At 37.2% G+C, this 285752-nt stretch overlaps 24 protein-coding genes, 5 long non-coding RNA genes and 1 other non-coding gene across 60 annotated transcripts; 10 read left to right on the top strand and 20 right to left on the bottom strand.

Annotated features, from left to right (window-relative positions):
- Positions 1-11027: 11027 nt before the first annotated feature.
- On the bottom strand, positions 11028-13889 carry LOC106368372. 3 transcript variants are annotated; one of them, XM_013808323.3, is made up of 6 exons: positions 13168-13889; positions 12658-12966; positions 12182-12584; positions 11876-12108; positions 11629-11788; positions 11028-11533 (listed from the first exon to the last, which is right to left on the bottom strand). In XM_013808323.3, the coding sequence occupies exons 2-3, from the start codon at positions 12964-12966 to the stop codon at positions 12207-12209; spliced, it is 687 nt and encodes a 228-aa protein (XP_013663777.1). In that variant the 5' UTR covers positions 13168-13889; the 3' UTR covers positions 11028-11533; positions 11629-11788; positions 11876-12108; positions 12182-12206. The 3 variants fall into 3 exon arrangements, with proteins under 3 accessions (XP_013663777.1, XP_013663776.1, XP_013663775.1); XM_013808322.3 differs by having other exon boundaries at positions 11629-11795; positions 12221-12584; positions 13168-13875; XM_013808321.3 differs by having other exon boundaries at positions 12221-12584; positions 13168-13873.
- A 7817-nt stretch (positions 13890-21706) lies between these two features.
- LOC106368375 lies at positions 21707-24165 on the bottom strand. Of its 2 annotated transcripts, none has more exons than XR_007319623.1 (3): positions 22378-24165; positions 22153-22307; positions 21707-22064 (listed from the first exon to the last, which is right to left on the bottom strand). It is a non-coding gene; the product is annotated as an uncharacterized LOC106368375 (long non-coding RNA). The 2 variants fall into 2 exon arrangements; XR_001274018.3 differs by having other exon boundaries at positions 22153-22231.
- Positions 24166-29272: 5107 nt separating this feature from the next.
- Positions 29273-31807, top strand: LOC106368376. The gene is made up of 3 exons (XR_001274021.3): positions 29273-30540; positions 30849-30945; positions 31092-31807. It is a non-coding gene; the product is annotated as an uncharacterized LOC106368376 (long non-coding RNA).
- A 4675-nt stretch (positions 31808-36482) lies between these two features.
- Positions 36483-38262, top strand: LOC125582489. Its single transcript, XM_048749234.1, has 3 exons — positions 36483-36720; positions 36791-37822; positions 37910-38262. The coding sequence occupies exons 1-3, from the start codon at positions 36483-36485 to the stop codon at positions 38260-38262; spliced, it is 1623 nt and encodes a 540-aa protein (XP_048605191.1).
- A 3511-nt stretch (positions 38263-41773) lies between these two features.
- On the top strand, positions 41774-43871 carry LOC125581859. Its single transcript, XR_007319622.1, has 2 exons — positions 41774-43799; positions 43842-43871. It is a non-coding gene; the product is annotated as an uncharacterized LOC125581859 (long non-coding RNA).
- Positions 43872-50619: 6748 nt separating this feature from the next.
- Positions 50620-54695, bottom strand: LOC106363632. The gene is made up of 2 exons (XR_002655617.2): positions 53930-54695; positions 50620-52453 (listed from the first exon to the last, which is right to left on the bottom strand). It is a non-coding gene; the product is annotated as an uncharacterized LOC106363632 (long non-coding RNA).
- A 20407-nt stretch (positions 54696-75102) lies between these two features.
- On the top strand, positions 75103-75209 carry LOC125582699. Its single transcript, XR_007320155.1, has one exon. It is a non-coding gene; the product is annotated as a small nucleolar RNA R71 (small nucleolar RNA).
- A 5452-nt stretch (positions 75210-80661) lies between these two features.
- Positions 80662-86688, bottom strand: LOC106368379 (sugar transporter ERD6-like 18). 3 transcript variants are annotated; one of them, XM_013808326.2, is made up of 18 exons: positions 86399-86688; positions 85863-85925; positions 85055-85144; positions 84836-84895; positions 84592-84657; positions 84174-84239; positions 83409-83484; positions 83007-83071; positions 82774-82866; positions 82574-82654; positions 82394-82478; positions 82172-82215; positions 81932-81994; positions 81798-81857; positions 81670-81723; positions 81519-81578; positions 81305-81419; positions 80662-81080 (listed from the first exon to the last, which is right to left on the bottom strand). In XM_013808326.2, the coding sequence occupies exons 1-18, from the start codon at positions 86546-86548 to the stop codon at positions 80941-80943; spliced, it is 1431 nt and encodes a 476-aa protein (XP_013663780.1). In that variant the 5' UTR covers positions 86549-86688; the 3' UTR covers positions 80662-80940. The 3 variants fall into 3 exon arrangements, with proteins under 3 accessions (XP_013663780.1, XP_013663782.1, XP_048603945.1); XM_013808328.2 differs by lacking the exon at positions 85055-85144; XM_048747988.1 differs by lacking the exon at positions 86399-86688 and having other exon boundaries at positions 85055-85759; positions 85863-85887.
- An 18129-nt stretch (positions 86689-104817) lies between these two features.
- On the bottom strand, positions 104818-105575 carry LOC125581858. The gene is made up of 2 exons (XR_007319621.1): positions 105193-105575; positions 104818-105090 (listed from the first exon to the last, which is right to left on the bottom strand). It is a non-coding gene; the product is annotated as an uncharacterized LOC125581858 (long non-coding RNA).
- Positions 105576-107292: 1717 nt separating this feature from the next.
- On the bottom strand, positions 107293-110864 carry LOC106368380 (myosin-11). Of its 2 annotated transcripts, none has more exons than XM_013808329.3 (2): positions 107973-110856; positions 107293-107751 (listed from the first exon to the last, which is right to left on the bottom strand). In XM_013808329.3, exons 1-2 carry the CDS (start codon positions 110648-110650, stop codon positions 107736-107738), a joined length of 2694 nt encoding a protein of 897 aa, XP_013663783.1. In that variant the 5' UTR covers positions 110651-110856; the 3' UTR covers positions 107293-107735. The 2 variants fall into 2 exon arrangements, with proteins under 2 accessions (XP_013663783.1, XP_022552937.1); XM_022697216.2 differs by lacking the exon at positions 107293-107751 and having other exon boundaries at positions 107777-110677; positions 110753-110864.
- A 9154-nt stretch (positions 110865-120018) lies between these two features.
- LOC125581857 (cilia- and flagella-associated protein 58-like) lies at positions 120019-124872 on the bottom strand. The gene has a single exon (XM_048747986.1). The coding sequence runs from the start codon at positions 124213-124215 to the stop codon at positions 121570-121572; it is 2646 nt and encodes an 881-aa protein (XP_048603943.1). The 5' UTR covers positions 124216-124872; the 3' UTR covers positions 120019-121569.
- A 1457-nt stretch (positions 124873-126329) lies between these two features.
- LOC111197824 (sodium/hydrogen exchanger 1-like) lies at positions 126330-130735 on the bottom strand. 2 transcript variants are annotated; one of them, XM_022694950.2, is made up of 14 exons: positions 130486-130735; positions 129640-129971; positions 129431-129549; positions 128927-129024; positions 128766-128825; positions 128634-128680; positions 128346-128540; positions 128215-128261; positions 128070-128136; positions 127889-127989; positions 127568-127808; positions 127353-127415; positions 127033-127116; positions 126330-126935 (listed from the first exon to the last, which is right to left on the bottom strand). In XM_022694950.2, the coding sequence occupies exons 2-14, from the start codon at positions 129820-129822 to the stop codon at positions 126606-126608; spliced, it is 1635 nt and encodes a 544-aa protein (XP_022550671.2). In that variant the 5' UTR covers positions 129823-129971; positions 130486-130735; the 3' UTR covers positions 126330-126605. The 2 variants fall into 2 exon arrangements, with proteins under 2 accessions (XP_022550671.2, XP_022550672.2); XM_022694951.2 differs by having other exon boundaries at positions 129640-129866; positions 130486-130731.
- An 11039-nt stretch (positions 130736-141774) lies between these two features.
- Positions 141775-143252, bottom strand: LOC111201725. Its single transcript, XM_048747985.1, has one exon. It carries the CDS (start codon positions 142664-142666, stop codon positions 141866-141868), a length of 801 nt encoding a protein of 266 aa, XP_048603942.1. The 5' UTR covers positions 142667-143252; the 3' UTR covers positions 141775-141865.
- Positions 143253-143649: 397 nt separating this feature from the next.
- On the bottom strand, positions 143650-147758 carry LOC111201724 (probable nucleolar protein 5-1). Its single transcript, XM_048749233.1, has 8 exons — positions 147653-147758; positions 146862-147334; positions 145878-145919; positions 145629-145808; positions 145386-145550; positions 145108-145308; positions 144202-144834; positions 143650-144114 (listed from the first exon to the last, which is right to left on the bottom strand). The coding sequence occupies exons 1-8, from the start codon at positions 147756-147758 to the stop codon at positions 143803-143805; spliced, it is 2112 nt and encodes a 703-aa protein (XP_048605190.1). The 3' UTR covers positions 143650-143802.
- A 12537-nt stretch (positions 147759-160295) lies between these two features.
- Positions 160296-160904, top strand: LOC111201723. The gene has a single exon (XM_022694013.2). The coding sequence runs from the start codon at positions 160296-160298 to the stop codon at positions 160902-160904; it is 609 nt and encodes a 202-aa protein (XP_022549734.2).
- A 2399-nt stretch (positions 160905-163303) lies between these two features.
- LOC111201722 (uncharacterized protein K02A2.6-like) lies at positions 163304-163963 on the top strand. Its single transcript, XM_022694012.2, has one exon. The coding sequence runs from the start codon at positions 163304-163306 to the stop codon at positions 163961-163963; it is 660 nt and encodes a 219-aa protein (XP_022549733.2).
- A 5393-nt stretch (positions 163964-169356) lies between these two features.
- Positions 169357-172814, top strand: LOC125581856 (E3 ubiquitin-protein ligase At4g11680-like). Of its 11 annotated transcripts, none has more exons than XR_007319619.1 (8): positions 169357-169687; positions 169780-169983; positions 170059-170223; positions 170305-170424; positions 170613-170635; positions 170724-172224; positions 172305-172422; positions 172494-172814. XR_007319619.1 is itself a non-coding variant. In XM_048747984.1 (6 exons), exons 2-6 carry the CDS (start codon positions 169904-169906, stop codon positions 170882-170884), a joined length of 633 nt encoding a protein of 210 aa, XP_048603941.1. In that variant the 5' UTR covers positions 169374-169687; positions 169780-169903; the 3' UTR covers positions 170885-171033. The 11 variants fall into 11 exon arrangements, 3 of the variants coding, with proteins under 3 accessions (XP_048603941.1, XP_048603940.1, XP_048603939.1); XR_007319617.1 differs by having other exon boundaries at positions 169361-169687; positions 170302-170424; positions 170503-170635; XR_007319620.1 differs by having other exon boundaries at positions 169358-169687; positions 169780-170223; positions 170302-170424.
- Positions 172815-175466: 2652 nt separating this feature from the next.
- Positions 175467-177296, bottom strand: LOC125582488. The gene has a single exon (XM_048749232.1). The coding sequence runs from the start codon at positions 177294-177296 to the stop codon at positions 175467-175469; it is 1830 nt and encodes a 609-aa protein (XP_048605189.1).
- A 14094-nt stretch (positions 177297-191390) lies between these two features.
- LOC125581855 (secreted RxLR effector protein 161-like) lies at positions 191391-192967 on the bottom strand. Its single transcript, XM_048747981.1, has one exon. The coding sequence runs from the start codon at positions 192748-192750 to the stop codon at positions 192121-192123; it is 630 nt and encodes a 209-aa protein (XP_048603938.1). The 5' UTR covers positions 192751-192967; the 3' UTR covers positions 191391-192120.
- Positions 192968-202429: 9462 nt separating this feature from the next.
- LOC106413594 lies at positions 202430-204850 on the bottom strand. The gene is made up of 3 exons (XM_013854341.2): positions 204553-204850; positions 203049-203957; positions 202430-202983 (listed from the first exon to the last, which is right to left on the bottom strand). The coding sequence occupies exons 1-3, from the start codon at positions 204848-204850 to the stop codon at positions 202430-202432; spliced, it is 1761 nt and encodes a 586-aa protein (XP_013709795.2).
- A 694-nt stretch (positions 204851-205544) lies between these two features.
- On the top strand, positions 205545-216347 carry LOC106415374 (protein MON2 homolog). Of its 11 annotated transcripts, none has more exons than XM_048747980.1 (44): positions 205545-205807; positions 206087-206272; positions 206421-206510; positions 206794-206864; positions 206974-207129; positions 207394-207511; positions 207606-207661; positions 207755-207809; positions 207903-207959; positions 208085-208186; positions 208295-208375; positions 208488-208540; positions 208700-208769; positions 209023-209086; positions 209178-209326; positions 209447-209577; positions 209661-209718; positions 209851-209948; positions 210039-210126; positions 210292-210357; positions 210428-210487; positions 210644-210730; positions 210877-211063; positions 211192-211235; positions 211322-211429; positions 211528-211659; positions 211747-211799; positions 211894-211942; positions 212048-212106; positions 212199-212338; positions 212423-212586; positions 212668-212796; positions 212862-212947; positions 213095-213210; positions 213294-213406; positions 213500-213623; positions 213793-213914; positions 214017-214188; positions 214270-214447; positions 214689-215013; positions 215102-215241; positions 215423-215541; positions 215620-215821; positions 216004-216347. In XM_048747980.1, exons 1-44 carry the CDS (start codon positions 205703-205705, stop codon positions 216089-216091), a joined length of 4851 nt encoding a protein of 1616 aa, XP_048603937.1. In that variant the 5' UTR covers positions 205545-205702; the 3' UTR covers positions 216092-216347. The 11 variants fall into 11 exon arrangements, with proteins under 11 accessions (XP_048603937.1, XP_048603932.1, XP_022563631.2 ...); XM_048747975.1 differs by having other exon boundaries at positions 215417-215541; XM_022707910.2 differs by having other exon boundaries at positions 214017-214200.
- LOC106415375 (late embryogenesis abundant protein 47) lies at positions 216308-217299 on the bottom strand. The gene is made up of 3 exons (XM_013856059.3): positions 217104-217299; positions 216736-216993; positions 216308-216648 (listed from the first exon to the last, which is right to left on the bottom strand). The coding sequence occupies exons 1-3, from the start codon at positions 217239-217241 to the stop codon at positions 216490-216492; spliced, it is 555 nt and encodes a 184-aa protein (XP_013711513.1). The 5' UTR covers positions 217242-217299; the 3' UTR covers positions 216308-216489.
- An 11447-nt stretch (positions 217300-228746) lies between these two features.
- On the bottom strand, positions 228747-231582 carry LOC111209110 (bifunctional L-3-cyanoalanine synthase/cysteine synthase D2-like). The gene is made up of 10 exons (XM_048747973.1): positions 231458-231582; positions 231253-231312; positions 231006-231173; positions 230059-230322; positions 229827-229964; positions 229697-229748; positions 229548-229627; positions 229252-229311; positions 229103-229183; positions 228747-229015 (listed from the first exon to the last, which is right to left on the bottom strand). Exons 2-10 carry the CDS (start codon positions 231289-231291, stop codon positions 228926-228928), a joined length of 972 nt encoding a protein of 323 aa, XP_048603930.1. The 5' UTR covers positions 231292-231312; positions 231458-231582; the 3' UTR covers positions 228747-228925.
- Positions 231583-232782: 1200 nt separating this feature from the next.
- On the bottom strand, positions 232783-234046 carry LOC111208501 (40S ribosomal protein S24-1-like). Its single transcript, XM_022707546.2, has 5 exons — positions 233858-234046; positions 233714-233755; positions 233418-233588; positions 233175-233261; positions 232783-233078 (listed from the first exon to the last, which is right to left on the bottom strand). The coding sequence occupies exons 1-5, from the start codon at positions 233927-233929 to the stop codon at positions 233049-233051; spliced, it is 402 nt and encodes a 133-aa protein (XP_022563267.1). The 5' UTR covers positions 233930-234046; the 3' UTR covers positions 232783-233048.
- Positions 234047-238584: 4538 nt separating this feature from the next.
- On the bottom strand, positions 238585-243041 carry LOC111209127 (serine/threonine-protein kinase Nek3). Of its 3 annotated transcripts, XM_022708947.2 has the most exons (14): positions 242811-243041; positions 242148-242264; positions 241981-242047; positions 241400-241465; positions 241259-241305; positions 241127-241172; positions 240974-241054; positions 240795-240887; positions 240645-240726; positions 240529-240578; positions 240375-240448; positions 240244-240295; positions 239813-240175; positions 238585-239309 (listed from the first exon to the last, which is right to left on the bottom strand). In XM_022708947.2, exons 2-14 carry the CDS (start codon positions 242231-242233, stop codon positions 238734-238736), a joined length of 1683 nt encoding a protein of 560 aa, XP_022564668.1. In that variant the 5' UTR covers positions 242234-242264; positions 242811-243041; the 3' UTR covers positions 238585-238733. The 3 variants fall into 3 exon arrangements, with proteins under 3 accessions (XP_022564668.1, XP_048603928.1, XP_048603929.1); XM_048747971.1 differs by having other exon boundaries at positions 240974-241172; XM_048747972.1 differs by lacking the exon at positions 242811-243041 and adding an exon at positions 242330-242577 and having other exon boundaries at positions 240974-241172.
- Positions 243042-253460: 10419 nt separating this feature from the next.
- Positions 253461-256037, bottom strand: LOC106382489 (trihelix transcription factor GTL2). Its single transcript, XM_013822514.3, has 2 exons — positions 255560-256037; positions 253461-255090 (listed from the first exon to the last, which is right to left on the bottom strand). Exons 1-2 carry the CDS (start codon positions 255931-255933, stop codon positions 253668-253670), a joined length of 1797 nt encoding a protein of 598 aa, XP_013677968.1. The 5' UTR covers positions 255934-256037; the 3' UTR covers positions 253461-253667.
- Positions 256038-260748: 4711 nt separating this feature from the next.
- Positions 260749-262541, top strand: LOC106382490 (protein ECERIFERUM 26-like). Its single transcript, XM_013822515.3, has 2 exons — positions 260749-261366; positions 261488-262541. The coding sequence occupies exons 1-2, from the start codon at positions 260941-260943 to the stop codon at positions 262370-262372; spliced, it is 1311 nt and encodes a 436-aa protein (XP_013677969.1). The 5' UTR covers positions 260749-260940; the 3' UTR covers positions 262373-262541.
- A 585-nt stretch (positions 262542-263126) lies between these two features.
- On the top strand, positions 263127-267357 carry LOC106382491 (protein NRT1/ PTR FAMILY 2.8). Its single transcript, XM_013822516.3, has 4 exons — positions 263127-263295; positions 263395-263612; positions 264102-264649; positions 266350-267357. Exons 1-4 carry the CDS (start codon positions 263184-263186, stop codon positions 267188-267190), a joined length of 1719 nt encoding a protein of 572 aa, XP_013677970.1. The 5' UTR covers positions 263127-263183; the 3' UTR covers positions 267191-267357.
- A 6255-nt stretch (positions 267358-273612) lies between these two features.
- Positions 273613-274873, bottom strand: LOC106382492 (protein LIGHT-DEPENDENT SHORT HYPOCOTYLS 1). Its single transcript, XM_013822517.3, has one exon. It carries the CDS (start codon positions 274341-274343, stop codon positions 273768-273770), a length of 576 nt encoding a protein of 191 aa, XP_013677971.1. The 5' UTR covers positions 274344-274873; the 3' UTR covers positions 273613-273767.
- A 7217-nt stretch (positions 274874-282090) lies between these two features.
- On the bottom strand, positions 282091-285451 carry LOC106382493 (putative protein FAR1-RELATED SEQUENCE 10). 2 transcript variants are annotated; one of them, XM_013822519.3, is made up of 4 exons: positions 284268-285451; positions 283236-283679; positions 282546-283161; positions 282091-282420 (listed from the first exon to the last, which is right to left on the bottom strand). In XM_013822519.3, the coding sequence occupies exons 1-3, from the start codon at positions 285291-285293 to the stop codon at positions 282577-282579; spliced, it is 2055 nt and encodes a 684-aa protein (XP_013677973.1). In that variant the 5' UTR covers positions 285294-285451; the 3' UTR covers positions 282091-282420; positions 282546-282576. The 2 variants fall into 2 exon arrangements, with proteins under 2 accessions (XP_013677973.1, XP_013677974.1); XM_013822520.3 differs by having other exon boundaries at positions 282550-283161.
- Positions 285452-285752: the final 301 nt, after the last annotated feature.

Genomic DNA, 285752 nt, shown 5'->3' with positions numbered 1-285752 from the left:
AGCTTCTTTACTTGGATCAAGCCACCATTGGCTTCTATTTATTGCCCTAATAACAATCACATCCGTAAACCAAATTATTTTACTCTTCTTTACTCTGTTTTTTTTCCACAAGAGAAATTAACCATGAGTTCTTTCTTGATGAGCAGTGGCGGATCCAGAATTATGTTTAAGGGGTGTCATAGAGTTGACTTTGGCCCAACACAAAGATACATTAAAGAAATTTTGATAAAAAATAGGTGCAGAGGGAAGTCGAACTCAAGTTAGTGGTGTCAAGAGCAAGAGACTGAACCAATTTACCTGTGTCATCTGTTGCGATCTTAACAAATATACATTAACATATATATTTTTGGGACGTCAGGTGACGCCCCTGTGCTCTACATGCATCCGCCACTGTTGATGAGTACATCATGATAAACCATGAAAAAGGTATAATTCTTTCTCGATGAACATAGCATCATATGTAACCTGAGTTCAATAATTTTAAATATTTAAATGAAAAAGTAGACATTTCAGTCTACATATGATATATTTCGTCGGGCTCACGAATAAGCGAAGTTTGTATCTCTTCAAGTGATAATCCTTTCGTTTCCGGGCAGAGCAACCAAATAAAAACAAGTGCTGCTCCTGCGATAGCCCCGAATATGTAAAATGCTCCTATACATAATTTATATTAATCAAAGTTATATTATAAAACTCTCTATAAAATTCAACTTATTATTATATATATAACATAATTTATATCAATCATCAAACCTCGAGTGCTCTAAAACTTGGTTGAAGAGTGATACTCGGTTTGCTTTTCTCTCTCGACCTAAAAAGTAGATCTGATAACACTCCGGCGTCCGGACGGCGCGTGAGCGCGCGTGCCGGCGCCGGAGGCTTCCTCCTCCACTAATCTCGTTTCTCTTTTGCTCAACCTCCGTCTTTGCCCTGTTACCGCCTTGTCTGTGTCTCTAGTCAGAGGTTTGCTGTTGGTATCGTCACCTGCTCGTGAGGGTGTGTGGCTCCACGGTGAGTCAGTCTGTTCTGGAGGCTCGACGCAGTAGAGAGGAGCAGCTACGGGTGTCGTTGTGCTTCAAACTCTCTTACCGTGTTCAATGTTAGTGTATTTGTTCATCTGTGTGTGATTTACTTTCGTTTTGGGAGGAGATTCGCCCTTGTCAAAGAAAGAAAAAGGCTTTCAGATTCAGGTTGGTGTTTTGTTTCAAAAGTTCTGGATCTGTGGATTGACGGTGTAGCTTTGCTACAATAGCCTTTTCTCGAAGCCCCTGTCTGGATCTGTTTGTCCATTTGTTTTGCGGGTCTCCTTTGCCTCTGCTTGGTCTCTTTCTGCAGGTGATGCTTGTCCTCTTTGAGTTTGTTGTGGCTTCCATCTTGTCCTCCATTTTGCTGTTCACGGCTTATGCTGTTTGCAGCCTGTTCTTTTATTCAGGATTAGGTGGGCCTCGCTCCTAGTTGTTTGTTCAGATCGTGCGAAGATCTGTTGTGTTTGTTACTTCATACCTAGGCGTTCTATCGTCGTCGTAGATCAAGCCGTTTCCGGGAGTGTTAGCAAGATTCTTTACTTGCCGGATTATGAAGGTTCTGTTACTGGGTCCTTGAGGTGTTTCTTTATAGAGTTCTGGGAGGAGGTGGTTTAGCGGTGGTCTGGCCGAGGGCATTCCCACTAAGCACGTGTCATAGAGGCCCTTTAGGACAGTCTCCTTGTTATTGTTAGACTTATGGAAGTTTGGAAGAGTAATCACTTGTGTTAAGGTTGTAATATTTCTTAATCTTGTATGTTTGCCACGTTGTGGGTTCTAGTGCCCGAAGATATCTCTATGTTCTGCCGGTTTAGCTAACCACAGAAGGGTCTTGTATCCGTTGGTTTCTGTTGGTTTGTGTTGATCACAACTTTGTTATCAATAAAATCAGTTGATGGAAAAAAAAAAACCATGCATTTATTACTTCATTTACTCCCAAAAAATGGCATACTATTTTCTCCATTATGAATAGAAAGAGTTTATGTACCTCAGACATAATTACCCAAGGGAGGCCTCCTACTCCTATTGCATAGGCTGCAAGATACAGCTGCCAAGAAAGAAATACTCTCTCCGTTTCATATTGTAAGTAGTTTTAAGGAAATATTTTTGTTTCAAAATATAAGTAGTTTTCGTATTTTTAGGTAACTTTTACATTTATTGAATACCGTGTGACCAATCAAATTAAATAGACTTATTTTTTATTGGTTAAATTATATCTAACCCATTTATTTTAAAATACTTTTTTAAAAAATAATAATTTTTTTTAATTTTCGTGCTTTTGGCCAAAACTACTTATATTATGAAATGGAAGGAATATTAGTTACGTTTTATTCGTATAAGAAACCAATTTTAGAAAAAAGTAAAGTAGAGCAGATGTTTTACCGTAACGCATATAAACGTCAATACTGGGGTTACTTCCGAAAGCAAATGCATTTTCTGCTCATACCATATGTACAAAACATTAGTTACTAATACAAAAAATAATAATAATAAAAAAATATATATATATATATATATATATATATATATATATATATATAACTGTAAAATAACCTGTAATGTGAAGGCGAGCCCAATAAACATGCAAGTTATGCTCATCCCACACGCTGAAGTCTATAATTTTCAGAATCAACAAATATTAAACAGCTTTATAGTAATTTCTATGATAAATGAAATGATTGGTCTAATTAGAAAACTCAAAAACATGCCCACCAACAAGAGTGGCCGTCTGTCCCATTTATCAACAGAAATTACACCAATAATGGCTTTTGGTACCTGCGAATAGCCACAAACAGCATTCAGTGCCAAGACAAGTCCAAAGAAATGGAAATTCTAATCGCAAAAAATAATAATGAATTCTTAGTTCATCAAGTTCTTTAAAGAAATTTGACTAGAAATGTCGAAAACATCACAGTAATTTTTTTTGTACTTTAACATCACAATAGGTCTGTACGTAGTTGAATAATAACGGATTTAAAATAATATAGTTTGATTTTCAACAGATATGGTATAAATGCATGAGGACTACTTACCATGAAGATGGCTAACAGTGTCGATCCAATTGCCACAGAGAAACCTGTATCAGCCAACTGATAATTATTGAAGCAAATAAAATACAAATTGAAAAGAGAATCATGGTGAATGCCAGATTTAACTTGTCTCTATGAAAAATAATAAATAATAATTTGATTATGCTAATGTGTGTTTTTATATATATATATATATATATATATAAATCTTAATTAGTCTCACCAGCTTTTCTAATAATGGTACTTGCATAAGAAAATACAGCCGTACTTCCCGAGAATTGTTGTATCAACATTAGCCCGACTCCTACCTGAGGAATACAATGCTCGTGCAAATAAATACGAGATTTTTATATAGTCTGGAAATTAATTTATTATATTTACAAACATATTTAACACTGTACCACGAGAGTACGTCTATACTTTCTCTGAAACAAATCAGAAAAGCTCGACTTTGAATCACTTTCTAGCATTTTGGTGATAACCTGAAAACTGTTGGATAAACTTGAAGTTACTTAAGATACAAGTAATAGATATCCTAATGAGTTTAGGAAATATTGTGTTGTGTTTATCCTAATGAGATTAGGATAATTAAAGTGTTATATAAGGAGATATCAGCTTGTGATATAACTTAAGAGTTTGTGAGTTGAGTGCTTAAGGTTTTGAGTGAGTTTCCTTAAGAGAGTTTAATAAGAAGTGGTTGGTGATTAACTTGTGTTCGAGTTATACAAAACTACACGTGGTATCAGAGCTTCGATCAATCATGAGTGACATCGTTGCTGTGACCGAGAAGGTAAAAGGAGGCGGAGGACCTTCATCTATTAAGTGTCCAATGTTGAGCGCAACAAACTACACCGTGTGGGCAGTAAGAATGAAAATCACCTTGCGTGTTCACAAGGTTTGGGAAGCAGTGGAAACAGAGCTGAGTAATGATGAGAAGAACGATATGGCACTGGCTTTATTGTTCCAATCAATACCGGAGAATCTCACTCTGCAAGTAGGAGAACTAGAATCAGCTAAACAAGTGTGGGAAGCAATAAAAACACGGCATGTTGGTGCAGAACGAGTAAGAGAGGCAAGATTACAGACTTTGAATTTAGAATTTGAGAGGTTAAAGATGAAAGATAACGAAAGTATCGATGACTTCGGAGGGAAGTTATCAGAGTTAGCCTCAAAATCTGCATCCCTTGGTGCCACCATTGAAGAAGCCAAAATTGTCAAGAAGTTTCTTATGAGCCTTCCTCGAAAGAAGTACATACATATTGTGGCTTCGCTCGAGCAAGTGCTCGATCTTAATTCAACAAGCTTCGAGGATATAATGGGACGATTAAAAGCTTATGTGGAACGCATCTGTGAAGAAGAAGAGAAAGAAGATGATCAGGGAAAGCTAATGTATTCAAATACAGAAAACCGTTCCCAGCAAGATCAATCAGCTCGCGGTTACGAGCAAACAAACCGTGATTACAACAACGACTCCTATAGAAACAGAGGTCGTGGAGGACGTTTTAGTAGAGGTAGAGGACGAGGACGCTACGGAGGTAGAGGAGACTATAACAATGGAGGAAGAGGAGACTATAACAGGGATCCATACGCCGGGAGAGATGCATCACGAGTCGTGTGTTTCCCGTGTGACAAGATAGGTCACTTTGTTGCTCACTGTCCCGACCTAAAACTGAAGTTACAAGAGGCTCAGGAAGCTGACAACACCGAAACTCAGGAGGCAGACGAACTTATGATGCATGAGGTAGTTTATTTAAACGAGAACAATGTGGTGCCAGAGAAGTATGAAACTAATAGTGGAGATGACAATACATGGTATCTTGATAACGATGCTAGCAATCACATGACCGGAGATCAAAGATATTTTTCGAAACTCGACACCACAATTACTGGAGAAGTGCGTTTTGGAGATGACTCTCGAGTAGATATCAGAGGAAAAGGAACAATTTCTTTTATTGATATGAATGGTGATTCACGTAAGATGATGGATGTTTACCTCATACCCGATCTTAAGAGCAATATTATCAGTTTGGGACAAGCTACTGAGGCTGGTTGTGATGTAAGAATGAAAGGAGAGATACTCACAATGCATGACCCACACGGCAAACTACTTGTTACAGCCAAGAGATCAAAGAATAGACTATACAAAGTGAGAATGGGATTAAAGAATGAGCCACGTCTTTATCTCACGGTGGATAGTGAATCATGTAAGTGGCATGCTCGTTTAGGGCACATAAATTATGAGACTATCAGAAGCATGATACAGAAGGAGCTAGTCCACGGATTACCGACTATCAATGTTGAGAAGAGAGTATGCGGATCGTGTCTTATAGGGAAACAGAGTCGTCTTGCCTTTCCAAAGAAGACAACATATCGTGCCGACAAAATACTAGAGCTATTGCACGGAGATCTTTGCGGACCTATAACACCAAGTACACAAGCTGGTAAGAGGTATGTGTTTGTTGTAATAGATGATCACAGCAGATATATGTGGACAATGCTGTTGAGAGAAAAATCAGAAACCTTTGAGAAGTTTAAAAAACTCAGAAACATTGTAGAACATGAAACAAAGCAGAAGATACAGACCTTGAGAACCGACAGAGGAGGAGAATTCATATCACAAGAGTTTAACTATTACTGCGATCAAGCAGGAATAAAGCGACATCTCACCTCGCCCTACACACCACAACAAAACGGTGTGGTGGAGCGTAGGAACAGAACAATGATGGAGATGGCAAGAAGTCTTATGAAGCATATGAGACTACCAAACTACTTGTGGGGGAGAGACTATACGACATGTTACCTATCTACTTAACCGACTAGCAACAAGGTCATTGAATGATAAAACTCCATATGAGTTGTTTAGAGGCAAGAAACCAAACGTAAGTCATCTCCGGGTCTATGGCTGTGTTGGATACGCGAAAATAGTAGGTGTTCATCTACGAAAGCTCGATGATAGATCTCGAAAGCTGGTTCACCTAGGGACAGAACCAGGGTCTAAAGCGTATAGACTGTATGATCCAATCACAAAGAGAATAGTTGTGAGCAGAGATGTGATATTTAATGAATCGGAAGGATGGGAATGGAACAAAGAAGGAACTGAAACCAGTAACAATGAAGGATTCGAGCTCCAAGTTGAATGTCTTGGGGATCACAGAGACTATGGAGATGAAGAAACAGCACCAATAATGAGAAGAGATGACCAAAGATACGATGCAGATCAGAAAGAGGAAATTGAAACAGAGATCCTTGAAGAAGAAGAGAAAGAAACACAACCTCTCAGAAGATCAGAGAGGCAAACAACACGACCAAAGTACCTGGATGATTACATCCTTTTGGCTGAAGAACTGGGAGAAGAATTGCTACTGTACCTCAACGATGAACCAAGAAACTTTGGAGAAGCAAAGCAGTCAAGGTATTGGAGGAGAGCATGCGAAGAAGAAATAGAGTCCATAATAAAGAACAAGACGTGGATCCTAGTAGACTTGCCGTGTGGAGCCAAACCTATAGGTTTAAAGTGGATCTTTAAGTTAAAACGAAACTCTGACGGAAGCATCAGCAAGTACAAAGCAAGGCTCGTCGCTAAGGGGTATGTACAGCGGCATGGGATCGATTTCGAAGAAGTATTCGCCCTAGTAGCAAGAATCGAAACCATACGACTTCTAGTAAGCCTTGCCGCAGCGAGAGGATGGGAAGTGCACCATCTTGATGTTAAAACAGCATTCCTTCACGGAGAGTTAAAAGAAACCGTGTATGTCACGCAACCAGAAGGCTTCGAGACGAAAGGCAGTGAAGGCAAAGTCTATAAGCTAAATAAAGCGCTGTACGGACTAAGACAAGCTCCAAGGTCATGGAATCATAAGCTCAACGAGATTTTATATCAACTCCAGTTCGTTAAGTGTACTAAAGAACCTTCGGTGTATCGCAAGGTTGTCAACGGAGAACTTCTCATTGTCGCTGTATACGTGGATGACCTGTTTGTCACTGGAACAAGCAAAAGAAACATTGATGAGTTTAAAGCTAATATGTCAAGTAAATTCGAGATGAGTGATTTAGGTACATTATCATACTACCTTGGGATCGAGGTGTGTCAACATGAAGGAGGAATTACGTTAACCCAACGAAGCTATGCATCCAAGATTCTAGAGAATGGAGGAATGGACAAGTGCAACCCACTACACACACCAATGGAGCTCGGGTTGAAGCTATCAAAGGCAGAGAATGAGCGAGAGGTTGATGCAACCATGTATCGAAGGAATGTTGGTTGCTTACGGTATCTTTTACACACGAGACCTGATCTCTCGTATGTAGTTGGAGTACTTAGTCGCTTTATGCAGAGTCCAAGAGACTCTCACGGCGTTGCTTTGAAACATGTGTTAAGATACCTAAGAGGAAGCATGACGTATGGATTGGTGTATGAGCGATCATCATCAAGCGCACCAAAACTGATTGGGTATAGTGACAGCAGCTACAACGTGGATCCAGATGATGGAAGGAGCACGACTGGTCACATATTTTACGTCAACAACAGTCCAGTATCCTGGAGTTCACAGAAACAAGAAGTAGTGGCATTATCAAGTTGTGAAGCGGAGTTCATGGCTGGAACGGAAGCCGCACGGCAAGCCATATGGCTGCGAGACTTACTTAGTGAGATAACCGGCAAGCAGAGTGAGAAAGTAGTGATACGCATTGACAATCAGTCAGCTATTGCATTGACTAAAAATCCGGTGTTTCATGGGAAAAGCAAACACATACACCGGAGATTCCATTTTATTCGAGAATGCGTTGAGAGTGGTCAGATTGAAGTTCAGTACGTTCAAGGGGATAAACAGAAAGCTGATATATTAACTAAAGCATTGGGAAGAATCAGATTTCAAGAAATGAGGAGCTACATTGGAATGAAAGATAACTTCAAGCTTAAAGGGGAGAATGTTAGATAAACTTGAAGTTACTTAAGCTACAAGTAATAGATATCCTAAGGAGTTTAGGAAATATTGTGTTGTGTTTATCCTAATGAGTTTAGGATAATTAAAGTGTTATATAAGGAGATATCAGCTTGTGATATAACTTAAGAGTTTGTGAGTTGAGTGCTTAAGGTTTTGAGTGAGTTTCCTTAAGAGAGTTTAATAAGAAGTGGTTGGTGATTAACTTGTGTTCGAGTTATATAAAACTACAAAAACGAAATGACATTCATTCAGGCTCTGACTCTATATCTTTGTCAAGGAATGAATATATATTTGAAAGTATCTATAATTGATACTATTATATAATAAAACTTGGGTCAACTATCTATTTCTCCACGATTCGTTGCAAAGAACAAAGGAGAAGATGATGATTGGAGAGGCAGAGATGATTGTGGTTGCTGGGTCCGGTAGTGACCAATAATTTTGTGTTAGTTTCGGTTCAAATGAGAGTTAATTATGTGTTATTGGTTAATTGGTCTTCTATTGGTTTATAGTTAGATTTATTTAGTTTTGGTTTAATTTATATACAGTAAACTAGAGTAATCCAATTTTATGGGTTTAGAGGTTTCGAACTTTGATTCTATAGAGAAATAAGTATTTAATCTTTTTTCTATGGGGAAATAAAGCTGAAACTTTATATTCGGGAATAAATAGAATGAAGTCATAATTTGAGATACATCTGGTGCTATACAATAGTTTTCGTGGGAAAATAGTTCGTCGAACTATAAAACTCACTTGAATCTCTGAGGCTTCAAGTGAAATATCAACATCTTTCCCTCTAAGCCGAAGCAGTGAATTTTCTAGTTCTTTATCCACACCAACTTTTGCCTTTTAAATGTAAAATAGTTTAATTAAGGTTTTAGTAATTAAACTATGTACCGGGTTTTCTTACGAAATATACAAAACAACAAAAAAATTACCAACCAAGCCATCTTGGGGACTCTGGTATGAAGAATAAACCGATTCCTTGAATGACGCACGGTAAAGCACCTAAACCGATTAAATATTAGATTTCTATCAGTTAATTTGTATATGAACGAGATTTTGCATGTTGAACTACGTACTATATTCATTTTTCTTCCGTATAAAACATCACTTCCCTGTTGATTATGAAATTATAATTAGTTTTACCTAGTAAAGCCATCATCCTCCAGCTGATGAAATTCCCCAAAAAATAAACCATGGCGAGTCCAGCGTTTTGAAAAAGCTACAGTAAAAACACCATTATCGCTAAAATTGGTTTGTGTTTCTTAATTTTTTTTTGTTTTGTCTAGTTTAAAAAGAAAAGGAATTAATCGTCGGCCGCCACGTGTCAGTGGAGCCCGCAAACAGTACAAGAAACATGCCAAAGCGACTCTTATCTCGCGACTTCTGCTACCGGTTTTAATAAAACTAGAGCTTTTCCCGGGCTACGCCCGGGTTTATTTTCATTAAAGGGTTTATTTTCATTAATTTTAAAATAGTATGTTAGTATATTTAAAGTATAAATTACTAAAATAAAAATTTAATTATTAGAATGCAAACAAAAATAATTATAAAATATATATTATATTATCACAGTAGAAAAACAGGTTAAAATCTCAATCATTTTAAATTTTGATTTCGTAACTCCTCTGTTCATTATATCTTTCTGATTCGTATTGTATAATTAGTGGCTAAAAGTTTAAGTTCTTACCAAGAAAACTAAACTTTCTAGAAGTATGCATGGAAAATAAAATGGGGTTGCTGAAATTTTCTTCCAAATTCAAAAAAGTTAGATACAATAAATATTTTCTTTTGTAAATACCTTGATAACAGGTAAAAAGATAATTTCTTATTGAGTATTTTTCTGAAATTTCATAAATGATTGAAAAAATATAATAGTTTTCATAAATGCTTTCCACACTTTTTCACAACTAATCTAATTTACCAATCAAGCTTTAAAAAATAATTTAAATGTACAATTCAAAAGTTAAACTGAAAATAGATTGGCTATGAAAATCATTTTTTAAGAACTTATATTTAGTGCTTTGAAAGTTATTGATATAAATATACATCAATACAGCTACAACATATTTTTTTACAAATTTACAGCTTATATTCTAAAGCAAATAATTAAGTTTGCAACTACAAAGACTAATTATCTCCACTAAATATTATTTTTCTTTTGTCGTTCTCTACTAAATATTATCTTTTAAAATATTATTCGTTTTCATGAGATTCATGTTTTTCATCATCGATTTCCAAGAACAAAGATAGAAGATATTATAGATATAGATATTAGATACGTGAATTCTCCTATTGACTCCCATTAAGGAAAAAAAATACATGTTACATTCGAAATAGTCTATTTACATATAAATCAAAGATTATTTTGTTAAAAATAATAATTAAGATCTGGGTTATGATTTTGCATCCAGTTAAATAATTATGAACTTTTTATTGAAATAATTCAAAAATTAACGCCCAAATTGCATATTTATGTTATTAAATTAAAGGAATTCTAATTTTACCATAATATTTGATATATTTTCTAAATTTATTTTAAAAAATAATAATTTGCATAAATACCTTAAATCTGTGATGGAAATAAGACTAATTTTCTTAAATCATTTAAAAATGTTTAAGAATCATTTATAAAACATTTATAGAAGTGTTTGAAATAATATTAAAAACAGTATCTAAAGTATGGTATTTTAAGCAGTTTCTCATTAAATTTGGATATCCTTTTCTATTGTGTTTTTCATTTTTAATTAAAATTCTTAAAATCCTTTGTACATATATCGTTTACAAATTTTGTCAGAATATTTACAAAAACTTCCTGGTTTTGTTAGCTCTAAGTTTTGAACATAATTTTTCCCCGTCAGCATAGAATTTGTATTATTATAAAATATTCATAATTTTGAAATATTAAAAATGAGTAACTCACATTTAGGCACTAAAAATGGGAAATGTAATTTGGCCCTCTTATCTTGACATACTATACAGAATCAAAGCTTCTTTGTTCTATTTTTTAATCCTATACAAAGCAAGAATCATTTTCAACATCTATATGTTTTCATTTTGTTTCATACTATACAGAATCAAAGCTTCTCTGTTCTATTTTTTAATCCTATACAAAGCAAGAATCCTTTTCAACGTCTATATGAATCCTCTTTCCATCTCTCTCTTTCTCTGTTTCATCAGTCAGTGGACACTGCACCAAAACAAAGGCTAAGGTTTGGTCTGGAAGAGAACTGTACCATAAGTAGAAACTCTGTATACAGTTACATTCCAATCCATGTAGTCTACTCCATCCCCCGATTGCAAAACGTAGCCCGTCGTTATCTGGATATCGCTCGTCAATGGCATTGCGGATGTCTCTTATGGTTAGGTTTGATCTAAAAGGAAGCTCCAGCGCTGTCCCAATCCCATCTGCCAATCTGATAGATATCATAATAGTACTTGGCGCAGTTTGTGTCTCCACAGTTGTCCTCCTGTCTCGGTTAGCAAAAGGATCAAGGACTGTTTCCGCGCTTGAACCTTCCTATACAGCCTTATCCTATAAAGTGAAGTCAACAAAATATTCAGAAGTGAAAATAGAAAAGCAAACACCTTATGTAAAGCTAAGACCAGAGGAAGAGAAGGGTTACATACATCCACTTGAGATGACGCCATGCCAGGAATAGCCACTGTAAAGTCTCCTTCACCACCCTCTTCAAGTGACTTTTGTGTCTCCGTGGGGCCACTTGAAACATATGAATCATCAAACTGTGATTGTGAAGGTAATGATCCCATCGATGGAAGAGGCGGATCTCTGTTCTCTATCAAACCCATATTAGTGATCCTGAAAGAAAAGGAGAAAGAGATATAATACTCTAGAAACCAACATTCAGTGGTTTACCTAGAAGAGCTCCCGGTTTCAAATTCTTATGAATCCTCCTGAACTGGCGTTGTTTTATCCTCTTCCACGAGACAGGAGAAGGCTTGGTCTATATTCCAATTGCTGGCTGTAAGGTAAATGGTTGCAACATCTCGAGTAACTACTCCATCAGCCGCATCGACGAATATATCAATGAATTCATCTTGTTTCAGCGAATTCAGCAGCTCCCTAGTTTGTGTAGGACTTGAACTTTCCTGAAATGCAAGCAGTGTATGCATCAACATTGAGTTCCATTCTCGGCAACTCAAAGAAAGAGCAGCAAGAGACAATAGGTTGTTTGCTAAGTTTATGTTTAGCTTGATGAACCATGTGATGGCAGGTGCTGCTGTCTCTGCGGTTCAGGGTTTCGAGCAGCACGCGGTGGAGGTGGTGGACCAAGAGAGGTTCTTCTAGGCGACCTGGATCTGCTCCTGTGAGAGGTAGAAGAAGTTTTAGCCTCGCCTTCCTCTCTAACCTTGTGAACAGCATCCAAACCTTTCCTCAAGATTAATCTGTCCTTCCCACTGACGATAATGAACTTGTCATCCATTTTGATCTTGCAGCCGGTCTCGCTCTCAATCCTTTCCACAACTTTCTCAGTAAACAAATCTCTAACGTTCTTGTCCCTAGCTGGTACCCTCTCAAGGAACTCCTGGGACTTTCTGTTGGCACCAAGAGTCGATGGACATCCCTAAATAAGAAACAACAATCAGTAACGAAGTATACAGACTACAAAAAAGTAAGTAACTTCAGAGGATAGTTACCTGTGTGAAATGACCAGACTCTCCACATATCTTACAGATCATTTCCTCTTTTTTCCTCTTCTTCCAGTTCCTCTCAGTGGCTTTGGACTTAGCCTCCCAAACCTTAGCCTCTCGGCTGATGAAATCAGTTGGTACGGAGTTGGGGTCAGGGAGCTCCTGCTGCTCTTCTTCTTCATCACATTTATCTTCAGGAAGTTTAGGTTTTTCTTGGACTTTGGTGGTTACAGTAACTTGAGGACCTGTGTACTCCTTGTAGATTTCACTAAAGTCGTCATAAATATCTGGGTCTTCTGACCTTGTGCTTTCCATCTGAATACAAACACAATCACAACTCTCTCTCACTTTCAATTTCAATTTCCAAACACATCCAATAAGAACTAAGTTCATCGATCACAAATACGATTTGTACATAGCTCAATGCAAATCATATACACAGAATCAAAGAGCGGCTAAGAAAGCGAATGGGAAGAGTGAATCTAGATTTCTTGGAGTAAGGTTTCTATCGTTTACCTTTCGAAGCGCGAATCAATCAGTGGCAACCGCGTTTCTCGTGAAGGTGACTCTGTGCTTGAATCTTGGTCAACAGCCATACCACAAAAAAAAAATTTGATCATATAAAAGACAGAACAAAACACAATCAGAAGACAAAAGCACCCTAAATCAAGAACACACAAAGACACGTTAAACCATAAATCAAGAACAGAAAGATATGCTAAACCGTAAATGAAGAAATGATGACCTAGCAGAAGGAGGGCTCCCGATTCTGACATTCGTCGAGGTATTACGAAAGGGCGGTACTTTACTCAAGACATCATGCATCGTATCGGCCGATCCTTCATTCCCTGAGAACCCGTGCAGATACCACGGCTCAGTATGACTACCGTCGTGTGATAATGGCACCGGCTTCGACTTCTTCTCAGGTGTATCATACCCGTGCAGATTCCTTGTTGTCGCTGAGGTACTTTGTTGCGTCCGCCATAGGCGGCGATCCATGAGAAAGTTCTATGAATCTCGCGATCTTCTCGTTCTCCTTTGTTCCTCTGCCGCGGTTCTCTGGTTCTCAGACGGAGGTTGAGTCGGTGACGGCAAGGTTTTCTGCGGCAAGCCTCCATCGATTCGTGAAACGTAGTAAACAGAGAAGAGGAAGAGAAAAGGGGATCGAAGATCGATTTTGATAAATTAGGGTTGGTTCTTGGCGGAAAGGGAACTTCAGCGAGTCACGGGCTTCCCATACTTTTCGATTCCAAAATTATCGGGCCTGTAGAATGCGAGGCCCAAATGAAATGCACGGAGTGTCTGACGTGGCGAATATCTAATTCCCTATTGGTTGATTTTTTATGCTGACGTGGACAGGCTCAATGGAGCTCATATATCCCTTTTAATATAGTATAGATCTGCGGGACCCACCCCTTAAGAACCCTACTAATATACGGTGATAATCATGGCTTAATTAGTCATACGAGAATTCAAAAGGGTCAATACATCAGCGTGGCATCCTACTCCTATAGAGCTTTGGTTTTAATTTATTTTTCTTTTATATTTCTTTATTTTTCGATAAGTATTAGTATTCTTAATAATAGAAAAATAATGATTAAAGATTTTGGGATATAAGGTTAAATCATTATCCTTAAGAGGTTACATATTTTTTTATTAGTATATACACTACAAGAAAACATGTTTTTACCTACTGGAAGAATAGTAGCTAATCGGTAGCTAAATCAAGATTAGCAATTAATTTACGACTAATTAAGCCTGTCGTTATAGTGTGCGTCGCTAAATAAATCGGTCGTTACTCGGTTGGTATTTAGCCACTGACTAGCAACCATTATATCAGTCATTTAACAGTCGTAACGTAGTCGCTAAGGTACGACTGATTTTGCGACTGCTTTAGTGACGTATTTAGTGACTAATATACCAGTCGCTAAACGGTCGGTATATATAGTGACTAATTAGTGACCGAGGTTGCCACGATTAACGACTGATTATCAACGTATTTAGATACTGATAAGTGACTACGGAGCTACTGTTTTTTGACCGATACAAACATTGATTTGCGATTTGGTATTTATTTATTTTGGTTCACTTTTGATTTTTATTTGTGGGATTAATTATTTGACACATGCTAAATGAAGAAATTGAAAGTAGATTAAAGTTTTTAGAATCCTAAATACCAAAAAGATACATACCAAAAAGTTATCAGAGTTGTTATATGTTCAAAATACCAAACACCAAAAGATAGTTAAATATGATAACCTAAGAACACAGAGCTTTTACTGATCAGGAGGAGCTGGAGATGATGCTTCAGAGGCAATGAAATCAAGGTATTTTTGGTCAGTTGAACGCATGTACTTGTGCATAAGGGAGAACTCAGCCATCTTAGCCTGGTTAGTAGCTTGTTCCAGAGCACGGTCTGCCTCAGCCTTGGCAATACGGGCTTCTTGTTCTTTTATCTTGAGTTCAGCTTCTTCAAGCTTTTGTTGCATGTGCATGAAAGAATAGGAGCTGATCGGGTCATTTGGTTTTCTCTTAAGCTTCTTCTTCAGGCTTCCAATACCAAAAAGGTCTCCTCTGTCATTGCGGAAAGTTGACTACAACAAATAAAACAATGAGTAAGTCATTATCAATCAATTTCCAAGCTGGAAAACAACTCCAAACTCTTAATGCAAAAACTTATGACTGTAAAATATTTTTTTTTTAAATACTAGACCTGAATAAACAGCTCGTTGTCCTCTTCTATTGCTAGCAAAAGCCCCTCTGAGATTTCAGTGTTATCCTTCTCAAGGTTAGCCAACTTCTCTTCCCTTTTCTTTTTGTAAGCCTCAGCAACTTTTTCTGCTTTGAAATCAACATAGGTTCCATCTTTTCTTGTATGAGCCTTGATGAATACTTCACCAAAACTCACAGGTCTTCCCAACTCCACTATCTGAAATGAAATGGAAGAAAGACACACATGAAAATGAGACAAGTGTTAAAGAAAACGAGACAAAGAAAATGATATTCACCAGCTCCTGTTCGATTTGCATATAGGACTTCTGTCAAGCTGGACTTGTCATAACCAAACCTACAACACAAGAGGAAAAAAACAGAGACTCTCAATCCACTACAAGAAAACAGCGGCATACCGAGGGAAAAAATCGTCGGTATGTTGTCGTAATAACGTTATTCCGATGACATACCGACGAAACAAGTCATCGGAAATACCTCCTCGGAAATAACTCCTCCAAAATTCATTTTTCCTCGGAAATCTCTCGGAAATTTCCGACGGAATTCCGAAGAAATGAATTTCCGAGGAAACTCCGAGGACCACAAGTTAGTCGGAAAGGTCCTCGGAATATACTGAGGGAGAACTTCCTCGGGATATTTCGATGGACTTTCCGATGATCCAATCCTCGGAAGTTCCGACAAAATATTCTTCGGAATTTTCATCGGGAATTTCCGAGGAACAGAGCCCTCGGAAAATTCCGAGGAAGGAGTCCCTCGGTATATTCCGAGGAAAGAGTCCCTCGGTATATTCCGAGGAAATGTTCGTCGGAAATATCCGAGGGTTCATTTCCTCGGAATTTCAAAAATAATTAATTTTAAAAAAAATAATAAAATTTTTGAAATTTAAATTTGAAAATATAAAATTAAAATTAAAATTGAAAACATATTAGATAATATTCAAAGTTGTACAAATAAAAATAAAACATTCTGAGTTTTTGAAAAAAAAAAACTACGGGTCTTGCACGTCTGGGAACACCTCGTTCGGGTACATCCTCTGCATCATCTCCATCATTTGCTGGTTCAACCTCTTCTGTGCCTCATAGCCCGCCTGTTGAGCCGCCATCTGGATCTCCAACAAAGATATGCGATCATCCTTGTCCTTCAACTGAGCCGTAAGTACTTCTGGATCAACAAAGGGCGGTGGTGCAGAAAAAGGACGAACCGACCGGAAGGGACGACCCAAACCGACCAAACGTCCCTTCTTCTTTGGAACCGACTGAAATAGAAAATAGCCAAATTTAAATAATATAAAAAGATGATAAAATAAAAATCAAGAAATAAATTAATTGAACTTTAAAAAAAAGAACTTATCAATTGAACAATTTCGTTGATTCGAACCCGGGACAAGTTGGTCGAAGCCGTCGAATCGCCATCCTCGGTTTGAAGCTGAGACACTTCGTCTTGCACCTGAGTTTGGACCAGGGTGACCACTTCCCTCACAAGACCATCATCAATCTGGCCGGTCTTCTTGTTGGTATACGCCCTCTTCATTAGGGCGAGATCATCAACCGGCTCGCCATCATTTTCTTTCGCCTTGAAAAAAACATAAATTAAACAAACATTAGAAATTAGAAGAAATGCACAAAAAATAAAATTTCAAAACTTAAATAATTGAAGAAAAAGCGGTTGAACTTACCATGCGATCCCCTAGAGTGGCAATAGATTGAGCACCCAAGTTATGCTTGAAGACGTCCTTCCCTTTACGGTCGCTCCTGCGGTTGGTGGCGTTGGTGGAAGAAGTTTCTTTCATCTCTTCCTTATCCCAATGCGCACACAACTCCTTCCAGACCGTGTTGTTAATAGACTTTGGGACCTTTTAATAAAAAAAAAAGTTAAATAAATAAAAAAATAATTTAATAAATTAAAAAATTGTTTAATAAATTAAAAACAACCTTGTTGATTTCCCACTTCTTCTTCCACTCGTGAATCTGCTTCCCATAGTTGTCCATAACTTTATGGACGAAGTGGTGATAGATAAAGAACGTATCATCGGAATTCCAGTTGAATTCTTGCTGAAAAAAAACACAATTAGTAGAAAATGTATATTAAAGATTAAAAATATAAGTAGAAAATTAGAATACTTACCGCAAACTGACGAAACCACAGATGCTGCTTGTCGGTAGGGAAGTCACTGAAAGTCTGATGTCCCTTGTCGAGGGCCGAGTACATCATACGGTTGATCCATGCGCTGATCTTGTTCCCGGATCGGTTGAACCTAATAAAAAGAACAAATTATTAATAATGAATCAAATTTTAATGAAAAAAAAACGTTTAATTACCATGTTTGACCCCGTCCATGTGGATACGGTGTGAGATAAGGAAGATTGTCACGACCAGGCTGTCGAACCAACTCCGCAACACTCATCACTCCCGGAGGACCCGCAGGAGCAGGAGCGGGTGCAAGAGCGGGAGCGAGAGGAGCAGGAGCGGGAAATGGAGAGGGAGATGTATGGTAGGAGCTGTGGGGCGAAGCGGAATCCCGAGACTGGCTCCCCGTACCACCACGACCACGACGCTGTCGAGGCCGGCTCTGATCATCATTAGACCTGTAAATTAAAAAAACATATTTAAAAATTAGTTCTAATAATTTTAATAAATAAACAAAACATATTTAAAAATTAGTTTTTAATCACAAAAATATAAATAGTTTAATAATTACAAAAAATAGTTTTAATAATATTAAAAATGTTTAATAAATATAGAAATTTATATTATATATATATATTTTTTTTTAAAAAAAATCTCAAATAATAGTTTTTAATCACAAAAAAGTTTTATAGATATTAAAAATGTTTAATAAATATATAAATGATTTTATAATGCAATAAATAGATTTTATAACGCAAAAAAATAGATTTTTTTAAAAAAAAAAAAAATCCCAAATAATAGTTTTTATAACCACAAAATTAATAAAAACTAAAAAAAAATTCCAAATCAAGTGAATACCATAATCAAACTCGATTTTACACAATCCTACCATTCACCCTAACAAAAATCTATAAATATCATTCCAAAATCATCAAATCTACTTAAAAACCTAACAAATCTAACATAAGATAGTGGGATAGGGTTCATACATGATCAGTGACTGAAATTGAGGAGGATTAGGGCGGAAATCGCGAGAGAGAAGGAGAGCTTCGGCGGAAATCGGCGGACAGAAGGAGAGGTTCGGCGGAGAGAGGAAGAGAGAAATGGGGAAGAAGATCTGGTTCGACCTAATAAAATGAAGCGTCCGACGGAAAATGTCCGTCGGCATTTCCTCGGAATAATTAAATATTTCCATCAGAATTTCCTCGGAAATCATTAATTCAATTTTCTCGAAATATTCCGCGGCTTGCTTTACCCGGTTAAATGAAAATATTCCAAGGAACCATGTTTCCTCGGTATACCCTCGGTAATTTCCGAGGAAAATCTGAGGAAAAAGGGTTTGGAGTTTCAAAACATCGATTTTTTTGCCGTATTTCATTTCTTATACAATTGTAATGCATACCATTGAGGATTCTTTGTATAGATGATCATAAACCATGAAATAACAAAATTTCAAAAATAATTGTAAGTATTCCCTTTACCGTTTATTAAAGTGTATAAATGTTTCTCTTATGTTGTGTGGTTTTCGTTCATGCAATCGTAAAAGTGTTTGTTATTGGATAAAACACCAAAGTTTGACTTCATAATCTGGTTAAGACACTAAATCTTCTCTCATACGCAAAGACGGGATACTTTGATTGGAAATGCCTCCACGCTTTTGCATCTGAAGGATGTCTGATCTCACCATCTGTTGAGTGCTCCGTATGCCATCTCATTGGTTGCGCTGTGCGTTCAGACAGATACAACCTCTGTAACCTTTCCGTCAAAGGCAAATACCACATCTTTTTATATGGCACTGGAACTCTTCCACTCGTATCTTTATAACGAGGCTTCCTACAAAATTTGCATGTAACCCGCTGTTCATCAGCCCTCCAATAAATCATGCAGTTGTCGCTGCATACATCTATTACCTGATACGATAAACCAAGACCAGCTACGAGTTTCTGAACCTCTTAGTATGAACCAGAAGCTACATTATCCTCGGGTAGAATACCTTTTACAAAATTAGCAATCGCATCCACACAGTCTTCAGCCAAATTATAATCTGTTTTAATGCCTATCAATCTTGTAGCAGATGATAAAGCTGAATGACCATCTCTGCAACCTTCGTACAATGGTTGCTTTCCATCATCCAACATATCATAAAATCACCTAGCTTGTGCATTGGGTAAATCTTCCCCTCTAAAATGATCATTTACCATCTGCTCAGTATCTACACCATAATCTACATCCGTTCTGATTGGTTCTTCTAATCTAACCGCTGGCTGAGGTTCGCTAGTACTACCATGTTCATAATCAGTTTTCCCATGATGATACCAAATTTTGTAACTTCGTGTAAACCCACTCAAATATAGATGAGTCCAAACATCCCACTCTTTAATAACCTTTCTATTTTTACAATTAGAGCAAGGACATCTTAACATACTTGTTTTTGCTTCCGGTTGTCGGTGAACTAACCCCATGAATTCGGTTATACCTCGTTGGTATTCTTCCGTAAGAAATCTCGTGTTCGGATCCAAATGAGGTCGATCGATCCAATAACGAAAATAATATGAAGAAGACATGTTTTTTATGAATCAAATTCGTGTGTAAAGAGAGTAAGAGGGAGGATGAAGATATGGAGTGAATGAAGAGGAAGAGGGGTGCTTATATTTATAGTTGAAATCCTGCCGACAGACCGAGGAAATTCCGACGCCAACGGCTAGTTCGTCGGAATTTCCTCGGAATTTTAAAAATCCCCCAACGGCTCTCTAACGGCTATAATATATCCTTGGAATTCATCGGTTTTTTCCGAGGAATACATTTTCCTCGGTATTTCATAAGAATATTCTGACGGATTGATATTTACTCGGAATTCCGTCGGTATATTCCGAGGAAATTCCGAGGAAACCAAATTTTGTGTTTCCTCGGAATATCCTCGGAAATTCCTCGGAATATCCTCGGAAATTCCTCGGGATATTCCGATGATTTCATTTTCCGTCGGAATGTCCGTCAGAATAACGCTGTTTTTTCTTGTAGTGATCAGCAAACTCAAACTCAAACAAGCAGTGAGAAGACACTAGTATAATACTCACACAACAGACAGAAAGAAGAGAAACTCAAACAAAAGCGAAACATAATTAAAATCTTCATAACAGAACCACAAAAAAAAAAAAACTAAGGTTTTGAAACGAAAAGCTAAAACTCGGACATAAACTTAAACACACAAAACATATAATTAGCTCAACTTCGTGACTCAAAATTGTTTACTAGACTCAAACAGCTAAAACTCGAACTCAAACTTAAACACACTAAAACTCTCATGGAGACAAACTGAAACCTCACACAACAGACACAAAGTAGAGCAAACCATACCATGTTGTACCAGGCTCGAGTTTGGGAGACAGGACCGTTGTGAACTCCTTGGTTGGGCTAGCATGCGGTTTAATACATCCATCACGTCCTCCGAGAGATCAGGTTCAACTGGAGCTTCGAACTCAGCAAAATCTTCTGGGTCTCCATGAGAGTTTTGTGCTTGAGAACTGTGAGGCGATGGAGCTCCATGAAGTGGAGACGATGGAGATTCTTCAAGTGGAGGAGATTGAGATTGTCTCCGCCCAGGTTGAGGATATGAAATACCTTCACCGCCAGAAGACTGAGGTACTCGAGTTGGAGGCTGAGTTTGAGGAACCGGAGCAGATCCAGGAGGTGGGAACGTGGAGCACGGAAAGAGTTGCCTCGGAGGTGGATAATCCCTTACCGACGGCGCCGGATTGTTGTTAGGGAGAACCATCGGTGGAAGTTTCGACGTCGTCGCCTTAGAGACGAAGTCATACTGAGTCGGTAATGGTCTTGGTGTTTTATTAATCAACGAAGCCGGTGCCACGAGTTTGCGCTTCCTCTTTCCACCCATCGCCGGAGATAGATCGGCAGTAGCTTCGGTGAAATCGCCTGAGTGAGAGGTCCAGATCGAGAGTGAAATCGCAAGTGTGAGATCGAGAGAGTTAGAGAGTGATTGGGGTTGCCGATGATTAGTAAAAAAATCTAATTAAATGGGCCAAAAATAATTGGTTTTTGGCGGGTTTACTGAATTTTGGGTTTATAGGCGGGATTAGTTAAATTTTTGGGTTTAGTAAATTTAGGGTTTATAGGCGGGTTACTTCTGGTTTAGGTGGAATTAGTTAGCTAAATACAATTTTTTTATAAAAAAAACACACCATAAAATAAATGTTTCAATAATATATATCATTACATATTGCCTCAAATAACTTAAACATCATCATCAGAAGACGATAAATTACATCGGAATTCGTCATTTGGTTCCCCATCTGCCACCTCGAAATAGAGATTTATTGGTTCTTTTCGAGCATGTACCAAATGCTCAAATTGTAGGTCTTCAACTGTAGTCATCAGAACAACATCATCGTTTTCTTGTTGTAACGTAATCAAGGCTACGTCTTCATATTCTCCAGCAACGATTAATCTCCTCGGATTCACTTTAAGAACATTGAGCCACAAGTGCTTTGGTTTCTTTACATACGGATACGGGATATAACAAACTTGTTCTGCTTGTGAAGCTGTGTAATATCAAATATCAATATATATACACATATTATACGTACATGATGTCTAAAAAATAATATATATATATATATATGTATGTACCTAGAATAAATGGGTCATATTGTAGTATTTCCTCGATGAAAGAACATCAACGATACCACCATTGCTCCGCCGAGTGCTTCTACCAAAAACAGGGTCATACCACTTACACTTAAAAAGTGTGATTCTCAAATCGACCGCCCCCTCATACTTGATTTCTATGATATCAGTTAAGATCCCGTAGTAATTTTTCGTTTATGCAAATACTACAAGGGCAAAAGAACTTACCACCATTGCTCTGCGTTAATTCCTGACTATTTGCAAACGTCATGAATTCTTCTACCCCCGCGACAAACTCTCTCGAGAAATTCTCCGTTTCTTCATCAATCCTCTTGTTCACGATTTTTTTTCTCGAATTTTTTAAGGATATGATTCTTATACGGGTGATAAGATAAGAAATGTGTCGGTTTTTATCTATATATAGAATATTTACCGACTGTTTTGCTACTATTTTGCTACTCTTTTGCTACTGATTTGGCGACTACAACAATCAGTCATCAAAAACCGGTGTACTAAACTCAGTAACGATTTCCACGTGTTTTGTAACGGTATTTTGCGACTGATGGCCGACAAAAATATAGCGACCTAGTATAAGTAGCTAAATAGTCGCAAAGTAGCGACTGAATAAGGACTAAGTTTAGTAGTCGTAAATTAGCGACCAACTAGTAACGGATTTGTATTGGTCGCAAATTAGTAGCTAAATAGTAGGTATTCGGTTGGTATATTTAGCGACTGCAGCTGTAGTCACTAAATTCAGTAGGGAAATCCTTGTTTTCTTGTAGTGATATAGTGAGATCTTGATTTGTAAGATTCATTTTCATTGATTTTCATTGATTTACGGTATAAGAGTTTTTGATTTCTTATACCCTTGCATTTGGGTAAAACATTGGTGTTTTAGACTTTTGAAGACTAAATAATGTCTTTGTGTTATCAAAGTTTTCGGTAAATCATGTTGAAAAAAAATTTCATAAGAAGAGGGACAAACATATAAAATTACCATAGAACCGAACTTTGATTAAGAAACTAGTTTTGATACCATTCAAATATAGTGGAAACTACGATAACACAAATATCTTATTTAGTCTTCAAATGTTTAAAATCAGTGTCTACAGATCTAGCGAAAACAAGAAATATAAAGAAAACTCACAATTTTATCAATCAATCAAAGACAAAATAAGATCTTGAGATAGTTTGTTTAGGATGTCATGTCCTTTTTAATATAATTAGTAACTAGGTGTTTTCTTGGGCCATGCGCAAAAATAAAATTTAATATTTTTATTTGTTTAGATTTATTTTAATTTTTTTCAACATAAAATAAATAAATTTTTTGTTTATTTTAAGTTTATAGATTAAAATGGATATGTATATATTTAAAATTATAATTTTGTTAGATTTTTTTTATGTACGTGCTTTTTAAAATATAATAGATAAAATTTCATTGAATTAAAAGAAAACTTGTTAGAAAAAAAATATTTTATATTTATCAAAAGATAAAACTAAGTAGTATTTCAAAATTTTATAGATATTAAAAGAAAACAGATGGTAGTATGATTTGAAATTTATAATTTTTAAAAATTTGTATAAAGTCTTGAAGAAAATTCTCTAGTAAAAATAAATTATATAATTATAAAAATTTGAATTAAATAATATTTTAACTATTGTTACATTTATATCAAATATTTAAGTAATTTAATATTATATTTGAATAGATTTAATTTACTGATGAGTAATTACTATATTTTAAAAAGCTTACCAAAATAATAAATTAACACTGAATGAAAATATCTATGTTACAATTAGCTTTATGCAATGTCATCATTTTTACTAAGCCACTAGATTAAGACCTGCGCCTAGCGCGGGATAAACATTATATATATAAATTATTTTATGTATTATATGTTCTTATATATTATGAAATAATAAATATATATTGAATAATTAAAATTCAGTAACTATTACATATATAATTAAATTGGTGCAAACGTATAAATCAATTTTATTAATCCAAATATTTTTTTAAAAAAAATTGATAGGATATGTAATTAAATTTAAATGATATTAACATACATAGTATATTTTTAATATTAATGTCTATTTTTTTTAAATGATGCTTTCTACTCATATATTTTTTTATCATGCGTATTTTTAATAGCAAAAACTTTAAATTACTGATAAAAAAATTTTCATTGTGGGATTAATAATTTTAGTAATTGATAATTTAAAAAAATTTATCAATGTTAGTTCAAAACTTTTATCAAAAAAAATTATTCAAAATAAATTTTGAAACTAAAATATTTATTTATTCAATATGGTTTATAGTTTAATTTAGAATGATATATATACATATATATTTTAAATCTTAATGATTAATTAAATTAGACTTTTATTTATATGATTTTGTAATCATTTGTATTTTGTCATAACAAAAAATTTAAACCATGGATCGCAAAATTTTAATGTGAGACTTTTAACAGTTTTAGTAATTTATAGTCATTTTTTAAAATTCAAAATATAAAATATACAGAAAAATCCAAATTTTTATAATATGGTTATTGTGTTTTAAAAAAAATTATTTTAATAGTTTTAAATTAAACAAATTTGATAGAAGATACATTTTTTTTATCAGATCTTTATTATTCAAAATCATTAATTGTCATATATATTTTACCCACATTAGACAATTCCGTAATATTTATTTAAGGAAATAATAAATGACATTAATAATGAATTTATGGTTAGTTTAATAAAAAGCTTATTATATAATTAGATGGACCAATCTATTTCTCTAATAATTCTAAGAATCATCCTAGTGATGACATGTGGCTACAAAAAGAAGTTCTAATGTTTCACAAATAATATATAGGGGATGTCATTTTTTTCTAAAGAAAATGAGTGTGGTGACGATACATGATTAAACTTTAAAATTTTACTTTTCAAATAATATTTAGGAGAGTTGATAAAAAAAGACTTGAGTATTTTGATTGAAAATTTCCAGTTATACAGACTATAACTTTGAAACTACAATACAAACCAACATGTCGTCATTTTTACTAAGTCATGTCATTTTTTTTAATGAAAATTGATTTTGCCATGACATATAGTCAAACATAAAAAAATCAATTCTCAAATAATATTTAGGGGATAGTTAATAAAAAAGAGACTTAGAATATTTTGATTGAAACTTTCCAATTATACAAGACTGTTAACTTCAAAACTACAGTAGATGTTTTCCATTAGGTTTTATATATAGATAGATTGGTCAAATTAATATCAGTTGGAATAACGTACATTCGCATTCGGATACTAATATCAAGTTAAGTTTCATTAGTTTCAACTCACAACCAATAAAATATGAAATGACCGTCCTATATATATATATATATATTTAAAATATATATTTTTTCGTATTTTTATATATTTAAAGCCTTTATATTCTTTAGAGAATGCATATGTATATATATTCCCACAAGACCACACTTGATATACATAATAATTAATAAATTATATAATGGTGAAAAAAAAATCCTTCAAGTTAAAGCAAACTATATTTTGGTTTGGGTGGAATGCTTTGTTCGTGAGCCTCTGTATATTTTCTAAAGCTAAAGTAGTAACTAATTTTGGAAAAGTACCTGGGTTGAAAAGGTACATGTACCGCGAACATGTTTTGGCGTAATTTCTGCTATATAGACAGGTACCTGTTTCGTATACACATAAATATATTCCAAATTAACAGTATAAGTATATAATAAATGAATACAAATTAAACAATTAACAAGTAAACTACCACATAGCTAATCAAGCCGATTCCGATCCTATCCCTGATGAGATTCTTCCGATGTTCAGCCACAATACATCCTTTTATGTTTCAGACATGCATACCAGAAGAAATATATACTATTTAATTGTTTGATTATTTTTCAAGAAATATTGATATTACGAGCCATATGTTTGTGGTAGGTTAGATATCTTTTAATACCTTAGCGAAAGCGATGCACAGCCAACCAATGACGCAGAGGATATCGGCGACCCACATTGTCTTCAAATCATGAAAAATTAAAAAAAAAAAAGAAGAAAGAATATACATTTACAGTAGGAAAATATTTATTTTCTTTATTTTTTTTCCATGAATTTTTCTCTTAAATGAGTTAATTTTCCGTGGATTATGAGATGCATCAATTCGGTCAAGTATAAAGTCCTCATGAATGGAGAACCAAAGGGAAACATTGTTCCTTAGATAGGTTTACGCCAAGGAGATCCTTTGTCTCCTTTCATATTTATTCTATGCACAGAAGCGCTCGTTATCCTTCTTAATCAAGCAGAGAATCAAGGGAAGATAACGGGGATGCGAGCCGCTCGCGCTTGCCCCTCGGTATCTCACCTTCTCTTTGCTGATGATAGCCTTTTCTTCTGAAAGGCGGAGCCCCGTGAATGTGAAGAAGTTATGAAAGTAGTAAGAAAATATGAGAAACCATCAGGCCAACACATTAATTTTGACAAATCCTCATTACTCTTTGGTAAAAGGGTTCCAGCGAATGATAGGCAGCAAATCAAGAATACTCTTGGTATACAAAACGAAGGCGGGATGGGCTCATATCTAGGAATCCCAGAGGATATTAGTGGATCAAAGTGGAAATTATTTGCTTTCTTAAAGGAGAAGCTCCTACATAGGGTGAATGGCTGGACTGGTAGATGGTTATCGAAGGGAGGAAAGGAGGTGTTGATTAAATCAATATTGTTAGCTCTTCCGACCTATGTCATTTCCACCTTTCTTCTCCCTTTGGAGATTTGTGAGAATCTAGCGAGTGCCGTTGCACAATTCTGGTGGAGCTCGAACCCTCCAAAAAGAGGAATCCATTGGGCAAAATGGGAAAAGATGTGTGCGCCTAGAGAGGAGGGGGAAATTGGGTTCCGCATGATCCATGAATTTAATCTAGCTCTTTTAGCTAAACAGCTTTGGCGACTTGTGCAATTTCCTGACTCATTAGTAGCGAGAGTTCTTCGGGGGAGATATTATCGTCTCAGTTTGCCGTTGCGAATGGGCACATCAGATACCCCATCGTATGTATGGACAAGTATGACTGCAGGGAGGAAGCTATTACTTTTGGGCATCAGAAGTAAGGTGCACTCAGGGTATGAAATTAATGTGTGGGAGGACCTTTGGATCCCTTCAACGCCAGCTAGACCAGCTCGGTCCCGGGCTCCCGCAGTGAACCCAAAGATGATCGTAAGCAGTCTTATCAATCCAGTTACAAAGGAATGGGATGTTCGTTTACTGGAACAATATATAGCTCAAGAAGATATTCCGCTGATCCTGAGTTTGGTCATAAGCCCTACCCATCGACGTGATACATTTTGTTGGAGTTACTCAAAGAATGGACAATATACTGTTATATCGGGGTATTGGTTTGCTACAAACTTGATGAGGGATGAGGAGGATTTAGAAGTTCTACAACCCAGCATTACAAAACTCCAAGCCTTTGCTTGGAAGGTAAAAGCGCCACAAAAGATCTGCTATCTTATATGGCAATTAATATCAGGACAGGTAGCGGTAACAAGGAATCTGGTACGCCGTAACATGCGATGCGACAATTATTGTCCAAGATGTGGAGCACCAGAAGAGACCGTTACTCATGCTATCTTTGAGTGTCCACCGGCCTTACAAGCATGGGAGTTAACATCAACGCCATCGAGCCCTGAAATCTTCCTGGTACCAAGTATTTACGCTAATATGGACTATCTTTTTTGGAGAAAGAATGGTATTCTGGAGCCAGAAGACGATAGAGATCCTTATCCTTGGATAATTTGGTACATATGGAAAGCTAGAAATGATAAGTTGTTTAGAGGCATAAATAGAGATCCACTGGAACTAGTCAGGTATGCAGAGAGTGAGTTCCAAGCTTGGTACAACGCAAGAGACACTGAACCGGTATCGTCACATGTACAGACTAATGAAGAAACACAAGCCTTAAGCTTGGGTGATATTTGTATGGTGGATGGTTCATGGACCTCTACAGCTCAATTCAGTGGAATGGGATGGGTTTGGAAGGATACAATGGGGAAAATACAACTCATGGGCTCAAGGAACTTGCAGAGGAGGGAGATAGCGTTACACTCGGAACTGGAAGCGCTACAGTGGGCAATGGAGAGCATGATACATCACTCGCACTGTCAGAGGTTTGGGACGGACTGCAAAGACCTGATTGCGATGTTAGAACAGCCACAAGATTGGCCCACCTTCTCAACAGAGCTGGAGATCATTCAAACTCTTCGGTTGTGTTTTTCAGACTTCAAGATCAGCTACTTCCCAAGGATGCAGAATGAGATTGCGGATTCGCTAGCTAAGAATGCACGTTCTTTTCATAGATCCTTATGTTTTATTGGTTGTTCTATTCCGGTCTGGCTCCCCAGGTCACCTCAAGTTTGAGTAATAGAATAGCCGTTTGCCGTCAAAAAAAAAAAAGGTCAATTTTGATTATCAAAACATACTAAACAAAATTTCAAGATTATGAAAAGGTAAGAAATGTAATTACTCCTCTTCTTCCTAGTACAATTGCCATTTTACCGCTGAGCAATGCACCAAATGTTCCTCCTAGCGTACAGAATGAGCCAAACGCTGAGAACCGAAAATTGAATTAAAAAAAATTACAGATTAATCAAAAGACAAATTGCCAAAGTTGACGAGTAGATATGTTTTAGTGGGGTATTAGTTACTAAAACAAGAAAAGCTAATATACATATAAAGCCAATAATATATTACATGTATAAGAAGCTTGGATTTAATCAGAAACACCAATTAACTTTTATAGAAAAACATAAAATTATTCTAAAACAAAAAAGCGGACAGCACCTACGAGCTATTTCCCAAAACCTGTCATTTTTTAGCAACACCCGGGAACTATTATTAAGTTCTATATATTTTCGAATCAAAAGTTATGCACTTGTTTCCACACGAATGTTGGTTTTGATGGTTTGTGATGTAAACCAGAATTAAAACCATCAAACCTCCAAAAATAAATCAGAGCAGAATGAACCAGAACAAAAACCCAATCCAATGTAACCAAGATTGGATTGTAACCAGGTACTTTCACAACAAGAATTCAGTAAACTAGCTAAGGACTGGCGAAAGAGTTTCTCTAACCAAATTTATTAGCTACAAATATAGCAACATAATACATAAATTTATTTTTGTAGCTAAATTTGTTGCTAACTGTAGCAATCTGTAGCTAAATAGCTATAGAAAAATTTTGTAGGTGGTCTGTAGCTGAATAGCTACGTCTTGGTTAGAGATTGATTAGCTACATATATTTATATCCTCACAATGCTACAAATAGGAAAAATAATCAAATTAATATAAATTATAATATTTCGTATATATATATATATATAATGTATGTATTAATAAGATGATTATCGATTAATTTTACAATGCAAATTGAATTTTATGTTTTAAGATAAACTTTTGATGCACATATATTAACAGCAGTAGTTCGGTAAAATTAATGGCTAGACACATATGCTGGTTTAAGTTTAGTCACTTATAGTAATTGTCAAGGATCTTTTGTTAGGTTTATATTGAACATTATAGCTCTACTTATATAGTTTATGTTAATTGTGACATTTCATCGGTATGTATAACAAGGTCAAGAATGTTTAATTTTTTTCAAGTTAAGTTTTTAAAATGGTATGGAAGTTTTATTATTTGAGGATACATATATGACCAATTTCTTGTCTGATTTTTCTATTCCAATTTTAACTTTAACCCTAAACCTCAAATCCTAAACCTCAAACCCTAAACCCTATAATATACTCTCATATGTTAAAAGAGTTAAAACAAGCTAATTTTTTATTAGAAATAAAAAGAATTTTTACTTTAAAAAAAAAAACTCATGCCTTATACACTTTTATCCTTTTATCAATTTATTATGTTGATATGTTTTTATTTTCTTTGAATAATTATGTGACGTTCAATCAATTACCATATGTACGCAAACTTATTTATATATATTGATATATTGGAGTTTAATAAATTTTATTATAAAGTTTGAATTTGAAAATGTTATAACATCGCTGCATATTGAATTTTCCTAACAATATATAGATAAGTCTAGAAAAAACATCGAAATTAATAAAAACCTGTCAAGGTCCCTAAATCACGAGTGCTTGGCGGTGGAGAGAAAAATTTTCACGCCAAATTTTTGTAATGGCGCCCGAAATTTTCTCCAAAATATTCAATTACTGCCATAAAATAATTTCCCAAATTTCTCCGCCAAAATATTTCTACACTTTCCTTTTAACTCTTCTTCTCCGTGGAAACAAACACTCTCATCGCCGACAAAGACCAACCCTATCCCACTTCTCATTCACGACAAATTACCAGAGCTTCTCTTAATGGTACTTCTCTTTTCCAAAACTCTGTTGCAATATATTGTTCTTCACTAGTGCGATTTTGATTGGTTTATGGGTGTAGGTTAGAGTTTATGTTTTCAAATCGATTTGGAGTTTATTTCTTATATCAATCTCTGCGTCTTCAGTCAAATTAGGGTTCATATTCTCAAGTTAATCTGGGTTCATTTCTTCTATCAATTTATGTGTCTTCAGTCAGCTTATGGTTTATATTTCAAAATTGAGCTGGGACTAAGTCTCTGCGTTTTCATATCTTCTTTAAGTCTTTTCTTAAACTATGTGATTCATTGATTTAGGGCTCTAGTATGCATCCACCAAGAAAAGGCAATTTCCCTACAAAAGCTACTATTGGACAAGGCGCAACAACTTTCGTGAAGAACACATCTTAGGCAGGTATACATCAACACATTTCTGTTCTAAATCTTATGCCAAGGTCAAATAAGATATCGTACAAGAATCTTGTCCTTATTGTCTTATTATGTACTTTTAAGATTCAGTATTTCCTTGCGACTCTTATACTATTTGCCTTGTGTTTATAGATCATGTAGATGGGTGAGGAGCCAGCAATACTGACTTAGAGGGGAAGATCCACATGAATACTGTTGAATAAAGTTGAGTCTATTGTTATTGTTAAGATTCTGTATTTCCCTTGCGACTCTTTTTGTGTTATTGCTTATTGGTAAATGTTTGATTACCTTTTTCTTTTGTTATGGCTATGTGGCAGTGTTATGCTTTATTGTAAGTTTAGTAATTGTGTTTCTTGTTCTCTGGTTTCTTAGGCAGTCAAGCCACACAAAAGATGTTTGTTTGGACGTGGAACAACACAAATGGAGAACAATTATCACATTGATCCACCAGGCCGTCATTCTTACTCGTCAATCTTGTTCAGAGAAGGAGTTGATTAGTTTGACTGAAACTGTCTACTTGATGAGCTAGCAGCTCACTGCTTTGTGTGAAGCTAGAGGAGTGGCAAGCACTGATGCAACTACCAATCCTTCTCCATCCTCACCTCCTAGCACCAATGAGCAGAGAATCTAGATGATGTTGATGACTTTCTACAATCAACTGAAGACATAACAACTGGAATCTTTTGTGTTTAGTTTGAACTTTTATTATGTCATTAGTTTCCACCTATTGGATTTAATATTTTGTTTTCTACTAGTAACGAATGCAATGTTTCTATTCTGTTTTGGGAATTTCAGATTTTTTTATGCTGTAATGTTTTAAAATCAATTTGGATAATACAAAACGAAAATCAACTTTCAGTTGCTAAAATTTTGTTGCTAATCCGAATCCAATATTTTAGGTACAAAATATCTGTAACTAAATCTGTGGCTACTTTTGCTACAACTTGGCTAAGACAAAATTGTAGTTAATTTTTGTGGCTATTTAGCTACGCTAAATCTTTCGCTAAAAGTGTTGCCAATGCGCAACGAAAAATTCAGTAGATACGCTGTCGCTAATAGCTACGGTTAACTCCCTCGCAAATCTGTTACGAACGAGCTACGGAATAGCGACGGATTGGAGATAGCGTCGGTGCTGACGCCACGGCTTCTATCCGTAGCCGTCTGTCGCCTGCTGCATTTTAGCAACAGATTCTCTAGCAATGAAAAAATCCATGGCTATTTGACTGTTTTCTTGTAGTGTTTGTGGTTTACTGAGCATAATCAAATTTTAATTTGGTTTAATAATCAGTTAAGTGTTTGTTTAGAACATAGTAAACCAACTATAACTAACATTTAGGAGTTTAGGGATTTCAAATTTTATTTTATGGGGAGATATAAGTGTGAAATTTTTATTCATGATTTTTCAAATGTATATATAGGATGTAACCATAGTTTAAAAGACATGGATGTATCTATGTTATGTGATAATTTTCGTACGGAAATACATTTTCGATTCCACAAAAGCAAATATACCCACACTTTCAAAAATACGTTCTAGTCTATCCATTTAAAAGAAATAAATGAGTGAAAGGTTTTATAATACCAAAAAAATGGTTAATATTTAAATAAGAGCATTTTAATTTTTAAAACCTCTATTGTCATAGATAAGAGAGTATAGGAATTGACACTATTGATAGATATATGCACTTGTATGATTTCGATAGATGTGATTAATACGGATTTAACTAAAATAGATGCATGTAACGTGTTAACATCATCAATGATAGATCCAATAGTACTTCATATACATAAGACCCATGTTCCGAACTACGCTAAGCGCTAGTCGGGCGGCGTCTTCGGGCCTAGCGAGTTACTAAAAAATCGGGGATTAATCGGGGTATACGCGGGGATTAGTTTAATTATTATTTTATTTTATTTTAATATTTAAATTAAATATATAATATAAATATGTTAGAAAGTAATAGTTTTTTGTATGTTATTATTTAAATTTAAATTTATTGGTTTGAAAAAAGTTAATTGTTAGCAAAAATGAATATCATATAATGGGAACATAAATTAATCAGTAATTATGTGTATATATATTAACATATGAGTACTGAAGCAAAGATTTCGTTCGTCTCCTAGCGGTTGAGACACTTGGTTTTGCGCCAAACAACTTGGGTTTGATACATGTATGTTCTATTTATTTATTTTCGTGTTATTAGTGTTTTGGACAAAGTCCCACATCGCTTGCAAAAAAAACAGGGGCAAAATCTTACTTCTATATATAGAATATACATACTATGTGAACTTTAAAGTACATGGGCTTCAGATTTAGATTTCACATTATACCCAGTAAAATACTGTCACAGTTTAATATTTAGCCCAATTAATTGGGATGCTTAATCGGTTAATGGACCGCCTAATCAGTAAATGGGCCGATTATTTAGTTGGCGATTTTGTTAGCCGATTTGGTTAAAATCGCCTCGGGAGGTAGCCGAGTTGCGAATAGTCGGGCGTCTAGGCGGCTAGGCGCCCGCGTTTTTGAACAGGGCATAAGACTTTAAGGACAAAACTTAGGTTCATCCTTTATGGTGAATCTTTAAATTCACCACTCTTTTATAACCAATTAAATTGCAACCTAAATAAATAATAAAAAATATTAAATTTTATTAAGAAAATTTAAAATAGTTGAAAAAAAAGAATGATTCCTAACAAAATCCTAAACCCTAAACCCTAAACCCTAAATCTAAATCTAACCCCTAAATACTAAACTTAAACCCTATACCCTAAACCCAAATAGTAAACCCTAAACCTAAACTCTATACGATAAACCCAAATCCTAAACCCTAAATCCAAACTGTAAATCCAAATCCTAGACCCTAAACCTAAACTTTATACTCTAAACTCAAATCCAAATCATAGACCCTAAACCAAACTGTAAACCTTAAACCCAAATTCAAACATTATGGATTTAGGGTTTAGGTTTAGGGTCTACGATTCAGGTTTAAAATATAAGGTTTGAGTTTCGGGTTTATGGTTTAGGGTATAGGGTTTGAGTTTATGATCTAGAGTTTGAATTTAGGATTTAGAGTTTAGAGTTTGGGTTTATGATTTAGGGTTTAGAGTTTGGTTTAGGATTTAGAGTTTAGAGTTTGGGTTTAGGGTTTAGAGTTTAGAGTTTAGGTTTAGGATTTAAGGTTTAGGGTTTGAGTTTTGAATTTAGAGTTTTGAATTTAAGATTTAGGGTTTTGACAGTGACATCTCTTTTTTTAATTATTTTTGATTTTTTTTAAAAAAATAATATTTTTATTAATAATCTAACTGGTATTTTAATTAGTTATAAGATGGGTGGTGAATTTAAAGATTCACTTTAGAGGGTGAACGTAAGTTTTGCGCAGAATTTAATTAGCCGGATCTGTCAATGAGTCCAAAGATCTCTACTGCTAATTACTAGTATGTGATTAGTTTCATTTTAATATTTGTTTATAGAAATTGTAAGAAAAAAAGAATAAAAGAGAGTCATACTTCTGCGATAGAAAGATCCATGTCTTTTATCATTCCTATCTCAGCACCTGATGTATAACCAATCTGCAAAAAGAACAAACAAACAATGAAAAACCTATGAAAAACAAATAGACTATTTTAAAATCTGTAAAGAATTAGCCCGATTGCTAAAGGCAGCGTGTTCGACCCTTGCCTGCGACTTTTAAAGCTACCTTATATCTAATACTCCATCCGTTTCACAATGTAAGTAGTTTGGACTAAAAACATTAATATTAAGAAAGTTGGTACTTAAAAAAAATAATATTTAATTAATTAGTTCAACCAATAAAAAAAAGTTGATATTATTTGATTGGTTACACTATATCCAATAAATGTAAAAGTTATCTAGATATTTGGAAACTACTTACATTTTGAAATAAAAGAATTTTCCTTAAACTGCTTACAATAAGAAACGGGATGGAGTAACATAAATTAGAAGGGATTCTCTTCTCCTTGCGCCAGCGCAACAAATAGGCCAAGGACTGCGCGACACGTGTCCCTCTCCCAAATACTCTGCGTTTCATTAATTGGTTGCTACAATATAATTGGGCTTTGTATGGTTTGTGAGCTTCATTTGTTGCTCAATAAAACCGGTCCGATAGCTAAAACTTAAGCCCACGTCAATCACAAACTTATTCTTCCAGAGAGGGACTTAAATCTTGTTTGGACTAAATGGACCAAAACCTAATCTACCGCATCCAAAAAAATCTAGATGGACCAAGGAGTGTAAAATGACCATTTTACCTCTAATGATAGCTCAGTGTTGACCATTAGATCAGATCCCCTCTCTTATAACCTGAGCCATCCGATCTTTCCTTTTTTTTTTCTTCTGTAACAATCCGATCTTCCTTTCAAAATCTCTTCTTTCGTACATTTCTTTCTCTTTCTATCGACTGGGTCCCACCAAAAATTTAACCCACCTTCTTCTTCTTCATTTTCCTACAACCACACTCAACTAACACAAAAATTTACTCCCTTCACCAACCAAAGCTCTCTTTATCAACTCTTCGTCCAAAAACTTGTAACTCTGTTTCTTAAGGTTTTTCTACAGCTTACGACACCTTAAAACAGCACATGTGCGTCGTTTTTGGTTCTGAAATCACTAGGTAAGTGTATACTCTCTTCCTCTCTTTCTCTCTCACTCCTCTCTGTCTCTCATATTTTTTTTATTGTTTTTTATTTCAGTTTAGTCACATAATATGTATGTTAATGTTATGAGTCATGTTTTAAGGTTTTAAATAATGTTGTTAAAGTATGAAGCACAATATTGTAGAAAAACTCGTGTTTGTTTATAGTACAACTGATGCAATTAAAAAAAAAAGTGAAAGTAGTAATACTTGTAGAACTAGTATTACTGATATTGCTCATACGAAACGTACAACTAGTACACCTGATAAAACTCTAAATAACATTGAATAAGAATATGGGTAGAGCTTTGTATAACTTATAGTAGTCATGTGCCAAGTGAACGTAGTATAACTGGTTTTACTAGTATAACTTATAACTACTGTTACACGTAAACCAGTCAAATTGGTAATACTATTATAACCAGAATTTTAGCGGCAGCAGAACTCGTATAATTAGTATAACTATTTAGCGGTAATGTTGGTTTTTACTCCATTTCAGGAACTATGGATAATAGTGGAGCTGTGGTGATACATTTTGATCATGGTGGAGACCGGCATATTTCTACATTAGTGATGAAAGGAAGATATGAGGAGATTACTTATTCTCACTTGGTTGATAGAATATGCAAGAAAATGAATATCAATGTAGCTGCGACGAAGCTTCAACTGAGTTACTTTCCTCTAGTTGTGGAGAATAAGAGGCCTTGTTATATTTTGGATGATGAAAATGTTTTAGGATATTTAATGGAGGTAGAAAAGAAAAACCGGCGTAGTGTCTTACATGTGGAGCTTTTAGTAATCGTCTCAGAAAATCAGAATAACGAGCAATTTTCTATGAATGAGGAAATTCTGAGTGATGCCAGAGCTAATTATGGTATGGTTGGAGTTGGCAATTGTTCCTCAAAAACAATCAGATGGGTATGAGCATGAGAAAAGCAATGGAGAGGGTGATGAAATGGATGATAGGGAGGAGTTGGCGGCTGTTACACCAGTTGAAGAAACAGTTGTCAATGTTGAGTGGGATGATGGTATTGATATGCGTTTGAATCAAGAATTTGCTACTAAGAATGAAGTGAGAGATTTAGTGGACAAAGGAGTGCATTCGAATTGTTTTGAGGTTGATATATTTAAGTCGAATCTAGTTCTTTACGTATTGAAATGTCGTGGGGTTGGATGCAGATGGTATGTACGATCCAAATACTATCATAAATTTGGTGAAGAACAAACTAGGTGTTAAGGTTTCATATTCTACGGCTTTGAGAGGGAAACACCAAGCTGTCAATGATCTGCGTGGCAACCCTGAGGAGAGTTTTGCTAGACTGCCATCTTACTTGTACATGTTAGAAAGGATGAATCATGATACCATTACACGATTAGTAGTGGATGAGACTAATCAGTTTAAGTATATGTTCTTTGCGCTCGGAGCTTGCATCGAAGGGTTTAAGGCGATGAGAAAAGTGATAATAATGGATGGAACTCACCTGAAGGGTGTGTATAAAGGAGTGCTTCTCATTGCTACTGCTCAGGATCCAGACCATCATCATTATCCCCTCGCTTTTGCGGCAGTAGATGGTGAGAAAAATGTGAGCTGGGAGTGGTTTTTGACTATATTGAAAACTTTGATACCAGATGATCCTCAGCTTGTATTTTGTACTGATAGAAACCAAAGCATCATCAAGAAAGTACACGAGGTTTACCCAATAGCGATCCATGGATATTGCGATTATCACTTGTCTAATAATGTCAGCATAGCATGCAGCAGTGTTAACAAGAAAGGGGTTGCCAAAAAGTTTAGAAAAACTGCTGGTATGTACATAGAGATAGAGTTCAGGAAATGCTACAATGATTTCAGGAGCATGTATCCTCAAGCCGCCGACTATCTAGATGACAGTGTTCATGAGACCAAATGGGCAAGATGTAAATTTCCGGGAGAAAGGTACAACATAGATACAACCAACACTGTTGAATCTATCAATGGTGTTTTAAAGGGACCAAGGAAATATGCGTTGTTGCCAATGATTGATGTGGTGGTGGGGAAGATTGTAGAATGGTTTAACAAATATCGACAATTATCTTTACGTGTACCAGAGAGGCAGATACTAGTCCCACACGTGCATGGGATATTGCATCACAATTATCCGAAGGCAAAAAAGCTCGAGGTGAGGGAGCTAAATAGATTTGAACGTCATTACAATGTGATTGGGAAGGATGGTAAAGGTTATTTTGTTGATTTGAGCAACGGAACATGCTAATGTAGGTGTTTTGATATTGGCCGGTATTCTTGTGTGCATGCACTAGCTGCCATCATGTCGCGTGGAGAAATGGCTGAACATTATTGTTCTAGGTATTACTGGATGGAGCAGTGGACTTTGGCATATTATAGGACAATATATCCAGTTCCTCATCATTCATCATGGGAAAGTTACAGAATTCCTGAGGAAATCCGATCTCAGGTTGTCTTCCCTCCGTATGTGGAGAAAAAAAAGGAAGACTACAAGTTACTAGATTCCCAATCTGCAGGAGAATATCGGAGGAAGAAAAAGAAGAGCTATCCACCATTGGTTGGTGAGAATGACGGAAGTGACAGCGATGAAAGTGGCAGCGAAGGAAGTGGCAGCGCAAGAAGTGGCGACAAGGGAGGTGACAACTAAGAAAGTGGTAACAAGGAAAATGATGAATGAGTTGTGGAACTTATTTATGTGTTGTGGAACTTATTTATGTAATATATTGTTTCCGTGTCGTAATACCGGTCGAACTAGTACAACTTATCCAAGTGATACTGGTACAAGTAGTACAACTATGCTATATATACCATGCAGGAAATACTAGTTTAACTAGTACAACTCTTTTGTTTTATAATTTGAAAGATCCCATATGGTAATTAATATGCAAAAGAAAATCAACCGGATAAAGTGATAGATGTTTATAGTGGTTAATATTAAGTTACAATTAATTTTAACAAATTTTTTGAATATTTATTACACAATCACATATGTTCTCTTCATCTACCTTATACTTTTAGGATTTGTTACTATGTTTGTCCATGTTATTTTTGAAAACATACATAGAACGTATTTTTGCAATATTTATGCATCCATAATATTTGGGATCATGTAAGTAAACCTAAACAAGTAGTACAACCGATGAAATTATAATTTTTATCTTGTACAACTAAGATTTGCATTATCGGTCCAAAAGTACAACTATGTGCAATCTGGTACAACTGGTTTACTGGTACAACTACATAAAGTGGTACAACTATGTGTTATTTATGTTCAACCACGTTTAACATGTTTATAACATGTTTACGAAAGCTATTTTATTGTGTCTCATATTTTACACATGTTATTTAAGCTAATTGTTCAATCTTTCTGATAGTTGTACTAGTTGTACCATTCTTAATAACTTAGACTCACTAAAACCAGTAATATTAGTTATAGCCAATACCTGCAAATCTTCTCTATTAAACTAAACACAACTGCAAATCCAGTTTTTATAATGCAAAAACCACACACAAGTTTCCTAACAAAGTTTACATCAGTAGAAGTTTTAAAAAGATTTAGTTTAACAAAAGCCACAAACAAGTTTCCTAACATAACAAAAGCAACAACTTCAATCACTTCTTAACAAAAGGAGACTTCTGCAAGTGTGAAGGCTTCAACACCCTCTTTGGCCTCGTCATTGCTTCTTTTCTCGCAGCTTCTGCCTCAACCTTCTCTGCAGCTGCTTCCATTACTCGAAGTGTATATTCCTCGGCATCATCTACAACAATGTCAGAACACATTAGAACCAATTTGCAATGTCAATGCTCCAAATTCACAGCGCAACAAGTTACCAGTTGCCTCTTTTTCTGGCTGCACCTCTAGCTCCTTTTGAGTCTCTTTCCCATCATCCTCAGCATCATCTACAACAATGTCAGAACACATTAGAACCAATTTGCAATGTCAATGCTCCAAATTGACAGCACATTAGAACCAATTTGCAATGTCAATGCTCCAAATTCACAGCGCAACAAGTTACCAGTTGCCTCTTTTTCTGGCTGCACCTCTAGCTCCTTTTGAGGCTCTTTCCCATCATCCTCAGCATCATCTACAACAATGTCAGAACACATTAGAACCAATTTGCAATGTCAATGCTCCAAATTCACAGCACAACAAGTTACCAGTTGCCTCTTTTTCTGGCTGCACCTCTAGCTCCTTTTCAGGCTCTTTCCCATCGTTCTCATGCTCATTCCCATCATCCTCAGCCTCCTCGTCATGGTCCTTCTCAGTATCATCCTTCTCGTCATTATCCTCATCCTCGTGCTCATTCCCATCATCCTCAGCCTCCTCGTCCTCATGCTCTTTCTCAGTAGCATCCTTCTCGCCATTATCATCATCATTCTTAGCCTTCTTCCCATCATCCTCATCCTCCTCGTCCTCATTACCCGCAACAAGAACAACACAGAACACAAGATTAATATTGTATTTATACCTTTGTCTTTTTTGTCCACACACAACACAAAAACAACACACAACACAAGAACAACACACAACAAGAATACTTTTTAAAATGTAATTATACCTTTCTCTTGTTGTCCAGACGTTTCACCATCTTCATTATATTGAAAGTCCATATTTTCAAAACCTTCTCTCCCAATACTATCTCCTTCCAACATTTTTAGTCTTCTGTCAAAACCCTCAAGCTTGTTATTAAAATTCTCTTCCATTGTAGTCATCTGACTCATCAGACTCATCACCGTTTCTTTTAAACTTTCAAGATCTGCCACAGCTTCTCCACCGACAATCCTTGGAGGCTCGTTCCCAGCCTCATGCTCCTCCTTCTCCAGTTGATCCCCTTCTAGCTGTTCTATCTCTAGACTTCGAGACTTAATATCTTCCTTGCAGATATCCTCCCAAAATATCTGCCCTCTTTCCTGAACTTTGAACTTGTTCCATACATCAACAATTGCATCATCATCATCCCCATCATCTAAAAGTTCCATATCTTCCCAACATCCTTCGTACATTGTCTGGTAGATAACTTGTTGCTCACGTTCAATTGGTGGCAAAATGCTAGAAATTGTCTGAAATAAAAAAAAATAACAGATTAAGCATTATTAAGTTTACTGAACCCAAAGGTTCATCAAAAATTCCACAAACATCTTACTAAATTTTCACCTTTGTGTTTCCAAGAGCCTTATAAAGTTCTTCTAGTGCATATCTTGTTGTCCCAGTTGATGTGAACTTCCACTTGCACATTCTTGGACAACTAGGGTCGTAGTTTGGCACAGGTTCTCTAAATTCTGCCTTCAGGACAGGAATGCATTCAAATGCCAATATCTGCACATCATTGCAAGCAAACATATTAGATAATACATCATATGTTATATGCTTCTGAAATATTCATGCAATTTACCTCTAAAGGGTTGATGAACCCAGGAAATGTCCATTTCGGGTTTTCGGGCAGTCCTCTTCTAAAATGATCCTTCACATGTTTGATCTCTTTCATGCAGTGATCAAACGTGAAACGTCCCCATGGAAATTTATTACACAGCTCTAGATCATCAACAATTTGCAGAAGAAAACGATCGATGGGGCCTCCATATTTGGACTTCTCATCTATAACTGTGGCCAAAAAGTACAGAATAGCCACCTTCAGCCGGTCATTGGTACGATTTAGCTTCATCTGCGAAAGCTTCTCTTCCACATCCTGAACTGTCACCTTTAGTTCCTCTTCCTCTGGTTTCTTCTTCTTATTCTTCAGCTTCTTCATGAACATTTTCCTAAACTGTTTCTCCGCAAACATCATGCTCAAGCCACTCTGATAATTTTCAGGATACTGGTGGCAGTATAAACCTGAGATGATACCGTGTTCCCTGATCGAGTACCGAATAGGAACACCATTTACAGAAAACCACGCTTGCCGACTCTTATGCGTAACAATGGTGCGGAGTAGCAACATCCACAATCCCATCATCTTTCTAGTTGAGGTACAAACCATGTGGAACAAGTGCTTGAACTGTGGGTGTTCGAGAAACCACCTCTTTTCTGATTCATCTAACCCCCCAAGGATCGTCATAAATTTGTATTGGTGGCATCTTGATTGAAGCTTACAAGACTTCCGATAATCCTTCGGTTTGAAGAAAAACTCATTTGGTCTAAGGGGGTTTACCGCCATAACCTCAGCCTCCTGCAAAAAAACAAAACAAAATTACAGAAATATTAAACCATAGTTGTACAAGTATTATAAGTTACACATCACAATTAATCTAGTTGTACTAGTTATATTAGTTATAAGAAATGTGGTCGTACTAGTTATACTAGTTCCACTGAATTTGTTTACAACATATTATTACCAGTTACATCATTTTCACTCTTTTAGTTGTACTAGTTATACGATACTGAGTTGTATTAGTTAAACTAGTTATACTTTTGATAGTTGTACCGGTTATATTAGTTATACTTAGCGTGGTTGTACTAGTTCCACTAAGTTTCTTTTACAACATATTATTACTAGTTAAACTAGTTTCATTCTTTTATTTGTACCATTACATTACTTATATAATTCCACCTATTTGTTAGTTCAACCCAATCATAGACATTTTCAAAACTATTTTAAATTGAGTTGTTTACCGTTCTTTGCGCAGTATGGTCAATGGCAGCCTCGGGTATGTGTGAATCTCTATTGTTGGATACAATCTCCTCATCGTGATTGTCTATACGATGTGAAGGACAATTTGTGGCAGATTCTTAGATTGAAAGTGAGGTTACTGGAGGTTGCAGTGGATTCTCGGCCTCACTAGGTGCCTGAGTAGGTGATTTTTGTGGCTCACTCGGATGCGCTGGGCCTGGTGTACCCCCGACATCGGCATGAGAAGGCAATTCCGCTGATGGTGCTGGGGAATGATCGCCTTGATGTTCCTGTTCTGGTGGAGATGCGGTGTTCCGAGCCCACTTGGTTGGATTCGACAAGGACCCACCGTCGACACCACTGTTTCGCTTCCTCTTCTTCTCTGCGGTCTCGGTTTCAGTCTTCTTCTTCGCCGCATCTCTCTTTTTTTTTTCACGGCCTCTCTCCTTCTTTTCACTGATGTTTCTTTTTTCTTTCTCGCGGAGTCCTTCTTCTTCTTCTCCCTCGCAGCTTTCCTCTTCTCCGCCGCAGCTTTCTTCTTCTCCGCCCGAGCTTTCTTCTTCTTCGCCATTGACTCGTTCTTCTTCTTCTCCAGCACATCTTCTTTGTTATTTTTTTCGGCGAGTCGAGTCTTTGGAGACATAGTTTCTCAATGAGTGACACGAAATTGGAGAAATAGATGAGATTCAAGATGATTGTTGCCGAGTTTGATTAGTAATGGGAGATAGAGGGAGATCGTGATTTACTCTGTAGGTTTCATTGGTTTTGTCGAAGACAAAGAATTTAAGAATTTAGGGTTATTAAAACACGGATCGGGTCGGGTTAATTGTAAGTGGGTGGATGACTGGTTGGATATGTAAATATATTGAAGTTTTAGGTTTTATGGTATTTTCTATTTAATCTTGATTTATTTTTAATTCATTAAAAAAATAAAAAAAGAAGGGGTCTATTCTAGATTTTTTTGTGCCCTCCTGGTGCATCCCAGCATTTGATCCTCCAGAGAGCAACCATCGAGCAGAGTAACGAAGCATTTCTCAGACGAGTTTAGCCAATTTTGTGACCGGAAAATGAGTGACTTCGTTTGGATGCTTTGTTGGAACAGAGTCTCTGGCCTGAACCGCTTTTACTGGTGAACGATTTATATAGTTTTATTTTTTATTGAAAACCAATTGAAGCGTTGGTGCGTCGAAGAGTGTTTGGTTGGTTCATCTATTAGCTAACTCGGTGAACTCGGAGAAAGACTACTGGTTTGATCTGGTTTAAATGGAAGCAACTGGTGGTGACCGGTTTAAGGATCTGGTTTGGGCTATGGTTCAACCAGGCCTTTATGTGTACGGTAGTGTGGTTAAGTGCAAGGTAGTTTGAAAACATTGCTGAGGAAGAAGTACTAGAAGACGATATGGTCAAAGGAATGTGATAAAAACGATAAGTGTTTAAACCCATTGGATGGTTAATTATATTAGTTAAGGAGTTATAAAATTGGTGGGTTTTGAATAATTGGAATGACTTTTGTAAGTGAATAATTAAAAACTGGCAATGACGTTGACCATGAAATGTAAAATTGATATGTGAATTTGTTTTATATAAATTCCCTTCCACCTGACGATAATTGCACTAGGTTTTGACATATCAATACATATTTTTAAATCATTTGAGTATTTAAATCAAATATATTAATAAAATATTTAATAACCTATAAATCCTTCGCAATTGGTAGTTTATTTTTCAACGAACTTTTTTGCACTCATCATTCAAACAGCAAATGTTAATTTAGCAACAACTACATAATATAATTAAAAATACAAAAATTTCAAAAATCATAAAACCTTCATAAAAACAAAATAGAAAATATTTTTTTTTATCTTTCATCAAACTCAGGGTAAGAAATAGGAAAAAAAAATCTAGGAAAATCTTCTTCTTTTCTGTTACCAAATTTAACGTAAGAAAATTATTTAAAATATTTTGAAAACCAAAATAAATTGTTAATATATAATCAAAACAGAATTTTTAAACATTACAAAATTTAAAAACAAAAACATACAAAATATAACAAATAAAAATGAAAATTTAATTAAAATAATCTGAACTTAACTAAAATTTTAGTCATCATCTAAATCAAATGAAAATACATAAAATATTTCAAAAATATATAAAATATATGACTAAAAAGTATCAACTCACCGAATTGTATTTCATCTTATGTTCACCAAGATAAATTTATAGAATTAAGAAAATAATAATGAAAAATTATAACCAAAAACTAATACATAATGAAAAAAAATCAGTTTGGAAAAATAAAATATAATAAAACAATAAAATATAATAAAGCTAATACATAATGCTCCAAAGTATAACTCAGTGTTTTTAAACTACTGAGTTAAAATGTATAATAAAACTTAAGATTGGTGAAAATTTAGTCAAAATAAATAATTTTATGAAAATATATACTATAGTTTTAAATATATAAGTTTCAAAAATAAATATAGAATTTCATGAAAAAATGATTTACGATATTTTCATATTTTATTAAAACTCATGCAGATAAAAAGAGTGAATCACAGATCTTTTGTGTGCAAATTGTAGAAATTACAAGTAACAATTATTATATAATAAATATAAGTCAATTATTACATAATCAATATAAGTATTTTTCAAAATTTAGTTTAGAAAAAAAAAAGATCTAACATTGCTCTATTCAAACAATTGTAATTATCATATATAGATATTTAGTCAACAGTGTCTTTTACATTTAATCTCCTAATATCTTATATAAATAAATATTTACATTGCTTCGTTCGTATATAAAAATTAAATCAACAACAAATTGGGCATCAAATATCCTAATATTTTATATAAACAAAGATTTCACATAAATAATGCCTAACAATGATTGTATATCCAAACTCTTACTAAAAACGAAAAATTTGAACATAATAAAATTAACAAATATAAATCCCACGCATAGCGCGGATCTACCCTAGTATACTATATGGTATTACTGCATGTATTGTTTTTGTTTCCACGCTTTTAATATTTCAACTAGGTAGTAATCCGCGCTTTGCACAAAATGAAATAGTTTATTAGATTATTTATTGCATGTTGTACTAAAAAATTGTTATATAGCTTTTTTTAGGGATGAAAATCTATACTTCCGTTCGGATTCAGTTGATTTATTAGGATTTCAGATTTTTAGAGTTAAAAATTTAAATCGTATTCCAATATTTACAAATTTTGGTTTAGATTTGGTTTAAATTTGGTTCGAATCATTGCCATTTTGGTTCGAATTCGAGTTCATGTACTCATTTTAATTATCTATTTTTTTTAACAAAAATCCAAATATACTTAAATCTTCAAAATCCAAAAATAAAATAATATAAAACATAAAAATTTGAATAATGTAAGACTAAATATTTAATTTTATATAAAAAATTGTTCAATTTAAATATTTGGATGGAGAACAAATAAATATTTTCAATATTTTGAACATTTTTTTATTATTTTTAGATATTTACTTGTGACTATGTTGATAATTTTTAGATATTTTCATATTTTTGAATATCTAATAGATATAAAATTTAAAATAAATAACATATTTAAGTATGTAACTGTGATTTAGATATTTTTGGTATCTAAAATATTTTAGTTTGATCAGATTCAGATCTGGTTATCTCGATATTAAATTTTTAAATCCATCTGAGTACTTAATCAGTTTTAGTTTGTATCGAGTATTACTTTCAAATATACTTCGGATCCAAATATTTTACCTCAATTTTCTTAATAAATTTGAAATCGGTACAAGATAATGGCTGATCCAGATATTTTACCTCAATTTACATTGCAGTATATTGCTAGCACACGAAATCAATATTTAGCTAAATTAAAGATTTGGCTTTTTGTGCGGTGTTTACTTCAATTTTCTTAAATCATATTGCCTTCGTGTACAAAAACCTTAACTATGGCTAAGTTTGGTAAGATACGAAAGTTTCAATTTCTAAAAAATTCTCATTTTAACATTTTAGTTGATGTAAATCTTAATGGTTTTGTAATTTTTTTCTTTCAGAATGATGTTATTGAGTTGTTGTACAGAGAAGATTTCAGTTTACTACAATTACTAATACAAATGTTAAAAATGCAAGAATTAAAAATAAAATGATTAAAAAAAAAATGTGAACACATTAAATTGTCAGCGGTGAAATTAAAAAATTAGTGTGTAAACACATAAATTGTTAAATGATTGTAAGACTGACACATCAGTATGTTCAAATTGAAATCGATGTGAGGCTGCCACGTGTACAATATAGTGTAAAAATAATAAATGACAATGTTTTTCTTTTAATATATAGGGGATTTGGCTAGTCTATTTTTTCGATTAACTAACAATTTTTAAACAAAAAGGAAAGTTGTCAAAAAATAAAGGGAAATCTGTTTTTTAGAGCAAAAAATGGTAACTATGTCCTTTTAGACTAATCTATACTACTTTATGTCCTATTAGACTATTTTTTTCCAAAATGGCAGTAATGCCCTTAAAATTGTAAATTTTTTAAAAGATATATATTGAGTTCGACAAGGGGGATCAATCGATCCCACTTTACAAGGTATAGTGGATCGATCGATCCCGATCATTATTCAGAACAAAAAAACGCGAAATATATACTGATCGACCTGGTCCATTTCACTCGATCGGCGAAGGTCGATTTACACGGATCGACCGATCTGTAAGGATAGATCGATCGATCCCGTGCCCTGAAGATACAACCAATTCCCAAACACCACATGAAGCATAGACATGAATCATGGTAGAAATAATGTGAAAATTTTGTGAAAATTTTGTGAACAATCAATGGAATATAGAAGACGGCGAAGAAGGTTGCCAAGGTTTTTTTGTCGCTTTTTTTTGTTCCTTTTTCGTTTTTTTTTTTAAATCGATTTTTTTTTAAAAATATAAAAGTGAATATTCTCAAATATTTTGTTTCCATATTTTTAGGAAGTGATTTCTTATCCGTAGAATACAACTAATATGTAGAAATCAGTTTCTACAGTTTTTTAGAATTATAGTAATGTTTAGAATTTGATTTCTACATGTTTTAGATTTATAATAAATCTGTAGAAGTCGGTTTCTACATGTTTTAGAATTAGATTAATGTGTAGATTTTGATTTCTAAGAATTTTAGAATGGTAGGTTAAGCGCGGAATGTGTATTCTACATATTTGTAGAATACTCCTATTTTCGTAGATCACATATTCTAAACACTGTAGATTTAATAAAAAAAAGTAGATTTCATTTTCTAATTCGTAGAATGTCATTTATACTTTTTTTAGAACATAATCTGAAATTTATAATTTTAACTTTTTTTTATAACTGGAAAATATACCATTAAGTTCATATAGGTATTTTAACAAATGTTACTATTTTTCCAAATTTTTTTTTGTTTCTAAAACTATTTATTAAAATTATTTTCATAAATATTAAAGGGTATTATAGGAAAATATGACACAAAATATAGATTAGTCTAAAGGGACATAGTTATTATTTTTTTGCCCTAAAAAACAGTTTTCCCAAAAATAAATAAACAAAAAGGAAAAAGAGGCAAAGCAAACGTAAACTAACAGCAACACCAAAGGAGAAGGAGACACAGACGGCGAGGAAAGTGCTGAAGATAACACATGCAGTAATACGACAGTCTGAATCGTCGTTTGGGTTCTTGAGCTTCAAAGGCCCTTCTTCTATGCTTCTTTTTTCTTTCACCGCCACCATCACGACACATGCACTGGAGAGAGAGCGAGTGATAAGAAAAAGAGGAGAAAGAGGGAGAGAGAATATGCTATTTTTGTGAAAGTAGGTTTGCTGTTTAAGGAGGTGCCGTACGTCACGAGCTTAATTATTTTTATTTAATTAATACTCTTCAATGAGCTGGATTAGAACGATGCGATGTTATATTTCGGAGGAAAATATTTATCCAGTTATGGCTCCGTCAATTTGGTTGCGAAGACCACCTCCATCCATTGAAATTTTTAAAAGTGATTTACGTTTAAAGACAGTTTCTGAGTTTTTATTATACTCAGAGACAGTTTCAACTACTGAGGTAGTTTATCTCAACTAAAACAGAATGAGAAAATAGGTTTTTTAACTAGTGAGACCCATCAATTTCTCTTTCTTTTTCTTCTTCTTTTATCGTTGTTTCTTTTTTTCTTTCTAGCCAAAAATAAATTTTATTCTCTTAATCGTTCCAAACAAGAAGAAGAAGACACGAAGATCTCAAACACTTCAGACTCATCTTCCTTGAACCCTTGTGATCTTCAGTTCATCTCCCCTTGTGCTCTTTAACTCATCTTCCTTGATAAAAAAACTCACTATTTTTGAAATCTGAATTTGAAAAATATTCTATAAATGATAAAACTACGATCTTGAAGTGTAATATATAATTAAAACATAAAAGAATGAAAGATTATGTGAAAGAAATCAATGGCGGCCGTAAAATTTTTGAAGAAAACCCTAAAAATTTGGGGAAGACGAAGACATATTTACTAAAATGCCACTGATTAAAAAAATTAAAAATAAACAAAATATGTACACATTCATGGGTCGAACACATGGATAATAATGTGTATGTACACTATTATATTAATAATTTGTAAACACATCTAAAGGTGGTTGCGTGTTTAACATTTACTTATAAAAGAAATTTACAAGTATGTACACTATTTTATCAGATATATTGCATTCAGCTGTGTTCTGATATTGGTAAGTTTGAACATATCCAATTAGTGCACATATGCACAAAGCAAATTTGTACATGTGTACATAGTGAGTAATCTTTAGATGTGGTGTAATATTGGTAAATTTGTACATGTACTTGGTAAGTGTCCATATGGACAATATGGAAACCTCATACATATGTATATGGTGCTAAACTTGTAGTTGGGTTTTACAGGTAGGATGTACATTACATATGCGTATATGTGGACAGTAAACAACAATGTTGTGTAATATTAGTAAATATGTACATCTACATGTTCAATGTCCATATGGACAATGTGGGAACAACCATTTATACATGGCACTAAACTTGTGGTAGGTTTTTGGTGGGGAGGGGGGGGGGGGAATGTACATTAAATATGTGTACATGTGGACATCAAACAACGATGACAAGAAAATGTGTACATGTGTACATAAAATATGGTGGTGTACATATGTACGAGAAAATACGATAGTGTACATATGTAAAACAACCATAAATTAATCAAACTAAGACCTGCTATGAAACTAACATGAAAACACACGCATTAATCAGAAGCTCTTAAAGAAGGTGTGAAGAATGATATTTAGGTTCAGTCAGATTTCAAGGATGCCCAACCCTGCGTGTACAAGGGAAGAAGGAAAAAAGTTCACATGTACATTATGTGAGTTCATGAAATCGCGGAGGCTTAGTTATTTAGATAGAAAACTTACAAAAAGCCAAAATGTCTACACAATCACTTTGATGTATAATACAAAATTAAGTGTACACATGTACAGTTTAGATGTAATGTACACACGATTTTTCTTTTTTTTCATAAATGTTGCAAAATTATGAAAATAACCTCATCTTCTTCCTTAGCCATTGTCGACCAGAAACCATAATCTCGGCATATCTCGCCTATTTTCCACGATTCTTTTTTATATCTCAACTTATTTTTTTTATGTATTTTTACCTAGATGTAATAGTATTCAATCCTAATTCATGGCAATAATAAGTCAGAGTGACGAGAAGATGTTTATGGTAGTTCATAGACGAGTCGCCAACGTCTCTACCGCTGATGTTGTCGTTGAATACGCCATCACTACACTACCATCAGCCATGTATCTTCATATATCTCAAAAGATAGCTTAGAAAAAAAAAGATAATGATTAAAGATAACTTTTCCGGAAAAATGAATTTGGAAGAATCAGATTTCATTTATAAAAATTACAGAGAAGTATAAAGGGGAAGAAGAAGAATAAAGTTACAGAGTCCCATTTTATTGTGAATAGGAAGAAGAAAGTTATAGGGCCCACTTTATTTTAGTTAGCGTAATGGGTATTAGCTGTCAATGTTATTTAGTTAGTGTATGAGTGAAAAATGAGATTTAGTTAGAAAAAAGTGTCTGAGTAGTGATAAGTGTCCTATTGTGTTAATAAAACTCATAAACTGCATTTCAGTGTTATTCTTTCAATTTTTAATGAGTTCTTATGATTTAATTAATGGATAATAAGTTAAGTTGATTTGATTAGTTTAGAACCTTTGTTATTGCGAATTAAATCTCCCTCCTCCAATGGGAGAACCTCATAGGGGATCTTAAATAATTTTTTTTTCTTAAGTAGAATGATTTAAAATAAAAGCATACATAAAATTTTTAATATAAATGACATAAAAACATATGAAAAATACATATATAAATCGTAAACTAGAAAAGGCTGATTAGTTGAAATCTTGATTTGTTCCAAATTTTTGCCATATATTCTCAACCAAATCAACCTTCAATTGTTGATGTATTGTTTTATCACGAACTCGATTCTGAATGCTCATCATATTGCCAAGATTTGAAGGCATATCTTTAGAATATGTGAAATCCACATGTGAACTTCGGTTTGATTTCGGTTGTGCGAAAACTGATACATCAAACTGAGTGTACCCATCTCGTTCGTCTTCTACGATCATATTATGTAGAATGATACATGCTCGTATTATCTTGCCAATTTTTATTTTATCCCACAAAAGAGCTGGATTTTTGACAATGGCAAATCGAGCTTGTAAGACCCCAAAAGCACGCTCGACATCTTTACGTACAACTTCTTGATGTGTAGAATATAAGGTTGCTTTCGGACCTTGCGGAAGTGGAATAGATTGGGCAAAAGTAGCTCATTTAGGATATATACCATCTGTGAGATAGTAAGCCAAATGGTACTTGTGTCCGTTGACAATGTAATAAACTTTTGGAGCTCGACCTTGTAATATATCATCAAAAACCGGTGATCGATCAAGAACATTAATATCGTTTAATGTACCTGGAGGTCCAAAAAACGCGTGCCATATCCACAGGTCTTGTGATGCTACAACCTCTAAAACGATTGTTGGATTTCCTGATCCACGTGTATATTGACCTTTCCATGCGGTCGGACAATTCTTCCAAACCCAATGCATACAATCAATGCTTCCTATCATCCCGGGAAATCCGCGTATCTCTCCAATATCGAGTAGTCGTTGAAGATCTTATGGCGTGGGTCTTCTTAGATACTCATCTCCAAATAAATTTATGATTCCTTCAACAAAATGTTCCAAACATAAAAGCGCGGTGGTCTCACCAAGTCGGAGGTATTCGTCGACCGCATCAGCCGGGCAACCATACGCCATCATACGAATTGCTGCTGTTGCCTTTTGTAACGCAGAGTGACCGAACCTTCCAGTAGCATCTCTTCCTTTTTGAAAGTAGGGGATTTCAGCGGAGAGTCGATCAAAAATACGCATGAACAAGGGCTTGTTCATTCGAAAACGGCGTCGAAACATGTGAGAAGGATATGTTGCATCTTCACTAAAATAATCGTTCCATAACTGCATCTGTCCTTGTTCTCGTTGTCTTTCAATGTAGGCTCGTTTCTTTTTTTTGCCCTTGATGCTTCTTGACGATTTTCATATTGAATTAAGAGATTTTCAAATTGTTGATCAAAATTTTGATCTAACTTTTCATCCATCTCCTCGAAATTATTAGAAGAAGAAGATGCCATTTAGAAAATGTTAAGAAAAATTTGATTATTTGGAGAAAAATATGATAGAAGCACGATTGAAAAGAAAGAAACAAAAATGTGAGTTGTAGAAAATAAAAAAGAAGCTCTTGCTCTCTCTCGGAGTTGTTGTGAGTTGTGGAAAATAAGAAAGAAGCAACAATGTGAGTTGTGGAAGTTGATAAGAAAGAAGCTATTGATGAGTGTTGGTACAATTTATAAAGAAGCTTTTCAATTTATAAAGAAGCTATTGCTTAGTGTTGGTACACAGGATTGTGTCACGGGATCACAAAATACAACAAATAATACATAGAAAAAATTTCTTGTGTCTCCTTGTGTTACAAGCTTTATTGTCTCATAATACACATGATACAACTCATAAGCTTTACTGTCTCATACTGTCTCCTTGTGTCACATGTTGGCCTTGTGTCACGGGATCACAAAATAATCCAACCGAGACAACAACATCACAACTGTCCATACCAGACCACCTGCAATAAAAACAAAGAGACAAAGGATACATCAGACCAACACGAGAATAACTGATCACAAAGATAAAACAAAGAGACAAAGAGAAGAACAAGTGAAAGCTTTATAAGCATAACCAACAACAAAGAGACCAAGACAACAACAACTTAACCAATAGGTGGATCAACAACAAAGTGATTAACATACCCTTAAATACCAAACAAACAACTCGACATTAACCACAAACCAAACAACTCGACATAAACCACAAACCAAACAACTCGACATTAAGCACAAAGCAAACTAACTCGACAGAGCACAAACCAAGCTAACTAGTCAATCAAACTAACTTGACAACAAGTCAGTTATCAGTTTATTTTTCAAGGCGATTTCAAGCTCACTAAGTGGCTATGTCTTCGCAATCAAGCTGTCAAGGAGTTTTTGCTTGTTAAGCTGCTCCTTCAAGGCAAAGTCCTTCTGTCTTATATCCCAACAGCTCTGAAACTCCGCTTGGCTCTTCACTTCATCTTCAGAAGCCATTGCCTTCCTTCTACCTTTTGCCTTTGCTGCTTTCACGCCAACAGGACGAGCCATTACTTCATCCTCTCCTGCCACAGACGTTGATGACTGTGCCGAGCTATCATCTAACTTCCTTCTTTTTGAGCTAACTTTATCTCTAGTTGAAGAAGCTCCAGACCACTTCTGATCATGGCGAAGCTCCAACCAAGCATGCTCGAGTGTAAACTTTACTTTGTAATCATTAAAGAAGATGTCATGAGCCATTATCAACACATCATTCTCACTCTGCCCACTAGACTTCTGTTTGGTTGCCGCTTCATAACACCCAACAAAACTGCAAACACCCTCGTTAATCTTCCCCCACCTCTATTTACAGTTGCTAGGCTCTCGCTTTGGCAAACCCGCAAGCTTAGGACTTGATGCAAAATAAGCCGCAATCCGCTTCCAAAAGGCAATAGCTTTTTGCTCATTTCCTGTCACCGGATCTTTCGACGTGTTAAGCCAAGCACTTATAAGCACCACATCTTCAACTGGTGACCATTTCCGTCTTTCTTTACGGTCAGAGACAAAGGCTGCATCTTCGGTGGCATCTTCAGGGGATTGTGTACCAAATACAGACGCATCGGAGGCAGAGAGTTCAATTGAAGGTTCACGACTGGCAAAGGAGAAGGAGGTGTTGGGTTGTTGTGAGTTTAAGAGGTTTTGAAAGCTACAAGGATGACTAAAAGGATCCATACCGCAGGAGAAAGAATTATAAAAGGAGAAGGAGAGCTTCTTCTGTTTTACGAAAGGAAATATGAAAGGAGAAGGACATATGAAATGAGAAAGAGAGAGTTGCTCGGTTTTAAAAGCAACTTTAAGGAGAGTTTAGTAGGTGTTATGTGTTAATGTCAGACAAATCTCGACATCGACACAAGATTTTCCTATTCTTATCGAAGGAATTTAAATCAATATGATCCAAAATATAAAAGAAACCGAACCTTCACAGTGGTTGCATGGACAGATCTAGAGGAGAACAACGACGAAGAGATAAACGAAGCAAACATCATCTCCGTTGGAGATTTCGAGAGAACCCACGAAGAAGAGAGGGATCCGTTGAGGGGATTTCGACGAAATCCAACAAGACAAACACAGAATCGGAGGCAGACGAAACGGATCAAGGATCATCTCCATCGGAGATGAAGAACAGAATCGACAAGAGAGAGACTCTTCGATTTTGTCGATGAGAAAGACCAAACGAATGCAAAAATAGAAGATCCGACTTTTTTCTCTTTCGTGCAAAAAGATCAAGCCAATACACTGCTGCCACGTAAGGGGTTATTAACACTTCTAAACTCTCTTATTAAAAGCTCGGTTCTGTCCATTAATAGCATTTTTTATTTATTTTTTTATTTATTTTTTTCTCTAAGAACCCATCACTAAACCCGCCGATGTACTTGCTCTAAGAATCCCACCATAAGAACTCCCATTAGACATGTTCTAACCATATTAGTTAAATGAATTGATTAGTCTTTTAGAGTTATTAATATTCCTTATAAGTTTATGGTCGTGTTCTTACTCCAATTTTTTCCTGGACGGGTGACCTAACTCCTTGAACTTGAGTCAATCGCGAGGTAAAAAAGAAATATACAGTGATATTTTACGTAAATATGTATGGACTATGACAAAATGCTAGATGTCAGTAATTGAGTTACGTTACAGAAGAGACTTGGCGACCTCTCTCGACCCACGTTTTGGTCCCCGAAATTAATCTTTTGGCCCTATATAAAATCTTTTTCTGAGTTTATTTCTGGATCAAAATTGGGAAGGCCTTCAACGATCATGTGAGATACGCCTTCAACGATCATGTGAGATACGCATGCACTAAAAACAATACCTAACTAGCTAGTTATATAATTGAACGAGAGCACTAGATGATTAGTTTCCTGATACTTATGTTTTATATAACATACTAGGGTCGGTCCGGGCTACGCCCGGGTTTTTTGTTTAAATTTTAATTTTAATTATATATTTAGCATGTTTATTTAAATATATAAATTTTATAATATATTATAAAAATATAAGTATCTATAGACAAATATAAACTAATTTTAGATTATTCATCGCTTTTGTCTTACGCAATTCAAAAATTTTAATATTCAAATTTTGTTTTTATTGGAAACTATATATAAGGTGCAAGATAGAATGAACAAAAATTAACCAAATTTTAGTTATGGTGTTTAAATGGTTGAATTGTAGATATATTTCAAATCAGTTAAAACTATTTATAATGTTGTTTCCGGTTAGTCTCTGAGTAATTTAGGGTTCAAATGGTAATGAGACTATTGAGACTTTGTGGTTATGTAAAGCCATGAAATCCAATAATTTACCAATAAATTATTTGAGATTTTAGAAATATATAAAGCCTTAAAAGCTTATTTTTAGAAGAAGCTGTTTTTTTTTGTTTACCTTGTTCTACAGTCATTTTTAAAGATTTTAAAGCTTTTTTTCTTTATTTTTTTTAAAAGAAGTGGGTAACTAATTTTTTTTTGTCTTTTGTCTATTTTTGACCAAGAAAACAAAAAAATAAAACAGATGATTGATAAATTAATTATTATTAATTATTAATTAGTTAGATTTTTAACATGAGGAAAAAATCATAACCTACTATTATTGAAATTAATTTGTTAAAGCCTAAAACTTATTGTCTATGGTAACTAAAACATTTACGAATGATTAAATTATTATTTCTATAATAAATAAATAAAATTTATTTGTTGATAAATTTTAACTGATTTATCGTCTAAAACTATTCCACATATTCTATAGACTTGCATAAATAAAAAAAGTAGATAGAAAAAAGTAGATAATACATTTTTGGAATGAATCATAAATATATATTTATAACAGTCAGAGCTTTTAAAACCTTTGATACCAAGCAGGTTTTTAAACTTTATAATGTAATAGTTGCTGGTTTTAAAGCTAAAATATCTACAGCCACAAATCTAAAACCAAAGCATAAAACGAAAGTCGTTATCAATCGGAACTTGAATGGACTCTACCCCTTAAATTTACAACCCTATATATTTCTATGCTTTTATTTTCTTAAATCAACTGTTTAAAAATTGTAATATTTTCTATATAAAAAGAACTTATAACTACGTCACCAACAATTACAGACTGAGTTCTTACAACAAAATTTATGCATTTATGACACTATTAAAGGAATCCATTATCTAAATATTATTTATCTTATTTTCATAGGTGTTTGATAATTTGTCTTTTCAAATTTGTGTTCCACTTCGTCCAAAGTCTATTTTGATGTAAATGCACCGTTTATATATATATCAATTTTGAAGAATGATCATAATCATATTTTTATCTCAACATTGGCTGTTGGTTAAAAAAGTTATCACCAAACTATAACAAATTTTGTATTGTGGTTTTAAACGATATAAGCAACCAAGATAAGCTATTTAATATGTCTAGATCGTGTTTTTACTTTATTCATTGTTTTCACTTTCGTTCCCACATCTCACCTTTGAAGCAAACACTTAATATTTTATTTGAAAGTGTCTGATTATATATTTTATGTGATTCAATATTCTCGACCATCCTAAGTCATGTCTCAAAAAAAAAAAAAATTCTTGACCATCCTTTTTAATTAAAAATAATATTGAATTCATTCTTGTTACGATTAATTAAACTTCGCATGACTGATTATTAATTTTGCAGTATAATGCTAAAAATAAAAACGATAATCGATCATAAGATGGCCAAATAGCCAAATCTCATTGGATAAACATAATTTGACATAAAAGAGTAATGCTAAAAGTAAAAATGATAAACGATCACAAGATGGCCAAATAGCCTAATCTCATTGGATAAACATAATTTGACATAAAAGAGAGTTCAACATTAACTTAAAAAAAATTGCTTATATGACACAAATATGTATATAGTTCAATGTAAAAGACTCGTACCACAAAGTAGACAGAATAAGAAAAAGGATAGTGACGAATCTATCACTATACACATCAGCAAAGGAGCAGAGAAGAGAGGCAACATAGAAACGGAACCCAGCCCACGAATTTACTGTATGGCTGCTCATGAATTACTCATCTTCACTACATTTGTTAGATATGTTACTTAGTTTGATGGAACTCCTTTAAACGCATATCTCTCCATTCCCGCAATCACTATACACAAAAACATCATATACAAAAACAAATATTGATCATTAATTTCAGTGAAGTCTGAATCTTTGAAAGAGACAAAATAAGAGAGAGAGAGGAGATGGGTAATTAGCATATGAGAAAGGCATATGACTTGCCAAGTTCTCTGGAAGTTACGTTTCAGAGGAGACCAAGATATATTCTTATGGAGGCTGGGTCGTTCTTCCTTAGAGGAATCCAATGAAGAAATGTTTTCCTAGGACAGCGAGACTAACCTCTGAATTTTAATAGTCGCTATCACACGTACTTTGCTCTGTAAGTCTTCATTCAGTGTGCTTCTGATCTCAGTCAATTCACCGAAAATGTCTGCCAAACAATAATTGGCAGTGACAGCATCAGCAAGTACCTATTGTTCATTACGGTATTTGATGCACAAAAAAAACAGAATATATGTTTTAGAAGCAGAGGCCGAGAGAGTACCCAGGAAGATGAGTATTGACGTTTGCTAAAGCAAGTAGCTGATGTTAACTGCCGAACCTGAACAGCTACATGGGTATTGGATTGGCCGGTTCGGTTATCTCAGCAAGACAGTTTGATCACTGAAACGTATGGAGAGATTGGAGTCCGACAGCTTGAAGTTAACATTGCTACATGGAACGTCAAACCCACTAATAGAGTACAATGAGCCTTCCTAAAAAATCTATCTGAAGGTGTTGAGGCGGTGGCCTAAAGATCAACAACCCATAAGTTTGCATTCTTTCTCCTAAAAACACTAAAAACAGTTAATGTCCACTGAAATTACCTTCTCGTCAAGGAGGAGCCTCAACATTCAGACTTCGGTATTGCAGCAATGCCCAGATTTCAACTCGGCTAGCAAAATTGATGAGTCGGCCATTGTGAGAGATTTTATGGGGACTATAATGATTGATCCAGAGAAACTGAAAGGAAAACTCGAGAGCCATTTCTCAGTAAATAAGTAGATTGATAGGATGATTCATAGTGTATGGATGCTAACCTTTTTATAGTTGAACCTCCACTGCCTATGGATTAAGAAGGAATTTAATAGGAATGAATCTGTAACCGATTGATCTCTGGATTGGCAGGAAGAAGATGAATAAATCGATAGAAACCTTTGAATCGCTACGACGGAGAGGAGAGAGCGATGAAATTATAAAATCAGAAACGTTGCGTTTCTAACATTATCTCCATCTCCTCGTTTCATTACAATTAGGGTTACGCATGATTCCATATGCTCGGGCCGCAAAACATCTAATTTTTACAGCGCAAAACGTAAACAGACAGTGATCAGATCGAAGCTCATCAAACCTGTTTTAATAAAACGATGTGTTTTGTTTCCTATGACACGTGTCACACTCACAGAACCTGATTTTGTGACATGGCATCTTAGGTGTCTTCATCGAGATAGAGAAAACTGTTCTTTATATATAAAGATACTTCCTCTGTTTCTAAATAGATGATATTTTAGAGAGTTTTTGATGTTTCAAAATATATGATGTTTTGATATACTAATGTACTTTTTAACTTTATCAAAAACTGTATAACCAATGATATTTTGTAGTATGTTTTGTGATTGGTTGAATATCTTTTAATTTATATTTTAATGATATTTTTAAGATAAAAAACAAGTTTCTTAATAGTTGTGTATAGTACTAAAACTTCATGTATTTTGAAACAGAGAGAGTATGTATTTGATTAAAATAAACAAAATAGATAGACAGAAGAAAGATCCAGTAAACATGCTTGGATTAAGTAATGAGAACGTATAAATATTTTAATCAATTAATTTTGTTGTTATCGAAACGTGGAATGTATAAATATTTTATAGTAAGTGATTACTCAATCATGCATCCTCCAGTACCAGCATCTGTATATACGGCCTAAACCTAAGCACTGATTAATATGTACAAAAGAAACGTAAAAGCCTGTATAATAAACAAATAAAACATGTTACTAGTTATTATAATTATGATATCTAAATTTGAATTTCCAAAAAATATATAAATTAATTTTCGAATAATTTTAGCTATCTTTTTACAGATTACAATAGACGCTAAACGTAAATATTCAGAATACAATTTTCAGTTCTGTAAGTTTTTTTGGTCAATAAAAGTACTACAAATTTTCTAAGGTTGAATAGCACAAGGCAGTATGAAACATGTGATTGTTAACCGAGAGTTTGTGGCTTGGTGGTAAAGTGCTCAGGCTGTGAGTTCCGCCGCTTATGTAAAATATGTGACTGTTGTAATCAATTATTGCTGGTTAAATAGGCTGCAATTTTGGACTTTTTAGTTAAAAAAATTCTGTCTACATACAGACAGATTAATGTAATGGCTGTGTGGGTTGTCTTTGAAACAATGGCTAGTTGGTACATACAATGCCCCCAGATACTTTTAATGGTGTTTATTGCCCTTGTTTCTCTTCTTCTTGCTGGATTCTTCGCCTACCACCGCAATATCTGCTTAACTAACAAAAAAAACTACTCGATTGAGGTAAACTTCTTCAAATGATCATATTTTGGCTCAGAGTTATCAGTCTATGATCTCTTTCCTTAATGGTTTTATTTGTTTGTTGACAGACATTTAAGTGGAGAGAGTAAATGGAGAGGACTTTGGAGAAGAAGATGAGCGAAGCAAAGGCAAGTGCTGCTACTCTCAATGCAGTCATGACCAACACGGAGCCGGAACTTTAAGTAAATGGAGAGGACTTTGATCCGAGGCCATCACTGCCAAGCGGAATATGTATGATAAACAAAATTATAGGAACATTTCCGAAATTATTTTTCCATTAATCATTATCTTCAAGACAAGCTTTCCGGAAACCATATATAAAACTGAATAGCTTTAGTCTTTATGTAGTGAAATAGGTTCCAGTTCAAAAACTTTTTACACATCTGATACATCTACTTGACTGTATTATATTTAGTTTCTATTACTCTTTTAATCTACTATTTTTGGTAAACATACAAATTGATAACCACAAAGGCATTAATATATTTTTATACTAAGAGGCAGAATTTACGAATAGTTGCTTCCTAAACATTACCACTAAGTTCTAACTTAGCATCACATTCCACAGCTTGTTGTCGAACCTACTCAACCTAGAGAGATATATATGCAGTTACCAAAAGAAAAAGAGACTTTACGGCTTCTTTGTGTTAAGATCAATTAAGAACTGCTTTAGAGTCAAGCTTACGCTGGAATCTGATGCGAGAATTTATTCACTCCCGTCTTTCAAATGTCTACAATATCGGCCTTTGACTCTAGACACCTTCCGTAGATCAAAAGCTTGTTAAACACTTTAGAAATAACTGTAGTCCATAACTATCAATTCACAATCGTCCATAACTGTAGCTTTCAAAAACAATTTTTGATGTGTGAGGTTGAACGGCACAAAACAATATAAAAATTCTACGTGATTGTTGTAGTCAATTATTGCTAGTTCAACAGGTCTCTTCATCTAAAAAGCTCACGTAAAATGTTCGTTTCGGCTTTTTTATTCTACTGTTGTAGCCTATTATTTTGTTCCGGATCGTGGCGGGTCTTGAGTTTCAGTGTCTCCATCATCAGCGAAAAAAATGTACCTTCACCTTGGTTCAAGGTACTTTCTTTTCTCAGATTGTTGGCTTAGTTCATCTCTGAACTGTTGGTGGTGTTTTCATCTTGCTTAGAGAGTTTGATTTTCCTTAGTTGCTTGCATCCGAATAGATCTTTCGGTGAACTTTCTCTAGTTCCCTTGTGATTATGAAGTCTCCGGCTAATTCTAAAGGAAAGGAGCTTTTTTTCTGTGAGGTTTGGTCAAAGTCCATTAGACATGTTCAATGTTGGGTCGGTTTGCACAAGTTACGCGCGGACAACATATAGGCCTAATCGTTGAAGTTCATTAGGTAAAGTGCTGATACAAAGAAGGAGAGATCACGACAGGGATTTCTAAACTCAAGCTGAGCCTCTAGGAGGCGGGAGATTCCATGGCGTCTCTTAGAGAGATAGAGTAAGTTAGACATAGATATGTTGTTCTAGGCTTAGCTCTTAGCCATGTACTTCTCTTGTAATCTCTTTATACTCTCTAGGGTTTGTATACCCAGGACAGAGAGAGTAATGATTTTGTAAACCACATCGGAGGTGTTTTCCGATACTTCATATTGGATGTTGTGGATCGTGGATCATGGATCCACCCTAGATGTAGCGCGCTGCGGCCGTGAACTGGGTGAAAAATTCTTGAGTCATGAACAAGGATTGAATTGTATGAGTAGTGAAAGGGACATGGGTATTATGAGCTTGTATTCCGCTACAAGTGGCTATCATAACCCCCCCCCCCCCCCCCCCCCCCCCCACAAGTGGTATCAGAGCATAGGCTCATTGATTCATGGAGTCCACATCTCGAAGAGGAGAGACATACGAAGAAGCTTCCAAGCGAGACAAAAGAAACTCGCAAGGTTTAATGGAAGTTGGTGGTCACGTGGTTCTAAACACGTGGAATCTGATTAAGTTAAAAATCAGAGGATAAACCGAGTTACAAGATCAGGTCAAAGAGATTTTCGATTTACAAGAGAAGAAGAAAAACTGTTGGACGTTCTTCGATGCAGCTGCACAAGTTTATGGAGGAAGGATTCATGAGTCAGTTGAATCGGTTGAGATGATTTCTAGTTATGAAATCAGGGTTTCTCTAGAGTTCTCCATGGGTGCAAGAATCAGCTACTGTGTGAGAAGGACTTCGGGTTACTCACAAGATAAAATGGTGGCATGCTGCTAGCATAAGAAAGAAAGGTTTTAGAGCTGTCTTCGATCTGCAGTCACAAGGATTGTGTGACAGTCACAAGGTGTGTGTGACTATATGCATTGGATTTTCGGATTTCTTCATGTTCTGCAAGTTATTGGAACTGAAAGCATAGTGGAGCACAAGGGGTTTTCGCACTGGTTTTTCTATGGGATTGTCTGAAGATTCAGTGAGGGTTTTCACGGTGTTTTTGGATTTAATGTACATGGTATATCAGTTGCAGGTGATGTTCTAATCTATGTGGGTATTTCAGCTCGGTATCTCATGGAATTCTTGGAACTAGGGGACGCCTTAGAACCTTGAATGATATGAGTGTTTCATGGCTGTTTCAGATGGTATTCTTTACTCAGCATGAAGGGTGTTTCAGAAGGGTTGAAGGAGATCGACTCATGCGGGTTTGTCTATGTGTGATTATGTGAGTCTACAGTCAGATAGAGGTTCAGAGAACAATATACTACAAGACTGCTATTTTCAGAGGGAATGCAGTGTGGTTTTCTAAGCAAATATATGTTTGGCGTAACACATAGTTTTCTGCTGGAATAGATCTGCGAGAACGAAGAGTTACTTATTCAAGGCAGAGTTCGGCTGAACAGGTGGCGGTGTCAAATCGAGATTGATTCAGGATGGAAACATGTATGTTTCGGATTTTCTGCATGGGATTCAGTAGTAGTTTGTTTTGGCTTCTCAGGGCATATGAGGGGAAAATTAAATGGGTCTACATGGTATCACGGTTGCTGAGGTAATGATTTGTTTGAGCATAAGTTGAGCAGAGATTCTTTGCATCGAAAGCCTTCTTAGCAAGTTGAGCTAAGCGGCAGGATCTGTTGGCAACATCAGCGGTTCAGAGTGATGTTCAAGGCAAGGTGTTCATTCAGATTGTAACAAAGGAAATTTTCAGGATGAGGAGTTGAGTGTCTACGGGCTATTGAGGTTGGATAAGAATTGAGTCAAAGGGCTTCTAGTTTGAGGCAATGGTGATTCAGGTTCTGCAGGAGCTTCAAGTTAGCATCGACATCAGCTGGAAATTTTGGAGAGGAGAATCAGTAGATTTTTAGTCACGATCGTAGTAAGTGTGACAAACCAAAGATGTTCATTTGTGGTAGACAACAACGACATCAGAGACAGAGGAAGAAACGTTCACAGAGGATGATCTCAAAGCACATGGTGGTTTCAGGTTGGTGAAATCATGATCAGAGACTTGCAAGGGATGCAGCGGTATTTGCAAGAAAGGGAAGACTCGCGTAAGCTGCAACAAGAGGGCTGCACAGGTGGGCGTGTTTGTGATCAGCAGTGTTGGAGATTGATTTGAGTCGTTTGGGATGGAGGATATCTCAAGGGAAGACAGACTCACATTAAGTCAAATATAGACTTAAGGAGATGGAATCAAAGGTCATCAATCTCACAGGGACTGAAGGTTTTTCAGAGATCACAAGGAATGCATGTTATCTTAGCGAAAGATGACCAACAGATCTTGCAGCTGCAAAGGTTGGTTGTCGTGTGACAACAATATGACGAAACAACGGTGATTTGTTTTGGGTCAGTTCAAGTCAGGCTCGTGGGTGCATGTGAGGAAAGGTTTTTGGCAGATAGATGAAAGCCAGAAGAGTCACCAAGTTACTGTGACTGAAACCGTGTGTACCTCCACGAAGAGGAAACTAGAGCAAGGGAAAAGTGTGTAAAAACCTACACAAGTATATGCTGGAGCAAATGGCTATTTGTGGTAACAGCATGTAACAACTTTAGTGAGGTCGTGAGAGTGACACGGAAAGTTTCTGGCTGTAAGAAGAAAGCCAGAATAGTCACCAAGTCAGTGTGGCAGGAATAGGTTATACCTCCACGAAGAAGCAACTAGAGCAAGGACAAAAGTGTGTAAAAGCCTACACAAGGGTATGTTGGAGCAAATGGCTATTTGTGGTAACAGCATGTAGCAATTTTAGTGAGATCGTGTGAGTGACAGAAAGAACCTAAAGGGAAAGGCCGATTCAAGGTTAGACTTAGCTTGAAGGTTCTGGTCAAAGGCAGAGAAAAATGCGCAGGCGGAATCGGGTTGAACAGGTTGTTACGACTGGTTGTAATCCTGAGGATAAAGGGTATGAGACAATAGTCATCAACACTTGTTCAAGAAGCATAAAGTCGCTACCACAACTAGTAGAAACGTGTGTGAGTTATTGATGTTAAGAGTTTTGAAGGCTTCTAAAACAAATGATGTAGTATAAAAGATTGTCGAACCAATTCTAAGGGATTTCAAGCACTGAGAGTGCAAGTACTTGCTTAATCTAAGTGCAACCGATGATTAAAAAGGTTTTCTAAACTAACGATTAATGCTAATGCAGTTGCAGAATAATAAAAACGATAAATGAAACGACTTTTTTAACTAAGGGAAAAGATAACTCATGGGCGTAGGAATTAGACCTCAGGTGATCAAGTTTCGAACTAAGGATGGCAAAACGAACAATCAAACTATCAACCTTAAGCTTAGACACAATTCTAAGCAGACTCTATGTCTAGATGAATGTTCATTTACTAACACATTTCAAACAACAAATGTCTTTGGTTGAACAATATGAAAGCAATCATTACTAGCAAGTCTAAAGGCTATCTTAGCACTTCTAACAACAAATGTCTTCGGTAAAATATGCTAAAAGCTTAGAAGAGTTGTCTCAGGCATTTCATCAAACACCTTTTGGGTGGGAAATGCCTAAATGTCAACTTTTGAGTAGCTAATTCAGAAGAAGCATTATGAATACTCTACTAGCAAGGATTAAGAATGATCTACACTAAAATATCTTAGTTCTAACCTAATCACCTTTAATCTCCCTAACCCATGAATTCAAAAGGTGATTACTCACTAATCTCCATGATTCCTCTTAAACCCATATTGGATTTTAGATTAATCATGTAGAGGAATACATAGAATCGATATGAAAACAACAGGATTGCAATAACAGAAAATCGATTGAATCCAAAGAGATGAACGTTCCAAGCGGTTTTTTTTGTTGTGTTTCTTAAGATCCAGATAATCTGCCTCCAATGGCTTACAAAGGATTCTTAAACATAGGTTTAGAAAGTGTAAAACATGCATAATGAAATGACCAAAAGGCCCTTGAGTAGAAATGAATTCGGGTAAACAATAGGTCGGGAGCGACCTCCAGTAGTCGCTGCGAGAAGTCGCTCACGGGTTGTTTCTTCGGGAGCGACCTGGAGAGGTCGCTGCGACTGGTCGCTCCTGGGGATGAAGACGCGAGCGACTTCTCCACGTCGCTGTGGTAAGGTCGCTCCGCGCGCGTTTTCGTTGTTTCTACGCGAGCGACATCGGGGTGTCACTCTGGTCAAGTCGCTCTGAAGGGGTGTCACAGCGACTTCACGGTGTCGCTCCGGTGCGGTCGCTCCCATGCACTGCTTGTCCAATGATCACCTTTATCACCTCTTTTTAGCTCCAAATGCACCCAATTGTCTCCAAGAACTCCACGTGGTACTCCAATACCTGATAAAGACTCATGTATGCAAAATGCAACCTAAATATGTCTAAATCCTAGTCTATATGATCAAAATGCACATGGGTGAATGGATAAAACAATGGAAATATGCAAGATATCAACTCCCCCAAACTTGTTCTTTTACTTGTACACAAGTGAACTTTCTAGAACTCATAGGGAGAGAGGGTTGAAGGTGGGAGCTCATAGCCAAAAGAAACATCACTAGCACTTAATTCAACATCTAACCCAACAAGAGCACACTCTCTCATTACACTCTAGCTTCTCTAGACCTATCTCAACTCCTTTTGCCCTTACACTCATCATCAAGCATCCACACATTCAAATCAACCAACTCTCACATTCATTAAGCATAAAACATCAGGTGAATTCTTGCAAATGGTCAATTGGTCCAAATCATTTGGTTGGGTAAGGGAAAGCTTTTTATTCAAGTGAGTCAAGAGGTTCAAGATATATGATCTTTAAGGTGGTTTACTCTCGAAACAAGTAGCCTTGACATTGCACATAATATATCTAAGAAATGGACCAACTCATGCATACAATGTTCAATCTCCATTGTTCTACCCTTTTCCCAAACATTCAAGTTACACAATCACTTCCCAATGTCACACCCAACTCACATCTCTCACCAAAAGAACCCAAGAACACTTTGCACATAAAACTCTTTTTCTTTGACATCTATAAAAGATTTTCCTCAACTTCAAAACAATCTTAGCTCCTAACAACTTTGTTAGCCCCCTTTTCTCTTTTTTTTTCTTTTTTTTTTTTTATATATATATTTTTTTTTTTCTTTTTTTTTAATTATTATTATTATTTTTTTTTTTCGGGGGCCAAGACTTTTCATAAACTCGAGCTAGATGTTTATCTACTAATTCCAATAAGATTATCCATTTAAACACAAAGAGTATATTCTTTTCCTTCGAACTTTTCATACTTCCAAATCATAATCACAATACTCACCCCAACCTATAGCTAGACAATAGAGTACCTAATCTAGCAAGAATGAAGATCAAGCATTGTCGTTCCCGATACTCTCAACATTATGCACATGTAAGACTTTTCGAAAAAGGCCTCACTCATCAAACAATGAAAGCTTAAAAAGAGGAAGGGGTTTTGGGAGTGGTGTACCACTCGAGTTTGTCAAAAAGATTGGCGTAAAGGATGTGACAACTCAAGTGTGTATATCCATGACTCAGTACACAAGGGACCATAAGCAAGAAGCATTAAGTTCGTTCAGTTCAAATAAGGATGTAGTTGGCTTCAAAGATTGAGTTTCAGCAACTAATGAGATTCAGGAAGAGTTTTCAAGGCTCGAAACATACAAGGCTTTTTGAGAGATGCAATAGCTACTCGAGTGTGAGATAGTGTTCTTTACAAGGCATCTTAAATCATTGCTCCCAATGCAAGTGAATGCAACCTATATGATCTAAACTCTCCTAAAAATGCAAGTGATGCAATCTATATGTTTTTTTTTAATGCAAAAACGTATGTGTGCAAGACTCAATGCAAATTCATCAAAGCAAACGTGATCAAATACTTGGTACCTCCCCCAAACTTAAGTTACACAGTCTCTGTGTTGTCAAGTAGAGGGAGATACCCACAAGAAAAAGCTAATATGCAAAAATGAGATGGTATATACAAGGGGAAATAATGAAGTACTTTCAAGGAAAGTGAGTAGGGGCAGAGGCCCCAGCATCGTCGTCGTCCGGTGGGAACGTGGTGTAGTAACTCCCATATGCTGAGCTGTAGTCTCCATACCATTGTTGGCTCTGAACCTCGTCAATCTCAGCCTCACTATATGAAGAGGCTAGGGATGGAGACTTGTTGCCTGAGGTGGAGGGTTGAATGGGTGGGTTCCTCCATGTTCGCTGGAGCTGTCTATCAGTGAGAGGGAAACCAAGATCAGTAGGCTGAGGTGGGGGCTGGGGTACTGATGTGTTCGCGAAAGCGAAGTCCGCTGAGCTACATCCAGCTATGCCTCCTCTGGTCAAGACATCGGCCACTTTCTTCATGAACTTGGCTGAAGTCTTTGCTTGCTTCTTCACCGTCTTACTCAGCGCCTTGCACTTGTCCTTCAGCTTTTCTATTGTCCTGTCTTGTGCCTTGTTCCATCTCTGAAGTCGACCAATATGCTCATGAGCGTCACGAAGCGCACCAGGAGGAAGAACCCCATCATGTGGCTTGAAGTAGTAGCGCAGAGGTCCATAGACAGGTACAGATGCTTCCCTAGGAGGTTCGTAATGTCTCGTCAGAACACTCCTTTTCCTTGGTGGAGCAATGGGACCGAGAGACCCGTGTTCTCCAAGAAAGTTTTCCTGGGATATGTTGAAGCTGATAGCTCCAGGTCTCTCTAAGCTCGTCAGGTTCTGGTTTGGAAGAACCACTTCGACCGGCTTGCCCTGCAAGTAGTAGTGGTAGATGTAGTCCTTCCCATACATCCCACTGAAATAGGTGGCAATCGTCAAGTAAGTGCCATCGATGAACTTAGGCCCTGCTGCGTCCTTTCCCATGGGAACATTCAGAAATTGGAGCAGTGGTGTGATCATCCTGCCTATCCTAACCTTTGGTTGCGAATCAGTTGTGTACCATGCCCAGTCTCTGTAGTGCTCGAGACGATTCACGAAGAAGCTGACCATCCCAAAGGAAGCATAGATGTCATTGCTTGGAAGGGGCAACGTTCCAGGTGGGGCGTAGGGGCGGATTGCCGGGCAGAGCAGTTGCATGTCTTCCTCGGTGACATTACCAGCTTGCTTCCGTAGGTAGAATGCATGGACGAGCATCCTATGGAGGTAGCGTACAGACGGGTGCCGGATATGTGAGTTCTTGTCAGCCCCGGTAGAGTGCTTGTTTCCAGTGATTAACTTCCAAAGCTGAGTGGGGAGGTTTTCACACTTGGGAAGGGAGTAGTCTGCCAAGTCTTGGAAACCCATGACTCTCCCAATGTCTTTGAAGTTCATGTTGTACTCTCTCCCATTGACCTAGAACTTAATTTTGCCCAATCCTTGCCTCACGTGCAGAGCGTCATGGTAAGTGACCTCAAGGGAAGACAAGAACTGACAGGAGACATCCCGGTAGGTAGGGTAGGTCATGGTGAGGAGTTTCAGCATCTTCAGGTGCCCCAGCATTGCCTCAATATCAGAATCGAGACCCACCTCCTTCAGCAAATCAAGGTCAGCGAATCTGGTTGGAGTCCAAGTTACCCCATTCAGCAAATGATGATACAGCTCTTCCTCAGATGGAGTTTTCGCCCTGTCTCTATCAACGGCAACCTCCTTCCCTTTTGACATCTTGGACCTCTTTGTAGGAGCCTGCTCATCCGCACTTTCATCGCCACTCTCCTCGTCTGTGGCAACTGCTACACTTTTTCCTACCCTCCTCTCCTGCTCTTTTGTCTTCTTTGCAGCCAAGGTTTGCTGCCGAGAAGTCCTCGAGCCAGTTTGTTCCGAGGATAAATCTTTCTCTCTCAATGCCGATTCTCATCTCTCCGCTTCTTGCTTCTCAGCATCCGACTTTCCCTTAGTTTTCTTAACCATTGGTACCTGAAAAATTCCAAACTTAGAAAGGGATAAGTGGATGAACTTTGCAAAAGAAAATGGCAAGAGTAAAATTCAATAATCAAAGAGGTTCTAGAATGAGAGGATTCTTTAATCAAACCTTTCAACACCTTAACATACTAACTTACCAAGTAGTACACTCAATTTGGGTCAATTTTGAAAACCCCCAAATCCATGAACCCTAATTTTTTGCCAAAGTTCAAATTAAACTCAATTTCACCATTGATTCAACAACCTAACTTGATAGATAAGCTTTTCCTAGTCTATTTTACCACAATCTAGAAAGAAAATGACCAAATTTTGATTTTCAAATTCTAGGGTTCATGAACCTCCGAATTTGAATTTAAAAACTCAATACCTTGCTTTGGATGAAAGGAAATGGTGAATGGATGGTGAGGAATAGATTACAGGGGCGAAAACTTGGATTTAGCAACAAGAACTTGTTGATTTGGTTGAGGATTGAGAAAGTTAGGTTATTTTTGGTGTGGGTGAGTTTGAGAGAGTATGAGAGTTTATGAGAGGAGGAGAGGGTGAGGAAGATGAAATCGTGGGTGTTGGGTAGGGTTGGGGGCGTTTGGGTTTGGTTTGTTTTAATTAAACCGGTTTTAAAACGAAGAAAACTTACCTGGATCGGCTCGGGAGCGACTTGAGGGTGTCGCTGCGGGACGTCGCTCCCGGGTTGTTTCTTCGCGAGCGATCTAGCGGTGTCGCTCCAAAGACGTCGCTCCGAAATGGTTCTTCGCGAGCGACCTAGCTGTGTCGCTCCGAAGACGTCGCTTCCAGCTGGAGCGACTTCATGTGCTCACTCTAGGAAGTCGCTCCCGGGTCGTCTTATTCGCGAGCGACTTGGCCTTGTCGCTGCAAGAGGTCGCTCTCGGGTAGTCTTATTCGCGAGCGACTTAGCCTTGTCGCTCCGAAGACGTTGCTCCCGGTCTATTTTTCGCGCACCCAAACATCAAAAACACGAGCGACCTCGGGCTGTCGCTGTGGTGACGTCGCTCCCATATGGAACGACCTTTCATCCTCGTTCCAGGTCCTCGCTCCCACGAATGATTCTTTGATCAATCCGAATCAATCAAGCACCTGCGCACAACTTCAATTATCTTTTTTTTTTTTTAGAAAATATGATGAAAATGAAAATATTAATGCAATATGTACAAGGATATACATGAGACTTCCTCCCAAGTGAGCTTGTTTTAAGTCTCTAGCTTGACTTTGCCTCCTTTTAGATTAGGCCGGGGTAGGATCAGAAAGTGGAGTTGAAACCCCATCTTCCTCTGGTGCAGTAGCCATGTAGAGCTTAACCCTTTGCCCATTGACTGTGAAGTCTCTTCCATCAGTACTCCACAAAACTATTGCCCCATATGGCCTAACCTCTTTGACCTTGAAAGGACCGGACCACCTTGACTTAAGCTTTCTTGGAAACAACTTCAGCCTAGAGTTGTAGAGAAGAACTTGATCTCCTTCTTTAAAATCTCTCTTCAGGATATTCTTGTCATGGAAAGCTTTAGTCTTCTCCTTGTAGATCCTTGAGTTTTCAAAAGCATCCATTCTTTTCTCATCAAGCTCATGTAGCTGAAGAAGTCTTTTCTCCTTGGCACTCTTGATGTTAAAGTTCAGCAACTTTACTGCCCATAGTGCCTTGTACTCAAGCTCCACTGGCAGATGGCAAGCTTTCCCGTACACTAGGTTGAAGGGTGTGGTCCCCAGAGGTGTCTTGTAAGCTGTTCTATAAGTCCAAAGCGCATCATCAAGCTTAATTGACCAATCCTTCCTTGTAATCCCCACAATCTTCTCCAAAATGGACTTGATTTCTCTGTTAAAAATCTCAACTTGACCACTTGTTTGAGGGTGGTAAGGAGTTGCCACCTTGTGCTTAACACCGTTCTTCTTGAGAAGTCCCTCAAGCAGTTTGTTGATGAAATGAGACCCTCCATCACTGATTACAACTCTTGGAACCCTGAACCTTGAAAAGATGGTGCTCCTGAACATCTTGGTTACAACTCTAGCATCATTGGTGGGACTTGCAATAGCTTCCACCCATTTGGAGACATAGTCAACAGCTACAAGGATGTATTTGTTACCAAAAGATGATGGAAATGGCCCCATGAAGTCTATACCCCATACATCAAACACTTCAACTTCAAGGATTGGATTTTGAGGCATCTCATTCCTTTTTGTGATGTTCCCTCTCCTTTGGCATGAATCACACTTTGAAACAAAGTCCTGTGTATCCTTAAACATATGTGGCCACCAGAATCCAGCTTGTAGCAAAGTGGTCTCCATAGGATGGTCCATGACACTGTGTAAGGATCCCATCAATCTCCTCATTAGCAACCACTCTCATATAAAGTTGATCCTTGCAGAGAATGTAGAGGTAGGGCTCATCCCAGTAGTGTCTCTTCACATCCCTGTAGAACTTCTTCTTGGCATAGCCCATAAGATTCAAAGGTTCTTTTCCTGTGGCTAGGTAATTTACCAAATCAGCATACCAAGGTTCTTTCTCTTCTGTTGCCTTGACTTCTTCAAGCTTCATACCAGTCTCACAAACTGCCATCACTGCTCCAATAGCCATGATCTGTTCCTCAGGAAGTCCTTCGTCAATAGGAATGCCACACTCCACTCTCAGCCTGGACAAGTGATCAGCTACACCATTCTCAACTCATGGCTTGTCCTTGATCTCCAAATCAAACTCTTGAAGCAAAAGAATCCATCTCAAGAGCCTGGGTTTTGCATCTTTCTTTGCCAAAAGGTGTCTCAGCGCAGCATGATCTGTGTAGACAATGACTTTAAATCCCACCAAGTAGCTTTTGAACTTTTCAAAGGCAAAGACAATGGCTAACATCTCCTTCTCTGTTGTGGTATATCTCATCTGAGCATCATTCAGGGTTTGGCTCGCGTAGTAGATCACATGGGTCTTGCCATCTTTCTCCTGCCCCAAAACAGCTCCCACAGCATAGTCACTAGCATCACACATGATCTCAAAGGGGAGATCCCAATCAGGTGGCTGGACAATCGGAGCACTGATGAGTTCACCTTTCAGCTTCTTGAAGGCTTGTAGACATTCCACATCAAAGCTGAAAGTGGCTTCCTTGCACAACAGCCTGGTCAATGGTCTAGTGATCATGGAGAAGTCCTTGATGAATCTTCTGTAGAACCCAACATGACCAAGAAAACTTCGGATGTCTTTCATTCTCTTTCGTGGGGGCAAACCAACCATAACATCGATTTTGGCCTTATCCACCTCAATCCCCTTCTCTGAAATCTTGTGTCCCAGCACAATCCCTTCCTTAACCATGAAGTGACACTTCTCCCAATTCATCACAAGGTTGGTGTCTTCACATCTCTGTAGGACCCTGCACAAGTTTGACAAACAAGCAGAAAACGAAGATCCGTAGACAGAGAAATCATCTATAAACACCTCCACAATATCCTCAATTAGATCATATAAAATTGACATCATGCACTTTTGAAAGGTGGCTGGAGCATTACATAGACCAAATGGCATTCTTCGATATGCGAAGGTACCATAAGGGCATGTGAATGTCGTTTTCTCTTGATCATTGGGATGTATGGGGATCTGGAAAAATCTTGAATATCCATCAAGAAAGCAATAGAATGGATGGTTTGCAAGTCTCTCAAGCATCTGATCAATAAATGGAAGTGGAAAATGATCTTTTCTCGATGCAGAGTTCAGTTTTTGGTAATCAATACACATTCTATGACCAGTGATTGTTCTTGTTGGTATCAATTCATCCTTGTCATTTTTAATTACAGTTATACCACCCTTCTTTGGCACAACATGCACAGGAGATACTCATTTAGAATCTGAAATAGGGTAAATAACACCAGCATCTAAGAGTTTAAGAATCTCTTTCTTTACAACATCCTTCAGGTTATGATTTAACCTTCTTTGATGCTCGACAGAAGTCATTGATTCACCCTCAAGATGTATCCTATGCATACACAAAGAGGGTGATATTCCTTTGATGTCATCAAGAGAGTAACCTATTGCTTTTCTAAATCTTTTAAGTGTTTTCAAAAGTTCAGATAGCTCAGTTTCAGTAAGTTCACTACTCACAATGACTGGGTAGGTTTCATTAGGACCAAGGAACGCACACATTACACCATTGGGGAGAGGTTTAAGCTCCACTTTAGGTGCCTTAAGCTCGCTCCAGTCGTCTTGTTGGGTGTCCTCTTGTTGAATAACTGAGGTTTCTTGATGAACCACTTGTGGCAGCGCCTCATACAGATCCTTACTACCAAATCCTCTGTGTGAATCCATCATCATCCCATAGGCAGCACTCTCCAGGTTCTCAATCACTTCAGCTTTTCTCTCTATCATCAAAGCATGTTGGAGAGGGTCTTCTAGTGACAACTCTTCAAGGAGCTCATCAGCAAGGGCGTCCATCTCTTCAATGTAGAAAACTTGCCCTTGAACTGTTGGTTTCTTCATTACCTCCTTGATGTCAAAGTGAAGAACATGCGCTTTACCCAAGTGGAGATCAATCTTGCCCTCTTTCACATTAACAATTGCTTTTGCTGTTGGTAAGAAAGGCCTTCCAAGGATTAAAGGATCTGCAGCTTCCTCATCCATCTCAAGCACCACAAAGTCTGTAGGGATATCATATTTTCCAACCATAACGGGGAGGTCCTCCAAGATACCCACAGGGTACTTCAGTGAACGATCAGCCAATACTAGAGACTGTCTACACTTCTTGTACTGAGTGAAACCAAACTTCTTAGCAACAGATAAAGGCATCAAGCTGACCCTAGCTCCCAAATCGCAGAGACATCTATCAAATACCATAGGTCCAAGAGCACAAGGTAATGTGAAGCATCCTGGATCTTCTAGCTTCTTTGGAACAACGAGCCTCTGGATGATGGCACTGCACTCATGAGTGAGAATCATCATGCCCTCCATCTCCTTCTTCTTTGCAGCTACAACATCTTTCAGGAACTTGCTATATTGAGGAATTAGCATGAAAGCATCAATGATAGGCATTGTGACTTGAACTTCACTCATTTGCTTCTCAAATAGAGCTTTGTACTTCTCTAGCAGCTGCCTCTTGAATCTACCAGGGAATGGTAGTTTGGATTCATAGGGAGGAGGAACAAAAGAATTCTCACTTTCTGGAGCAACAACTTCACCATCTTTCACTGTTTTCTTCTCTTCCCCAACCTTTCCTTTACCTTTTGCTTCCAAAATCTTCTCCAAGATTTCATCATTGATTTTCTCATCAACAATCACCACTTCATCATCTATGTTGATGGCAACCCCCTCACCTTGTTTCTCAGCATCCTTGGTGAGAGCTTTTTGAGGTAACTCCTTACCACTCCTGAGGGTGATAACTTTCATGGTCTCCTTGGGGTTTTGCTCAGATTTTCCAGGTAAAGAACCTTGTTGGCGATTTTGTTGAGTGTTCATGGCAGTAAACTGGTTCTCCAAGGTTCTGAACTTGTTGTTGAGCTCATTGTAGCTTCCATCAATCTTTTAGTGAAGGTTCTTCAACTCATAGCCAACATGCTTCTCACTTTTTGTCTGAGACTCCAAGATTTGTTTCAGTAGGGCATCAGTGCTGCTGACTTGAGGAGTAGAGGTAGAAGGATTAGCTTGTTGTTGGGAAGAATGGTGTCATTTGCTGTTGAAACCAGGAGGAGGGTTTTGTTGAGGCTGATAGTTGCCTTGCTGGTTGTTCGAGGCTGATAACCACTTTGTTGGTTGTTGGAATAAGATTTCTGTTGGTAGTTGTTGTACTGAAAGTTGGGCTCCTTTTTGTACCAGCTACCATTGTTGTTGATAAAACACAGCTCTTCTTGACCTTCCAAACCCTCAACCTCATGAGCATCAGGTGGTGTCTCTTGGCTTGGGTTACCAACAAAGTGCAGCTGCTCTTGGGTGGCTTTATCAGCAGTGAGGATGTCTATCTTATCCTGTAGAGCTTTCAACTCCTTCCTCGTCTGCTTGTCATCTGATCTACTGCCTCTGTCGTGGTCTCCGCTGTAGACTGCATCACTCTTTACCATGTTGTCAACCAGCTCTTCTGCATCTTCCTCAGTTCTCCCCAAGAAGAACCCATTGCTAGTTGTATTCAGTCTGGCCCTGTACTTAGGAAGAGCACCCCAGTAGAATGTGCTCAGCAAGCTTTCCTTAGAGACGCCATGGTGTGGGCATTGAGCTTGGTAGCCCTTGAATCTCTCCGAGGCTTCACTGAATTCTTTCAAGTTCTTCTGTTGAAAGCTGAAAATCTCATTTCTCAGCTTAGCAGTTCTTGAAGTAGAGAAGAACTTCTCCAAAAATGCTCTCTTGCAGTCATCCCAAGTGGTTATAGAGTCGCTGGGTAGAGACGTCTCCCACTGACGTGCCTTATCCCCCAAAGAGAAAGGGAATAGCTTGAGCTTTAAGGCATCTTCGGACACACCATTGGTCTTTGACAACCCACAGTAGCTGTCGAACCTGTCCAAGTGATCAAATGGGTCCTCTAGAGCCAAGCCATGATACTTGTTGTTCTCGATCACGTTGAGGAGTCCTGATTTGATCTCAAAGTTGTTGGCTGCTACAGCTGGTGCTCAGATTCCCAATCTGTGACAATGAATGTTTGGGCGGTCATAAGTGCCAATGGGTCGAGCTGCTCGCTGTTGGTTTTGTGGACCGTTGTTAGCTCCATTGACGTCCGCATCATTTCGAGGTATGTCTCCCATATCAGTATCCATTCTCTGCAAGTGAGCCTGCTGGTCTTCTTCTCTTCTCTTTCTAGCACACTCTCTCTCTAAAGCTCTGATGTCTCCAGCTCTTGAAACTAGGTTTGATGGACCCCTGCTCCTCAAGTTATTACACCTGTAAATTAAAGGGAGGTGAAGAAGGAGAATCAGTAACAAAAGAAAATAAAAATGACTTAGTCTCAAGCAACTGACTAAATCTCAATGTTCAAATCTACTCAGAATTTGGCAACGGTGCCCATTTGATGTTAAAAGTTTTGAAGGCTCCTAAAACAAATGATGTAGTATAAAAGATTGTCGAACCAATTCTAAGGGATTTCAAGCACTGAGAGTGCAAGTACTTGCTTAATCTAAGTGCAACCGATGATTAAAAAGGTTTTCTAAACTAACGATTAATGCTAATGGAATTGCAGAATAATAAAAACGATAAATGAAACGACTTTCTTAACTAAGGGAAAAGAGAACTCATGGGCATAGGAATTAGACCTCGGGTGATCAAGTTTCGAACTAAGGATGGCAAAACGAACAATCAAACTATCAACCTTAAGCTTAGACACAATTCTAAACAGACTCTATGTCTAGATGAATGTTCATTTACTAACACATTTCAAACAACAAATGTCTTTGGTTGAACAATATGAAAGCAATCATTACTAGCAAGTCTAAAGGCTATCTTAGCACTTCTAACAACAAATGTCTTCGCTAAAATATGCTAAAAGCTTAGAAGAGTTGTCTCAGGCATTTCATCAAACACCTTTTGGGTGGGAAATGCCTAAATGTCAACTTTTGAGTATCTAACTCAGAAGAAGCATTATGAATACTCTACTAGCAATGATTAAGAATGATCTACACTAAAACATCTTAGTTCTAACCTAATCACCCTTAATCTCCCTAACCCATGAATTCAAAAGGTGATTACTCACTAATCTCTATGATTCCTCTTAAACCCATATTGGATTTCAGATTAATCATGTAGAGGAATACAGAGAATCGATATGAAAACAACAGGATTGCAATAACAGAAAATCGATTGAATCCAAAGAGATGAACTTTCCAAGCGGTTTTTTTGGTTGTGTTTCTTAAGATCCAGATAATCTGCCTCCAATGGCTTACAAAGGATTCTTAAACATAGGTTTAGAAAGTGTAAAACGTGCATAATGAAATGACCAAAGGCCCTTGATTAGAAATGAATTCGGGTAAACAATAGGTCGGGAGCGACCTCCAGTAGTCGCTGCGAGAAGTCGCTCCCGGGTCGTTTCTTCGGGAGCAACCTAGAGAGGTCGCTGTGACTGGTCGCTGCGACTGGTCGCTCCTGGGGATGAAGACGCGAGCGACTTCTCCGCGTTGTTGTGGTAAGGTCGCTCCAGGCTTTGGGAGCGACCCGGAGGGGTCGCTGCGACTGGTCGCTCCGGGCGCGTTTTTGTTGTTTCTACGCGAGCGACATCGGGGTGTCGCTCTGGTCAAGTCGCTCTGGAGGGGTGTCACAGCAACTTCACGGTGTCGCTCCGGTGCGGTCGCTCCCATGCACTGCTCGTCCAATGATCACATTTATCACCTCTTTTTAGCTCCAAATGCACCCAATTGTCTCCAAGAACTCCACGTGGTACTCCAATACCTGATAAATACTCATGTATGAAAAATGCAACCTAAATATGTCTAAATCCTAGTCTATATGATCAAAATGCACATGGGTAAATGAATAAAACAATGGAAATATGCAAGATATCAGTTATACCTTAGAGGAATCGTCGTGGATGCCTGAGTCGGAAATCCAAGATGAATAGACTCAGAAGAGGAGTAAGGAACACCAGTTTGGTGTCACGACCATAAGTGTCAAAGTGGAGCTCTCGGACAATAATCGAAGCTCATAAGCAAAATGAGAAATTTGCAAAGTTGACCGGGTCGGAACTTCATGCTTGAACAAGTCAGGGTTCATGTATGATTACAGCTTGAGAAACTCGTCATGGGTCCGAGTTTTGACACGAGAGAAGCTGTAAGGGAGTATCTCAGGAGCATCACATGGTTGGATGATGAGAGATACAGTGAAAGGCCGACATAAACAATGAACAGTTGCAGAAACTTAGTTACAGAGACATGGTACTTCTAAAGGGTTATTTAATTCAGGTGGTGCCACTGAGATTATATAAGGATTGATGCATCAGGGATATATATATATAATCTGATTCCAGGGGGAGTGAGTCACTGGTTAGAAGATGTCTTGATTGGTTCAGCTGAAGGGTAAAAGTTTCGGTTAGCAACATGGTCAGCTCAAGAGAGTAAGAGCTAAAAGGAAAGGTTATTCCATGACAAGAGGGTCGTGGATATGTTCAGTATGTCAAGGCCAGGAGTATCAAGGTCAGTTAACAAATACAAGGTGCATCATCAGGAGATTTGTAAGAGGATTCTTACATAAAGTAACTTGTAGGCAAAACAAGTGAAATCGGCATTTGTATCATGATTACACTGCATTGAGGTTGATACAGAGGACCACGAAATCAATACCGAGTATGATGCAAGATAACACATGGTGAGGTACTTGGTTAAACTGAAGGGAAGTAAGTATCAAGAGATACTGAAATATTGAGCAGTGAAGATGAAGAATGGTGAGATGAAGCAAAGTAAGAAACTGTTAGAAGACATTGCAGGCATTGTAGGGAATTGTCTTATAGTTTGTCCATCTCAGGAAGGATAAGACTTATTCTCCACAAGTAGGCTCATCTTAAGCTCAAGTCATGGAACTGAAAGAAGCTTTCATGAAGGTCTAAATGCAAGGAAAAGCTGATTGCATTTAATAGAAAAGGAACCGGTGAAGTTCTGGATATGGTCGCATCACAGGGGAATATTGAGGCAGTGTCCTCAGAAAGTACATTAGCAAATGGACAGATACTCATCGATGGCCAGGTACTCATCAGGCTACTGGCGGGTTCAATGACTAACAGGCGTGTTCAAGTCGTTGATGGTGATGCACATGTTTCGGTGTTTGGAGACATCTTAATACAAGAAAGGTATTGAGATAATGATTTCACAGCTGAGTAAAAGAAGGATATCTAGGATTCTAGATAAAATATCACAGGCAGCTCGTGAGGAGAGCCAAGGCGTATCATGGATTCGATGGTACGAGGCTCAGTTCATTCAACTAGCAGTGGGGTCTAAATCTGTTAGTGGAGGTTATGTTATTGCATATCAGTTTGATCAGATGATAGAGCAAAGATACTTGTGTCGATAGTCTTCCTAATCATGTGGTTTTAGGCGGCGTGTCATGCTTAAGTGTGCAGCGGCACAAAGTGATGCTCAAGTGTAATCTGTTCAAGAACATCAAGGGTAAGTCAAAAACTGTTTCAGAGATATGGAGCATGAGTAACTTCAAGGGTTTGCAGTTGATTCAAGGAGAATTATGTCGTAGCAATTTCTGTTAACAACATGAAGGGTGAACCAAGGTTGTGTCGAAAGTCTATCCAGCAGTGATGATTGGATGGAAGGTCCTGTTCAGAGTAGCATCGGTAAAAAACGTGTTCAAAGCTGGAGTGTTTTAAACAAGTAGAGAATCAGAGGTTGTTTCAGGTCTGAAGCATATGTGGTTCAAAGGTTATTGCACAGTATTCAAGGAATTTGATTCAAGGCTCAGTGCACATGGGTGGAATCGAAAGGCCAAAGAGGAAATCAACTTGCAGAAGGATGTTCAGGTCTCTGTTCAAGCACTTGAAAAGGTTTGTGATTTTGACAGCAAAGTTGTGTTGTTGATAAGTTCACGAGGAGTAACAAGATATGAAGTAACACGACGTCAATGAGGAGTTGAGCTTGACACTTGGAGTGTAGCAGCTAGGTTCGCAACTCAAGACAATAGATGAAGGTGATGGATATTCAGAATGGCAATGGGATTGTCACATACCTTTCATCAGGCGTGATGTCTATGTTCATTGATGGGGCTAAGTGGATTTAAGTGTTTTAATCTACTTGAGCGGTTGTGGTGTATAAGTTAAAGCTTATGCAGGTTTAAAGAAGATCATGAAGGAACTTCAAGCTTGGCTCAAGGTGGAGCTGAGAGAAGTGAGAAGAGATAAGAGAAGACAAAGAGATGCAAAAGATGAGCAGGTTTGCTCAAAGCATCAGGAGGTGTCGGCACAAAGTAAGGGTTATGGACTTGGACCAAACAGGTGGAGTTTTGTGAGGTTTGTTCAAAACCCATTAGACATGTTCAATGTTGGGTCGGCTTGCACAAGTTACGCGCGGACAACATATGGGCCTAATCATTGAAGCCCATTAGGTAAAGTACTGATACAAAGAAGGAGAGATCACGACAGGGATCTCTAAGCTCAAGTTGAGCCTCTAGGAGGTCGGAGCTTCCATGGCGTCTCTTAGAGAGATAGAGTAAGCTAGATATAGATATGTTGTTCTAGGCTTAGCTCTTAGCCATGTACTTCTCTTGTAATCTCTTTATACTGTCTAGGGTTTGTTTACCCAGGACAGAGAGAGTAATGATCTTGTAAACCACATCGGAGGTGTTTTCCGATACTTCATATTGGATGTTGTAGATCATGGATCCACCCCAGATGTAGCGCGTTGCGACCGTGAACTGGGTGAAAAATTCTTGAGTCATGAACAAAGATTGAATCGTATGAGTAGTGAAAGGGACATGGGTATTATGAGCTAGTATTCCGCTACAAGTGGGTATCATAACCCCACACGCTCTTTCTCGCTTCTGGTAGTGGGTGTTCGAATGTTAAATTTGTTGCTTCGTCTCCCTTGGATGGTTTATTGAGGTCGAACTCGTGGCTCGTGGTATGGTCCAGAGCAATAGAAGGATCGGAGTTCATGTTGGTGGCCATCTTCAATAATCTGGCTTCAGTTGCTTTGCTTCTCTTTCAACTCTTCATGTTCCTGATGAAGTCTCTATTAAGGTGTCTTGTTTTGTGATTTTAACTCTATTGCTTGATGTACTCTAAGTGTCCAGTGTTGCTTAATCGTTTGTGGTTCTGCTAGTTTTCTACTTATTGCCTAATAATAATCACATCGTGTACCCATTCATTTCAAACTTCTTGTCCTTTTCTTTCTTTACAAAAGAACCATTAGTTCTTTTCCGACGAGTATATATAACATCATAAACCATGAAAAAGAGAGATAATTCTTTCTCGATGAGTATAACAAAGTAATAGAAAATAACTAATGGCTCTCTCTTTTTCGACGAGTATATGAATGTTATATACGGTCATAAACCATATGTAACATCATAAACCATAAACCATGAAAAAGAGAGAACCATTAGTTCTTTTTCAGTCTACATACGATTTATTTCGTTGGGCTGACGAGTAAGCGACGTTTGTATTTCTTCAAGTGATAATCCTTTCGTTTCCGGAACGAGTAACCAAATAAAAATCAGTGCTGCTCCTCCAATAGCCCCGAATATGTAAAATGTTCCTATTACATAATTTATATTAACCAAAGTTAAATAAGAAATATCTCTATAAAATTCAATTATTAATAAATCTAGATACAACTATAAATTTATATTATTATTCTTCTACATCTATAATGTTTGTTGTCAATCAACATTTATATTGTTTTTGTCCAGACATGCATGTAACTTGTTTGTACGTGTTTTAATAATTTGTAAGTTATAACCAAACTGATAAAAAGAATACCTTGAGTGCTCCATTCGAATAGAAAATTGAAAGCGTAAGTGACGATCGAACTACTTGACCATGAGGCCAACGTAACTAATGTCCCTGCTGTTACTTTTATGTTCATTGGAAATATCTGCACACACACAAAATCATGCAATTGTTACTTCATTTACAAAAAAAAAATGACATATTATTTTCGACATTTTAAATAAAAGTTTGAGAGTTCATGTACCTCAGACATAATTATCCAAGGGAGGCATCCTATTCCTACTGCATAAGATGCAATATACAGCTGCCAAGAAAGGAAAATTTGTAATTACGTTAATCCTATAAGAAACCAAAAATATTTTTGAAGCAGTGTGAAAGTAGATCAAATGTTTTACCGTAACGCATAAAAACGTCAACACTGGAGTTAGTTTCGGAAGCAATTGCATTTTCTACTCATACCAAATATACAATACATTAGTTAATAGTAACACAATAGACAACATATATATACACGTAAAATAACCTGTAATGTGAACGCGAGCCCAATAAACATGCAAGTTATGCTCATCCCACACGCTGAAGTCTATAGTTGTCAAAAGTAAAACCAATATCAACAACAATGATTGGTCTAAAGAGAAATACAGAAGACATGCTCACCAACAAAAGGGGCCGTCTGCCCCATTTATCAACAAGAATTAGACCAATCGTGGCTTTTGGTACCTGCGAATAGTTTACAAACATCATTCGATGCTAAGAAGAGTACCAAAAAATGGAAATTCAATTTGACTAAAAATGTCGCAAATCGCAATATTTAAGTAGTTGAATGACAACGGATATGAAAGAACATATTTTGATTTTCACAAATACAGTATCAATGTAGTCAATGTATATACTTACCATGAAGATGCCTAACAATGTCGATCCAATGGTCAAAGAAAAACCTGTTTCAGCCAAAAGCTAATTATTTAAGCACATAAAATACAAATTGAAAAGAGAACCCATGGTGAATATCTGATTTAATTAACTTGTCTCTTCTCATCATGAAAAAAGGAGTAATAATTTGATTATGCTAGTGTGTGAGTGTGCGTGCGTGCATCTATAAAACTTAATTAGTCTCACCAGCTTTGCTAAAAATGGTACTTGCATAAGATATTACAGCTGTACTACCCGAAAATTGTTGTATCAACATTAGCCCGACTCCTACCTGAGGAATAAAAATGCTCACATAAATAAATACGAAAAATTTATACAGTCTGGAAAATTTATATACTTATATTTAAAAGATATTTAAAACTGTACCACGATAATGTGTCTATACTTTCTCTGGAACAAATCAGAAAATCTCGACTTTGAATCACGTTCTAGCATTTTGGTCATAACCTGAAAACAAAACAACATTCATTGAGGCTCTGGTTCTACTTCTACGTTATATTTTTGTCAAGGAATGAATATATATTAAAAGTATATATAATTGATGCTATTTTTATAGTAAAACTCACTTGAATCTCTGAGGCTTCGCGTGAAATATCAGCATCTCTCCCTCTAAGCCGAAGCAGTGAATTTTCTAGTTCTTCATCCGCACCAATTTTTGCCTTTAAAATTGAAATAGTTTTGTTATGAGAACTTAAAATTGAAATAGTTTAATCAAGGTTCATTTATTTCTTCTCGTAGTTAGTAGACTATAACGGGTTTTCTTACGAAATTGAGAATATATTTAAAAAAAAAAACCAACCAGCCATCTTGGAGACTCTGGTACGAAGAATAAACCGATCCCTTGAATGACGCATGGTAGAGCACCTATAACGATAAAATATTAGATTTCTATTAGTTGGTACATTCGGAGTGATTAATTGGGTTGAACAAATCATATTTTCTAAAATACTTTAGTAAATTGTAGAAAAATATCGTTGTAAAAATATTTTTATTTTATTTTTCATTTAATTCTTATAGATAATTCAAATAAATTTACATCAAAATCATATATACTAAATTTTATTGTCTAATTCTTACGATTACAATCCAACGAATTATCCGCAGTATAAATGAAAATTTCCATGTTAGACTTCTATATGCCATTTTCTTCCGTATTTAAACATCACTTCCATGTTGATTATGAAATAATAATTAGTTTTACCTAGTAAAGCCATCTTCCTCCAGCTGATGAAATTCCCCCAAAAAAAAACCATGGCGAGTCCGGAGTTTTGAAGAAGCTACAATAGTTAGTCACACGAGAGTTCAAAAGGGTACACTCATAAGAAAGCCACAAAGGCTTGGGATATTTGAATGAAACTTTCAATTATACAAATATGGCCGGATTTGGGACAAACTCAATAAGACATTAGTTTTGGTCCCTAATTTTTTTTTTGTAAATTCTTACATAAAAAAAATTATTTATAACTAAAAGGTGGATTTATGGACTCCAAATTTTCAGATAATGAAAAAATATTTATGGACTCCAAATTTTCAGATCCGGCTCTGCATTTGGAGTCCATAAATAATGAAATCTCCAAATAATGAAAAAAGAATTATATTTTTTTCAAAAAATATTTATGGACTCCAAATTTTCAGATCCGGCTCTGCATACAAATATTTATAACTAAAATTATACGGTGGATTTTTCATTAGATTATATATATATATATATATATATATATATATATATATATATATATATTGGTCAAACTAATTTAAAACTAGTTTCATTCAGATTGGAGTTGGAATAACGTGTATATATATATATTTTAACAAAAATATGTTTACCCAATTTTGGTACTTTCTAAATATTTTGAATTTTCATGCTTTGCTTTTTATTTAGTTTTATCATAATTTGTTCATGTTTTTTGTCGGCTTTCTTTATATTTCCTAAAACTAAAGTACTAACTCGTTTTGAAAAAAATACCTGGTTTGACGAGGTAAATGTACCGCGAACATGTTTTGGCGTAATTTCTGCTATGTAGACAGGTACCTACTTGGTGTACATTTAAAAATCAACAGTAAATGTATATAATAGATAAATAAAGATAAAAATTTGTAAAATGATATAGGATATATGTAAAAATTAGTAGAATAACATGTTAGAACATCTTCTTCATTTTATTTTTTTCTATAATATAGAGTTAAAGTAAAAAAAATACAATTCAGTTTTCTATTCTCTTACTGGATAATAAAATAAAAATTAGGTTTACTCTACAAATAAAATAATTTATTTATTTTTTGTTTATCATTCTATTTTCATTTTAAAATATTATATCAGTAGATGTAGCTCAATTTCTATTAATAATGTGAACTATTTGAGATAGTCTTAGACTCTTAATTACCACATAGCTAATCAAGCCGATTCCTATTCCCGATGAGATTCTTCCGAAGTGTAGCCACAACACATTCTTTTATGTACCATTCATGCAGACCAAAAGAAAAGAAAAACTATTAAATTGTTGGGTATATATAACCAAAAGATAAATTGTTTGATCACTTTTTAAGAAAAATGAAATTACGACCTTTATGTTTGTGGTAAGATATGTTGTTAATATCAGTGAAAAAAAAAGGATATCTTGTTAATACCTTAGCGAAAGCGATGCACAGCCAACCAATGACACAAAGGATATCGGAGACCCACATTGTCTTCAAATCATGCAAAGCAACAAAATATACATTTATGATAGGAAGTTTCTATTCTTTTTTCTCTTGCCATGATTATTTTTTCTTTAATGGGAAAATTTTGGTTATCAAATCCTACTAAATTTTTTTTTTATGATTATGGAAAGGTAAATATGTAATTACTCCTCTTCTTCCTAGCACGACCGCCATTTTACCGCTGAACAATGCACCGAATGTTGCTCCTAACGTAGAGAGTGAGGCAAACGCTGAGAACTGAAATTTGATTAAAATTTAAAAATATTCTTGATTACTCAAAGTAGAAATTGCCAAAGTTTTTTTTTGAGAAAATTTAGATTGCCAAAGTTGATGAGTAGATCTGTTTTATTGGAACATTAGTTACTAAAACAAGAAATACTAATACATATTAAGTAATCTATTCACTAAAAAAGCATAAAAGAGAAATACATGATTGAACGGTACTAAAATAAACAAAAGAGGGATACATGGTGAAATACATAACCTCCATCCTCGTAAATGAGAGAGTACGGACGGAATTAACACAATTGATAGATATATACACTATTTTTGTATGATTTTAAAAATCCACACATGAGAAAATTAGATATATTAATGGGTAAATTATCTATATTATATAAGGAAATTATATATCTTTTGTTCGTAGGGTTTATATATATTTTTTTTTTGATAAGTTAGGGTTTATATATCATGCTAACATTTTTTGAAGAACTTACGATTACAAATTTCTAAAGGTAAAAATGGAGGATGTTAACAAGAAAAAACAAAAGAGGGTACAATGGAAGTGGACCACACGTAAAGTCAACTTCAGTATTTCGGAGAACGACGATATATCTTTTCCTGATAGTTTATCTATTGCAGTTTGCAATTTGAATGAATAAGTAGTTTGTGATTAGTTTCATTTTAATGTCTGTTTATGGAAATAGTAAAAAAAAAAACTAAAAGAGAGACATACCTCTGCGATAGAGAGACCCATGTCTTTCATAATTCCTATCTCAGCACCTGAAGTATAACCAATCTGCGATAAAATGATTAAAAAAGAAATTATTTTAAGATCATCTCCTATGATTTACTCTATTTTCTATTTTAAAATAGAGTAACTCTATAATAGAGTTTGAGTTTGTTCCAATGGTACTCTATTTTAGAGTAAAAAATAAAGTGATTAACAAAAAAAAAAAGTTATTTTTGGAGTAAACCTATTTTTCATTCTATTATAGAGTGAGAAATATAGTACAATTGGAGTATTTTTACTCTAACTTCTATTTCAGAGTGAAAAATAGAATGTGGTTGGAGATGCCTAAAAACTTTGATGAAATAGAGACAGGACATAGCTGCGAATTCGATCTTTGCCTGCGGCTTTTAAAGTTATCTGACTACTTTTTATACTGGAATATAGGTTCCACAAACACTGTAAATCTTTCGTAATAATATTATTTTCTTGGGTTAAATATTAATATATAATAAAAAGAAGAAAAAGTAAAATAAACTAACAGCAACTCCAAAGGAGAAGGAGCCACAGACGGCGACGAAAGTGCTGAGGATAACACAGGCAGTGATACGACAGCCTGAAGCGTCAGTTTGGTTACTGAGCTCCAAAAGCCCTTCTTCTATGCTTCTTTCTTCGTCCACCAACACCATCATAAACACATGCAGTACGGATAAGAAAGGATTTATTTGTGGTGAACCAGAGAGAGAGAGAGAGAGAGCTATGTTTTTGTGAAAGTGAGTTTCTTATATAAGAGCGTGTACATCGCTCAAGGAACTCAAATAGGTGTTTAGTAAATAAAATATTGGTAGTAGTTTATAATAACATATTAATAATTAAATTATGTATCATAAAAAGATAAAGTGAACTAATGATGAACTAATTATTAAAAATATTAATGAATTACTTTTTTCTTCAGTTTCTCAAAGAGAACCTATGTTATTACTTATTTCTATCTCTGATTTTTAATCTTGTACTTTATAAAAGTTTAAATTTTTTGTAAGATACCACAGTGTGCAGTTGCTCTAAGAATGGGAGGATGCGGTGACAAAGTAATTTATTCCATACTATGCAGTAATTATTTTGGTTTTATATCTTAACTGGGTTAGATTAGTTAGTATGGAAAGATATATTCTCTATGATCTGATTGTCTAGGATATTACGTGTATATCAATTCTCATAACTCCTTACCATAACTCTCTTTCTGTATTCTGTATATATTATTCTGTTTACACATAATAAGATATTCATTCAGACCTACATCTTCTACATGGTATCAGAACCATCGATACTCTAGAAATCTAAAAATTTTCTTTCTCTTGGCCGCCTTGCTTTCTCTTCTTCCTCTTTTTTGATCAATGGCCGCCAGCAATACTCCTTCTCCTGTCAACACTGACAACACTAGCTTGGTTGAAATCCTCACCGGCAACACCAATCAGCGCCTCCTTCATGTCAATATGACAAATATTGTGAAGCTCTCCTCCACTAACTACCTTATGTGGAGTCGACAAGTTCTGGCTCTCTTTGATGGCTATGAACTCTCTGGATACATGGATGGATCTTCTGTTCCACCACCTGCAACTGTGATGAATGATGAGGGTATTTCTATCCCTAATCCAATTGTTACTCACTGGACACGTCAAGATCGGTTGATCTATAGCGCGCTTCTTGGAGTCATCTCTCCGAACCTTCAACCGATGGTCTCGCGGGCTCAAACCTCTGCCGATGTTTGGACTATACTGGCAGAGACGTATGCTAAGCCATCCCGTGGTCATCTCAAACAGATCAAACATCAGCTCAAGAGCTGGACTAAGGGGAACAAGTCCATTGACGACTATCTTCAAGGTCTCACTATGTGTTTTGATCAACTGGCTATACTTGGGAAGACCATAGATCAGGAGGATCAAGTTGAGTATGTTCTAGAAGGACTTCCTGAGGAGTACAAGTCCTTGGTTGATGCTATTGAAGGATGTGATATTCCACCAACCATGACGGAGCTACATGAACGACTTCTCAATCATGAAGCAAAAATACTCTCCGCTACACCACTCCTCCTCTCTCCAGCCTCTGCCAATGTAGCTGTTAACCGCAACAACAACGTGAAGCAAAACAACAACAACAGTGGTCGTCGTCCCACTCAGAACTGGCAACAGCCGCAGCAGTTCAAGCAGCAGCAACAACGTCCACAGAAGCCTTATCTTGGTCAATGTCAGATCTGCAGCATTCATGGTCACAGCGCGCATCGCTGTCTTCAACTACAGCAATCAGCTGGATCAAATGTGAACCCTCCATGGCAACCAATGTCACCATGGCAATCACGAGCCAACATGGCTTACAACTCCACCTACTCACCGGAAAGCTGGCTGCTCGACAGTGGAGCCACACATCACCTGACGTCGGATCTCCACAACCTGTCTCTGCACCAGCCTTATATGGGAGGTGATGAAGTCGTTGTTGGCAATGGCTCAAGCCTTCCGATAACTCATACTGGTTCAATGATTCTTCCCTCCTCTACTCGTTCCTTAATGTTAAATGATGTGTTGTGTGTTCCACATATTCATCGTAACTTAATATCGGTGCATCGTCTCTGTAATGCTAATCGTGTGTCTGTTGAATTCTTCCCTTCATGCTTTCAGGTGAAGGATCTTGCAACGGGGGCTCAGATACTCCAAGGCAGATCCAAGGATGAACTTTATGAGTGGCCTACACTGAGATCACCTGTTGCATCCTATTTTGCTAATCCAGACACAAAAACATCTCTTGCTCAATGACATTCTCGCTTAGGCCACCCATCTCTATCTACTCTAAAATCTCTTGTTTCCAAACATTTGTTACCTTGCTTTGATTCTACTTTAAAAACTCTTTCTTGCAATGATTGTCTTTTGAATAAAGCTCATAAGCTTCCTTTTAAGCAAACATCTATTACATCTTCTTCTCCTTTGGAGTATATTTTTACTGATGTATGGCAGTCTCTTGTTCTTTCCAGTGATAACTACAAGTACTATGTTGTATTTGTTGATCACTATACTCGTTATAGTTGGATGTATCCTCTCAAAACAAAATCTCAGGTCAAAGAGACATTCATTCTGTTTCGGGCCTTGGTTGAGAATCGCTTTAACTCCAAAATAAAACATCTCTTCTCAGAAAATGGCGGTGAGTTCTAAGCCTTGGCATCCTTTCTTGCAGCCAACAGTATTTCTCATCTCACTAGCCCTCCACATACACCACAACACAATGGTATTTCTGAAAGAAAGCATAGACATATTATTGAAACAGGTCTATCTCTCTTAACTCATGCGAAAATGCCGCTTTCTTACTGGCCTTATGCTTTTGCCACAGCTATTTATCTCATTAACTGTTTGCCATCATCTCCTTTGTCTTTTGAAACTCCATATGCTAAGCTCTTTCAAACTCAACCCAACTATACAAAACTCAGAACCTTCGGGTCTCTTTGCTTTCCTTGGCTTAGGCCTTACTCGGCCAACAAGCTTGAAAAGAGGTCTCTTCCTTGTGTTTTTCTTGGCTATTCATTAACTCAAAGTGCCTATCTCTGTTTGGATCCTACCTCTGGTCGCATATATACTTCACGCCATGTGCGATTCAATGAAAATGAATTTCCATTTCCAAAATTGTCTGCTACACCTAATCATTCTTCTTCAAGCTATGTTCCTACAGGTATGCAGCAATCAGTTCCTCTTATTCTTTCCAGGCCACTCATGAATTCTCCAACGGCTACTGAGGTTGAGTCCCCGCAGTTAGCTCCATCACCTACGAGGGAACATTCCGCAGCGACACTGTCAGCACCATTACCAGAACGTGGGATTTGGTTTCTTGCTGATGGTACTCTCGATCGTCGTAAATCCAGGCTCGTGGCTAAAGGCTGTCATCAACAACATGGTCTTGACTTCACTGATACGTTCAGTCCTGTGATCAAACTGGCGACCATCCGTACTGTTCTTGGCATTGCGGTTAACAGAGATTGGCCGGTACGTCAACTGGATGTGAACAACGCATTTCTCCAAGGGAATCTCACTGAAGAAGTATACATGTGTCAGCCTCCCGGGTTTGTGGATCCAGACAAACCGAATCATGTCTGCAGACTTAGAAAAGCTATCTACGGTCTCAAGCAGGCACCGAGGGCATGGTATGTTGAATTGCGTAACTATCTTCTCTCTGCAGGCTTTGTCAATTCACAATGTGATGCTTCTCTCTTCATCTACAAGCGCAACAGTGACTGGGTCTATTTACTAGTATACGTTGATGATATGTTAGTGACTGGAACCAATCAGGTGTTGGTACAACATATTATTGACAGCCTTGCAAACCGGTTCTCTATAAAGGATCATGGTCAGCTCAACTACTTTTTTGGTATTGAAGCAACACGTACAGCTCATGGACTTCATCTGATGCAGAGGAAATACATACTGGATCTTTTTTTCAGGACCAAGATGACGGACGCAAAGACAGTTGCTACTCCGCTCCCCTCTTCTTCTAAACTAAGCTTACACTCGGGTGCTCCTCTAGCTGATCCGAAGGAATATAGGATGGTGATTTGGAGCTTGCAATATCTCTCGTTGACAAGACCTGGTATCTCGTACGCGGTGAATCGTCTCTCTCAATTTATGCACAAGCCGACTGAGGATCATTGGTAAGCGGCCAAGAGAGTCTTGAGATACTTGTCTGGCACGTCAACACACGACATCTTCCTCCAGAAACAGGCACACCCACAGCTTCATGCCTTCTCCAATGCGGATTGGGCAGGGGATACAGATGATTATGTTTCTACTAATGCGTGTGTTGTCTATCTTGGTAATCAGCCATTGTCCTGGTCATCTAAGAAGCAACAAGGTGTCTCTAGATCCTCTACTGAAGCGGAATATCGAGCAGTGGCACATGCAGCAGCTGAGTTGCGATGGGTGTGCTCTCTCCTCACGGAACTAGGTGTTATTCTTCCACAGTGTCCAACTATATACTGTGATAATATTAGTGCAACATATCTCTCAGCCAATCCAGTTTTTCATTCAAGGATGAAACATATAGCCATTGATTTTCACTTTGTTTGTGGTCAAGTTCTGACTGGTCTTCTTCGGGTTGCTCATGTCTCAACTAGAGATCAGCTGGCCGATGGCCTCACTAAGCCTTTGTCCAGAACACGCTTTCAAGAGCTACGAAGCAAGATTGGAGTCACTTCACCTCCTCCATCTCTAGGGGGTGTATGGAAAGATATATTCTCTATGATCTGATTGTCTAGGATATTACGTGTATATCAATTCTCATAACTCCTTACCATAACTCTCTCTGTGTATTCTGTATATATTACTCTGTTTACACATAATAAGATATTCATTCAGACCTACATCTTCTACAGTTAGCTGATGCGATGTGATATTTTTGGAAAAATGCTAAAAGAAACATTCTGTCAGATTTTATCCAAATATGTCTCATTGTTTTTGACGTTGGTCGACAAAAAAAAAATGTTTCATTGGTTTGAACACAAAGTACTGATGATCAGCGGCGAACCTACGTTATGTGGGGAGGAGGCAGTTGCCCCCACAAAAATCTAAAAGTAAATATATTTCCATTAGAAACTACAAGTTTTCCATAGCATAGTTGGTTCCAATCATCCGTTTGCCCCCTCAAAATCACTGTTCAAATCCCCTTCTGAACTGTTTCTTCCCTTTTATTTATTTATGCCCCCACAATTTTTTTTCTCTAGATTCGCCACTGTGGATGATGGCCATGTTATTTTGTATATCGCAGCCATTTACAAGTGCTAATTGCGATCAAAATATTGTTCGTTTTTGCATGTTTTGTAATTTGATACGACTGCAACCTGCTGAGTTCGATTATATATTGTTCATTATCATAGAATTTTTAGTTTCTAATTTTTTAATGACTTAGAATCGTGACTTGCAACTGGTCGCTCACAAGACTTCAAAACGAATAACAACCTTTGACTTGCGATCTACATTCTGATCGTACGATTCGATCAATCGTGTATAAATAAAGTTCTTTTGATCCCAAATACATATAGCACAACCGGGTTCTTATTTTGTAAATCGTGTCAATGAGAACAACATGCGACCTGCGACTAATATCATTATATGGATATCTTGATTTGAGAACCCTTCGCCTAACCGCAAATTATTTGTTGTATGTATTGATTTTTTTAATGATCTTTTTTTTTTTTGAAAAATTCTAAATTTGAATTTTCTCATCGCAGAACAGCTCCATAGGCTGTTTATGTGCAACTCCCAAGTCTCCAAGAAGCCTCTTCAGCCATTTCAACTCTTGCAGTACCGCAGCCATCGATCTATATTCAGCCTCAGCCGATGAGTGCGACACAGTATCTTGTTTTTTAGTCTTCCACGAGACAGGGGAACTTCCCAACAGAACAATATAAGATGACAGTGATCGTCGCGTCTTTGGACATGATGCCCAGTCGGCGTCACAGAAACCTCGAACACGAAGATCACTCGCAGACTTCAGCATGATTCCCTGACCCGGACTACCTTTAAGGTATCGCAACACTCGCACAATTGCATCCCAGTGCACCGCTCTTGGTTTGTGCATTACCTGAGACAACACATGAACCGCATAACTGAGCTCAGGTCTGGTGATTGTGAGATACACCAATCGATCCACGTATCGTCGAAAATGAACCGGATCCGTATAGAATGGTCCATCAGCAGAGAGTAACCGATGGTTCTGTTCCATCGGGGTCGAGACCGGCTTACAACCAAGGAGACCAGTTTCATTTATTATATCAAGAACATATTTCCGTTGAGATAGAAACATACCCTCAGCACCTCTTGCGATTTCTATGCCCAAGAAATATTTGATTCTACCAAGATCCTTCATCTTAAAGCACTTGCTCAGATGCGTTTTGAACTTCGTCACCATATCCAAGTCGCTTCCCGTGATCACCAAATCGTCCACATAGATGAGCACTCGCAAGCTCTTACCGTTCTTGATGTAGGTGAAGAGTGAATAGTCTGAGTACGACTGCTTGAAACCAGCCTCCTTCAGCGCACTTGTCAGCTTTGCAAACCAACATCTCGGAGCTTGTTTCAAACCGTACAGGGACTTCCTCAGTTTACACACCTTCTTGGGATCACTTGAACTGAAGCCAGGGGGCATCTTCATGTATACTTCCTCATGCAGATCTCCATGCAAGAAAGCGTTCTGCACATCCATCTGATGAACATTCCAGCACATTGCAACCGCCACTTCCAATAGCGTTCTCACCGTCGTGAGTTTTGCTACTGGTGCGAACGTTTCTTCATAATCCACCCCTTCCACTTGTCTGTTTCCTTGCACGACCAACCTTGCTTTGGGTCGCTCCTTTGTGCCGTCGGCATTGTACTTGTACTTGTAAAGCCAAGTACATCCCAGCGCTTTCTTCCCTTTGGGCAGGTCAGTTACATCCCACGTTCTCTGCTCTTCCAGCGCTGCAACCTCCGTTCCCATTGCTTCCTTAAATACAGGATCAAGAATCGCCTCCTTAAAGTTACGTGGCACAACATCTGCACTGATAGCTGCAAGAAACGCACGATGCTTTTCCGAGAAAATAGCGTCAGTCACGTATGCAGAGATGGGATATGATGAGGTTTTACCTGGACACGTTTCAGAGAATGCTGATGGAGTTGAGGTAGAACGAGGGCAGTGTTTATCAGGGTGACATTGCGCGTTGTACGTGACGTAGTCTCGCAACCTGATCGATGGCTTTGGAACTCTGTGACCTCTTCCAAGTTCCTCCACCGTTTCTGTTGTCACCACGGCTTCTTCAACATGTGCAGTTGCCTCTGTTTCTGTGGCCTCCACTAACTCATTCTCCAATTCAATCGTGTCTGCTGTCCTTGTTTCTGAAGCTGGTGGTGCTTCGACAGGTGTAGACTCCATGGATTCCGTAGGAGTCATCGGCAACTCAGCAACGTCGCTCCCCCTCGAAGCGATCAGTGGTTCTATTTCTTCAGTTTCATGTACAGGTTGCATAGTTTGTGGGACTGCTGTGTTCGTGCCGCTTGTATCAGTCTGATACGGGAACACTGACTCGTCGAAAAAAACATCACGGGACGTAAAGAACTCCTCGTTCTCCAAGTCGTATAGCCTCCAACCTCTCTTTCCAAATGGGTACCCTACGAACACGCACTTCCTGCCTCGCGCTCCGAACTTGTCTTTGTGTCTCTGCAGGTTGTGTGCAAAGCAGAGACAACCAAATGTCTTCAGATCAGCATACGATGGGGCCTTACCATACAAACATTCATAGGGAGTCTTCCCATGCAGAAGACTCGACGGCGTTCTATTAATAACATGCGCCGCATCCAGAACACTTTCCCCCCAAAACTTGATAGGAAGGTCGGATTGAAACATAAGAGATCTGGAGACGTTGAGTATGTGGCGGTGCTTCCTCTCTACTCGTCCATTTTGTTGTGGCGTCGCTACACATGAAGTCTGGTGAACGATTCCACTCTCCGCAAAATACTTGGTAAGACACATGAACTCCGTGCCATTATCACTTCGAACGGTTTTGACATGTCTACTGAATTGTCGGTGAACAAGTTGACAGAAGTTCGGTAATACTTTCTTTACTTCAGACTTTTCGAGGAGGAGATGAATCCAGACAGCTCTCGAGAAGTCGTCTACGATTCTAAGGAAATACGCAGCACCACATGACGATTTCTCCCGATACGGACCCCATAACTCAACGTGTATCAATTCAAAAGGAACAGATGCTTTATTATAACTCTCGGCAAACACCCCGCGAGTTTGTTTTGATTTGAAACAGATTTCACAACCTCCAAACTTGTCGGAGTTGTTTTGAACACCAGAAACAAATGGTAAAAATCCTAAAACACCAAAAGAAGGATGTCCCAATCTGCGATGCCACAAAGTCTTGTCTTCTGCAGCCTTGACTCTGAGACCTCGCGCCACTGTCTGTTTGAGCAACTTAGCAACCGACAACAATGTACAGTTCAAGTTTGGCACAAATAACACATTCTCCAACACAATTTTATCAGACAATCTTAACATCCCACACTGAGTAGCCTGCACCTGGCTCCCATCAGCAAAACTTACTGGACATCCCACCAATTCACACAAATCAGTGAGCAAACGCACATCTCCCGTCATGTGGTGAGATGCACCAGTATCGAGAATTACTTCTCCGGTTTGAACCTTACCGTTCAACTTCTCTGGAATTGGGGACGGCTTCTGTTGCTCAAGGAGCGCTGACAGGGACGCCCACTGCTCAGACGTCAAAGGAGGGGCCTGCACCGCATTGGACCTGACCTGATTACGGCCTCGTCCTCTGCCTCTCCCGCGTCCACCACGTTCTCCTTGATTCCTCTCTGTCCACCACTCTGGAAACCCAATGATTTGCCAGCAATCTTTCTTCTCGTGGCCAGTTCTTCCACAGTGCGAGCACGCCATACTGCTGCCTCGTCCTCGTGCAACCGCCACCGTCGCATCTCTCATCGGATAGCTCTCACTTTGCACCGCATCTGCCTTCGCCACAAACCCGACTGCGTCTTGTCTGGTCTCCACTCGTGACGACAGGAGCCGTCTCTCTTCTCTAACAACTCTCTGATACACAGAGTTCAGATCCGGTAGAGGTTCCATGCCAATGATATTGGTGCAAACATTTCTGAATCTAGCATCATCCAGTCCCATGAGGAACATGTGAACCTTCTCTTCCTCGTAATCTTGCGCAATTTTCCCCGACGCCTCACACGAGCACTTGGGAAGAGGCTTGTAGTTCAACAGCTCCTCCCACTTCAAAGTCAGGCGTCCGAAGTAATCCAAAACACTCGCGCCGTCCTGTCTGCATGTCGTCAGTTCAGCCTTCAGTTGATGAACACGTACGGCGTTACCAACCAAAAACCTCTTCTTCAGATCATTCCACATTTTGTATGCATCAGGCGTGAAGGTGACAGTCGAGCGCACAGCCAGAGAGATCGACGCTCGGATCCACCCCACGATCATGGAGTTCACTGTCCTCCACGTCTCGGCTTCCACCGGCTTCTCCTTCTCGTCTGGTATCAGCAACGTACCGTCGATGAAACCAGTTTTGCGCTTTGCCTGCAGCGCGTTTTCCAACTCCGACGCCCACTCGGCGTAATTCTCACCGTTCAACGAGACAGGTGAGATCGACACTCCCGGATTGTCTGATGGAGACAAATAATATGGCGACAACATTTTCTCACTACCGCTACCGCGACCACCGATGTTTCTTGTTTCGCCATGAGATTTTTGTTTTAGTTCTCTCTCTCAGATTTTCGAAAAAAAAATTTCAGATAGGCTCTGATACCATGTAAACTTAGAGAGATTGATTTGTATGAACTTGTTGTTTATTCACGTCTTATGTTACACATATATATACGTGCTTGTTACAAGAATATACTCAAGCACAATATCTTCTACAATCCTTATCACAATCTTCTAATGCATATCTCCAACCATCTCGATCCTTATCACCTCAACACTTCTACGTCTACCAAACCGAACCGGACTTATCCATTCTCTACAGTATAGAAATACAAAGTTGACAAAAAAGAACTATTAACCCTTTTTAGATATTCCTTGGAGCATCATAAAGTTTAAAAAGGTATTTTGTCAACTAAAAATGAGAATATTATTTTATTTAAGAGACTACAATATTTAATAGAAACATTCTTTAATTGTTTTTTAAAAAATATATACTAAAATATAAGGTTAAAAAACTGGGACAATTTGAAAAATAATCTATTAATAGTTTCAAATTTGAAAATTGTACTTTCTTTTTTAGTTTTTGAAAACTACACTTAATTAAATTTGAAAAGAAATTTTTGTCCATGATAAATATTTGAATAAATAAAATATAGATTCGAAATTAATGATATCATTATTATTAAAATATTTATGCTTAAGATTAATCTATGTTAAAGTAAATGTCTTATTTTACTATTTAGAATTTTAAAATAACAATGATACTAAGGAAAAACAATTATGAAGTCTTTGTAATTTTATCAAAAAGTTTATATGTATGATTTTTAACATTCAAAAACCTTATATAAAAAGATTGCCCTACACCATCATTCTTGTACAAAAGAAAAGTAACGCTACTCCCTGTAAACATTTCATTCTTATGACAGGTATTCTTTATCAAAAAGTCATTAAATTAGTAAGAGAAAATGAGGTTTACAAAATTGAATTACAATCAAGGATATGACTGAAGAATTAACAAGCCTGAAACTATGAAAACAAGAGAAAAGAAAAAAGTTTTGCAGAAAAAGAGAATAAAAGATTACGAAGAAGAAGATGCAGGAGACGATGCTTGTCCTCTTTTCTTCTTTTTCCTCTTTTCTTCTTTTTAAAAAAACATAATATTTTAAGATATATCCAAAAGATACTCTGTAAATATTATTAAAATTAAAACAATTCTTGTTGAAACTGTTAATTTAAATATTAAATAAATTATGCTAATTAAACTTTTTGATAATAATATTGAATATTCAGATCGGATAATTTAGTAAATTTACATATACCAAAATGTATTTTTCAAAAACCTTAAATAGTGGTGTAGTTTTCAAATTAAAGTCTCATAGAAGTGTATTTCTCCAAATTTTTCCTTAAAAACTGGATATTTTTAACCAACGATAATGCTCTAACGGTTTTGAACGACCGACAAATCCCTTTTTATCCCCAATAATTGTTCAAACCGACAACTCTGGTTTGACTTTTTGTATCTTTTTAGAAATTGACAGTTTCACAAACTCTGCAACTTGATAATGGTCTTTCTAAGTTAAATGTATACTACTAGTTCGTATCCTACCATGAGCAGATATAAAAATTTAAAACTAAATAATTTTAAAAAAGAAAGATGGAAATTTGTTAAAATTTTAGATTTTTCTTTGGCCAGGTAAAATAAAAGTAAACTTACAAAATAAAATTTAGATTTTCCTAATTTTTTTTGATTAATCTAAAGTAATTCCGGACCTATGAAAATATTCAGACTAATCTCGAAATGGAAGTACATGCAGTCCACGGATAGACTTTTTCTGGGTATGCAAATGGGATGTAAGCAAGAGTCAATATTCGTATAGATGTCCATGAACAATATGACTTAGTTTCGCGCAACAGGTGAATCAAACTTGAAATATAAAGCCCTTCTCTTTACTACTCGACCACTCGACGACAATGTCCCGGACTCGATTTTCTAGTTTATTTTGATTAAAATATATTAATCAAATTAATATTTTACTAAACCTAATAAAGAAGCCACCAGTCACATAATGTATTGTATCACATATAAATTCATATTAAATAACTTTTGAGAAATTTAAATATTTGTATATTTTTGATGATTTTTGGATCTAAATCAAAATAATCTTATTCTTGTGTTAAAAACACTTATAATTATTTTTGAAAAATTCAACAAAATAATATTTTGTATAATCAATTAAAATAGAAATTTTTTTAATACTTGTAATCATATTACTTTTAAATTTTAGTAATAATATGTATTTTGATTTATATTTTGGCAAGTAACCTAATTTAGTTATTATCTTCCTTTATGAATTTTTACAAAAGAATATATTTATATCATTACGATTCTTATATCTATAATATTGAGAAGTTAGTTTCCTATGTGTTTCACTCACGTTAACTCTCACGATGTTTGATTACACTGATACCCTTAATGAAATAAAATATTATATTAAAATACTATTATTGAATTTTTTTATTTAGTTTTCTTTTAAAAAATTCCAAATAACATATATAATTGAAAAACGAAACATTTATAAAGTTTAAAAAATAAATTTAAAAACGAAAATATATGTATATATAATAAGATTTCATTAGAAAGGAAAGTACACAAAATAGAAATATTTCATTTAAAAAATATTTTTAAATAACATAAAATATACTTTTGAAGAAATAAAGTATTTCTTTGTATCTATATTTTCTTAGATGAAAAATATATATTTTTATATAATGTGATTTCATAAAACAAAGAAAACGAAATATTATTTCTTTTAAACATAATTTTAAACAATACAAAAATATATATTTTAAAAGTAATAGAAATATTTTTTTATATATCTATCTATTTTCTTAGATGATTACATAAAATAATTTATTAACTTAAACTGATATATTTTAATTGAATAAAACGAGTTTATAATTAGTATTATTGAAATGTTTTATTTATTTTGCATATATTTATTTGACTATAGTATCTTTCAATTACAACAAAAAAATATAAATTATATTTTACTTATATAATATGGTTTCTAAAATACAATCACACAATTTGTTTAAACTGTTTATTTTTAAGAGATATTAAAAAAATTTAACAATAAGCATCTTTTGTTCAATAATTACAAAATATTTCCAAATAACATAACACTACATACTTTAACGAGGTAGATATATTATATTTCATCATTATTTTAAAAAAAAAATTCTTTATATTAAATTTCTTTTTTAAATTTATGTTTTTATGTTTGTGCAACTTAATTGAACCATAATCAAAATACCAAGACAAATCTGAATTCTTATTTTAAGAATTTATAAAATGTTTTAGCTATTTTAAATGTGGATATGTATTCATGAACTTCCAAAAAAATGTATTAGTTCCTATTGATAATCAATTTATTTTCTAATATTAGTTTTTAATAAAATCAACATATAATTTGTTAAATATTATGAAAATTCATGCACATTTACACAATAAGTAAAATTAATTTGGTTTTAAATAATTATAATAAAAATAATTATAACTCAGTTTCTCATTCTTGAGATTCAACCACTTGTTAAGCAGCACATGATACTCCCCATCATCAACATCTTAATCCGAGGACTCACTGGATTCCTCCTTGCGTATACCATATACAAGAAGGTTCTTCATCACTTTTCCTTCATCATCTGATTCTGAATCATCAGACGACTGCAATAGAACTCCTTTTCCCTTTTTTGAATTTGGACATTGATTTTTGAATCTGGACATTGACGCCGTGTGTCCAACACCTCTACACTCAAAACACCTAAGTTCTATTCGTTGTGCTACATGACAATCAACCCTTATGTGACCAACACCTTCACACTCATAGCACTTGAGACCTTCTCTTCTTCTGCCATTGCCATGATCACCTCCATGGCGACCATATTGATTCCTCCCACCAGAGGATTCATCATCTTACCAATATTCCTAGCCAACATACTCATGGCATCTTCAAGATTCAGAGATCTATCACCATCTTTGTCGGCCACAAGTTATACTCCTTGATGCACCACCTTAAGTAGAGACCAAGCTATTGCATGTCTCCATCTCTTATGCCTTCAGCATACCCACAAGTTTGTCAAACTTGAACTCATCCGTGTTTGTGGTCATATTCAGAACCGCCTTGTGAGCTCCAAACTTGGTTGGAAGACAGCGTAATAACTTTTTTACCGGCTTTTTCTCTTGTACTTCTTCCCAAGTACACATGCTTCATGCGCCATAACACTGAGTTTAGCACTGAAGCTTGCCACAAAATCATTATCAGACCACCTGAGATTCTCAAACTACGACCCAAGATGATTCAGGAGTGTCTTCTTGACACTCTCATCTCCTTCAAACGAATTCAGCAGGATCATCCACGCCTCTTTACCTGAAGTATTCCCCTGAATCAGTTAGAACTGTTCTGCTTCAACAACTCCAAAGATTACCGACAACACCTTTGCATTAAATTTTGATGTTGCATTCTGCCTCTGACCAATCTTTTTTTAGCATGGGTTTCTTCTCATCTCATGTGATTATTGTAGGCTCCTCCTAACCAATCTCCACAGCTATCCACACATCTTCATTGATTACTCGATGCTTCATGCGAGTCTTCCAATGACCATAATAGTCCGTGTTCAACATGATTGTCTTCTGCATCAAAACAACAGTGTCCATCTTCACCTTTAGGTTTACACCAATAACTTAGGTGTCCCGCTCTGATACCACTTGTTAGTGCAAGATGCAACCACAATAGTACTGCAGAAAGTAAACCGAGAGATAAAACAATACAATCAAACACTATGCTTTATTAGAATCTTCTTTAAACAATATATTACAAGATTTGTTTAACTCAACTTTTACACATCTAGTGTTAACACCCTAACACACGGTACTGAAAGATTTCAAAGCTACTCGCTTATGTCTCTCTTCTATCAAGTGCTTCAGCCACTGCTTCAGCACGATCCAAAAATATTTCCAAGAACTTATATCTCTCTCTATAAGATGAGCCTTTGTGCTTCTCTCTTTAAAGAAGACCCATAGATATCTTATAATTATTCTTTACGTTCCCAAAACCCTACCTCCAAGGCAACATAGATATGAACAATAAGTGCAACTTATCCTCTTCCGTTAAGTCATAAACTTGCTCCCTAAATTTATTCCTCTTTTTTTCAAGATACACACTTTCTCTCCAAGTCTACACGACTCCAGCTCAGCACTTTGACTCCACATGATTTTTACCACTCAATACGACATTTGTTTTATCAACTACGTCAGCGACTACTTCAGGGCAGACTTCTTGCATCTTCAAAGTAGGCCTAACCAGAAGACTCGTCTCCGTGTTGGTCCCTACAATTAACTTTCTTGGCCATGTAAACATAATTTCGGTCTATTCGTACATCGAAGTTAAATGATGAAACTATTTTAATTGTAAAGAAGAGAAGAAGTTTCAAAGACTAGTTAGTTAGAAAAGTTTTTTAACGAACGTATGAGATCTTTGTGGTGGACAAGTACGCACTAAAAACAATACTTAACATGTCAAATTATTTAACGAGAGCACTGTATGATTAGTTTCCTGATATTTTATGTTTTAGAAAACGTATATGTATTTGATTTTGATTTAAATAAAACTAGTACTCAGATATATTTTAAAAAACAATGCAATATGATGATATGTTTGGACATAAAAATGATTCTCTTTTGCCTATCCACTTACTTGAAGTACGGCAAAAGAGTTATATTGACCACCAATATTCATCGAATAGACAGAAGAAAGATCCAGTTATCATGATCGGACAAAGTAACGAGAACTTATAAATAATTTAAATCAATCAAATTTGTTGTTCTTGAAACGTGATGGAATGTATAAATATTAAATAGAAAGTGATTATTTAATCATGCGTGCTCCAACACCAGCATTTGTAATTCAATTTTGAAATTTTCTGACATTGTATTAGTCATGTGAAATTCAAATTACCACATCTAACGTGTTTTCTCTTTTGATTTTGGCATCTATGGCATCAATTCTTTAGAGAGATAGTGTGGGGTTACTTTTACGGTGGCCCGATCATTACATATCCATATATAATTCAACTAGCAGGTTCTTTTTTTTGTAAAATATGATCGGTTCCTCTCATCAAACGGATAAAAAAACTAGAGATTCATGCCTCCTGGGTTTTTGTATCTTGCTGCAGAGATGACAATGGAATGTGAACAATGGACAACAATAGTATGAGAATGGCAATGGAACGTTGAGCCATATCTGTTTTTTTTTTTCAGTTAGAGATTAAAACAATGGCAAGCGTGTCATGGGCAATGCATTGTGGTTGTGGACATCATGTCGTGGACAGAGTCTAGTGGACTTTACTTAGCAAGTGTTTCTAACATATTTAATATGTAAAAATCAAAAGTGTATACCAAATACGATAATCAAACGAGTCATTCAACCCTAATGTTTGACACAAGCAGTACATATTTAGCTTATATTTACAAAATACATTTTTTTTCTAGAGGCGTACATCGTACACTGCACATGTTCATTATGTATCCTAACCACCAAAATAAGGTTTTATTTTAAAAACTATAATTTATGCTAGTGTTTTGTAAGCAAACATCAATGCATTCAGTCATTTTCTTAAGCTGTAAAACACATAAGCATTGATTTACCAAACTCTTAATACCGTAGAGAATTTCAAGAAACAAAAACAATCTTGTAGATAATTTAGAAGATGTGTTCTGACTTCAGGAATTTTTTTTACAAGATGGTATATTAAGATGAAGTCTGTAAAAATTCAGTGCTTCAAACTCTGAGATCTAACACGATGAAGATGAACATTTTATATTTTCTTACTAATTCATATAACTAGAACGTTGAATTATTCAAATTGTTGAGAGATCTCTTCCATTGTTTAATAGATACAAGATCCAAGAGAGAGAGAGAGTAGTCACTTTAGAGGATTCTAGTAACAGAGAAAACTAATCATGAAGAAACTTGTTGACAACGAAGATGTGTAAGAGAAGAAACAAAATAAGAAACTCCCAATTTATCTTCGCCAGAATTTGGAGACGAAAAACTTTGTTGCAGCAACAATTTTGTTTAGGGGAATTTCAATTTTATCACAAGTTTGATAATATTTTCAAATTTATTCTTAAAATATATGCATTTCCATAAATATATTAATTTTTTGATTAAAATAATTTGATTAAATCTTTAAAATCATCTATAAATGTTTAATAATAATTATAAATCATTTATATAAGTTTATAAATTTAATCCCACTTCATAAAAACTAAACCTTAAAAAATAATCACTAAACTTTAAACCCAAATGTCAGAATATTTTTAATTAAATATATATATTTAAAAAAATATTAAACAATTTATGATATTTTAAGAAATTTTCCTAACTTTAACACTCGGATACATATTTATTTTTATTTTGTGAAATCCAGAATTTTTCCATGGCAACGAAAAGATAAAGATAAGGATAACAATGATAATTTTGAATTTTCTCATGCACAAAGTGCTTTGGTAGTTTAATGTGCCTATAAATGAAATATAGATGTCTAGAAGTACCTTGTGGTGTAATTTACTCCCATTTATTTGTGTAGAAAAAGAAGCAAGCTTTAAAAAGAAAAGAAGCATAAAAGCCTGGATTTCAAATCAATAATATATGTTACTAGTTATCTATTCTATTAAAAAAGAATCATTCTGAAAAAATGTACTTATATAAGGTTAGTGCACCCTTTCATTTAACTAATAGTACATTAGTCTACCTTTTATTTTGCCTACTATATACATTACCATATATTACTAAACGATAATTTAAGGGCTTTTACTCCATATAATGTCGCATATGTTTTAGTCTATATATATAAAATCGTACGTTTTTTAATAGAGAGACCTATATATTATATGTTTCTAATAGGCCATGTGAAAAAAAAAAATGTACGATGTATATATGACAATGTCGTTGTTGGTATGCCTTATAGTACACGGAAACCCCTGTTTCTTCATCAATATATTGATCTCATTCATATTACAACCATGACAGTATTATTGAGTTAGAACACTATGACACTGACCAGATTAAACCACCTTATTCATCTCAAAATCTAATATACAAGCTATCTATAACACCTTATTCATCTCATAATATACAAGCTATCTATACCAAATCAGACCATTTTAGCGCAAACTTGGTATGATTCAAACAGTCCGGTACAAGTTCAACAATTAAAATTTTAAAATCGAAGAACATTTAAAATTTTAAAATCCGCAATCATATTGCCTAAATCGTTACCAAGTTTTGAAAAAAATATATTGTAGATACGATTTTGTTTAACAAGATCCGAAAATATTTATATTGCTTCCTCTACAAGTTTTATTTAATATCACAATCAGTTATTATTGTGAATATAGTTACAGAAATGTCACTAACCTACTTTAGTTGGATTAGTGTTACTCTTACAAATTAAAAAAGTATATTCTAATTACAATATTCTCCCATAATATTCCTTTTTCCACAAAATAATATATTTGATCAAATCTTAAAAATAACCTAAATCTGCTGTACCACCTACCTATTATAAATATAGCATAACTTAACCACGATTTTCATCAAACCTAGAAATACATAAAAAATGGCGAACAATATGCATCTAACTTTTTTGAACGATATCAAACCACGCAAGACTGCATGTCGCATTCAAGTGAAGATCATTCATACATGGAGACATTTCATGAAATACATTGGAGAATCTTTGGAACTAATCCTATGTGATGCAAATGTAAATTTAACGTTCTATATAGATTTGTTATTTATATATATTAATTTTGTTAAGATACAAGCTAACGGATATAATTCTTTATATCATTTGTGCGGGTTACCAATGTAATAGTATATCCATTGCTTCCCATCTCCTCCAGCCTGCTTTGACCCTCCTTATCATGATACTACAGAGCAATGCAAATAAAAATATTTACTTAAACTGTAACCTATTGTTCTGTTTGCCGAGGATTTTTATAAGAAATCAACTTACACATACTTCTTCTTACCAATGTAATCGTATATCCATTGCTTCTCATCTCCTCCAGCCTGTTTTGACCCTCCTTATCATGGTACCACAGAGCAATGCAAATAAAAATATTCAAAATATGAGATATCCAGTTGTTCAATTCTTTTCTTTCACAACAAAGCAGATCAAAAACAATGAAATTATTATAAAATAGATGTTTAAAGTAGACATCCACTTTTCAGAATATGAAACATAAAAAATGTTTACCTTTTATATTTAATTCTTCAACAAACAGAAATAGCTTAACAACTGGTCCGTCAGAATAAAATGTTTTTTATACCTGAAAATAGGAAATTAGGAAACAAGAATATTAAGAAGAAACGAATATATACAAATCTACTAACATATTTAAAAAAAAACAATATCTCTAATACCAATCCGATTGCATGTTTTGTCGGAGAATGCTTCAGATATTCTTCAAACACATCAATATCGGAAGCCGGTTTATGTCCGATATGTTCTTAGTATGTGTCAGAAACAACAATCAAACGGTTCCTTTTTTTTTTGGAAAAGGTTACCGGTTCATATCGGAGATGAACGAGTCTGTGATCTCCTCCTGCGGTCGCTGAATCGCCATCGATCGGAGAAGACTTTTTTTTTTTTTTTCGATTTGAAAAGTCCTTTGTTCTTTCCAGATTTTGTCGGTAGAACATCACACATGAGCTGGGCCTCAATAAAACAATTGAATTTGCCAATATTTAAACTCATTTTGCTAAAACCCAATATTAAAACTAAAACAATTCATCCAAACCCCATTATTTTAAAACCCATATTAATAAACCTGCAATTAAAAACTTAGATTTTAATTTTCAAGAATAATTTAAATATTGACTCTGTATAGAAAAAAAGAGAGCTTTATAATAACTACAGATTAAATCCCTTTTATATATTTGCTTTTATATTTTTAATTTTCATAGTTAATATATAAATATATATATATATATATATATATATATAAGTGTGTGCAACAATCTTTCCAATACCAACAGATATAATTACACTTCATAATTCCTATACTATTAAACAAACAATAATCATTTTTTAAAACATTTCAACCAAATTTAAAAAATGGAGATGCTTGATCACATCCAAATAAATCATGATGACTTTAAACTTAAAAAATCTATATAAACACAAAATAATAATCAATGTAAACTTTAATTTTTGTCGGAAAAAAATCCGCGCTTTCTAAGCGCGGGTCAAAATCTAGTTAGGACTATTATAAATTCTAAATTTTAAATTATTATATATATATATATAGTTTTAAAATGATTTTTTAGTTATCTATTTACGAAATTGTCGGTAACCATAAATTTAGAAACACACTTTTCAAAGGTTGAATAGCACAGTGTTTAAAACATGTTGTTGTTGCCAATAATTCAGTGATCACAAGTTTTACCTTAGGTATTTTCAGCTACAAAACCCGTTTGACAGGAATATTTTCATTTTATGTGTTGTTTGTAGCCAATTATTGTTGGTTTTATGGGTTGCAACCAGTGTTTTTTTAAATCCGGACAAATCCGGTAGTTGAACCAGGTTTGACTATGAACCAGTTACATAATTTGATTGGATCTAATAATTGGTTTGACTATGAATCGGTCACGTAGTCGAATTAGATCTCAAAGTTATTAAAATAATAAAAATATTAAAACTCCCAAATATTTATAAACTATCCATATAAACAAATTTATAATGTTTTATGGGTTTATTCATTTATATTTTAATTATGTATCATATTTACTAACATTATTTTAAAATTTATACAAAAAATATTTAACCAGATTATTGAACCATATTTAATCCGGTCAAACCATATTGAACCATGATCCAAAATTTATTCGGTCCGGTTTTAAAAACACTGGTTGAAACTTTTATTTTGAATTTTTTCAGTTTAAACCCTTTTAGAATAAAAGTATAGAATTTCTCTTTAATTATTAAAAAAAAACTATTTCAATTATCCGCAACCGTAAACATTTAAGAGGTACGTATTTTTTACTTTAATAAGTTTTTTTTTTGTAAAAATAAGTTTATAGCAGTAAGAAATAATAAAAATATGTGATTGTTGTACACAATTTTGGGCTTTTAAGCTAAAAATTCTGTCTAAGATCATTTTATGTGTTGTACAAGCCTACAACTTGTTGTGTTCAAAAAAAAAGAAAAACCTACAACTTGTAGCTGATGGTTGCTGGTTCAATGGGTCACAACTTCTAACTGATATGTTCCCCAGAAACTCACAATAAACTTATTTTTTTCACAATAAGCTCTGTTCATATTTCATATTAAGCTACTTTTAGACTCGATTCCAAGACTGGCTGTTGAAGAAAAATGGTTTATAGAAACTATTGTTCTTTGCCTACAGCTGGTAACAAACCTGTCAACTTCCACAAAGTTTTGCGTCATTTTCTCATAGGACAACAATATTCACTTCTTGACTTCACCACAGTTCATGTATCCTTTTAGGATTGTGGGCCGGCAACTGGACTTATACCAGCTTTCAACATCTTGCAGTAGATCCTTTTGGCCTCATCCACCATTCCACCTTTGACAATAGATTATCAGTTCAGTACATACAAAGGCTTTAAGATTTTCATACCAACAGCTAAAATTTACGAACTGTTGCTTCCTAAACTTTACCGTTATATCATCACATTCCACTACTTATGTAGAAACTAGACAGATCTATGCGGTTACCAAAAACACAAAGAGACTCATGGATTCTTTGAGTTAAGATCAAGAACTGCTTTAGAGTCAAGCTCCCACCATTCACAATCTCCAGACCTAGCCGCCCTTCTGTCACGTCTAAACGCAGGAATCTGATGCGAGAATCTGTTCACTTCCGTCTTTGGAATATCTAAAACACCGGCCTTTGACTCAAGACACCTTCCGTAGAGAACCTGGTTAAACACTTTAGCAGTCAAAAGCATTGCTTGTATGCTCTGCTCGTCTGTTTCCACTATTTCAACAATCTCAAGTTCTTCTTCTTCAGACCCATCAGCACAGTCTGTAATGTTCCAGTTCTTGTACAAAGCCCATACCTCACCTTTTCTTGGGTATACCTCAAATCTATTTACACTAGTCTTCAGTGCTTTAACCTCATGTGAGAAGCTGCTAGGTTCAAGGACTTCTGCTTTACCGATTTTCAACTTGAATCGGCCACAGCACACAGGATGTGGCATCAGATTTGGAGGAGGAGGGCGATACAGCACTAGAGTTGCTACATGCAGCTTGAACTCAGGGCTTGTGTCGATTTTCTTGATCTGAGCATACTTTCTTGGCATCCCCTTATCATTATCACTATAAACAGCCCATATTTGATCAATCTTAAACTTGTCCGGAGATCTCTCGTTCTCGAAGTTGTAAGTGTTTTCTTGCCCGGTTGTGCAACTTGTTAGCACATGATCGAACGACTGAGACAGTGACTCAGCATCATGTCTCCCACGTTTCCTTGAGTTCCCTATCGGTTTATCCAGAGGTGTAAGAGCAACAAGTTGTTTTGCTTTCACCTCATAATCCTCAACCCATTTAGCCAACTCCTGTTTTGCGAGTTGCAGTTTCTTATCTTGTTCATTAATTTTTTCCTCCCGAGCAATAAGCTCCTTTTCTCTAAGCTCAACTCCTTTCTCATGTTCCGACAATGATGCTTTTAACTTGACTTGCTTCTCCTCTGTAGATTTCAAGTCTTCCAAGCTTTCTTGAATCTTTTTCTCGGCAGATTTCAGCACAGCAGTAAGGTCTGTGATTGAGCTTTGAACCTCATCACGTTGTTTCCTCTTAGCTTCTAACTCGCATGTACATTCCCTTATGGCCTCGTTGATTGAAAAAACTTGTCTGATAAGTTCCTCACTGGTATTGTTCAATTCTTGTATCTTCTTCTCTCCTTCCTCAACTTGCTTGTTTCTCTCAGTGAGTGTATTCTCTTTGAACGCAATCTCCACAGATAGTTTAAGAGTAGCCTCTCTGATCTCATCGTGTCTCTTCTCTTTTAAAGCAAGTTCTTCAGTGTGTTCCTCAATCAAGCTGTTGACTGATTCGCAATGTCCACTCCGTTCATTAATCATCCTTTCAATGGCCTCCAGCTCCTTAGCTTTTGATTCTGTCTTTTGACAAGTCTCCTCCATCTCCTTGTCTAGTGATTTGGCCACCTCTTCCTTCAGGTCAAGGTCCAGACTTAGTTCTTGCAGCTCTTTCTCTTTAGAAACAAGTTTCAAGGACCGTGTCTCAAGCACCTTCTCACATTCTGTAGTTTTGTCAAGAACCTCTGCAAGATCCTTCCTCTTCCTCTCTATACCCTCTTCTAACTCTCTATTGCGAGTTTGAATCCTCTTAAGATGCTCCATCTCAGCGGAAAAATCAATCTTAACCTGTCCTAACTGTTCCAACTTCAAATCAAGCTCACACAGAGTCTTTGTTAGTTCCAAGGACCGTGTCTCAAGAAGCTTATCACTTTCCACAACCTTGTCCTGAACTAACGTCAGATCTCTTGTCTTTCTCTCAATCTCCTTATCTAATTCTCTCCTGCGAGTTTCAGCCCTATCCATCTCTGCGAGTTTCAGCTCACTCTGATGCCTCCCAAAATCAATCTTAACCTGTCCTAACTGTTCCACTTTCAAATCAACCTCACCCTGAGTCTTTGTCAGTTCCAAGGACCGTGCCTCAAGCAGCTCACCACATTCAGCAACTTTCTCCTGAACCAAGGCGAGATCTCTTGTCTTTCTCTCAATCTCCTCATCTAATTCTCGCCTCCGAGTTTCAGCCCTATCCATCTCTGCACTCACCTCAACAAGTTGCCTCTCCACCTTTGCTAACTCTCCACCTTTCGAATCAATCTCACCCTGAGTCTTTGTCAGTTCCAAGGAGCGTCTCTCAAGAAGCTCACCACATTTAGCAACCTTGTCCTGAACCAACCTGAGATCTCTCGTCTTTCTCTCAATCTCCTCATCCAATTCTCCCCTACCCATCTCAACACGATGCCTCTCCAGATCAGCCTCCATCTGTGCTAACTCTCCACCTTTCAAATCAATCTCACCCTGAGTCTTCCTCAACGTTTCCATCATCTCATCAAGTTCACTTGCCTTCAACCTCTGCTTCACCCTACACTCTTCAACCAACATCCTAAGACCACTCAACTCCTCTTCTTTCTCTTCAACCTCCCTCCTAAAGCCATCAGCTTTAACCTCCAACTCACCCACTTTACCCTCCCACGCTTCAACCACTTTCGCCCTCTCATCAATCTCAACGCTTCTGTTCTGCAACTCAACCAACCTCTTCTCCACGTTGCCTTTCACTGACTTCAAATGATCCTCCACGTCTCTCCACTGAAGAGACAAAACAACTAACTCGGAAGCTTCAGACTGAAACTTCTCCCAAGCTTTGTCGAGATTCACTATCTTCACCTCACAGAGGCTTAGCTCCTCTTCCTCCTTACTTCCCTTCTCCATTGCTTCCCCTAACGATCTCTCCCAACCCTAAATTAGGAAATTATAACCCTAATTAAGATAAAAATCATACGCAATCAGCCTTAGAAGACGAAGATTCACAACCGAGTGACGCAAAAACGAGAAACCCTAAAAGTGGTGGAAACCCTAAGTGACGAAGGTATCGAGGATCTGAAAGAGACTGTGTGATTCGCGAGAGAGGGAATGAAGATCATCTCTTCACCACTTCCTTTTTCTTTTATAGTGAGAGAATCAGCAAATTAGTCCCGAAGCTTCTAGTTCAATCGGAAGGTTTAGTTGTGTAAGCAGGTCCGGACGACGACGTATTAACGGTAACTCGACTCTTGTAGGGCTCGTCATGAAAACTTGTACATCTCCTGTCGGCCCAGCTAAAATATTCTCGGAACTGGAATACAATGGTCGTTCGAGGGTTGGGTTTGGGCAAGAAAGCTGAAACCTGAGATTCGAATCAAATACGAATAGAATAAATAATACGCATTTGATTTGAGATGTTAAAAAAAAATGAAACTAACAATACTAAAAGGAGAATATCCTCAGCAAAGAGGGTGTCACATCAGCAGATTAATTCGAGCCAATCAGATTCTACATATACGCTATGTCAGCACGGCCTAAACTTTCCTTGCAAATTTGTCGATCCACATCCCAGTTGAAACAAATCATATGCTCACCCCATTACAGTTTCTCTATCTCATCTTCAGTTCTACTCACATTTCTCTTCATTTTAGCAATAAAAAATTCTCAGACAATGAAAAAGAAAGGTGGCTGCTCGGCTCCTACATCAGAATTGAATATACTATCCATTAATCAACCATTAAACTGCAGTACGACGTTTAGGGTTTGAGATATTCCTTAGCTATGGCGGATTTAGGGTTTCAATGAACATGTGGTCATCAGATTTAATGACTACCTAGAAATCTTTAAGCCCCTGGATTCGTTGCAAGTTATGTATGGAAACTCAGATGATGCTTTTTGCTTACGAAAGCCATGGCAGGCCACCAGCACCCTGAAGCTAACGGTTCTCACCAGGTACACATAAGCTATCTTGGTAGAAAGATAGTAGATTTACTTGATCATCTGTTAGGATTCCTCCTATATTAGCTTGGATAATTATCTACTGTTAGCTTTCCTATTTCAAATAGATATAAAAAGAATAACTGTCTGTGTTTTAGAGTTTTCTATAACACTGCAACATATCCGAGTCCATAGAACCTTATCTCATTGCATGGATCCAATGCATCAAACTCGAGTTGATATATGTCCTTAAACTTGAGATCTATATGATTCATTTAGTTTGTTTACAAGAGGCGGTTTCAGTTACTGTCATTTTTATACAAGTGTAAATGTGTGACGGTATATTTAAATTGTGAGCTGATGTTTCCTGGGAAGTTTGTGCTACAGAGAGAAGATGAGTTTTCGTCACTGGTGGAAATTAAAGAGTATGCAGATTGCAGCCAAGGCTCTATACCACAAGTTGTTCCTAAAAATAAATCGAATAAGTAGTTAACTGAAACTCCTTTAGAAGCTTATGTGTCTTCTATTCTATATGAAGTTGAAGAAGAGAGAGTTGGTGTACCTGTTAAGCGTCGGCTATATGAGGTACCATCGTTCTTTGCAGTGTTGTAGAATTTTCATTTAAATGATAACATGTTGAACCTTTAGAGTCCTTATATCTAGCTTATGTTTCTGACCAAGGAACCATAATACTGTTGGTGGACTTGGTGAGGAGGCATTGTTTCATGTATACCGGAATGAATATAATTGGCCTGTGCTGAGAGTCCAGAAACTGTTACCGATCACTTGGAACTTCCATATTATAACAAGGTTCGATATCTTTTACTAGAGTATGTATCGATTTAAACTATTAAGATTTTCTTCTACCTGATGCTTCTTACCGTTTGAGTTTTTGGTTTTAAGTTTCATATATAAGATGAAGCTATGTCTTTTTTTTTGGCTCCCTTCTCTCTCTTTTTTTTGTTGTTGAGAAATTCTGAAAGTCTTACACATACATACTGCTGACAAGTAGACAACAGACCTGAGTTTTGTTTGGATTTTTTTTCACCCAGGTCTGGCGCAGAAGAAGGGATAAACCCTCTGGGTTTTTTTTGCATCTCATGCAGATTCGAAGGTTCCAGGAATATGTGTGAGTTATCATTTATATTAAAAAAATTATAACTTCCTTTTCAGCTGAATGATTGCATAGAAAATACTTTCGTAAGTTGTTAATGTAGATACTTCAGTCTCTCTTTACCGGGGAGGATGATACTTGGAAATCTTGGCTTAGCACGGTTATGCCAGCTCTCATAAACCTACGCCAGTTCTCAAAAATATTCTGGAATTAAGTCTCACATTTCTTTTCTATCTAAGTTCTATGATTTGAATCATATTTCTTGTGCTTCTATTCAGGAGAACTAGGCCAAGAACTGAAGAGATTGTAAGAGCTCAAATCAAGGGTTTGCAGAGGCGTCAAATTGTAAATTGAGATGTTATCTTTTTTCCTTCTTTTTTTGGTAACAAATGAGATGTTATCTTTTCTTTTGTTTTAGTATATCATTTTGGTCTATGATTTTTAAATCCATGTACAGAAATTCAACTTAATTTGAACGCCTTCTCCTCATTAGTACGACTTTTACAATGTTCGATTATTATCACACGCAAAAAACTAAACTTTTAGGCTTATACATATGTTCTTCATATTGTTGGTCCTAATGCTAAAATCAGTAAAACAACTTTTATATGATTATGATCAAAACATGAAGGTTGCTATTCACTTTCTCTGAGTTGGGAGTAAACACCTGATGGATGGTACATTTTTAATTTTCCAAAAAGGAATTAGTTAGCTATGTAACCATTACAATATTTTGGTTTTGTTATATAGATCCAAATAACGTGTGATATAACCGTCAATACCAGTCATATCAGAGTCAACAATACGTCTTTCTTCACTTATCCTCAGGATAAACATAGTTTTTTTTGAAATCTCACAACTTTTAAAGAAAATGCTCATGCATAGCTTTATATTGATATATTGCTCTCATGGTCGCTTAATATTTTTTTTATTTTTTTTATTTTTTTAAATTCATTTGTTAATCAGATAAATGTACTAGCACTATATTTTAGTTCATTACATTTTCTTCGATTACAGAAATATTTCCTCTTTTGGTTTTATGGCTATCCCTCTCTCAAATCTTTACATATTTATGCAAACAATATCTTTCTAGACTTTGAAACATCTCACACACATAATCCAAATAAATTATCCCCGGAAAAAAAAATCTTAAAACTCAGTGACCTGATTCTATACTAATAAAAATTAAAAGCAATTAGCATTCAAAGTTATCCACATAGAATTATAAATAACCAATTAGATATGTTTAGTCAGCATTGTAATTGTATTTTAAAACATTAGATCTTCCATATTTTCAAAACAAAATGAAAATCAACATAAAAATAAACTAAAAACATTTAAATTTTTATAGTTATACTAATTTTTGGAAACTAAACATCAAAGTTTAACTAACATAAAAATATGTCTTAAATGTAAAACTTTCAAAAAATTATTATGTCACAATAAAGTTAAAATCAATTTCTCAAAAAGGTAAGTTAAAATCAGTATAAATAACTAACAAAAAGTTCCTACAAGAAATCAAATTAATATCAAGGCTAATTATTTGAAAAATTAATATATATTATTTTAATTAAATTTTAAGATATAATAAACTGCCATTAAATTTAAAAGATTTAAGAATTGTTTTTTAAAAATCAATTAAAAGAGAAGATGATGTCTTAGAGAGACATAAATCTTCTAAGAATTCATATTTGTCAAAATATAAATTAGTAGAATAAAATACTAACATGATAAAAGTGACCTAAAAGTTAGATTGATATCTATGCTACTTCTTTACAAATTTAACATCGCCAATATTTTAAGGTAAGTTTTAGAAATAATAAAACTTCCCTATCATTTAAAAATGGATATAAATATCTAAATAATCAAAATTTTAAACTATTTAAAATGTACTAAATTGATATTTAGAATCATATTATGTAAATCAACATAAAAATTAAACTACCATGAAGAAACAAAAGAAATCTTAAAATAGTTAAAATTCTTAAAAATAATATTTGTCAATATGAAATAGAAATCAACATATATATATATATATATGAAAAACTATAAGATGAAAAATTATGAATTTAATAAGTTATTTATAGCTTTTGATTATGCTTAGTAAAGAGTAAGTCACATTGCAAAGATTTTTTTTTTTAATTGTTACCTCCAGTATATCAATATACTGTTAGATTTGTCCATCATTTATTTATAATGATCTACAAAATAAGTTTGTGTAAAACCCAATTTAGGTTAGAGAATCACCTATCGATCCATTTAGAGAAGTCTTTACAAGTTTTATCAAATTTCCATGCTTTTCTCTATTCCAACTTCATCTTAAGCTGTTTAATAATTAACTTAAGAACAATGGAAATATGTTTCCACTCTGACATACAAACGATACTGCAAAGTTATAATTTTCCTACACAATACAAATGACTAATATATCTGCATATGTGTAATGCAATCTACCCAAAGTACTCCTACGTAGTATCTAAACATGGAATCATTCATATTGAATTTCCTAAAAGTTTCACATTTTATATTAAATAAATATTTACAAAATAATAACTACCAAACAAATTATAGCTTCAAAATTTTCAAAATTTTAAAGATTTATTGAATCATTTTCATTGGTCATCAAATTTACATATTTAAATATTCAAAATGATTACACATTTATGAAAAAATTATATATATATATATATATATATATATATGAAATAAGGTTATTTACCTATTCTTCAAATAATAATTAAAAATGCAATCACATGATGTACAAAAAAAATATGATATAAATAAGATAAAAGAAAAAATTAATATTTTTCATAAATAAAGTATTTGAATTTTTAATAAATCTTTTAACATGATCGCTAAAATCTTAATAGAAACTTAAACTATGTTTAAATATAAAATAAAAATTAATGATATTCCTCACAAAAAGTTTATAATTTTTCAAAATCATTTCACTCTAATTTATTCAAAAAACAAATAAATGATATAATATAAACACCAAAATAGACTCAATCTATTTTAAACTTTGAAGTTTGAGATATAAATTTTATAGAAAAATAAACCGCGCGTAGAGCGGTAAAATCCCTAGTATGGTGTAAAATGTATTTAAACCTGAAGTGTTATTAACCAGATCTGAGTGAGTAAGTATTCTGAAAACTTAAAATCGAGAAAAATTAAATCCCTAGAAACCTAAACATCAAATTTTCAATTTCATGTTAGTTTGATACGATTACAACAAATAAGTATTTAAAAATTAATAAGTTCATCAAATATTTAATTTTATGTTTATTTTGACGTAATATCTAAAATCTATAGAATTTAAAGTCTGAATTCAAAATTAGTATGGTTATTAACAAGCTTTGACATATATTACAAATTTTATTTGAATCTAAAGTACTATTAGCGGAACCCGAACTATGCTTAAGTAATAATTGAACGAAATATATGAGGTTAGGCCAAAAAAGTTTAAAAGATACGGCCTAAACCCGAATGGCACCCAAAATCCAGAAATAGTTTGTGTAATTGTTTTAAATAAATAAATAAAAATAAACAAAAGATTAACCCTTCAAACTACGCATCTGATACATCGATTAACTTCAACAAAATGATTTATTGCAACTATTGTTCTTCACCTATAGTATGACTCAATACCCAAAAGATAGATTTTGACAATTCCATGTAAGAAAACAAATATATTTTTCCACTAACATAAGACGCGAGCAAAATGATGAAAAAACACTTGAGATCGATTGGAATGAGTAAATCTTCAAAAAAGAAAAAGCCGACATGTGAAAAAGAGCAGAAAAAAGTTCCAAGAAATGGAAATCTAAATTCTTGTAACAAAAAAATTAATCCGATAAACGGAAAAATGCATTCCAACAAAACAATCTACCATGCACGAAAATATATCTGATTTAGATATGAAAAATCAAAAATTGCAGAAGATAACAATTGGTCTCTCTTTATCTCTCTCAAATATGATAGAGAGAAAGCTCTCATTTTTAACAAACAAACAAAATTGAGAATTCTACTAGATCCAGAGAAACATTAGAAGAACAAACCACTTGAACCCGATTCGCTAAACTAAATGGCCGAAACAAGCACTACAAAGGTGAAAGGAGAAACAAAAGACTAAAATCAAAGGAACCTGAGAGTCAGAGTCAAACTGTTTGACCACCAATATCACGCCTAAGACCAGCCTCACCAGATCCAAAGGAAGAATTAACATCCAACACAAGAGCCGGCATATTCTTGCACCGCGCAACAGAAAACAGATTCAGATCTGATTAAGCATCACAAGCACGGCATAGAGGACAAAGCAACCCGAAAACATCTCCAAGACATCACAAATCATCAACGGACCTTAGCTAACCTGATTAAACCAAACTACACTATAGATTTCCTCACCGGATGCATGAAGATACATACCAACATTCCCATATTATATAATCATATATGTGGATATATCTACGAGCGAGACTTTCACAGAGCCTCCTAATTTAGCTTTGGATTATCGATATTAGTTCAATTTAATTTGGTTTAAATTAGACCTACATTACTTTCTATTACTTTGTTATTGAAATTTTTGGGTACTTTTTTTTCCACCACAATAATAAAAAGCTGTTGGTATGAAAAGCATCCGCTTTTGTTTCCGTGTCGCTTGTCGAGGCGGAGCAATGTCTTCATCGCCTCAACAACCCATAGCCAGGCAACATCATATGGTCTCTATTCATTTCTTTCATAGTTTCTTAAATGAATTTCCTGGCATGTTAATGTTAGACAAACCAATTGGTTTGTCTAAAAAGATATCAAGCCGGCCTCCGATTAGTAAGAAATATAAGCCGGCTTGAAGAAGATATCTTTAATCCCTAAATCATCTAGAAATCCTAATTTATGATCTATATAATATTTTTATAAAACTTTAATTTAAAATCATTAGCTTTTCTCTTCAGATTGTTCGCTTTCTCTACTCTGGATCTTCTCTTCGCGGCTTTAACTTGTTTAGTACTCTGTTCTCTTCTATTTCATATTCAAACATAGTGTATTTAGTGTTTTGGTTTTAAATGTACACTAGGATAAGACCTGCGCCTTGCGCGGAATTAAGTTATTATTTTTATTATATTTTGGAGAATGAAACAATAGTTTGGCTTCATTTGGATTAGGGGTGTTCAATCCAGATATCGGATTGGTTTCGGTTCAGTTCGGTTTTTTTCGGTATTTTGGTTAGTAAAATATAACTACTATTCTAAATCCATATTTACTTTGACTTTAATCTTTCACATACTTTTGAAAGATTTCAACTGGACAACTAAATTGATCAGCCAATCTTGTTGCTTTAAATCATTAGTATTTATATATATATTATTTAGTTTGAATATTTACTAAATAAAAATTCATATGCGTTATATTTTATGATCATTTGTAACTTATTATAACAAAAAAAAAATCTATTGATCACAAAATTTTCAGAGTGAGAATCTTCAAATTTCTAATAATATATAGACGTTTTGAAAAATTCAAAATGTAACATATAAGAAAAAATATAAATGTTTTTATTATATATTTAATGTGATTTTTTAATATCTTTTAATAATATAAAATTAAAAAAAGAACTAAGATACCAAAATTGTTATCAAATATTTATTATTCATAATAATTAATTTTCATATATACGTTAATCATATTAGGTAATTTCGTAGCTTCTAATTAAGGAAAGTGCAAAAACAAAATTTGGTAGATTATTTATCAATTCGAATATTCGATAGTTAGTTTAATAAAAAATATAATGTAAGTTAAGATGGACCAGCCCATTTTTTTAAGAATAGTATATTTTATATAGTCATTTATTAAATGAGAATTTATAATCATACAGTTCTATGATCATTCATATCGTTTTATAACTGAATATTTAAATCATCGATAACAAAATTTTCAATGTGAAATCTTTAATAAGTTTATAATTTATAAATGTTTTTGAAAATTCATTGAAAGTTTTAATATTAAAATATTTATGTAATCTTATGGTATATAGTTTTTATATATATATATATATATATATATATATATATATATATATATATATATGTTTTATTATTAAATGATATTTTTTACTCATATGGTTTTAAAATCATGTGTATCTTTTTATAATATTAAATAAAAGTTCATATTAATACAATTTTATGATCATTTGTAACTTATTATGACAAAAAATAATAATCTATTGATCACAAAATTTTAAGAGTGGGGATCTTCAAATTTCTAATAATTTATAGACGTTTTGAAAAATTCAAAATATAACATATAAAAAAATATAAATGTTTTTATTATATATTTAATGTGATTTTTAATATCTTTTAATAATATAATTTTTTTTTTATTATATATTTAATGTGATTTTTAATATCTTTTAATAATATAAAATTTTAAAAAAGTACTAAGATACAAAAATTGTTATCAAATATTTATTATTCATAATAATTAATTTTCACATATATGTTAATCATATTAGGTAATTTCGTAGCTTTTATTTAAGGAAAGTGCAAAACATTTTTTGGTACATTATTTATCAATTCGATAGTTAGTTTAATAAAAAGTGTAATATAAGTTAAGATGGACCAACCTATTTTTCTAAGAATAGTATATTTTATATAGTTATTTATTAAATAAGAATTTATAATCATACGGTTTTATGATCATTCACATCATTTTATAACAAAATATTTAAATCATCGATAACAAAATTTTCAATCTGAAATCTTTAATAAGTTTATAATTTATAAATGTTCTTGAAAATTCATTGAAAGTTTTAATATTAAAATATTTATGTAATCTTATGGTATATAGTGTTTAATCTATATATATATATATTTATTTTATTATTAAATGATATTTTTTACTCATATGGTTTTAAAATCATGTGTATCTTCTTATAATAAAAATGTTAAACCATTGATCATTAATTTTTAACATAATAATTTTAATAGTTTTAGTCATTTATTGTCGTTTTTAAAAATTCAAAATATAACATATACGAAAAAATCTAAATTTTACTTTTATAACTAATTTGATTGTTTAATTTATTTTAATAATATAAAATTAAACAAAAAATGATGGAGGAGATATAAATTGTTATCAAATCTTTATTATTAAAATCATTAATTGTCATATATATATTAATCATTTATGGTAATTCCGTAGGTTTTATTTAAGGAAAGAAAATAACATATCATATCATTATATCATATAGTTTGACCAACTTATGTATCTAACAACATATAAAAATCGAATGTGGACCTACTTATTTTTCAATTGAATGTAATTGACTACCTAATTGAGTGCCACCTATGCATTGGGCCCTATTTTAATTAATACAAAATTGAGGTTACATCTTTTCAAATGTTTCTCAATTAATATATAGGGGATATCTTGGAAACTCATTAAACATAAAATGGAGTATTATGTAATGCATACGCATGGCGATCACCTTTCATCGCTATGGCGATCACCTTTCATCGCTATGGCGGTTGGCGAGATTCGAGACCTTCTTCACACTAACTTATCTTTGCTATTTTAAACCAAGATAAGGCCACAAAAGCAAATTAATATAAGTTGATTTGATGGTTTATAGCATACTACAAGATAGTAGTAAGACAAATCATGACCCCCAAAAGAAACATTTGATAAGGTTAAATGAAGACCAAACATATGTTTCTTAAATGTTTTCGAGAGAGTTAAAAAATTGACACATCATCGATCGGTGTTTCCGCCGGAGAAGAGCTCATATAGACCCAATTATGGAGAAATTTCATGAGAGGCATCATGACGCATACCATCTTTTCTTCCAATCCATTTGACTACTTTTTCTTCTGAAATCACCTTTGGTGTTGAGATGTTCTTCATCTTAATTATCAAACAAGTGAAAACCAACAAGATGATTTAATAACATAGTTTTCGTTGAGACATTTTTCTAGAGAAAACCTTATATTTACCGATTTTGGATTATATTATCAAAACTTAATCAATCAAATTCGATTCAATACCCAAATGAGAGATTTTGACAATTCCATCTAAGGAAACAAATATGTATTCTCGTTGACATAGAGATGTGAGCAAAACGATGAAAACCACTTGAGATCTATTGTAATTGGTAAATCATCCGAAAAGAATTAGCCGGCATGTGAAAAAGAACAGAGAGAAAAAAAAATCCAAGAAATGGAAACCTTAATCCGTTAAACAAAAAACTAATCCGATAAACGGAAAAAAGTATTTCAACAAAATAATCTACACATGCACGAAAATAGATTTGATTTAGATCTGAAAATCAAAAATAGCAAAAGATAACAATTGCTTTCTCTCTCTCTCTCTAAGATAGAGAGAAGAGATAGAGCCCCCTCATTTTGGTAAACAAACAAAATTGATAACTACAAAGGCACAAATTTTTTTATGCCAACAGCCAAAAATTACTAATTGTTGCTTCCTAAAACATAATTATTAAGCTCTAACTTTGAATCACATTCTACCGTCATGTCGAAACTAGACAGATATATGCGATACCAAAAGAAAAAAGACATAAAACATGAGCAATGGTGGTATCTCACCAAGTTTCTTCTGATTAAAAACTTTTAAAAAACTGAAATATAGAAGAAGAAAAAGGAGAGAAAGCAAAGATAACGAGAGACTCAAAACAAATGATGGGAAACTCTAATGCTTATTTGTCATGGTATAAGCCATCATAGTTTTTTTCTAGTAAAAGATGATTTTAAAACTTATTATATTGACATTAAATACTTGAGAGACTTGGGGAAGAGCTTGTACCTATAGTGATGCTCTTATGCTTCTTTGGGTTAAGATCAAGAACTGCTTTAGAGTCAACCTCCCACCATTCGCAATCTCCAAGCCGAGTTGCACTCCTCTCACGTCTGACCGCTAGAATCTGATGCGAGAATCTATTCACTTCCTTCTTTGGGATCTCTACAAAACCATCCTTTGACTCAAGACACCTTCCATATAGAACCTTGCTAAACACTTTAGCAGTCAAAAGCATTGCTTGTATGCTCTGCTCTTTAGTTTCCACAACTTCCACAATCTCAAGATCTTCCTCTTCAGACCCATCAGCACAGTTTGTAATATTCCAGTTTTTGTACAAAGCCCATATCTCACCTTTTCTTGGATATACTTCAAATCTGTTTACATTACTCTTCACTGCTTTAACCTCATGTGAGAAGCTGCTAGGTGCAAGGACTTCTGCTATACCAGTTTTCAACCTGAAGCGGCCACAGGAAACTGGATGTGTCATGAGGTTGGGAGGGAGATACAGCTCTAAAGGTGCTACATGTAGCTTGAACTCAGGGCTTGTGTCGATTCTCTTGATCTGAGCATACTTTCTTGGCATCCCTTCGCTATAAACAGCCCATATTTGATCAATCTTGAACTTGTCCTGAGATCTCCGGTTCTCAAAGTTGTAAGTGTTTTCTTTCCCATGAGTCTCTACATCTAAGGACTGAGATAGTGACTCATCATATCTCCCACGTTTCCTTGAGTTCCCTGTTGGTTTGTGGACATCCATGTTTCTTTCTTGACAAAGGTTAGACAACTGCTTTGCTACCGCATCATAATCCTTAACCCATTTAGCCAACTCCTGTTCTGTGGCTTTCAGTTTCTGATCTTTTTCGTCAAGCTCCTTTTGTTTCAGTTCAAGTCCTTGCTCATGTTCCATCAATGATGCTTTTAGCCTGACCTTCTGCTCCTTTATTGATTGCAAGTCTTCCAAGCTTTCTTGAATCTTTTTCTTGACGGAACTAAGATGACATGCTTTTGATTTCAGCACAACAGTTAGGTCAGTAATTGATCTTTGAACCTGTTCACAATATTTCCTCTTAGCTCCCAACTTATCTGTGGATTCCCTTATCGCTTTTTCGACTGAACAAACTTGTTCTTGTCTCACATTGACTTGTCTCACAAGTTCCTCATTGGAGTTATTCAAATCTTGTATCTTCTTCTCTCCTTCCTCAACTTGTTTGTTTCTCTCAGTGAGTACTGACTCTAAAGACTTCAACTCCTTCTCTTTGTTACACAGGTTTTGGCTACACTGTCTGAATGCATCTTTCACAGACCTAAGCTTCTTTTTAACTGAATCTTGCTCAGCTATAAGATCAGTTGTTGAGCTCTGTCTTGAACGAAACTGTTCTTGTCTCCCAGTGAGTTTTCTGATAAGTTCATTATTGGAGTGACTCAAGTACTGTAATTGCTTCTCACCTTCTTCAATTTGTTTATCTCTCTCAGTGAGTATTGCTTTCAAAGACTTTAACTCCTTTTCTGTTGACTCATGCTCAGCAATGCATCTTTCCTCTTTTGAAAGTTGCTTGCAAGATAGTTTATGAATAGCCTCTGTGATCTCTTTGTGTCTCTTCTCTTTGGAAGCAAGTTCTTCAGTGTGTTCCTGAATCAACAGCTTTATTGATTCATAGTGTCCACTCTGTTCATGAATCATCCTTTCAATGTTCTCCAGCTCCTTAGCTTTTGATTCTGTATTTTGACAAGTCTTCTCCATCTCCTTGTCTAGTGATATGGCTATATCTTCCTTCAGGTCAATGTCCAGACTTAGTTCTTGCAACTTTTTCTCTTTAGAAACAAGTTTCGAGGACCTTGCCTCAAGCTTCTTCCCACATTCTGCAGTTTTATCAAGAACCGCTGCAAGATCCTTCCTCTTCCTCTCTATATCATCTTCCAGTTTTCTATTGCGTGTTTGAATCCTCTCAAGATGCTTCATCTTAGTGGTAAGCTCAATCTTTACATGTCCTAACTGTTCCACCTTCAAACCAAGCTCACCCTGAGTCTTTGTTAGTTCCAAGGACCTTGTCTCAAGCAGCTTACCACACTCCACAACTTTCTCCTGAACCAATGTGAGATCTCTTGTCTTTCTCTCATTCTCCTCTTCCAACTCTCTCCTGAGAGTTTGAGCCCTACCCAAATGCCTCATCTCTACAGTGACCTCAACACGATGCCTCTCAAGTTTAGTCTCCATCTGTGCTAGCTCAGCCTGAGTCTTCCTCATAGATTCCATCATCTCATCAAGTTGACTTTCCTTTGACCTTTGCTTGACCGCACACTCTTCCACCAACATCTTAAGAACCTCTTCTTTGTCTTTGATCTCCCTCCTCAGCCCATCAGCTTTCACCTCTAAATCACCTATTGTATCAATAGCAAAGCTTCTGTTTCGCAACTCCGCCTCTCTTGACTCCAACTCCATGAACCTCTTCTCCACTTGACCTTGCACTGACTTCAAATCATCCTCCAAGTCTCTCCACTGATGAGTGAAGACAAGTAGTTCAGAAGCCTGAGAGTGAAGCTTGTCAATAGCTTTACCGAGATTCACTCTCATGGCCTCACGGACATTTAACTCATCTTCCACCTTAGTTCTCTCCATTACCAAACGATTTCTTCTACTGCAAGTAAGAGTTCTAGAAAAAAAAGAAATCAATTAAACCCTAAATAAGATAAGTCACATGCTACGTTACCTACCTATGACTCTGTTTATATCATCAACCTAATCACTACTCACCTCTTTAAATTCTTTTTATTACCAATGAATATATTTATTTTGATGACCTGTAATGAAAGTTATTCTCAAATCTTTCAAGGAAGAGAAGATTCACAACAGAACAACAGAACAACAGAACGTGAGTAACAAGAAACCCTACAAGTGGTGGAAACCCTAGAATTTAAGAGGAGGCGCTCGAGAGAGGGAGATAAGATTAGGGTTTGACGAAGGAGAGACAAAGGTATACTAGGATCTGAAAGAAACAGAGAATGAGTACCACCAACAGCAGTTTCCTTTTTATAATGACAGAATCCACGTATTAGGTCCACCGCTTGACTAAATTTTCTAATTATCATAAATTCACTTACCAATAATTTTTTCTAAAGCTGTTTTATTAGGCTAATTCAAACTATGAAAAATATTAAATTTACAATTTATAACGATAATTTTACCTGTCTTATGATGATTCACGTCTGATTGCAGTACTCTTGATGTTTGAAGGTTATGTTTGCAACTATGCAGAAGAGACGTAAACCCGAATCTTCTAATATATAAACATATATGAATTTTTAGTCAAATCAATGGACTAAAATGGCTTTTAAAATTTTTAATTTGACCACATTATGACTGTGACTTGAAGCCAAAATATGACTGTGACTTCAAGTTTTGACTGAGTGCATGTTTCCACTAGTCAATGCTTTTATTTTGGTAGTGGCATTGTGACTACAAAATACATATCAAACCAGCCGATTAAGTCAAATAAACATTAATGATGAACCAAAAAAAGAAGTCAAAATCCACATTCAATGATCACATATATATTTTCTTACTTTAAATAGATCACATATATTTGATTACCTTTCATATGGGTGGACACGGATCAGATAGTACCACATATTTTAGTATTTGTGATTTGTTTCGTACTTGACGGATATCTGGTTTTCCGATTTGCTTTGTTTTGGAAAATACGGATATTCAGTTTTCCGGATATCCGAAAAATTTATAAACATTTGTGAATATTCATAGACATTTACAGATACTTTATTTACTTTATACAATACAAGTAAATCTACAAAACATTATAGAAAATTGTTTTTCTCTTAAAATAAACTTTACATAATATAAAAGATAAATTTAAAATCAATGAAACAATGTGCTTTATGAATTTTTAAAATTAATAAATTTTCTTATAAAACAAATATTTTTAGAAATATTGTAGTTTTCGTTAAAGATTTTTATTTTTTCTTAATTTTATATTTTATAAGTAATTTTATATATAAAATTATATGTTAAAATAATAATTTATAAGATTATACATTTAAAATTCTATATTTAGTCATAGATATACATCGATTTCGATTTGTATATAAGCCGGAGCGGATCGGATATTCGTCTCTAATTTTTTTAGTATTTGTGATTTGCTTCGTTTTTAATGGATGTTGATTTTTAATATTTGCTTTGCTTCGGAGACTTACGGATATCCGGAATTTCCGGATCGAATAACGAATCGAATCAAATCAAATTTAACGGATAAAATGGTCAGTTCTAACTTTTCACGATAGGAAAACTATTAGAAAAAAAAAATGCTTGCAGGTGAATGGCTTTGCTGCAGGAAGAAGATCTGATCTTGGAGAATTTATACTACTCATAGATGAAGGATGCTGATTGAGAATAGGTGACAAACACCTTCATGATCTTCTGAAACTGTAAATATAATTTGGGTAAGGTCGCGTAGGAGTGGTATTGACGTTTTTTAAGGCTTTGGTTTACTTTCTTAGTGTTTTAGTGTTGTCATGAAAATAGATGTGTATATGTCTGAACACTCGAGTTAACATGTAGCATCATGCTTCTTTGTCTTTTATAACTTGTGAATCTCTCTGTTCCTCAAACTGATGATCTACAATAAAGCTTTTGTAGTACTAGTCCAAAAGATTGTCACAAAAAAAAAAGACACTAGGGCAAAGACATACAAACATGCCACACTTTTGAGAAAAGACAAGAACAAAGACAAGTGATTCATGTATTAAAACAAAACAACAGATTGTCCAACTTACAAAGTTACAACCAAACAGATAATGAATAATATACACCAACCAGAACCCTTTCAAAGTTTTTTGCTTTACGTTCTCAAAAACGTAGGGACAACATTCTGTCCTAACAAACAATAATACAAACAAAAAAATCATACAAAAATGCATAACTTCAATCACCTTTTTCTACCAAAAAAAAAAAGCTTTTTTGTTGTTGTTGTTCATCCACATGTCTCTCTCTCTCTCTCAAGCTCTACTGAGATCAGGAGGGTCTCTCTCAGTTGGAGAGCCAGGGACGAAAGGGACAAAGCCACGTCCTCCAAAGACAGGTCTCATGAAGGAGTCATCAAACTTTCTCCAGTAATAATGCACTGTTCTAGTGGGCCGTGTCAAGAAGCCACGTATACTATCAGGCCTAGGCACATTGTGGTTCCCTGTAAACTCAATGAACGAGTCTTGGTCCAGCAAAGGGATCTGGATGGACTTTGGTGTGTTGCCATCAGATAAAAAGCTCGTGGTGGCTTTCTGGTGCGGCAATAGGAATCTTATGAGTGGTTTTGTCAACATACCAAACACCTGAAAACACCAGTTCAAGAGAATCTATTTAACCAAACACCCCCAAATCAAATGGAGTATGTTAAGTAGCTCAATGAACATCACAGAGATATCTTACCACGGTGCTGAAAAGACAGACGGTTATAGTACTTGTGATCATGATTGCATTCCCGCGCAAATCCGTGTGCCCAGCACTTGTAAACTGCAACAGAAGCAATCAGTGTTCTAAAAACCGATCTAATCATCAAATCGGGTCTAAACGAAACAATTTTTTAAAGAAAAAAATCGGCTTAGACGTTCAAAAAATTGGTCTAAGCTTCCTTCTAAACAATAATCTTCTATAAGACGCTAACCCCCACTAAGCAATTTATTGAACACTGGAAGCGAGAGTTAATTGAAAGGTTGATAGAGAGTAGATAAAGACAAATCTCTTTATACCTTGTTGTATGCAAGAGCCATTGATACAGCACCTCTCATGAGACCAGACCACCAAATCACAACCTGTAGGAGTGGGTGAAAAACACAAGGATATTAAACAGTTGAGATTCAGAGGAGTTATTAAACACACTAGAACGAAGTTGGAATGATTCATAAACAGTTGAGATTCAGAGGAGTTATTAAACACATTAGAACGAAGTTGGAATGATTCATACTTGCATCTTGAAGTTGATCTTCTCGCTTTCGTTCTTCTTGACCAAGTTTGACAGAAACGATAACGGGAAGACGAACGCTGCTCTTCCAAGCATGAGCAAACCTATTAGGATTGAGCTCACCGCAACTGATGTTCCCGGGCTGTCACTTACTGATCTCCACTTGTCAATGTCCAATGCATCCATTCCGACATACAAGAAAATAAACGTCTCCGCAAGAAACGACAAAGTCGCAAAGGTATGCCTGTGTCATATAAAAATGCAATCAAATAAGCATTGAGAGGTACACTACAAAGTGTTTTGAACTGAGTGGAGTTTTCATACTTTGTAGTGATTCTTGAGCTCTCGGTGACGTTGTGCCAGGTGTAATGGGACATGACAATCCCACAGAAAAACACAGTGAGAATGCCACTCAAGTCAAAAAGCTGCAATACAAAAAATATATAATATCAATAAACTTTGTCTAAGAATATAACATCAATAAACTTTGTATATAAGATCTAACCTCAGCCAGCATATAAGAAAGATACGCCATCAGCATCATGAGAGCAACCTCTCGGTCGGTTGAGTGTCTGAGACATGAGGGGATATCTACTTTAGACCAAACATGAAAAAGAAAAACATAAAAAGAAGCAGAGTCAAACACTTACCTTCCAAAGTATAGCTTTTTGATGACATACGCACTTATCAGACCAGTCTGCAAAATTGTAGATGGTGTGAACAGAACACAAGAGCATGCAAATTAAGAAAGAATGGTAGGGAAGAAGAAAATGGACTTTACCGCAACACCAAGCAATGTGCTAAGGAGAAACAAATACATGAAGTTTCCAAGAAGCTGAAAAGCAGCTTCATGGTTAAGGTGTGTGAGGTCAAAGCTCTGAATGGCGTTGAAGACGACAACTGATGTGGCATCATTCACAACACCTTCTCCGAATACAAGACTGTAAAGCAAAGGTGTCTCATCTTGATTCAGCACCTATATCACAACACACAAGAGGCACAAGAACTATTAGTCCACTTTGTTTATGAGTTTGTAAGTACTATTATAAATCCCAATAAGACACATTACCTGCAGTGTGCACACAGAATCTGTTGCCGCAAATATGGCACCAATTGCTGAGAATCAAAACACCAAAAAGAATTTAAGTAGCCTGAGGTGAAAACCGATTAAAAAAAGCCGTCGGTTCAGAGGCATTCTTACCAAGATAATCACCCAAGTCAAAGGTCCCAATGTCCAGTTTCTTAAAGAACTGCGTTACACCTGTTTTAACCACCACCAGATTATCAGTAGAGTATACAAAATTATCTGGCAACCTAACAGATTGATGCTCCATAAACAGCTTTCAATGGGAAGTAGAGTACCTAGAGTTATGACAGTGCAAGAGACAACAGTTCCAATAGCACCAAAGAGCATAATCGTCACGAAGTTGCGGAAAAACTGCTTCTTTTTTACTTGAAACCTGAAACAGGCAACAAAAAACAACTAAACTGTGTATCTGAGAAAGATCTGGAAAGAAAAATGAGCTGAAAAGAGTAAAGCCATGACAAGGACAAAGCAGGACCACCAAGTTGCACGTGAATAAATCTAACTAATTGACCAAACACATGATGTCCTCTTTTCTTTTCAACAACCACAACAAGTACTACAAAAGGTTGATGTGTGACAAGTATTTATAGAAGCAGAACTTAAGACTTTCTAATCAACATCTGTAAAGTTTTGTTTTATATCTTTTTATGTAACTTTTTTGGGGTAAAAACTCGTCCTACTAAACATATCAGATCGTTCATGATACCATTTTGTAAAACCATCCTCTATAGCACTTAATTATTCAAATGGATGCAAAAAAGAAAAGAAAAAAAACTGACCCTGCATTGAATATAATGGGTGGCAAAAGATATATGAAGAAAAGATCTTCACTGAACACCAGAAGACGTGAGCTTTTTCCATTACTAATCAACAAGATCACAACACCAGTGGCCAGCCCCTGCAGCCATTCAAGATGATTTAATCAGCTACCTGAAGTTAAATTCCCTTCTATTCAGGAAAATAGACAATTCATTCAGTGAATACTTACAATCATTAAGGCGGTGATGGATTCGTTCATCCATCGATTCTCCTCCAGAAGATGGCCAAGGACAATACAAGCACAGAGAAGTGCAACAAAGAGATTGAGTGAAACCACAGAGGCGTGATCAGAGGTCGATAACGATGGCATTTTCGATACTAAAGAATCCAAAAACGATGCCATCATTGTCATCTTTTATATAGCTCCCACAAGTTTCCTTATGCACTCCCAGGATACTAATGTACACAAAAAGTTTATCCAGACATCAAGTACGACAAGAAAATGGATCAGCAAACCGGAAATCTAGTATCTTTCCGTGCTGTCCATATGAAACAAAATCCCTGTAATAACGGTATCAAGGGTATTAGTGCAAGGAAAACAATCATGTAATTATGCAAAAGAAATTACTGTCTTAACAGAAAAAAGAAATTACTGTCTTAACAATCCCTTTGTAATTACTCTAGAATCATAACCAGCACCCAAAAAAAACTCAAATTAATTGTCTACGCGAAAAATAAGACTAAGCAGAAACCATGGAAGCTGTAATAAAATTAAATTTGTTGACTAACTCGTTTTTTTAATACATAAAACTTAATTAAAAAACGCAAAGGGTGTTCAAAAAGTGAAATCCTTTACGCAAAAAGGAGCACAAATCTCGAAAGTCTAATCTATAAATGATGCAACAAAACATAAACCAAATTTTCAGTTCAAAAAATAATAATAATAAACCAAAGTTTCCATTTTTGGTAAGAACCCATCAACCGAAACATGAATTAGGTTGAAACCCAGATTGTGTTTCTCACCAACCAATCAACCCCAAAAAAAAAAAAGATGGTGGATCTGAATTGCTCTTACCTCTTAAGCGTGATCTAATTATTTTATATCGAGGAAGAACGTCTTCGTCTGATTGATGTGATAACAATCTATAAGGAGATCGAAAAATTCGAATTTTGGAAGCTCCGAAGCTAAAGCCCTGAAGATTCTTAAGAAGACGCGATTTGAAGACGAGGATGAGATGGAATCACGCGGCTTTTGAGTTTTATACGAATTTGATTTTTATTGTTTTCTGGAAATATAGAGGAGACGTGAACGAGAGACTGTGAGATAGAGAGAGAGAGGGGGAGGAAGAAGATTCTCTGCTGGCACACATGGTCGAATCCCAGCCGTCGATTTGAACAGCCACAAAGGTATATAGATTTGTTTTTGTGGAACTTATCGTAGGTGATGATAACTTATTACTAACAGCGACATTATTATTTATCTTATTAGTTATCATAGATTAATTTGTGTGATATATAAGATTGTTTTTTTTTTTTATGGTTTCTTAATTTCAGTTCTAACATTATAAGATGGAAATACTGAATGATGTGGATAATTAATTATACATATTTTCTGAAAATATTTTTTTTACTATAATTAAGATGTGCATGTTTAGAAATCAGAAAAATAAAATATATGTACACAAGAAAATGGAATGAAACTTTTTACAAAATTAATTATTCTTTTTTATCTTGCAACTTTATTTCATCATCTCAGTATAATTTGTTTTTTTTAGTCTAGTAGTTTGATTAAGTATTCAGTAATGTTTTCAAAAGCCTTTAAAATTTTAAAATCAAAAAGAAAGATTTGAATCCTAGAAACAATTATGCATATTATTGAAAAAAAACTTATATAATTTTTGTAACGTAGTGTTAGTAAAACTATAAAACATGGATTTTTTGTAAAATGTTTTTCTGTGTTGCAAATAGAACTGTTAGACCAATTATTTAAAAAACAAATAAAATTATTAACTGTGATAATTGTAATACATAAGCTAGTGTTATAGAAAACGTATTTGACGGTATCAACTGGTACCGGATTAACCTTTACCAAATATGCACTAAAAACGGTTTGTTATGGATCGATTTAGGGGTGGGCGGTCGGATACCCGTTCGGATTCGGGTCGGGTATTTCGGATATTCGGGTATTTCGATATAGAAGTATAAAACCCGTTCGGGTATTTCTAAACTTCGGGTCAGATTCGGGTATTTTTAGTTCGGGTTCAGGTATTTCGGATATAACCGAAAAAACCAAAGCATTAGATAAAAAAAAATTGAACTACTGATAAAAAATTTTTAAACCACATAATTCTTGCAAAAAAATTGTTTCTTAACACAATCGAGAGTAACAAGGGAAACTCCATGTATGAAAACTACCATTTCGTATGAAGAACGACAAGATGGTTCGAGGTGGCTCCGGTTGTTGCAGCGACGTTTATGGTGGTTATCGTTGTTGACGGCAACAACTAATGTCTCCGAGAAACCTTACATGGATCGTGAAGAGAACAATATTTTAGGAAAAAAAATCCTGTAAGAAGAGAAATGAGAGATGGGAGATGCAGATGGTGCCTTAATCTCTCACGTGTAATAAGGAGATACATTTATATATATGCGCACACGTTTAGGCTAGGGAAAAATAGTGATTCGGTATTTATTTTATATAATATTAATTAAACCAAAATCGGTTAAGAGAACCAGTCATTACATATTAGATGACTTCGGATATTACCTCGGGTTTCGGATATACTCGATCAGGTTCGCTTATCCAAACTTGTTCAATACAAAACATGTTCGGATATTTTGCTACTTTGGTTCGGATTCGGGTTCGGATTTTTCGTGTCGGGTTCGGATTTTTTGGGTATCAGATAAAATGTTGGAACTATTTTTTGAACATTATGAATGCGGTATTCATATGTCAAAAATGAAGTTTTATTTGAATGAGAAACGGAGGTCTAATGTGTGTGATTTAAGAATCTTGTATAAAGTAGCAAATACATACATTAGATATTTGATCTTGGATTTGACTTTTGAGTTGTTAGTTGGACTTCATGTTCATTAACTTAAATCAAATATATGTTGATCTATTATATTAATAAAATATAAAAAAAAATTCATTTTAAAGTATATTATTTAGTTTGAATTGGTCAAACAAAAAATAATTTTACTCTTTAATTTCTTGGTCAAAATGTGGAATAAATTCACATAATAATTGACAAGAATTAAAGACTCCATTAGTGCACCATGGAGGTTTCATTTTTTGTGTTGAAAAATGAAACTTGTGCTTCTCATGATTTTTCTATAAAAGGGTTTGCTAGCATTATAGAAAATACACACATTCATACAATCAAGAAACATTTCTCCCACTCAGAATAGTTATGCTAGTATTTTTTTTTATTTTGACTCTGAGAGTACATCACAGAAATAGGGTCGATAGATTCTTTTTTTCGGTGATGGTAAACAGAAACAATGCTGCAGTTGTATCCTGGGAATCTGAGCGCCATGAAACCGTCACACTACGGGGCATTTAAAAATTTAAGGAAAAAGATTAAATATCTCGACTCTGCAATTCTTCTTTATTTTTATATTTCGGTATTGAAATTTTAATTTATGTTCTTACTATGCTTTTGCACTAACAATACTGATATTTGTTAAAAAAATTTGTTTTTTAAGAACAGGTTAAAAGATGCTCGAGTCCGATCTGCTAGATTACTTTTAAATAATTTTTCTGCCACTTGAGACAATCGGTTATTAGTATTAATCGTGTTCAGTCAATAGTAGTGATCGATCTTGTTTTCAGCACTAATGATACTAACATTGGCTTAAGTTTTATGAAACTAGTCAACAGGTGCTGATCGTGGATTCTAGCAATCGAACGGGAAAGTAAATAGCAGGTTGTGGTGTTTGATTATTGATTATATTAAATTGCAAAAATTAATTATTTTTAAAAAAAAAAATCCTATCAGTTTTGATCAGTTTCAATATGTTTTTTTTAAAACAAAAAAGAAAAGAAAACTGATGTTGATTTTATATCAAACCGTTACAAATTGCAAAGGAAAAGGGTTTATTGCTTTTGGTCAAAAATATATTTATAACTATTGGTACTTAATTAGTCAAACAATATGTTGAATAAAACGTTTTCCTGGATTAGTTATTGTGGAGTTATTGTTTAAACATTATTAGTCATATGTTTGGTATTGAGTAGTATATTAATCTGGGTTTGGTTTCTAGTGAACAAACTCATATTTCAATATAGCTAAACCAAAGTGATTAATAAAATCTCGATCTATAAGAGATCGAAAGGTATATATATGGAAATGGATTTAGTGAGTCGACGCCCCAAATTTAGTTTGGGAGAGGTCCGCCACATATAAATCATTTGCCATAGAAAATAAAATGTTTGTTGATACTGATCAAAACATTTATATTTCGTCAATGCTTAAATGCAATTTGTAAAAGAATTGACCATGAAAAAAAAATGAAAATTCTAAAACCAATATGACTGAAACTGACATGTGTTTTGTAGTTTCTAAAGTCAATATGGTTGAGAATAATCATATAAAATTGTGTGGTTTTGATGGCAAAAATAATATCTTGTAATGATATGTATATTTGCTAAAAAAGTGTTTGGAAAAGATCCAAAACATACAAGTTGGATTTATTAATCAACTTGAGAGAACTATGAAAATAGTTATATGTAAAATGTGAATTTCTAAGAATGAAACACATTTTTCAAGAAAATTGTAATAATTTTCGAAATTGCTTTTTATTCATTTAATTCTAAAAGAGTTGTAGATTAACTTTCTAAACTCTTAAGAGATGTTAAATGTAATTATGCATGTTTTTTAGTTATCTCAAGAAATGTCGGGGAAGCTTTGCTTACCATATAAAGTCATTGGCAAGAGGCCAAATGAACTTAGTGATAGTTATCACAATATTTTTTTTTTAGAAAACAAGTGTTATACACTGAGTTTTGTGTATAATGGTTAATTGTATCTTGAAAAACAGATGACAAAAATCATTAGACAATTGATCTCGACTAATCTCAAGAGATTATGTCCACTATGATGACAACCTAGGATCCTTTTATTAAAGGTGTGTTATGAGATCATATTGTATATCATCAAAAGGAATGGGTAGCCTGTGAATTAAGATGAGGTTTGGCGGTAACTCTACCTAACTGACTGGAGATCCCAAGAAATAGGTTCAAGGAGACAACTAAGTCAAACTAAGAATGTCCTAAAGCACTGTAAGACTTCGGTCTATACTCAGTTCCTATGATGATTAAACAGTGTTACATGTAAGGATTATAGGATAAGCATTTGCTTTTAATGATTTGTGTCCATAGCTTTGAGATATGAATGGAGTAATACATGATACTCCTCTAAACAAAGCTAATAGCAAATCACCTTGTGAGTGTGAAATGGGGCCGTTTCTAGGAGAATGAAGGAAAGGCTATATTCTCCAAGTTCACTCATGATTACCAGAACTGTTCACGGCCAAAATGAACACAATAGAGAACCTAGTTCTGTGAGAGAATGAAGTTGTGTTGTAGCTATTGTCTAGGTTTACACCAAAGCCCGGGAGGTTCAAGACATCATGGCCACCTCCTGGCCGAGTAAATCCGATAGCTATTAAGAATGACTGGTTCAAGGCTGAAAAATTGCTACCAACTCATCATGCAGTGGATTTTTTCGTTTGTACTCTCAAAAGTCCTAAGGTCGAGTCTTGTCTAGGAAGTCAAGTCTGCCGAGTCGTCTAGTGTCTAGAGTCATTTCTATTCATGTGGGAGATTGTTGGAACTATTTTTTGAACATTATGAATAAGGTATTCATATGTCAAAAATGAAGTTTTATTTGAATGAGAAATGGAGGTCTAATGTGTGTGATTTAAGAATCTTATATAAAGTAGCAAATACATACATTAGATATTTGATCTTGGATTTGGGTTTTGAGTTGTTAGTTGGACTTCATGTTCATTAACTTAAATCAAATATATGTTGATCTTTTATATTAATAAAATATAAAAAAGAAATTCATTTTAAAGTATATTATTTAGTTTGAATTGGTCAAACAAAAAATAATTTTACTCTTTAGTTTCTTGGTCAAAATGTGGAATAAATTCACATAATAATTGACAAGAATTAAAGACTCCATTAGTGCACCATGGAGGTTTCATTTTATGTGTTGAAAAATGAAACTTGTGCTTCTCATGATTTTTCTATAAAAGGGCTTGATAGCATTATAGAAAATACACACATTCATACAATCAAGAAACATTTCTCCCACTCAGAATAGTTATGCTAGTATTTTTTTTATTTTGAGTCTGAGAGTACATCACAGAAATAAGGTCGATAGATTCTGTTTTTCGGTGATGGTAAACAGAAACAATGCTGCAGTTGTATCCTGGGAATCCGAGCGCCATGAAACCGTAACACTATGGGGCGTTTAAAGATTTAAGGAAAGAGATTAACTATCTCGACTCTGCAATTCTTCTTTATTTTTATATTTCGGTATTGAAATTTTAATTTATGTTCTTATTATTCTTTACAAATATCAGTTGTGCTATGGTAGTAAAATAAAGTTACTACGGAAAATGCCCAGCCCTAATCGATTAGTTTATAATATTTGAGTAATGTAATGTTAGTTGAGCTTGCATTTAACAATCATACGAAAATTGTAACACAAAACCTATATGCCGACTGCCGACTAATACAGCTAAACTCGATTGTAAGTTTTAAGAATCCCATGAATATATATATTTGATGTGAGTGTTTCACATTTAAGTTTATTTAACAATATATTATATATTATTTGTGAATATAACTTCTCAGGGTACTCAACGTTAAGCTTGTTCATTTGTCCACATTAACAACATGAATATTGTATATCGGACGTCTTGACTCATGCACACAATTTTCAACATATATGAAGAGGGATACGTACGAATCCAAAGACAGAATACACCTTAGGATCTGAATCTCAGGGCGAAAGTAGCCAATGAGTATATAGCCAATAAACATACGAGTGTTCGTTAAATTGTTAATTTATTTATTTTGAAATTTATTAAATCATTAGATTAGTGTGTAATTAACTCATAGCTGTCATCAGGACGAAGTCAGTTTACAAACATTTTTTTTTATCAAACAAGTCAGTTTACAAACTACTGGGGCATGTGCACCCGTAACAATATTAATATAATTTTTTGAAAGAAAACATGAAAACTCTGTTAATCACATGGTAAAAGTCAGTTTGTGCATCCTTAATAACACAAATTCAGTTATTTCTTGTGTTCTTTTTATTATAATAATAATGCTTCTAGTAAAATATATAATTCCAGATTTGCTCCTGGCTGTCATAACCATAGAAGGACTTATCGTAGTTCTACCATTTATTGTTTTATCAACTGTATATGTTCAAAAACAAACACACAAGTTATAGAAATATGAATCTCTTTATCATAAGAGAGGTTACAGATCTTCTCGTTTCTTTGGCCTTTTTTAAGATGGATCATTTAACCAAAGAAATAAAATAATAGACGGATCAATGATCCCAATTATTGAGTCATTATAGACTGTCAAAGAAAAATAATATAACCAACCCAAGATTCAATCTACGTGAGGATAACATACAACTGTCTTAATCTAATCATACAAAGCTCCAAAGTCTGTGTCGTCCACGTTGTAGAAATTGTATACAGAAAAATCTTTGTGAAAATTATCGGTGTTTCGTTAATAGTTTGGCTTATGATTCCAAATATATACAGTTGTCAAATATTTAACGTGCAAATTAGTGCCAAGCAAGAAAGATATACCATCACGGCATCACGCACAAAAAAAAAATTAAGGATAATATTAGCATCTTATATACATACAGCCGATGAGAATAAAATCACGTAGTTTAGAATTTAGATAAGTGTATAGCGATAATGTTCTCTCACAAACAAATTGTTTTCATTATCAACTATCAAGCACGGTTATCACACACATGAACTGGCTTTTCGGATATCGGAAGGTCGAATATGTGAAATTTTTATCAGGAAAATACATGTGAGGTGCAAATAAACTAGGGCCAGATTCACATAATATGTATTGCAGTTCTTTTGGATTTAAAGATCATGTACAAATGTATCATCTACATCCAAATATACTATCATCATTTTCTTGATTTTTTCTATTCACGACGACACGATATTGTTTTTCTGTAGTTATATGCTAACAAATAATTTCTGAATTGTCGAGGAAAAACAAAAGGTCATGAATCCTTCTACCATGAAATTGACTTACGATGGGAACTCAGTCATGAAACATTTTGTGTAGTCGGGTTGATGGTGTGTCACTTAGTCCATGCAGGACCTTGACCCCTCAGTTAAAACCCGATATACAAAGCTTTACGGATGCTATCTATAACATTGGTCGAAGGTTTAAGCCAGCTGATATTAAACTTGATTCTAGTTATGGGTGCTAACCCAATCACCCAAAATCAATGAAGTTAGACGGTAGTCAAGCATTCCCATAGAAATAGGCGAATAATTCGGGGTATAAAAATACCAAAACATTAACAAATTATTTATTTATTTGTTATACATCATATATTTATATTGCATATTTAAAGTTTTTTGTGTTTAATTAAAAAGTTATTTTTAAAAAATATTTAAAACTTTTATTCAAAAAAAAAAATATATATTTAAAACTAGAAATACTAAAAGCAAAATTGGAGAACAACAATTATTCATACTCTATTTTGATATCATTTGATTTAATCAATTTTGACCAATATAGATCCATTTAAACTAGGGGTGGTCACTTCGGGTATTTTATCGGTTCGGTTCGGTTTGGTTAATTTGATTCTAGAATTTTCTCAGCAAAAATAAACCATAATTAGTTTGGTTTGGATAGGTTTCGGTTTGGTTTGTATTCGGTTTAGTTTGTGCTTCGGTTTGGTTTAATCGGGTTCCCTTAGTTATAGTTATTTTAAGAGAAATCATGTTTTAAAACATAAACGCATGGTCATAAAATCATCATGTTGGTAACTATGTAAACTAAATCCAATATAAAATTGAAATAAAAACCTTAAAAAACACACAAAATTTTATAAGAACACAATAAAATCAAAGTTAACTAAAGTAAATAGAAAATTTAAAAAAAAAACCTCTTTAATAATGCCTTTTAAAAATAAACTATGTAAATTAAATCCAATATAAAACAGAAAAAAAAAATTAAAAACCATAATAAAGTTTATAAAAACATAATCAAACCAAAATTAACTAAAGTAAATAGAAAACTAAAAAAAAACCAACATCGTTAACAAAGTTAATAGTGGCTTTAGTCTTAGAATTTTAGTATATTGTATTGTATATAGTTAGTATGTTTAATTCAAATAATAATAAAAACACATATTGGTTTCTCGGTTCGGTTTGGTTTAACTCGATTTAGTTCGGATCGATTTCGATCCAGTTGGTTCAGGTTGGAAAAATCTTAAACCAAACTATTTGATAATAGAGTTTCGTTCGGTTTGGATCAGTTTCGGTTTGGTTGGTTCAGTTTGACTCGGTTCAGTTTGGTTCGTTTTTTTCCACCACTAATTTAAATTGTTTTAAATCGATTTGAACAAATCAGACTTAAAAAAATCGTTTTATTTATAATCTATTTTCCGTTTTTAGAACATTAGGTGTTTTGCCCGCACATGTGGGCATAATCTTCTTATAAATATTTATTAGTTTATGTTTTATTAATTTGAAAATAACATAATATGTTATTATCTATGTTTTTAAAAAAATTAATCAAACATCAAATTATTTATATATGACAAAGTTTTCTATTAAAATATATATGCTTATTATGGTTTTTAAATTATAAAAATATAAGTTTTCATTAAAATATCTTTATACGAATATTTTTGCTTGATTACTATTTAATTATAGATACTTTATATCTTAATGTTTTAACTTTTTACAATAGAAAAATATTATTTCAAGATAACAACATAATATATAAGAATTATTTTATTTTTTAAATCTAATATTATTAATACAAAATTTGTTTTCAATTATATATCTGGAAGATATAAAGATCCTGAAAAGAATTTTCCACAACTCAGAGCTCATCCATATACCAAAGATGCATAATTGACGGGCGGACAGTCTAGCACGCACTGCAAGAAATCAACTTTCGTTTGTAGTTCATATGGATGTAGAGCTACCAGTTTGGTTTACAGAGTCTATATGAGTCTGTTTGTTGCTGACAAAAAAAAATTTATATAAATTTATTAAGGGTATAAACGATATTAACCACTCTAACTTTTAACGTGAGAGTTCGAATGCAAAAAATTACTTTGGAAATAATAGTATAGATCGCCCAAAACTATAGCAAAATAAAAGAGCCCATATTAGCTAAGAGTGAAAAAAGAAACGGTCAATTTGAGAAAGATTGTTGTCACTTTTTGATTGACGGCAGACAACTCTAATTTATTACATAGTTTCTATTTTCTATTTGGTATTTGTTGGATTGTTATTCAAGCAAAAGAGAAAGTTCGATCATGAAGAAAGATATACATCTGGAAAGGTAAACACTACTACACATAACACCAAAAAAATTGACATTTGAGTTTTTTTTTCCTTCATCAGTCATGGATATGTTAGTTGACCAAAAAAAGAGTCAGGGATATGTTAATGTGTCTGAAACTGTGTACAACACAAAAAAGACATGTTCTAGAGAAGCAAGCATCACATCTCCGTAGAAAGTAAAACCATAAGCTCAAGGAAACACACTTGAACTCGATGTATCTGATCACCATCTGGGTGCAAAAAAAAAACCTGCTTCTTGTTGCCTCCCTTTCGCCAAAATCTTCTTTCTTTAGTAATTTACACATATGTACAGGTTTCTTCTTGTTGTAAGTTGATGATCAGATAATTTACACATCTGTACAACTTCCTTCTTGTTGTAAGTAGACATCCTCCTTCTTCTCTTTAACTTTAAACTATAATGGTTTCATCTCACAACTCACTGGCCAGCCCGACTGTTTCCCCTTCATCTCTTTAGCTTCAGAAGTGTCTGCTGGTCCGCGTGTCCTTACTAGAGATAGAATTTTTTTAAAAATATCGGAAAGTTGAGCATTATATGAAACTTGCGCCGTGTAGTTGAGTTAGAGATGCTTACAAGTGACGTTGGTGATGACATTCATGTTTTTCTGAGCAGCAAGTGCTCTTAAGTTGTTCCCTGTACCTAACAGCAACAAGCTCCTCATTAGTTGCTTCTGCTCTTTAGGACTTGGAGTTTTCGCCACAGTTTCTTCGAAAGCACGCAAGTCGTTGTGTGTGAGACAAGGAAGTGAAAGCAAAACCTGACAACGATCAAATACTCTAGAGTCAGCTTTTACAATATACAGCATGCAAAAGGACTTGTGACTTGCGAGTGGTTAATTCTATATAAAAACTGACCTGGCGTGGAGCTGGGTCTCTCCTCTCTCAGAGAGGTAAATAAATATTTCGCGGCATAGATTAACAAGATCAGCACTGTTAACGGCATTTGACACCATGGCTAAGCCTCTGATGACGGCAGAAAACAAATCTTTTGGAAAATATTTATAGTCGACAAAATATCATGGTCGGTCATGCTCACAAGATTCGAAACGCCGTGACAATACCATTGGAAAACCGAGCAAACCATCTTGGTGTAAACTACGGAACCTATTACATTGATGCTCTCTTACATCAATGTTAGATTGAGTCTTATCATTAGCCTCTAGAACAGGCATTTCTCTAGCAGCTTTTTCTTCTTCCACTCTCATGTCCTCTACGTGTTTCTGTTAGTCTGTAGAAAAATATTGCTAGAAAGAACTTAAAATTTTATGGGTTTGTTTTTTTGATAAAAAAAAAACAAGCCGAAGATACTCCCTCCGTTTCATATTAGTTGTCGTTGTAGAGAAAAAATTTCGTTTCAGAATAAGTGTCGTTTTGTGATTTCAATGAAAAATTTATTGATAAGATTTTTTTGTTTATTTTTCTATTGGCTGAAGGTGTATGTGTAATGATGTTTTTATTTTGAAAATGTACAAAACTAAATGTTTTATTAATATGTGTGCATGAACCTAAAACGACAACTAAAATGAAACGGATGGAGTATATGTTAGCTGATTGCTATAGTTTTATGTTAAATCCATTACTCAACGAAATAAAAAAAAATATATAAACAAAAATATCCAGATATAACTAATATTTTGATTGTTCTACAAGAATCCTGTTTGAACAAACAATCAAAGAGACAAAATCTGAGAGAAAAATTAGCTTCCCAAAATGAAAATAGTTTCAACATCGTCATTACATATTTATAAAAAAATAGTACCTAATTAAGGATTATAACAAGAGTTTAAAAATTATAACCATAATAAACCCCACCATGAACATTAAAAGCTGTGAATTGACTAACTTCCTCCACTTTCTATATATCGTTGAGAAATTCTCCAATGTCGATCATGATTCATGACATCGTCTTCACCGTTATTAAGACCAAAACCATCTTCGTTATAGAGTTCATCCCAAAAGCTCTGACCCTCATCACCACCTTCCACGTTGGTAATCGACTGTGTTTGTTCTGTTTCTTGGGGTAAACTCATAATTAGGTTATTCTCTTTCTCTGTCTCCCATAAGCAGTTACCAACATCCTTGTTCACCAAGTAACGAGGTTGACCTGAAGAAGACTCACCACCATAGATTACTTGTGAAGATCCGTCGAGAGGTTTGCTAGTGTTCTGATACATAGTGACGGCTTGTGAGGAGGAGTTAGGGTTTTGACGGGAATCAAAACAACAAACCCTTGAGTTTTCTTGCTTCTCAAGGCAATCCATCAAATCCTTCTTGGTCCTCTTAATAAGATCCTCAATGACATCTAACTGCGAGAGATCATCACAAGAACTGTAAAGATCCGGATCTGTCCACCAAAGCCCTAATTTGGATTCAGGAACACTAATCTTCGGAGGAAGCGTGCCTTTGAAGTAACAATCAACAATCTCGGTGGCAGAGGCGTGACCTGAGAAGGAGGAGGCGACGTTGGCTTTATCTCCCGGAGAGGTAACGAAGACGGCGATGTTTGCACCGGATAAACAGCAGAGCTCGGCGGATTTGGAGAAGAGCGTTTTACGGCGTTTAGAGTAAGCCACCGCTCGTTGTTCTTTGGTTTCACGTTTCTTGATCTCAATCTTTCTCTTTGTTCCTCCTCTCGCCATTGTTGACCTAAAGGAGAAGAGAGAAAGATGATGGATGCGAGAAGTGAACGAAAGAGGGAGAGAGTGAGACGAGAATAGAAACCCTACGCGGATATATATAGGTATCCTGACCACCGACTCGTGTGCCTGGACTCGCCAAAAAAACGGTTACGTGGCGATGATTGATTGGCCGCTATTATAGTCACCAGTCTAAGAACATTTGTTATTGTTAGCTTGATTCGTCTTTTCTATTTACTGTTTGAATATTCATCATGATTGTTGAACTATTGCCATATTTTTGTTGGAAGTATTCGAAATCCGTCAGGGGTGGTATTCAATTTAGAGTTTGAGATAATTTATTTTTTAAGAAATTTTGATGATTTTGTATGATTGGAGATTTAATATGATTTTCATTAAACTATTCTAAAATCTCACATAAAACCATGAAATTTTTATTTTTATTCAATTCTCATGAACTTAATATTTTATCAAACATGATATTTCATAAAGTATTTTAGTTGATATTTAAACACAGTATATTAGTTCGATTATTTCATTGAATTTGATATATCATAAGAAAATATTTTATTAAATTTGATATCTCATAAAGTATTTAAAACCTTCTTCCAACTTAAAATATTTTCAATAGCAGTGAATTTTATAATATTTTATAAAATATCAAATTCAATAAAACTGGATTTTAACTTTTTAAAATTCATTTTTGTATAACATGTCATTTGTCATTTTATTACACTAACCTTATTATTGGAGGGAATACTTAATCTTTTTTTATTTTGAAACAATGTCAGTTTAATATCGCTAATGTGTTTTTCTTTGCTAATTTTCGGGGTGGAAACACCATTAATTTTTCATTATACCATATAATATGGTCCAAACCTGTTCCAATAAAAGAACGTGCTTCAAAAAAGGATCATGAAAGTTTATGGTTAAACCTGGTTTAGACCATTCAGTTAAATCCGTTAACTTGTAATGCAAGATCTGGGAAAATGACCAAGACCCCACACACTATCTTACAAAACGATGAACAGAGTTCATAAAGTTTTAGATCACTAAGTGTGTACCAACTAAATCAAAATCATAACAAAACATTAAACCGTTAATAAAAGTTAAGCAATTCAAAAACTTTAAACCTATCTTCAGGCTTCACTCTTCTTCTTCTTCTTCTCCTTCTTTTCTTTCTTCTTGGCAGGCTCTTCGGTTTCTTCTTCCTCGTGCTTTCTCTTCTTCTTCTTTTTCTCCTTCTTTGCAGGTTCTACAACTTCAGGTTCTACTTCTGTCTTAGCCTTCTTCTTCTTCTTCTTCTTCTTTGAAGATTCCTCAGCTTTGGCTTCTTCTTCCTCCTCTGCTTCAGCCTTCTTCTTCTTCTTTTTATCTTTCTTCTCTTTGACACCATTCTCAGCTGATACGGTAGTTTGCACAAGAAGAGAGTCTGCAGCAGTGTTGTATGTCTGCACAAAACAACAGTTCAAGTAAGAGACAATCAAGCAGACAAAACTAAAGGTTGAAGAAACAAACAAATCAGACAATAATCTGACCTCAGCAGGAGCAATCAAACCTCCAGACCCCATCTTCTTATCCTTATTATAAACTTCAATCTTCGGTTTGCCTTTAGCCGATCCAGCAAGACGTCCAAGATCTTTCCCTTCTAAACTCCTCAACCTTGCCTCAAGCTTCAAACGGTTCTCCACTCCCATAGAGTTATCTCCCGCATCTCCAAGAGCATCGCAACGGATAGAGAGAGCAGCTTTCGCAGCCAGCGACCGCGCGATCCTAGGCTTGTTCTTCCCCCCAGCTTGTCCGACCACAGACGCGTGGAAAATCAAACCGTACTTTGGAGTATTGTGCTTGGTCTTAAGCGCTCTAAACAAAGCCTTCTCAGCTCCAAGAATCTGAACAGTGCTCCCAGGCTGCTTCGCAAGGTTCAACAAACTCCCACCGTGAGAGATAAGACGAGCACCGACGAGCTCACCAACGAGGGCCGTCAGATTCGGCGCGATTGTGTTCATCCTGCTCTTCAAGTAGTCGTAAAGCTGAGCTCTATACTCAGCAAGAGACAGAACCTGGTCGCAGAGTTCACGAATATGAATCAAATCAAGGTCGCTGACTTCAGTTCCCATGGAGATCACAGAAGCTTCTTTAAGCTCAGCTTCAACTTCATCAGCCAATATCTGAGATAGGGCCACAAACACAAAAAAAAAAATTAGTTTCAAGAACTCAAATCTTGAAACAAAAGAGAATGGTTTTAGAAAGTGATTAAATAATATTACTAAGTTACTGTAAAAAAAAACAACAAATCTTTTTTTTTTACTATTAAAAAAATTATGATTTTATTCAGATAAAGAAAAGTGAATTATAATTCCGTATTACAATCATTTATATAAATATATTAAGAATAGAACAAAAAATACTTAAATATTAATTATATTAAAAAAAAAAGACACCTCAGAGAAGTCTAGCTTAGCTGCATTGATCCGGTTCCCCATTAGCTTCACAGACTTGGCGTACAAGATATTGTCACTTATGATCTTGGCGAGCTCGGGAAAGTGCCAGCCGTACCATTCACGAACCCTCATAGCGTAAGTGTTTAGCTCTTTGTCAAGATCATCAAGTAAACCAATCGCTTGGATTATCATTGTATCAACCTAACAAGAAAAGAAAAAACTAAAGCATTAGGAAAAAGAGAGAAACTCAACAGCGTTTCAGACAATAAAAGGCTAACCTTGTCGGAACTGAACTTTAGTTTATATCTAGCAAGACTGTGAGACAGCCCCAAGCTCATCGGAGCCAAGTCTTGCTCTCCCAATCCGGATATAAGTTCGGAGAGCTGGCTTCTCACGCCTCGCAAGAGCTCCATAACAGCGTTGTTGTGGACACAGTCTATTGTCTAGAGGAGGTGAAGCAGAAACGTGAGAAGCAAGTAACAAACAAAGCACAAACGAAAAAAAATAATCTTATTACACACCAGTTTCTCCTTGATGATGTTTCCGAGCTTCGAATCAGCAACGGCTAAGGTTTCGCCTTTGCAGTTAGCTTTTAGAAACTTGCGGAGACCCTTGCTGGGGGTTCCTTCCACTAGTTTGGCTACTGCTTCAAGAGCATCGGACGTGTTGTCAAACTTGTCGAAAGCTTTAAGCTTCACCATCTGTACTTAACAGAGAAACGCTGTAAGAAACCTAAACTGAAGATACAAAGCTAATGAACGTATCCTCACCTTTCGAGCTGACTCGGGAGAGGAGAACACATTGCCCAAATCCTACAAGCACCAAGTTAACATACTTAGAATAAAAACAAAATAAAAATCTCAAGCAGGTGAAGATAGTAACCTCTGTTGGGGAAAGACACACGGCGCAGCGGAAATACTAATGGTCGTGTTCCCCTAACCTTGTGTGAACCTGTGAAGAAAATACTTCGACGATGGCAGAATATAGTATAAGCGGAAACGTAAATGAGACAATCACTTTTTACGTGGAAAACCTCCTCGATGTGAGAGGGAAAAACCACGGGACCGTAGTCCACTCAACAATCCACTATATAAATGTTTGTGAGTACAACCACGTACTCCCTGTTCAACAACCAGAACAGAACAGAGACACTAGCTTCAAAGAGCTATCTCCAACACAAACAACAACAACAAGAGAGCAACACAAAGCTTCAAAACCGGCAGCAACCAAACGACCTCAGATCACAAAGATTCCGGCTTCCAGAAACTAATCCAACCGTACAAATCCAAGATAAACAAGTCGACAATACCTCTGCCAAATTTCAGCTCAATAAGAGAAGATCTCACCGTTGGATTTACCAAACACCCAAGACTGTCCCGCTGAAGAACTGTGACGACCAGCTTCACTAAAACCCAGACAACAGAAGATCCAACCGTTGAAATCTAAATCCCTTCGGTGAATCTCTAACCCACTGACTGAAGAAGCTTCCCACAAAATATCAGCCCGATCAAGTTCCGTTTGATCCTCCAAAACCAGTCTTGAAATAACCTGACGAGTTTTCTCCTCCTTCTCTCTTCTTTCTCTCTTTTGTCTCTCTCTCTAAACTCTATTATTGTGTGTCTACAGTGCAAAGGGTCATGAGAATTATTATTATGTCTCATGACCACTTGGTTCTCTCCATCTAGGAGGGACCCAACAAACTCCCCCTCCGACTAGATGGAAGAAACAGCCATTCCGGCTATATCTCGGCATACCTCAAGCTTCCCCCTCGGTAATGACTTCGTCATCATATCAGCTCCATTATCATCCGTATGAACTTTCTCAAGTTCCACTTCCTTAGAAGCAACCACATCACGTATCCAATGATACCTCCTCTGAATGTGTTTTGACTTCGAATGAAATGTAGAATTCTTCCCGAGACATATAGCGCTTTGACTATCACAAAGCAACACATACTTTTCTTGCTTGAAACCAATCTCTTCACAGAAGTTTTTCATCCACAACAGCTCTTTACAAGCTTCAACTGCAGCAATGAACTCTGCCTCAGTGGTAGATAATGCAACACACTTTTGCAACCTTGACTGCCATGCCACAGCTCCACCCGCAAATGTTACCAAGTAACCCGAAGTAGACTTGCTAGAATCAGCATCTCCAGACATGTCAGAATCAGTGAAACTGACCAGCAAAGGCTTCTTACCTCCGAATGTAATCTTCAAATTAGAAGTCCCTCTGAGATATCTCAAAATCCACTTCACAGCATTCCAATGTTCTCTTCCCGGATTGGAGAGAAACCTGCTGACAACTCCAACGGCGTAGGCTAAATCCGGTCTTGTACAGACCATGGCATACATCAAACTACCCACTGCAGAAGCATACGGAACCTTCGCCATATCTTCCTTCTCCGCATATGTCTTTGGACTTTGTTGACTGCTCAGTCTTAAGTGTGGAGCAAGAGGAGTACTCAACACTTTAGACTTGTCCATGTGAAACCGCTTAAGTACTTTTTCAATGTACTTCTCCTGAGATAAGTGAATCAGCTTCTCACCTCTATCTCGAACAATTCTCATACCAAGAATCTGTTTCGCTGGACCCATATCTTTCATGGCAAAGGACTCACTGAGCTGCTCTTTCAGCTCCTTAATTTTGTCCATGTTCCTGCCCACAATCAACATATCATCGACATACAGCAACAAGATGATAAAATCATCCTCACCAAACACCTTCACAAATACACAATGGTCTGAATCAGTCTCTGCATAACCATGCTCCCCCATAACAGACTTGAACTTCATGTACCACTGCCTTGGTGCTTGCTTCAATCCATAAAGGCTTTTCTTCAAGCGGCAAACCAAATTTTCTTTGCCCTTTTTCACATAGCCTTCTGGTTGTTCCATGTAGATCTCTTCCTCCAAATCACCATGAAGGAAAGCAGTCTTCACGTCCATTTGCTCAACCTCTAGATCAAGGCTCGCTGCCAATCCAAGTACAACCCGAATGGATGACATCTTCACAACAGGAGAAAAGATTTCATCATAATCAATTCCCTTGTTTTGGCTGTAGCCTTTCACAACCAATCTAGCCTTGTGTCGAGGTGGCAAATTGTCATCCTCATGCTTAATTCTGTACACCCACTTATTAAGCAGAGCCTTCTTGCCCTTAGGCAATTCCACCAACTCAAAAGTATGGTTCTCCTCAAAAGAATCCATCTCCTCATCCATGGCTCCAAACCACTTATCCTTGTGTTCATCATCCAAAGCTTCATCATAGCTTTCAGGCTCTCCCCCATCAGTAAGTAATACATACTCACTAGGATCATACCTTGTCGACGGTTTAAGACCTCTCTCGGATCTTCTAACAATAGTAGGTTGGTTCTCAGCAGCTGGTGTCTCACCATGATCGTCACCATGATCACCACTACCATCTTCATGTACGGGAGCATCTGCACTGGGTGTATTATCCTGAACCTCAACCTCAACCTCACCGTCAACCGATGTAGAAGGAGTAGCCTCTATATCGATCAAACCCTCAAAAATCTGAGTTGGCTTTTTGGACTTGTCAATGTCCTTAATCGTTTGATCTTCCATAAACACAACATCTCTGCTCCTTACGAGCTTCCTCTCAACGGGATCATAAAATCTGTACCCGAACTCATCATGACCATAACCGATGAACACACACTGCCGCGACTTCATCTCAAGCTTCGATCTATCAACCTTGGGAATATGAACAAATGCCTTACACCCAAAGACCCTCAAGTGACTGTAAGAAACATCCTTACCAGTCCAAACCCTCTCTGGAACATCACCATCCAATGGAGCACTTGGTGACAAATTCAGCACATGAACCACCGTGTTCAAAGCTTCTGCCCAGAAAGTCATCGATAAGCCTGACTGTGAGATCAAACATCTCATCCTCTCGACAATCGTCCGATTCATCCTTTCAGCCAACCCATTCAACTGTGGAGTATAAGGTGGCGTGAACTGATGCCTTATTCCATGCTCTTTGCAATAAGCATCAAATGGTCCAAGATACTCTCCACCATTATCACTGCGGATACACTTCAGCTTCTTCCCCGTTTGTCTCTCAACCAATGCCACAAAGTGCTTGAAATATCCCAGCACCTGATCCTTCGTCCTCATAGGAAATACCCACGACTTCCTTGAATGATCATCAATAAAAGTCACATAATATGATGCGCCACCAAGAGATCTTGTCTTCATTGGACCACACACATCTGAGTGTACCAAATCCAGTACCTCGGGTTTCCTAGAAGGTGCGGAAGACTTGAAAGATACCCTGTGTTGTTTTCCCGCAAAGCAATGCGAACACTTCTGTAGGTGCAAACCAGAGATTCCTGGAATCACCTCATTCTTAGACAACACAACCATTCCTTTCTCACTCATGTGACCGAGTCTCTTATGCCATAGCTCCATGGCATTATCATTCTCCACCGCATTAACAACATCTTTGGAGACCTTAGCCTGCATCCAATAGAAAGATGAAGACTTCTCACCTCGAGCCACAATCAAAGAACCACGAGAGAGCTTCCATTTACCACCACCGTGCAAACTGAAATAACCCTCATCATCAAGTCTTCCAGTCGATATCAGATTCATCCTAATATCAGGAACATGCTTAACATCCTTAAGCACCAGCCTAGTACCAAGACTAGTCTCCAAGCAAACATCACCAATGCCAGCAACCTGAGCCATCGCATCATTCCCCATCTTCACAGAACCATAATTACCCGTAGTATAGGTAGAAAACAAATCCCGCTGTGATGTAGCATGAGTAGTAGCTCCACTGTCAATCACCCAACTGGTGTCCTGGCATGCGAAATTAATGGCATCACCCTCAAGAAGAATGAGAAACTGATCTTCGGTGAGAGTCACCCGATCCACCTTCTCTTCTTGATTTCCTTGCTGCTTGTTTTTCAACTTCCAGCAATCCTTCTTCATGTGCCCTTTCTTATGGCAGAAGTAGCACTCCATATTAGCAAATCTATTAGACTTGCTCCTGCTCCTGTTCTTGTCTCTCTTGGGATCTCTACTTGTACTTCTCCCCCTTGACTCAGTAACAAAGACATCTGAACGCGAACTGCTAGCATTCGACTGCCTTCTTGCTTCCTCATTAAGAACACTGTTCTTCACTGAATCCATCGAAATAACACCTTCCGACGCGGAGTTACAAAGAGACATCCTGAAAACCTCCCAAGAGTCTGGTAAAGTACCGAGAAGCCACAGACCGTGAATCTCATCATCAAACTTGATGCCCATATCAGACAACTTGTTGAGCAATCCCTGAAACGCATTCAAGTGATCTGTCATCGGAGTCCCCTCCTGATACCTCAGCTCAATCAACTTCTTGATCATGTACATCTTGTTGTTTCCGGTCTTCCTAGCATATAACTGCTCCAGCTTCTTCCACAAAGAACGAGCATCCGTCTCAGTCTCAATATGATGCAACACATTATCATCTACCCACTGCCTTATCAACCCACACACTTGGCGATGCTGCAGCTTCCACTCTTCATCCGTTTTCTTCTCAGGTTTCTGCTCCTCGAAGACTGGAACATGGAATTCTTTAACAAAGAGCAAATCCTCCATCTTGCCCTTCCATAGATGATAGTTAGCACCATTCAAGCTTATCATCCTGCTCATATTTTCCATCTTTCACACAAGAAAATAACAACCCAAAGTTATCAAAAAACAAAGCTCTAAAACCAGAAGCTCTGATACCACTCTGTTGGGGAAAGACACACGGCGCAGCGGAAATACTAATGGTCGTGTTCCCCTAACCTTGTGTGAACCTGTGAAGAAAATACTTCGACGATGGCAGAATATAGTATAAGCGGAAACGTAAATGAGACAATCACTTTTTACGTGGAAAACCTCCTCGATGTGAGAGGGGAAAAACCACGGGACCGTAGTCCACTCAACAATCCACTATATAAATGTTTGTGAGTACAACCACGTACTCCCTGTTCAACAACCAGAACAGAACAGAGACACTAGCTTCAAAGAGCTATCTCCAACACAAACAACAACAACAAGAGAGCAACACAAAGCTTCAAAACCGTCAGCAACCAAACGACCTCAGATCACAAAGATTCCGGCTTCCAGAAACTAATCCAACCGTACAAATCCAAGATAAACAAGTCGACAATACCTCTGCCAAATTTCAGCTCAATAAGAGAAGATCTCACCGTTGGATTTACCAAACACCCAAGACTGTCCCGCTGAAGAACTGTGACGACCAGCTTCACTAAAACCCAGACAACAGAAGATCCAACCGTTGAAATCCAAATCCCTTCGGTGAATCTCTAACCCACTGACTGAAGAAGCTTCCCACAAAATATCAGCCCGATCAAGTTCCGTTTGATCCTCCAAAACCAGTCTTGAAATAACCTGACGAGTTTTCTCCTCCTTCTCTCTTCTTTCTCTCTTTTGTCTCTCTCTCTAAACTCTATTATTGTGTGTCTACAGTGCAAAGGGTCATGAGAATTATTATTATGTCTCATGACCACTTGGTTCTCTCCATCTAGGAGGGACCCAACAATAGTAACCTCAACACTAGAGAGCTTCCCTTCATCTAATACTTTAAAAATAGCGAAACCTCCAGGCGTCTCAAACAGTAGAAGCATTATTACAAGCTTTAAGTCCACACCTGATAAAAACAAGATTAAGAAAAAAAACCATTAAAGTGAGCTCAATGTACATTGATAACAACAAAAAGTTGCTGAAGACACTAGTAAGCTAGAAAGAAACAATTTTCAATTCAAACGCTTTTTTATTTTCTTAGTCAACACATTATGATTGATCTCAGTTAAATAGAGGACAAGAAAGATAGACAGAACACGAGCTAAGGCCGTTGTTACCCCCCTTACCACGACCAGAACTATACTAAGAAATAATCAAAATGAGACAGTGTGAAGGTGTGTGAGAGATAGATCCAAACTAGGAGTTAACCGATAACTCTAAGAATGGTGAAGCTAGCCTAGAAGGAGATTACTGAGGAAGAAGAATCACCTCGAAGGTACTAGATCCTTGATGAGATAGAGCAGAGAGTTTTAAAGGTTTATGAGATGAAATATTTCTTGATTAAAAACTTCTGCAAATGCAGGGGAAGAGTACAAATACTAAAGTTCGATGGTCACACTAACGGTCCAAACAATGACCTGTCAATGATGACTAGAAAGCATAAAGCAAAAGCATAAAGCAAAGCATATCTAATGAATATGCTTTTGTGATAAGGTTGGCGAGTGTGACTCAGCCTGTGACAATACTCTCTCCTGCAGAGTAACCTTGTCCTCAAGGATTGAATAAAGGATACTTGGCGTTGAAGTCACTGAAGAACTCCCAAGTTGCTGTTGCAGGTGTCTCTCCTTTCCATTGAACCAAAACCTTTGTTGCAGCTGTGTTCTGGCGCTTAACTGTCTTCGTCTCCAAAATGGCTTCAGGTTCTTTGGATATCCCGAGGTCAAGCCAGTATTGCGGAACAGCGGGGGATGAGGTTGGTGGGTTGGGACAGAGCTTTAGTTGACTGACATGAAAGGTGTCATGTATAGCCGCCTCTGGAGGTAGCAACAACTTGTAAGCTACGAGGCCTATGCGGTCAACCACGCGGAAAGGGCCATAGAAGCGTGGTGATAGCTTATGTGGGATTTTCCGGTTCTTGAGGGTATGCTGGCGGTATGGCTGCAGCTTCAGATAGACATGATCACCGATCTTGAACTCACGGGGAGAACGGTGAGCATCAGCATATTGTTTCATTCTGTTTTGAGCGCGGAGGAGGTGAAACTTAAGCATGTTGATCACTTCTTCCCGCTTTTGTAGGCTGCGATCCACAACAGAGGATGAGCTTTCACCGGGGAGGTATGGGAGATGAAGGGGAGGGGGTTGGCCATAGATTATCTCATAAGGTGTAGAGCGTATGGCAGAGTGAAAGGTTGTATTGTACCACCACTCAGCTAATCCCAGCCATTTGCTCCACGAAGTTGGTGTTTCTGCAGTCATACAGCGCAGATAGGTTTCCAACGTCTTGTTTGTCACCTCAGTTTGTCCGTCTGTCTGAGGGTGGTAGGCGGTGGAGCGTTTGAGATCGACCCCGTGAACCCTGAAGATTTCTTTCCATACCTCACTGAGAAATGTAGGGTCTCTATCGCTTATCACGTCTTTGGGCATTCCATGAAGCTTGAAGATGTTGTCAAGGTAGGCTTGTGCCACAGTTAAAGCCGTGTAAGGGTGGGATAGGGCGATGAAGTGAGCATTTTTGCTCAAGCGGTCGATGACTACCAGGATGCAGCTTTTCCCATGAGAGGTAGGGAGGCCCTCTATGAAGTCGAGGCTGATAGATTCCCAGATACCATCAGGGATGGGTAGAGGTTGTAGAAGGCCTGGCTTAGCTGCATTATCATACTTGTTCTTCTGACAGACAGAGCAGTTGCGTATGTAGTTCTGAACTTCCAAATTCATTTTTGGCCAGTAGAACAGAGATTTGATGCGATGCAAGGTGGCGTCTCTACCAGAGTGACCGCCAAGAGCTGAGTCGTGAAGCCAGTTGAGTATGTGTAGCCTCACGTCAGTGTCTTTCCCCACTACCAGTTTGCCTTTTCTACGTAGCTCTCCATTTGTAAATGTGAACTGAGAGTGAGAAGCCTTGTTTGCTTGGAGGTCTGCGATGATGTTTCTCAAGTGAGGGTCAGTTTCCCACAGTAGTTTCAAGGAGTCGTAGAATCCAGAGTGATCTTGAGAAAGAACCATGCTCAGTAGTTCAGAACCAGAGACTCGAGAAAGTGCATCGGCGACAACGTTGTCTTTACCCTTCTTGTAGCGGATTTCAAAGTTATACCCCATGAGCTTAGAGATCCACATATGTTGGAAAGGTGTGGTGATCTTTTGCTCCATGAGGTATTTAAGGCTCCTTTGATCCGTGTTGATGATGAAAGGACGGTGAGCGAGGTAGGCATGCCATGTTTGAACTGCGTGCACTACTGCCATCAATTCTTTTTCATAGACGAAGAGGTTCTGATGTCGTGGTCCGAGGGCACGGCTGATGAAGCATATAGGGTGTTTTCCTTGCATAAGGACAGCACCGATGCCTGTGTTTGAAGCATCTGTCTCTACTATGAAAGGCTCATCAAAGTTTGGGAGGGCCAGTACCGGAGTAGAGCTTAGCGCTGCTTTGAGGCAGTTGAAAGCATCAGTAGCATCATGGAACCAAGAGAACCCATCTTTCTTTAGAAGTTGGCTGAGGGGACGTGCGTTGGAGCTGTATCCCTTGATGAAACGTCGGTAGTAATTTGCCAATCCCAAGAAGCTCCGAAGTTGCTTCTGTGTCGTAGGGATTGGCCAGTTACGTATAACTTCAATCTTCTTAGGATCTGTGCTTACACCCTCTGCCGAGATGAAATGTCCCAAGTATTCTATCAAAGTAGCCCCGAAAGTGCACTTTGAAAGCTTGAGATAAAGTTGTTGCTGTCGTAGGATGTTGAAGACTTCATTCAGGTGGCGCAAATGATCCTCCCAAGTCTTGCTATAGACAAGTATATCGTCGAAGAAGACGAGTACAAACTTCCGAGAAACGTGCTGGAAGATGTGGTTCATCAGGCTTTGGAAGGTACATGGCGCATTTGTAAGGCCGAACGGCATTACCAGATATTCGTAGTGACCGTTGTGGGTTTTGAAAGCTGTTTTGTAGACATCATCCTCTGACATACGGAGTTGATGAAAACCTGCGCGCAAGTCTAGCTTGGAGAAGTACTTAGCGCCTCCGAGCTCATCCAAGAGGTCTTCGAGCAGAGGAATGGGGTATTTATCCTTAATAGTCTGCTTGTTGAGGCCCCTATAGTCGACGCATAGTCTCCATGTGCCGTCTTTCTTTTTGACAAGGACAATTGGAGATGCGTAGGGACTAGAGCTGGGTTGAATGATTCCTTGTGTGAGCATGTCCTTTATCATCGTGTCAATTGTGTCCTTTTGCAACGATGAATATCGGTAAGGACGCAAGTTGACTGGGTTGGAACCGGTGAGCACAGGAATCTGATGATCAAACCCTTCACGAAAAGGTGGTAGTGATGACGGCTCTTGAAAGATGTCAGAGAAAGCCGTGAGCATCTGTTGAAAGTCTGGATCATCAGCATTTGTGGTTGCTGAGGCTGAGATGTGGGAGAATAACATAGCAGGGTTGAGGTCATAGTGATCCTCCTGGTTCATATCTATCTCACGCAGCTGTATTAAGGCAATTTGAGGTTCCTGTATCATAAGCTTGTTTAAGCTAGAGCCCTTGATCACTTTTCCACCTGTTTTGACCACTCCACGAAGTACGTGTTTAGTGCCAAAGAGTGAGAATTCCATTCTGAGGTTGAGGAAGTCCCATAGTATAGGACCCAACGTGCAGAGCCATTGAACCCCTAAGACAAAGTCGCAGCAATCCAGTGGGACTGTTCTGATCTCTGTAGTGGATGATGAGCCTTGTACTTTCCAGGTGAAGGCGGAACACTTGTAGTTGGTGAGTAGGGTGTCACCAGTGGCAGCCTTTACAGACATTGGTTTAGTGGATTCCAGCTGACAACCAAGTTGACTTGCGATGTTGATATCGAGGAAGTTATGGGTGCTTCCCGGGTCCACCAATATGTGTAGCTTGTGCTGGCCGTAGTGACCTACCAAGCGCATGCAGTTGTATGAAGTGGAGCCGTTAATGGCGTTGATGGAAAGCACCGGAGGTTCCTCAGGTTGGTTATTGATTGCAGCAGCAACCAATGCTGTTGCGTGTTGCTCGGTATCAGATGAGTTGTCATCAGAAGTGTAGTCAACATCGTCACACTCCATAACATAAATTTGAGAGCGTTTATGTTTGAGTTGATGGCCTGGGGTGAAAGGTTCATCACAGAACATGCAGAGGCCTTTTGAGCGTCTATCCTGCATTTCTTGGTAGGAGTATTTCCTTGGAGGTTTATCAGGGTTGTTCCGAGGGATAAAGTTTGGTTTTTGGGTATCTGTGGCTTCGTTGGGGGTTGTGGGTGGGGTGTTTTTGGGGAAAGGGCGTTGATATGGATTGAAGGGAGCTCGGGTTTTTTGTGGTATGTGGGACAGGGACGATTCATGGAGGGAAGCTATCTTAGCAGCGCTTGCTATAGAGGTAACTTCAAACTGTCTGGTGTGTAGGGAAAGGTGGGGGTTCATGTTGGCTAAAAAGATGCTGAGAGCGTGAGCTTCAGGTAGCACCAATCTCATCCGAGCAGTCTCGAACTTATCGAGGAATGTGATCACTGAGTCAGATCCTTGTTTGAGCGCAACGAGCTCAGCGAGAGGATCATCGAACAGCTTGCTAAAACGAGCAGAGATCTCAACAATATAGTCTGTCCAAGAGGGGAACAAGCCATACCGAGTGCTCATGTAGTTGTGGTGCCATTTAGTGGCCTTGCCGGTGAGGTGCATCGCAGCCAATCGGACTTTGAGCTCCGGGGGAGTCCCGTCGATATCGAAGAACTGCTCACATTTGGACAACCAGTCACGTAGCTCCGTACCGTCAAAAGCGGGGAAGATAATCTTTGAGAGACGTGAGGTGAGGCGACCGTAGTTGCCTTGTTGGTGGTAGTCAGTCAGATCTCCGCGGCGTGGGTAACCGTTCAGATCTGGAGGGTCTGGTGGGCGGGAAGGGGTGTGGTTGATGGGTGTTGGTGGGTGGGAAGGGGTGTGGTTGATGGGTGTTGGTGGGTGGGAAGGTCCGGGGTCCATCGGAGCTTTTCCAGGTGCTTAAAGATGATTACCGTTGAACATCATTGCTTCAAGCCTGTCGAAGCGAGCGTTGAGAGAGTCGTTCTGAGATTTGACCTCAGCAGCCAAGACTTCGTGGAGTGACCGGATCTCATCGACGTGTTCAGTCAAGGAGCGTTCTTGGAGACGAGTTTCCACCATTGCTGCGCCGAGGATCGAGTGCTCTGATACCAATGAGACAGTGTGAAGGTGTGTGAGAGATAGATCCAAACTAGGAGTTAACCGATAAATCTAAGAATGGTGAAGCTAGCCTAGAAGGAGATTACTGAGGAAGAAGAATCACCTCGAAGGTACTAGATCCTTGATGAGATAGAGGAGAGAGTTTTAAAGGTTTATGAGATGAAATATTTCTTGATTAAAAACTTCTGCAAATGCAGGGGAAGAGTACAAATACTAAAGTTCGATGGTCACACTAACGGTCCAAACAATGACCTGTCAATGATGACTAGAAAGCATAAAGCAAAAGCATAAAGCAAAGCATATCTAATGAATATGCTTTTGTGATAAGGTTGGCGAGTGTGACTCAGCCTGTGACACAAAAACACTGGTAAAGGTAAGAGAGTGGGCGAGAGAGACTCATTACCTCGGAGGGCTTTGCGAATAAGCTGTGCAGAGTTGGAGACACAGAGAGGAAAGAGAGAGAAAGCTAGCAGCCACGAGTTTAGAAGGGTCTAATCAAAAGATATTTATAGTTTGTTGGAGAAACTCAAAACGCGGCGTTTATTGCTTTTGTAACTTTTAAATAAAAACTAGGGTTTTAAAATTTCAGCATTTATTGGGCCTAATAACTTCGGCCCATTAGTTGGAATGTGGTTTTGCTCAGTAATGTAACGACCAATGCCACGTCTCTGGGACCTTTTTTTTTTCTTTCTACCACGTCTGTGGGACTAGCTGTTGGATGTGGGTCTGACTCTACCAAAATGTCCACAAGATAATTGTTCTAACACCTGATCACAATAAAAAGATTCGGCTCGTCGACTCGCGAGCTAGCGACCGGCTCGACTCTGGACTACCTTTAGCCGACGAAGCGAGAACCGGAAGTAGTCGGCTCGATGACTCGAGTTAACGGCCCGACATCCCGGCCCAGCCGTCAAAGAAGCCCACTAGGTCAAGACGAATTAGGTTAACAAGGAGCCATCTATAAAAGGAAGGAGAGAGACAACGATTGAAGGATCCGCAAATTATTACACTCGCTTACGGCTAGATCTAGGGTTTTACATCCTGATTCTCGCCGAACTTGTACGGTCCGACAAACCAGCTTTCGCCAGACTAATTCCATCGTTCTTTCCCCCTTTTTGTAACATCATTTCGACTCTTTGATCTAATAAAACTCGTCTTTGTCTTGACCAACCGACGAGAACGCGTCTCTCTCTCTTTACTAGTTTGTCGACAGATCTCGGTTCAAACAGTTGGCGCCCACCGTGGGGGCAAACAAAGTAGCGCCAATAAAAACATAATGGCTCGATCTGACACGCCATCCGACGACGAGTCACCTACAACCGAAGGCGCCCCGACAGCGGCAACCTTCGCAGATACCATATTCGAAAGGATGGCGACGAACGATCAACTAGCCGCAATCGTCGCAATCTTAGCCCCCTTGGCCGGGAACTCAGTAGATCCAGCCACGACCGTTCGAAAACAGCTGTTCGACACCTATCGAACAGCCGGCATCGAGACCACGACCAATACAAACGCCGTCCAGGCTCAAACGCCCGGCGGTATAGATCTCGTAACTGTCCAGGAACTCGCAGAGCTTAAGCAGTCGTTCCTGGACATGAAAAACATGATGCTCGAAGGACCCACCTCGGCGCCGTTAATCGAACGTGTCCTCGCCAAAACCCTAAAAACTCTGTTCTCCCGGCGAATCACCGACGTACGGTACCGACCAGCAGAGAAAATCCGCCTTTCGACCTTCGTCGGAAAGGCAGACTCGACTGACCATATCACTGCTTTCAATATCGCGATGGGTCGAACTAACTTTTCTGATGAGGAAAGAGACGCTGGCTATTGTCGGCTCTTCGTCGAGAGTCTTCAAGGACCAGCCCTCGGGTAGTTCACTGGATTGGAACGAGATTCCATCAACGATTTTCACGACCTGTCGGCCGCTTTCCTCAAGTAGTACATTATGTTCATGAGACAAGGAGCGACCTATCCGACCTGTGGAATCTATCTCAGGTAGCAAACCAGAGCCTCCGCAACTACATGGAAAAGTTCAAAGCTGTCGCTTCAAAGGTGCATGTCCCCGACAGCATCGCCGTTTATGCGCTGACGAACACCCTCTACTTCAAGTCCCTGTTTTGCGAGGATCTCTACAAAAACCCCACCAAGTCGCTTCAGGATGCTATCGCCAGATCGAACAACTTCATCCGAATGGAAAAAGACACAGCAGCGATACTCAAGAAAATGAATGCGACCGCTAAACCGACAGCTCCAAAAGCTCCTGAGGCACGCCAAGAGCCTCGACAGCACGCCACATGCAACAAATCCAACCAGCAGAAAAACTTTGTCTATGTCGTCGAAGATAAAAACCCCTCGGGATCGGCTGTCATCGTGCGCGAGAAGGGTTGGAACGTTTGGGAAAACGACGAGAAGTCGCAAACCCCATCGGCGCCTTCAACTTCGAATCCTGGCACGACCGAGCAGAACTTATGGTGCAGCTACCATAAGTCAAAAGCGCACGATACGAGAAATTGCAGGCATCTAGTTGATGCCCTCTTCTCTTCCTACGAAAACGGAACAACAAAAGTTGAGCTTCCCAAGCCTAGGCCAAACAACACCAAGAGCTGGAGCAAGAACAAAGAAAAGAAAGCTCAGAAGAATCAAGACAAGGCCAGATCCCGACGCAGATGCGCCGAAGATGACAAGCCAGAAAAACAAGACGAAGACGAGGGCGAAGCACAAGACGAAGAAGAGCAACCTCGTAATCGTCGACGTGTCCAAGTTATCCTCGCACGACCGAGTTCCTCCTCAGACGAGGAGGAGGACAACAAAGTCTGTGACTCGTACGAACACTCCAGCAAGCAACCAAGCGAGAACAGCGGACCGAAGGGGTCGTATGATTTGTGAAGCAAACTCAGGCGAAAGTCGCATACAATCGACTGCGTGCACAACTCTAAAGAAGATCTTCGCTCAGTCATTGAAGAGTCCATAGCTAAAAGAGTCGAAGAGTCCAGTATCCGACCCTACCTCAAGCCCCGAGTCGTCGATCTTCGCGATAAGCTCAACTCAAAATTTGAAGACCTCAGGATCAAGCTCAATCGATCCAAATGTTCTGACTTACGACGAAATCTGGAAGAAACGAAAGCCAAGACCGGCGACAAACACGAGCCTATCGTCGAGGACTTTTCCAACGATTTGAGGGTCCAATTATAGAGCAAACGAGTCGAGCACGCTCCTCTCTTAAACGTGATTATGGGAGGCTCGCCTCCTTGTGGCGACTCAGTCCGGTCGGTCAAAGATCATCGACGACAGGAAGTAACCTCGAAGAAATGGCCATCGAAACTCGAGAATGATCCCCAGATCACTTTCTCACCTGACGATGCCATCAGTGTCCACCTACCTCATAACGACCCTCTACTCGTCGAAGTAGGAATCGCAAAGTACGACGTCGCCAAAGTCCTGATGGATACTGGCAGTTCAGTCGATCTGATCTTTCGAGATACACTCGATAAGATGGGAGTCGACCTGCGCGATATGAAGCCGTCGTCTCGCTCCCTCACAGGATTCAACGGGGCTTCTGAAAAAATGATCGGGACAATCAAACTCCCAGTCTACGCATGCGGGGTAACGCGCACAGTCAAGTTCTCTATCACCCGAACGAAGGCTCCATATAATGCGATCCTCGGGACCCCTTGGTTGCATTCGATGAAGGCAATATCATCGACCTATCATCAGTGCGTGAAGTTCCTCGGACCAAACGGTCAGGTGCTAACACTTCGAGGGGACCAACAGGCCGCACGCGACCTACTGATTGCAACAGATTCAGCCCCAAAAGGACGAGATTCTAGAAGTCACACTTGACGACTCTGACCAAAGCAAGGTAGTTCGAGTCGGCGCATTCCTCTCCGAACAAAATGCAACGCGCGATCATCGACTTCCTGAAGCAAAACGCATCGACCTTCGCTTGGACGACCTCGGACATGAAGGGAATAGATCCCGCCATAACGTCCCATAAGTTAAATGTCGATCCAACCATCAAGCCCATTCGCCAAAAAAGACGCAAGCTTGGCCCCGAACGAAGCAAGGCCGTCAACGAGGAAGTAGAGCGACTGCTCGCAGCCGGTTAAATCGCAGAGGTGCGATATCCATAATGGTTAGCTAACCCGGTTGCCGTCAAGAAGAAAAACAGAAAATGGCGCGTCTGCGTCGATTTTACCGACCAAAGCAAGGCATGCCCCAAAGACAGTTACCCGCTTCCGCATATCGATCGACTGGTCGAGTCGACTGCTGGAAACGAGCTCCTGACTTTCATGGACATCTTCTCAGGATACAATCAGATCATGATGCATCCAGATGATCGAGAGAAGACAACATTGATCACTGATAGGGGGACCTACTGCTACAAAGTAATGACATTCGGCCTAAAGAACGCCAGCGCGACTTACCAACGACTCATCAATTGAATGTTCGCCGATAAATTGGGGAACGCGATGGAGGTCTACATCGACGAACATGCTGGATAAGTCACTCCGCGCAGTCGACCACCTGAGCCATATGAAGGAGTGCTTCAAGACGCTGAACGAGTACGGGATGAAACTCAACCCGGTAAAATGCACTTTCGGCGTTACTGCAGGCAAATTTTGGGCTACATCGTCACCCAACGAGGAATCGAAGCAAATCCTAAGCAGATCACCGCAATACTCGACCTTCCCAGCCCGAAGAACAGCCGAGAAGTCCAGCGACTGACGGGGAGAATCGCAGCGTTAAACCGCTTCATCTCAAGATATACGGACAAATGCCTCCCCTTTTACGAGCTATTGCGCGGGAACAAGCGTTTCGTCTGGGACGAAAAATGTGACGAAGCATTCGGACAGCTCAAGCAATATCTAACGACTCCTCCTGTACATTCCAAACCAGAAGGCGGTGATATACTCTCTCTCTATATCGCAGTGTCCTCTACCGCGGTCAGCAGCGTCCTCATCCAAGAAGATCGAGGCGAGCAGAAACCCATCTTTTACACAAGCAAATGAATGACCGACCCAGAGACTCAATACCCCACCCTTGAGAAAATGGCTCTTGTCGTTATCACGTCAGCAAGAAAGCTACGTCCTTACTTCCAATCGCACACGATCGAAGTACTGACGAATCAGCCCCTCCGCACCGTAATGCAAAATACCAATCAGTCCAAACGGCTATCAAAGTGGGCTATCGAGCTCAGTGAGCACGACATCGTGTTCAAAAACCAAACTGCTGAAAAATCTCAAGTCCTCGCCGATTTCCTAATCGAGCTCTCGCCGGAGAAAGAACAAGACCTGATCCTTCCAAGTTAAAACTGGATACTCCATGTCGATGGATCGTCAACAAACACAGGATCGGGAGCAGGAGTCCAATTGCAATCACTGACATGAGATTTAATCAGACAGTCGTTCAGTTTCGGCTTCACAGCTTTGAACAATGAAGCGGAATACGAGTCATTGATCGCAGGACTGCTACTTGCTAAGGCGGTCAAAGCAAAGTGGCTCAGTGCATACTGTGACTCGCAACTCGTTACCAGTTAGTTTAATGGTGACTACGATGCCCGCAACGAACGAATGGACGTGTACCTTAAAGTCATTCAGGCACTCGCTAAGGATTTTGAATTCTTCGAACTCACCAAAGTCCCCAGAGGTGAGAACGTGTGCGCCGACGCTCTCGCTGCCTTGGGCAGCAGGCTACGCGATCAAGTGAAATGAACTGTTCCAATCCACAAGATCGATAAACCGAGCATCGAGCTCCCACCTAGCGAAACGACCATCGTAGCGCCCATATCCGAAGCTGTCCCCATGGATGAAGACCCCACAGCGGATCGAACCGAAGCCGCCGACTGGAGGACAGAATTCATCGACTATCTTGTCGATGGTAAACTACCTCCCAAGAAATGGATCGCGAGACGACTCAAAACGCGGAGTGCTCACTACATCGTCTTAGATGGAGAACTCCATCGATGGACCGCGACCAAAGTACTCTTCAAGTGCATCCACGGCGAGGAAACGCACCTTGTCATGGCCGAAACGCACGAAGGCGCCGTAGGGAATCACTCTGGAGGACGAGCACTCGCCCTGAAAGTCAAAATCCTCGGATTTTACTGGCCGACAATGAACGCAGACTGCGAAGCATACGCTCAACGATGCGACCAATGCCAGCGACACGCTTCGACAATTCATTTCCCGATAGAGTTACTACGAACGATGACAGCACCATAACCTTTCATGCGGTGGGGGATGGACATAATCGGCCCTATGCCGAGCTCTCGACATAAGCGCTTCGTCCTAGTCTTAACTGATTACTTCACAAAGTGGATCAAGGCGGAAGCTTTCGCCAACGTAACAGAAAAAGAAGTCCAACGCTTCATCTGGAAGAACATCATCTTTCGCCACGGCCTGCCTTACGAAATAGTGACTTACAACGGTTCTCAGTTCATATCAAACAAGTTTCAAGAATTCTGCGAAAGGTGGAGGATCCGACTCAACATATCAAGCCCGCGATACCCACAGAGCAACGGTCAAGACGAGGCATCCAACAAGATCATAATCGACGGATTGAAGAAACGCCTCGACTTGAAAAAGGGATGCTGGGCCGATGAACTCGACCGTGTTCTCTGGTCGCATAAGACGACTCCTCGAAGAGCAACGAAATCGACTCCTTTCTCACTGACCCACGGAGTCGAAGCGATGGCTCCCGCCGAAGAGAACGTAACCAGCCTACATCGATCAAAAATGCCACAGAACGTCGAGCTTAACAATGACATGCTGCTCGACGCTTTGGACGCTATCGAAGAACGACGCGGCCAAGCGTTTCTCCGCATCAGAATTATCAGCATCAGATCGAGAACTACTACAACAAGAAGGTCAGGTCTCGACCTCTCGAGTTGGGTGACATAGTACTCCGCAAAGTGTTCGAAAACACTAAGGAGCTGAACGCATGCAAGGTTGGGACTAACTGGGAAGGACCATACAAAATCGCCCCAAGTCATCAAACCGGGTGTGTACCGACTACAGGCGTCGACCGGCGAACCAGTTCCCAGAGCATGGAACTCCATGCATCTCCGAAGATATTACTCTTGAGAGGATATCGAACAGTCGAGAAACCGAACTCACTGTCAGTTTTACTCAATCGAGCATCAAAATCAACGGGTGAATGACATTCAGTCACTTTCACCCGCAAAAAAAACGAGTGAATATGCGCACCCACTGCCACTTTCGCCCATCAAAAAGGAACTACGAATGGCTTGATCCTCTCCCGGAGGTACGTAGGTAGCTTTAACCGGTCCGACTATAACCAAAAAAAAAAAGAAAACAAATCTTCTCAACGAGAGGGAGTACGAAATTGTTTTTGCGATGCTTACGCACGAGCATGACTCCGTCTCTCGAACTAACGTACTAGCACTCGCAGCCACTAGCGAACATGCCCTGATCAGACACGTGCTCGGGGGATTTTCGGTCATGTCACGGCTTCAGCCGATACGATCGAGACGATAACTTTCAGCCGTCTTATAATCCTTTAAAGTCGGGTTTGGCCAACCGAGTACTCTAGGATTACTTTAAATCGACTGAGAACCGCTGTCGCTAAAAAAACAGACGATTTTCTTCGAAGTCGAAAGTTTAAATGTTTCGATGAATCGAACTATCGGCACAACGCGTCTAAATTCGATAAACCGTCTGATCAATCTTCAGGTTTACTTCGAGATACCGACCATGTTGCCAGATCAAAATCGTTAAAATCTAAAGTCTGAAACAAAATTCGGCGACTCATCGAAAAGCCCTTGGCATTCCCGAGTCCAAGAGACCTCGTCTCACAGCTAAGGCGAACTCCGTTTGAAAAACTTCTAAGTCCAAAAACAATCACAAGGCATACTGAAGGTTCAAACGGAAATCAAAGCCACAAAATAAAACCAAAGGGGTTCAAAGTTACAACAACAAAAGCCTCACAGGGCTAAAAACGGAAATTTTAAGAGAAACAACAACAACACATATGATCAGTCTTCAGCACGATCAAGGACTCGTCCGATGACTTGAACTCCGAGCGGATCAGAGGCACCTCCGGTCCCATCTGTTGTCGAATCAGGTGGGTTCTCAACTCCATCAACGTTGCCTTGTTCCTTGGCTGAAGACTCCTCGAGATCCCCCTCTGCTCCTTGTGGATTACTCGCGGGAACCTTTTCATTTGACTTATCCCCGCCGTCTTCCTCAGCTGAAGAATCAGAAAGTTCGACCAGATCTTCAGGGTCCAGTCCTGTCCCATCCTCCCCCAGAGGAAGAGTCATATTCTCATCGCTAACCCCAAGTGTCGGAGTTGATAGCTCTTCTCTCACCACGAGGTTGACTGCGACTGGGGACGGGCTTGAAGCGACTGGAGCGGTCGTCTGTTCAGAAGCGTCTTCGGTCCTCTCGATCCCGCAGACGTCGCCTCGTCCTTGGACGGAAGACCCCTCGAGGTCTCTTTCAGTTTGTTCGTTCGATCTCTCGATCGCATGATCACCCTGAGAACTCGTGGGAGTTTGGAGAATGGTCACGGTTCCAGCATCGATCAGATTTGTGTTTGAGCCGTACGGGTCGATCGTGGCCAAAACGTTCTCGTTCAAGAAAGGAGACGGAAGATGAAGTGGAGATAAGCAAAGAAACTCTTCGGGAATCCAGCCAACAATTAAGCGATTAGCCTCTTCTTCGAACTCTTTCTCCTGCTCGACAAAAAAGTCGATCGTTTCCTGCGGGATGTTGGTCCCACTCTCCTTAAGCGCTTCGAGACACTTCTTCGTTCTAAAGGCCTGGCTCTGCAAGGATCTTGTCGTTTCGAAGTCACCACGACGTTTCTCGAGTTTCGAATCTTGGTAAAACGCTGGTTGCACTTGGCGATCATGGCCGTTTGAACGGGGACTCGCTCATGCGTGACCTCGTAACTCTGAGAGTCCCTTAGCCGATTGATTTCCTTCAGATGCCTTAAGGCCGTAGCGACCTTCTCCTTCTCCCAAGCAGTTTTCTCTTCCTCCAGAGGAGCCTTCTCTCGTTTGAGTCCTCAGATCTTCTCGCCGGCACTCATGAACTTGCCCTTCAGTTCCCCGAACTTCTTTGCAAACTTCTCCTTCTGAGCCTTTTTCTCTGCGAGTAAATGACTTTTCTCCGCCGCAGCCTTATCGATCGTCGCCTTAAATTCACTCGTTCTACGATTGAGAACCGTGTCCTTCACTCGCACGAGCTTGTCAGCTTGCTTCAGCTTGGAGATAGTCTCCTTGAGAGTCGTATCGTACATCTCGACGACGTAATTCATGCTCCCGTCACTCTGCACGAAGGAAAGAAAAGGTCAAAACTAGAAACGAAGAGAGGGCGAGACAAGGAAAGTAATCCTCACCAGAATCTTTGTCCTCGCTGCGTCGACATAGGCATATTTGAAGATGAGGTCTTTAACCAGCGGCATGTCTTTTGCGCCACCTCAGATTTGGCGAACTAGTTCAGCACATTCCGTCGGGGCATAAGCGAGCGGTGTGTCGCCATCATACTTGAACTCTACATGGTCTGGGAATTTGATTCGAGTTTCCTTCGAGGCCGAACCGCTCGGCGAAGCCGCCGCTGGAGGAGATTTTTCGACAGAAGTAGGCGCGTCTCCCGCACGGGAAGATTTTTTCTTCCTCTCCAACGGAACGCTCGGGGAGTCGTCCAACTCGACGCTAGTCTGAGCCGCGACATTACGGTTAGACCTATCGAGAGCAACGAGCTCTCGACCCCCCCCCCCTCCACGTGTCCTCTGGGATCCGATCGCTCCTCAACAGTCCTCTTCTTTTTCTTCTTCTTCTTCTTCTCTTTCTTCTTCTTCTTCTTTGGAGGTTCATCGGATTCAGTCCCAGTACGAGCCTCGACCGAAGTAGACGAACAAGGAGCGGACCTCTTCTTCTTATTATCGTCAGTCGCCGACGGTTCAGCTGTCTCTCGATCGGAAGATTCTTGCACAGGTTCTTACCTCGAAGGTTCGGTATTAACCGGGTCTTCAGTCAGTGCCGACGGGATTACGAGAGATAGAGGCCTAGAAGAAGTCGTCTCGCCAGGATTCATAGAGGGCGTCTTCTTCGCTCCGCTCAACTTTTTCTTGATTAAAGAACTTAAGTCTGGAAGCTCTTTCATTTCCCTTGCTGCGTTGATCACCTTCTGCTCGGTGCGAGTGAATATAGAGAACCGCCGTTTGTTGCCAGTAATCAATGGTGGCAGGTCAGATCTCCAGTCTCCTGCGAAAGATCGTATATAATAAAACCCGTTAAAAGACTTACTCTTCGAGATCCTGTCGACGGCTCGCCTAATCCTCTCGACAGTGATATCCTTCCAACTTACTTGAGCAAGCGACGCGACAGCACGAGCGTTAGCTACGAAGTTTTCGGGATAGATGGATGTGTCCAGGTGGTCAACTGCAGTCAAACGTGAAACCGTCAAAAAGAAAAGAAGGGGGGGGGGGCTGTCGATAAACTATCAACAATACTCTACCAAGTTCATGATTCCATAAAAATCGAAAGGAATCGCCGGGCGGCTCTTCGAAGGCGAAACTGTCAGACTTGACGTAAAAGTAGAAGCGCTGCCAGTTATTCGTCCTGTTGGTATGATCGATGATCACGTTGTAGTTAGGCCTCATCTGGATCGAGTACAACCCATCCCCCATCGACTTAAGGTAAGTCAACTCTGAACGTCTGCACGCTCATCGACACATTGATCTCTGCTGCCGTCACCATCAAGGCAACTGAGACACGGAGCGAACCATTTAAGAACTGGCTTATCGCTGCGTCACGACGTCTTGCATAGGATGTGACGAGTCGGGGAATTGGAAACCAGAGCTTGGTCTCGTTCTGAAAGTATGACTCGTATACACATTGAAATCCCACCGGAAGGGACCACAGTCTCTGGGCTTCCGTCGGAATCAGAAAAGTTACTCCGGCTCCTCCACATGCTCTTAGCAAAAGCTTCACGCTGCTAGGAGTCAAACGAGTCTTCTCAACGTTCTCCCATGGTTGTCCCTCCACGATCGGGGAACGTAACAGCTCCGGTGCCAACGCCGGGAGATCTTCGAAAATCCCTTCAGGATGGTAGCAGCACGGAACAAAATCAGGAGGAGAGATCTCTCTGTCACTTGCTCCACCTCGACCATCTCCACCGCCCGACGAATTTCTCAAAATCTAAGACTAAGAAGCTAGAGAGAGAAGGAGAGAAAAGGAGAGAGAAAATACCTGAGTCGGATGAAGAATGAAGAAAATGAAAGGCGAGAGAGATATTTATAAGGGGGGGAGGCACCTCACGCCCCGAGGCTTCATCATTAGACCTAGATGGGCCCATTTAGGCGCGTGGAGCTCACCACGTCTTGCGACGATTCGACTTCTCGAGGTAAACCAAGACCGGTTTAGATCGAGATCGGCGTTCATGACCAAAACCAAGGAAAACCGTCGGTTCAGACCAAACCGACGAAATCACGGATCGCAAGCAAGCTGCTCGCATAGTCGAGGAGTCGAGTGATATCGCGAGTCCCAAACAATTGTCTTGCAAACCCTACTTCAAAATTCGCTGTCGGCTACACTACTCACCAGCGAACTGGGGGACTTACTGTTGGATATGGGCCTGACCCTCCCAAAAGGCCCACAAGATAATTGTTCTAACACTTGATCACAACAAAGAGACTCGGCTCATCGACTCGCGAGCTAGCGACCGGCTCGACTCTGGACTGCTTTTAGCCGACGAAGCGAGAACTGGAAGTAGTCGGCTCAATGACTCGAGTTAATGGCCCGACATCCCGGCCCAGCCGTCGAAGAGGTCCACTAGGTCAAGACGAATTAGGTCAACAAGGAGCCATCTATAAAAGGAGGGAGAGAGGCAACGATTGAGGGATCCGCAAATTATTACACTCGCTTACGGCTAGATCTAGGTTTTACACCCTGATTCTCTTCGTTCTTTCCCCCTTTTTGTAACATCATTTTGACTCTTTGATCTAATAAAACACGTCTTTGTCTTGACCCACCGAGGAGAACTCGTCTCTCTCTCTTTACTAGTTTGTCGACAGATCTCGGTTCAAACACTAGCCACGCTTGTTCACCAGAGAAGACTCGCCATGGAGTTTGAGAACATGTTTGTCTGCACTACAAAAAAAGTCTACATTGATAGCAGATTGTTATAGCACGTTTTACTGAACTGCTATCGTAGATGATCTAGAAATTTTTGTATTATACAATGGCGTTAAATAAATGCTACGATAGGATAAATGCTATGTTATCAGTAAGCGGAAACTAATTCCATCAGTACTCGGATGAAAATTGGGAAAGCGCCAAATAGATAATTTTTTCCCCTCGGTGTAATACTCAAAGTTAGAAAAAAATTAGTGTCCTATAGAGACTTAAAAAAAAGTGTTTACTCTCACTCCAAACACTGTTACCTTATCTCTTTCTCATCTTCTCCTTGTCCGATCAGCCACAGAACAACGAGATTGATAAGAGGAGGATGACCGAAAGTTGTGAACGGATCCAGGCTGAGTTGGGTCGGATCGAGGAAGAAACCCCGACGACTTTGGGTTGTCTCGCCGTAGATCTGGGTTGGGGCTCGAAAACGCTGGTGGCAGGAGTGAGATTATGTGGTGGAATTTTACAGGTATTCACCTTTGTCGGTCTTAGTTTTCAAATTATGGTTTTAGTTTAGAACACATACTCTTGCGGTGAGACTCTGTTCTATATTTGTTTCAGAATTTATTACCGGAGGAGTGGTCGTGACGTTGGTGGAAGGAGGTCGGTGAGGAGACAAGGGATTAGAGAAGTGGCGGGCTAATCAGAGATGCAAGTAGCAGGAGGAGGATGACGATGATGATTGATGAGAGAGCCGTCGATGCTGGTTCGTGAATCAGCGGTGGAGCAGCTCGAGGAGAGGCAAAACGATTGGGCTGACTCAAAGTCTGTGGTGGTTCTTGATTTCGTTTGTAACCTTGCTTTCGTTTCCGTTGATGCATTTGTTATTGTGCTTAGCAGCGATGAGAAGTCCAATACGCCGCTCAGGGTTTTGATTATTGGGTATGGGTTGCAATGTGTGATGCATATGTTTTGTGTTTGTGTTGAGTATCGTAAGAGAAGTAATAGGATTCAAATCTCTCCTTATTCTATGGAGGATCAATACTTAGAGAGTGGAAGCCAAAGGTATGTTCTTTATGCACATCACTTGTGATTGGGATGTGAATTTTGGCTAAAGTAGTGTTTCTGTAACCATTTGTAAAGCAGTTTTGCTAAGCATCTAGAGTATGCAAATACAATGTTCTCATTTATATGGTGGACTATTTGATTCTATTGGGTATCTTCTGGTGGCCAAGAGCTAACACAAGGATCACCTCAGCTTTAATGGTTTGTTCTTTCCTTCTCTTGCACCTCTTAGACTGTCGGATTGTGTTTCAGTTGTTTATATTGGTTGCTTTGTTGTAGGTTTTGTATAGTGTTTCTTGGTATCAATGTGTTCTTTGTGGTTTTCTATGTTGCACTGGCTTGTGTGGTCGGCATTGCGGGTTGCTGCTGCTTCCATTGCATCATTGCAGTTCTATACGCAGTGGCAAAACATGTAACTTCTCATAAATTGTTGAACTTCCTACAGTCTGTGCATGCGTTTTTGTGTCAATTTTTAATTGATGTTCTCGACTCTTTGTCAGCTTCTTTTGAGTTGTTGAGGAAGGAACGTCAAAAAGTATTCCAGGAGACGCAAAAATCAAACCCAGACTTGCGTAAAAACGACTTCGATTTTACTGAGAAGCAAGTAGAAGTGATGAAGTCCAAACTCTCGGGAGTGAGGAAAGTAATGAGGCGGAGATGAGCAGCGGCGAGATAAACTAGAACTTTGTGATAGAATAAATTAGATCTTAAGACTTGTGATTGTTATATACTTATATTGCGAGATGATATTTATTTGTCAATTTACATGTAGCACTATTATTTATATATGAGCATTTGGTTGATTCTGAATTTTGATCAATAGATACATCTTCGTATACGTTTCAAAAGAAAAATCTAACACTAATAATAATTTAGAAAAAAACAAAAATAATTTTTTTAGCTCAAGTTCTAAACCCTAAACATGCCCTGAACCCTAATTACATATCTCAAACACTATATCATAAATATAACTTTCAACAATAATAATAATAATATTTTAAACTTGAATTCAAAATCTTAAATACAAAACTCTAAATTTAATCATTTCTGAATTTTGATCTCAACCTATATATTTAATTCTAAATTCCAAAACCATAATTCTATTACTTTTGCAACGGATAGTGCTCAATTGGTGAAGATTGTGTCGGAACCAGAAGAGTGGCCAACCTTTGCAAGCTATTTGGAAGACATAAAAGTTTTAAAGAGGAGTTTTAACAGCTCAGAGATCATTCATATACCACGGACACAGAACTTAAAGGCGGACAGTCTCGCACGCAGTGCAAGAAAGCAACCGTCGTTTGTCGTCCATATGGATGCAGAGCTACCGGGGTGGTTCGCAGAGTCTACATGAGTCTGCTTTGTTTGCTGACAAAAAAAAAAAAAAAAAAAACCATAATTCTATACCCTAAACTCTATTTCACAAACCATAATTCCATTTCATATACCCTAAATTCTAAGCCTAAACATATTCCCTACATCATAAATCTAAACATCAAATCTAATATTTTAAGTTAAACTCCAAATCTTAAAAGTAACAAGCGTAAACTTTATCTAATAAAATGTAAAGACATTTATCTTGACTCCAAACTCTGTTTTACAACATTTAAAACCATTGTTTATGTAAATTATAATAAAAAAATGGTTGTTTCTTATTGGTCCATTTAGACAAGGTGTGGATCACCCTTTTAAAAATCTTGTCCGTTGGTAGATGTTAATCTAACGGTTCAGGATCGTTACATTAGTATTATGTTTTTTGTTTTGTTTTCTCTCTTTCCTCCTCTCATCTGTCGATCTCCATCTTCTCTTTCTCCCTTCCGTAGATCTGTTCTTCTCTTTTCTCGTATAATTTCTGTATCTCTTCTCCTCTGTTTTTTTTTCTCTCAAGAATCATAAGTTTTCTTCTCCGATCCATCATCCTCTTTCAGAATCGTGCCGAGTCGAAGGAACCAGGCCATTTCGTAAATGGCGAATCCAGAGCATGAAGATGGGATATGTTTACAAGTAAGTTTGTGTCTTTTTGTATTTGGATATTAGATCTGTGTGGATAATTCTTGTAACCGTGGTTCTTCTTCAACATTAAGGAGGCAAAGACTTGTCGGAGTGCCGGAGGAAGGCATAGAGGCGTCGGCGGATACGCACCGGAGTGATGTCAGAAGGAGGACGGAGACGTGACCTGAGCCGTTCCAGATAACCACAATGGTTCGGCCTCTCTCTCTTTCTATGCATCTCTCTCTCTCTCTCTATTGAATCTGGTTATTGTTTTTGTAAAGGAAAGTGGAGGATGCAGCAGAAGCTTAACGTTGGAGGAGGCAAGGCGTGGTCTCCGCAGCGATGGTGCAAGGCGTGGTCTCCGCAGCGATGGTGCAAGGCGTGGTCTCCGCAGCGGTGGTTCAAGGTGGTCTGGTGGCAGTCACAGTTGTGGTGGTGCGGCGGAGAGAACATGACCTTTAGGGTTGATGGCGAGGAAGACAATTTTTTTAGGTTTAGGGTGTTTAGATTTGGTTTAGAAATGCAAACCGATTTTCATTTGTAAACAGATATTTATTTGTAAACCGATTTCAATTTATATATTATTATGTCGAAGATTTTAATTTGGTTTAGTGTAAACTAATTTTACTTGTAACCCGAATTGAATTAAATTAAATTAAATTAATTATTTTTAAATTTGATTTAATTTATGAGTTGTTTCTAAATTTAAAAAAAATATTTAAAATAGCATTATATATATATGCTATTGCAGAAAAACATATCATAGCAGGAAATATGAATCATAATCAGTTTATAACAAAAAACATCGTGTTATAATTAAGTTAATAACATCATCCAAGTAGTGCTATTGTATATCCAAGTAATGTTATCGTATCTGCACATTACGTAGCTAACAAAAAATGCTATCGTAGAGAAGGTACCTATGATGGCTGCCGTATACATAGCATTTATGAATTCGCTATCAAACATCTAATATAGCATAAAACCCGCGCTAACAATTTACATATTTCTTGCAGTGCTACGTCGCTTGAAAGATAGGACCGGTGGATTTATTTTCTTTCAAATGTTTAAACCATCCCTTTGTTTCTTGTTGCTAAAACTTCTAGGTCATGGTTTGTTACGACCTGGAACAGAGATCGTCTGAGTTTCTCTAGATGAGTAAGAATCTCATTCATATTTTGGAGTTTGTACAGAAGAAACTAAGCTTCAACATATATGCAGAGTCAACGGCTTTTGTCTTCACGTTCTCATATAAGCGAGCTCTGTATCTCTGATCATGTAAAAAGAGTGTGTGTGTGTGTGTAAGATGAATCAGTTACGCTTTTAAAAGTAGTACCGGGTACGGCTGGAGCTAAGCATCCAATTGTGCCCTCAAAGGCTGACGTAGAAGTTGTGCTGTGTAAAATATAATAGAATATGATATATTATTGTGTTGTATTTGATAAGAGAATACAATATGCAAATATATAGTGGTAACATTAACATAATGTTAACACTAGATAATGCTAACTTTCCTAAACACTTAATGTAAATATGCTAAGAATATCTTGTGATTAACTTGCTCTTCAAGTCTTTCCTTTTAATCTTGAGGGTCTTCATGGGTTTCACGGGCTTCACAATCTAGGTCTGTAAGATACATATCTTCCAGTCCAACATATCTCTAATACTCCCCCGCACGACAAACGTGGATGCAACAAATCTGCAATCACAAAGCAGACCACGTATGTCGTGGACACTACGTCGAAGAAAACAAACCAATAGATTTCTCCGGGTATAAACGTTGACTTGGACAATGAGAATACATCTCGTGGGCGCAACTGCAACTCCAAAAACAATCGTCCTATCTCGGACAGTCCGTAACTTGGACTAAACAAATTGACCTAAAAACATGAGCATAACTAAAACTCCCATGTAATGGTTAAACTATAACCAACAAATCTCAAACTATGAGATATAACACAAGACATCTTTGAGAAATTCTAAACCGTAGAATAATCTCTTACAAAAAATATTCCAAACTATGGAAAAACAACACTGAGATATTCTAAACTATAGAATAAATCTCAGGAAAAGAATTAGCCCATGTGAAAGGCACAAACCGTTAACATTACTAAAACCCTCGAATTCTTTTGCACTGATCACCCGACGAAAACCCAAGAAAATAAATTAGATAAATAAAAAAACCAAAACCCTAATAAAAAAACAAAACCCAACTTCACGTGAATCAACGTCGTCATCCGGATCATCTTCACCGTCTTCATCGTCAACACCACCGATGAACGCCATCAAAGCTCTAAAATTATAATGCGGAAGTTTTAATTTCGATCCCAAAGAATCGTCTGCTCTGATACCATGTAAAGTATAATAGAATATAATATATTATTGTGTTATATTTGATAAGAGAATACAATATGCATATATATAGTGGTAACATTAACATAATGTTAACACTAGATAATGCTAACTTTTCTAAACACTTAATGTAAATATGCTTAGAATATCTTGTGATTAACTTGCTCTTCAAGTCTTTCCTTTTAGTCTTGAGGGTCTTCATGGGTTTCACGGGCTTCACAATCTAGGTCTGTAAGATACATATCTTCCAGTCCAACATATCTCTAATACTCCCCCGCACGACAAACGTGGATGCAACAAATCTGCAATCACAAAGCAGACCACGTATGTCGTGGACACTACGTCGAAGAAAACAAACCAATAGATTTCTCCGGGTATAAACGTTGACTTGGATAATGAGAATACATCTCGTGGGCGCAACTGCAACTCCAAAAAAAATCGTCCTATCTCGGACAGTCCGTAACTTGGACTAAACAAATTGACCTAAAAACATGAGCATAACTAAAACTCCCATGTAATGGTTAAACTATAACCAACAAATCTCAAACTATGAGATATAACACAAGACATCTTTGAGAAATTCTAAACCGTAGAATAATCTCTTACAAAAAATATTCCAAACTATGGAAAAACAACACTGAGATATTCTAAACTATAGAATAAATCTCAGGAAAAGAATTAGCCCATGTGAAAGGCACAAACCGTTAACATTACTAAAACCCTCGAATTCTTTTGCACTGATCACCCGACGAAAACCCAAGAAAATAAATTAGATAAATAAAAAAACCAAAACCCTAATAAAAAAACAAAACCCAACTTCACGTGAATCAACGTCGTCATCCGGATCATCTTCACCGTCTTCATCGTCAACACCACCGATGAACGCCATCAAAGCTCTAAAATTATAATGCGGAAGTTTTAATTTCGATCCCAAAGATAAATGGAAGTAGCCGCTCCATAAAAACATGGCAGTCATGACTCTTCATGCCAGAGAACTTGTTGTTCTCTATATCAACACAATTAGCTAAGTCTGAAGCATAACCGTCGGGGAATTTAACTTCACATTTCACACATTCCAATAAACGTTTTTTCCCGGCTTCGTCTAATGTGTAGGGAGGAAATGGAGCTTGACCATCATCATCAACATGTAAGTGTGACCGATCACAAATCTCTGATATATCCAATCGTGACTGGATTGTGTCTTTCGATTTACCCTTCACATTCATAAGAGTATTCATGATGTTGTCAAAGAAATTCTTCTCAATATGCATCACATCAAGATTATGTCGAAGAATTAGATCCCTCCAGTATGGCAACTCCCAAAATATGCTTTCCTTGTGCCAATTATGGTACTTTCCATATCCAGGCTTCTTCTTTTCATGACCGTTTCTACCGCAAGAAGACGTTTTTGGTGGTTCAACACCTTTTAAATGTTCAGAATAAACTTGCTCACCAGTTAAAGAAACAGGTGGAAATTCATTTAAGGCGTGTTTTCCCTTCAAGAAATCCTTTTTATTCTTCCTTAGTGGATGATTACAAGGAAGAAATCTTCTGTGACAATCAAACCAACACGTCTTCCTTCCATTAGACAGATAAAAAGCCTTTGTATCTTCCATGCAAATTGGACATGCCAATTTACCATGGGTCGTCCATCCGGAAAGCATGTCGTACGCCGGAAAGTCGCTTATCGTCCACAAAAGCACGGCTTTTAGGTTAAAATTTTGATTCAAGGACACATCGTATGCTTCAACTCCAGTTGACCACAATTCTTTGAGCTCCGCGATCAGAGGTTTGAGGAAGATATCAAGACTAGCTCGCGGATGCTTTGGCCCAGAATTTAGAATTGTAAGAAACAAGTACTCCGTTTTCATGCACATACCCGGGGGCAGATTGTACGGAGTCAAGATCACAGGCCACAGCGAATGATTATGAGACATCCCAAATGGATTGAATCCATCTGTACATAATCCAAGATAAACGTTACGCGGTTCTTCGGCAAACTGGGGATGTATTCCTTGGAAGTTTTTCCACTCGGCCGCATCAGATGGATGACACATTTCTCCGTCTTTTGCTTGGTGTTCAGCATGCCACCTCATTGCCGCTGCAGTCTTCTTGCTCTGATACATTCTTTTCAACCTATCAGCTATAGGTAGATACCACATACGACTATATGGTACTTTCGTTCTACGTCGTTTGTCTCTCGGCTTCCATCTTTCTGCACCACAAAACTGGCACGTATCCCACCTTTCATCTTCTTCCCAAAATATCATACAATTGTTGATACAAACATCAATTGTATAATATGGGAGCCCTAAATTGCGCATCAACTTTTCTGTCTCATAGTTTGAGTCGGTTGCCATGTTTCCATCAGGTAAATAGTCATTCAGCATTTGGCACACCGAATCCACACATTTTTCACTCATATTATAATCTGCCTTAGTTTGCAAGACTCGAGCAGCTAAGGATAACTGCGAGTGACCTTCACGACAACCATCATACAAGGGATTTTTTGCTCCTTCTAACAAATCATAAAACTTTTTTGAATGGTTGCATGCATCGTCTACTACATTCTGGTAACTACCATCCGGGTAACTACCACCCTGGTGATAATTGTCAGAACTCACATTATCACGAAAAGCATCATTTACCATATCAACATATATATCTTCAGTACCAACTTCTTCATTACCACTTAAATGTGTCGGGTCAACATGACTCGTTCCTAATGCCATATCAATTTCTTCTCCATGATTATACCAAACATAATAATCTTGCATGAATCCTCTACTATATATATGTTTCCAAATTTTTGACCCCGGAAGAAATTTATCGTTTTTGCAAACACTACATGGACAGAAAAATTTACCCCCGTTGCTTTGCGTGAGAGGCTGACTATTGGCAAATGTCATGAATTGATCCACCCCTGCTATGAATTCTTCCGAGAAATGTCCCGTCCGTTCATCGATCCTCTTGTACATCCAATCTCAAAAATTAGCATTGTTGTTATTTCCCGACATTGTAACACTTCAAACAATCTTTCTTTTTTTTTTGTCTTTCACGATTTTGTTTTTTGAAATTTGTTTCTACGGTTTATCAGCAGAAATGTGGGGAGACACCGTCTGTATTACATTGTAAATTGTCTGACTTATTAGCGACTAAAGACTGACTAACCAAAATATTAGGTACAATGACCAAAAATGTAAAAAACGTGCTATGTACCGGTTTTAACCGACTGATTAACGACGAAATAATGACCACATACGCATAGTCGTTAATCAGTCGCTATTTACCGACTATAATGCGACTGAACATTTCCGACATGGTATTAGTCGCCAGACAGTCGTTATTTAGCGACTAAACTACGACTGGTTGTTGTACATACGCATAGTCGTTAATCAGTCCCTATTTACCGACTATAATGCGACTGAACATTTCCGACATGGTATTAGTCGCCAGCCAGTCGTTATTTAGCGACTAAACTACGACTGGTTGTTGTAGTCGTTAATTTGCGTCTGTTCTGCGACCGTTTTTCTGCGTCGCCAATTAGTCGCCTAACAGTCGTGTCATAGTCGTTATATTTTGCGACTACCTCTTCAGTCGCAACCCGTGGTCGGGAATCACGTGTTTTCTTGTACTGTCTGCTCTGATACCATGTAAAGTATAATAGAATATAATATATTATTGTGTTATATTTGATAAGAGAATACAATATGCATATATATAGTGGTAACATTAACATAATGTTAACACTAGATAATGCTAACTTTCCTAAACACTTAATGTAAATATGCTAAGAATATCTTGTGATTAACTTGCTCTTCAAGTCTTTCCTTTTAGTCTTGAGGGTCTTCATGGGTTTCACGGGCTTCACAATCTAGGTCTGTAAGATACATATCTTCCAGTCCAACATATTTCTAATATGCTGATTCCTGAAACACCCGGATCAGTAATTTTTAGATGATACATTGAAAATTCTAAGTAAGGATCGAACATTGAGCAATTTTAAAAATTAAGTCAAAACTCTTACAGTAGTTTTATAGTCATATACTGTTTACGAACAGTTTTGGTGTTTTTTAATTAGTTTTGCTGAAGTTTGTTTCTGTTTTGAGTGCTGACTCAAGACCGTTTTGGTGTTCTTTGCTATTATTAACTCTAAGATTTAAGATTGTTTATGTTTTTTTGTTGATACCTCTTTTATCTTAAAATATTTTTTGGTGTGTATTTCATTGAAAGTTTAAAGTAATTTGTATAAAAATAACAAATTCTTTCAAACATGAATTTTAAAATTTTATTTAAAATTATATTATCGAATTTTAAAGTACTATTAAATTTAATGTTACTAAAAATATTTTAAGTTGTGAGTTTTATAAGTTTTTTAGTGCTAAGTGGAGTTTTTTAGTTAAAATTAAAAATCTTTTATGATTTTAGGTGAGACTCTAAGTGGTATAACAAAATTCATATTAAATTCTTTAGTTCATCTAAAACTCATTAAGTTTTATCCCTTATATAAAAGAATGAGATATATGTAATATATAAAATGATTAGTCTTTTTGCAAAAAAAGAGTAAATAGTATTTCAAGAAACGAAAATTAATGTTTTATGGAGTGCGATGAACAAAATGTAACATTTATAAACTTGGTTCCATGTCAAAAAAAATGTAAAAACGTATAAAAATTCAATTGATACTTTAGCCATTCAGCTTAGTGACTACTAGCTAGCATGCCAAAAAGTGGCAATACAAACTTGAAGTATTGAATAAGAGATCGAGCGGGGACTGGAACAGAAGGAAAGACTGGAGACAAATTGAACAAACGACAAATAAAACGAGCAAGAAATTAATTCATCATGTCGCCTGAACAAATGGCAATTCCCTCAAGAAGCAGAGAAAGCCCACTAAATCTGTGTTGGGACACTTGTCTGAAACCAAGATCTGGTCTTCGACATAAAAACAACTAGACCCTAACCCCCGCGCGCCAGCGCGGATTTGAATTTTTGGTTTTTGGTTATTTATTTAATTAAATAATGTATTTGTAATATTTGATGTATTATATTGACCAAGTAAATAATTTTTTTTGCATCTTAAACTATCTATTACGATGAATATTCGATATCATATAAAAAATTGAACAAATAGACGTAATTAGAGAATTGTAGACGATATATAAAAACAATGGTTATTAATGTAAAATATGAAGAAATATTATATTATGACTTAGTATGGCATAAAAGATTATAAATTAGTTATACATGTTTAAAGAAAATAAAATGATTTTAAACTTCTATGAAAAATTTAACATATAAAAAATGGCGATGAATTAGTCATCAAATTGTAAATAATTTCATAATTTTATTAATAATAAATTATTTATAGTCTTTGTTTTTCATCAAGATAATTATTAAATGTCCATAACATTAATATATTAAAAGACCATATTATGAAAGCCCATGTTGTAACCGTTTTTTTCGGGAAGTGTAACAAAAAAAATTACATTTAACTCTTCGTTTTGCTTAAGTTTGTGTCAGTAAAAGATTAAAAAAAATCTCTCTATCTTTTTCAATGTTCAATTTGAAGCTTATTATGCCGAAATCATACGCAAATATAGGCAATTGGTTGTAATCTTTATATCTTTGTATTCTTATAAATTTTAAATTTATTGTTTCCTCTTCTTCAAGCAAATCAATTACCGAAGTAATAGATCAATTGGTTGGAATCAAATATATTCTTATAATTAGTGTAATTATGGTTACAGTTTCTATATTTAATAGGTACATTAAAGATACGACATTGAAGATATTATGTTTTGATTAATAGAAGATATTAGATTTTGAGTTTATATTTATTGATTTGTTTTTTATAAAGCTTAGAAAATCAATGGGATGATTGGTTGGTTGATACATCCTATAAAGAAAACGAAAACTATAGGTGGTTTGAATATTGTACATCGATCGATGCATGATATAAGTTGACTATATAAAACTTGAACCTGATCATTTCAAACTAAAGTATAGGTAGGTTATATGCATTTTTTATATTGTAGTTAATATATTTTAAATATTACATAAGTCAAGTGATTCACGTTTTTGTAAAAATAAAATTCAAGTTCATTATTGGGCCGTACTCGTACGTAATAAGCTACGTTAAATATGATGTATTTTTAGGTTCATTTAATGACATTAAGTTTAAATTTGATTAAGGAAAACTCATTAATTTAACTGGAAAAGAAAAGCATTAAAATAGGTAGGTTTATTTAATGACATTAAATTTAAATTTGATTAAAGAAATCTCATTAATTTAACTGGAAAAGACAAGCATTAAAATAGGTAGTTTAATTTAATTCTCGGTGGCATGGAAGTGTAAATAAATTAGAAAACTTATGGGTATTTTTTAATGGGTAGTTCTCTTTTAATAATAGAGATTGTAATATTTGATGTATTATATTGACCAAGTAAATAATTATTTTGGCATCTTAAACCATCTATTTACGATGAATATTCGATATCATATAAAAATTGAACAAATAGATGTAATTATAGAATTGTAGACGATATATAAAAACAATGGTTATTAATGTAAAATATGAATAAATATTATATTATGACTTATTATGGCATAAAAGATTATAAATTAGTTATACATGTTTAAAGAAAATAAAATGATTTTTAAACTTCTAAGAAAAATTTAACATATAAAAAAGGGCGATGAATTAGTCATCAAATTGTAAATAATTTCATAATTTTATTAATAATAAATTATTTATAGTCTTTGTTTTTCGTCAAGATAATTATTAAATGTCCATAACATTAATATGTTAAAAGGCCATATTATGAAAGTCCATGTTGTAACCGTTTTTTTCCGGGAAGTGTAACAAAATAAAATTACATTTAACTCTTCGTTTTGTTTAGGTTTGTATCGGTAAAAGATTAAAAAAAGTATCTCTATCTTTTCAATGTTCAATTTGAAGCTTATTATTCGGAAATCATACGCAAATATAGGCAATTGGTTGGAATCTCTATATCTTTATATTCTTATAAATTTTAAATTTATTGTTTCCTCTTCTGCAAACAAATCAATTACCGAAGTAATAGATCAATTGGTTGGAATCAAATCTATTCTTATAATTAGTGTAATTATGGTTACAGTTTCTATATTTAATAGGTACATTAAAGATACAACATTGAAGATATTATGTTTTGATTAATAGAAGATATTGGATTTTGAGTTTTTATTTATTGATTTGTTTTTTTATAAAGCTTAGAAAATCAATGGGATGATTGGTTGGTTGATACATCCTATAAAGAAAACGAAAACTATAGGTGGTTTGAATATTGTACATCGATCGATGCATGATATAAGTTGACTATATAAAACTTGAACCTGATCATTTCAAACTAAAGTATAGGTAGGTTATATGCATTTGTTATATTGTAGTTAATATATATTAAATATTACATAAGTCAAGTGATTCACATTTTCGTAAAAATAAAATTCAAGTTCATTATTGGGCCGTACTCGTACGTAATAAGCTACGTTAAATATGATGTATTTTTAGGTTCATTTAATGACATTAATTTTAAATTTGATTAAGGAAAACTCATTAATTTAACTGGAAAAGACAAACATTAAAATAGGTAGGTTTATTTAATGACATTAAGTTTAAATTTGATTAAGGAAAACTCATTAATTTAACAGGAAAAGACAAGCATTAAAATACGTAGTTTAATTTAATTCTCAGTTGCATGGAAGTGTAAATAAGTTAGAAAACTTAGGGATATTTTTTAATGGGTACTTCTCTTTTAATAATAGAGATGCATTACTAAACTTGTCCTCTAAACCAGCTAGATGAAAGGAACAACATCACCACTGTGATGTAGAAGTCGGATAACCAGACTGAGATAAACGATATAACAAAATAACATGTTAAGGAAATTGACGATTTGTAAAGCGAATAGAAGAACGATAAGAAATCGTATTCGCAAATAAACATGGAGTCGAGATATAATTTCTTTCCTTAACTCTAAATATTATCTCCGTTAATGAGACGGTACTGTAAGAATATCGAGTCCCAGGATTCAACCATGGCAGAGGATCACGCTTCACTCGTGAATCGCCCTATCGAACTATAAATCTGCGAAATACTCTCTAACTATAGACTTACGGTAAGGGATTTTTGCTGTTGGTTTTTGATACGGAAAAAGTTAAGAAATGAAGGAAGAGGAGAGGCGATATTTAAAGAGACGAACGAGAGCCACTTCCCTCAACAGTTGCTGCATGTGTGCGGAGATCTCGCGGAGATCACGGGAAGTTAAGTTTCGAAAACTTATTCCCCAAGACTCTCTTATCTCGTTTAAAATTTGAGAGGATAAAATGCATGACGTTTTTATTTTCTAAACAAACTACTTGTCGTTTTAAATAAAATTGCATTTCGTTTTTTTCGGAATTAAATGGCAAAACGTTGAGCTTAACTTGGTCCAAAAAGAATATTCTTATTGGGCCGAAGACCCTCCACCAAGACCCAAGCCCAAGCCCAAGCCCAAGCCCACGCCGAGCCGAGCCGAGCGGACGGCGGCGGCGGCGCGCGCGTGGAGAACCTTTCCTTCTCCCAAGCCGTTTAACTAAAGCTATGTGTGATGCCTTATATATACCACTCAAACTCAGCTTGTTTACCTGATGTGGGACCTTGTATCATTTAAACACTTAGCCAAATTTGCAGGGTTTTAATAACACTAAGTTACCAACTTCATCACTTCATTTCTCATTCAATTCTAATCTGTTTTTGACATATGAATATACTAGATTATAGTACTCATAACAAGCTACATAATGAGATATTAATCCGGCGAAGTCAAGCACCGGTTTGGCCGGAAAACTCGAAAGTGTCAGCTTTGTCATTTGTCAAAAAACAGGTTCCAACATCTGAAACCTTACTACATCCTCTCGAAGGAAAGTGAACCGTGAAGCACAACAAACGAATAAATTCGTCTACATGTAATTGCTAAACGTGCTAATCAAATTCAGGACAATAAGCAACACCAAATATAAAAATCAGGGGAGATGAGATAGCAAGAATTGAGGTCGAAGAGACTTGAATTTACAGGGAGCAGAGCTCACACCTCCACCCCACAGTCAGAGACCCATATGACATGAATCACAAGCCAAACCCACACCAAATAAGCCTTCCAATTAGGTGGCTAAAAGTTCCAATTATAATTCCTAGAATAAATATCTATAATTTAAATAAATGCCCCAAATCAAAATATGTTTTATTATAGACGCCACATACTATATAATGTGATGGATCCACTAGGGATGTTAACATGGGTAATACCATTGGTTTACCCAAACTCACTAATAATGGGTTGGATTTTTTTACCGTCTAAAATTAATTGGATCAACCAGGGGTATAAATTAGTTTTTCCGCCAAAATGATTGTTTTCCCGAAAAAATATTTTTTCCTCCCCAAAAATCGTAAAACGAGTTTTTCCGCCAAAAACCGAAAATGAGTTTTCCCGCCAAAACGAGGTGTACCGCTAAAACCAAAAAATGAGTTTTTTGGTCAAAACTGCAAAATTATTTTTTTTCTTCTGAAAAACGAGTTTTCCCGCCAAAACCGTAAACGGCAGTGTTTTCCGCTAAAACAAGTTTTCCTATAAAACTGTAAAATCTTGTTTATATATTAAAGCTCACATGAATGATATTAATATTTTACATGATATTTTTTAGAACAAACAAAATAGTAATTTGGGTACCCATTGTTGGACCCAATTTTGGTCAATACATTAATGGACCACGATCAAGTAAATGGGCTGCGAAGAGTTAAAGCCCAAAGCGAACACTCGAACTCCAGACGGAGACTTCGAAGGCCCAGAGATCGCGGAACAGTTACGGAGATCGCGGAACGGGAGCAGTCTATTATAAGAAGAGATCGACGCATAAGGAAGAGACACATTGAAAACCCTAGAGAGAGCTGAGGTCTTGCATTTTTACATCTTTTAAGCATTCATTTTCATCACATTCTAGCTCATTTAGATTTGATTTAGTATTATATAGTGCATTTGCATGTTCATTTGTATGTTTTCAGGTTTTGGAATGGTTATAATGATTTTGGAGGAGATTAAGCCACAAAAGGTTGAAATATCAACATGGATGAAGGTCTTATATATATTCTTTGAAGCTCTTATTTTGCAAGGACATAGGAAATTGAGTTAGCTTTCTAATGGAGGTAGTTTCCAAGTAATTTGGAGCTGTATTGAAGAAGTTATAACCGATTTACTGGAGTCATATCAATCATACCGCAAAGATAGGATTGACCGCGGGTGGAGGCCACGGATTGAAGCCGTCCGCGGATTTGGGCCAGTGAGGTCGAGTAAAGAAGTCATAGGCCGCGGGTGGAGGCCGCAGGATGAAGCCGTCCTCGGATTCAAGGCAGTGAGGTCGAGTTTAAGCAGAGATGGCCACGGGTACGTGTCGCGGACGAGACCTGGCCGCGGAATTGGAGCATATCCGACTGCGGACTACGGCCGCGGACCGAGCCAGTCCGTGGTCAAGACCCAGAAATCACTTTACCCATTTTCTATCTTGGTTTGATCCGGTTTGTCCCGGATCGACCCAGTTCGATTCTATTGTCTATAAAAGGTATTTTAAGGGATTGAAAACCCTGGACTACCTAAGCTATAGTTTTGTAATTTCTCTTGTTTCTAAACTTGAATCTTGTGAATCTTGTTTGTTTAAGTATATTTGTTAACCTTGTTTATATACTCTAATCTCTTGTTTATCCAACAACTATTGGGTTTGTGTGGTTTCATGGAGATTAGGAGTAGAACTTTAGAGTTCTGTTAGTAGACTAAAATGATTAGTGCTTGATCTATGATGTTATGCTTAATCTAAATGATCTTTATTGATTTGGGTTGGGGGTTGTGTTGGTTGGAGTATGCAATTCAGGTTAAGGTTGTTGGGGTTTGTAGTATTAATAGATGGTTACTATGAGTAGAGATATTTAGTGGTTGGTTGCTTAAATCTGGGAATGTTTTTGGTTGGTGTTGTTGGTGGGGGGGGGGGGGGGGGTTGGGGTGCGGTGGGGGGGTTGGGTGGTTGGGGGGGGGGGGGGGGGGGGTGGGGGGTGGGGTTTGGGGGGGTTGGGTTGGGGGGGCTTGGGGGGGGGTTGGGGGTTGGGAGGGGGGGGATGGGTTAAGGGGGGGGGGGTGTTGGGGGGGTGGGTTAAGGGGTGTTGGTGGGGGGGGAGGGGGGGGGGGGGTGGGGGGGGTGGGGTGGGGGGGGGGGATGGGGGGGGGGAGGGGCTTGGGGGGGGTTGGGTGTGGTGGGTGTGGGGGGTGGGGGGGTTGTGTGAAGGGCGGGTGGGGGGGGGGGGTGGGGGGGGGGGGGGGGTGGGTGTGGGTGGGGGTTTGTGGGGGGGGGTGGGGGGTGTGTGCGTGAGGGGGGTGGGTGGGGGGGTTGGGGGGGGGTGGGGGGGTGTGGGTGTGGTAGTGGGGAGGGGTATAGGGCTGGTTGGGAGGGTTGGGGGTGGGGGGGGGGGGGGGGGTGTGGTCTGGGGGGGGGGTGTGGGTGGGGGGGGGGGTAGGGGTGCGGGGGGGGGTGGTTGGGGGGGTGGGTTGTTATTTTGGTTGGGGGGGGGGGGGGGGGGGGGCAAGTGGTTACGTGGCGTGAAGGGATTGGGGGGATGGGGTGGGGAAGGGGGGTTGGTAAGTGGGCTGGGTTAGGACTCGGGGGGTTGGGAGGGGGGTGCGGGGATGGGGGGCATGGGGGGGTCGGGGGGGGGTGGGTGGGGGGGGGGTTGGTTACTGGGAGGGTGGGTGTGGGGAAATTGGGGGGTTGGGATGGGGGTGGGTGGGGGTGGGGGTGGGGGGGGTGGGGTGTTAGGCCTAAAATGGGGTGCGGGTTGGGGATTGGTCTTGTAGTGGGTTGTGGGGGTTTGGCATGTTACTGTGTAGGTTATTGGCACTTTGATGTTAAGTGAATGGTTATTGCTTGAGGGTGTTTAATGCTAGATATAGTTGGGAAATCATCTTGATCATAAGTTAGTCATGCTCGGAAGGTGTTCGATGAAATGCTTGAAATATCAATCAATGTGCTTTACTTGCTTAGCCAAAGGGAGTTTGCCAAGGTTGTTTATGGCTATTAGGACTTGTGATTCATGCATTGATGGTAATTAACCAATGGGAATTGATGTTAAAAACTTGATTAGCATAGGAGTTATGTCCGGGAGTGGATTAGCTCAAATTAGTGATCTTAGGCCTAAAGATAGCAATTTGATTTGAGCATCTTGAGATAGATTTTATCACTCTCAATTTGACCCAGGCTTGTCTTTATTGCGTATTTTATAGTGTCTTCTATTTCACTAGTTTAGATCATAAACCTCTTTCTATTTGCTTAAATTAAGAAAGCTTGTGTATTCTTGGTGTTATAAGTCTCTAGTTCTCTGTGGATTCGATCCTAAAATGCTACAATGACATACCATTCGATTGTGGTATTGTTGGCACATTAGGTTAATTGATTTGTTCTTAAACGCTTAATCAATTTGGCGCCGTTGCCGGGGAACTTGTAGATTTTTCATTAGGATTTCAAACTTTTTTGAGGCTAAGCTTTATTTTCTTATGTTTTGTTTTGCTTTGTTTGGTTACTAATTCCCTTTCAAGTGGTTGTTCTTTTGCAAGGTACATTCACAAGAGAGGAAGATCATGTTTATTGACTTGGAATCAATGCTCAAGGCTATTTTGGAGAGTCAAGAAAAGATGATATCTAGAAGCTCCACATCTTGTGAAAGAGCTTATGAACCAACCACCTCATTGGAGTATCAACCACATGGAGACTTTGGTCAAGGACACCAATATAGATATGGTGAGAGACACCAACCTTGGGATTTAGAGTATGAAGAAGAAGCTAACTTTCCTCAAGCCTCAAATGAAGAAAACATCACCAATATGCTTGAGAAGTTGTTGGAGAATCAAGAAAGGGGAAGGATTGAGATGGAAAGGCAACTTTATTCTCTTTCCACCAAGATAAATGCTAATGGCAAAGCTCTTAGCTCAAGATTGGATAGAGTTATAGCACATGTGAAGTCTTTCAACAACAACATCTTTCACATGAATGAAGATCAAGAAGAAAGCATCACTGCTCTTTACAACACCAACACTTATGAAGAACACACCATGGATTTGGAAATTGATGTTGAAGAGGATGTTCAAATCAAGGATGGATTTCAAGAAGAAGCTGAAGACTCTATACATGAGCTTGAAGTACTCCTTGGATGCATGGCAGATGAGAAACTTGTGATAAGATATGAAGAGCAAGATAAACCAATTGCATCCATGGCTTATTCAACAAGGAGCAATGATAAAGAAGTATGCTTGGTTGAAAGAAGCCTTGAAGATCTTTGTGGTGATGGTTTGATTGTTGAGTGCATGAAGAAAACAAGAGAGATCTCATTGGTTATGGATGAGTTCTCAACCAAGGATGAAATGCATGTGAAGCTTATTGCTAAGAAAGGTACAAGGGGTGAAGAGTCTAAGGAGAATCAAGTGATTCATATTGAAGAATCTCTCAAAGAGGTGCAAGAAGAAGGCTTTCCTATGGACAAACCCTTTGACAAGCATCTTGGTATTCTCTCCACCAAGAAACTCATTGTTGATGATCCAAGGAAGGTAACCTTTGAAGAGATTAGAATGAATGAGTTTAGGGGTTGGTTCTATGATGAGTATGATCCCGGTGATCCGAGCTTTGGCAAGAGGGTCTTCACTACATGGGTAAAGAGCTTGAACACATTCCTCCCTCACTTCTCCGCTTCAGCCCGTCTCTCCCAATGGAAAAAATCTGAGGCCAAGGGTCCTCTACCACCCAATTCAGCCAATAACTCCAAGTAAGTGTCACTCCAACCTTGTACATATTTAGTTTTCATGTTTATTTCTTCCCCATAGATCTTTTCTTTGAGCTTACTCTCACACAACTCTCACACAAGGGACTGTGTGAAGTAAGTTTGGGGGAGAGTCTACTATCTCATATCATTTTCTGTTTTGTTTACTTGTCATGAGTTTCATGCATTGCATTGTGAATACTTATTTGCATAGAAAAACCACAAAAATTGATTTTTTTCCGAAAAAACATCAAAAACAAGCATTTAGTTTCCATTCATGCATTGGGAAAAACCTTGTAAAGAACACATGTCTAGAACTCAATTTGACATCCTAGCTAAACATAGCAAGTAGCTTAAGCATCTCTTGAAAAAGCTTGTAAGCTTCGAGCCTTGAAAACTCTTTTTGAAACATGTTGCTTGCTTGATGATTGGCATTGTTCTTGAAACCAACTCCAAATGAACTAAGGCTTAATGAACTTAATCTCTCTTACATATGGGCATTTACATACTTGATCATGGATATTATACACATTTGGGTTATCTTTCTCTCTTTGTACCAATCTTTGTTAACCCAAATGGCACTCCCATACCTATGAACCCTCACCATTCCTTGAAGCCAACATTGATTTGCTTGAGTGAGGCCTTTTTGTGAAAGCTAGTCATGTGCAAAATCTTGAGAGTATTAGAAGCGACAATGGTTTGTTTTTATCTTTGGCTAGCACTAGGTCCTCATTTGAGCTAGCACTTAGGATGGTTTGTGGGGTTTGTATGCTTGATTTTGATCTTGGGATTGGGATGTGAGTAAAAGTGAAAAGAAATGAACCAAAAAGAGTGAGAAAAGGAAAGAAAGCCACTAGGGATTTAAAAAAAAATGTTCTTATGTTTATAAATAGAATCTCCTTTAGAATAAAAGAAAAAAAAACATGAAAAGAGTGGGGAAAAAAAATCTGAGTAAAAAAAAAAAAAAAGAATCCCTAGTTGGCTAAAATAAGAAATGGGAATGTGTTCATTGGGTGAGAGATGAAAGTGAGTGTATCTTTGGGTTTTGGGATGATGAAAAGAAGAAGGGTAGAGCTTGAAATTATTTAGGAAATGAGTAGAATGATGAGAACAAGTCATTGTATGCATGAATTGCACATTTTCTTAGATAAATTTTGCATAATGATCTAGCTCCTCTCTTTGAGTGTAAATCACCATAAAAGATTACGTTTGAACCCTCCTCTTTCTTCACATTAGACCATCTTCTCTCACCAAACCAAATGATTGAGATCAAATATTTATTTGCAAGAATTCATCTTGTGTGTGTGTGAATAAATGTGAGGGTTGGCTAAGGAACTTGTTGATTGAATGGCAATGCAACTTGTGTAAAGATAAAAGAGTTTTGATAGGCCTTGAGAAGCTAGAGTGTACTAATAGGGTTGTTCATGCTATTTGCTATGTTTTCTTTAGGATGTTAAGTTGAAGGCTAGAAAGTGTCTCTTTTGGTTATAAGCACTCAATTTCAAACTTTTTCTACTTGATTGATTTTGAAAGTTTACTTGAGGACAAGTAAAGAGATAGTTTGGGGAAGTTGATGTCTTGCTTTTTTACATCTTTAAAGCATTCATTTTCATCACATTCTAGCTCATTTAGATTTGATTTAGTATTATATAGTGCATTTGCATGTTCATTTGTATGTTTTCAGGTTTTGGAATTGTTATAATGATTTTGGAGGAGATTAAGCCACAAAAGGTTGAAATATCAACATGGATGAAGGTCTTAAATATATTCTTTGAAGCTCATCTTTTTCGAGGACATAGGAAATTGAGTTAGCTTTCTAATGGAGGTAGTTTCAAGTAATTTGGAGCTGTATTGAAGAAGTTATAACCGATTTACTGGAGTCATATCAATCATACCGCAAAGATAGGATGGACCGCGGGTGGAGGCCACGGATTGAAGCCGTCCGCGGATTTGGGCCAGTGAAGTCGAGTAAAGAAGACATGGGCCACGGGTGGAGGCCGCGGGATGAAGCCGTCCGTGGATTCAAGGCAGTGAGATCGAGTTTAAGCAGAGATGGCCGCCGGTACGTGTCGCGGACGAGACCTGGCAGCAGAATTGGAGCATATCCGACCGCGGACCGAGCCAGTCTGTGGTCAAGACCCAGAAATCACTTTACCCATTTTCTATCGTGGTTTGGTCCGGTTTGTCCCGGATCGACCCGGTTTGATTCTATTGTCTATAAAAGGTATTTTAAGGGATTGAAAACCCTGGACTACCTAAGCTATAGTTTTATAATTTCTCTTGTTTCTAAACTTGAATCTTGTGAATCTTGTTTGGTTTAAGTATTTATTTTGTTAACCTTTGTTTATCTATCTCTTAATCTCTTGTTTATCCAACAATCTATTATGGGTTTGTGTGGTTTCATGGAGATTAGTGAGTAGAACCTTTAGAGTTCTTGGGTTTAGTAGACTAGAATGATTAGTGCTTGATCTATGATGCTATGTGCTTAATCTACATGATCTTTACTTGATTGGTGTGTTTAATGCTAGATATAGGTTGGGAAATCATATCTTGATCATAAGTTATTTCATGCTCGGAAGGTGTTCGATGAAATGCTTGAAATATCAATCAATGTGCTTTACTTGCTTAGCCAACGAGAGTTGATGCTAAGGTTGTTTAGTGGCTATTAGGACTTGTGATTCATGCATGCTTGATGGTAATTGACCAATGGGAATTGATGTTAAAAACTTGATTAGCATAGGAGTTATTGTCACGGGAGTGGATTAGCTCAAATTAGTGATCTTAGGCCTAAAGATTAGCAATTGTTGATTGTTTGAGCATCTTAAGATAATATTGAGCATCTTAAGATAATATTTTATCACTCTAGTTAATAACTTAGACCCAAGAGCTTGTCTTTATTTGCTTGTATTTTCTTTTAGGTGTCTTTCTATTTCACTAGTTTAGATCATAAACCTCTTTCTATTTGCTTAGATTAAGAAATCTTGTGTATTCTTGGTGTTATTGTTGGAATGGAAATTTTATAAAGATGCAGAAAGTGTTTAAGTGTTTGAAGAGAAAGAAGCTTTGTGAAGAAGAAAGCTTTTATAATTTAGAAGATGATTCTTATTACTTAGATGATTCTTACAAACTTGGATACTTCTTGATGCTACAAAATGAAAAGGGAGTGGGGGTATTTATAGCCTCCATTATACAAATTAAATATCTCAAATATTTTAATCCTAAATCTAGATAATTCTAACATAATATCTAGATTATTTTATCCTAATTTTCTAGATAATTCTATAAGAATATCTAGATTTTTATTTTAAGGAGGTGGATGATTTTTCTAGAATTTGGGCTAAGTTTTGGATCAACACATGATTAACCCAATGATGTTTGATCCAAATCAAGTTTAGTTTTCAACACCCCCTCTTAAACTTGATTTGGTTACTCCGAGTAAGCTCCTCATCTTGATGAAGTCTTCTCGCTTGAGTGGCTTGGTGAAGATATCAGCTACTTGATCATTTGTCTTCACATACTCCAATTGCACATCCATCTTGGTAACACATTCTCTTATGTAGTGATAACGAGTATCGATGTGCTTACTCCAATCATGGAAGACTGGATTCTTCGCCAATGCTATTGCCGACTTGTTATCCACAAAGATTTTCGTTGGCTCCTCTTGTGGTAAGTTCAGCTCCTTTAGCAAGTTTCATAACCAAATAGCATGGCAAACACATGAAGTAGCTGCCACATACTCCGCTTCACAAGTAGAAAGAGTGACAATTGGTTGCTTCTTTGACATCCATGTGAAAGCGGTTTCTCCAATGAAAAACACGAAGCCACTTGTGCTTTTCCGGTCATCTACATCTCCACCCCAATCGCTATCGCTATATCCAACAAGCTTGTAATCGTCAGAAATAGAGTAGTACAAGCCAAAGTTGATTGTACCTTTGATATAGCGTAGGATCCTCTTCGCTGCTTTGAAATGAGTTGTTGTTGGATGCTCCATGTATCGACTCACAACTCCAACTGCGTGTAGGATGTCGGGCCTTGTGCACGTTAGATAGCGTAAGCTTCCAACTAGACTCTTAAAGAGTGTTGGATCCACACTCTCTCCTTCTTCTTCTTTTGATAACTTGACTCCACATTCCATTGGCGTGCAAACTGGATTTGAGTCATCCATCTTGAACTTCTTAAGCACCTCTTTAGCATAGCCTTCTTGAGTAATGAAGATTTCATTTTCTTCTTGCTTTACTTCAATGCCAAGGTAGTATGACATCAATCCAATGTCGGTCATCTCGAACTCCTTTGTCATCTCCATCTTGAAATCTTCAAACATAATCGGATTGTTGCCAGTGAATATCAAGTCATCAACATATAAGCATGCAATCAATATATCATTGTTTTGAGTTTTGATATAAAGTGCATGCTCATATGGACACTTGATGAAGCATTTCTCCTTGAAGTACTTATCAATCCGAGTGTTCCATGCTCTTGGTGCTTGCTTTAATCCATAAAGCGCCTTCTTCAGCCTTAAGACTTTGTCTTCTTCTCCTTTAACTATGTAGCCTTGTGGTTGCTCAATGTAGACTTCTTCCTCAAGGTCTCCATTTGAGTATGTCCTGACCTCTCTAGCACCATTAATAATTTTACATCCATTTGATGTATCCTCCAACTCTTTTGGGCTGCCAATGAAATGATTAGTCTAACCGTTTCTAAGCGAGCAACTGGAGCAAATACCTCATCATAGTCGATCCCGGCTCTTTGACTATAGTCTTTTGCCACTAATCTTGCCTTGTACCTTTCAACTTCTCCTTTAGAGTTCTTCTTTGCCTTGTACACCCACTTCACACCAATTGCCTTGTGTCCATTTGGAAGTGAAGCTAACTCCCATGTATCATTCTTTTGAATCGACTTGATTTCCTCATCCATTGCACTTCTCCATGACTTCTTTTCTTGGGCTTCTTCAAAGTTCATAGGCTCGCAATCCACAAATAGACAAAATAGAGTAAGATTGTCTTGATTTTCGGTTACCTCGTAGATGTCTTGTAGACTTCTAAAACGTGGAGTCCTTTCACTTGATCTTTCATCTCCTTGAGAACTTGTTGTTGGTGAAGTTGGTGGTGTAGCTGGCTCTTCTCTCGGTTGCTCCACATTCTCTTCTTCAAAGGATGGAAAGAAGTTGTAGTCTTCATTATTTGATCTCCAATCCCATTCTCCTTCTTCATCAAAGATGACATTCCGACTAATGATTATCTTCTTTGTTTCAGGATTGTAGAGCTTGTAGCCTTTGGAGTTAGCGTCATACCCAATGAAGATGTACTTCTCACTTTTATCATCTAGTTTGCTCCGCTTCTCGTCTGGAACATTAGCGTGAGCAATGCTTCCAAAAACTCTTAGGTGTGAGACTCCAGGCTTCCTTCCGCTCCAAGCTTCTTGTGGTGTCTTTTCTAAAACACTCTTTGTTGGAGAACGGTTTGATATATAAACCGCACAAGCAACTGCTTCTGCCCACAACTCCTTTGGTAGCTTCTTACTCTTGAGCATGCTTCTTGCCATCTCAAGTATTGTCCTATTCTTTCTTTCCGCTACTCCATTTTGTTGAGGGGTTCTTGGCACCGTCAACTGTCTTCGAATGCCATTATCTTCACAATACTTCAGAAACTCCTTGGACATGAATTCTCCTCCTCGATCTGATCTCATGGACTTGATCTTAAGACCACTTTCCTTCTCAACATGGGCTTTGAACTTTTTGAAATTTTCAAACACTTCTGATTTTTGTTTCAAAAAGTAAACCCATGTTTTTCTTGAAAAGTTATCAATAAAGAGAAGGAAGTAGTTACTCTTACCAAGTGAACTTGGTTTGATTGGGCCACATACATCTGTATGTATGAGTTCTAGTGGCTTTCTTGCTCTTGTCTCCGACTCCTTTGGAAAACTCATCTTGAATTGCTTTCCAAGTAAGCAACCTTCACACACTGGATTTGGATGATTGATGCAAGGTAATCCTTTCACCATTTCTTTCTTGGAAAGTAGCTCTAAGCCTCCAAAGTTGAGATGCCCAAATCGAAGATGCCAAAGCCAAGATTCCTCCTTGTAGCACATCTTGAGACATCGTGCAATGTCATTTTGAATGTTTAGGACAAACATTCTATTGCTTGACATTGGCACCTTTGTGATGAGATTATTTGCATTATCTCTTAAAGAAAGGCTATTATCTTTTAGTCGAATGTCATAACCTTTCTCTAAGAGTTGTCCTAGGCTCAAGATGTTGGTCTTCATGCTTGGAATGTAGTAAACGTTGAAAATGAATTGATGATCTTCATTTTTCAAGCGGATGAGAATATTTCCTTTACCTTTCACCTCCATTTTCGATTCATCTCCTAAAGCCACATCAGTTTTCACCGATTCATCAAGCTCCACGAACATGCTTTTATTCCCACAAATGTGGTTGCTTGCACCACTATCAAGGTACCACTTGTGAACCTCATTTGGTTCATCCTTCTTGTAAGCCATCAATAGCATATCTTTTTCTTTAATCATTTCTTCAACATAGTTGGACTTCTCTTCAACTCTATTGTTGTTTGGAGTTTTGCATTCAGAAGCATAATGTCCAAACTTTCCGCAACTATAGCATTTGATGCTTGATTTATCGTACCTTGATTTTGGGTTTCCTCTTCCACGGCCTCTTGATGAGTTCTCTCCTCTTTGGTTAAAGTTGTCTTCATATGGTCTCCAACCTCGTCCATTTACACCACGACCTCGTCCTCGGAAATGACCGCCACCACGTCTTAGATTGCTTCGGCCACTTTCTTCCTTGTGATTAATTCTCATCTTGAGAACTTGCTCCACAATATCTTCTTTCTTCTTCTTCTTTTCTTCATAAGCTTGTAGTGATCCAAGAAGTTGCTCTATTGTCATAGTCTCCAAGTCTTTTGTCTCTTCAATCAAGGTAACAATGTGTTCGAATTTCGAATCCAATGATCTAAGAACTTTCTCCATGATTCTTACATCATCTAACTTCTCACCATTTCTTTTTAGGTTATTAGTAACCGTCAAGACTCTTGAGAAGTAATCTGAGATGAGTTCTCCTTCCTTCATTTGTAATGCTTCAAATTCTCCTCTTAGAGTTTGAAGACGTACCTTCTTAACTTGTTCCGCTCCCTTGTAAGATGTCTGAAGCTTCTCCCATGCTTCTTTGGATGTCTTTGCTCCAGCAACCTTCTCAAATGTATCTTCATCTAATCCTTGATAGATTAGACAGAGAGCCTTCTTGTCTCTCTTCCTTGAATCTCTCAAACCATCCTTTTGAGTTTGAGATAGACCACCATCATTCTCCGGTTCATTGAAGCCTTTCTCGACTATATCCCACACATCATGTGCTCCTAGGATAGCCATCAGCCTAATACTCCAATTATCATAGTTGCTCTTAGTGAGCAATGGAACTTGGAAGGGAACACCATTGTTTGCCATCTTCAAAAGGAACTTGTAGCTCTGATACCACTTTGTTGGAATGAAAATTTTATAAAGATGGAGAAAGTGTTTAAGTGTTTGAAGAGAAAGAAGCTTTGTGAAGAAGAAAGCTTTTATAATTTAGAAGAGGATTGTTATTACTTAGATGATTCTTACAAACTTGGATACTTCTTGATGCTACAAAATGAAAGGGGAGTGGAGGTATTTATAGCCTCCATTATACAAAATATCTCAAATATTTTAATCCTAAATCTAGATAATTCTAACATAATATCTAGATTATTTTATCCTAATTTTCTAGATAATTCTATAAGAATATCTAGATTTTTATTTTAAGGAGGTGGATGATTTTTCTAGAATTTGGGCTAAGTTTTGGATCAACACATGATTAACTCAATGATGTTTGATCCAAATCAAGTTTAGTTTTCAACAGTTATATGTCTCTAGTTCTCTGTGGATTCGATCCTAAAATGCTACAATGACATACCATTCGATTGTGGTATTGTTGGCACATTAGGTTAATTGACTTGTGCTTAAACGTTTAATCAAGAGCTACACCCATACTTCGACCTTTTTTCATCCATCTTTAGATCTTTTCTCTTAATGATCTCGTTGTAACGTTCGATCTCGTTTTACTCATTGTATTCGATCTTGTTCATCAATAAAAGTCTATTTTTGCCTACCAAAAACTGATTACATTGTTGTGTTCTAAAGATATTGTTGCCTACATCATTTATCTTCCGTTGATTAAACTCTCGATCACTATCAAATTCTTAGTATAGATTTTAGGATTTACACCCATGTGTAAACCTATACCCTACTGGATTATTTTATGGGTTTGGATTCTAACCTTCATGTTTCTGGGTTTTCACGGGTTGAGTATAAACTGGGTCGGGTTATTTGTGGGTTGGACTGGACACGGTTATTTTACCCTACATTAACATTCCTATATCCACCACTGGAACCAAATGGGGATAGAGCATCACCGAGATAAACTTACACAGAAGAGGAAGATGGACATGGCGGGGGAAGATGGAGCCTCTCATAGCGCCATAGAGACGAGACGAAGAAGTATGGTGAGACTCGGAGAGATAAGCTTTGTGAGAAAAAAATTGGAGGCGTGTACACGTACGTGAATATCAGTGTGGTATGCTAATTTTCCAAAACAGAATTTATTTTAAAATTAAAATGATGAAGAAAGGTATAGGGAGGATCCGAAAAACAAACGAAAGAGACTTATTGGTTTATCACGAGAATCCTAAATATTTGAAACCGAAAGACAATGAAATCTTTTCTTTATTACACAAATCTCAGATTAGTTATTCCATAAAAGCTTTGAAAGAACTACTACTACTTCTGCTTTCCCTTGTCACCTGAGGCCGATGGCATTGATGGAGATGAGGAAGCCTGTTTCTTCGCAACAGAATTGTTTGTCATCTTTAGCACAGCGTTGAGTAAACTACCCACAAGCTTTTCCTTTTCTAAGTATTTGGTCATCTTCTCTTCTAGATCCTAAAATTTTTAAAAAATCTGAATAAGCATTTGTGTGTAAAAAACAACAGTTAAAGGTGAACTAAAATGAAAGCTTACCTTCATATGCTCTTCATCTAGTTCTGATGTTTTTTTAACACGTTCGAGTTCACTTTTAATCTCTAGAATCTCAGCATCTGTAAGAACCATTTTTTTCTTCTAAGTAGAGTCAATGGTTATGCCTAATTTTTGTTATGCTTGATCCTCTATTTATAGATGTATAAAATATCAAATGACTTAATACAATGAATAATAAATCTTAAATTTGAGTACTTCTAGATTACTTTCATTTTAAAATATGTACTTTTCAAGGAATATATTATTTCTATTTATTATAGGGCGTGTGTATGGAATGCAGAATATTAGATCATGACCCACGCAGCATCAGAGATTTTATTTTAAATTGATTAAATTAATTGAATTTTGTTTAGTGCTAATGGTTTAGAGAGATTTTAATTCAGTAATAAGGCTTAATTAACATTAATTATAATTGTTTTGTGTAATTTATCTTGCTAGTAATTTGATTCATATTATAATCAGTTTAATTTTTTAATTTATAACTAGTATTAATTATTTATCTTCAGATAATATATATTTTGAACATTTTCATAATTAATTTTTATTATTATTATTGTACAATGTAGTTATTTTCAATGTATAATGTTAATATATATATATATATATATATATATATATATATTATGTAATGGCGATTATTGAATTATTAATTACTTAAATAAATTATATAATGTTTTATTAGATTGTAGTTTAGTGCATACAAAAATAACTGGTATTGTTAACATACAGAAATATGAATATATCTTTGTGTTCATATATGTCATATTTAAACCATCCCTTTGTTTCTTGTTGCTAAACCATCCCTTTGTTTCAATTGTTTAAACTATTCCTTTGTTTTTTGTTGCTAAAACGACGTCGAGCAAAGGTCTCATTAAAGGACTAGCCACGCTTGTTGCCCAGGGCTTGTCTTGACAATGGTTGTTCATGGGAGAATACTCTCGCGGTGAAACTAACGACGTCGTTCCTGGCAAAGTCTCATCAATGTCGGATAATAAAAAAGAAATTTTTTAAAAAATACACCGACTAATTTCTATTTGCTAATAAAATAAACAAACTATTTTGGATCTCTATTTAATACACGAACTAATTTATGTTGCCTAATAAATACACAAACTTTTGAAATTCGTAGATTTTACACATCGCTTTTAAACGACGTCAGTTATGTTTAACGAAAGTGACGATGACGTTAGTGTTTAATTTTACACGTGGTCAAATTGTGAAAAGAAAATTCTTTAAGTTACACAAACTGATTTTTATTTGCTAATAAAATACACAAACTATTTTGGATCTCTATTTAATACACAAACTAATTTTTGTTTCCTACTAAATACACAAACTTTTGAAAAATAGAGATTTTAGACAACTATGTTTAATATGAATTAGACGACATCAACTAAATTTAACATAAGTGAAGATGATGTTAATATTTAATTAAACATGTAGTTAAAACTTTTTTAAAAATCCCTGATGATAGATTTTTTTTTGTCAAACCACTTGCATTAAATCAAATCGAACCAGTTCAAACAACATTTAGCAATCTAGAAAGGCTTGATTTAGCAAGAGTATCAGCCTGAGAGTTTTCTACATGAGGAATAAAAACAACCGACAACGGACATAAGAGAGTGGCAAGGCTTTTGACATTCTGGAGGACACCTGCAATCTCATTCAAATCCATCCATGCATCAAGGTTCGAAACAAGGACCTGAGAGTCCGAGAACACTTGGAGGCTTTGAAGATTTAACTCCTGCGCCTTCTTTAGAGCTTCACGCAAAGCCAACGCTTCCGCCATCAAAGCAGAGCACACGTGTGAGCGATTTGAGGAGCCCCTGCAGAGCACTTCCCCTGCTGCAGTCTTGATGATCCAGCCCATTCCTCCTTCTTTTGAGGTTTCCTGCCAAGCACCATCGATCCAACAAGAAGGGACTGAGGGGAGTCGTTTGCTTAATGGCGCTTTGTTGCCCTTCTTCTTACTTTTCTTGGCATTAGCCCCTTCCCATTCCCTTGCATCTGACACCGCATTGGAGATAACATCTTCAACCTGGAAACATTTGTTTTCAAAGATCAATTTATTTCTTGCAGTCCAGAGATTCCACTAGAGCCATGTCGTGAGCGGGGAGGCCGTTACTCCTACAGGAGGGAGGGAACCTTTTGAAACATTTGTTGACAGCCAATCTCTAAACGTTTCAGTTTCAGATACTCTGTCAACAGGTGTTACGAGGGGGGCTTTGGCCCAGACTTCTACCGCAAAAGGGCAATCTAGGAAGAGATGAGTGATGGTTTCCAGCTCTCCACACCTTTTGCAAGCCAACTCAGAATGGATTCCTCTGGTAGTGAGGAGTGCTCCCACCGGCAATGCATTGTTTAAAGTTCTCCATATGAAGTGATGCACTTTTGGTGAAGTATGGAGCTTCCATACATGTTTCATCCAGTTGAAGGGATCCTGAGATAAAGCATTTTTCCCTTCAAAAATCTTTTTATAACCTGACTTTGTTGTGTAGATCCCTGAAGGTTCAGGTAGCCAGACTTGCTTATCCACTGGTCTTGATGAGCTTGGAATAATGAGCCTGATTTGATCCTCATATTGAGGTAAGTGGAGGCAAATTTTTTCCAGGTCTCAATCATTGGTTTGTTGATTCAACAGATCTGTCACTAGAAGGTTCTAATTGTCAAACGTTGGTGGCCCTATCGGAGCTACAGGCTCTGAAGTGGAGAGCCAATGATCCGACCAGACTTTGATAGTTTCTCCATTTCCAATAATGTAGCCCAGACCCTTCTTTAAAACTTCCTTCCCCGCCAAAATACTAGACCACCCATGAGAGGAACCTGATTTCTCCACACTATCTAAAAAGGGTTCATCTGGAAAGTATTTGCCTTTCAAAACTTGGGCAAGAAGAGAGTTCGGATTACAGAAGATGTGCCAGCTGAGCTTTCCCATTAGGGAGTCATTGTAATCTTCTATTTTCTTGAATCCAAGACCTCCCAAGTATGTATGTTTGGCCATTCCACTCCAAGCCACCCACGCAATCTTCCTCTTATCTGGGGAACTATCCCACCAAAATCTAGTGACAATGGACTGGATTCTTTTGCATAGAGAGACCGGGATTTTAAAGCTGGACATTGAATAAGTTGGGAGAGAAGTCAGAACTGACTGCAGCATGACATGCTTCCCTGCTCCCGATAAGAACCGGTAGTCCAAGATTGAGCTCGCTGCCGGATGTTGTCCACCATTCCCGTGAAGACATCTCTTTTGCTTCGACCAAAGGTTTCAGGCAGGCCCAAGTATTTTCCCATCCCCCCTTCTTGATTGATTCCCAACCTTTCTTTCACTCTGATTCAGATACTTTCCGGAGTCTTCGAGGAAAAAGTAATTGTAGACTTCTCCAGTTTGATGCACTGTCCTGAACACAACTCATATCTTCGGAGGATTGCTCTCAAGGTCCGACAGTTTCTTTCGTTAGTTTTGCAAAAAAGCATCGTGTCGTCCGCGAAGAGAAGGTGATTCACGTACGAGCTTTTTTGCGAAACTTGTAGACCGAGAAGACTGTCGTTCCTCTGAGCGTTCGTACACAATCCCGACAACACTTCCGTACACAAAATGAAGAGATATGGGGAGATTGGATCACCTTGGCGAAGTCCTCTAGAGGGAGTGACTTTACCGTATGGGTTCCCGTTAATAAGGAATGAATAACTCAATGTGGTAACACACTCAATCACCCACTGGATCCATAGTCCTCGGAACCCTAGTCTCTTCAGGACCGCTTCAAGAAATCCCCACTCGATTCTGTTGTACGCCTTACTCATGTCAGTTTTAACAACCATGGAGCATCTCTTCTTAGCCCCTGACGTCTTCAGGTAATGAAGGGTTTCATGAGTGATCAATACGTTTTCTGAAATCGCTCTTCCCGGAACAAAGGCAGACTGATGGTGCGAGATCAGCTCTGGGAGGTATTTTTGCAGTCTGCGAGTGAGGATTTTTGCAATGATTTTGTATCTGACGTTGCAAAGCGCGATCAGGCGATAGTCTGCTGCCGCCTTAGGGGCCGTGATCTTAGGAATCAAGCAGACGTGGGTCTCATTGATCTTCGGGTTCATAGAACCTGACGTGAAGAAAGCTTGAATCTCTCGGTAAATGTCGGTACCCAACAGGTTCCAAAACGAATGGTAAAAGCTTGATGAAAATCCATCTGCTCCTGGCGCCTTGTCCGCATGAATAGCAAAGGTAGCTAATCTCACTTCTTCTTGATCTGGGATTTGGCAAAGCCTATCATTCATTTCTGGCGTGATTCTTTTTGAGATTGTTTCCTCGACTGAACGAAACTCCAAGCCTCCATTGGTGGTAAACAAGTTCTGATAAAATTCCGTAAACACCTTCCCCACGTCCTCTTCCTCATGGACCGGGGTACCTTCAGCATCTTCTATGACCGTTATCCTATTACGAGCTTTCCTCCCCTTTGTCACCGCATGAAAGAACACACTATTTCGGTCTCCCTCCTGCAGCCACATGATCCTACTTCTTTGCCTCCAGAACAATTCTTCAGCCTTGTACACTTTTATGAGCTCTTCCGAGATCTTTGTTATTCTGCTAACATTCGGTGTGGCCACTGATAGCTTTGTCTCCAGCTCTGCCTGCTTTTGTAACACTTCCTTAGCACTGATTTCCTTCTGCATTTTAGACCACTTGATGAGCTCATGCCTGCACCTCGAGATTTTGAACTCTACTCTTTCCTCTATTCCTTGTCTCCAAGCTGCTTCAATGATTCTCCTAGCTTCCTCATTCTCATTCAACCTCCTGTCATATCTGAAAGGTTTCCTTTTCTTCACTTTATGAGACTCAAGGTAGGTAATGAGGGGGCGGTGATCAGAACCCTCAAATCTGAGGTAATTACAGCTTCCAGACGGGAACATATCAAACCATTATACATTCGCTAGCGTTCTGTCTAACAGTGATTTGATATCATGGGTGTGCCGGCGCCTCTCCAGGATAATTGGTTACTTGTGTGTTTCACATCCCAAAGTCCATTTGTAGACACAAAGCTTCGAAACGGGATAAAAGATCCTTCACATCTTGTTGGGCCTCCTTCCTTCTCTGAGTTGTCAGGGATATCATTAAAGTCTCTAGTAATGGCCCAAGCCTCCTCTCTTCCTTGGCCCATAAGCGAGATCTCCTCCCAAAACTTCACTCTATTCTCCTGCTGAGGGGCCCCATATATAAAGGTCATGTAGAAAGTTTTATTTTTGTAGCTAATCTGCGTATCAATGTAGTTGGAGGATGAACTAAGCACTGAAAGATTAACTTCATTCTTCCACAAGAGGGAAAGACCTCCACTAAGCCCCAAGGGTGGTACTATGAAGTGTTGATTATATTCGGGAGATTGAAGTTTTGAGAGTACAAAAGCTGTTTGATTCTTAGTCTCCATTAGATACAAAATATCCGGGGCTTGAACACGCTTCAGCTCCCGAATTCTAGGAACTGTCAGGTCTCCTCCTAAACCTTGACAGTTCCAACTTAGTACAGCTAAGAAATCTGGTCTGATGGATTTTGAAAATCCGCCCTACCTCTGCTTGTTCCTACTCCACGCACCACTGCCGGTGTATCATCATCCTTATTAAAAGGTAACTCTTGACTCTGATCGTTCATGTCCACACGTAATTTCTTTCGAGCCAGTGGCATCACTCTTGCTGTGAGCTGTTTAGATGCTCTGGCTCCTTGGATAGGGCTTCTATTCCCCCGAGTTCTGGAAGTACCAGTTATTTTAGCTGGACCTTTCCTTTTAGCTGGTTGTACTGGTTGGCCAGTCTTCTTCCTTGAAGCTCTTGGGGGGTTGCTTCTTTTGCGCGTTTCCGAGTCGGGACCCAATCTCAGGGCCGCAGGAGTCCTCATACTTTCAGTCTGAACTGCCGGGCTTAAGAGGTTCAGAGGCTGCCTTGCTGAGCCTTCAGCTACATGCGGGCTTTGGTGTTCTTCGTCAGCATATCGCACTTCCACATCTTGGAGTCTTGCAAGGAGAGAGGTAGAGAGACCTGTTGCTCTTTGTGGTTCTTGTGCAGGGGCTTCTATTCTTTCCAAAGCAGAGACCCTGCCAGCAGAGGGATTATTGTTCTCTACGGGAGGTTCGAGTCTTTCCAAGGCTGGGATTCTACCTGAGGAGTGGTTGTTGCCTTCTTCTATTCTCGCTAGCGCCGAGATTCTTTCACGAGAACGACTGATCACTTCACCTTGTTCCGGAGCCACCGGTAATATCATTTCCTCTCTGGGAGGTCTTGGTGGAGGTGTTCTTGAGCTTTGAGATTTCTGACTCATTGGAATATTTCTTCGATCCTCCCTACTTCTATGAGAAGGGGAAAAAAGCTCTCCTGGTTGGAGAACGGTGGTGTGATGGGTAGCTGTGATGGGAGGATTGGTCCCTGACCGGAAGACGACCTCGATCACCTTGATGTTCCCCTTGATACCTCTGGTCTCTATCTCTGGAGTTGAAAGATCTTGATACTTCTAAGTGGGGGTAACGACTCCTCTTTGGTTCCTGTAGTCTCGAGTAAACCGACCTCTGACTATGGTGTAGTTCTCTGGAATCCAAATCTCTATCTCTGGAGTGTAGAGAATTTGATTTTCTAGCATCATGCTTGCGATGATGCTCTTCCAATTTCCTCAGCGTATTTTGTTGACTGATGCCTTGAGAGATGTCTTGCGTGATAGTTTTTTCCTTATTGAAAGGGCAATTTTCTTTCTCATGGCAGAGAGAGAAGCAGAGGAAACAATGCTTTTCAAGCTTTTCATACTCGAGATCGACTTCTAAGATTTCCTCCGACGGGAGTTGGATGGGGAGCCTCATCTCTAAATTTTTTAACCCATCAATAAGGATTCTGATTCTTCCATAGTCTACATCCTTGTCTAGGATCGGCCCAAGCTCTTTACCTATGGCCTCCAGTGTGTCAATAGTCCAATAGTGGAGTGGGAGACCATGAATACGAATCTAAAAAGCTATCTTTCTTGGGAAGGAGTTGGAGACTACTGGTTCCCATCTCTGCAATAGGATCATCCAACGTTTGTTGTGGCAGGGACCTTTCTTCAGTACCGTTTGAAGGGCTTCTTCTGAGGTGAAGCGGATCTGAAAGAGTTCTGGTCCTAACTCTTTGCCGGTTAATTCTCCTTCCACGCTCCAGTACTGGATGAGCCAGTCAACCACCCATTGTGTCTTCTGAACTGCTGGGTTTGTCACTCTCCCTATCAGAGTGAGTTTGTTGTCTTCAATAAGTGCTGAGTTGTCACTTCGAGGTATCTGGACTGGCCTTCTACGCTCTGTTCTCGTAGGGTCAGCAACCCACTTGCCTTTTTCGGATCTGGAGTATGTATGTGCCATACTTGAGAGAGCTGGGTCTTCTTCTTTAGGAGCATTTTGTGAACTCCTAACCTGTAGAGATTTGTGAAAGATATCCTCAACCCGAGGTAAATATGAAGATTCTGAAGGATTCAGTAGCTAATGAGGTTTAGAAACTTTAACTGCTCGCAACTCTTGAAAAAACACCAGTAGCTACAAACTTTCCTATAAGTACACCTAAGAAGGAGAGGATGCCTCTAAGATTAGTACACTGTAGGAGAGTCACCATCCTGAGATCTATCAGTTGATTGGAGCAGAATTTAGATTGCCGCTTTTTAGGTCGTCGGAGAAACAGTAGCTACGGCCAGGCTCATCTTTTCTTGCGGTGGAAACGGTGGAGAATTAATGTTGCAGGGTTGGGTGACCGGTCATCGGGGATTGTGCCTATGAGAAAATTTCGTTTTTTTTTTACTGAGTCACCACTTCTTTGTCCTCTCGATGATAGATTATATTGTTAGTTTTCTTCTCAGTTATGTTTCTGTAATGTGAATTAATCTTGATTTGACTTATTATCACTGCAATCAAATAGAAAAATAAGAATCACAAACATGTAACACTGAACAAATTCCACAATCCCAAAAACCCTCGGTATAAGCCGGTTTATATCCAATCGTACCAAATCTGTGAAGCTCCAGAGATTTGAAGCACGTGACATGCGCATGATAAACATACCATACCAGCACAAAATCACAATCGGGAAGATCTCTCTCACCTTCGTTCCCATCCCAATTCCTCTCAAATCGGAGCTTTACCGTCCGATCTCGATGCCATACTTTCCGATTCAGCTCTTTTCCTGGTAACATCTAACTTTCCCCTTAGACCCTAAGTACGAAGATGGCTTTGGTAGCGGCTTTGGAGGCGGATCTCCGCGCTCTCTCCGCGGAGGCGCGACGGAGGTATCCCGCCGTCAAAGACGGAGCGGAGCACGCAATCTTGAAGGTTAGGTTTCCTCATAGTGATAATGCACACGTCTGCTGTTCGAGCTTGAATTCACTGTGCGTTGTTTTAGTTAGCTCGCCACTATGCGCTGTGAACTGTCACTCTAATATTGAAAGTGCGTCTGATTGATCATGTGAAGAGTGAATCAATAGCTATCTCTGTTTTCTGCAACATGGATTGAATTGATTCATGAATTGAATTGATTCATGAATTGAATTGTAAGAGCCTTAGAGTTCAAGCAGTGAGACTTAATCTTTTACTTTTTTTTTTTTTGGTTAGCTACGTTCTTCATCGAGTGCGAGTGATCTTTCGAGCAATGAAGACATCCTTCGGATCTTTCTGATGGCTTGTGGAGTCAGGAACACAAAACTTAGTGTTATAGGGCTTTCGTGCTTGCAGAAGCTTATATCTCATGATGCTGTTGAACCATCGTCTCTAAAGGAGATACTTGATACCTTGAAAGATGTAAGTCAGAGTTTTTGTTTAATTAAGTTCAGCTCTCTATCTCTTTCACTCTTTTTTATCTAGCATGTTAAATTAACCATTCATTGTGTCTTTCTCATACATGATTTTCTGCTAGACACTACTTAACGTGGTGTTTCCTTACTTGCAGCATTCAGAAATGGCTGAAGAAAATATCCAACTAAAGACTCTGCAAACCATTCTAATAATATTTCAATCTCGCCTACATCCAGAAACCGAGGTGAGTACGAAAAGCTTATTGAAGTAAGAATGGAAGTCTAACGCAAAAATGCTGGTAGACTAAATTATTCCGATCCTGGGCATTTGCGTAAATGAAAGTTAAAATGGTTCTATGCATATAACAATAGAATGCGGATGTCAGGAAATTGTTTTTTAAGTGACCCATTAATCAAGAGCAGTAAGACAAAACTGTATTATGCTATTGTAAAACTATTAGTTCTCCATGGATCTGCTTCCTTGGCTTTGTTATTCGTGAGGCTTTTTAGCATCTTTCTTAATTCCAGGAAAATATGGTTCTCGGACTAAGTATCTGTCTCAGGCTTCTTGATAACAACCGACTTCCTAGTGTTTACAAGTAAGTTGCTTTCATTCAAACCAACCTCACTAATTCGATGGTATATTCCTCTTTTAACGTTTTTTACTGTCAAAATTAAAAACCATGGTTCCTTTTTTTGGTCTCCCAGTACTGCTGCAGCTACCTTCAGGCAAGCAGTTGCGATGATTTTTGATCAAGTGGTTTCGGCTGAGTCCCTTCCTATGCTTAAATATGGATCTAGCAGTCAAACAGCAAGGACTGGCTCAGTTACTGGAGATTTGAGTCAGAATATCAATAGTTCAGAGTACGCAGTCCTGATCATCTCTATCTAACTTACTCTTTCAACTCCTTCTTTGTACTCTCAGTCTCTTTACTTTCCACATATATTTTTTGCACTTTGTTATTCTAATTCACAGAGGGTGATGCAATTGTTATATGCTGGTTAATTTGTGTTTTTCCTGATAGAATGAAAGAGACAGGCTCTCCATTTAGAAGTCCTGCTTTATCAATTGCAGCCTTTGGTATTTGGTGTTACAGCTATTAATAGACTAACAGAAATATGAACCAGGTCCCTGGAGAAAGATGTTATCTCTGGTCGATCGACAATGAGAGACACTTTGAGTGAAACCGGTAAACTCGGTCTGCGTTTGCTTGAGGACCTGACAGCCTCAGCTGCAGGTGGATCTGTATGTGTTAATTCAACTATATTATGTATCTCCTCTCCAGCTAAGTGTCATTAAAGGTATTCCACTAAGGTTAATATTTCTGTTTATGCTTCAGGCGGCTTGGTTGCATGTCACTTCTCTTCCAAGGACCTTTTCCCTCGAACTAATTGAGTGAGTTGGCAAGAATTTCTAGATATAGTTTCCCATGTTGAAATGGACTGAAAATCATTATTTAAATGTACGAGTTCTCAATTTTTTTTGCAGGTTTGTTTTGTCGAACTATATCTCAGTTTTTAAGATACTACTTCCCTACGAACAGGTACATCAAGGCTTTTTACCAAATTGGCGCTTATTTTTCATCCTTTCATTAGCATGCTGACCAACTGTAAAAGTTCACCTGTTTATTTATCAGGTTTTGCGTCACCAAATCTGCTCCCTCCTAATGACATCACTTCGGACCAGCTCAGAGGTAAAATCATGCCTCACTGCCTTTTGTATCTTTGTATACTTCAACGTGATCTCGATAAAACTTGGATTAGCATTAAAGCTTATCTACGTGCATTTACTCATGGAATTAATTTTTTTACTACTCAGCTCGAGGGAGAAATGGTTGAACCTTATTTCCGCCGGTTGGTGCTGCGGTCAGTTGCTCATATTATTCGACTGTATAGTTCGTCTCTCATTACAGAATGCGAGGTACAGTATTGATCGCAAAGGAACAAGCACATTAATTTCCTCCTATTGACTATGATATATGCAAGTTTTCTGTACTGATGTGCGTCCATTTCATTTCTGTCTGTACAGGTGTTCCTAAATATGCTTGTGAAAGCTACATTTTTGGATTTGCCATTGTGGCATCGCATTCTTGTTCTTGAGATTTTGAGGGTAATCGTTATATTTCAAAATTAGTACTTGCACGTGTATATATAAGATAGTATAAGGAGTTCAATTTCTTTTTGATTCATTTTTAAGATATCTTGTGTATGTCATTAAATAGGGGTTCTGTGTTGAGGCAAGAACATTACGGATTCTTTTCCAGAATTTTGATATGTAAGGCTACTTACTTCTTTTTTGTCCTGCTACACTCAATGTTGCATGTTACATTAATTTATTACCCGTCTTGTTGTTTCTTCATACTGTGCAGTGGATTAAGTTTTATTTTTCTGGATCAAGTTCCTTCTGTGATCTAATAGTAATTTATCTTTCAAGGAACCCTAAAAATACAAATGTTGTGGAGAGCATGGTCAAAGCGCTTGCTCGAGTTGTTTCTAGCATACAGGTGGGTTTGTCGGGCAGGTCGACTGTAATGTTTCTCTAGTCTCGATTTTCTTGAGGTCTCGTAGTCGCTATCTTATTTGTTTACGAGTTGGTTTTCAATCTACATTTAGTTTTTACCTATTTTGTGTACCAAAAAAAAAGTCTAGGAACAACTTCAGGAACTTTAAATTGCCTTAATTAACTAAAGACATCTCATAACGAGAGTAAAAAGTTAGAACATAGCTAAATTCTTGAGTTGGTTTTCTTGAAAGTAGTTTCAGGAGACGAGTGAGGAAAGTCTAGCAGCTGTTGCTGGGATGTTTAGTAGCAAAGCTAAAGGTAATCAATTATTACCTCTAAGGATCGCATAGTTCAGTTGTTTTTTTATTCTTCTAAAAGTTGTCATTATACATTTTCCCCACGGCTGTAGGAATTGAATGGATTCTTGATAATGATGCTTCCAGTGCGGCTGTTCTTGTTGCGAGCGAGGCTCATGCAATAACTTTGGCAATTGAAGGCTTACTTGGAGTTGTTTTTACAGTCGCCACTTTAACAGATGAAGCGGTAGACGTTGGGGAGGTAATTGATGCAGGGTTCTCCTCCGCTATGCCATAATAATGTTTGGCTTACATTCTTCTCTTTCTAACCTCTGCCCGTTGGTGTCTTGTTTTTCTTACTTTTCTTTCGTCAAACCACCAGCTAGAATCCCCCAGATACGAGCATCATCCTTCGTCTGATTATTATACTGGGAAAGCCTCACATATCTGTATCTCAATGGTAGATTCATTGTGGCTGACTATACTCGACGCATTTTCCCTTATTTTATCAAGGTATTATAGCCCTTTTCTGGACTATATATTGATTGTGAAGAGGCAAACACTGAAGACATTGTTTAATCTAATTGTTCTTGAAGGTCACAAGGTGAGGCAATCGTATTGGAGATACTGAAAGGGTATCAAGCATTTACTCAGGTAAATGCACATACGTATGTGGATACTATGGCATTGTGTGGACGTTTTTGCTTTTCACTTTTTACATTGACAAGTAACCTTATGCTGTCTACCTATCCAGAAGAATTGATGGACATCCTTTTTCTTTCTCAGGCATGTGGCGTCCTTCATGCTGTAGAACCCTTGAACTCTTTTCTTGCATCGCTTTGTAAATTTACCATCGTTTTGCCAACTGATGCCGAAAGGAGAAGGTACGTTGGTAGTTGTGCTTTTGATATCATGTCGAAGCTACTTAATCAATGCTAACCGGTTAATACTGGGGATTTCATTTGTAGTTTCAGCAGCCTCGTACAGTCTCCTATGTCCAAACGTTCTGAAATACAGGTTGATCAGAAAGATGTCATTGTCCTGACACCCAAGAATGTACAGGTATTTAATATGACATTTTAATCCAGTTTCTCATTCATCCTCATATGCATTGAAAGAAAAGAACTCCTTAGCAGATTTTCCCTTTCACATGATTTGTTTTTTTTTTGTCAGCAATATGATTTGGTAAAATGTGCTTGGTTAACAGTCCGTCTGATTATTTTTCAGGCATTAAGAACACTCTTCAACGTCGCTCATAGGTTGCATAACGTATTGGGGCCATCATGGGTGTTGGTGAGTATTTTGCTTCATGTATGTTCAAGTAAACTATCTCATGATAACGGGAAATCCTAAACATATACAGGTTCTTGAAACTCTGGCAGCCCTAGATCGAGCTATTCATTCTCCTCATGCAACCACCCAGGTAAATTTGGCAAACCCCCGTGCAGGATTGTCTTTTTTTTTGTTGTATAATATAGCCTGATCATTATGATAGGTAGTTTATCTTTCATGTTTTAATCTCATTTGTGAATACTCTTATGAAGCTCTAGGGAAATATAACCTTATCTTTTACTTGTAGGAAGTCGCAACTGCAGTCCCAAAGCTCACCAGGGAGCCTTCTAGGCAGTATGCTGATTTTAGCATTCTCTCTTCTTTAAATTCTCAAGTAAGGCGAAACAGTTTTCTTCTATAATCTATGGCCTTGGATTGGTCTGGTTAATTTCTTGTTGAGATTTCTATGGCTAGAGCTACTTGTTGGCTAGTTAATTTCTGAAAATCCTGGTTCTTGACTCATTGCTTTCATTTTGCAAGCTGTTTGAAAGCTCGGCTCTGATGCATGTGTCTGCTGTTAAATCACTTCTTTCTGCACTCCATATGTTGTCCCATCAATCCATGACAGAAACTTCGGGGAGTGTTTCATCAGCTTCAAGTAAACAAATTGGGAGCATCAGTTTTTCGGTGGACAGGATGATATCTATTCTCGTAAATAATCTCCACAGTATGTTCTCAATTGATTTTCTAAGTTCATCTTCAGAGTATAATCTCTCTTTTCCATGCTGTCGCCTTGTATATTTTTCAGTGTCTGGATTTATTTCTGTGAAATTATTGTTTTTCTTTGTGCGACAGGGGTGGAACCACTATGGGACCAAGTTGTTGGCCACTTTCTTGAGGTGACGCGGTATTCATTATTCTATTTGTTTGTAGGATATCCTGACATTGTTCTGGGGTTTACTGACACTTCAACTGCATATTGCAGCTCGCTGAGCATTCAAATCAGAACTTGAGAAATATGGCGCTTGATGCCCTGGATCAATCTATATGTGCTGTCTTAGGTTCAGAGCAATTTGGAGATGCAACTCTGGATGTGAGCTTTTTCTTCACTGTCCTTGCTTAAATTCGAGTGTTCTCCATCTCATGCAAAAATAACCTTATTTGATTTCTTCTTTTTGTTCTTCTTCCTAGGTAGAATCAAAGTCAATTGAGTTGAAGTCAGTTGAGTGTGCTGTACTATCTTCTCTCAGGGCTCTTTACTTTTCTGCTCAAAAATCCGATGTTCGAGTTGGTTCATTAAAAATCCTCCTTCATGTACTGGAGGTATATATACGATATGAACATTCAGAGATCAACATTTGTATCTTCTATATCTAACTTTTTGCTCCTGCATATATCTTATCTCATCAGAGATGTGGGGAAAAGTTGTACTATAGCTGGCCTGGCATTCTTGAAATGTTGAGGTATGTTTATTGCTCAGTTTCTATTTTTTTTTCCATTGTGAAAGTGAATTTCCCATTCCATTTACTGATCCTTTTCCTCGCCTATTCTTTTAAGGTCTGTTGCCGACGCATTAGAGAAGGATGTGGCGACCCTCGGGTTTCAGGTTAGTCAAGGATTGCTTCCTTGGATGTAATAAAAGTCAGCAGCTGTGTATTTAGTCCATCGCTTACTGATTCCTTATCACTGATACCTTATATTTTCTTTACAGAGTCTCCGGGTTATTATGAGCGATGGACTTCCTACTCTTCCGGAAGACTGTCTCCATGTGTAAGATTCTACCTGTCGTCACTTAACTGTCAGAGATGTCAACATTTTGCCTATGGGGATGGTAATTACTAATTAGTAATGTTAATATTCAGGTGCATAGACGTTACTGGAGCTTACAGTGCACAGAAGACTGATTTGAATATAAGTTTAACAGCCATTGGCCTGTTGTGGACTTTAACTGATTTCGTAGCAAAGGGGCTCCATCATGGGTCTCTAATGGAGAAAGAATCGGGTAAATAACTGCCAAATTTTAGTCTACAATTATCACCGTAAGAGAAGCTCTGTTTAAATATTTAGGACTGTGCTCCCCCTGCAGGACTCAATACTGTTGATACCACTCCACAGCAAACAATTGTTGAGGGTGTGGAAGATTCCAACAAGCCAGATTATGAAGCTCGAATACAAGTAGTCAATCATGAGAAATTGTTATTTTTAGTCTTTTCGTTAATTCAGAAACTAGTGGATGACGAGCGACCGGAGGTATTCCTCATAGACCACCGTTGTCTTTTCAATTGTGAGGGTGTCGCCCTATCTTATTTTCTCATTGTTATTATATTTTAGGTGAGGAATTCAGCTGTCAGGACGTTTTTTCAGATTCTGGGAAGTCATGGGAATAAACTTTCAAAAAGCATGTGGGAGGATTGTCTGTGGAACTATATCTTCCCGATGCTGGATGGCGCTTCTCACAAGGTGAGGAAAGCGATTCAACTCATCCATTTAGGAGACTCTTGTGACAAGTGAATCTTCTTTTGTAGGCTGCAACATCATCAAAGGACGAATGGCAAGGAAAAGAAATAGGCACTCGGGGAGGGAAGGCAGTGCACATGCTTATACATCACAGGTGACAAAAGGAATTTTCTGCGCGTGGAAGTCTTTCGCATTGTCCATTTCTCTCTGATAGTCTTTAATACATGAATAACTTATTTGTTTTCGAAGTCTTACCACTATTCCTACCTTTTAACCTTGCCATCCTCTTGCTGATTTGCAGTCGCAATACAGCACAGAAGCAGTGGGATGAAACATTTGTGCTTGTCCTTGGAGGAATAGCCCGCCTCTTCCGTTCCTATTTTCCTCTTCTTGAAAGCTTACCCAACTTCTGGTCAGGTGAGTGAATTGTGATTTTCGTGGACTGCGGTCTTTGTGGCTTAGAAAAAAACTGAAATATCGTGGAACTTCTACTTCTGTAGGATGGGAGTCTTTGTTGGCTTTTGTTAAGAATAGCATTTTCAATGGGAGTAAAGAAGTATCACTTGCAGCGATAAATTGTCTGCAGACAGCTGTTGTATCTCACTGTGTCAAGGTAATAGCGCAGCTAGTTGAACTATCTACGAGCGCTACTATTGACTCTGTCATATCCGTGTTTCATTTTTTTAACTGACTTTTTATGAATTAGGGAAACTTGCAACTCCGATATCTTAATTCGGTCATGGATGTGTATGAGCTTGTTTTCCAGAAGTCATCAAGTTACACAGGTGACACAGCATCCAAGGTGAAACAAGAGATTCTGCATGGTTTAGGTAATTCATTTTTTTCCCAGTGAGTTCTCTGCACCTTTGTAGAGTCTACTCTTTTGACTTAGATGAACAATTTCAATGAATAGAAATGGCTGAAACAAAGGTGGTCTTCTCTGCTGTAATACTTGGATCTTACTCTTTCCTTTTTCATTTTTGTCCAATGTTTTGACAGGTGAATTATATGTGCAATCACTGAAGATGTTTGATGATAAAATGTACATGCAATTGCTGGGAATTATAGATTTGGCTATAAAGCAGGCTATTATAAGTAGTGAAACTTTTGAAACTGAATTTGTAAGTCTGTTCTCACATTCTTTACGTTCTTCATCTTAAATACTAAGTTTCAAAATTTGCCTCTTGCGTTTACCTTATGCGTATGACATTGATGATTTCAAGGGCCATGTTCCCCCTGTACTACGTCATGTTTTGGAAATCTTGCCCTCTTTGGGTCCTCCCGAGCATCTTTCATCAATGTGGCTAATCCTACTAAGAGAATTTCTGCATTATCTTCCACGGGTTGATTCTGCGCTGGCAAATGAGGAAGGGGAGACTCAGCAGAGCACCATAGGTCACCGTGCAAGTAAGTTCGTGATGTTATTTTACACTTAACAATTGTTAAATCTGATATTTGTTTATAAATTTACCCCAGGCAGTGAAGTATCGGAACGCAAAGCTGATTCTTCGTCTGACAAAACCACTCCAACCACAAGAATCACGAGTAATATGTTTGCAGAAAAGCTGATCCCTGCTCTGGTGGAGCTCCTCCTCCGGGCTCCTGCAGCTGAAAAGTATATTATGTTTCCGGAAGTCATCCAGAACCTGAGAAGGTAAACCCAACTCGCATTTATTCTGTCACTGTGCAGATGTCGTGGCTCTTCTCAGCTCAATAGTCTCATAACAATAAGTTTCGAAAGGGAAGCACATATTATTCGGTTAATCTATTTATATGGGGTCAACCCAGAAAAAAAAATTTATTGATATTTTTGTTGAGTGTTTTTAATTACTCTCCCCACTTGTGTCTGGGATAATTGCGTACAATCCAACTTATAGGATCATTTTGTTTTTTAGGTGCATGATGACAAGACGAGACAATCCAGATGGTTCACTCTGGAAGGTAGCAGCTGAGGGCTTCAACCGTTTACTAGTTGAAGATGTGAAAATATGTTCTGTGGGTGGTGACACAGACCTGAAAATTAACAAACCTGCTCGGATACGCATTTGGAAAGAAATTGGAGATGTTTACGAGATTTTCCTTGTTGGTTATTGTGGACGTGCACTTTCTTCAAATTCTCTCCCTCCAGCAGCGCTTAAGGCCAATGAGACCCTTGAGATGGCCTTGGTAGATGGTCTCGGTGATATTGTTCTTAAGTCGACCGTTGATGCACCCAGAGAAGTGAGCAGCTTGGATTTCATTTTAAATGGTCTCTATTATTCCCATGTCTTGATTTTTTGATATAATTTTCCGTATCTTGAATCAACAGGTCTTGGAGCGGCTTGTTTTAACCTTAGACCGCTGTGCATCACGTACATGCTCGTTGCCTATTGAAACTGTGGAGCTGATGCCTGCCCACTGTAGCAGATTCTCCTTGAAATGCTTACAAAAATTGTTTTCCTTGAGCAGGTAACGCGTTGTGCATGTCCAGGATCATTAGCCGTTATTTCAAAGACACTAGCATCTCATACTTCATAATATGATCTTAGACGTTATTTGCTTACACTCTTTGTACATATCTCACATAGAGAGTACTCATTCTTACTCCCTCGTTTGACATACCGACATCAATATTTTTTTTTAGTTTCAGCTCTGAAACTGAGAACTGGCACACAACAAGAGCAGAGGTGAGCAGGATCTCTATCATCACGCTAATGGAAAGATGTGAATTCATCTTGAGTAGACTTTTAATCGACGAAAATAATCTAGGTAAAGGTCTCCATCTTCTTATGAACCTTAACATGTTCTTCGCTTGCTAATCTTTAATCTCTGTTTATCGTTTGACAGACAACCGTCCAATCCCAACAGCTAGACTCGAAGAGATTATCTTTGCCCTTCAAGAACTTGACCGCCTCACCATTCACCCCGAGGCTGCTTCAGTTCTTCCATTGCAACCCTATCTGAAAACCATCTTACGCGATGATAATCGTGACACCCGTGCACACCTACTTGTCCTTTTCCCCTCACTGTGCGAGATTGTGTTATCAAGGTAATATCACTTCTTCAATTCCTTTTTTGGAGTTTTGATATCTAAAAGGGTGACAAAATATGTGCATGGTCCCTAACAAACTCGTAATCAAACCGATCAAATTAGAATGGGAGAAGAATCTGTAACTAAAAACATACGAAACTCCTATCAAAATTTGATTATGAGAGTTCTGTTTTCTTCAGGGAAACGCGGGTGAGAGAGCTGGTACAAGTTTTATTACGAGCAGTTGCGACAGAGTTAGGCCTGGAAAAGGTTAGCCTATCCAGTTGATAGCAACATATGACAATGTTTCTCAGAACATTTGAGCTTTTTAAACTCTCTCTTACAGTAGATTCTTGATAAGTTTTGGTTGTCTATCACTTAGGTTGTATTCATTGTTTTAGCGTGTGCCGATTTATTCTGTATGCTGTTTACCTCTCGTTGTTCATGAGATTGTTCTTGATTTTTTTCCCGCTGAGGATGCAATACTTGAGAGTTATCTTACCATGTTTGTTAAACATATATTTCATTCTGATCTTGTTGGATATTCGTTGAACTAATGTAGCTTACATCTACTTCAAAAGCTTTTAAATCTTATATACATCAACATATACACAAATAGTTTTTAGTTTACATACTTGGCTTCTCAATAGCATTAGTTACGTAGCTTCCAAGAAAGAAGGATGGTATCACTTGGCTTGGTTTATCCGAGCAGCCGCAGCAACAGATGCGGCCACACCGGTTGGGTAAGTAGTGAGATGGGGATCGTTCCTCATCTCTGCACCTGTCACTCCCTCTGCGTCTTTCCTCGTTGCTGGTTTGTCCGACGGTAATTTGCTACTCGCTCCCTTTCAGAACCATTGTGTCCCCAAGAAGGACAAAACATCGTTAGGACCCACAATGTATCAAGAAACTGGTTCCTAGCATATACTTACAGTGAGAACATCTGCGAGCGTAGTCTTGTCGTCCTCGGAGTTAGCTCGAGCGTTGAGAGTGGCGGCTGACTGAGCCGAAGCTGCAACACCGCCCGGCATGATGTTGGTCTTTCCCGTGGCTCTAACCTCAGCCGCTTGTATGGCCGCTGCGTCACTCCACTCCACTGGCTTATTCCCTGCCGTGAGAACCGCTGCCTCTAGAGCCTCTCCGATTGTTATGGTACCTTCCGGCTTTTTCTGGTTTACTTCTCCCTCGTCCTACAAAATTTTAATATTCTATATCATTCGATTATTTACTCTGTTTTTGATAGTCTTTACATATGTTAAATAACAACGTATAGAATGATCGGATTATTATATATAGGGACCTGAACACCGGTAGACTCGGCGACGACACCTTTCTCTTTGTCATCCGTCGCAATGCCTCCCTCCGTCGCCGGAGTCTTTTTGGCCTCTTCTTTTACGTCATAAGTTATAGGTTTCTTCTCCAGCTTTTCTTGGCTCATTTTGTTTGGTCAACCCTAAAGTCCTCTCGTTTCCTTGTGTTCTACGCAATATATAGTTGTAATGTTTTGGAATCTATATAGGTTTGCATGAGCCATTCAATTTTGTGATCCTCTTACACAATACGAAGAAGGGTTCTCCTCAATTTTCTCTCATTTTTGCATCCTAGTTTAGCCAAAAGAAATCTGACATATGTATTCCATGTCTGTTAGTAAATTGTGAGATTATTTCAATTTTTATTACATATTAGGTATTAGGTATGAGCCTGACCCTCCCAAAAGGCCCACATGATAATTGTCCTGACACATTATCAAAACACCTAAAAGGTCCACATGATAATTGTCCTGACACATGATCAAAACAAGTGAGTTCGGCTCGTCGACTCGCGAACCAGTAGTCGGCTTGACTTCAGACTACTTTTAGCCGACAGAGCGAATGACCGTAAGTCATCGGCTCGACGACTCGGTTCAGTGGCCCGACATCTCGGCCCAATCGTCGAGAAGGCCTGTTAGGTCAAGGCGAATTAGGTCAACATGAGACCGTCTATAAAAAGAGGAGGAGATGCAACGATGAGAGGATCCGCAAATTACTACACTCACTTTCGGCTAGATCTAGGGTTTCATATCTTATCATCTCGCTGACTTGTACGGTCCGACGAACTAACTTTCGCCGGACTAATTCCGACACTACAAGAAAACAGCCATATTCTGACGGACATTCCGACGGAAAAAAAAATCCTCGGAATATCCCGAGGAATTTCCGAGGAAATTCCGAGGAAACCAAATTTTGTGTTTCCTCGGAATTTCCTCGGAATATACCGACGGAATTCCGAGGAAACATCATTCCGTCGGAATATTCCGAGGAAATTCCGAGGAAATATGTGTTCCTCGGAAAAAACCGATGAATTCCGAGGAAATATTATAGCCGTTGGAGAGCCGTTGGGGGATTTTACAAAATTCCGAGGAAATTCCGACGAACTAGCCTTTTCCGTCGGAATTCCGTCGGAATTTCCTCGGTCTGTCGGCAGGATTTAAACTATAAATGCAAGCACTCCTCTTCCTCTTCATTCACTCCATATCTTCATCCTCCCTCTTACTCTATTTACACACGAATTTGATTCATAAAAAATATGTCTTCTTCAAATTATTTTCGTTCTTGGATCGATCGACCTCATTTGGATCCGAACACGAGATTGCTTACGAAAGAATACCAACGAGGTATAACCGAATTCATGGGGTTAGTTCACCGACAACCGGAAGCAAAAACAAGTATGTTAAGATGTCCTTGCTCTAATTGTAAAAATAGAAAGGTTATTAAAGAGTGGGATGTTTGGACTCATCTATATTTGAGTGGGTTTACACGAAGTTACAAAATTTGGTATCATCATGGGGAAACTGATTATGAACATGGTAGTACTAGCGAACCTCAGCCAGCGGTTAGATTAGAAGAACCAATTAGAACGGATGTAGATTATGGTGTAGGTACTGAGCAGATGGTAAATGATCATTTTAGAGAGGAAGATTTACCCAATGCAGAAGCTAGGAGATTTTATGATATGTTGGATGCTGGAAAGCAACCATTGTACGAAGGTTGCAGAGATGGTCATTCAGCTTTATCATCTGCTACAAGATTGATGGGCATTAAAACAGATTATAATTTGGCTGAAGACTGTGTGGATGCGATTGCTGATTTTGTAAAAGGTATTCTACCCGAGGATAATGTAGCTCCTGGTTCATACTACGAGGTTCAGAAACTCGTAGCTGGTCTTGGTTTATCGTATCAGGTAATAGATGTATGCAGCGACAACTGCATGATTTATTGGAGGGCGGATGAACAGCGGGTTACATGCAAATTTTGTGGAAACCTCGTTATAAAGATACGAGTGGAAGAGTTCCAGTGCCATATAAAAGGATGTGGTATTTACCTTTGACGGAAAGGTTGCAGAGGTTGTATCTGTCTGAACGCACAGCGCAACCAATGAGATGGCATGCGGAGCACTCAACAGATGGTGAGATCAGACATCCTTCAGATGCAAAAGCGTGGAAGCATTTCCAATCAAAGTATCCCGACTTTGCGTATGAGAGAAGAAATGTCTACCTTGGATTATGTACTGATGGTTTCAGTCCGTTTGGCAAGAGTGGAAGACAGTATTCTCTATGGCCCGTCATTCTTACACCATACAACCTACCCCCAAACTTGTGCTTGCGACGAGAGTTTTTGTTTCTCTCGATTCTCGTTCCCGGACCAGAGCATCCTAAGAGATCACTTGATGTGTTTCTTCAGCCACTAATATATGAGTTGCAACAACTATGGGCTCAAGGTGCTGAAACATACGATGTTTCGTGTAAAGAAAACTTTCAAATGCGGGCAGTACTAATGTGGACAATAAGTGATTTTCCAGCATATGGTATGTTGTCTGGATGGACAACGCATGGAAGGCTATCATGTCCATATTGTCAAGATAACACTGATGCTTTCCAACTAAAACACGGAAGGAAAACGTGTTGGTTTGACTGTCACAGGAGATTCCTACCACCTGATCATCCATATCGTAGGAGTAGGAATTTGTTTACGAAGAACAAGAGGGTGTTTGACAGTCCACCTCCGGAAATTTGTGGGAAAGATTTGAAGATACAACTAAGAAATTTTGGTGCAGAAAGGACGCCAGACGTCGGTGGACATGAGCGTTTTCCGGTAGATGCTGTTGGAGAACTACATAACTGGCACAAAAAAAAGTATTTTCTGGGATCTGCCATACTGGGAGGATCATCTGCTAAGGCATAATTTAGATGTCATGCATATTGAGAAGAAATTTTTTGACAATCACATCAACACGATCCTTAATGTTCAAGGTAAAACAAAGGATAATTTGAAGTCAAGACTGGATTTAGTCGATATATGTGCTCGTTCAGAACTTCATGTTGATGAGAATGGTAGGGCTCCTTTTCCCATATACCGACTTGATGCAGAGGGAAAAGATGCGTTCTTTGATTGGATTTCAAACGATGTGGAATTTCCAGACGGTAACGCATCAAATATGCGTAACTGTATCGACAGAAAGGAAGGAAAGTTTACTGGCTTGAAAAGCCACGATTGCCATGTAATGATGTAGCGCCTCCTTCCGTTCGCCTTCAAGGAACTATTACCACGAAATGTTCATGAAGCAATTGCAGGGATAAGTGGTTTCTTCCGCGATTTATGCACGAGATCAGTGACTCTTGAAGGTATTGAAAATTTGAAGACTAACATAGCCGTGATTCAGTGCAACCTTGAGAAGATATTTCCTCCCTCATTTTTTTATGTTATGGAGCATCTTGTTATTCACCTGGCAAGAGAATTGGAACTTGGTGGTCCTGTGCAGTATAGATGGATGTATCTGTATGAGCGGTATATGTTCCATTTGAAGAAGATGGTGAAAAATTTAAGTAGGGTGGAAGGTTCTATAGTCGCACAGATGATCAATGAAGAAACTTCAAACTTTGCCGAGTACTACTTTCCAGCAGAAGTTCAGACCAAAAACAGAAGACCTGCTCGGCATGATGATAGAGGCGAACGGGCAACATATCATGTTACGGTTCCAGACATTTTCACAGACGTTGGACGACTTAGCGAAAAACCAAAGGACCGTCGACTTACTGAGCAGGAGCGCAGTCATTTGCAAACATATTTGCTCACCAACTGCGAAGACGTTCTTCAATATGAGAGGTAAATAAATGAGCTTACAAATTTTTATTTTAACAAGTTGAAATTTAAATCTTAATTAATTACATTATTGTCATCATATACAGGATTTTCATGGCAGAAAAGCGGTTCGAGTATAGATACGCCACAGAGGACGAACTAGAAAAATGAAGCAGAGAGAATTTACTGGATGGATGTTTACTTATGTGAGTGCTTTAAACAAATTAAAATATATTTTATCACATATTTATACTAATTCACATTTATTGATATAACATATATATATGTGCTATTAATAGGTGTCTGCTGGTTTGGCCAGAGGTGAAACATTTGACGATTGGATACGTGAGATGGTCGTTGGACCAAACTTTGTTGTGAAGTCATATCCGAGATTTTGTACTCGAGGATATGCATTCACAACTCAGAAGAGGAGACGTTCGAGTACGACTTATGATGCTGGCGTTTGTTCTGCATCAGGAGATGATGTATACTACGGACACATACATGAGATTTTGGAAATCAAGTATTTGGGCATGGTTGGATTGCGCTGTACTGTTTTCTATTGTGATTGGCACGACAACACTCCAGATCGAGGTGTGAGAACAGATGCATTTGGTGTTACATCAGTAAATTCGAGGCGAAAGCTGCAATATTATGATCCTTTCATTCTTGCTTCTCAGGCCGATCAGGTAATTAAATGTTAATTATTCAGAATGATTCATCATCATGTGTATTAATTTATAATTTTTCTAAATGTTACAGGTTTGTTATATCAAGTACCCCCGGGTAAGGAACAGAGATGATCCATGGGTTACTGTTACAAGACTCAACCCGAGAGGCCGAGTTCAGGGAAGTTCTGAGCTGGAAGACCCACTACAACCAAGCACATCCGGCAACTTAAGTGCAGCAAAAGATTTAGCTGGAGTTGGCCTTGTAGTCGATTTAACCGACTTTGGAGAGGAAGCCGTCGTTCACGTAGAGGATGAACCAGTGATTGGAGAGTTTCACCAAGATCCAGATTCAGATTCATCTGGTGATGATGACTCGGAAACAGACTACCATTGATTTTTTTTTTTTTTTTAAGAAATACCGAGGAAATTCCGAGGAACACTTGATATACCCTATTTCCTCGGATATTAGTTATTTGGTTTATCTAGCAAGGCAAAGCTGAATACGAATTAAAAACTACTCAAAACACAACCAAATAAAACGAAGAAACCATGTAAAAGAAATACGAACTCATAATTAAGAAAAAAATAAAAAAAAAACTAAGTTCAAAATTAACAGAAAATAAGACCATAAAACGTTAGAATAGAAAAGAAAATAAAATAGCGCGGTCGGAAATCAAATGGCAATATTGGCCGGTGATAGCTCCTACTCCTCGTCTCCTGCTCCAGATGTTCCTGCATATGTGGGTCTCTTGGACCTCTTTCTTACCCTGTGTGTACCACTCGAACCCGAACCAGAGCTGGATGGAGAGTTGTCCCGATGAACTACATCATCCTTTTGGCAACGACACGGCCTGATACGTGAAATGGCAGCCCAGATCTTGTGTAGCATGTCGTTGTTTGTCTTTATGCTCTGATCTCTCCAATGTTGTTGCTGGCGCGAAGTGGCGTTCGGTGGAAGCTCTTGCAGCTTGTACTGGCTGGAGTCTGATGGGAGTAGCTGATGGGGTTGTGAATCATCTGGAATGGCTTGTGCAGCCTCATCTTCTCCTTCTTCATCAACCATGGCCTTGCCTTTGGTCTGATATTTTGGCGTGAAGAAGGATGGCTTGTCTACTAGTGCGGTAGCAGGGGGTAGGAACTCAACTGCAGCCTCTGAAAGTAGAGCAGTCAGGCCGATCTGAGGCAGGTGGCAGTAGAGTGTTTTCTTCGCTCGGTCCTGGAATACGTAGACGTAAGGACCATCCCGATCGATCCTCGAGTGGGGACCAGCTATGAACTCCTTACTTACTAGAGAAATGACATCCAGGTAGTTCCAAGCAATGTTGTTCGATCTGTCCAGTGCTACCTGATGGTTCTCGCAGTCTACACCCACATGTGTAAGGATCCGAGTAATCACTGCACCAAATCCACATGCATTGCTCTTGGATTTGGTTACTTTCCCCTTGTATCCTGCTAAGTTTGCGGCCAGCACCGCTCCCATGTTGAAGGCAGTAGCAGGTGGGAATGTAGAGTTTCCAAATGCCGGTAGCAAATGCCTCACACCTTGGTACAGGAGGCACAACTCCCATTGCGTGACTGATGCGGCTGTGGTTGTCCCGTATAGCAATGAGCCAATGAGGCGTGTGGCATATCTCAGTACTGGGCTCCGGATAAGTGACTCCTTTGCCTGAGAAGATCTATAAACCCCTGTGCCAATCGTTTCCCAGAAGTTCAACAGCTCTGAAGTCCAATAAAGACCAGATGTCCTCTCCCCTGCACTCAATCCAAATAGTCCGCAGAGGTCTGTGAAAGATACCTCAAAGTATACTTTCTGCACTACGAATGCCAGAAAACCTTCCTGATGGCTATCATCGGGACGGCTGACGTATGCGGATGCTATGAACTGGCGTACCAACTCCGGATAAGTGGGTTCGTTGAGGTTGCATAGTTGGCCTAGACCCATGTTCTGGAACAGCCCTTCAATGTCTGATTTGATTCCCAATATTGTCATCGTCTCAGGACATGCTAGTTGTGTAGCCGGAACGGCTACCTTCTTCATGTTGTTGTAGTGGGTGGTATCAGACTTATCCCACTTCTTTGGCCTTTGATTCTCTCGCTGAGACGAACCCTCTTCTTGTGTGTTCTTCTTTGCTGATGTTTTCGTGCGCTTCATTCTCTACAAAATAGAATCATTGCTCTCAACATGGTTATAATCAATTAAGAACTCAAAGCAACATGAAAATGAAAGGCGAAATCGAGTTGTGATAAAAAAAAACCAAATTGAAAAAAATTCTCAATCCCTAAATCATCTCAAATCCTGTTCCAAACTCGTTGATCACAGACAATTGTGTTCTATTCCATGTTTAAACATCTGTTTCATGCATATTTGATCAAGGAATCAACACGGAAATAAGAAATTCACAAAACCCAAAAAATTCCTCAAGAACACGATTTCAGAATGTGGAGATTCGCGGAGTATACCTGTCTTAGGGTGAAAACGAGTGTAGGAATCAGGTAGAGCTCGAAAAATCAAGGGGAATAGAGCCCAAAATTGTTCAAATCGGATGATTATAGAGAGAGAAAAAGGGGGAGCGAATTATAGGGAAAATCGGAGGGGATGAGAGTTCTGAGGTTTTGATCCAAAAAGTTCAGGTTTTGCCTTATAATTCTGTTTTCCGCACACGCATCGATCGATGCGTTTTTGAACAAATACGGATCGATCGATGCGTTTATAAAAAGGCTCCGGAGATTTTGTTCGATCCATCGATGGGATAATCTAATCGATCGATCACATTGTTACGCTTTGGTCCATCTTAGTGATCGATCGATGCGTTTTCGGATATATATCCATCGATCGATCCGTTTATAAAAAAACTTACACGATTTTTCGAGGACATTCCGAGGAACGTTTGAGATTCTCGATCGATCGATGGGATAATCCAATCAATCGATCGATCACATTGTTACGCTTTGGTCCATCTTAGTGATCGATCGATGCGTTTTTGTATATATACACATCGATCGATCCGTTTAAAAAAAAACGCACGAGATTTTCCGAGGACATTCCGAGGAAAGCTTGAGATTCTCGATCGATCGATGGGATAGTCCAATCGATCGATCACATTGTTACGCTTTGGTCCATCTTAGTGATCGATCGATGCGTTTTTGGATATATATACATCGATCGATCCGTTTATAAAAAAAAATTGACGTATTGAAACCCCAAACACTAGTTCCTCGGAATTTCCTCAGAATATTCCGACGGAATTCCGAGGAAGTAGAGGGTTTCCTCGGAATTCCCTCGGAATAATCCGAGGAAATTCCGAGGAAATAGGGTTTTTAAACCGAAAACAACGTTTTGCGGTTTAAATAACACCTATATGACCCTTATTAAGTGTCTTACGTTCATTATGAAGTCAAAAATTTGTTCCTTACCGTATAATTAACACTTTTCCGATTGTATGAACGAAATCCCACAACGTAAGAGAAACATTTATACCTTTTAATGAACGGTAAAGGGAATATTTTCAATTAGTTTTGAAATTTGTTATTTCATGGTTTATGCTCATCTATACAAAGAATCCTCAATGGTATGCATTACAATTGTATAAGAAATGAAATACGGCAAAAAAAATTGATGTTTTGAAACCCCAAACACTAGTTCCTCGGTATTTTCTCGGAATATTCCGAGGGAATTCCGACGGATATTTATGTATCCGTCAGAATTTCCTCGGAATATTTTCATTTTACCGGGCAAATATTTCGCGAAAATTGAAATTAGAATTCCGATGGAAAATGTCCGTCGGACCCTAGGTTTTATAACCACGAGCCCCTTCTTCTTCCCCATTTCTCTCTTCTTCCTCTGCGCGATTCCTCTCTTCTCTCCGGCGATTTCCCCCTGAAATCCGACGATATCTCCGGCGATCTCCCCCTTCTCTTACACAAATCATGTAAGGACCCTATCCCACTCTCTTAGGTTCTATTTGTTAGGTTTTTGTGTAGTTTTGATAGATTTTTGTTAGGGTGATTGGTTAGGATTGTGATTTGGTTGTATAATAGGTTTAGAATTATGATTTGGTTGAATAATTTGTTTTGTTGAATTGATTTAGAATTTTTTTATAATTTTTTTATTTTTTTGTATTTATAAAATTGATTTTTGTATATAAAATCGATTTTTGTATATAAAATCGATTTTTGTATTTTACAAAACGATTTTTCTATATAAATTCGATTTTTTGGATTTTACAAAATCTTTTTTGTATATAAATTCGATTTTTTGGATTTTACAAAACATTTTAAATATCTATAAAACTTTTTTTGTGATTAAAAACTATTATTTGGATTTAAAAATATTTTTAATATATATATATATATATATATTATTAAAACTATTTTTTGTAATTATTAATCTATTTTTTATTTATTAAAACTATTTTTTGTTTATTAGAACTATTTTTATGTATTTATTAAATATTTTTAATATATATAAATCTTTTTTGTGATTAAATTATTTGAGATTTTTTTTAAAAAAAAAATTAATTTATATATTTCTGTATTTATTAAATATATTTTTTGAATTTACAGGTCTCATGATGATCAGACCCGGCCTCGACAGCGTCGTGGTCGTGGTGGTACGGGGAGCCAGTCTCGGGATTCCAGCCATTTTCAGGATTCCCCTTCGCCCCACAGCTCCAACCATACATCTCCCTCTGTTGCACCCGCTCCTGCTCCTCTCGCTCCCGCTGCTGCATCCGCTCCTGCATCCGCTCCTGTTCCTCCGGGAGTGATGAGTGTTGCGGAGTTGGTTCAACAGCTCGGGCGTGACCATCTTCCGTATCTCACTTCGTATCCACATGGACGGGGTCAAACATGGTAATTAAACATTTTTTTTTCTTTAAATTTGGATTCATTATTAACCGTTTGTTCTTTTTATTAGGTTCAACCGATCCGGGAACGGGATCAGCGCATTGATCAACCGTATGATGTACTCGGCCCTCGACAGGGGACATCCGACTTTCACTCACTTCCCTACCGACAAGCAGGTTCTGTGGTTTCGTCAGTTTGCGGTAAGTATTCTAATTTTTTACTTATATTTTTAATCTTTAATATAAATTTTCTACTAATTGTGTTTTTTTTTCAGCAAGAGTTCAACTGGAATTCCGATGAGACGCTCTTCATCTATCACCACTTCGTCCATAAAGTTATGGACAACTATGGGAAGCAGATCCACGAGTGGAAGAAGAAGTGGGAAATCAATAAGGTTCGATTTAATTTATTAAACAATTTTTTAATTTATTAAACTATTTTTTAATTTATTAAACTATTTTTTTTTTTATTAAAAGGTCCCAAAGTCGATGAACGACACGGTCTGGAAGGAGTTGTGTGCGCATTGGGATAAGGAAGAGACGAAAGAAACTTCTTCCACCAACTCCACCAACCGCAGGAGCGACCGTAAAGGGAAGGGCATCTACAAGCATAACTTGGGTGCTCAATCTATTGCCACTCTGGGAGATCGCATGGTAAGTTCAACCGTTTTTTCTTCAATTATTTGAGTTTCAGAATTTTAATTTATTGTGCATTTCTTCTAATTTCTAATGTTTCTTTAATTTATGTTTTTTTTCAAGGCGGAAGAAAATGATGGCGAGCCGGTTGATGATCTCGCCCTAATGAGGAGGGCGTATACCAACAAGAAGACCGGCCAGATTGATGACGGTCTTGTGAGGGACGTGGTCGACCTGGTCCAAACTCAGGTGGTAGACGAAGTGTCTCAGCTTGAAACCGAGGATGACGCTTCGACGGCTTCGACCAACTTGTCCCGGTTTCGAATCAACGAAATCGTTGAATCCGTAAGTTCTTTTTTTTTTAAAGCTCAATTCATTTATTTCTTGGTTTAAATTTGTAAATTTGGCTATTTTCTATTCAGTCGGTTCCAAAGAAGAAGGGACGTTTGGTCAGTTTGGGTCGTCGCACCCAGTCGGTTCCTCCTTCTTCTGCACCACCGCCCTTTGTTGATCCAGAAGTACTTACGGCTCAGTTGAAGGACAAGGATGATCGCATATATTTGTTGGAGACCCAGATGGCGGCTCAACAGGCGGGCTATGAGGCACAGAGGAGGCTGAACCAACAAATGATGGAGATGATGCAGAGGATGTACCCGAACGAGGTGTTCCCGGACGTGCCAGACCCGTAGTTTTTTTTTCCAAAAACTCGGAATGTTTTATTTTTATTTGTGAAACTTTGAATATTAATTAATATGATTTCAATTTTAATTTTAATTTTATATTTTCGAATTTAAATTTCAAAATTTTTTTTTTAAAAAAAATTAATATTTTTTACATTCCGAGGAAATTCATTACATTTTTTACTCGATCGATCGATGCGTTTTTGGACATAAGTCCATTGATTGATCTGTTTATAAAAAAACGTTCGGAATATACCGAGGGACACCTTTCCTCGGAATATACCGAGGGAACGGTTCCTCGGTATATTCCGAGGGACATTTTCCTCGGAATATTCCGAGGGACATGTTCCTCGAAATATTCCGAGGGACATGTTCCTCGGAATATACCGAGGGACATGTTCCTCGGAATATACCGAGGGACATGTTCCTCGGAATATTCCGAGGAACATGTCCCTCGGTATATTCCGATCGATCGATGTATATATGTCCAAAAACGCATCGATCGATGAATTCCGAGGAAATATCCCGATGAAGTTCTCCCTCGGTATATTCCGAGGAGATTTCCGACAAACTAGTGATCCTCGGAATTTCCTCGGAAATTTGGTTCCTCGGAATTCCGTCGGAAATTTCCGAGGGATTTCCGAGGAAAGAAGAAATTCCGAGGAATTATTTCCGAGGACTTGTTTCGTCGGTATGTCGTCGGAATAACGATATTCCGACGAAATTCCGACGATTTTTTCTCTCAGAATCCTTGATGTTTTCTTGTAGTGCGATCATTCCTTTTCCCCTTTTGTAACTCTGTTTCGACTCCTTGATTTAATAAAACGCGTATTTGTCTTTGACCCACCGACGAGAACTCGTCTCTTTCTTTTTACTAGTTTATCGAAAGTCTTGGTTCAAACATTACATTGGTTTGGTTCATACTATCATAGTAATCTGCTTTTGGTTCGGATTCACTCGGAAGATTCCTCCTCTCTACGTTCCTTGTTCAATACGTTACAGAAGATCACTTTATAATCTTCCATTATTCTTTATTATACACACTCGGACACACTAATCGATGCCTTGCAATCATTTATCATCGACTATGTAACATTAATAGATTTTCCAAAGGCCAGGAACAATCAAACTATAACCTTGGTACAAACATCTCTTATCAAGACCAAACCGCCACTCATTCAATCAGCATATTCTCTGCCTCAAACCTAACAGAATCAAACAGTTTAGTCGATAGATAACGTTCTCCTCCACTGGGAAAAACCACCTGCAAACCAGACAATAACCAAGGGATATTCAATAGTCTCGGTTAACTCAAAACGCTTATGGTCAGTCAGAGACTTGAAAGCTTTACCACAATGAGTTTCCCTGCGTTTTCTGGCCGCTTTGCAACCTTCAACGCAGCCGCTACAGCAGCTCCAGAGGATATCCCCACCTGCCAGATTATCACAGCGTATCACAAACTCCTATGTTTCATAGTTTATAAACCGAGAAAAAACATACCAATAATCCTTCTTTGAGAGCAAGAAGCTTGGCTGTTTCAATAGCTTCCTCACCTTTCACCTGAATTAAAAAGTATTGCATGCAGGTCTCAAACATTGTTTTTGTTGGAACCATGTAATTCAATTAAGGAAAAAGATCAAATCTCGACTTCATGTATTCATTTATTTCATTTTTTCTAAAGGTTTTCACAGCTCTGTATTATTTTTTCCAGCCAATTTTGTTTCGTGATTTCAATCAGGATTTTTGAGGTCCTACAGTTTCATGATTCAAGAAGTAGATAAACGTCGGCTACTTACTTGAATGATCTCATCAACAATGCTTAACTCCAAATTGGTTGGGATGATACCAGAACCAATCCCCTGAATTAAATGTGGACCTACAAGAGTCTTATAACGTTTAGTTATAATCAAGAACTTAGACTATAGAGTTATGTTTATTGCCTCACCTCGTTCTCCTCCACTGAGTACTGGACTTTCTGCAGGTTCAACCGCACAAACCTGTTGATCCAGATTGTAATTTCTTGAAGAAACATAATATATATGGTTAGTTTTCAAGAATTAGTGAACTTCTTGAACCTTAATGTCTTTATTCATCTCCTTGAGAAACTTCCCTACACCACTAACAGTTCCACCAGTTCCAACACCAGCAACCAATATATCTACTTTCCCTGCTGAATCTCTCCATATCTCCGGACCCGTGGTTCGGTAATGAATCTTCAAGTAAGAAATCATGATAGAGAGAGAGAGATAAAGAGAGACTGACTACAAGAACATATAATTGAGGGTGGATGCATGATATTATATAAACCTCAGGATTTGCCGGATTTTCAAACTGTTGGGGAACAAAACCACCAGGAGTTTTGCTTAGTATCTCTTCAGTTTTCTCCAGCATTCCTTGAATGCCTATCTTCACATCTGTGAGATGAAGCTCTGCACCTAATGCTTTTAGAATGATTCTCCTCTCTAAGCTCATCGTTGAAGGCATCAAAAGTATCACTTTGTAGCCTCTTGCTGCACCGATGCAGGCTAGTCCAATCCCGGTGTTACCAGCCGTTGGCTCAATCAATGTACTCTTTAATCAAAAAACAGTTCAGAGGTCAGCTGACCCCATTATTTTCTTTTAAAATATTTATTTTTATTTAAGAAACAATTTTCTTGACCCAATTAAAAATAAAAATTTGAACCCGCTAGAAAAACCTGACCCCAGTAAAAATATCCTCAAATAGCAGTAACTTATATATTATTATGAAAAATTAGCACACAACAGAAAAAGTCCAAAATAGCATTTATTAAAGATAAAAGTCAAATATATATTATACTCTCTCCGTATCATTTTAAGTGATGTTTTAAGAGAAATTTTTTGTTTCATTTTAAGTGATGTTTTCCAGTTTCCATGTAAAAAGTAAATACAATTTTATGTTTTTGACTATTTATATTCTGCAGTATGATTTTTTATTGGTTGGTTTATATATATTTATTGTTGTTTTTAGACAAACGAGAAAGATTGAATAAAAATTTGTAGTTTCTTAATTAGTGTGCAAAAACCTTAAAATCCACTTATTTTGATACAGAAGGAGTATATACAATGTTTGAGTTTATAGTTTAGTGATTAAAATTTAGAGTTTATCGTAAAGATGGAATTAGAGTTTACGAGTTAGAGCAGTTTACTGTTATCTTTTGATTAAAATTTAAAAATGTTATTTTGAAGATTTGACATAACTATATGGTTTTTTATAGTTGTGTTTTTATATAAACCTTTCCAGGAGTAATCAATCCTTTGTCTTCCGCATCTTTGATCATACTATAAGCGATTCTGTCTTTGACGCTAGAGCAAGGTTCCATCATCTCAAGCTTGGCGGCTATACGGGCTAGACAACCGTCAACAACTTTGTTCAGATACACCATTGGTGTGTTACCAATCAACTATACAAAATGAAAAAGACAGAACATAGGCTTTTAGACATGTTCTTTATTTCAAGAAAGAGATGGAGAGTTATTTTACTTCAGTCACATCGTTCTTGATCAAGCAACGATCTTCCATATTAGTCTTTCTTTAAAAATCCTGCAGATTTAAGCTTTATATTCAAAGAAGCATACACACAATATCCCCAAAATACTCAACGATATTCCATGTTCTCTAAAACAGAACAAAACTACATGGTGTGTTTATGGATAAACTAGAAAGAACCCCAAAAGTATAATCATACCTTTAAAGTTTGAACGAAAGTGTCAATGGTGAAGGTAAAATGAACTGATAAGTCTCTAAATCTACACCAGACTGAATATATAGAGTGGTGGTACAGTAGCATGGTAATGTGTATATAGTTAAAAAGATTAGTATGCTACTTTCACATGTGGTCCTCTCCTGTGACGTGAAAGTATGGAGTCGAGGTTGTGTCATCTTTGCATAATGTGAGTGGAAAAAATGAGAACAAGTAAAAGTTTGTGCCATCTTGCGAAGTAGGGCTGGGCAAATAAACCGAACCCAAAAATCTGAACTGAACCCGATCCGATAAAAATGAATCCGAACCGATCCGAACCCGATATAAATACCAAATGAATCTTGTTTTATAGTATTTTGGGTTATGGGTATTATCCGAACCGAACCCGAAACTAAATGGATAACCGATAGAACCTGAAACATTCAAAATTCTCAAGAAGAACTTGTACTCAACATGATCTCAATTCCTAATATGTATCCAAAATATATTGAACATCTAAAATAATTATCTATTACATGAATATTGATGGTTGAAGGTGGCGGTTGACGGTTGAAATTTTTAGATTTTAATTTTATTTTCATTGAATAATATTTTTCATTTCATGAGAACTTGGTTTTCGTTTTATGTTTTCCTTTATTTGGTTTTCTTTCGATCAATAACTATGTTTACATTTTGCTTGATTTTGAATGATCATATTTGATGTTCCTTTCTTATTTTTGAATAAATTTTATTTATGTTTTGGTTACAAAATAGGTACAAATCAAATATTTTAAAATTGAAAAGCCGATTTTACTTTTTTTTTGTTACAAAATAGATATAAATCAGGTATATTTATACCGAAAAATCGATTGGGACCCGAACCCGAAAGTACAATGGATTGTACCGGTTCTTTGACGATTTACTAACCCCGATCCGAACCCGAACCGGTCCCGAACCGAATTTTCATATAACCCGAATAAGACTGATTTTGATAAACCCGAAAAACCGAAATCCGATTGGATTAAACCGAAACCCGATTGGGACTCCGAATGCCTATGCCTATTGCGAAGTCTGAAAATAATAATGCACCACACTAAATATATTTGTTTAATGTCAAGATAACCTCTAGTACTGTTCTTTAATTTAAAAAGCATTATGGTCTTTTTCTCTGATTAAATTACTAATCTTATGTAATCAAGATGGAATTCTCTTCATTATTTTATTTATATTCTGTGGAATTGTTTTTTAGCCAGTAATGATGATAATCTAAGAAGCTATCAAAGATAAATTAGGATCGTCTTTAACTGTTTTAGACCAGGGATCACTTGCAATAACCAAACTGTAACCTTGTATGACTCAAATTAAGCAGGCCCCCTTGTATAAATTTCAAGGAGACAACAGTTTTGAAAAAAAAAATGTATTCATCAAAATCTTAACATTTCTCTAATGCTTAAAACATATAATCCAGACCGAGACAAAAACGAGTGTGATAATGACAAGCACAAAATCGAACTAGACGATGACTAATAGCAAATATGGCCATAAACAAGGGATACTGCAGAGTACAACCCTTGCTCCTGCTGCTCTATTCAACACCTCACTTCTTCTTGGGGTCACCAGCCTTGGTCTACACACACACACAAAAACAAACCAATTAATTACAAAATAAGAGCACAAAACAAACAATTTGCAAAATGTAGGTTGAAGAGTTAAGATCTCTCACCTTCTTAACACCACGGATCTTCTTGGCTCTGTTCTTCCTCTCCTTAATCTGTTTCCTTGATTTCTCAATCTTCGTGTCAAGTCCATTCTGTCAAAATCACAAACCCAAATCAACTTAATATGAACATTCCAAAGATCTACAACTCCTCTAATATTGTCACATCTTTGTCATAGAGTAACCAAAGAGGAAAGAACACTGCTACCCAAAAAAAGTAAAAGAGCAGAGAGGGAAATAGAATTGTACCCTGATGAGTCTGTACTTAGGCTCAAACTTCTTGGCACTCTCCACATTGTCATAGATCAAACCAAACCCAGATGATTTACCACCTCCAAAATGGGTTCTGAATTTGAATACAAAGATTGCATTCGGGTCCTTAACCTCGTACATCCTTGCCAACTTCTCCTTCAGCTCGGCCTTCATCAATATTCCAATATATAAAAAAACATCAGAATCTTCTAAAACCTCCAATATATAAAAAAAATTAAAATAAGAATGCATAGCTAAGATTAGCTTTGAATGGGGGAGAGTAAAGTTCATACCTTTGAAACATTGGCTCTCCCTGGGTGAAGAACATCAATAACCTGCATCACAAGGCACCATCACTATGTGAAATATGCTCACTTAAGATTATCAATATCTCCATAGTTTACTAAAGATCACAGTGGTAAAGGATCGGAACTCACAAACTGCTTCCTGGAGAGAAGTCTGTTGGTCATGAACTTCCTTGTCCTGATGGTGACTGCTTTCTCCGACATGGCTGCGATTCCTCCGAGATCAGTTTAACGAGTTTTCTCTCTTAAGCAGCGGCGTTTGAAGAAAGAGAAAACCCTGGAATATGTGGCTCTCACTTTTAAGGTTTTTTAGGGTTTCGTTTCTTACTGGATCTAGCTTGATGGGCCGTATAAATTCTATTGGGTCTTATTAAGCCCAATCTGGGGAAAGTTTATAAGTTTGTTTCGGATTTAATACATACAGATAAAACCCATACAGGATCTTGTGTATCACTAGAAATAGATTGATTCATTTAAAAACGTATCAATTTAGGTGGTGTTTAAAATTTTATATTTTATTTCGACGTTTCTCAATATTTTAAATAAAATTAATGTCATTTGAATTTTTTACCATTTACAAAATATTTTTTTTTATAGTTGAACTAATTTTATTTAATATTATTTTTATGTAACCAAGATAAATTACATAAAATTTTTTTTTTTTGTGCAAAAATCTTAAAAACCAATAAATGATACAGAGGGAATAATATATCTTATACAATAAAGTTGGCTTTGTTCTCTCCTCCTGCTGCCACCTCAGCAATATGCATGGGGCAATTGTTGACACGTGTATTGTATTTTTAACAATCTGAAGTTGCATCTCCCGTTATGTTTTTTATTTGGGCTTTTTGGGTGCTGAAATTGATATTCTTTAAGAAGTCCAGGTCAAATTAGGGTTTGGTTCATTTTTGCTTGTGTCGCTCCAGAGAAAGTTCCTGCGTCTCTTCACATCTCTCTAACTCCGGCGTACCTTTCTGTAACCGGTGTGATTATTGACGATTGGCAACATTAATTCAAGCATAACGCCTACTGCACCACTCCTCTCCAATTAAAGCAGGCATCTATCTTCCAAAAAAAATCAACTAAAGCTTACCGTATAAATGCCTTTGTCGCTTGGGATGAACAGTCATACTGAAACCAAATCCCGAAGGTCTCTCTCTCGCAAACTTCAGATCCATCAATGGCGAATTAGTTTACTCTTCTTGCCTATTTGAAAGCTGGTCACTGTTCAAACACTTCCGTATACTCAGTTTCTGGGAGGCAAGGAATGTTAAGAAATACGGCCAACTCATGGATGTCGACATGCTTCTCATAGACAAGCAGGTAACTACGGCAAACTACCACCAAGTTTCATTAAAGTTTCTTACTCATTTAACCATTTAGATACTACGTTCTCATTATTTCAGTCTGTCTAGCATTCAACGCTCATCCAAGGAAACGTGAATGACAACCGCATCGAGGGTTCAGTTTACTCGCTTAGCACTTGTCTCTTCTCTGGTGCACATGTTCTATTCGATTCAGTGAAGGTACGTTGTTTGTGGAAATCAAGGATTCGGTTAAGCAAACTACTGAGCTCTTCAGGTTCTGCAATCACGACCAGCTGTTGTCGTTAGCTAATACCAACAAACAACTACCGGGTACTCTTATAAACTTTCTTTCGCTTTAGAATCTTTCCACTGTTCTTACTGACCTCTAATTTAAATTTTTCAAGACATTCTTGGAGAGTTCATTGCAATCAGAGAGACAATCAACGACACAATTAACGTCGGGACACAGGGGACACATCGTGTAATGCTGACTCTAAGCTAGAAAGGTAGCCTTAACAATTTAAAATTCAGTGTTTGTCATCTCTTACAACTTTGTATGATATCGTATTTTCCAAGAATTTCATTTTCATTGATACTTTACAGGGAATGTGTCTGTTAGTCCGTTCGACGACCTAACTTTCGCATTTCATAACAAATTGGAAAGCTACGGTTCTGAGCCAAAAGTTGTATTGGTCACTAGCATTAATCCCAAGGTTGTTGGAGGTAAGCTACTGATAATTTGTAATGTCTCCAGTGTTAAGACACAACTTCATCTGTAGGATTTATTGTGTTCTCAGACCAATATATCACTCAAAAAAACTCACTTTCCATCATGCAGGTAGGCTATTTGTTAACGGCACTTTTCCGAAACCCATCTCTACTGTGACGCTGAGACAGCTGTCGGTCAAGGACTCTATGAAAAGTAAGTACTTGCTTCAAATACAGGTATTAGATATAAACAATTTTATGCAAATTAAAAATATTGGCATATGCTTCCTCTTAACTTTTCTGTGCTGCCACGTTTAAACTCTTTAGGTTGTTTGGGGATGGTTCAACCAGCCTGCCTCTACATCAAAGCTGGTTCATGCCCAAAAAATAGAACCTCTCACCCTTTCTGAGCTTAACCAATACGTGTTGACCTCCGCATCTCAGGTGAAAGTCTTAACTATTTCAAGTTACCCCCTCAATTGTGTATTCTAATTGTTATGGTTCTAAGCACCAGACTTTCACCTTCACTGAGCAGCAGCGTCCACCACTCCCAGACTTTGTTATACATGTTGGTACTTAATACTGAGTTTTTTTCTACATCTCTTTGAATTATATTGTAACAACCCGCCCTGTGGGACCCGGGCTTACAGCGCTGCAGCGCGCCGACCCCAACCCCTCCATTATGGAACACCTTCCATAATTAGGTTGTTGTGAGCGTCGAACCCACGACCTCACCCTTTAACAGCCTTCCCACAAGACAAGCTGTCACCAATTGATCTGCAGTTCAATTGGTGACAGCTTGTCTTGTGGGAAGGCTGTTAAAGGGTGAGGTCGTGGGTTCGACGCTCACCAACAACCTAATTATGGAAGGTGTTCCATAATGGAGGGGTTGGGGTCGGCGCGCTGCAGCGCTGTAAGCCTGGGTCCCACGGGGCGGGTTGTTACATATATATTCATGTTAATCACTTTGATATCACGAGGGAGATGGCCAGGAACCTAATGATGATGTGCCTGTGGAGAAACCGGTAGCATCTAATGGCTCTATTGGTGCTGATAACACTTTGGCAGAGGTAGCAAGTGGTGTGGGAGCAGAAGTTGGTGAAACTACAAGTGCCAACCATAGCCATCCTCATCTGTTGTTGCAGGATTAATTCGCTCTGCATCTACCATTCCCATACTTGACCCACATGAGAATCGAAAAAAAAGTCCCGCATGGCATAGCTACTGTTGCCGAAGCAAAATCCCCATTTACTATACTTACTAAGCAAAACTCTATGTTATTTTTACATTAATTTCGTTGTGGCTGTTTGAACTATATCTGCAAGTTTTTTATAACAAAGCTTCGTTTTTATTTTAACACATATGCACTTTTATGAACTCACGTGCTCTCCAAGTTATATATTTTTCTGAAACAGGTACGAATGAAATGTCGTACCTATATATCAAAAACTGTTATAAAGAATAATACATCGGTGAGTGGCACCGTACATTCTTTGGACTTCAATAATTTCTCCGAAATCTTTAAAATAGCATAATATATAAACAATGATGAGCACCGGTCAAAACATGAAAACAATATATTTTACTGTTTTTCCTAATTTGGTAAAATTAGCCTCTGTCAAAATTTGTTTCTCACGCAGTTACAAAAAATATGAAGAAGATTGTTTCTAACCTATAAAAAAATAATAGTAACTCTCTCGTTATAGGGTGTCATATTGTGAATAGATTTTCGGGTTTTACCCTGACTGCGTTCCACAAATGCATATGTTTTATAAAAAAAAATTAGAGTCATCAAAGTATTCACTCAATTTAATATTTAATAGTTTTTTTCCTTGATTTACTTTCGTAGTATATGAAATTGGTGTTAATCGAACATACAGTAAATCCAAACCGATTCGAGTGGTATCTGTTTTCTTTATAAATAAGCGTTTACATGTTCATAGATGACTTTCATTAGGGACTGACTAGATTAAACAAAAGAACACTACAAATGTCAGCAAAAGAACTTTCTTAATGATAAATCTTTATTTAACAAAATCAAATATTTGTAAAGGAAAAAATACCCCCTGAGCTTTTATGTACAATAAAATTAGTTTACTATGAATTTACTAATGGAGAACTTCCCGGGCTACGGGAACTCATCACAAGCTATATCACCTTAAGCTGCTTACAATGTTCAACTCCCATAAATAATCAAAGAATGAAATAACGAATTACTTCTCTCTTATAAGTTCTCACATCAAACAAGACTTTCAGGAGCAACTATCCAGCACACACTCCAAGTCTACATCCACATGCTCAACATACAACATTTATCATTGATTTCTAACTATTATCTATCACCAACCATCAGATAATAAATATCGATTTTTTATTCTACTGTCGCTAATCAGTATCAAATGAATCAGAAAAAATCTTATTCTCTTTCAACATATATAATTTTTTTTTGTAACGGTATAGCATATAAGTTCATGTATTCGCTAATCACTCTCAAATGAATTATAAATTTATTTCAGAATAAAATATATGAATCTGGCGCGTAACACCCGAATACCACTAGTTTCTCATTAAACTAAGCTCTCGAATTCAGAATAATTGTTAAAAAAAAGCTCAATGGCCTAAAAAGGTTCGACATCTGTCTTCAATATATTCACCATTCGTTTGTGCATTTGCCTACATGAGACATTTAAGTTTTCCTTCAAACTTGGAAGCAAATTGTGAGTGGTTTTCATCAAGGAAAAGGTGTGTGTGAACGCTGAAGACATCAACAATCTAAGTACTTAAACTGCAATTTATACTTCTTACTTGAACTATGTGGTTCATAAGGTCTAAGTGGAATAACGATTACGGAGATGTCAGTCTTTCTTGAATATCATTGTTTCATCAGATACAAGGGTTAGCTTCAAAGAAACACAGCCTAAGTGTCAAAACAAACTTCTATCAAATCGTGGAACCTCAACAAGTTTCAAAAAAGGCCTTTGAACCCATGTTCATTAACCTTCCTGCTTACTAGCACTAGTTTCCTTGTAACTCTTAGACAACCATATCGCCGTCTCTCTAGGCGACACTTTCCCCGGACCAAACGGTTTCAGCAACACATTCAGCTCATCATACCTCTCGTCCAAAAGCAGCCTCGCGCTGAACTCAAGCAACCCCTCAAGCGCCTCAGCACGTTGCTGATACGAGCTGGGATCAAACCTCTGTCTACTCCTTGACGCACCTGAGGAAGCCCTGCTCGTCGCGTTCTGATCAGACAAGCGTTCTGGTTCTTCAAGCGTGAACTTGTCTTTTGTGATTGAGCAGTCTAGCGGTGGCTCTGGAGGTGGGCTGTATGATCCTTTGGATGATCCTTTGGTCTTCTTGTTGCGCACAACGGGAGTGAATGGCATTTCTTCGTATGAAGCTAGTGGGAACTTGATTGTGTCGATTCTTGGTGAGTTTACGGAGACGTCTGGAGAGTTTAGCTGATGGAGTATACCGATGGTTGGAGTGTAGAGAGTGTCTTTTGTTCCTTTTGAAGGTTTTTGTGAGACTGGTAAGGAGGCCCTACGAGTTGTTGCAGCTGGTTTCTGATACATTAGATCAAAAAATATAAACAGAGTGAATCAGCAACTAGTAAGATAAAGGAGTAGGGCTGGGATTTTGAACCGAACCGGAATGTTCTTAGGAGTTTGGTTCGATTCGGTAGGTTTTCTAAATTAATTGGTTTTTGGTTCGACAATTGGTTACTTCTTTTTTTTTATACAAAAAACAAAAAGAGTATAACCAAACCCTACCAAATTTCAAACCGAATTAACAAAAATAACTGAACTTATCCAAAAATTATACGAAAATATAACTGAAATCAAAAACTTCGGTTTTATTAAAAACAAAAAATATAACCAAACCATACCAAAAAATCCAATTCCAACTAACCGAAATAACCAAATTTATCCGAAATTTTAACAAAATATAACCGAGATCAAACTTTATTTCGGGTTAATTCAGTAAAATTTATGTTAGAACCAAGCTACCCAAACCGAACTACCCGAACCCGCAGGCCTATAAAGAAGTATATGGACAAATGACTTACCAGACCACCACTCTTAGGCTGGCTTGATCTCACTGGCACATGTTTTGAACTGTAAGAAACCCCTGAAGTTTTTGAAACAGCTGGTCTACGAACAACCTTGGTAGACAACTCCACTGGCCTACGCCTGTTCAAATACGTGTGCAGGGGTTTAACAGAAGAAACAGAATCATCCTGATCAACCTCAAACCTGCTTGGACCATAGCTCTTGCATTTGCCAGAAGGCGGACGCCTTCTCTGCTCAGGATAGCTTCTTCTTCTCGCGGATTCAGACTCTGGTAACTCACCTTGTCCTCGGTAGCTCACCTTGAGAAGAACCTTTTGAACGTAGGGCTGAAGCAGCGGGTGTCTGAGAAGATCAGAAGCCTACACAAAACTTACTAATCAGATTTGTACAGCTTAGGTTTAATGATCACAACAAGAATGGTGCGTACGCTTGGTCTGAGTTCTGGATTCTTCCTGAGCATGCTTTTAACCAAACCTCGACTGGAGAAAGCAGGAAACGCAAAATCAAATGGAAGTTGCTGAGCTCTCTCTATAAAAAATAAGAATATTATATACTTACAAGCCAATAGAATATTGCACAGGAAGTGGAGCAACGATGGATCTGTTTATCCTGTTGATCAGCCCTTGCATGTCCTAAACAGAATCATGAAGATCAAGACAAAAGGGAACATGATCTTTGAAGGTTGTGGATGGATGGAGAAGAAGTTACTTACAAAGGCTTTGAATGCTGGTTTCAAAGCCGTCATCTCATACATACAACATCCTGTAACAGAGTTAAACATTGTTTCTTTCTCTTAGTGTCTTAAGCCATGGGATGAGAGAAACTTGCCTAACGACCAAATATCAGACTTTGATCCGTAGGGAATATCAGCAAGTAGCTCAGGGCACATGTAGCTTGGTGTTCCAACCACCTGATTAAAAAACACAAATCAATTCAGAGACTTAAGACCATTGAAGAAGTTTGAAATCTATTACTTACTGAAGAAGCAAGGTCGTCTGATGTCAAGATCTTGGCAAGTCCAAAGTCACCTAGACGTATATCGTGATCCTTTGTCAAGAATATGTTTGAACACTGGAATTAAACCAAGGAGATTTCTATTAGTAAGTTTTCAAACCGGAAGATGATCAATAGTTGTGTTATGCTAAAACACAACCAACCTTGACATCACGGTGGAGAATGTGACTGGCGTGTAAGTACTCAAGAGCCATCAAGAGTTGTACCAGCCACCTGCAGAGTTTCTGAAAAACAAAAAAGAGATTCAGAACTTTCTGTACTAATAAACTTTTAAGATCAGAGGTGTACAACAACACCTCTTCAGAGAATTCAACTCCATTGGCTTTCTTTATTGCTTCAGCCCTGTAATGCAGAAGTTACAATGTCTCAGAAACTCCTTCAGAGTCAAGAACAGGCAAAAGTTTCTGAAAACTAAAACAACAAGTTACATGTCACCGCCTTTGCAATAGCCTATAACAATGCACACATAGCAACCCTGGAAACACACACACCAGAGACATGATTATTTACTTTTAAAATGTACAAAAATAAATCTCTATTGAAGTAACATAGAGGCTTAACAAACGTACTTTTTCAACCCAAGAGTCTTTATATTCGACGATAAATGGGTTTCGGATCTTTGAGATTAGTTCCATCTACAGGGAGGTAACAATTAACAAGGAGAACTGTTAGTCACAAGAGCATAACCTGTGTCATTTCTTTGAAGGGTGATACACCGTAGCATTCATATACTAGTGTACACTCATACTTCAAGTAAGCTTTTATCTGTAGTGGTTAGATTAAGATTTGATCAACTTAATTACTAGTCTAATAGAACTTCACACTGCAGACGAATTTTATCTATAATGGCTAGTGGAAAAGGAGTTTGAATCTCAAAAAATATAAAAAAGTCACCATGTGCCATCATCTAACCAGTGTTTTAAAAATCGGATCTAAATGAAACGATTTTTTCTAGAACAGTTTTTTTTTTTTTCAAATCTGGTCTAGACGTTGAGAAAATTGGTCTAGAACATTGATCTAAATATATCCTTCCACATTTCAAAAAATTTCAGCTCAGTGAAGGCAACACTATAAAATTTGCTTGATCCATGTAAAATATATGCAAGTGTTAGTGTATGTGTGTGTGTAACATATTGAGATTAGGATGAACCTCTTGATGAGCAGATCTTCTTGTTCTACCAGTCTGCCTAGCCAGCCTGATTTTCTTCAAAACATACCTTCAAGAATACAAGAAAGAATCAATTGCAGACATCACTAATTATACATACATAAATAAAGAGAACCAGTTTCCATTAAAGTGATACACAAGTATCTTACAGTTTCTTCTCGTGCTTATGCCTCACAAGAAGAGCTGAGCCAAAGGAGCCTTTCCCAATCTGCTCAAGAACCTCGTAATGCTCCATTGACAAGCTCCTTAACTAATATTATCTTCTTCTGAAGATAAACAGAAACAACAGTGATCAGCTTTATCTCAATGAAGCAGCAAACACTAACCGTACCTTTCAGGACATGTAAAGATTTGAAGAAGAAAAGTAGCTAAAAAGGTGAAACATTTAGTAAGCTAATTAAAGTGAGAACTCTTTGCACGAATCTTCCGACCCACCAAAACTTAGTAAAGTCAAAACTTTGCCATGAAAATGAAATCTTTAGAGGGTTAAAGCTTAGAAAAGAAAGGCATCCACATCATGAAAACTGACACTTCCTAATAACACATGCTCCAATTAGCAAATAAAAAATAAAATCTTGAAATGGTTTTTTCTTTTTTTCTTTTGTCTTGTTTAAAGCTCGAATCTTTATTGCAATAATTGGTCTGAAAACACTTCTACTCACTCACATTTTGCGGTAACGAAAAGACCAATTAAATGTTTTATGTTCGATTAAACACCACAGAAACATTAAAAGAAAAAAAAAGAAAAAAGAGTTCTTGAGTTCAAAACGGCGTCGTTGCGGAGGAGAGAGCGGTGAGTGAGAGGAGCAAACCTATGAAAGTGTCGGTGAGAGACTGGAGGAATGTGGTTGTGGCATTATCCGAGAAGAAGCTACAAAACGGCACCGTAGTGGAGGAAGTAGTGACTGTGGAGAGGAAGCTGCTTCGCCATGAGACCTGCTTCTCTCTCTCTCTCTCTCTCTCTCTCTCTCTGAGAGTGTGAGGAAAACGACAGAGTTACCGTGAGAGACGTAAATCGACTTTATTATTTCTTTTATATTAAAATAAATAAATATATATCTTGTGACTCTATTTAATGTCTATTAATTGTTTAATATTTACGCTGGAAATATTTGTGTATAATAGTATATCGTTTTCTTAAATAATTGGTTAATTCATCAATTTCAAAAGTGAACAGTAGACATTGTTCACCGGTTGCGTTTATTAAAGTTTGCGGATGCGGATGGTTGAGGTTTCTAACGGTTTTAAGAGATTTGTACGACTGGTTCTGCGATTAGAAATTAGTGCGTTTACAGGATATTTATGACTGGTTAACTATCAAATGCAGCAGTGGTTAAATAATAAATTAACAATATTTATATTTTATATAATTATAAAATATCAAAAATCATAATATTATAATAAATATAAAAATTATATTTAGAAAGTTCTAGTTTTAATTTTTTTAATAAAGAAAATATTTTTATTTTAAAATTTTATAATATTAATTAATATAAAAGATATATTTTAGTGTTTTTATAATTCCAATTTAATTTTTTTATATAATGTTTTTATTTTTGTATTTATATTGTTTTAGAAAAAAAGAAAAAAAATTATCTTTCCGCAACCGCTGCAACTGTAAACGCTAGTTAAAATCAGTTTTTGAATTTATGATTGTTGCAAAACGCCAACAACCGCTATTAACCGCAAAAGTTGTGTTTACGGGTGGTAGTAAAAACCAGTCATACCCTTTATATAAGGAAAAAACTAAAAGGAATCATGATCCGTTTAATCTTTTTATATTCAAAGTTCAAACAATCAACAATCTAAACCGATAAGAATACACTTGAACCTGAATAAAAAATCTGATTGATTATGTCTATTTGATATTATATGTAGTCAACTGGTTGCAGTTCTTTTTTTAACTAGGATAGTCAAGTTATGCAGTCTTAAAATTATACTAAGCCATTTGAACAAAAAAAATAATTATACTAAGCCATAACAAAAATACGTATAATATGCATCTAACTAGAGTATAACACTATAAGAAAACAGGCGGATACTGACGGACAAAATCGTTAGAAGTTCGTCAGAATAGGCGGATACTGACGACAGTGGTCGTCGGTATCATTTCGTCGGAAAAAAAAAATTCGTCGGAATTTCGTCAGAGTTTCTGACGACTTTCTGACGAATACCGATAAACCACATTCTGACGAACTTCCGACGACACTCCGATAACATATTCCGAGAACAGAATTCATCGGAAACACTATATTCCGACGAATTAGGTCGTCAGAATATACTGACGAATTAGAGTCGTCGGAATATAGCGACAAACAGGTTCATCGGAATATTCCGACGACACTAATTCGTCAGTATATTCTGACGACCTGTACTCGTCGGTATATTCCGACGACTATGATTCGTCAGTATATTTCGACGAACCGGTTTGTCGGTATATTCTGACGGCTCTGATTCGTCAGAATGTACCAATTTTAAATATGAATAAATTTTGCATTTATAAATATTTTTTATATTAAAAATTAATATATACACAAAATCTGAAATTTAAAACTAATAATATTATAGAATTTTAATTCATAGAAACTTAAATAGAAAAAAAAACATTCATCAATTTTTAAAATTCATAAAAAACTAAGAACCCTAAGGCACAAACGATCTACCTTTTCCAATATCTCGGCGTTGGTCTTCTTTTGGGATTCCAGCTGAGCAAGGATAGTGGCATTCTCAGAAAGAATAGTGGCGTTCTGCTCCTCCAATGCCACAATCCGTTCATATTTGTTCTGTATACGAAACTTGCGAAGAAGACACCGGATACGAAGAAGCACGGCGGGCCACCCCAACTAAACGTCCTCCTTTCCTTTTAGGAACCGCCTACAAAAATATTTAAAGTTAGTAAACTACATTATAAAATAAATATATTAATAAAAAAATTACCTTTTCGACCATCTCATTTATTTGCAATCGGAACATGTTGGTTGAAACTCCCGTAGAATCGCCGTCATCAGAGAGAGGCTGAGAAGATAGAAGATCTTCTTTTTGAGTTTCCACCAAGTCAACGACGGATCTGATCACGGCGTCCTGAATTTGATTCGTCTTCTTGTTAGTGTGAGCCTCCTTAATAAGTTGAAAACGATCAACGGGATTACCATCATTTACTTCAATCTAAAAAACAGTCATTAGCCAAAGAATATATAAAAATATTTATTTAAATAAATATAAAGATAAAAAAAGAATAGAACTTACAAGTTGATCCTCCTTAGAAGACATAGAGCAAGCGCTGAGGTTGTGCACATACATACCTTTCCTGCCACGATCGCTCTTTCGGTTCTTAGAGTTCTTAAGAGACATCACTGCAGTGTCGTCCTTCGCTTCTATCAACGCAGTTTCGCAAATTTGATGAATAACCGTCTGGAAATTTTACTATATCTGTAATCCAATCAAAGAACTCTTCTTTTCCAGCACCATCTAGCCGATAAATGGGAAAAGGGGCCGTACCGTTCTCATCAACGTGAAGTTCAGAACGATCACAGATATCGACTAAATCCAACCTTGACTTCAAATTATCCTTCGTTTTACCTTGGATGTTAAGGATTGTGTTCATCAGATTGTCGAAAAAGTTCTTCTCGATATGCATGACATCTAAATTATGCCGCAATAGATGATCCTCCCAATATGGCAGATCCCAGAAAATACTCTTTTTGTGCCAGTTATGTAGCTCTCCAACCGCATCGACTCGAATGTTTTCATGTCCACCTACGTCTGGCGTCCTCCCTGCACCAAAATCCCTCAACTGCTTCCACATTTTTTCCCCACTAACTTCCTCAGGTGGACCATCAAACACCTGCTTGTTGTTCTTAAACAAAGTCTTACTCCTACGGTATGGATGATCAGGTGGTAGAAATTTTATGTGACAGTCAAACCAACACGTTTTCCTTCAGTGCTTTAGTTGGAAAGCATCTGTGTCATCTTGACAATATGGACATGATAGCCTCCCATGTGTTTTCCATCCGGATAACATACCATATGCTGGAAAGTCACTTTTGTCCACATAAGTACTGTCCGCATATAAAAGTTTTTTTTGCACGAAACATCGTATGTCTCAAAACCATGTGCCCATAGTTGTTGCAACTCATATATCAGTGGTTGAAGAAACACGTCTAGTGATCTCTTAGGATGCTCTAGCCCGGGGACGAGAATTGAGAGGAACAAAAACTCTCGTCGCATGCACAAGCTTGGCGGTAAGTTGTACGGTGTCACAATAACTGACCATAGAGAATACTGTCTTCCACTCTTTCCAAATGGGCTGAAACCATCAGTACATAATCCAAGATAAACATTTCTTCTCTCTTCCGCAAATTCTGGATATGTTGACTGGAAATGTTTCCAAGCCTTCGCATCTGAAGGATGTCTAATCTCACCATTTGTGGAATGCTATGCATGCCATCTCATTACTTTTGTTGTGCGCTCACACTGATACAACCTCTGCAATCTTTCCGTCAAAGGCAAATACCACATCCTTTTGAACGGGATCGGAACTCTTCCCCTCGTTTCCAGATAACGAGGTTTCCTACAAAATTTGCAGTTATCCCGTTCCTTATCTGCTCCCCAATAGATCATGCAGTTGTCAATACATACATCTATCACTTCGTACGGTAGTTGAAGACCCGCAACAAGTTTTTGAACCTCGTAGTATGAACCCGGTGCAAGATTATCTTCAGGTAGAATACCTTTGACAAAATCAGTAATCGCATACACACATTCTTCAGTCAAATTATAGTCTATCTTAATACCCATCAATCTAGTTGCAGATGATAAGGGTGAATGACCATCTCTACAACCTTTATACAAAGGTTGTTTTCTGGCATCCAACATGTCAAAAAATCTCCTAGATTCGGGATTTGGTTCTTCCCCTCTATAATGATCATGTACCATCTGCACAGTACCTACACCATAATCTATATCCGATCTAGGTTCTTCTAACCTAATATCAGGTTGAGGTTTGCTAACAGGCTGAGGTTCGCTAGTACTATCATATTCATAACCAGCTTCCCTATGAAGATACCAAACTTTATAATTACGTGAAAATCCTCTCATATACAAACGAGTCCAAACATCAAATTCTCTTATAATCCTATTATTATTGCAAGTAGAGTAGGGACATCTTAACATACCGGTTTTTGCATCCGGTTGCTGTTCAATAAGCTTCATGAATCTCCAATCCCTTGACCGTATTCTTCCGTAAGTAAATTGGTGTTGGGATCCATATGAGGTTTATCCATCCACGAACGATAATAAACTCCTTAAGACATGATTTTCTCGGAATTGTTGTGATTAGAGAGAGTGAAGAGAGAATGAGGAGTGAATGAGTTGAATGAGGAGAGGTTGTATTTATAGAAAATTGCTTACGGCAGTCCGACGATCTTCACGGTCATATCCCTCGGAATTCCGTCAGTATTTTCCTATCTCAACGGCTATAAAACGGTCATATGTATTTGTCCGCAACGGTCAAAAGGTTCGTCAGAAATTCGTCGGTATATGCCGATGAACTTCCGACGACAGCGACGGTTATATTATTGATCGCATGGTCGTCGGAAAGTCGGCGGTATATACCGACGAATTTCGGACGAACGTAATGGTTATATATTAAATCAGAATGTCGTCGGAATTGCGTCGGTATATACCGACGCCCACTCTTTGGTCGGAAAGTCACCGGTATATTCCGACGAATTTCTGACGAAATTGTATTTTTTGGTTTCGTCGGAATGCCGTCGGAAAATCGTCAAATTCGTCAGACGACTTTGTTGTCTGTCGGAACGTCCCACTACAAGAAAACAGCAAGGATACTGAGGGAAAAAATCGTCGGAATTTCGTCAGAATAACGTTATTCCGACGACATACCGACGAAACAAGTCCTCGGAAATAATTCCTCGGATTTTCTTCTTTCCTCGGAAATCCCTCGGAATTTTCCGACGGAATTCCGAGGAAACAAATTTCTGAGGAAATTCCGAGGATCACTAGTTTGTCAGAAATCTCCTCGGAATATACCGAGGGAGAACTTCGTCGGGATATTTCCTCATAAGTTCATCGATCGATGCGTTTTTGGACATATATCCATCGATCGATCCGTTTATAAAAAAACGTTCGGAATATATCGAGGGACATCTTCCTCGGAATATTCCGAGGAACATGTCCCTCGGTATATTCCAAGGAACATGTCCCTCGGTATATTCCGAGGAAAGGTGTCCCTCGGTATATTCCGAGGAAGATGTCCCTCGGTATATTCCGAGGAAGATGTCCCTCGGTATATCCGAACGTTTCGGTATATTCCGAACGTTTTTTAAAAACAGATCGATCGATGGATATATGTCCAAAAATGCATCGATCGATCGAGTAAAAAATATAATTAATTTCCTCGGAATGTAAAAAATATTAATTTTTTTAAAAAAATAAAATTTTTGAAATTTAAATTCGAAAATATAAAATTAAAATTAAAATTGAAATCATATTAATTAATATTCAAAGTTTCACAAATAAAAATAAAACATTCCGAGTTTTTGGAAAAAAAAACTATGGGTCTGGCACGTCCGGGAACACCTCATTCGGGTACATCCTCTGCATGATTTAGGTATTGTGAATTTCTTATTTCCGTGTTGATTCCTTGAACAAATATGCATGAAACATATGTTTAAACATGGAATAGAACACAATTGTCTGTGATCAACGAGTTTGGAACAGGATTTGAGATGATTTAGGGATTGAGAATTTTTTTCAATTTGATTTTTTTTATCACAACTCGATTTCGCCTTTCATTTTCATGTTGATTTGAGTTCTTAATTGATTATAACCATGTTGAGAGCAAATCGTTGTTGAAATACATATTGGAATGATGAACCTGGGGAATGAACTGATTATGAAGCGCATGAAAACATCAGCAAAGAAGAACACACAAGAAGAGGGTTCGTCTCAGCGAGAGAAGCAAAGGCCAAAGAAGTGGGATAAGTCTAATACCACCCACTACAACAACATGAAGAAGGTAGTCGTTCCGGTTACACAACTAGCATGTCCTCAGACGATGACAATATTGGGAATCAAATCAGACATTGAAGGGCTGTTCCAGAACATGGGTCTAGGCCAACTATGCAACCTCAACGAACCCACTTATCCGGAGTTGGTACGCCAGTTCATAGCATATGCATACGTCAGCCATCCCGATGATAGCCATCAGGAAGGTTTTCTGGCATTCGTAGTGCAGAAAGTATACTTTGACGTGTCTTTTACAGACCTCTGCGGACTATTTGGATTGAGTGCAGGGGAGAGGACATCTGATCTTTATTGGACTTCAGAGCTGTTGAACTTCTGGGAAACGATTGGCACATGGGTTTATAGATCTTCTCAGGCAAAGGAGTCACTTATCCGGAACCCAGTACTGAGATATGCCACACGCCTCATTGGTTCATTGCTATACGGGACAACCACAGCTGCATCAGTCACGCAATGGGAGTTGTGCCTCCTGTACCAAGGTGTGAGGCATTTGCTACCGGCATTTGGAAACTCTACATTCCCACCTGCTACTGCCTTCAACATGGGAGCGGTGCTGGCCGCAAACTTAGCAGGATACAAGGGGAAAGTAACCAAATCCAAGAGCAGTGCATGTGGATTTGGTGCAGTGATTACTCGGATCCTTACACATGTGGGTGTAGACTGCGAGAACCATCAGGTAGCACTGGACAGATCGAACAACATTGCTTGGAACTACCTGGATGTCATTTCTCTAGTAAGTAAGGAGTTCATAGCTGGTCCCCACTCGAGGATCGATCGGGATGGTCCTTACGTCTACGTATTCCAGGACCGAGCGAAGAAAACACTCTACTGCCACCTGCCTCAGATCGGCCTGACTGCTCTACTTTCAGAGGCTGCAGTTGAGTTCATACCCCCTGCTACCGCACTAGTAGACAAGCCATCCTTCTTCACGCCAAAATATCAGACCAAAGGCAAGGCCGTCGATGATGAAGAAGGAGAAGATGAGGCTGCACAAGCCATTCCAAATGATTCACAACCCCATCAGCTACTCCCATCAGACTCCAGCCAGTACAAGCTGCAAGAGCTTCCACCGAACGCCACTCCACGCCAGCAACAACATTGGAGAGATCAGAGCATAAAGACAAACAACGACATGCTACAAAAGATCTGGGCTGCCATTTCACGTATCAAGCCGTGTCGTTGCCAAAAGGATGATGTAGTTCATCGGGACAGCTCTCCATCCAGCTCTGGTTCGGGTTCGAGTGGTACACACAGGGTAAGAAAGAGGTCCAAGAGACCCAAAGATGCAGAAACATCTGGAGCAGGAGACGAGGAGTAGGAGCTATCACCGGCCAGTATTGCCATTTGATTTCCGACCGCGCTATTTTATTTTCTTTTCTATTCTAACGTTTTATGGTCTTATTTTTTGTTGTCACACCAGGGACGGTGTAAACTAAGTCTGGGGGAGGGTACTTGTCATAGTTCCATTTAGGAATCTGCCATAACTTTTTTGGTTAATTTTGAACTTAGTTTTTTTTTTGTTTTTTTCTTAATTATGAGTTCGTATTTCTTTTACATGGTTTCTTCGTTTTATTTGGTTGTGTTTTGAGTAGTTTTTAATTCGTATTCAGCTTTGCCTTGCTAGATAAACCAAATAACTAATATCTGAGTATCATTCTTTCAGCTATCAACTGCAGGCTGTGAAACATGGAAAAGCCACAAACATTGATCAACCAACAACATCCATGCTTTTAAGAATGTTCAAAGGATTCAAACTGACTGGCCACTCAATCTACTCAAATTTTCTCATCTTGGGGCTTGGTATACACTAGGTTCGCTAGTACTACCATGTTCATAATCAGTTTCTCCATGATGATACCAAATTTTGTAACTTCGTGTAAACTCACTCAAATATAGATGAGTCCAAACATCCCACTCTTTAATAACCTTTCTATTTTTACAATTAGAGCAAGGACATCTTAACATACCTGTTTTTGCTTCCGGTTATCGGTGAACTAACCCCATGAATTCGGTTATACCTCGTTGGTATTCTTCCGTAAGCAATCTCGTGTTCGGATCCAAATGAGGTCGATCGATCCAAGAACGAAAATAATTTGAAGAAGACATATTTTTTATGAATCAAATTCGTGTGTAACTAGAGTAAGAGGGATGATGAAGATATGGAGTAAATGAAGAGGAAGCAGACTGCTTGTATTTATAGTTTAAATCCTGCCGACAGACCGAGGAAATTCCGATGGAATTCCGACGCCAACGGCTAGTTCGTCGGAATTTCCTCGGAATTTTATAAAATCCCCCAACGGCTCTCCAACGGCTATAATATTTTCTCGGAATTCATCGGTTTTTTCCGAGGAACACATTTTTCCTCGGAATTTCTTCGGAATATTCCGACGGATCGATATTTCCTCGGAATTTCGTCGGTATATTCCGAGGAAATTCCGAGGAAACCAAATTTTGTGTTTCCTCGGAATTTCCTCGGAAATTCCTCGGGATATTCCGAGGATTTCATTTTCCGTCGGAATGTCCGTCAGAATACCGCTGTTTTCTTGTAGTGTCCGTCGCAATATAGCATGTTTTTTTGTAGTGTAAGATTAAGATAATTATTTACTCTTCTTTTTACAAAAAAAAAGTTTACGGTAATTATATGTGATTTTATGGTGATTAGATTTTTTTTTTCAAAACCATTCGTTTAGTGTGTGATTGTAACATATTATTCCCATTATTTTAAGCGAATGAAAAACCATATGCATGTCTGAAAGAAAATAATATGTGGTGAAATATCAGAGAAAAGTATATACGGATGATGTTTTATGTCTTATCAGTATGATGTTTTTTTTTTATCAAATCAGTATGATGTTAACTATGCAGTACTCTTCCATGGAGAAAAAAAAAACAAGTTTGCTTTGAAGATTTTCACAGTTGTGTAACTTCAATCCATAATCTCTTTAATTTAAAGTTTAGAGTTATTTTAAAATTTTAATTTTAGCAGAACAATTTTTTATTAAAATTTTGTACCAAAAAATTTTGTTTAAAAAAGGATTTGATCTCGGAACGCACAAAAGAAAAATCTCTTACACTACCACTAAACTTATCCTAAACAAAAAAAAAAAAAAGGCCCGAAGTTGTCTCTTCATTGTATACTTTTAGTCGGTCGTGCATTAAGAATAATTGTTTTTCATTTGTTTTCAATTTTTTTGTTAGGTGTGTGAATTACGTGTTGTGGAAGGATATGAATCATACGACTTTGATACCATTTTAGTGGAATATTTCTATATATACCTAATATACCTCTAACAGCAATAGTGCCGTCTCTATCATTGAGCTTCGAGGTTCCTAACAAGTACTATTCTATAAAAGAACAACTGATCGTGCAGCTAAGTAATACAGTGTGTGTGAACTGTGAAATGTGAACACATCCAACTTGTTAACTTATGGGATGTATGTTTATCACGATACGATATTTTATATTTATCATAATATGAAATATTATCATCACGTACGGTTACAATTCGACCGGTTTATGCGTCTTTGTTATGACATTTGCTACATATTGTAACTGTACCAATATTTAGAGACAAAATACAGACTAACCAGCTACTGATAAACTAAGTAACAAGTCAATCGCAAATCTTTAGTATATTGTCCCACAGTTACAATGGATTTGCGTATACAAGCATAACAAGTTTCGCTACGAATTTATATCAGAATGATTATTCTGAATGAAAATCAGGGTCTGTCCCGAGATTCAAGGGGTTGTAGGCAATTTTTAAAAAATTTCAGCTAAATTTTTTTTTGGTAAATTTGGGAGCTTAAAAAAAAATTTCTGGGAGTTTTTTTCTATATAATTTTTTCCAAAATTTTTTGGAATCTAAAGCCAATGTTTCGTTAGGTTTTGCCCAAGACCGGTCCCGATGAAAATACATTTCAAAATGGGATAAATTTTCAAAATGTGTGCTGTAAATAGAAGTTGAAAAGAAAAACATGACAAGAATCATCTTTATCGTTATCCTATAAAACAAGAATATAACAAAACATTACGTACACTAAAACTGTACAAAATCACATGTGAAATTAAGACAATAAAAAATAAAATAGACAAATAATTCTGTCAAATTTCTTTTCTGAATCTTTGGTATCTTAATCAGTATTAAGACTGAAACGACTTGTATTAATGTTCATGTCCCCCACCCATCATCTAGCTCGTTCTCCACCTTTAGTCACCAAATAAAAACGTACAGGGTGGATTTGAGTGAAGTTTCCATGAAGAATTACCGTATACTGTTTCTTTTTCGTACAACATTTCTTATTGAAAAACCTGATCTCGTCACATGTGTGAAGTTCATAAAAATGCCATAACCATAATTTAACCAGTAGTTTATTCAAGTTCAACTGAATTTCACTGTTTGTCGGTGCACGTGTACTGTCCAACTAAAATAGTGCGCATACGTTTCTACTGATGCGTCAAAACATAAATGACATTATTCATATATTATTTAAAATTTTCATGATAACCAAAAATGAGGTTTTAAAGGGGAAAAAACAAGAAAAGAAATTAAACTAGTAATTTTGACCCAAAAAAAAAGAAAGAAATTAAACTAGTAATATATTTATATTTATTGTATTGAGGTTTATGGTAACGCAAGATCGAAACCTGAAAACTGTACATTGCTTTTTTCGCCGGCACCATTTGCATCTACATGCATGACTGAATCGCCCGATCCAACCCGGGTTTCCAGCTCTCCGGTTGACGTGTCGGTGGCCGTGGTGGTGGGTTGGCTGTACAAAGCTGTAAGTTGGTGAAAATAAGGACAAGTCCTTGAGTCCAGTGGTCTCTTCTTGTTAACATTTTTTGTCTTCTTAAAATATTTGTTGATGTTTTCCCATTTCTCTTTGCATCTCTTGGCACTTCTCTTGTACCCACTCTCCAACATTTTCTTGGATATTCTTTCCCACAAAGGAACAGCTTTAGAGGATGATGATGATAATGAGATCCCACCTTTATGATGATCATCATCATTTATGCTACTGATGCTGCGTCTGATGTTGATAAGAGCTAACACCTCATCCCTAGGCCATCTCTTGCCAGTGTCACTCTTTTCATCACTTAGTGGAGGTTTTCTGTTTTGGGTTTTGGTTTTTAGGGTTTCAGTTGAAATGGGTTCAAGTGGTATGTCATTGGTTTGAAGAGAAATAGGGTTATGTGGAGTTAGGGCTTGAGGTAATAGTGATGATGAAGTTTGACACTTTCGTCTGCCTTGGGTTTTTGGTAGAACTAAGGAAGATGAGTCTTGAGAAGGTCTTGGACTCTGGACCATACCATTTCCATCATCATGGTTATCATGGCCTGTGAACTTGCATATGAACTTGATGATGCTGGTGTTTCTATCACTAGCCATAGCTTGTTCGTTTGCTCTAATCTCTACCTCTTTGTTAAGCCTCTCCATCTCTTGCTTCTTCCAAGCTTCCTCTCTAGCCATTTTTTCTTCTTCCTTCTTCACCATATCTTCAAGAAGCTTCTTATGCATCTCCTCTTGTTGGACTATCATGTTCCTCACAAGTCCCTCACAAAACCCTTTCAACACACCAAACCTCTCCTTTTTCTTCCTCTTCCTCTTCTTCTTGTCCCTCATGATCATCATCAAGCTTGATGATGATGATGACTTTGCACCATCTTCGTTTCTAACATTATCGACGGGGTTTATTTTATTCCCCATTGATGATTCTTCTACTTGACCCTGACCCTGATGATCTCTTTTGCCCTCTTCCAATAAGTTATGTCCCATTTCCTCAACGTTTTCTTTTCCCTTTAGCGAATTGTTCCTCTTGTTCTGGTTATCCCCAACTTCTGATGAGACATGCTCATCATCATTATGACCATGATGATAAAACTCTTCAACCTCACTAAACATCCTATAATTTCCTTTGTTGTTGTAGTTACTGATGTGATGATCATTAGTATTGTTGTTACTATTAAAATATCTTCTCTCTTCTTCTTCGAATTTCTCTTTGCATTCTCGTGGACTCCTCTTATACCCAACTTCTGCCAACTTTCTACAGCCATCATAATTCGATAAACGACATAGCATCATTAATTATGCAAACATACACACATACCAAAAATATACAAGTATATAACCATTTGAAGTTTTTTTCCCTATATGATATATCATCCATTAAGTTCATGTTTCAGTTCATTGTATAATAAAACTTCTCGAGAAATGCCAATTATGTATAAATACGTGGCCAATCATTTGCCATCATTAAAATTAAATTTTCCAAAAGTGATTGTTCGACAAAAAACAAGATCTGTAGCCTATCAAATCATCATATTGCGTAACCGGAATTCTCACTTGTAATTGAGCGCAGATTTTAAAATTTGTAATCAAACTAATGTAAGAAAAGACTAAAGAGATTAATGTCCATGTCCATATGCATATATGGAAATATATAAATATTGGTTGTGCATATATATATAGAAGTATATTTCATATGTGTATGAGTGTGTGTGAAAATGTATTACCTTGAAGTGAGCTCCCAAGTAAATTCAGGGAACCAATTCTCCACCGTAGATCTGAACCTAAGAAGAGCAAGAACTTCATCACTACACCATGGATGATGAAAGTGACGATGATTATGGCCATCATGATCCGTATGACCTATCCACTCGGAAGAAACACCACCATCTTTGATGCCATGGTGATGATGATGATGAATGATCTTACGGCTATCGAGGCTCAACATATGCTGGGCTTGATGGTTTGAGTTAAAGGAAGCGAATGAGACAGGAAAAGGAAGTGATCTTTCAGTCGCCGGTTGATGCGGCGGAAGCAGAGGAGGTGGCTGTGGAGATGCTATGAACTGGTCGATCTGTTCCGGTACTCCACCATCAAACATGTTTCTTTATTTTTCTTCTTTTGCTTCACTAATTAGCTATATTCACATCGAAACCTAACTTTTCTCTCTCCATTTGGTCTCTCTTTTTATATTGCTATCTTATTCATTTATAGGGATATAAATATAAAATTTTAAAATAAAAAATATCACAGAGGCTAATATTAAGCTAAATCATTTTATTATTAATATATTAAGCATGTATTTTCTGATTTTAGTCTACATTGTTAATCTATCCGAGGTTTATATTAAGCTTTAACAGATTACAATATTTAACATTGAAAGTTATGTCAAATTACAAGAATAAAATAGAATGCTAAAATCATTTTTCCTTTTTTGTTCTATTCGCTTTATTCAGAATATTGGAACCATTCTCTATCGGAATATAGTTTTTTTTTCCGGAATATAGTTGCGAAATAAAATAATTGATAGTTCAGTGATATTTTTGAATCGCGGTCCGGCCAGTTCTTTTTCCGCAACAAAGTTTAGATGATATTTTCCCTAGAAAATAAATGTTAGCTACAAAAAATTTCCCTCGTTAAATAAAAGAAAATATAGCAGCACTGGCCAATAGTCATATATGTTTTATTTTTATTGGTCTATATTTATATCTAGCAATAATGAAATTGCAAGACTATTATATTTTTTTACTCAAAATCTGCTGTGTAGACTTTGAAGATATCTTTTCCAGATTTCAAGATTACTCATATCTACGAGCGCATAATCAAATTTCAGATTTCTTAGTTAGGATTGTGAGGTCTTTCCATAGAGTATTTTATTTCATTGGTTGTTCTATTCCGGTCTGATTACCTAGGTCACTTCAAGTTTGATTAAGAGAATAGCCTTTCGATGTCAAAAAAAAAAAGAAGATAAAACACGCGCATACATTCCATCTTCATTTTGCTTATTTTTGCATAATAATTGACTGCTAATGAGTGTTATTTATATATGTAAAAAAAATGGAAACTATTTATAAAATGGCAAAGAAAAAGACAATATTACTATAAAAATCCAAACATTATCACTGACATTGTGTCGAATACCATTATATTTTACATGATAATATAATGATATAATTTTAATAATTTACCATTATATAATAAATTATAATTTAAAAAAGATTTTTAATGTAGATACTATATTTATTGTTACACAGAATATTATCTATAAATGGAATATACCTATGCTAAAATTAAAATGCTACTAAAATTGTGTATATCTTCTTTAATAATTCATTTAAAATCTATACTATTAAAAGGAAATTATTTAAAAAATTTATTGTAAAAAGTTGTTAGACCTATCTAAGAATAAATAAATCTATCGTATTAATTTAGAGTCTTTTTTGAAATTTAACATGATATTTTTGGATCTATTGAACATGTTGTAACTTAACTCAACAAAAAAAACAAATAACTAATGACAAATCAAACTCAAATTCATAACTCATTGACAGTTCATATATATCTTGAACCGAAAACCAAAACTACAACCGAATTGGTAGCGAACCGAAAACCGAATGTCCATACCTAAACATATTAGTGAACAAATAAATGTTTTTATAAACTTATTAACAATATATAATTGCGCGCTTTCAAAGCACATGTCACATCTAATTTTGTTTATTTTTTCCTAATAATTGACTGCTAATGAGTGTTATTTATATATGTAAAAAAAAATGAAACTATTTATAAAATGGCAAAGACAAAGACAATATTACTATAAAAATCCAAACATTATCACTGACATTTTGTCCAAACACAATAAAACGAATCATCTAGCCCATCTTATAGCCATCCCTTATGCTCAAACAAATTAAATGAAACATGAGCATTAGGACTTGGGATGGGATGAAAACGTGTATGGTTCGAATATTATATAATGTAACATAAGATATAATCTATACAAAGCTGATTTTCAGATAAATTTTTTTTTTTCGTAGATTCATAGGATACAAATGGGCACTTAAACTACTTTTATTAAAACTCTTTCAACAAAAATCAATTGATTTATTAAATGATATTATTTCTAAATAAGTGATGTATAATGCATGGTAGTCCTACATCCTTATTTTATAACCATCCATTAAACAGTAACTCGAATTGTATTTTCATAAGAATTTTAGTAAATTAAATTTCTTCGTAAGATTTTGAGAACATGATACCCCTTCAGATATGTCTATGTCTATTGAGAAAGATGCCTTTAGAATCCTATGCAGAAGCAGGAGCAGATGCAGATGATATATAGTGTAATAAACGGCAAGAGGAAATGGCAGGGCACGTGAATACATGCAGGAACTGGGTCCTCTTTATTTAATACTATTCTGTATTTTATGTCCCCCGGCCCATTTGTCTTTTAGGTCTTGCTCATCTGCTTCTCAGGTCCACCATATTTATCTCTTCCTTCTCTTGTCGCTACTGCGTCAGCACTTTTCCACTTTGATCATGGTATACTATTAGGACGAGGTACGTGCAAATCCTTGATCTAACTAACAAAAGGAAGAGCTCGACCACGACCTCCACGTCCTGCTCGATTGTGGTTTACATGTATGATCGATAACAATTAAGGAGACAACATCATTCTTGAATTCTTGTCGTAAGTTTGACCCGTTTAGTTTTGTAGGATCTTTTTGGACATCTAAGATAAAAAGTTTCTGTAACGCCCCTGATCGTATACGGTTAATAGACCTTTCATGCCCGTTCTTTCGGTGTGTGTGGGTTCGTGCGATGGATGATGCCTTAATTTTTCGAAGTTCAAAAGTTTTGTTTACTAGACCCGACAATTACTACATGAATTTTTCACGTGCTTTAGTTTTATCCGCACGATATCGCGAATCACTTCTCGATAGGTCACTCATTTTTTACTTCTCCAGAAGAAATAAACGCAATATAATAATAATAATATAGATAATCCAATCAATTCTATTAAATCTTTTCACGTATACCAAAAATCAGAACGTTATAGTTTCATACTAAAAGAACGGTCTTCGTCCAAATAGAATCCTACATGCTCACAAAATTACATTACGACATACCAATTGTTAGATAAAACAGTCGCTACCAAATCTCTATTTATGGACTACATCTCTTCTCGGATTAGGTTCATTAATACCACAATGGAAACTTTGGAGTCAGTGACAGTGCTCAGTACTCACCATCTATAAATCTAATAAATCCCTGTTTTCTAAATTCATATCTTTATTAATTTGTTTTCGTAGTCACAGTTCACAATAAACCAATTTGTGTATCCAACGATTAGTTTCGAACAAATAACATTTATATACTTAAATGGATCCTAATCCTAGCTTTTTTACGATATTGTTGGATCCGTGTTCGTTTGGACCTAAATTTCTCTTGTTGCAAATCAGATTCCAAATAGTTGATAAATGATATGTTTATTAATAGATGAGTCATTCTCTAGAGTGAACCTGAAGGTTCACCAACCAATAAAATTTCATTATTTCAAATTTGATATCTTTTAAAAAAAGAAACAAAATATTGTCAAATTATATTATGTTTTTAATATAAAAAAGTAAAAAAAAAATAGTAGTTACAGAAAAAAAAAATTAAAAAAAAATATTTTTAACGTCGTCAGCAAAACACTAAACCCTAAATCTTAACCCCTAAACCCTATATCCTAAACCCTTGGGTAAACCCTAAACCCTTGGATAAATCCTAAACCCTTAGATAAACCCTAAACCCTTGGATAAACCCTAAACACTTGGAATAATCTTAAACTCTAAATAAAAACACTAAACACTAAAACTCTAAACCCTAAACCCTAGAGTGTTTTAGTGTTTAGTGATTTTGATTTAGAGTTTAAGATTTATCCTAGAGTTTAGAGTTTACCCAAGGGTTTAGGATTTAGGATTTAGGGTTTAGAGATTAAGATTTAGGGTTTAATGTTTTGCTGACGACGTTAAGAATATTCTTGGTAATTACTACTATTTTTTATTTATTTTTTTTAACTTTTAATTTAAAAAAAATAATATAATTTGACAATATTTTATTTCCTTTAAAAGATGTCGAATATGAAATAAGACAACCCTATTGATTGGTGAACCTATTGGGTGAACCCAAGAATAAGTCTTAATAGATAGATCATATATATTCTTTTAGTGTGGTGGCATATATGTAACTTCTCTTAGTATGGTTAGATTCCTAAAATAAATAATTTTCTAGAAATCCAAGCAATTCAAACGCAAATAATTTGCTTTGCATATACACTAATCAAAGAAAATATACTTGTAGCGTCCTTATAGTAAATATTTACAAGCTATATCATAACCTTTGAACCAGAAGATAAAATATGTTGGGCCGCTTTCAAAAGACCTTTTGACTTCATACCTTTGAACCAGAAGATAAAAACATGTTAGGCCTCCGATCCTCTGTAGCCCATACTATAACATGCGCAGCTCTAGAAAACTCGACTATGTGCTTTGAAAGCGACTTTTCAGGTCGTCCTCGATTGGTTGGTGGGTCATCGAAACTGAACAACTTTTTATTTCTCAATGTGCTGATAAGCCCAGAGATTTGTTATTGTACTTTGACATTTAGGCAATATCATCATATACATTAAAGTCCCTCAGCACATTTTCATGATTTTACAAATCCAGTGTGCTATTTTATTGGGTCCACTGCATTCTAAAGTACAATAAAATTGACAGAGAACTTTAATTTGCGGTGGTTTTTGTATGAGCATTTATGTTGTTCACTGGACACACGACTCTACACACAACTACTACCTGCACTCATCCATATCCCCTTTCATCAATGCATCTAAACAAACTCTCAGTTTTCTCAATTCATTTCAATCTTTTCACAAAAGAAGAGAAGACTTTTCTTAGTGTTTTATAATAAATTAAAATGTGGGTTTTAAAATGTTAATCATTTGCAATTTTCTTTCCTATATATACGTGTTTATAGTCACCTCCAGACACATATACCAATAAACAGTTTCTTTCTCTCGATCTTTATAGTAATTCTTCCCCAAAAATATATTATTAAAAGAAAAATGGGTATTTCCCGACAGAACCGGGTTGAAGTCAAGTCGATGCTAACCGCGATATCAAGCAAGCCATCTCGATCTGGTCAGGTACACACGTTTACCGCTCTAGACAACGCTATGAGTCCACATACGGTCCATGTCATCTTCTACTACCCTCGTAGTCCATTCGGTTCCTTTGACCTCGACTCGGTTCGGATCCCGTTGTCGGAGCTCCTCTCGATGTACCCGCCCGCTATTGGTCGGGTCACCAAAAACCCGGAAGGGATCTTGGAGGTCAAGTGTAACGATGCGGGACTTCGAATCTTGAAAGCCAAAGTTTCTGTTGGTATTGATGAGTGGCTGAGATCAGCTGATGGACATGAGGAATCTAATCTAACGGCTTGGGAAGACATGCCAGAAGATCCTAGTACTTGGTCGCCGTTTCGTCTGCAGGTCTAAAACATATTTTAAATATTTTATAGTATATTTTTATTTCTGTTATCAAAATATTTTGTTGACGATTTGTTCACAAATTATATATATTTTTTCCTTTTTTCGGTTATGATTTTGACAGATAAATGAATTCGAAGGAGGGGGTGTGGCGATAGGTCTGAGCTGTCCACACATGCATGCAGACGCAACAACGTTAACAGTTCTCTTAAAGTCATGGACGGAAGCTCAACGCCGTCAGTGTATTACCCATCCTCCTTCCTTTTCACCTCTGCCCTACAACTTAACGGATACTGACGCCGTTAAATCCGACCGTGACTCCTTCTCAAAGCCCATCGCTGGGCCCGTTTCAACCAAAACAGCCACCGCCACGTTTAGATTCTCTGGCTCCGCCTTCACGAGATGTGTCAAGGAACACTCCATCCACGAGATATCCCCCAAAGCGACGCCGTTTGATGTGTTCGCCGCTCTTTTCTGGACACGTGTCGCTCTGGTGAAGGACAATAGTGATCGAGTTTGTGTTTGTGTGGACTTCAGGAGGCTCTTGCCAAATCCGCTTCCTTATGGTTTCTTCGGTAACGCTTTGAACTTTTCGTCCCTTGAGATGGCTAACGTGGTGAACATGGAGGTTAGACACGTGGCAAGTTTGATTAATAAACATGTGGCGGGTTTGAACGTGGAGAAAATCAGGTCCGGTCTGAAGCGGGCTGGGTCCCAAAGAAAGATATATGGTACGGACTTGACTATTGTGAACATGGAGCATATGATCGTGGATGGAGAGCCGTTGATGTACGAGACTGTGTTTGAGGAAGGTGTTAAGCCTATGCACGTGAGTTACCGGATTGGGAACAACGGCGGAGAAGGGGTGATAACTGTGATACCATCGCCGGAGAAAGGGTTTGGGAGGACGGTTGCAGTAACTTTGCCGGAGGCGGAGATGTCAAAGTTACTTTCTGATCAAGAAATCCTTCGTTTGGAACCTGAGATTATTCTAAAAGGTGTGAGGTGATTTATATATATAAGAATGATCTTTAAAAACTGAATAATATCTAGAACCATGTACGAGTGTTTTATAAAATCATGATGATTGATGTGTAAAATCTTAATGTACGTGGATATGCTTGATTTGATTATCTATGTTACAAAAATTGTCTATAAACACATAAAGTTAACCATGATTGAGACAGATTATTTGAAGAATATATGATTTATGGGAAAGTGATTTGTGATATTCGTACGAATAAGTACAAAAAAATTATGCGGTGATTATATAATCATTAAACACATATTTCAATTTCAAATAACCATTGGACACATAGACCTAGAGAGAAAGTTTCATGAGCACACAAGAGAGACGGACAGAGCGTTACAGGATGTTTTATAGATGCACTATTATTTACTTACGAGTTTCAGTCTTATAGAAGCATATTTGTTTCTTTGTCACGGATGAGATCATACTAGTCAACACCACCAACGGCAACCATAATACTAAATGTTCAGAAGTAGACCAATTTTTTGTTTTTGAAGTAGACCAATTAAACTTTACAATATATATATCCACGTGAATATATTCCAATTCCAAAATTTATCAGAATTAATAATAAGAGAATACTTATTGAAAAACAAATTTGAGTAAAAGAAAATAGTTTTCCAATAGTATCTATAACAAACTTGGAAGGCAATCCCTATTCGCTAGTAATCAGCTTGAAAGTAGGACACACACTGTATGACTCCTCCCTCTTTTACTTATTCTATGCAACATATCTATAAACACCATCAAAATATTTTTCTTTATCTCGTCTCAAATCAAAGAGAGCAAAATGGACATTGAATCTTCTACAACCCTTTCACCACATGTTCATCAAGAATCTACAAACCCAGCCCCGGACATGAAGCATAGAGGAGGATGGAGAGCAATCAAGTACATTATCGGTTCGTTACGTTCTCTATTGTCTTCTGATTTTATTAGGAGGGTTTTATTCTTATAGAAGATTCACTGAATGAAGTGAAAACTCCATTGTGTTTGTGAAGCAAACGAGTCTTTCGAGAAGCTGGCGTCGATGAGCTTGATAGGGAATCTATCGGTGTATCTCACCACAAAATACAATCTTGGTGGTGTTTTCTTGGTGAACATCATCAACATCTGGTCTGGTTCTTGCAACTTTCTTAGTATCCCAGGTGCTTTTGTCTCTGATGCTTACCTCGGAAGATTCTGGACACTTCTCCTCGGTTCCATCTCCTCTTTCCTCGTAAATTTTCTTTTCTATCTTCATTCCAACTAGCCGTGCACATGCGAAACTAAATTGATCTATTTTTAGTCCAAAATAGATATTATTAACATATTAGCTAGGATTCAATTAATACATTAAAAAGGGTAAAAACCTGTTTTGGGTTGTTGAGAAAAAGACCTATTATTATTTTCTTTTTTTATTTAAAAATAGCATTAAAAAGAAAAAGAAAAACTCAAGATAATATGATATTTCTTTTATTCTATATCATCAACAGTTGTGTCAACCCAAAAATAGCATGGGGTTTTTGTACCATTGAAGAAAGATATTTAACTAAAATTCTCAAATTAGGATTTTTAATCATTTGACTTTTTAACTAATGTTATTTTGGAGATTTTTTATTTGTTATTTCTATCATATTTTTTGTTTGCTATCTAAGAGATTTACCTCTGATAGTCAATGTGAAAGGAAAGAGTGATTGATCCTTTTTTTTTTAATTTCACATGATAGGGAATGGGAATAATTGCTCTAACCGCGGCTCTCCCGCGTTTAAGACCCGAGGCTTGCAAAGATCCAACAAATTGTTCAAACCCGCCCGAGCGTTGGCAGCTTGCGGTTCTCTTTGCTGGTCTAGGTTTACTAGCCATAGGATCAGGAGGAATCAGACCATGCAACATCGCATTTGGAGCAGATCAATTCGATACAGACACTAAAAAGGGCAAATCTCAGCTTGAAACGTTCTTTAACTGGTGGTACTTCTCTTTCACCGTGGCTCTTGTCATTGCACTGACAGGTGTCGTCTATATACAGACGAACATCAGTTGGGTCATTGGTTTCGTGATCCCCACGGCTTGTCTTGCACTCTCAGTCACCACCTTCCTTATTGGTAAGCACACTTACATCTGTGCGGAGCCTAAGGGAAGTGTGTTCGCAGACATTGTTAAGGTTGTTGCCGCGGCTTGTAAGAAACGTAAGGTGAAATCTGGAGAAGGTGTAACATTCTACTTAGGCCCTTCTAGTGATGGATCCTCAGCCACTTTGGTCCAAGACAGACAAAGGTTAGTTTGTTACATAAGATGTTTTTTTATTTAATTTTGCGTTTACATGTTATAAAACGATGTTTTATCTTGTTGAAGTAGAAGCAATATAAAAACTTATAATATTTTATACCAATACAAAGTATAAATATTTATTATCAATAACATATAATCCCCTATATATTATTTGTGAAACATTACAACTTCTTTTTGTAACCACGTGTCATCACTAGTATGATTCTTAGAATTATTAGAGAAATATGTTGGTCCATCTAATTATATAATAAGTTTTTTATTAAACTAACCATAAATTCATTATTAATGTCATTTATTATTTCCTTAAATAAAGATTACGGAATTGCCTAATGTGGCTAAAGTATATATGACAATTAATGATTTTGAATAATAAAGATCTGATAAAAAAAATAATGTATCTTATCAAATTTGTTTAATTTTAAACTATTAAAATTAAAAAATCACAATAACCATATTATAAAAATTTAGATTTTTCTGTATATGTTATATTTTGAATTTTAAAAAACGACTATAAATTACTAAAACTGTTAAAAGTCTCACATAAAAATTTTACGATCCATGGTTTAAAATTTTTGTTATGACAAAATACTAATGATTACAAAATCATATAAGTAAAAGTCTAATTTAATTAATCATTAAGATTTAAAATATATATGTATATATATCATTCTAAATTAAACTATAAACCATATTGAATAAATAAATATTTTAGTTTCAAAATTTACTTTGAATAATTTTTTTTGATAAAAGTTTTTAACTAACATTGATAAATTTTTTAAAATTATAAATTACTAAAATTATTAATCCCACAATGAAAATTTTGTTATCAATAATTTAAAGTTTTTGCTATTAAAGATACACATGATAAAAATAAACATATGAGTAGAAAGTATCATTTAATAGACATTAATATTAAAAATATACTATGTATGTTAATATCATTTAAATTTAATATCCTATCAAATTTTTTAAAAAATTGTTTGGATTAATAAAATTGATTTATACGTTCGCACCAATTTAACTATATATGTAATAGTTATTGACTTTTAATTATTCAATATATATTTATTATTTCATAATATGTAAGAACATAAAATACATACAATAATTTATATAGATAATATTTATTCCGCGCAAGGCGCGGGTCTTAATCTAGTTTGTTTACTATTTGTTAAAATGGTCTTTTCTTCTAAATCAATCCACAGTTTAGAAAAATAAACTTTTTATAAATGTATTTTTTTCATGTTACTATGTTTTTCCAATTGAACAAACGAATTTACTATTTTAAAGATTTTGTATGTACATAATTTAATATGCTAGACGCAAACATAAAGAGGAGATTCTTTAATTATGTTTGATGTTTGTGATTACAATTTACAATAGTTACATGGTTACAAGAAACTGAATTAGTACTCTTTTCGAAATGATGAATATTATTTCACTTTTCAATGCAAGATCTAAACAATGGCATTGACATGTGTAAGTGTAACTGTAATCTGTAAAATCTCTAACAGTTGTCTTTACAACAAGATAAGAAATTTAACATAGAAAACGATTCAAGTTGGAAACTCCATGTCAATTTGGACAACATGTGTATAGACTCCATTCTTGCGACGCAAGTCTAACATCGATTCTTGCAACGCAAGTCTCTAACATTTTCTTCTTTTGATGTTTCGTTGTGACAGGTTAAGGTTTGTTGAGAAAGCAGCGGTAATAACTGATCCAAACGAGTTAAACGAAGAAGGTAAGGCCAAGAACAACTGGAGATTATGCAGTGTGGAGCAAGTAAAGAACCTCAAGTGCGTGACCGGAATTTTACCAGTTTGGGTCACAGGAATCGCGTGTTTCATGCTAACTGACCAACAGAACATATACGGTATCCTTCAAGCGATTCAGATGGAGAAAACGTTCGGACATAACTTCCAGGTCCCAGCAGGATGGATGAATCTTGTCTCCATGATCACTCTTGCCGTCTGGATCTCACTATACGAGTGTGTCATCCTACCAATAGCGAGGCAAATCACAGGACGCAAACAAAGGCTAAATATGAAACAAAGGATTCAGATAGGTATCGTGATGGGGATAGCTTGTATGCTCGTGGCAGGTTTCTTGGAGAAGGCTCGAAGAGAAGCCGCTCTAAAGAAGGGCTCTTTTGTTTCTCCTGTTTCGATTGTAATGTTGCTTCCTCAGTTCATGCTTGCGGGTCTAACCGAGGCGTTTTCGGCCGTGGCTTTGATGGAGTTTCTGACGGTTAAGATGCCTGAGCATATGAGAGCTGTCGCGGGAGCTATCTTCTTTTTGAGCTCGTCGATTGCGAGCTATATATGCACACTTCTTATTAATGTTATTGATAGCGTGACACGCAAGGAAGGGCGTTCGTGGTTAGGAGATAAAGACTTGAACAAGAACAGGCTTGAGTACTATTTTTTCATAATAGGCGGCGTTCAAGTCTTGAATCTGCTTTATTTTAGGTTTTTTGCTTCCAGGTTTGTCACTGAGAACAACAAGGACAACAGAGATTTTTAGTTAAGTGGTTGATCACTAATCATCTTTTGTTTTACTGGTTAGAGGTTGCGTTTTTTTTTTTTTGCTTAATTCATTTCTTGTGTACTGAGGCTTTTTCCATAGACATTGTGTGTAAGGATTATAGTTTTCAGATTCTACTGGAGTTGTTTATATATTGTGTTCATTTTGGTTTCATTGCTTTGATCATGATTTCATCTTAAAATTGTTATTATATAGAAATTGATTCTTAACGATTTCATAATTTTTATTAAACTCTAGTATTTCCAAGAACATAACTTTTATTTCTTTTTGCAGCAAAATTATCTATAACTTTTACAAAATAAAATGTCAAACCAAAAACCCATATATATTCACATTAAGAATTTCACAAAATTGTTTCATTGGATTATGCCTGCTACTAAGCTAACCTTCCCAATATTTGTCTCGATTTTATTTCGGTATTGGATCAAATGGGACATCGATTTTTTTTTTTTTTTTTTTTTGACAGCAAGAAAATTTACAGACTCATATAGACTCTGTAAACCAATGTGGTAACTCCGCATCCATGTGTACGACGAAAGACGGTTGTGTCCGAGCACTACGTGCCAAGCGATCCGCCTTTATGTTTTCCGTCCTTGGAACATGAACAATCTCTGAGTTGGTAAAGCTTCTTCTCAAAAACTTAATGTCATCCAGGTAGCTTTCAAATGCCGGCCATTCTTCTGGTTCAGAAACCATCTTCACCAATTGAGAACAATCCGTTGCAAACGTGACCCGGTACTGTCGTAAGTTCTTCATACACTCCATTGCCCAAATTAGAGCCTCCAACTCCGCATGAAGAGGTGAAAGACTTGCCCTTACATTTCTTGCCCCTAACAAACCCTCAAACTCCGGAAGCGTGCTGAACCAGCCTTGTCCTGAGAAATAATCCTTGTCTTTCCAAGAACCGTCAATGAAACACCATCTTCCTGTAGTCTGTGAGTTAACTCTGAACTGCGCTTCAGGGGCCATCCTGGAATCATTAACAATTTGTGCCTCCGCCCAAAGTGTTGATTCCAATTCAGCTAAGTTTAGCGTTTCTCTCGGGTCAACATCAATATTACTAAAAACTTTATTATTCCGACCCTTCCAAATGTACCATAGAATCCATGCAAACTGATGATCCTCCATTTTTGGATTAACTCTCCAAAACAGATGATCCATATTAGCAAATATCGAGCCCAAAGGGAAAATATTTGGGTTCGATGGAATCTTAGATAGTGCCCACACTTGTCGTGCCGGAGGACATTCAAAAAACACATGATTTATTGATTCTTCCGGATCACCACACCTTGCACATCTTGTATCTCCTTGTATTCCACGTGATTTTAAATTTTTGGTCACTGCTATACAACCTGTCAACAACTGCCATAGAAAATGCCTTAACTTTGGAGGACACTTCACTTTCCAGCAGAATGCCTTAAGAATATCCACGTTGGGTCCATAAATTTCTGGTTGTTTCTCCTTATCAGGATATATCCTTTCAATTTGATACCCTGATTGTACCGTGTATCTTCCATTTTCAGTGAAATGCCATCCATTTCTATCATCCAACAGATTTCTACTCAGAGGAAGACTTTCAATCATTTTTGCATCATTGGGTTCCACCAAAGTCCTAATTGCCTGTAAATTCCATGTTCGGGATTCCTGATGAATGAGGGAATCCACTGTGAGGTCCGGGTAGCTATCGTGAAAATTTTTGTTTGCTGGTCTCGGGCGAGTGGATGGGAGCCAGGGATCATTCCATACTGAGATAGATGACCCTGTTCCAACCCTTTTAATTAGTCCTTTACAAACCAGAGATCTAGCAGAGATAATACTCCTCCAGCCATACGACGGGGAATATGAGCGAATCGGTTCCAGGGGTGAAGCATTCCTGTAGTACCGTCCTTTGAAGATTCGCGAGAAAAGAGAATTTGGCTTCTCAATCAGCCTCCACAGCTGCTTTCCCAACATTGCTGTATTAAAATCCGTCAAATCCTTGAAACCTAGCCCACCATGATCCTTATGGGCACATAATTTATCCCATGATTTCCAATGCATACCCCTTGTACTTCCTCCTGGGCTCCACCAAAACTGAGCTACTGCACTCGTTAACTTCTTCACTATAGCTTTCGGTAGTCGATACACCGACATCACATGATTTGGCAGAGCCGTGATAACCGACTTAATAATCACCTCTTTTCCCCCTTTTGTAAAAAATCGAAGAGTCCAGCCATTCACCTCAAATGGGACATCGATTACAAGACTGATATGGGCCTTACAATTATTCACTATAGTTATTTTAAATTTCCAAAGTGTCTCAAAAACATTATAAACAACACGAAGGCATATCATTTGCTATTCTTCTTCTTCTTCTTCTTTCTCTCGTTTGTGCTTTGCTAGAGCTTGGAACCGTCAAACGTTGCACATTAATGTCCCTTCGCTGACAAGACGAGCTACAAGAGCCAGCCAAAATTTGTTATTGTGCAATTGGCTGCCGACAAAATTGACTTCTACGTAAACTCATCTGGCAAAATTATTGTCGTACATTGCTATAAAATGCACTCGCCATTTTGCTTCGAGTAACAGCTTCATCGCATAGAAACTAGTATACTCTTATATCTAGAAAATGGTGGCTCATCTAATAAATTATAAATTATAAATTATAAATTAGTTTTGTTATTAATATGATCGAAGGCACTTCATCATTATTATTTTTAATTTATCTTGAAAGAATTTACGATTAAGCTTTCTAAATCTGAAAAGATTAAGGGTGGTTTCTATTAAAAAAAAAATTAAGAGTGATAGCCTACTAAATTTTAGTTCTTAATCATTAAATAGAAAAAATTGTACGTAGATCGTAACAGATGATCGGTATACCTTTGGAATAAATTAGTAGTAATGTATTTCAAACTCAGATCATGCAGTGTAGCAACGATTCCACTTTGTTGCACCAAGTGTGTTCTTTCCGAAACCGACTGGATCAGCCGAAAAAATAATCAAAAAAAAATTAACAACTATTTTGAGCTTCTAAAATAGCTAAGAAGCAAGTTTCAAAAAACAAGTTTTCAAAAAAAAAGTTTCAAAAAAAATATTTCTTAGTATTAATTTTTATTAAAAAAGTTTCAAACAAAAATAGCTAATGGATGAGCCTTTACAAATGGTATCACACCCAAACGACTACACTACGGAGCTTTGTGGCTCACATTATTGAAACTAAAGTTTTTGTGTTGCAACGAAAATGCTAAACAATGCGACTGTAAATGATTTTATTATATTTGCTAAAATGAATAACATATATCAACTAGTGCATTTGCGTTTTCTATTGGAAAACTTTATAGTTAAAACGTATTTGAATTTGAGAAGTTGTAAACAAAGATTATCTACTTTAATTTTCAATATAGTGCAAGAATGACAAATACCTGGAAAATCTTGGTTATATGCAGAATCATAAATGAAACTTTATACGTCAATTTCATAAAAAATCATACACAAAACTTTATAATCATATTAATAATTGTAGTGTATTGGCGTATTGCCATTAATAAATAATATAGCAAGCCGATGTATTTTAGAGTATTGTTAGTGGAAGTCTTTTAGTCAGTCTCTACAAATTAAAAATAGAAAAAAGATAAAGAAAGAAAGAGACGAGGTCAAGAAACTCCTAATTTCTTTGAGAGATTAACTAAAGCACCTCCAATGAATATTTTTCACTGGAGTTCTTAGAAATAAAAATATTAAAATAATTAAAAAAGAGGAGAGAATGTGAAATAAGTTTTTTGGAATAAAGTATACAAAAATTCTTTAGATACTTTTCTTCTATGTGTAATGTTTTGAATCACTAATCTTAAGAAAAAAAATTTAATCACAAAATTGTATTGAAATAAAATACTATTATCATTATGTTTAGATACTGGTTTTTGGCGACCAACCGATGGTGTTGCTCTTAATATGTTGTCAATTTATTAATTGTTCGATTTTTTATTATATAAATCAATACAAAATTTTGGTAAAAAAAAGGGATTGGGGTATCTGACCAGTGCTGATGCTATTGTCTTTTGATATGAGATTTATGTAAATAAAGGAATGAAAGTGAAACTTTGGAGTCATGATTACACAATAGGTGTAAAAGACTACATAACTAGGCTTCTTCCCAAATCTGGGGAAAATGAGGGGTGGTGAGTGGAGATAAAATTAAAAAAGTTTTATTACTATATTTTTGGTTATAGACCAAATAAAAATTTGAGAAAAATAAAAGAAAAAATTGGGTCCTATCGATCTTATTGTACACCGAGCCGGACAGAATTTACTCGGTTCCACGTGCGATTGGCTTTCGAACCGGGACCACTATTTGAGTAAAGCCCGCTGGAGACGTGGTACGCATCGGGTGCACTTCTTTCATAGTCTTTTTAATCCAAACCGTTCACTTTTATGTAAATTTGAGAACATCGTACCAACCTGTCGGTTGTTTGGGAATTCCTATTTGTGTCTATCGAAAGAGGTTTGATCTTCTCTGATATGTGAATCCTAATGATAATTTTTTTTTTATTGCGAATATTTATCTGTATTTCTGTATGACAAGTTGAAATTTCCATTTCTGATTCCTCTGATTTTTCAAATATGTCACGTGAAGAAATCTAATCTCAAATATCCTTGCTGTCCTTGTTTTCTTGTTTGTTTGTTTACTTTTAGATATTGATTGATCCATTTTAGGTTTAGTGCATTAATTTGCTATACTACATCCTCTAACTCTAAACAAATTTGTTTATTACGGTTTTGATATTTGATAATACAGATCTACATTTGGCAAAAATTAATGTATACAAATATCAATCTTTTTATTTGCTAATCAAAACCAGAAATTTCTATCAAAATTTTCAAAAAATATAACTAGTTCCTCAGGTCATACAAAAACTTAATATTTTATAAAGAAGTATACCGACAAAACAAGAATTTCAATTTCAATAAGGATTTTAATATACCGTCTTAAATTGGCTTCTCTTCCAAATAAAATACTTAAGAAAGTAAAATGTTTGCAAAATACCAATTTTATAGTGCAATTTAACCCTTTTTAGCATATTGAAAAGTTGTACGTTTGAAAAACATGTGTGGGAAATTCGAATGAAATACTATACAGGTTTTGATGATATTTCCGAACTTATATCATTTAAACTATTTACAAAAACTTATATTTAATTTAGCTTATCTTTAATCAAAATATCATTTGGTCAGGACTACTGACAAGTGTGTTAAAATGAAGATACCATTACATTTCGAGAATAGATTAAATGAAAGCTAAGACCAACATTATCGGCGTCTTAGCCTGATTTCTGAAGAATATTGGGTCGAAAATTAAATAAAAAAAGCTTAAATTACAAAGAAACTGAAGTCGATTGTCCTTAATTAAGAAGTTTTGTAGATGGTTCTTAGTGCCAGCTGGCTGAATGCGATTGGGTGTGGAAGTGGTGTAGGGCAATGTCGTTTTGCGGTCTGAAAATCAATTGCATGTTCTCCCGACTCTCTCTCTCGATGGCGAAAGAGTTCGACAGAGATCGTCCCCCCATTTCATCCCGATTTCAAAATCCTCTCGGGTATTTTAAACCGATCCGTTGTCTCACAAAAAATCATACATTTGTCTCTTAACATAAAAATAATAATAAAATAAACTAATGACTTAAAAATTAGTCCTATCAATAATGTTGCTCTGAGTCTGCATAGTCTGGTTCGTGAATTGTGATTCTCTGACTGTAGACGAAATTTTCTGATGTTGCACTAATCGTAATAGTACACATCGTTTTGTCAATTAAGTCCTGGTTTATTCTCCTAATAATGTTCTACCTTAGCGAGATCGTTGTAAGAAAGTTTTATACGTTGAACAAAATGTAGAATAATTGATTCACGAGGTGGCTCATGCTAATAAGTGACTTTGAAAGCACAAACAGTGAATTCATGAACTCATGACAATGAAAATAATAGTAAGCATTTAATGAGAACATGTCAGATGGCTTTGCTCATCAAATTTAGGACTACAATAGCTATCAACCTATCACGGTTTTGTTTATATCAGTGAGACGAGTTATTAGTATATCCAAATGATTGACCATAAAGTAATCATATACATACACATTCATGGATAAAGCATCTGCATATATCTATTCTTTCATTTACAGATTCATATCTAGATCATGGAGCATATATATCAACATCGCATGGAAAGAAATGATTAATACATCGTCTTAAACTCTAACAGAGTTATACATCAAGGTGCCTCCAATATCACCATTCATCATACAACATACTAATATAATACACATGAACCCTAACTGTATCAGTAATCAACATCAAATTGTCATCAAGCCGATGGTTAGAATTTAAATTTTCAAAAACACCAAAACACAAAGGATCAAACACTTCAGCGTGAATAATCATAATTAATTTTATTCATAAACAACTACAAAAGCAACAACAGCATCCGAGGATAATTGCAAAGAAGTAGCACATAGAGAAGCAAATTTAAGACACAATACATATTTAAGTGGGGAAATTTTATATAGATTTTTTTTATATATGAATACGATCATACTGTTGCACCTGAGTAATTAGCCATCATAGACTGACCTTGTTGCGGCTGCTGTTCTTGTTGTTGCTGCAGCTGAAGAGGCGGCTGCGTTTGCATTTTCAGCCTGTTGACTCTCTTCCTCTTCTTCTCGTAGCTAACACCACGAGCTTTGGACTGGAAGTCTCTGACTTCACGGAGGAATAACCTGACGGCGCGTGAGCCAAAGGGGTTAGCCTCGGGAGGGCCACCGTTCTCCTCGTAGGCGGCACGGAGGCGGCCGATTAGGGCGTCGAGTGAACCCCAGGCTTGTCGGAGAGGGCAAGGGCAAGGCGCGGGAGGGTTTGGGAGGCCGAAGAAGGCGCAGTTTTGGTGGTGGACCTTTGTTTTCCCGAACTGGTCGAGGTAGCGGAGGAACTCTAGCACGTGTGCGCCGCTGCACGACGGAAGAGAGAGCGGAGGACGGTGGTTCCGGAGGTATTGGCAGAAGGTGTTCCAGTCACGGCGTTTCTGGTTCTCGTACCGGCTTGAGGAAGGAGGTGTTGATTGTGTCAAGGTATTAGGGTTCTTGTTTGCTTGCTGTGAGATCAACTCCATAGCTTGTTTATGAGTTTGGGAAGTAGAAAAAGATGATGAAATCGGATTTAGGGTTTTGCTTTTCTTATATGGATCAAAGAGATAAGGTTCTTTAGATTATTAATCAAATTAAATAAAGAGAAAGAGAGAAGGAAGGACTTAGCTGCTTGTCATGGTGAGATTACTATAAACAAACACATATGAGCAAATATGGTGAGGCAAAGAAAGAATAAGCTGAAAAAAGAGAGAAGTGAAAGTTTGTTTCTGCTTATAGAAAAAGAAAAGAGTGAGATATATAATTGGAAGATATCAAAAGTTGGATTTTTTTTCCCGTTTATTATTTTATAGCTTTTCTACTTTGGGAGACGGTAGAGAGCAATACACAAAATCACACTTGTCAAGAATAAAGAGTGAGTAGCTTCAAGACTCGAGATCATTTTAGGAGGTCATTTAAAGAGATAGATACAGAGCAGATGAGTACAACATAGGAGAGAGAAGAAAAAAGAGGAGACTGACTGTTACACAGCGTATAAAAGAGTAATTTCATATGTGAAGAGAGAGAAAGAGAGAGTGACCAATGGGTCTAGTGGGGAACTTGAAGTTGAACATTGATATGACATGAGGAGGAAGAGTCTGTGTTCTTTGCAGCGACATTTTAATTATTTGTTTTCACAATACTTTATGCGATTACTTTGATTTCGCATTATTCTTGTTTCCTCCCTCGTTTTATTTTCTTACTTTTACAATGACCTCGTTAATATATATACTCATATCTTATATTTTTCGGAAATCATCGGTTAAAAACTCAGAATAACATTTTTTAAGAACTCAATCATTTTTTAAATTAATTTCTTTAGAAAGGAAAATGTACAACGCTTCCTTTGTGACAATACGAACACGAGTAATTAAACTCTTAGATTCCTTGGAATACCACAGTTAGTAATAACAAAAAAAATTATATATTTATAGGTTTTTGTTACTATCATTACCACACCATAATTGTTTTGCATGTTATCATGTTACCAGTCGAAACCTTATTTTGTTTGCTTCAAGTTTAATAAAGTTAACCAAATAATAGAAGTAAGTAACGTATAAACTCGTCGGTCATGTGTTCGATTTCTGATAAAACAAAATTACTGTTATTTGGCATTGAATCATGCTTTAAACCTTATTTGAAAATCCTAAATCATGCTATTCATCAATATTATTTCTATAAAAATTTGTTAGGATTCGTCCAGATACTTCCGGTTAGTAAAAAAACTCCGATCTTTTCTTTTTCGAAAATCGTAGGTTATAAACTCAGAATAACATCTCGTTAAGAACTCGATCATTTCTTAGATTATATTTCTTGAGAAAGGAAAACAAACAACGCCTCCTTTGTGATATGCGTTAATGTCCACCCCCAAGTAATTAAATTCTTATTTTGTTTGCTTCAAGTTGAATAAAGTTTTACGTGCACAGCTTCATCTCAATGGTAAAAGCTGCCAACCGAGCAGCGGCATTAGTAGTCGTGATAAATAGAGCTAGACATTTTATCCGTTAAATTTGATTCGATTCGTTATTCGTTTCGATTCGATCCGAAAATTTCGGATATTCGTAAACTTTCGAATCAAAGCAAATACTAAAAATCAATATCCGTTAAAATCGAAGCAAATCACAAATATTAAAATTTTAGGAAGGAAATATCCGATTCGATCCGATCCGAGAATATATAAATACATGTATATCTTGATTATATTTAAAAATTTTAATGTAGAAAATTATATAATTATTATTCTAACGTATGATTTGATAAATTCTATTCACATTATTACTTATATAAAAGTATTACATAAAAAGAACACATTTATGATAATTATATTTTTTCTTAAGTTTTGTGTTATTATAATTGTTAACTAAGTTCAATTTTTTTTACAAAATATGTAGATTCACTTAATTTTTATCATATATATCATGCAAAAAAATATTTTACAAAACAAATTTTGTATCAAAATTTTAAGATTATTTGTATTAATCAAAACATATGAGATATCCGTAAGTATTCGTAAATATCAGCAAATATCTATTTATTTTCCGGATATCCGTTTTTCCGCATATTCGTATTTTTCCGAAGTAGAGCAAATAAAAAAATTAGATATACGTAACATACGAAACAAATCATAAATACTTCCAAAAATCCGGATATCCAATCTGTGCCCAGGCCCTGTGGTAAATTTGGCAATAACTCCTAGAGTAATTTTAGCACCAAACTATTTGGAAAAATCATTGCCAGTATCTTTAGTTACTGCTAGTTTGTGGTAGCGACGAATCAATAGTCTACAGCTTTGTTTGACTCTTCTAAAAGACTTTATCGTGTGTGAATGTTTGTTAAACCTTCGTTTTCGTAGTGTTTTCCTTCATTTGGCCCTTCGCTTTCTTCATAGTATAACTGACAGATTAATGTCTAAGTTCAATTCATCATCCTAAACACACAGCCATCATCAAAGTGTATTTACAAAAATGATTACCTTTAACAACTTTCGTCATTTGAGTTTTGCACTTTGAAACAATCACAATTATGTGAGAAGTTTGATTTGAATTTCATGGCATATAGGTCTTTTAATAACAAACGATTTGGCATTTTGTGACATTAATCATCCAGTATTTATCACGATTTCCAGCTGATATTTACAACATGTATGAAATGAAATCTTAACTCCACATGTTACGCGGGAAAGGTTTAGCGAGCAGTTTTCTATCAGATTTTATGGCGTGGTTACTTAGAATTTTTTAGGATTGATTATATGCTAGATTTGTAGAAGATACTAAAAGATCGTGTTTTATCCGATGATAATTTTCTGAAGTCCCTATAGTATCGCAAGCAATTATGAATTGACAGAAGTTTGGATCGTGACACAAAGTGAGTTTTTTCTTTTGTAAAAATGGCGATGACATTTAACTTTGGCACATGTTTGTAAGAATTTATGGTAGAAAAAAATAATAATAACAAAGAACTTAAGGCTGCTGGTTTGACTGAAAAGAAAAACATTTAAAAAGACCTACAAACTGATGATTGGACCAAAAACTTCATAACAGACAATGAAAAGAACGTCGATAATATATAGGAATTCCTAACACCGTAAAAAATTAAAAAGCAAACCAATCGCTGACTGCCACGGATTCGAGATCCGTCAAAAGTATAAAAAATTCACTAAAATCGATTTTTAATTAGTATTTTTTGTAACTGATACTTAACTATTTTCAATTGGATCAATTTTAGTTTACACTGAACTGATATATGTTTTGTTACCACTATTCATATATGATGAAAGTTTTAAACCATATTAAATATATGTTGATCATGTCAGTATTAGTAAAATGTACTTAGTGTTATAAAATAATTTTTTTTTTTGAAAAACTATCACAATGTCTGATTCAAGTTTGAAATGCTTTCAAATAATGTTAAACGGTAACAAGATCGTTGTTACTAAACTACCATTTAAACTGTCGATCCAAATTCTGATTTTTAGAATAACTGTGACTGTTTCCAAAAAGCTTAAACCCTAGAAATAATGTTTTACCACAACCATGCATGCAACCATATTAAATGTTATGAGTTTTTACTCAGATTTCAATTTCAATTGATAAAAATGGAGTAACTCATTTTATTTTACTCTAAATTGATCTTGTGTTTTATACATGTAATTCTAAGAAGTATTTGTCTTGGAAAAATGTATATGTATGTATTCAGATAATTTACAGATCATCCAAGAAAAGTTTGGCATCTACAATATAAGAGTGAAAAAATAAAATTGTCAATAAATAATAAAGTAGACATCAAACATAGGGGGACTTTTAAACAAGAGGTAGAGCCACGGAATGGCGCGTGAGAATCCATTAATGTCAGTGGGAAGCAAGAAGCAAACAGTGTTTTGATTTGACACCAACGTCACGTTTACTGATCTCTTGCTGTATACGAACTCTGTTAATCTCGATTCTTAAATGTGATTTTTTTGGCTAAAGAATCACTTCAAATCTTTCCCTAAATCACGAAACACACATGTTGTATATATATATATATATATATATTGAGATCTCCATAGGAATGATAATCCAAGATAGAACATTCTACGGGGAACAGATTTCCAGCCTTTGGAAACTAAAGCCCTATCAATATCATACTACTATGGATCACTATAGGGTTAAGCTTTTAAGAAACATTTGTTGGTTAAACCTAGACTATTTATTGTTTAATTTTCATCTTTTTTTAGTAAAATACCATTGTTCCATATTTGGCAAAATAGTATAGTATATGCTCTTCACATGTATTTATGATTCCCGTCCCCCTTTCTTGTGTCTCTCTTAGGGTACATTAACCACTTGATTATTTTTCTATGTTAAAGAATTACCGACATTTTCCCAGCCAAAACAAACAAAGTATTGGTACACATCCCATGTACATACTTGACACTTACGTACATAAATATGCGTACCCCTATTAAATGAGAACTAGATGTCCAAAAATATTTACATTTTCGTCGGACATTAAGGAGTTCTTTTAAATTATATAGAAACATTGTACACATGTAAACATTTATTTTATCTTTTAGAATGAACGAAGCAACCAACAAGTGAACAACGTATGACAGATACGCGAGAATGGATGTTACACGCAGGCGTAACAAACACTCCCGCACGACAAATAAATGTTCAATGTAGCTCGACATTGTTGACAAACAAAAAAAACGTAACGAATATTACAACAACTTTATAGCCATTCTATCATTTTCTAAAAGATTCTTCTTTTTCTTTTTAAGATCCACCGTTTTTACATAGTACTAGAAATTGCCACTTTTTCGTATTTGTTTGTCTAGTCCTGTCCGTAACTATGGTTTGGTGTATGAAACTTCTCCATCAATACCTAAAATATTGTCTGTAAATGATTTGTTCGTAAATCACACGTGTGTACATGCGTAACGCTTGTAATAGACTAAACGTAAGAGCGTCTAGTCGCTTACATCAGATTAAGTTTTGATATATCAAGTTCAAAACATACGATCTATACGTTTTTACAGAAAGATATATAAATTATAATTTACACTATTTTGTGAAAGTGGTAGATCAACGATTTGTGTTTTTTTAAGAGAGCGTTGAATAAGTAAGTTTTCATATTATGACCAAATTTGCGTTCATTCAATGCTGTGCAAAAATATAAAACAAGCAAGTGATGGTAATACATCCCTACTAATTATCCAGTGTTTAAGTATCTAATTAAGTCTGAGAAAATACGCATAATATATGCTCATTAGTTTTAATCTGATTCAAAAATAATTTTACGGCCTGAGATTGTGATACCAACCCATCTTTTATCGAGTCAAATACGTGTTTACAGTTTTTAATCCTTTGTTGAAATCTTTACGGGAGAGTTTGGTGTTGTGGAAGCTAAGAAAGAGTGGAGTAGATAGCTGGTTTTACCGGGTTGGGATCAGGTTGTAGCGGTTTGGAAAGAAGAACTACAAGAAAACAAGGGATATTCCGGCGGAGTTCCCAATAAAAAAAACTCGGAATCGACTGTTTTTTTGTAGTGGAGTGGCGGTTTCGTTTAGAGATGATAGGAAAGTGTTGGCGTGGAATCGAAAAGAAGAGGCAAATAGGCAATCACGGTTGTGATGGATAGGGAGATGTTACAGGCTAGAAGCTGGGTCGCTCAAATGGTTGTTGGAGGTTCAAATCGGATCAACCAAAGATGTGACCGGTTGGTCGATATGGTCTGAAATCGATTGTAAAACCTGAAACAAATGAAAGATGAATGAGATACGAATGTTACGAAGAATAAACTAAGATAAATAAATAAAGGAAAATGATAGATATGGCGGAATCAAGCTGCTGGATGTGTATCACTCTCAGCTTGATCAAAAGATTGATTGAAGTGGATTTGCGGATGAATGTTTGATTGAATCTCTCAATCTGATGGATGATGGAAACGATGTGATTGACTCTCTCAATCTGTGTACTGAGCTTGTTTGATTTGCACAAACAAACTAGACTCACGAAATCAATAGAACAACAAAGAATCTCTCTTTGAATCCTAAAGACCGATATTTTATACAAAGAACAATCTTTGATAAAAACTGAATAAACTTTTTATTAACTTGGTGATTGAGGGTGATCTTTACAATGGACGACAATGAGCTTATATAATGCTCAGATACAAGACTCTAAACGTTCACAAAAGAAAAGAAAGGAAACAAATCAAAACTAAGCAAGAAATCGGAAACTAGCCGTTGGAGCCTTTTGTGGGATTTTGGCTCCAAGTAAAAAATCTGATCTTTCTTGAACCTGGACGGTTTTAGAGGATAACTAAGCTTCCTGGGAACTTTCTTGACTGCTTGGAATGTGCTGAGGTCGTGCATAAACTCAAGGAAAAAGAGCTGTTGAAGTTTGAATGCAAGAAGCTCCAAATAAGGCAAGTTGGAGTTAATGGGGATCCTCCTGATCCTATGTTGGCTGGTGCATGGTATGAACTTGTGGAACTCCTCTGGCTCGTGCATAATGTCTCCTGGTAGCTTTGGTTTAGTCAACATGTCTTCTGGTCGGAGCTGATTGGGTTAGAAGTGATTAAACCGAAAGATTGTCCAATCTTTCCATAAATGGCTCCGGGTGGGTTTGAGAACTTCTTTAAGGATCCGCCTGATCCTATGGGCTCTGGTGCAGCTAAGGACTTTTGGAATACCTCCTGATTGGTTAAGATGATCTCCTGGTTCCCATAAATAACTCTGGGTCGAACCAAACTGAATTGGTTGAAGACTTTCCATAGATTGACGTCGGTTTGGCCGGTTCTGGGGAATTGATCATAACTCCTAATTTCCGTGGCTATTTCTCCTGATCTCGGGCTTTCTGGAAATCTGATAAACTCCTCTTGACTACTATGATTGGATTTGCTTCAGGCCGCTTCTTCATTGGGCTTGAATCCTCTTCTAAAGTCGGATACTCGCAGATGGACGGGCTGAGAAACTTTTGACTTGTAGAATTCATAACTTCTGTCTCCGTGAATATTGGCCCAATTCCAATTGGCCTGGACTCCTTCTTGAGTTTAGAATCCATAACAATTAGCCTCGTCATTTAAACCCTACTGGTTTGTAAGATATGACATTTTTAGTACACATATGTCCTGGCTGGCGCCTTGGCTGGTTGAGTAGGGCTTTGGGTTGACCTCTGGTTCGGTTGCTGATCTGATGGCCGCATCAGGAGAAAAAGGTGGTGGAAGCTGAAGATGGACACTATCTAGTTTGAATTTGGAGGGAGGAATCAATGGTTGTTTTGGTAGTGAGGCCGCCGAGAGATGATGATTGGCAGATAAATGATGATGTTGTTATTAAAAGAATACAATTTAGAATATAAGTAACTTCCATATAACAATACTTCATGCTTTTGGCAAGTATGTGATTCCTTTGTTTGATACATATATCTTCTCGTTTTTGTATCGTCTTATCAGAGCTTATATGCATATGATTCTCACCATAGTTTAGACTTGAGCTACATTTTCTGCAGCTAAGGCCTAAGGATATCGTATAAGGGGTTAAGGGGTAGGTGGTGATGACTGAAGACATTGCTATTGCAGCTTCTAATACAATGATTCAGATATTGCGTGTTGTAAGAACATTAAAACCAAAAAAAAACATATGTACTAGGAAATAAAACGAGAAGGGTAGCTTATACGGCTTTAGTTTCCTTCAGGCTTGTTCTAGTCTTGTTTTGTGGTTAAATCCATTTTAGTATAGAATGGATTGATGGTTTGTAATGAACACTTGTTTTGCTGTTTAAGTGAAATCTACAGATGACAAAAAAAAAAGACGCAAAAATGCAGTTTACAAATCTAGTAAATACAACATCAGTGATTGAGCATAAGACAAACTTTTCCTTGGTGTTCTTCTCTAACTAACTAACTACCGTTAGGCAAGAAATGCATCCATTAAAAGCTTTAAAACCAGTCTCAAAAGACCACTGTGATACATTAGGCACAATGTGACATAGCAATTTTCTGACCTTAAGCCTTTACGCACGAAACAGAACAGCTGCATCTATTTAACTGGGAAAGATCAAACGCTACCAACTTATCCTGTCAATGAAAGGTGGAGAGAAATAGTTTTTTTTTTCAGACAAGTCTTGTTGATAGTTATGAACAAACGTTTCTAATAAAGACGCATCTCATGAGTAAACACAAAGAAGACAGGAAAAACATACCTACCCTCCTCCAAACATTTCACTTGCTTGATTAGCAGTCATGAGTGATACAAGTATTAGCAGGTTCAATATTCCTTACACGATCGATAAGTGCAGAAAGTTCTTGGTTAGTGTAATCAAACCGATCCTTTGAGACCATAGACTCCGTTAGGAGGGTTTCAGTAAGCGACTGAAACGTTTGAACACAGTCATCGCCAATACCCATACCATTTTGATTCTCTTCAGTAACAAGGGAGCTTTCCTGCCTCCACCGCACCAGAAAGTACTGCTCCGGTATATGGAAGCAATTCTTCACGGCCAGCACACGAAGAGAATGCCTGCAGAGGATTCCCGAATGCTCAAACTCCTTGCACGAACAATGGATCTCCTCGTTTTCCAGGTTCCAGAACACACAGCATTCCCCTTCCATTTTCTTGAAGTGATGCAAGATGTATGGACCGTTGGCCATCTCGGCTACCGCATACTGAAGAGACAGAACCATCTCATTTTGTAACACGCTGAATGCATAAGGCGTCAGAACTGCCCTCGCGTGATCTTCCATAGGCATACATGTTTTCATGGTAGGATAAGGAACTCGTTGCGGTATTTGCTTGGCTAGACTTGCAGCAACACTGACCTGCAAGCTCTCTAGAATAATGAACCCACGGCAGTAATTAAACTATACTGAAATTGAATAATGAACTCACAAACCTCTTCAAGTAATGCTTGCATGCATGTTGGTTCTGCGACAATTCTTTTCAAGAAAGAATCTATAGACATACTAAACTCAGGGGTCATAGTTTGAGCTAAAAAATGTTGTCTGACACAACAAGGCGACCAGGTTGCTCTGCACGAGTAAAGCAAAGCCGCATGCCTATCTGGAACAAGACCAAACCGGGAGATAAGTAGATCCCACTGCTGTTCAAATTCATCAACAGTCCCTGCCCGGCACAACATCTCAAACCCAGCTCTAAACTCATCATAGTGCGACCCAAGAGCCTGAGAAAACCAGCTTCCTAGTTTGGAGACAACGTGCCACATAAACACCGCATGGTTGGTGTTTGGCAGCTCCCTCTCAATAGCATCTTTAAGTCCTGTATCTATATCCGTCACTATTGTCTGAGGATGCCCTCCCCTCATGAAACGAACAAAAGTCTGTACCAAAACAAAACAAAAAGTGAGAGCATGACCACAACTAGGCCTGGGAAAAAATGCCCGAAGACCTGAACCGGAACCGAACCAAAATACCCAAAAACGGAACTGGAAGGAAACCCTTAAATATCTGAATGGTTCCTATATTTCTATATCTGAAATAAGGACCGGAACCGAATGAAACCCGAATATATAAAAACATTAATTATATATTTATAGTTTAAAAATCTATTATAAAGTATCCAAACCACTCAAAAGTATCCAAAAGCATCCCAATATTTTTATGCGAAATATCCAAAGTAATCCAAAATATCAGAAATTTTAATCTGAATCATGCTTCGATATTTTACCCAAAATACTCAAAATAACCGAACCGGACCGGAACCAAATGAGAACCAATTTTTTTCCAGATATTTTCCAGTTCCTAGTTTTACTATCCGAACCGACCACCCAGAACTGTCTGAACCGAACTCGAACCAAAAATAGGTAGGTAGTAAATGGATCCTCTAGTCCCTACCCGAACTACTCGATACCCGAATCGAACCGAGCCTAACCACAACATATCTTGAACATTTACAATAAAGCACAAACCTGTAAAGCCCATGTAAACGAGCGGCAACTCTCATCCTGAAGCAAAACACACCCCAAAAGAATCGCATTCCCATTGCTATCCATCCCAAAGAACACCCCAAGAAGCAAACCATAAGTAATCGACCTATAACTCGTATCGAAAACAACCACATCCCCAAACATAGAGTACCCCTGAACACACTCCCCATACGCCCACGCCAAGCTCTCGACTTTCCCGCTCTCATCCGAAGTAAACTCGTAAACAAACCCAATATCCCTCTCAGCAAACCCCTTACACGACTCCAAAAGCTCCATCAAATCACTCTCCCTTTTCTCGTTAAGCAACGCGTCGCTCTCCTGAACGCTCTTCTTACACGCCCTCACGAAGTTCCTAACGTCCTTCTCTATGAAAGGTAACTGCACGCCTCTCTCGAGCTCTAACAGCTTCACGATCCGGTTCACGGGGAAACCGGCTTTGGAGAGCAGGAGGATCCTCTCCTGATCGGTTTGCTGGATCTTACGGTACGCAGGGAGGAGCCTCACCTGCTCGTCTTCCAGAAGCTCGTGATTATGAACGTTACTAAACTGCGAAACGTACCACTGAGTCGTCCCTCCTTCTGTAACTTCTTTGCTTAGATAAAGCTTCGCGTCGCATCCGCAGCGAACGGACTTGCGTTCGCGCGGATGCTCGACGTTGGCTTTCTTTCTCGGCTGGTTGAATCCGGAGCGGTAGCAGACGAAGTCTCTGCGGTAGACGCCTAGGTTCTGGCTCTCGGTGGAGCGCGCTTTGCGGATTGAGAAGCCGGTTTTTCTGGCGAAGGCGGTGTAGTACTCGAAGGCTTCGTCGTCGGTTCTGAAGATTTGGCCGACGTAAGGCGTGGAGAGTTGTGGCGATGGTGATGATGGTGATGTTGATTCGATCTCGGTTTTGGTTAAGTTGTAGGTTGTCGTTGATTCGTCTCCTTCGAGGCGGATGTAGCACTTCCAATCGCCGCAGGGACACTGCTGGCGACGGATCCAGATGTTGTTCAACGGCTTCGACGCCATCGCGGGGTTGTGAGTTGATTGCAATCGGAGAGGGAATCTAATGGAATTGAGGCTAATAAGAGGTTACTTACGGTTTAGCGTCGTCGACATCAGTGCGCTTGCTTCTCAGATTACTCTACCAAAAGAGACGATCTACCACTGAAGGAACAATAAATCTCTTAAGGGCTATTGGACAAAATAAAATACATACAAAATTCGAAAAAAATTCGAAAAAGTCGATTTTTTTTTGAAAATTTCAAAAAATATAAAAATAAAATTTCAAAATTAAAAATAAAATAAAATATTTTAAAAAATTAATCCAATTATAAACCAATAAATATATATAATATAATAACTTGAATGGTGATACTAGATTCTGTTTTCTTGGTTTTTGATTTTTTTTTTTAATTTTTGATTTATTAATACTTAACTTATCCATATCCGGATCCGGGGATCTCGGATATCCGGGTGTCGGATATC

This window comes from Brassica napus, chromosome C2 (assembly GCF_020379485.1).
Source record: "Brassica napus cultivar Da-Ae chromosome C2, Da-Ae, whole genome shotgun sequence".
In the NCBI taxonomy this organism is placed as follows: domain Eukaryota; kingdom Viridiplantae; phylum Streptophyta; class Magnoliopsida; order Brassicales; family Brassicaceae; genus Brassica; species Brassica napus.
This window is presented reverse-complemented; position numbering and strand designations above follow the sequence as displayed.

Coding starts and splice junctions, on each gene's coding strand:
- LOC106382489 (XM_013822514.3), bottom strand. CDS start 255,933: ATGTTTGATGGTGGAGTACCGGAACAGATCGACCAGTTCATAGCATCT. Junction 255,091..255,559: donor ACTTGGGAGCTCACTTCAAG/GTAATACATTTT, acceptor TGATGGCTGTAG/AAAGTTGGCAGAAGTTGGGT.
- LOC125582489 (XM_048749234.1), top strand. CDS start 36,483: ATGGTATGGTTGGAGTTGGCAATTGTTCCTCAAAAACAATCAGATGGG. Junction 36,721..36,790: donor CAAAGGAGTGCATTCGAATT/GTTTTGAGGTTG, acceptor GGTTGGATGCAG/ATGGTATGTACGATCCAAAT. Junction 37,823..37,909: donor CAATGTGATTGGGAAGGATG/GTAAAGGTTATT, acceptor TGCATGCACTAG/CTGCCATCATGTCGCGTGGA.
- LOC106382491 (XM_013822516.3), top strand. CDS start 263,184: ATGGACATTGAATCTTCTACAACCCTTTCACCACATGTTCATCAAGAA. Junction 263,296..263,394: donor AGCAATCAAGTACATTATCG/GTTCGTTACGTT, acceptor GTGTTTGTGAAG/CAAACGAGTCTTTCGAGAAG. Junction 263,613..264,101: donor GTTCCATCTCCTCTTTCCTC/GTAAATTTTCTT, acceptor TTCACATGATAG/GGAATGGGAATAATTGCTCT.
- LOC111208501 (XM_022707546.2), bottom strand. CDS start 233,929: ATGTCGGAGAAAGCAGTCACCATCAGGACAAGGAAGTTCATGACCAAC. Junction 233,756..233,857: donor TTCTCTCCAGGAAGCAGTTT/GTGAGTTCCGAT, acceptor CTTGTGATGCAG/GTTATTGATGTTCTTCACCC. Junction 233,262..233,417: donor CTAAGTACAGACTCATCAGG/GTACAATTCTAT, acceptor TGATTTTGACAG/AATGGACTTGACACGAAGAT.
- LOC106368380 (XM_022697216.2), bottom strand. CDS start 110,650: ATGGAGAAGGGAAGTAAGGAGGAAGAGGAGCTAAGCCTCTGTGAGGTG.
- LOC111209127 (XM_048747971.1), bottom strand. CDS start 242,233: ATGGAGCATTACGAGGTTCTTGAGCAGATTGGGAAAGGCTCCTTTGGC. Junction 242,048..242,147: donor CATAAGCACGAGAAGAAACT/GTAAGATACTTG, acceptor GTATTCTTGAAG/GTATGTTTTGAAGAAAATCA. Junction 241,306..241,399: donor AAGACTCTTGGGTTGAAAAA/GTACGTTTGTTA, acceptor GTGTGTTTCCAG/GGTTGCTATGTGTGCATTGT.
- LOC125581855 (XM_048747981.1), bottom strand. CDS start 192,750: ATGTTTGAAGATTTCAAGATGGAGATGACAAAGGAGTTCGAGATGACC.
- LOC106368372 (XM_013808322.3), bottom strand. CDS start 12,966: ATGGAAAGCACAAGGTCAGAAGACCCAGATATTTATGACGACTTTAGT. Junction 12,585..12,657: donor AGTCTGGTCATTTCACACAG/GTAACTATCCTC, acceptor TTTCTTATTTAG/GGATGTCCATCGACTCTTGG. Junction 12,109..12,220: donor GCAGCACCTGCCATCACATG/GTTCATCAAGCT, acceptor CTTGCATTTCAG/GAAAGTTCAAGTCCTACACA.
- LOC111201722 (XM_022694012.2), top strand. CDS start 163,304: ATGGACATAATCGGCCCTATGCCGAGCTCTCGACATAAGCGCTTCGTC.
- LOC106415374 (XM_013856055.3), top strand. CDS start 205,703: ATGGCTTTGGTAGCGGCTTTGGAGGCGGATCTCCGCGCTCTCTCCGCG. Junction 209,949..210,032: donor ACTGATGCCGAAAGGAGAAG/GTACGTTGGTAG, acceptor TTTCATTTGTAG/TTTCAGCAGCCTCGTACAGT. Junction 210,358..210,427: donor TGGGGCCATCATGGGTGTTG/GTGAGTATTTTG, acceptor AAACATATACAG/GTTCTTGAAACTCTGGCAGC.
- LOC125582488 (XM_048749232.1), bottom strand. CDS start 177,296: ATGGCATTAGGAACGAGTCATGTTGACCCGACACATTTAAGTGGTAAT.
- LOC125581856 (XM_048747983.1), top strand. CDS start 169,904: ATGAGAGAGCCGTCGATGCTGGTTCGTGAATCAGCGGTGGAGCAGCTC. Junction 170,224..170,330: donor TTAGAGAGTGGAAGCCAAAG/GTATGTTCTTTA, acceptor TAGAGTATGCAA/ATACAATGTTCTCATTTATA. Junction 170,636..170,723: donor TATACGCAGTGGCAAAACAT/GTAACTTCTCAT, acceptor ACTCTTTGTCAG/CTTCTTTTGAGTTGTTGAGG.
- LOC111209110 (XM_048747973.1), bottom strand. CDS start 231,291: ATGGAAGATCGTTGCTTGATCAAGAACGATGTGACTGAA. Junction 229,965..230,058: donor AAAATCCGGCAAATCCTGAG/GTTTATATAATA, acceptor TCTTACTTGAAG/ATTCATTACCGAACCACGGG. Junction 229,749..229,826: donor AGATGAATAAAGACATTAAG/GTTCAAGAAGTT, acceptor CTGGATCAACAG/GTTTGTGCGGTTGAACCTGC.
- LOC111201724 (XM_048749233.1), bottom strand. CDS start 147,758: ATGGACAAAATTAAGGAGCTGAAAGAGCAGCTCAGTGAGTCCTTTGCC. Junction 145,551..145,628: donor ACATCATCAAGGAGAAACTG/GTGTGTAATAAG, acceptor CACCTCCTCTAG/ACAATAGACTGTGTCCACAA. Junction 144,835..145,107: donor CTAAGCTAGACTTCTCTGAG/GTGTCTTTTTTT, acceptor GCCCTATCTCAG/ATATTGGCTGATGAAGTTGA.
- LOC106382493 (XM_013822519.3), bottom strand. CDS start 285,293: ATGGCGTCGAAGCCGTTGAACAACATCTGGATCCGTCGCCAGCAGTGT. Junction 283,680..284,267: donor CGTTTACATGGGCTTTACAG/GTTTGTGCTTTA, acceptor GTTTTGGTACAG/ACTTTTGTTCGTTTCATGAG. Junction 283,162..283,235: donor TGCAAGCATTACTTGAAGAG/GTTTGTGAGTTC, acceptor GAGAGCTTGCAG/GTCAGTGTTGCTGCAAGTCT.
- LOC106413594 (XM_013854341.2), bottom strand. CDS start 204,850: ATGGCACATACATACTCCAGATCCGAAAAAGGCAAGTGGGTTGCTGAC. Junction 203,958..204,552: donor TCAAACGGTACTGAAGAAAG/GTCCCTGCCACA, acceptor TTTCAACTCCAG/AGATAGAGACCAGAGGTATC. Junction 202,984..203,048: donor TGGAGTAGGAACAAGCAGAG/GTAGGGCGGATT, acceptor GGAACTGTCAAG/GTTTAGGAGGAGACCTGACA.
- LOC111201725 (XM_048747985.1), bottom strand. CDS start 142,666: ATGGCGAGAGGAGGAACAAAGAGAAAGATTGAGATCAAGAAACGTGAA.
- LOC106415375 (XM_013856059.3), bottom strand. CDS start 217,241: ATGAGCCAAGAAAAGCTGGAGAAGAAACCTATAACTTATGACGTAAAA. Junction 216,994..217,103: donor CCGAGTCTACCGGTGTTCAG/GTCCCTATATAT, acceptor AAAATTTTGTAG/GACGAGGGAGAAGTAAACCA. Junction 216,649..216,735: donor CGCTCGCAGATGTTCTCACT/GTAAGTATATGC, acceptor TGGTTCTGAAAG/GGAGCGAGTAGCAAATTACC.
- LOC111201723 (XM_022694013.2), top strand. CDS start 160,296: ATGGGAGGCTCGCCTCCTTGTGGCGACTCAGTCCGGTCGGTCAAAGAT.
- LOC106382492 (XM_013822517.3), bottom strand. CDS start 274,343: ATGGAGTTGATCTCACAGCAAGCAAACAAGAACCCTAATACCTTGACA.
- LOC111197824 (XM_022694950.2), bottom strand. CDS start 129,822: ATGACAATGATGGCATCGTTTTTGGATTCTTTAGTATCGAAAATGCCA. Junction 128,137..128,214: donor AAAAAGCTATACTTTGGAAG/GTAAGTGTTTGA, acceptor CTCATGTCTCAG/ACACTCAACCGACCGAGAGG. Junction 127,809..127,888: donor AGCTCAAGAATCACTACAAA/GTATGAAAACTC, acceptor TATATGACACAG/GCATACCTTTGCGACTTTGT.
- LOC125581857 (XM_048747986.1), bottom strand. CDS start 124,215: ATGGAGAGAACTAAGGTGGAAGATGAGTTAAATGTCCGTGAGGCCATG.
- LOC106382490 (XM_013822515.3), top strand. CDS start 260,941: ATGGGTATTTCCCGACAGAACCGGGTTGAAGTCAAGTCGATGCTAACC. Junction 261,367..261,487: donor GGTCGCCGTTTCGTCTGCAG/GTCTAAAACATA, acceptor TGATTTTGACAG/ATAAATGAATTCGAAGGAGG.
- LOC106368379 (XM_013808326.2), bottom strand. CDS start 86,548: ATGATGGTGTTGGTGGACGAAGAAAGAAGCATAGAAGAAGGGCTTTTG. Junction 83,072..83,408: donor GAGGAAGATGGCTTTACTAG/GTAAAACTAATT, acceptor TTATCGTTATAG/GTGCTCTACCATGCGTCATT. Junction 81,724..81,797: donor GGCTCGCGTTCACATTACAG/GTTATTTTACGT, acceptor TGGTATGAGTAG/AAAATGCAATTGCTTCCGAA.